The 288,358-nt window shown below is 43.2% G+C and overlaps 1 protein-coding gene across 1 annotated transcript; it reads right to left on the bottom strand.

Annotated features, from left to right (window-relative positions):
* Positions 1–80,049: 80,049 nt before the first annotated feature.
* On the bottom strand, positions 80,050–237,292 carry stim2b (stromal interaction molecule 2b). Its single transcript, XM_078546000.1, has 13 exons — positions 237,225–237,292; positions 235,845–236,033; positions 196,023–196,153; positions 149,513–149,627; positions 131,030–131,141; positions 129,055–129,170; positions 119,876–120,053; positions 118,180–118,357; positions 107,965–108,132; positions 107,506–107,606; positions 99,204–99,442; positions 84,003–84,204; positions 80,050–81,190 (listed from the first exon to the last, which is right to left on the bottom strand). The coding sequence occupies exons 2-13, from the start codon at positions 236,011–236,013 to the stop codon at positions 80,722–80,724; spliced, it is 2,178 nt and encodes a 725-aa protein (XP_078402126.1). The 5' UTR covers positions 236,014–236,033; positions 237,225–237,292; the 3' UTR covers positions 80,050–80,721.
* Between the last annotated feature and the right edge of the window lie 51,066 nt (positions 237,293–288,358).

The raw sequence follows: 288,358 nt of genomic DNA, 5'->3' as shown, positions 1-288,358 counted from the left end.
TAAATCTTTTATAATGGACTCTAGAATTTTCCCCACAACCGACATCAGGATGACTGGTCTATAATTCCCTGTTTTCTCTCTACCTCCCTTTTTAAATAGTGGGGTTACATTAGCTACCCTCCAATCTGTAGGAACTGTTCCAGAGTCTATAGAATCTCGGAAGATTCATCCAATGCATCCACTATTTCTAGGGTCACTTCCTTAAGTACTCTGGGATGTAGATAATCAGGCCCTGGGGATTTATCGGCCTTCAATCCCATCAATTTCCCCAACACCATTTCCCTACTAATACTGATTTCTTTCCATTCCTCCCTCTCACTAAACCCTGTGTTCCCCAACATTTCTGGTATGTTATTTGTATCCTCCTTTGTGAAGGCAGAACCAAAGTATGTACTTAGTTGGTCAGCCATTTCTTTGTTCCCCATTATAAATCCCCCTGTTTCTGACTGTAAGGGACCTACATTTGTCTTCACCAATCTTTTTTCTCTTTACATACCTATAGAAACTTTTACAGTCAGTTTTTATTTTCCCTGCAAGCTTACTCTCATACTCTATTTTCCCCTTCTTAATCAATCCCTTGGTCCTCCTTTGCTGAATTCTAAACTGCTCCCAATCCTCAGGTCTGTTGTTTTTTCTGGTCAATTTGTATGCCTCTTCCTTGCATCTAATACTATCTCTAATTTCCCTTGTAAGCCATGATTTGGCCACCTTTCCAGTTTTACTTTTGCGCCAGACAGGAATAAACAATTGTTGCAGTTCACCCATGCGCTCTTTGAATATTTGCCATTGCCTATCCACCGTCATCCCTTTCAGTAACATTTCCCAATCCATCACAGCCAACTCGCGCCTCATACCATCGTAGTTTCCTTTATTAAGATTCATGACCTAAGTCTCAGAATCAACTACGTCACTCTCCATCTTGATGAAGAATTCTATCTTATTGTGGTCGCTCATCCCCAACTAGATTGCCAATTATTCCTTTCTCATTCCATAATACCCAGTCGAGGATGGCCTGTTCTTTCATTGGTTCCTCAATATATTGGTCCAGAAAAACATGCCGTATACACTCCAGGAATTCCTCCTCTACGGTATTGTTACTAACTTGATTTGCTCAATCTATATGCAAATTAAAGTCACCCATAATTACAGATGTTCCATTATTACGTGCCTCTCTAATTTCCTGTTTAATGCCATTCCCAACATCACCATTACTGTTTGGGGGTCTATGTACAGCCCCCACTAATGTTTTTTGCCCCTTAGTGTTTCTCAGCTCTACCCATACAGATTCCAGATCGTTGGAGCTAATATCTTTCCTCAACATTGCGTTAATTTCCTCTTTAACCAGCAATGCAACTCCACCACCTTTTCATTTTTGTCTGAATACTGAATACCCCTGGATGTTCAGTTCCCATCCCTGGTCACCCTGCAGCCACGCCTCCGTAATCCCTACTATATCATACCTGTTTACATCTATTTGCACGGTTAATTCATCCACTTTATTGCGAATGCTCCTCGCGCTAAGGCACAAAGCCTTAAGGCTTGTCTTTTTAACATTACTTGTCCCATTCCCACTATTTTTCACTGAGGCCCTGTTTGATCCTTGTCCTTGATTTCTCTGCCCATCACTTATCTTATTCCGCCTTCTGTCTTTTGTTCTTGTCTTTGATCCCCCTTCCTCTGACTCCTTGCATAGGTTCCCATCCCCCTGCCATTTTCATTTAAACCCTCCCCAACCACTCTAGCAAATATTCCCCCTAGGACATCAGTCTCGGTCCTGCCCAGGTGTAACCCGTCCAGTTTGTATTGGTCCCACCTCCCCCAGAACCGGTCCCAATGCCCCAGGAATCTGAAACCCTCCCCTTCACACCATCTCTTCAGCCACGTATTCATCCAATATATCCTGCTATTTCTACTCTGACTAGCATGTGGCACTGGCAGTAATCCTGACATCACTACCTTTGAGGTCCTACTTTTCAACTTACTTCCTAACTCCCTTTATTCTGCTTTTAGGACTTCATCCCTTTTTTTACCTATGTCGTTTGTACCAATGTTTACCACGACCACTGGCCATTCACCCTCCCCCTTCAGAATGTCCTCTAGCCGCTCTGAGACATCCTTGACCCCAGCACCAGGGAGGCAACATACCATCCTGAAGTCTCATTTGCGCCAACAGAAACGCCTATCTATTCCCCTTACAGTTGAATCCCCTATAACTATTGCATTCCTACACTTTTTACTCCTCCCCTGTGCAGCAGAGCCGACCACGGTGCAACGAATTTGGCTGTTGTTGCTTTCTCCTGAGAGGCCATTCCCCCCAACAGTGTCCAAAGCGGTATATCTGTTTTGCAGGGGAATAGCCGCAGGAGATTCCTGCACTGCCTGCCTAGTCCTCTTGCTTTGCCTGGTGGTCACCCATTCCCTTCCTGCCTGTGGACTCTTAGCCTGTGGTGTGACCACCTCTCTACACATGCTATCCACGATACTCTCCACCTCGCAGATGCTCCACAGTGTCCCCAGCCGCTGCTCCAGCTCCAAAACCCGGGCTTCCAGGAGCTGCAGCTGGAGACAATTCCCGCACACATGCTGGCCCCGGGCACTGGAAATGTGCCCAGCTTCCCACATAGAGCAGGAGGAGTACACCATGGCTTTGAGCTCTCCTGCCATGACTTACCTCTTTAAATTAAATTAAACCTTTTGAAAGGTACTTAATATCAATTACTCTTGGGCCCTTCTTCCCTGCTCCTCGTTATTACAGAATATAACCCCTACAAACGATGAACCACGAAATAAGACCTTAAAAACTATAAGCAATAAAAGTAGTAAATGCTTACCAGGCCATACTCACGGTACTCAAAGGATCACCTCGTTCCCTCCTCACCAAACTCCCTCAGTCACCCCTGCTCTCCCAGCTTCTCTTCAACTCCCAACTTCTCTCATGTTCCTCTTCAACTCCTGACTCCTCTCGTGCTCCTTTTCAACTCCCGACTCCTCTAGGTGCTGCCGACTGCCTGTCCCAGAGTCCTCCTCTCGCACTCTCCTCCACTCTGGTCAATGGTAGCCCCCAGAATGTTGATTGCAGGGAATTCAGTGATGGTAATGCCATCAAACATCAAGAGATGATGGTTGGATTCTCTCTTGTTGGAGATGGTCATTGTCTAGCGCTTGTGTGGTGCGAATGTAACTTGCTATCCTTGTCCGTCCTCTGTTCAGATAGCTGTCCAGGCTATCCCCCTTCCTTGTCCAGATGCAGTGGTAGCCTCGAGCTTAATGAACACCTTGCTTAAATAGGCGTCTGCTTCCCACCCTGCCATGTACACACTTTCTGATTGGCTCCTTTCTCTGGTAGCCACGGTCCATGATTGACTTCTTTCTCTAAAAGCAACAGTCCATGATTGGCTCTTTTTCACATCCAGCAACCCTCCCTCGAGCAGGAAGGTCCTGACAGCAAGTTTGGCCAATCTCCTCCTAGATCTACTTGCTTCAGTACTTCTCCCTCTGTCCCCGGTTCCACCAGCCACCATTGTGTAAGGGTGATTACAAACTTCTGAATTTCCACTTGTTCAATGATATTCTAAATGAATAGCAATCATCAGTTGCATTACATTAAGGCATAACATTTTTACATTACCTTGAGTTTTAAGCAAAGAACTTTACACAATGTTTGTAATCAAAAAGGTCACAAACTGGGGGAAAAATTGTTGCCTGGCCTTTAAGAAGTCGCCTTCCTAATATTAGCATGAAACCATGAGCACAGCATAAAGATTCCCTGTTAACTCATTTGCAGAGGTTAGCCTGTGTTAGCCTTATAACTACTGTTAAATAGTAATAATAATGTTAAATAGTAATTGTAAGCTTAGCCTTACCCTGTATCCATATCTCACTCTTTTTAGCTTCTAGGTTACTCGTTATTTTTGGAATGCCTTCTACTGTGAAGACAGACACAAAATATTTATTCATTGCCTCTATCATTTCCTTATTCCCCAAGATAATTTCTTCTGCCTCTGCTTCTAAGAGACCAATATTTACTTTAGCTACTCTCTACCTTTTTATATACATGTAAAAGTTTTTGCCATTTTTTTATATTCCTGGCTAGTTCACTCTCATGTTCTATTTTTTCCCAGTTTATCAACTTTTTGGTGGCCCCTTTATTGTTTTCTAAAACACTCCCAGTTCTCAAACTTGCCACTGTTCTTTGCATCATTATAAGCCTCTTCTTTTAATCTAATACTATCCTTAACTCTTGAGTCAGCCATGGATGGGTCTTTTTTGCTGAGTTTTTGTTTTGCAATGGAATGTATTTTTGTTGAACATTTTGAATTGTTTCTTTAAATGTTTCCCACTGTTCATTCACCTCAATACCTTTTAGTCTATTTACCCGATCAACCTGAGCAAGTTCTCCCCTCATACATATGTAACTGGCTTTGTTTAAGTTTGAGTCTTTGCGATTGGAATATATCACTTTCAAACTTAACACAGAATGCAATTGTATTATGATCACTATTTCTCAACTACTATGGCATTACTAGTTAACCCTGCCTCATTACACAATACTTGTGTGAAATAGCTTTTACCCTCGTTGGTTCCACAACATATTTGAAGTGGAGACTGAGGGCTTATACAGGTAGGATTAATACTAAATGTTTTACTAAACTTAAAATAAGTGATGTAGTTATGAGGGTTCCATTCCTAGGCTTGATGGGATACTTGACCAAAGGTGGATCTGAGGATGCTGGCTTAGCAGCTAGCAATAACAGCCTGTATAAACATACATAAACATAAACATTGCTATACAGAGGAAGGAGATAAGGGGAACCAAAGGCCAAATAAATGATTGAGTCACCATGGAAACTAGCAGACCCAAGGCTGAAGGTTGAGATAACGGAAACATTTGCTGGGCCTGAATGATCCAGTTCACTGATAGAATAGTATGGTTAAGGATTAATGACTGTCCCTAAACATTGTAGTGAAAGCAGGAAGATAAGAACTAAATAAGAATGTCCTGTAAACTCTGTATCATTGGGAGGTTCCTTGGGTGACTGAGATTATCTCTCTCGCATATGCTTGAATAAAATCTTTGCTTGCTTGAATCCCTGAGCCTCAAAAGTGGTCATTTTTATCACATTATTATTACCACATTGCACCAGGAAACTGTTATGAAAACATTCTACAAAATCATCTTCTAGACCACCCTTGCTAATTTGATTGTCCCAGTTTTTATGAAGATTGAAGTCCCCCACAATTATTACATTGCCTTTGTTACAAGCTCCAATAATTTCTTATTTAATGTTCTGTCCAATGGTATAACTACTGTTAGGGGGGCTAAAAAACACTCCCAGCAGTGTTTCTGACTCATGCTATTCTGAATCACCACCCATACTGATTCTATTTCATGATATTCTGAGTCTAGATCCTTTCTCACTAATGTCCTTATATCATCCTTTATCATCAGAGTTGCCCCTTCTCCTTTGTCATTCTGTCTGTGTTACCTAAGTATTTTGTACGCTAAAATATTTATTTCCCAACCTTGGTCACCTTGTAACCACGTCACTGTAATGGTGATTAGATCTAAACCATTTATCCCTTTTTGTACCATTAGTTTATCTAATTGCAGATGCCTTATGCATTCTGAAAAAGAGCCTTTAGTTTGATTTATTTACCAGTATTCACTGCATGGGCCTTCCTTGCTGATGCACAATTGCTATTAAACCCTTTGTTCCTTTCTGTCCCACTTTGTTTGCCTTTACCCACATCGCTACACTCCGTTGCCTTGACTTTTCTTTTTGGATTTCCAAATCTCCCTTCACCCAAACACCTCCCTGTTAGTTTAAACTCCTGACTACAGTCCGTGTTATACAATTGGCCAGGGAGCTGGTTCCAGCCCAGTTTAAACAGAGCCCATCCCAATAGAATAGCTCCCCTCTTCCCTGAGTGCTGATGCCAGTGCCCCATCAATCAAAACCCCACCTTCCCACACCACTCTTTGAGCCATGTGTTTAATTATCTAATCTGTTTGACCCTGTGCCTTTTGGCTCATGGCTCAGGTAACAATCCAGGGACAATTACCTTTGATGTTCTGTATTTTAATTTGAACTTTGACTCCTCAAATTCTCTCAGTGGAACAATATTCCTGGTTCTAAAATTTTTAAAAATTCAATCCCAATGAAAGCTACTACCTTGGCACTAATGTCCTGGAGTGTATCTTGAACCCAGCTCCTTCCAACTACCCACTGATCCACTCAGGCTTCACTTGGGCTGATATAAGGTTCAGCATTAGAAGTGGGGGGACACAAATCACATTACCTAACCTCCGCCATTTTCGTTAGGACCCAAGCGTTTAGTGAACCGAATAAATGTACAACTCCTCTGTTAAGTTGTGAACAAATTCACCAAGCCAGGAAGAGATCCTGAGTAAAGTACAGCAACATTTCCGTAGTGTTTTTCTGCAACTTTAAACCACTATATGTTGCCTATAAGCAAGTTGAATGTCTGACAGGGGTGGGGGGTGGGTTGGGGGAGTGGAAGGAGGATTCCCTTAAAGCCGCATCCAGCACATCTGAGCAGCAAAAAGAAAGAGCCCTGTGCCTTCAAGCTCAGCCTCTTGATTATATGGAAAACCACTTATAAAACCTGCAATCATGCATGGGAACAGCCCTGTCTCATCTGTGGTACATAGAGGCACAAGTGAAGCAGCAACAACAGCCTGAAATGCCTCATTTGCCACATACACAGCTCCAAGGCAAAGAGGCACCACAATGTCAAGTACCTGCAAATTGGAGGCATACAATGCTGAGGAGCTACCCACCTGAGAGGCTATACAGAACAGGGTAGCATCCTTGATATGACCAAAAGGCAATGTCAGAGGAGGATGCATCCAACCCAGGAGGTGGTGACTGGGTCTTGAAACCTTTGTAAGAAGACCTCCAGCCAAGGGGGAACCAGAGGTATGCATTCTCGGTTGTCTTGAAGATGACTGTTGTCACTCCGTCGTCAGTTCATGGTGACTTGTGAATCACACTTGCACACTTGTTGCGCGGTGACCGAGTTGGTACTTTAGATAGAATAGTTCTGCAGACACTTCTTAGGTGGAAGACATTCTGTTTATTTACAAGGTACTCAGCAGCTACACATGTGTGTTTCTATACCAAACTCTATCTACATATTTCTGCTGCTCACTACTGACTTCCAACTGACTACTAACTAACTACAGTTAGCTTGGGTTACTCCTCTATTGGTTACACAGGGTCATGTGATCTTCCATTATAGCATCCTTCTTAAAGGTATACTAAACATTACATAAAACTAATATTTGTTAACACATCTCTCCTCCTTTACTCAGAAACATATTTTTACATTTACAATTACAATCTTTCCAAAATAGCAAATTATTTACATAAGTAATTTACAAATTCAGTCTTTCTAGGGGTTTCCTTAGGTGTGTAGAATGTATCATTTCCTGGAGTTGTCTGAACATCAGGTTCTTCAGCGGCTACCTGCAGATCTGTTTCCTCAGCTCTTGTAGGTACAACAGGCACTTCAAACACATCTGTACTAGGTTGAGTTCTCTCAACAGGAAGCGTTGACTTGGTCATGAATACTGGTGATATAATTTCCTGATGATTTGTTTCTCTCTTCCTCAAATGACCTACATGTTTCCGTATGACTCAGCCTTCCACCTTCACGATAGATAGAGGTCCAGTCACTGCACTTATTTCACCTAGTAACCACTGTGCTCCTTCTCCAAAGTTCTTTACATATACCGTCTCTCCCATGATAAATTTCTACTCACTATGCTAGTCATGTCAGTTTTCTGGCTTACCTGACTCCTTTCCAACCTCCCACATTCATAGGTTCAGCATTATTAAACTCAATCTCGTCCTCAGACGGCGTTTCATTAATAATTCCGCAAGTGTGACACCTGTTGTTGTATGAGGGATGGACCTATAATGAAAAAGAAAGCATGCTAGCTTGGTTCCCAGGGAATCTCCAGTTAACCTTTTCATGCCAGACTTGAACATTTGAACTGCTCTTTCAGCCAGTCTGTTTGAGGAAGGGTGGTATGGCGAAGTTTTCACATAAGTGATATCATTGAGATACTACAAACCGTTGAAACTCAGCACTCGTAAACGCTCTACTGTTATCAGCTATGACTACTTCTGGTAATCCGTTGATGGTAAAACTTTGACAAAGCTTTTCAATTGTAGTAGAAAGTGTTAGTGATTTCACCTCATATATATCCATCCATTTTGAGTGCGCATCTAAAATAAGCAGAAACATTGTTCCCATGAAAGGTCCCACATTGTCAATGTGTAATCATACCCATGGCTTTCCTGGCCACTCCCACGGGTGTAACAGAGCTGTTGAGAATAACTTTTGCAATTGCTGTCACTGCACACAATTTTTCATTTAAAAAGTTTTTCACATCACACCCCTCCCTTTGACCTTCTTCCCCAGCCACTCCTGACATGGGCTGCTGCCAGTCAATGTCTCCCAGCCTGCACAGCTTCCTAATTTTGGGTGAAGCATCACCCTTACAAGCTATCCTACTATTTCCAAGTACCATCCATCCCTCTTCATCCACAATCCCCCAGCAGTAAACACACCCAGCTGCGTGATTGTATGTCGCCCACGGCCATGTGCACCTGGGAGGTGGGACTTCCCGTCACCCACACCTTCCATTGCTGGCATTCTTGTGGTGGCCATTGCCATCTCCTCTGCAGGTTTGAGGGCCCAACTCGCCTTCATCACTGTCTCCTTCAGGCTGTGGGCCCTCTTCTCCTGAAAGTCAAGGATGGAAAGGGTGAAGTTTTGGTTCATCTTCAGCGCATGTCAGGGCTATATCAGGGCTAATCTGTGGGTGTTGTGCTGCTTGGTGGCCTTTTATAGGCAGAGGACAAGAGGAACCCTCGGTTCACAATCCGTACCCAGAAACCACCTCCTGCTGAAAGTGACAAAAATGGCGGGTGAAATCGGACAGCATTGTTTTCTAGTTGTGAAATGAATAACAAAGACATGCACAATTAGACAAAGAGCAGTGAACACATGCTTCATACTGTCAATCTCATGGAAAACAGAGATTCCATCACACGGTCCGAATGCTTGCTAAGATTCAAATTACCTGCACCAAGAAAGTTGGCGACTACTCGTTATTTGCGACCCGAAGATGACAATTCAGCCCCTGGAATCAATGGAAAGGGAGAATATTTTGAGATGAAAGTTGAAGAGAACGGTTTGGTCTATTGAGCTGGAGGAAGTTAAAAATCATCCAAGCATAAACACTGGATTCTACATCGGTCCCCACAGAGACTTGTGGCAAAGAAAGCAACAAGCAGATTGGCTTGAAACTTTTGGAAAACTAACCAGAACCAGGGTCTGAGGCATCCACAGCCAAGGGATGGCAAATGAACGTTCTACCTCTGAGAATAGCTGGAGCTGAGGAGAATTAAAGTAGTCTCCAGGGGTATGTGGCATACTTATGGTTGTTCCACATAGAAGTAAGTTACCTTAAGATATTGTAATGTATAAGAGAATTCTTGGGGGAATTAAGAAGTAAACCTGAGGACCTGGCATATTTGGGTATAAGCTATAGTGTTAACTTAATCATATTTGCTTTGTTTAATTTATGGTTTATACAATAAAGTTTGTGTTTTATTTTAAAAGGGGGAAATCATGTGGTGTAGTTTTATTGGTTAAAACAAGGCTTTCGTGTTTAGCTTTTTGTTCAAATGTTAACAATGTTAACAGATCATAACAACAGGCACAGGAAACTTCCAACATTCAAACACAAATAATGAAAATAAAATCCAGTTGCTATTCCCTGAAAACAGAAATGATATTTATTCCTTTCTCACAGCAGTGTTAACTATTACTGCGGGCTTTTTAACTTATTTATTTTCCTCCAAGCCTTTTCCCTGCTTCACAATTTTAAAAGCATTTTCTCAGCACAGAAGCTGAAAGCATTTACTATCAGCCTAAGTAATGATTTCTGCTCCTAAGTTTTTCTTTGCTTTTTGAACTGTCCTCTCAACAACTTGTTCTGGTTTCCTAACTTTATGTTATTTCTTAAACATGCATTCTCCTCCCTCTGATGTTTCACCTGGTTTCTAAGTTCTTGACTTTCAATCATGGCAGTGCTAGCATTCAGCTTAAAGACATGCTGCAATAACAATCAAAAGTCATATGCCCTTAGCACAGTTCCAAACCTCGAACACGCCGATCCACTCGCTCTATCTCCTAATCTTTCTGGTTAATAATCTCATCATCTCCCTGAGCACAGAAGTGCAAACTGCAAGTGATGTCATCCTCTAACTTTTTAACTGCTTCTGGCTTATCCTATCTTGGATGAGGAGAAATAGGCCTTTAAGGGATAGCAGCATGACATTCACCAATTTCAGTTTCATTTTTGCTTTAAGCACACACAGCTCTGCAGCTCTGATGATTTCAAGTTTTCTGTCTATTTCTAGACTTAGAATGGTCTAGGAACCATTCATGTGTGCCTAGAATTAATAAATTAAACCACAATGTGCTTGCACAATCCCATAGGGGCAATTGGTGCCTTTTTTTCGTCATGAAAAAAACAACATGGTATGCAGCACTGGTCCCTATTAAACAACATGGTGTTTAGTCTGGTACAATGGTTGTAAGTTAAACCATGTTTTACTGTTATGGGGATCATGTGACTGTATAGACAAATACAGCCCTAAGTGCAGGGAATCTTAGGGCCAGAGCTTTTTAGCTTGGTCTTGGAACAAGCATGTAGCCTCATCTGGAGTCTGAAAATAAAGTTAATGTTTCTAACAAGAAACCCGTCCTGCACTCCAAGTTTATTACAATTGGTGATGAGGAGAAATAGTGCCGATGCAGCACCTCACCTTGTGACTGTGAGTAATCCGATATTTTAAGAGAAGGAATAAAAGTATACTCACCAGCAATGCCTCGATTTGGCAGAATTGACGCATACGACTCATCTGCCGAGGGCTGGAGTCAGCATATTGAGCAATTAGGTTTCTACTTTGTAACTAATGAAATAACAGCGGAGGAGAAACAGAAGGCAATTCTCCTAAGTATCTGCGGGAGCAAAACGTACAACCTAATCCGTAGCTTGGCAGCTCCAAACTCGCCAAATTTCAGATCCTTCACCAAGCTAGTCGACCTCATATGTTCAACCTAAGCCCTCAGTAATCATGCAAAGATTCAAGTTTAACTCTCGAGTAAGGGTGGTGTGTCAATTGCAACTTACATCGCAAAGTTAAAACAGTTAACGGAGCACTGTGAATTCAGTGATTCTTTAAATGACATTTTACGAGATTGTTTAGTTTGCAGCATAAATGACACTGCCATTCAGTACTGTTTGCTTGCAGAAATTGAGATAGACCTGAAGGGCACCATGGAGATGGTGCTAGCAATGGAGCGTGCTGAGAGGGATTCGCAGGATTTGCAGATTGTGCAACATGATTTTGCAGCTAGAGCTGGAACCTGCCACCAGGCTTGCCGCAAAGATCAGGGAGGCTACGGTGAAGTGGGATGTTAGGGGGAAGATAGTAAATGAGAATTCATTATAAGGGATTAAATTACTTAAATTAGAATCTACAGGCAGGCCAGGGAAAACCAGTAAATCAACAGTTAAACAGTTAAACCAGATGAGCTTTGTACACCTGCAGGGCTTGCAATGACCAGCAAGGTCCTGGGAGCTAGACTGGACATGAAGGAATTAAAAATAAGATAGATTGGGTGTCCTGGGAGTCAGACTGGAGGCTTAGGTAGAAAGCAACTAAGATTAAGTGTGCTCTTCAACAGATAGGGGAAGGACAGATGGTCCCAGCTTAGATAGGAGGGAAGGTCTCTGCCTGGGTGAAAAGTGGGAAGTACCTGATGCCAGAGATGTAGTATAGTATAAATACGCTGAGCACTTGTAATTTAGTAGAGTGCTATCTCAAGCTGCCTTGAGATGGTTCTCTCCTTGAAATTGCTTGAATAAACGATCGTGACCTGTACTTGAGCCTCCTGTGTCCATTTGTCAAAGTTACCAAAGACACAGCCCCTACCACTAGAAAAATGAAAAGGAAATGCTGGAGCAACTCATCAGTAATCCAGAATTTAAAGTGTTACCATTGTGGGGGAAATCATGCACCCAAAGTCTGTAGATTTAAAGAACCAGAATTCCATTACTATCACAAAAAAAGAGCATGTTGTTAAACAGTGCAGAACTAGATCAAGGCAGACGTTCAGAGAGCAGGTCAAGTTAAATGAAGTGCACAATATAGAAGAGCCAGAAGTTACTGAGGCTGACATCCATTCCCTACACAACCTGAAGGCCAGGAAAACTGAACCAATCACTGTTACACTTCAACACTCTGCACATGGAGGTGGACACAAGAGTATCAACCACAGTGGTAGGAGAACCATCTTTAAATATCTAAGAGAAAGTACCCAGCCATTGAGTTTGGAGAAAACCACTGCTTAGTTAAAAACTGTATTGCTTCTCCTGTATATGTTAACAATAAACAAGGCTGCGAAATTAGACATGTACTCAATCCCAAAGATTGAGGATCTGTATGCTAAACTCGCAGGAGGAAGATCCTATACTACACTGGGCATGAGCCATGCAAATCAACAGCTCGAGTTGAACAACACATCAAGAGGTTATGTCACCATAAACATGCACAAGGGTCTGTACCAATTTTCAGGCTTACCCTTCAATGTGTCATCTGCCTGTGCAATTTTCCAAAGAATCATGGAAAGCTTACTACAAGGGTTTCCCCGAATTATAGTTTACCTGGATGACGGCCAGATCACAGGATCCACAGAAGCAGAACATGTAGCAAACCTGGAAGAGATTTTTAGAAGCTGGTGTTAGTTTAAAAGAAGAAATATGCACTTTCCAAGCAAAGGAAGTTATGTACCTGGGTCATTGAGTGGATGCCCAAGGGTTGCCTCCATTAGAGAAGAAAGCCAGGGCAATCAAGGCAGTGCCCTATCCTACTAACGTCACAGAGGAAAACATGTGGATCATCAAAGGAGCAGAGAGACATTCCAACAACGAGCTATTCCGCCTGTAATTAATGTCGAACCTTTAATCCCTGAGGTGACAGATCAACCTAGAGTAGACATACTTGATGTCTCTATTGAATTGCCTAACTGCCACTTTCTAAGGTTGTACCTGATGCTGCAGTTCCTGATCATTTCAATCCAGTGGGAGAATTTCAAGTGGTAGAGCAACACCGCTCTAACCAAATTTGAAAACCACCTCAGAGGCTTAATCTTTAATCACCTGACCTGTGTATGTATGAATATGTTGTGGATTAAAATATTCTTTGTAAATAGGAAGTGTAGAAAAAAATTAAAGGGGGAGGAAATTATGTGATTGAACTTTTCTACTGCTTATTAGGGGTCACGTGATTGTTCCGGCAAATAAGCCAGGATGTGGAGCTTTCTAGTTATGGACCTGGTTCAAGCAAGTAGCTCCTAAAAGAGTTCTGTAATAAAGTTACAAAAACAGAAAATGCTGGAAAAACTCAGCAGGTCTAGCAGCATCTGTGAAGCAAGGAACAGAGTTTATATTTCGATTCCATATGACCCTTCTTCAGAGCTGAAGAGAAGTGGGAATGTGATGAAATTTATATTGTTTAAGGAGGTTGGGGCAGGGTGAACTCCCACCCCCATTTAACAATATAAATTTCATCATATTTCCACTTCTCTTCAGCTCTGAAGAGGGGTCATATGGACTTGAAATGTAAACTCTGTTCCTCTCTCCACAGATGCTGCTAGACCTGCTGAGCTTTTCCAGCATTTTCTGTTTTTGCTTCAGATTTCCAGCATCGCAGTATTTTGCTTTTATCTGTAATAAAGTTATCTGTTTCAAGTAAGAAATCTGTCCGGTACCTCAAGTTCATTACCAATATGTTCTGCAATCTCGCCAGGAAGGATTTGTCTTTTTGCCAGCTCTTTATTTGAGCACTATCTCTGCACTGTGTCTTCAAAGTTTTTTTGTACAGTCATCACACTGCGATTTCAACACTCTGACATTGGGACTCTGTTGTGATCTGACCAGAATGTCAAGGGTCATCTCATTCCATGTAGCATGACCTAACGCTGTTCACCATGTCACACCTGCACTTAATCTTGTTGCCACACTTTTTCACCACCGCTGAAAACCATGTTGTGTTTTTATAATTATATGAAGGTACCAATGGGCGGAATCGTCCCAGATTTGCATTAAGTGCAGTAGCAGGTGGACAAAAGAATGGTTTACCCGCCGGCTGCAATGTAGACTTTTCACGCTGTGTCATCCCAATCCCATCATGCATTCCCGAGAAACACGCTGTTTTGCTAGTGGGCTGCCTCTGATTTGCCTGCCATGCCATCATCTCGCCACTTCCTCATGCTGTGCGCCATATATAAAGTACAGCCACTTGCACACCTCTCAGTGCTTCCAGCCCAAGGCTGCTGCATAGAAGACAAGACCTCGAAAGGCAAAAATGCTGCAGCCCCTAAATCAGTGATACATCCCTGGACTCACTTCCGGACACAGTTGGAGCCCATCACGATGTCCTCTACCCCCACTCTGGCCGCAGGCAGCCCATCAGTGTCACCACTCTGGCTTGGGAGGTGGTGGCAGTGGTGGTCAGCACCAACTCTGCGCAGAAGAGATTCGCCATGCAATGCAGAAAGAGAATAAATTATCTCATCCATGTCACCAGGGTAATGCAACCATCTCATCACTCTAAACTAACACACTCTCACGCCCATCACACATTCACTGGCATCTCACTCACTGCCCCCTCAAGAGATATCACCATTCACTCTCTCACACAAACCCTCACATCTCCACCTGGCCTCATCTCCTCTGGAGACTGCCTCCTCAGCCCTCACCATCTTGAGGCCGCTTGCACAGATCAGCATGTGTCCCCACACATAACCTTGGGATACCCCGTTTCCCCAGTAATACCCTCGCCCTGCATCCTCTTCCCTTGCCTGAGGCTACTTCTCCTCGTTCCCTATGCAAGCCCTAGCCCTGCAGCCATTAAAAACCCACCCCCGCCTTACTGCTTGTCTCGTAATTAGAGACCTGCCATGAGCCCCCCCTAAAAGTGATGTGGTGCTGTCTGCAAAGCCCGGCGCTGATGACTTTGAGTTCTGCCCGAAGAAAGGTAGGCAAACAAACCTTGAAGTCCCAAGCGAAGTGCAGCTCACCAGATGCACGTTGCTTATCTTCAGTTGTGAAACACGTCGGTGTGCATTCACGCCGACATGCTCGGATGATCCAGCACGGCAGGATGATTCCGGCAAGCTAGGCTCATAATGTTATGCAGATGTATTACAATGAAGTTCCCAACATGCAACGGCAAGAAACGCAGCCCGCCATTGACGGGCAGAGCGGACAATTGCAAACTGGTTTCACGAAGCCGATTTTTGGCCTTCCCACCATATTGTCCGACTCCAGCGGGCACAGAAAATTCCGCCAATCACTCAATTGCGTAAACACGTTGTGGGTTCATTTATTTAAACTAGGCACATGAGAACTTAGATACAAAGGTAGAAAGCTTGAAGACATCAGCAGCAGGGCTGTGTGCACTATGTTCTGCTCACAGGCCAGAGTGAAACTGAGGCTGGATCACATGACACACTTCCCTTCTAGTGATAGCATGCTGCTAACCCTTAAAGGCATATTACAACAGTAAATATGCTCACCCTATGACAGCGGAGGAGTCCGTCCAGGCCATGAATCTGCGAACCGCCTCTTGTCTACACGCATGTTTTCCTCCATTGAGAGATTGGTGATTCTCATGGAGAACCAGAACCAAGAGTGTATTCAGGGGATGCTGGGTATACAGGCAGACCTGCAAACCCTCTCATTGTCAATGATCTCAGGATGGCATTGCCAATGCAAGAGGTAGAGAAGGCACCTGAAGTCTCTACTAGGTCCTAGCTCAGGTAAGCATGGAGGTCCAATTGGGCCTCATGTTGTTAGCTGAGCATCAGTTGTCTGCATCTGGGGGCTCCTCTCAGAGCATCCCTGATAGTAACAGTGGTCTTTTCCACCCCTCTGCCAGTGACATCAGTGCCTCAGGATGACATGGCAACAGGGAAGGTAGGTTCCTGATGCCGGGTCAGGAATCCCTCACAATGCCTCAGGCGATCAGAGGACATCTGCCAAGTTCATCCAGGCCAAAGAGACGTCAAGGTCATCTGCGTGCCTCCAGCACAGCTGGCAGCAATGTGTGGGTGCCTCAGCACAGCACCTGTAAATGAATGAAGAAATCACCGTAGACACATGTGCAAGGCTGAGTGTTGTGCTGTTCACATACGCTTCATTAAATTCTTGACAATTTCTATGGCTGTTGCTTGTTTATGGATCCACTGGGGACTATCTTACATTAATAGGGCCCACAGTGGCCGTAGCACCTCCCGATGAAAATCAGAGGCCCTTCTAAGATATGTTTGCAGAGGTGAGCCTTTTGGATATCTTAAGTTTGAGCCTCATAGGCCTGGCAGAAGTCAGACGGCCTCTCCACATTATTGTTTGGGAGAGGCCTGCAAAAGCCTTAGTTGAACCACCTCATGATAAGGACCTCTCTTGTTTCCCGAGCACTCACACTCTGCTGACCACCATATGGGTCACCAAGGGCCTGATCAATGTCCTGTTCCTGCTCTGAATCATTGCTGGACTCATTACTTGCGGAAGCATGGCAGTCCTCCGTGCCCTCATCCACAAGCTCTTCTCCTCTTTGCATTGCCAAGTTGTGTAGTGCACAGGGCAGGACAATGATCAAGGGTAAACAATTTGGTGCCGACTGCAAGCAGAGCAGCTGTGGCAATGAAATCTCATCTTGAACAGACCCAAGATTCTCTCTATGGCTGCCTTGGTGGAGGCATGGCTCACACTGTACCCCGCTTCCACCTGAGACTGTGGATGCTTAATGAGCATCATAAGCCACCTCCTTAACAAACAGCCCTTATCTCCTATTAACCAGCTATCTAACTGAGCAGGGGACAGAACAGCCATGGCACCTGGGAGTGCCTGAAGATGTAGATATCAAACCAGGAAGGCAGATAGCTGAGTTTTCACCTGACCACTTGTCACAATGAGCAAGGACAGCAAGGACAGTGGAGAGTCCATGTCAAAGAGCACAGCCATCTCCAACTTCTGTTCAGCAGGACATAGATGCTGCATATTGGGGTTATTGATGAAAAGGAGAATAATTGTGTACCACCAGACAACGTGTGATGCACTGACAGGCATTCAAAGTGGACTCACCACGATTGCAGAGAGATTGGAGGAATCCTGAAGCATGATGTTGTAGATCACTAGGATGATGTTTCCTTCCATAGAGTGACCAGTGCCATGAACCATCAAATGCTTCATTCAAATGAGTCCATGAATACCCGGAACACCACTATGCAAATTCTGGATGCCAACATGTCTGACACCTTAAATGGGTTGACTGATACCTTAGCCATTGTCTTACAGGGTGTCACTGATCTGCCCCAAAGCATTTTCCAACACAGTGGTAGCAATTGTGGCTGGGCCATGAAAGGGATGATTGTGGAAGGGGACATGGAAGGGGGACTCCATTCAAAGCACTTCCACTTCTCACCCACAGCCCATCTGTCGGTCAGTGACCAACACGCTGACCTGTGACCCGATAGCCAAATCTGGCCCTGCATGGGTGCAGGTGGAGGGGTCTTTGGCAGGGACCTCAAGCTCTGAAACCCAGAGCATGTCAGTCAAGAGCATCTCAGAAGTAGAGAAAGGATCTGAGAAACCTGGTACTATCTCATCTGAAGCCATAGGCATTGCATCACGTAGAAGCAGCAGCAAAGGAAGGGTAAGGCTTTGTAGCTGCACAAGGGTAAGCACATTGGTCTCTGAGAAAATGCTGTTTTGATAAGTTTCTGTTCTTTATTGACATAATGTCAATGTTATTTTTCATTACTTTCTTGTCTCGTCTATTCTTAGGTGCTGGGTGATAAGTGAGCTTTCACATTATTTGATGACGAATGTGATGACATGAATTGAAGGGGACAAATGGGGGATTGTTGAAGGGATGATCATTGGGTTGATGAGCTGCTTTGTGTCAGTGACATTGGTTTGGGTGGGAGGAGCAGGAAGAGCTGGCACTTCCTTGTGACAAAGGTTCATTGATGCAGCTGTGAATCTTGCATTTGGCCATCCCTGGCATTCTGGACAGCAATGTGAACAGCTGCAGGTATATTTCCCTCATCACATTCCTCCTTCTCTCCTTCTTCTACTGCCAAATAGTCCAAGGAAGAACTAAGTTCGTAGCCTTGTTCCTCCTGCGGGTCCAAACCTCACTGCTGCACAATGTTGTACAGGGCACAGCACACCACAGTCATTCTGAAGACTTTGATTGGTGTGCACTGTAGGGAGCTTCCAGACCTTTCCTGTTAACTGAAGGATCTTTAATAAGCCAAAAGCTTGTTCAATCACACATTTGTGGTGATAAGGCATTCATTATAGAAGTGCTGGGCTTCAGTGTCAGATTTCTGGCAGGTGTAATGCAATGCATATCCATTGTCACCGAACAGCCATCCCTTCAGTCTGCCTCCAAGCCTGAAGAGATTGGGGAGCTTGTACTGCCACAGGATGAAAGCTCATGTCAGCTGCCTGGGAATCATGTACAAACCTTCATAAGCACCAGTTCCACGTTGATGAGTTGGAAGCCCTTGCTTAGAGGTGCCCAGGTTGCCATGAGTATGAGATCAATGGTGTCATGCTCTATGTGGGAAGCTAGACGCTAAAGGCTTGCATTAGGGTGATTCATCGTTTTGTTTTCAATACTGACATGATTTGTCTGATAAATTCATTTTTTTTTTGTTCTGGATTTGGTGTCAGTATTTGTCTTTTCTACTGAGGTGAGGACAAGACCTGTTTGTTTGGAATGAAGGAAGGATGGTTGGCAGAAGAATGGTAAAGATTATGGGACTGGTGGTAAATAGAGAATGAGAAGGCTGAATTGCTTCTTGATGAGTTTGGCCCTGAGAGCTCAGGCAGATAGAGGCTCAGGTGGATTCTGGCTTTTCTCCTCCTTTTCCTCCTCTTCTTCCTCCTACTCTGGCACTTTCTGCTACTCAGGTGGTGGTATTGGTTGGTCCTCCATGTTTCACTGGAGTCATGTTGATTTCCAGCTTTTCAGGAGCAGAGCGGCTATATGAAGAGAGGAGCAGAGTTTAACTGTGTGAGGGAGTGGAGCAGCTGTATAAAGAGCGGAGCGGAGTTTACCTGTGGGGGCGCTGGTTCTCACCCAGATACTCAGCGGCACTGGAATTCGAAAGGATCACAGGACAAGGGAGAGAGCTGATTGGTAGGTAGTGGGTAAGTTGTTTTCCTTTCACTTTAAAGCGACATTACAGAAGTTAAGAGTCTCAGCATTTGATTTTTTTTTAAGAAAAACTAAATAGTTTTCTACTTGGCTTAAATTTAAGGAAATAGTCTTTTAATTAAAAACAAACAAAAAGTATGGCAAGGGAGTTCAGTCCCTTGTGTTGTACAGCCTGCAGCATGTGAGAATTCTTAGACACTCCTTGCAGTCTGGATGACCACATGTGCAGGAAGTGCCACCGGCTTGACCAGCTTGACCAACAGATTTCGGAGCTTGACCATCAGCTGGAGACACAGTGGTGCATCCACGAGGCTGTGGGTTACATGGATAGAACATTTTTAGATGTAGTCACTCCGCAGCTTAAGGAAGTGCAGTCAGAGAGGGAATGGGTGACCACCAGTCTGAAGAAGGGAGGCAGGCAGGTAGCCAGGAAAGCCCCAGAGTGCAACTCAGTCAAGAACCATTTTTCTGTGTTGGAAAACAGTGTGGGTGAAGGTTCCTCTGGAGAATGCAGCCAGAGCCAAATTCACGGCCCTGCGGGTGGCTCAGCTGCACAAAGCGGGAGGAGTAAGAGTGCAAGAGCAATATGGTAGGAGACTCAATAGTGAGGGGTGCAGACAGGTGGTTCTGCAGCTGTTGACATGACTTCAGGATGGTGTGTTGCCTCCCTGGTGCCAGGGTCAAGGATGTCACAGAATGGCTGCAGAGCATTCTGAAGGGGGAGGGTCACAGTCACAGGTCATGGTTCACGTTGGTACCAACGACATAGGTAGGATGAGGCATAAGGTCCTGCAACAAGAATTTAGGGAGCTAGGTAGCAGATTAAAAAGCAGGACTTCAAGGAATAGGAGGATAGAGAGGATAAATGGGCGGCTGAAGAGATGGAGCAGGAGGGAAGGCGTTAGTTTCCTGGATCACTGGGTCTGTTTCTGGTGAAGGTGGGGCCTGTACAAGGCGGACGGGTTGCACCTGAACTGGGACAAGACCAACATCCTTGCGGGAAAATTTGCTAGTGCTGTTGGGAAGGGTTTAAACTAATTTAGCAGGGGGATGGGATATAGAGTAGAGGTACAGTAGGGGGTGATGCACAGCCAAATATAGAAGAGAAGCTAAGTCAGTCTGGAAGGCATAGCAAACATAGACCTGTTAAGGCACAAGTGAATAATGCAAGGTTGGATTGCATCTATTTTAATGCAAGGAGTCCTACAAGTAAGGCAGATGAATGGGGATATGATATTATTGCTATCACAGAGGCATGGTTGAGGGAAGGGTGGGACTGGCAGCTCAATATTCCAGGGTGTAGAATCTTCAGGCATGACAGGCGGAGGTGTAAAAGAGGAGGTGGCATTGCACTATTGATCAAGGAGTCAATTACTGCAGTAAGAAGGGATAGTATCTTAGAAGGTTCCTCAAATGAGGCCATATGCGTAGAACTTAAAAACAAAAAGGGGGCAATCACTTTAGGACTGTACTATAGGCCTCCAAACAGTCAGGGGGAGATAGAAGAGCAGATATGTAGGAAAATTTCAGAGAAGTGTAAAAATAATAGGGTAATAATAATAGGGGATTTCAGCTTCCCCAATATTAACTGAGATAGTCTTAGTGTGAAAGGCTTAGAGAGGGTGGAATCATTAAAGTGCATCCAGGAGAGCTTTTTGAGCCAGCACATAGAAAGTCCTACAAGAGAAGGGGTGGTATTGAATCTAATCTTAAGGGATGAAGCAGGGCAAGTAGTTGAAGTGTCAGTGGGAGAACATTTTGGGGATAGTGACCATAACTCTATAAGATTTAAGGCAGTTATGGAAAAGGGCAAAAATGGACTGGAAATAAATTTCCTGAATTGGGGCAAGGCTGAATTCAATATGATAATACAGGATCTGGCCAAAGTGGACTCGGAGCAGCTACTTGTAGGAAAACCTACTTCAGACCAGTGGAAGCCATTCAAAAAGGAAATAGTGAGAGTTCAGGGCCAACATGTTCCTGTTAAGGTGAAGGCTAGGACCAACAAGTCCAGGGAACCATGGATGTCAAGGGATATAGAGGATTGGATAAGGAAAAAAGAAGAGGCTTATGGCAAATACAGAGGGCTGAAAACAGCGGAAGCCCTAAAGGAGTATAGAAAGTGTAAGGGGGGTGGGTGCTTAAAAAATTAACTAGGAGGGCTAAGAGGGGGAATGAAAAAACACTCGCCAGCAAGATAAAGGAAAATCCCAAGGCATTTTATAAATATATTAAGGGCAAGAGGATAACCAGGGAATGAGTAGGACCCATTAGGGACTAAAGTGGCAATCTGTGCATGGAGCCAGAGGACGTAGGTGAGGTTTTAAATTATTATTTTTCATCTGTGTTCACCATGGAGAAGGATGATGTAGGTATTGAAATCAGGGAGGGGGGCTGTGATATACTTGAACAAATTAGCATTGAAAGGGAGGAGGTATTAGCAGTTATAGTGGGGTTAAAAGTGGATAAACCCCCAGGCCCAGATGAGATGTATCCCAGGCTGCTGTGAGGCAAGAGAAGAAGTTGCAGAGGCTCTGACACTAATTTTCAAATCCTCTCTGGCCACAGGAGAGGTGCCAGAGGACTGGAGGACAGCGAGTGTGGTACCATTATTCAAGAAGAGTAGTAGGGATAATTACATGCTGGCGAGTTTAACATCTGTGGTAGGGAAACTATTGGAAAAGATTCTGAGGGACAGGATTAATCTCCACTTGGAGAGGCAGGGATTAATCAGGGATAGTCAGCATGGCTTTGTCAGGGGGAGATCATGTCTAACAAATTTAATTGAATTTTTCGAGGAGGTGACTAGTTGTGTAGATGAGGGTAGCACAGTTGATGTAGTCTACATGGACTTCAGTAATGCTTTTGACAAGGTCCCATATGGGAGAATGGTCAAGAAGGTAAGAGCCCATGGGATCCAGGGCAATTTGGCAAATTGGATGCAAAATTGGCTTAGTGGGAGGAAGCAGAGGGTGATGGTCGAAAGTTTGCAATTAGAAGCCTGTGACAAGTGGTGTGCCATAGGGATTGGTGCTGGGACCCTTGCTGTTGTAGTGTAAATTAATGATTTAGACATGTATATAGGAGGTATGACCGGTAAGTTAGAGTGCAGGAGGGCATACCAGGAGCAGCACTAGGCTGAAATGAGATGTCAACCTGGTGAAGTTATAACAACTTGTGTGCCAAACAACATAAGCAGCAAGTTATAAGCAGAGCTTAGCGATCCCACAACCAACGGATCAAATCTAAGCTCTGTAGTCCTGCCACATCCAGTTGTGAATGATGGTGGATAATTAAACAACTCACTGGAGGAGGAAACTCCACAAATACCCTCATTCTCAATGATGGAGGAGCCCAACACATTAGTGCAAAAGGCTGAAGCATTTGGTACACACTTCAGACAAAAGTGCCGATTGGATAATCCATCTCGGCCTACTCCGGAGGCCATAGATGCCAGTCTTCACCCAATTAGATTCACTCCATGTGATATCAAGAAACGGCTCAAGGCACTGGATACTGAAAAGGCTATGGGACCTGACAATATTCCGGCAATAGTACTGAAGACTTGTGCTCCAGAACTTGCCACGCCCCTAGCCAAGCTGTTCCAGTACAGCTACAACACTGGCACCTATCCGGCTATCTGAAAAATTGCCCAGGTATGTCCTGTACACAAAAAGCAGGACAAATTCAACCCGGCCAATTAACGTCCCATCAGTCTACTCTCCATCATCAGTTAAGTGATGGTAGGGGTAGCGGAATAATTTTTCGGCACAGACTAGAAGGGCCGAATGGCCTGTTTTCTGTGCTGTAATGTTCTATGGTTCTATGGGTCATCAACAGTGCTATTAAGCGGCACTTGCTTAGCAATAATCTGCTCACTGACACCCAGTTTGGGTTCCACCAGGGCCACTCAGCTCCTGACTTCATTACAGCCTTCGTTCAAACATGGACAAAAGAGCTGAACCTCAGAGGTGAGGTGGGAGTGACTGCCCTTGATACCACGGCTGCTTTTGACAGAGTATAGCATCAAGGAGCCCTAGCAAAACTGGAGTCAATGGGAATGAGGAGGAAAACTCTCCACTGGTTGGAGTCATACCTAACACAAAGGAAGCTGTTTGTGGTTGTTGGAGATCAGTCATATCACAGTTCCAGGACATCACGGCAGGAGTTCCTTGGGGTAGTGTCCTCGGCCCAACCGCCTTCAGCTGCTTCATCAATGACCTTCCTTCCATCATAAGGTCAGAAGTGGGGATGTTCGCTGATGATTGCACAATGCTCAGCACCATTCACAACTCCTCAGATACTGAAGCAGTCCATGTCCAAATACAGCAAGACCTGGACAAAACCCAGGCTTGGGCTGACAAGTGGCAAGTAACATTCGCGCCACACAAGTGTCAGGCATTGACCATCTCCAACAAGAGAGAATCCAACCATCGTCCCTTGATGTTCAATGGCATTACCATCACCAAATACCCCACTATCAACATCCTGGGGGTTACCATTGACCAGAAACTGAACTGTACTAGCCATATACATACTGTGGCTACAAGAGCAGGTCAGAGGCTAGGACTCATGCAACAAGTAACCCAACTCCTGACTCCCCAAAGCCTGTTTACAGGCACAAGTCAGGAGTCTAATGGAATCTCCCCACTTGCCTGGATGAGTGTAGCTCCCACAACACTCAAGAAGCTTGACATTGTCCAGGACAAAGCAGCCTGCTTGATTGGCACCACATCCACAAACGTTCACACCCTCCACCACCGATGCATAGTAGCAGCAGTGTGTACCATCTACAAGATGCACAGCAGGAATTCACCAAGGCTTCTTCGACAGCACCTTACAAACCCACAACCACTACCACCTAGAAGGACAAGGGCAGCAGAAAGACTAGAACACCACCACCTGGAAGTTCCCCTCCAAGTCACTCACTTTCCTGACTTGGAAATATATTGCCGATCCTTCACTGTCGCTGGGTCAAAATCCTGGAACTCCCTTTCTAACAGCAGTACCTATACCTCATGGACTGCAGCCATTTAAGAAAGCAGCTCACCACCACCTTCTCAAGGGTAACTAGAGATGGGCAATAAATGCTGGCCCAGCCAGCGAAGCCCACATCCCATGAATGAATTTTTTTTAAAGTTTGCAGATGACGTGAAAATTGGTGATGTAGTAAATAGTGAGGAGGAAAGCCTTAGGTTACAGGATGATACATAGTACATAGATGGTAAGATGGTAAGATGGACAGAGCAGTGGCAAATGGAATTTAATCCAGAGAAGTGTGAGGTGATATATTTTGGGAGAACTAACATGGCAAGGGAAATACAGAGGATCAGGGGGACCTTGGTGTACATGTCCATAGACCCCAGAAGGCAGCAGCACAGGTAGATAAGGTGGTTAAGAAGGCATATGGGATACTTGCCTTTATTAGCCCAGGCATAGAATATAAGAGCATGGAAGTCATGTTGGAGTTGTATAAAACGCTAGTTAGGTCACAGCTGGAGTACTGTGTGCAGTTCTGGCCGCCACACTATAGGAAGGATGTGATTGCACTGGAGAGGGTGCAGAGGAGATTCACCAGGATGTTGCCTGGGATGGAGTATTCCAGCTATGAAGAGAGATTGGATAGGCCAGGGTTGTTTTCCTTAGAGCAGAGAAAGCTGAGGGGGTCCTGATAGATGTATACAAAATTTTGAGAGGCTTAAATACGGCAGATAGGAAGAAACTTTTCCCCTTAGCGGAGGTGTCAATAACCAGGGGTCATAGATTTAAGGAAAGGGGCAGGAGGTTTAGAGGGGATTTGAGGAACTTTTTTTCACCCAGAGGGTGGTTGGAATCTGGAACACACTGCCTGAGAGGATGGTAGAGGCAGAAACCCTCATAACATTTAAGAAGTATTTAGATGAGCACTTGAAATGCCATGGCATACAGGGCTACGGGCCACGTGTGGGAAAATGGGATTAGAATAGATAGGTGCTTGATGGCCGGCATGGACACAATGGGCCAAAGGGCCTGTTTCTGTGTTGTATAACTCTATGACTCTATGGCAAAGTTGTGGAACATGCTGTAGATGATAACAAATGTAAATACCTGCTCAGGGGTGTATGTTTGGAGTGGGTCCAGTTTGTTGAAGTGTTACTGGTTGTTCACACAATGATCACAGAATCACAGAATCACAAATTTTAACGCACAGAAGGGGACCAATCGGCCCATCGTGTCTGCACCGGCTCTCCAAATGAGCATTATGGCTTAGTGCCATTGCCCTGTCTTTTCCCTGTGCCCCTGCACATTGTTTCTATTCAAATAATCATCTAATACCCTCTTGAATGCCTTGATTGATCCTGCCTCCACCAATCGAGGCAGTGCATTCCAGACCCAAACCACTCATTGCGTGAAAAAGCTTTTTCTCACGTCACATTTACTTCTTTTGCAAATCACTTCAAATCTGTGCCTCTCATCCTTGATCCGTTTACAAGCGGGAACAGCTTCTCCCTATCTACTCTGTCCAAACCCCTCATGATTTTGAACATCAAATCTCCTCTTAGCTTTCTTCTCTTCAACGAGAACAGTCCCAACCTCTCCAATCTATCATCATAACTGAAATTTCTCATCCCTGGAATCATTCTTGTAAACCTCTTCTGCACTCTCTCCCATGTATTCACATCCTTCCTATAATGTGGCACCCAGAACTGTACACAATATTCCAACTGAGGTCTAATGAGTGTCTTATGTAAATTCAGCATAACTTCCCTTCTCCTGTACTCTATGCCCCTATTAATAAAGCCCAGGATACTATATGCTTGATTAACTGCTCTCTCCACCTGTCCTGCCACCTTCAATAATCTATGCACTTATACACCCAAGCCTTTCTGCTCCTGCACCCCTTTCAAAATTTCACCCCTAATTTTATATTGTCTGTCCATGTTCTTCCTACCAAAATGCATCACCTCACACTTCTCCACATTGAACTTCATCTGCCACCTATCTGCCCACTCCATCAACTGTCCATGTCCAAGAAAAGTTCCACACCATCCTCCTCTCAGTTCACAACGCTCCCAAGTTTTGTATCATCCGCAAACTTTGAAATTGTCCCCTGCATACCAAGATTGGGATCATTAATATATATCAGGAAAAGCAAGGGTCCTAATACCGAATCCTGTGGAACTCCACTACAAACCTTCCTCCAGCCCAAAAAATATCCATAGACCATTATTCTCTGCTTCCTTTTTTTCAGCAAATTTTGTATCCACATTGCTACCATCCCTTTTATTCCATGAGCAATAACTTTTCTCACAAGTCTGTTGTGTGGCATTGTATCAAATACCTTTTGAAAGTCCATGTACACCACATCAACAGCATTACCCTCATCGACCTTTTCTGTTACCTTTTCAAAGAATTCCTGTAAATTAGTCAAACACGATTTTCCCTTTAGAAATCCATGCTGGCTCTTCCTTATCAACCCATATTTTTCCATGTGACTACCAATTCTATTCCAAATAATTGTTTCCAAAATCTTGTCCACAGCTGAAATTAAACTGACTGGTCTGTAATTGCTGGGCTTATCCTTACAACCTATTTTGAACAAGAGCGTAATGTTAGCAATTCTCCTGTCCTCTGGCACCACCCCTGAGTCTAGGGAAGACTGAAAGATTATGGCCAGTGCCCCTGCAATTTCTGCTCTCACTTCCTTCAATATCCTTGGATGTATCTCATCTGGTCCCAGTACCTTGTCAACTTTAAGTACCAACAGTCTATTCAACAATTCCACCATATCAATTTTGAACCCTTCTAGTGACAGAGTTTCCTCGTCTGTCACCATGGCCTGTGTAGCATCTGCCTTGGTAAAGATGGATGCAAAGTAATCGTTTAATGCCTCAGCCATGGTGCCTTCATCCATGGGTAAACTCCCTTTTAGGTCCCTAATCAGCCTTACTCCTCCTTTTACCACCCTTTCACTACTTATATGCCTATAGAAGACTTTAGGATTCCCCTTTATTTTGGCTGCCAGTTTTTCTCATAACCCCTCTTTGCTTTTCTAGTATTCTTTTTCACCTCCTCTCTGAACCTTCTATATTTCTCTTGGTTCTCAATTGTATTTTCATTGCACACCTGTCATAAATGCACTTTTTCTTCTTTATCTTAATTTCTATCTCCTTTTTCATCCAGTGAGATCTGGATTTGTTTGCCTTACCTTTCCTTTTCCATGTTATATACTTTGACTGTTCCCGAATCAATTCATTTTTGAAGGTAGCCCATTGTTCAGCTACAATTTTTCCCGCCAATCTTTCGTTCCAGTCTATCTGGCCCAGCTATGTTCTTGCCCCATCGAAGTCGGCTCTCGTCCAGTTAATTATTCTTACTCTGGATTGCCTATTGTCCTTTTCTATCATCATCCTAAAATGTACAATGTTCACTGTCTCCTAAATGTATCCACACTGACACTTGACCAACTTGACCCACCTCAGTTGGACACATACTCCTGTAGAAAATTCTCCTGAAAATCGCCTCTTTCCGCCCTTTACACTACCATATTCCCAGCCTACATTCGGTTAATTGAAGTCACCCATTATAATTACTCTATAATGCTTGCATCTTTCTTAGTTTCCCTGCAGATTTGTTCTATGTCCTTCTCACTATTTGGCGATCTATAGGCTACACCCAGCAACATAATTGCACCTTTTGATGATGTTCCTTGTGGCAGAATGGCTCATTGTAGGCATGCTCTACGGCTGTGAGGACATTCCCTACAGGAATCATAAACCATGTCAGGAGGGGCAAACCCTTATTACTCATTAGCCAGCCTGTAACTTGGTGAATTGATTGGAATGAAGGTTGCACCAAGGACTAGTGCTGTATGAAAGAGTCATAACTTGTGCCAGAATAGTGGGCATGGACCCGCATGATGTGCCTGTGGTGATAAACCAGCTGTACGTTAAGGAAGTTCAACCATGTACATTGTATAAAGCTACCTGGCTGCCGATAAGGGATACACAATAGTCAATGATCCCTTGCATACTGGGAAGGCCTGCCATGTGTTTGAAACCTAACAAAAGATAAGAGTCAGACACTATCATTCCCTTAAGAGGTTCTAAGACAATTTTCAGGCAATGAACTGCACTTGAAGTGTTGGCTGACAACAAATTTCTGCACAACAACGTTCCACAAAATGAGATAAATCATCAGCTAATCTGATTTCATGATGTTAGTTGAATGAAGGCACATTGGCCATGAAATTGGGAGAACGGCCCTGTTTCTTTTTAGTAATATTGTGGATCTTCTACCATCTGACTAGACAATTAGACAAGGTTCCAGTTTCATATTCTCAATGGATAGCACTTCTGATAACGCAATTGTGGATAAGTGTGGATTATTTGTTCAAGTCCTGAATTGCCAAGATTTTTTAACCTGAATTCAAATTTCCCTGGCAGAGTTCTCTGAATTATCAGTTCAGGCCTCTGGATTACTAATCCAGTGACATATGCAATATACTACGGTGCACATCACATCGTATGGGTGGTAAGTACCTCCTAAGTATAATATGAGAAGGTAGGGCCGAAAAGTTAATGCTAAAAATTCAACAATGACATTATTGTACAAGTGGCTGAATTTAATCTTCAGAAGGAGTGTAAATTATGTTTCATCAGAAGATACTGGGCCCGGAGAAGGGTCAAAGAGCTAACATTCTGAGTAATGGAAATGTCCAAACCTCAATGCTGTGCTGTCTGTCCCAGCTACTGTGCACGACCTTAATTCATGGCTTGCACACTCCCAGAGCTTATTGCTTGTTGCTGATTCTGTTTGTGTCTCAGCATGCATTGCCTCAGCAGAATTTAGTCACGGTGACATCAATATCTGCCTCTTCACCAAAAAAAATGTTATTACTGCTTCGCAGATAAATCTTTTGTATTTTGGCAAGAAAAGAAAATAAATCCTGTTAGAAGCAGAAATATTTTTTGGTGTGACAAAATACATCTAAGAGTCATAAATATTAAGAAATGGTCACTTGATGCCATGATTTAAATGCACATATATTCTTTTGTAAATCAAAAGAAATGATATGGATTTGTGACACTTGAAACACCCTGCTGCACATGTATAATCTATCTCCTTTTCTGATGCTTATTTCACTGATTTCATGAAGAATACGTTTTATATTTTAGGTGTCACAGATTGTCACACTGTTTTTTATTTCTTTATCAGCAAAGATGCAATGAAGGAAATTCTGGCTCTATAATTACATAGCTCTACTTAACACTGATGCAAAGAAAACATTGCACAGAGCCATACATGGTGTAAAATCGCGTAATAAAAATAAGTAGGATATAGTAGAAGAGATATTCCGGGCACAAAAATCGTTCAAACATTTATTTAGTATTTTTTAATGTTTTCACCTCTACTGATGCTAACTGGTCCGGGTGCAAGTCCTTGGTTATGAGCTGTCCCCCTAGTATCACCCTCCAGTAGCTATTTTTTATACTTAGGACTAAATAATGAGTGCCAGGAATCTACTTACCCATAAGGGACAATAAAACTGAAACCAATCCTCTCCTCAGGAACTTTCTTTTATATGCAATAGCCAGCAGTAATCAGGAACAGGAACACTCTGGTATTTTCCCGTAGCTACCCATGGAGTGTTAAATGCAACTGTAACACTTCTTCCACTTCTTGGTTGAGAGCAGCTAGCTTAGCACATACCAGATATAGAACCTGCTGTTCTAGATGTCTCAGCTCTACAATTGGAAGGGCATTCATCAAGTGAGCCAGCGGGAAATTGCTCTAATGCTATTGGTTACACTTCAATCTAGAAACAATATTCATGCCTGCATTAACCTAAATTTTGAAACAATTAGATGTTGGCATGTAAGTCGACTTTTGAAGTCTCGAAAAATACCTTCAAAAACATGGGTCGACTTATATGCTGAGCATAAAAGTGAAGTGCCATCATGGGTTCAAGTGGTTTGCCATTCTGAAATGCCATCGGCATCTGATGCAAAGCATGAGCATGTCTTAAACTCCCGCGCATCTTCACAACACAGCCCATATCGCCTGCTCGATCCGTTGCGCCCAATTATAAAATGCCGCTAAGTAAAATATGCATTTGAAATAATGAAAAATTGAGGCTGACTACTAATGCAAGTATAACATGCCTTGGTTGTAAAGTGCGGGTGGTGGCGGGGGGGGGGGGGGGGTTCAATTTATATGCTAGGTATATGCAAAAATATGTTTTTTGGGGCCAGAAAAATTGGTTGGTCTTATAGGCTGGCTCAACTCATGTGCCGCAATCCACGATAGTTAAGTTCAAAGATAATATATCTACATTAGGTCAATAGCACAGCTCAACATTGACATTGTCTGGATTTCAGAAATACTAGGATGCAAGAACAATAAATCCACAGGGATAAAGGATATTTATCATAGGTACAAAGAGACACAAGGGAAGAGATTTGTGAGAAATTGGTAGTCATTTTGAGGAAAACAATAAATGCTGAAGAGATGCTAGCAGACAAAAAATAGACAAACAGGCTGCATTTTCAAATCAGATGATGAAATAGATCCAGCCAACTTCAGAACCACCAGCCTCATCCATAAAATAATGGATTCAATTATCAGGCATAAACTTGGGAACTGTTTCATGGCAAATACCTAGAAAACAGCAGGCAAGATTAGGTTAAAAGGGGAACATGCTCCTCCTTGATTTGGGGGGAAAAAGCTATTCCAAAAAAAGAAACCATGGAAAGCTTTAGAATGTGATGTAAACGGGTTTTGACAGGGCTTTGCTTGAAAGATTGCAACTTAAGCAAAATTGTAAAATCTGTAAATAGATAAGAAATGATCTGAAGTTTAAGAAACAATGGGTGCTTGGTCATGCAATGATGCTGAGTAGGGAGAAAAGTGGGTGGAGTGCTCCAGAAATCAGTGCTGGAGCACTTATTGAGAATCATTTTGAATTTATGTAATAATTACAAAACGGAGAATAATCAATCAACTTAAATCTCAACTCTTAAATCTCTCCTGATTTTTATTTCTACTTAATCCAGTGAAAATAAATGCTTCTATTAACCTCAGCTACTCAGATAACATCAAACTAGGAGCAGTGTTTGAAGCTGAGGAGGCAGTTTGGAAACAACAAAATTAGACAATTTTGGGAGAAGAGTTTTCAATGGGAGCTCCAGCATCATTGCACACGTACGGGGAGGGGCTTGAGACATTGGCCTGGATTTTTGTTCCTAAGGCGGGTGTGCAGAGTCGGGAAATTTTTTAGCTCGTCGCACTAGCCTCAGAAAAAGGTCCCCCGAATAACGGAATCTTCATTCTGGTGTGGTGGGTGGTGGGGGGAGGGGTGGAGTGGGTGCAGGCTAGAATCGGGCCCACTACCCCTGGAAACAGTTCAGAGGCAGCCAGAGGGGCTGTTGGGTGTGAAGGCAGGCCTGCTAAAAGGCCCGCTGGGACTTCATTGCAGGTGTGTGGTTGACTATTGGGCCCTCTAGCCCTACCGCTCACATCCCCTCATGCCCCCATCCACTCTCCATGTCCCAACTGTGCCAGCTCATGCCACCCTATTCCTCACCCACCCCCAATGGCCCCTTACACCCTCCATTCCACCCTATGCCCCCATTCATTCCCATGACCCCTTATAACCCCTACGCCAACTTAGTGCCAACACATGACCCCCCCCCCACTCATCCCAATGGCCTTCTATTAGCCAACTTATTGCCAATTCATGCCAATCTATTCCTCCACACCCACCATGCTTTCCCCTTCTATCCTTCAAGCTAATTCAGCCAGTATCCACCATGGGCAGACCTCAGGAGATGAAATAAAATAAAGTTCTAATTATCTATTACAGACCTCACTATGTAAAAATACACTCTCATTGATAAAAGCCCATTCAATGCATTTAAAACCCTTCAAATACTTAATCCCTTATATAAAAAAACATTTGTATTCATAGCCCCACATCAAAGACAACTAATGCCTAAATAACCTCTTGGAGCTGTCAATCAAACTGTGAACTTACAGCTCCTCCTCTGTGATAATGATAGGTTGTGGTAGCAATCATGCAGTAATAATACTATAGTGATAACCCGTTATGTTGGCAACAGCTATTGAAACTACAAACACCGAATTTTTCAACTTAAAGACACAACAAGCTTTTTTCAAAAGTTAAAGGGCAGAAGGTTTAAATAAGCTGACAGTTTGACAGTTCCATTGATCTTATCTGCCTTTTATGAACATTTACGTCTACTCTTAAAAATCATAAGTCACTGCAGGGTAATGACCTCGCTCCTGTGAAAGTGAGGTCTGTTTGAAATCAGCAATGTGTTCGAACTTCCCTGCTGGGTTTGGCTTTCCCTCATGTGTGAATCACATCCCAACCCCTTTCCCCACCTGGCAAAAATAGAATCTGGGAAATGGGAAAGTAGAAATGGGAAAAGGGGGAAGGGCTTCAGGATCTTAGTCACTGCACCATTTTGGCTAAGGTGCTGAGTCTCCACGACTTCATAAAAATCTAAGCCATAATGTGTGTATCATCCACATCCCTTTTTCCCCTACTGGAAAAAATTGGGTCTGTCAGAAACGGGCCAGGACTTCTGGATCTGGAGTCCCATCGTTAATTTGGATAAGGCGTGGAGCCTCCTCGAAAATCCAGCATCGTTGCTCCAGGAAAATAAGGGTGTTATGAACATACATTCGAACATTCAATAAGATCATGGCTGATCTGATTTTAACCTCAACTCCACATTCCTGCCTACCTATAATAACATTTCAGCCCCTTGCTCATCAAGAATCTATCTACCTCTGCCTTAAAGATATTCAAAGACTTTTCTCCTGCCGTCTTTTGAGGAAGAGAGTTCCAAAGACATGCGCCATAACTCCAGGGGTGAGCTGACAGTGACTGCCCTTGACATCAGGCAGCATTCGACCGAATGTGGTATCAAGGAGCCCTAGCAAAACTGGAGCCAATGGGAATCAGGGGGGGATCTCTCCGCTGGTTGGAGTCATACCTAGCACAAAGGGAGATGGTTGTGGTCATTGGACGTCAATCATCTCAGTTCCAGGACATCACTGCAGGAGTTCCTCAGGGTAGTATCCTAGGCTGCAACCATCTTCAGCTGCTTCGTCAATGACCTTCCTTCCATCATAAGGTCAGAAGTGGGGATGTTTGCTGATCATTGCACAATGTTTAGCACTATTCGCAACTCCTCAGATACTGAAGCAGTCCCTGCCCAAATGTAGCAAGACCTGGACAATATCCAGGCTTGGGCTGACAAGTAGCAAGTAACATTTGTGCCAATCAAGTGCCAGGAAATGACCAGCTCCAAAGAGAGGATCTAACCAATGGTCCTTGACATTTAATGGCATTACCATCACTGAATCCCCCACAATCAACATCCTGGGGGGTTACCATTGATCAGAAACTGAACAAGACTAGCCACGTAAAGACTGTGGCTACAAAAGCAGATGAGAGGCTAGGATTCCTGCAGTGAGTAACTCACCTCCTGACTCCCAAAAGTCTGTCCACCATCTACAAGGCATAAGTCAGAAGTGTGATGGAATACTCTCCACTTGCCTGGATGAGTACACCTCCAGCAACACTCAAGAAGTTTGCCACCATCGAGGACAAAGCAGCCTGTTAGATTGGCACCACATCCACAAACATTGACTCCCTCCACCACCGATGAACAGTGACAGAAGTGTGACCAACTATAAGATGCACTGCAGAAACTCACCAAGGCTCCTTAGGCAGCACCTTCCAAACCCACAACCAGTGCTACCTAGAAGGACAAGGGCAGCAGATAGATGGGAACACCACCACCTGGAAATTCTCCTCCAAGTGACTCAGCATCCTGACTTGGAAATATATCGCCGTTCCTTCACTGCTGCTGGGTCAAAATCCTGGGGCTCCCTTCCTAACAGCAATGTGGGTCTACCTACAGCAGTTCAAGAAGGCAGCTCACCACCACCTTCCCAAGGGCAATTAGTGATGGGCAATAAATGCTGGCCTAGCCAGTGATGCCTACACCCTGTAAATGAATAAAAGAAACATTGCACGCGTGCAGGTGAGAAATGCAGAGTGCCGCAACTATAGGCTAATATAATACTGTAGGGTTTGCTTAATGTTTAATGAATTCAATTATTCTGATGCCCTTACTATAATAATACACTTCCTACCTAATAAATAATTACTCTGTTATTGATAGTGATGAGTGTTTAACTTAGCGGATTGCAATGTGATATTAAGTTTAAGTGTAGAAGTTGCAGGGTTGGTATAAGTGGCACCCATTGACTGTGTATTGCTTGCAGACAAACAGTGAACCCAGTATTTGTTTTGGCAGTTTTAATATCTCTCAAAATGTTTATGCAAATGATGATATCTTGAAGGGAATTGTTTGCTAACACTATTTGAGTTCCCTGGATTCAAGTCTAAAGTTCCTTTGGCTACTTACTGTATATAATAATTAATTCATTAGCCTGTACTGTTTGACTCACAGGAACCCGAATTTGGCTATCCCAGCTGAGGGGTTGTGTTTGTTGAATTTCATTTGTGAATTGTCCCTTCACACGGAGGGAGTTCTATGAGCTCCAAATAAGAAAATCTGATCAGCTAGCATTTAAAGGGAATATTTCACCTTTAAAGTTCTGTCATGAAATTTTTTTCTCCTTCTGATCCTAACACCAACCAAGCTACGAGCAACCAAAGTAGCCAAATACCATATTGCATTGAATCTACACCACATTCGGCCAACCAGTCCATGCCCGCGTTTTTGCTCCACTCAATTTGAGATTGAGCAAGAGGCATTATTCATACATGAGAAAAAGCAAGTGGAGAGGAAGAACATTCTGGCCAGGCAACAAGCCCACAGCTAGAGATTGGTATTCCACTGAATCCGGTGTGAGTTGATACAGGAGCAAATACTTTACCCCTCGTATCTTTCAAAATATAAAGGAGCTAATGGTCTGGTCAAGTGGGCAGAAAAGTGGCAAATGGAATTCAACCCAGAGAAGTGTGAGGCAATGCATTTGGGGAGGTAAAACAAGGCAAAGGATTACACAACAAATGGGAGGATACGGAGCAGCATAGAGGAAGTGAGGGACATTGGAGTGAAAGTCCACAGATACCTGAAGGTGTTAGGACAGGTTAATAAGGTGGTTAAGAAGGCATATGGAACCCTTTCTTTTATTAGCCAAGGCACAGAATATAAAAGCAGGGAGTTTTCGCAGGAAAACATTAATTTGGCCACAACTTGAGCACTGTGTGAAACTCTGGTCACCTCATTACAGGAAGGATGTAATTGCATTAAAGAGCGTGCAGAGGAGCTTTACAAGGATGTTGCCAGGACTGGAAAATTACAGCTGTGAGGAAAGATTGGATAAGCTAGGGTTGTTCTCCTTGGAACAGAGGAGACTGAGGGAAGATTTGATTAAGATGCACAAAATTGTGAAGGTCTTGGGTAGAGTGGATGAGAGGGGCCTATTTACTTTAGCAGAGAGGTCAGTGACTAGGGGGCATAGATTTAAAGTAATTGGTAAAAAGATTAGAGGAGGGATGAGGAAAAATCTTTTCACCCAGAGAATTGTGAGGGTCTGGAACTCACTGCCTGAAAGAGGCAGAAACCCTCAACTCATTTGAAAGATGCATGGATGTGCATCTCAGGTGCCATAACCTGCAGGGCTATGGACCAAATGCTGGAAAGTGGGGTTAGGTTGGGTGGCTCATTTTTCAGCTGGCGCAGGTGCGATGGGCCGAGTGGCCTCTTTCTGTGTCGTAAACTTTCTATGATTCTATGATACTGTGGGTGGTAATCGTTATCGAACATCATTGGGCAGGCAGAGCCTACCACCTGCTAATCTGTGCCACTTAATGTCATGGTGACCCTGACCGTGGCAGGACATGCAGCAGCAGATGGCATAGCTTGGTCAGTGAGCTTGTAGTGAAACAGATATGATGAATAAAGTTCTCCTCTGACATGCCCAGGTAGGAGTAATCTTCTGTGTAAACACTAGTCATGGGGTAGTGGCAGGAGTGCATGTAGCACCTGAAGTGTATTGATGGTTTCAGATAACGACCCTTCATTAAAGTGGTCTTCCTCATCTACACCACGGCCAGAAATTTCCCCCCATTAGGGGGGTTGTGCGGGGGAGGGCGGGGGCAGGTGCGAAGCTGATCGGCGCCCACAATCGGGGACGCGCCGCCATTTTACGTGGGCGGGCCAATTAAGGCCTGCCCAGCATGATGCTCGCCCGGAGGTGCTGAGCACTCCCTGTGCGGGCTGGGGTGGGGGTGGGGGGGGATTCCCTGAGAGTTCCCTGCACTCTTTCACCCGTGGATGAGGTTTCATGAAAAACGCGAAGACAACCTGGGCTCTTCGCCTGCCCTCCAACCTTAAGGTTGGACAGGCAGCTCATTCAATTGAATTAATTAGGTTTTAAAAGGCCTTAATAGGCCTTTGACAGTTCGGCAGGCGCACAGCCGAGTCTCTGCCCCCCGAGTCCCCGGGGGGACAGCCCCCAAGTCGGCTGTGCGCCCGCCGAACTAAAAATCTAAATGGCGCACAGTGACGTCGGGACGCCCGCCTGATGTCACCGTGCGTCTTTTTACACGTCGGCGAGTGGGCCCCGCCCCCGCTCGCTGACGAGAAAATTCTTCCCCATGTAAAAGGATGGGTGTTTACACAACAAATCCCATTGCTCCAGTCTTGTTAGGTGCTACTTGTATTGTTGCAAGACTATGGCAGTAAATGTAACAGCAGTATAGCAACATGTCTCATTGTGCAAAAAGGCAGCACCAAGGAACAAAAGAAAGCTATGCAAACTTTTCAATGCAGAAATATAAAAACAGGCTCTCTCAATTAATCAGAGCCTTAAATTCAGCCTGCAAAACCACAATCACCTTTTCAGAATGTTTTATGAGTGAAGCTATTGGTGTACGTAAAGCAGCACCTGAAATCATGACTCAGGATTTGTATTAAATCATTTCCGTACGTTAATAAAGATTTAATAAAATCAGTCCTATGTTCTCTGAACTGATCTCCTGAAGGGTGTCACCATGATAGTGCAGCAGGAAGTGGTGTAGATTGTCCAGCATATGCTCCATTATGTTCAAAATAAACCGAGGTGAAGCCAAAAGTAGGTAACGAACAGGACAAGCGATTTACCTGCGTTTACACAAAGAAGCAATCAATTCTGAATTGCATTCTGAGATCCACACTCAGTGCCATGCGCCGCCATATGAACACGCTCGACCTCTCCCTCCAGCAGCAGCGCCGCACCCTTTTTCAAAGCTGCCCGTGCCCCCAATTTCATTTTATTCTTCGCCTCATCCGACGCCTCAACAAGAAACTTTTTCTCTTTCTCTCAAGTGCTAAGGAACGCAAGCTCCAACAACTCATCGACACCAACACCCATCTGGGACCCTCCAACCCTGCTTGTCCCTCCGTCCCCACCCCATCTTCCAATCCCAGCCCCAGCCGCATATTCACTATACCCCCTGACCTTCCCCTCTCCGATGCTGAACAAAGGACTTAGTTTCATACCTTACGCCCTCATCTCAATGAATTTCGGGCTCGGCATGATGCTGAACTCTTCTTCCGCCGTCTTCGTCTCCGTGCTCACTTCTTTGGGCAGGAGTCCTCTCCCCGTTCAATGGATCCTTTTACTCACCTCCAATATTCTCCCTCCACCTGGACCCCTCCCTCTGGATTCTTACCTTCTCTTGATCTTTTCATTGAGAACTGTCAGCGTGACGTTAGCCGTCTCAATTTCTCTGCTCCTCTCACCTATTCTAATCTGTCTCTCTCTGAACTTACTGCACTCCGTTCTCTCAGGTCCAACCCCAACATTGTCATCAAACCCGCTGACAAGGGTGGTGCTGTCGTTGTCGGGCGCACTGACCTCTACCTCGCGGAGGCTGAGCGTCAACTCGCAGACACTTCCTCCTACCTCTCCCTGGACCATGACCCCACCATGGAACATCAAGCCATTGTTTCCAGGACTGTCACTGACCTCATCTCCTCTGGAGATCTTCCTTCCACAGCTTCCAACCTGATAGTCGCCCAACCTCGGACAGCCCGCATCTACCTCCTACCCAAAATCCACAAACAGGACTGTCCTGGCAGACCGATCATGTCAGCCTGTTCCTGCCCCACGGAACTCATTTCTCGTTATCTTGACTCCCTTCTCTCTCCCCTTGTCCAGTCCCTTCCCACCTACATCTGTGATTCCTCTGACGTCACATCAACAATTTCCAGTTCCTGGCCCCAACCGCTTCCTCTTCACCATGGATGTCCAATCCCTCTACACCTCCATCCCCCACCAGGATCATCTGAGGGCCCTTAGCTTCTTCCTTGAACAGAGGCCCCAACAATCCCCATCCACCACTACTCTCCTCCGTCTGGCTGAACTTGTTCTCACACTGAACAATTTCTCCTTTAACTCCTCTCACTTCCTCCAAATAAAAGGTGTGGCTATGGGTACCCACATGGGCCCCAGCTATGCCTGTCTCTTTATGGGGTATGTGGAACATTCCTTGTTCCAGTCCTACTCCGGCCCCCTCCCACAACTCTTTCTCCGGTACAACAATGATTACTTCGGTGCTGCTTCATGCTCTCGTCGGGACCTGGAAAAATTTATTAATTTTGCTTCCAATCTCCATCCCTCCATCATTTTCACATGGTCCATCTCTGATACTTCCCTTCCCTTCCTTGACCTCTCTGTCTCAATTTCTGGTGATAGACTGTCCACCAATATCCATTACAAGCCTACCGACTCCCACAGTTACCTCGACTACAGCTTCTCACACCCCGCTTCCTGTAAGGACTCCATCCTATTCTCTCAGTTCCTTCGCCTCCGTCGGATCTGTTCTGATGACGCTACCTTCAAAAACAGTTCCTCTGACATGTCCTCCTTCTGCCTTAACCGAGGTTTTCCAGCCACGGTCGTTGACAGGGCCCTCAACCGTGTCCGGCCCATCTCCAGCGCATCCGCCCTCACGCCTTCCCCTCCCTCCCAGAAACATGATAGGGTCCCCCTTGTCCTCACTTATCACCCCACCAGCCTCCACATTCAAATGATCATCCTCCGCCATTTCCGCCAACTCCAGCATGATGCCACCACCAAACACATCTTCCCTTCACCCCACCGGCGGCATTCCGTAGGGATCGTTCCCTCCGGGTCCACTCCTCCATCACCCCATACTCCTCAACCCCCACCTATGGCACCTCCTCATTCCCACGCAGAAGATGCAACACCTGCCCCTTCACTTCCTCTCTCCTCACCGTCCAAGGGCCCAAACACTCCTTTCAAGTGTAGCAGCATTTCACTTGCATTTCCCCTAACTTAGTCTACTGCATTCGTTGCTCCCAATGCAGTCTCCTCTACATTGGAGAGACCAAACGCAAACTGGGTGACCGCTTTGCAGAACACCTGCGGTCTGTCTGCAAGAAAGACCCAAACCTCCCTGTCGCTTGCCATTTTAACACTCCACCCTGCTCTCTTGCCCACATGTCTGTCCTTGGCTTGCTGCATTGTTCCAGTGAAGCCCAACGCAAACTGGAGGAACAGCACCTCATCTTCCGACTAGGCACTTTACAGCCTTCCGGGCTGAATATTGAATTCAACAACTTTAGATCTTAAACTCCCTCCCCCCATCCCCACCCCGTTTCTTCCCCCTCCCTTTTGTTTGTTTTTTTTTCAATAATTTATATAGATTCTTCTTTTCCCACCTATTTCCATTATTTTTGAATCTACAACTAATACCTTGTCAGTCTTTCCACCCCACCCCCACTAGAGCTGTACCTTGAGTGTCCTGCCATCCATTCTTAATTAGCACTTTTCTTAGATAATATCACCACCTTCAACACCTCTTTGATCCTTTTGTCTGTGACATCTTTTGATTATCTGCTCCTATCACTGCTTGCTTGTCCCCACAACCACCCCACCCTCAACTTCTCTCCCCCCGCCCCCCCACCTTAAACCAGCTTATATTTCACCCCTCTCCTAACTATACTTCAGTTCTGTTGAAAGGTCATGTTGGACTCAAAACGTCGACTCTTTTCTTCTCCACCGATGCTGCCAGACCTGCTGAGTTTTTCCAGGTAATTCTGTTTTTGTTTTCAATTCTGAATTAGTTGTTTCATCCAGTATGGAGACACCACGCTATCACGCCATCTGGAAGATGTATGCAATCTTAGCCATGACAAATGTGCACAAGAAACTCAGCAATCTCCATCAAGCATTGGATATCTTCTTCAATACAATCCCCTACATTCCAGTAATTTCTGACATTCATGGATTGTTTATGGATCAAGAATCAACTGGTATTAATGAGTGGTCCAGTCCACATATTTTTTTGTACCTGGATCTATTATGTATACGCTCTCTGAGTATCACTCTGTGAATTCTATGTGGTTCTTTGGAATAACTGTTGACAAATTAACAACTTACATCTAGGACAAGGTCAGGGAAATGGAGTAATTCTAAGAGCATAGAATAAGAACATAAGAAATAGGAGCAGAAGTAGATCATAAAGCCCTTCAAACCTGATCCACCGTTCAATACGATCATGGCTGATCTTCAGCCTCAACTCCAATTTCACACCCACTCCCCATATTCCTTGATTTTCCTGAGAGACCAAAAATTTCTCTATTTCAGCCTTAAATATGCTCAATAATGGAGCTTCCACTACCCTCTGGGGCAGAGAATTCCCAAGATTTTCAACCTTTTCAGGAAAGAAATTTCACCTTCTCTAACTCTAGCCCTGATCCTAAATGATAGGCCCCTTATCCTGAGGCTGTGCCCCCATGTTTTAGAATCCCAACCCAGGGAAAACAATCTCTCAGCATCAACCTTTTCAAACCCCTTCAGAACCTACTCATTTACCTGTCTATATCTCTTTGCAGCCTCTTTGTGTCCTCCAAACAGTTTTCATTCCCACCTAACTTTGTATCACCAGCAAACTTAGACACATTACTCTCATTCTCTTCATCTAACTCACTAATATAGGTTGTAAGTAGCTGAAGGCCCACACTGATCTTGTGGCATTCCATTAGTTACAGCTTACCAACTTGGAGATACATAATTTATCCTACTCTCTTCTCCCTGCCTGTTAACCAATCCTCTATCCATGCTAACATATTAACTCCACTTCCATGCACCCTTACTTTGCATTAGACTTTTGTGTGGCACCTTATCAAATCCCTTCTGGAAATCCAAGTACACTACATCTATTATTTTCCCATTATCTAACCTACAAGATTCACCCTCAAGAAAAGTGTAATAAATTTGTCAAGCATGATTTCCCTTTCGTAAAACCATGTTGACTTTGATCATACTATGATTTTCTAAATGTAGTGTTAATATTTCTTTAATAATAGATTACAGGATTTTCCCAATGACTGATGTCAGGCTAACTGGCCTGCAGTTCCCTGTTTTCGCTCTCCCTCCTTTCCTGAATTGCAATGTTACATTTTCTAACTTTTAATCCACCGGGATCATTTTAGAATCTAGGGAATTTTGGAAACTCATAACCAGTGCATCATGGCCAAGCTGTTTCAGTACAGCAACAACACTGGCATCTGCCCAGCCATGTGGAAAATTGCCCAGGTATGAACTGTACATAAAAAACATGACAAATCCAAACTGGCCAGTTACCGCACTATCAGTCTACTCTCGAACATCAGTAAAGTAATGGAAGAGACCATCAACAGTGCTATCAAGCAGCACTTGCTTAGCACTAACCTGCTCACTGATGCTCAGTTTGGGTTCTGCCAGGGCCACTCAGCTCCTGACCTCATTACAGCCTTGGTTCAACCATGTATAAAAGAGTTAAGCTCCAGAGGTGTCTGGACTGCCCTTGACATCAAGGTTGCAGTTGACCGAGTGTGGAATTAAGGAGCCCTGGCCAAACTGGAGTCAATGGGGATCAGGGGGGCAACTCTCCGCTGGTTGGAGTCATATCTAGCACAAAGGAAGATGGTTGTGGTTGTTCGAGGTCAATCATCTCAATTCCAGGACATCACTGCAGGAGTTCTTCAGGGTAGTGTCCTCTACCCAATCATCTTCAGCTGCTTCATCAATGACTTTCCTTTCATCATAAGGTCAGAAGTGGAAATGTTCGCTGATGATTGCACAATGTTCAGCACCATTCGCTATCCATGTTCAAATGCAGTAAGTACTGGACAATATCCAGGGTTGGGCTGACAAGTGGCAAGTAACTTTCATCCCACACAAGTGCCAGACAATGACCATCTCCAACAGGAGAAAATCTGCCCATTGCCCCTTGATATTCAATGGCATTACCATCATTGAATCCTGGGGGTTACCATTGACCATAAACTGAACTGGACTAGCCACATAAATACTGTGGCTACAAGAGCAGGTCTGAGGCTAGGAATGCAGTGAGTAATTCAACTCCTGACTCCCCAAAGCCTGTCCACCATCTACAAGGCACAAGTCAGGAGTGTGATGGAATACTCCCCACTTGCCTGGATGAGTACAGTTCCAACAACACTCAAGAAGCTCAACATCATCCAGGACAAAGCAGTCTGCTTGATTGGCACCCCATCCACAAACATTCACTCCCTCCACCACCAACACATAGTTGCCGCAATGTGTACCATCTACAAGATGCACTACAGCAACTCACCAAGACTCCTTAGACAGCACCTTCCAAACCCGCGACTGCTACCATCTAAAAGGGCAAGGGCAGCAGACACATTGGAACACCAACACCTGGAAGTTTCTCTCCGAGCCACTCACCATCCTGACTTGGAAATATATCACCGTTCCTTCAAGGTGGCTGTGTCAAAATCCTGGAACTCAATTCCTAACATCAGTTGTGGGTGCACCTATGCCACAGAGACTGCAGATATATGTTTTAGAAGCTGAGGATAGACAATCAGGCCCGGGGATCTGTCAGCTTTTAGTTTGTTTCCCAGACACTTTTTTTCTCTGCTGATATTAATTACATTGAGTTCCTCATTCTAATTAGCCCTTTGGCCATCCTCTATTTCCATAACGTAATTAGTGTCTTCTGTGAGGACAGAGACAAAACATTTGTTTAACATCTCTGCTGTTTCCTCATTTCCCATGATAATCTCTCCTGCTTCTGCCTCTAAGAGACCAATGGTTATTTTACCTACTCTCCTCCTTTTATAATCTTGCAATCTGTTTTTATATTCCTGATTGATCTGCTCTTGAAAAGCATAAGCAACAGGATTGCTACATTTTTGAGTGGATGCCGGTGTGTTAACGTCAAACATCATGGCGGGTAGCGGGGGACAATATGGTAAGAATGCCAACAATCAGTTTCACGCTGGCGTGAAAGCACAGCAGGATCGTCCGATGGTGTCCACCATGATGGAGGCCTGCGTGAACCCGCTTTGCATCCCGCTAATGGGATGCAAAGTAAGGTCTGACCGGAATCGTCCCTCCATGTCAGATTTACCATTATGCCAGCAAGAAACCACACCAGCTCAGAACATGCTTGGACAAGTGTGACTTGCAGAAGTTGGAACTTACCGTTAGGGCCTTGCTCACATCGCAAACATCCGAGGAGAAGATAATGCTGGAGCCCTACAACTACCGGACCCTGGATGAACATGTGCATTGCATGCTGGGTGGATTCTCACAGACAAGGCTCTGCCACGAAGCAGCTCACAGAAGGTGAGAGGCCTCCATTGATGTCTCGGGTCTGCATCGGGACATCAGGGTCTTGGCCATGGGCTGCTACAGGTGATCATCGAGGGGTTGGAGAGGAAGGTCTAGGTTTGACAGGGAGAGGGCGGTGTCCCGGGTCGGGTGGTGGGGCGGTGTGGGAGATGATGGTGTTGAGAAGTTAGGTAACTTTCCTGCTTATCGGCCAATATACATGAAACTGCACAAGGCTGCAAGTTATTCTTCTTGTCTGGACAGGATGTTAAAATGCAAAGGACCTTTTTGGGAAATTCCATTAAAGGAGACATTAAAATGCAACAAATCTCTCCTGTGGATTTAATGGCTGCCATTATCCAAATACCAACAGAAAGTAGAGCACAATGACCCTACAGACTTTTCAGCTGCAGAGTGGAATTCCATAGAGTTGGAGTGAGGTCAACCCATTCTATCACAAGGCGATGCAAATGGCTGAATCTGAAACCCTATTACAAGTCAAAGCTTAAGTTGTCAGGGACCATTTGTGTGGACAATGGAAAAACTGATGCTATGGTCACCTGACAGAAACCAGGTTATGATAAAGAACATTTAGTAACACATATTTCGAGAGTCAGTCAGTCTGTCTGGGAGACAAGGAAACTCAGGGGGAAGAGATCCAGCCCAGCAAAGAAAGGGCCCTGCCTAGAATCCACCAACATGCAGAGAAGTGGGGCTAGCCTTTTACTTACCAATTTGAAGAACCAAGCTGGACCTTCACTACAGGGAGTCGACTGCACCTCGACTGGAGCAAAGACAGAAACTCGTTGCTGCAAGTAGTGAGCCACAGTGAATTTGTCGCCAGAAACTTCCAACCTCCATTTCTTCAGTGAAACAAAAAGGGTGTCATCGGGCCTGCAACATTTCAGGCTTTCATCTCAAAAGATTCAAGTATAACAGTGAATTTTTGGACTTCTTAAAACCTAAGTGCATGTTACCACTTTTGTAATCACCTTTTCTTGTGTGTATGCATGCCCATGTGTGTGGGTGCTGTTGCGAATACATTCAGATGTTGAGAATAGATTCTTTTTTTAAACTTATGAGAAAACCTGTCTTTTGTCCATTCTTGAGGATTAAAACATCCTCTCCCTTTAAAACACGTCTATCTGCAGTCAATCAAGAGGTAGTAAAAGGGGGAACCATCTTACCATCTCTCCCCTATCCATAACACAATCCATACACACACACACACACACACACACACACAATTGGAGTCAGTGTGCTTATAGTCAGAAGCATAACAATGTGAAAATTCATATGGGACCATTACATCAGCTTTCGCCATTTATTCAAAACCATTCAGGAAAATAGGAAAAATATCTTATGTTTAACAGGTGATTTTTATAAGAGGAGCCACTGATGCAGAAACCACCTTGATTTTGAATGGGGTTTCTTATGTGAGTTGGCTGTACTTATATAAAAATAAGAAATCCTGGAAAAAGAATGGAGAAAAATATTTTTGCCATGGTCTATCAGTTTAACAGATGGTTTACCATGTTACTTGCAACACCATTTGCAAAGAGTAAAATCTTAATCCATATGGTTCATTGCTAGTCCCAGGAGCATCTCTGTTTTACCTCCTGGTCTGAAGCACAGTGAGAGATAATAAAAGTGACAGTTGGAGCAATGAAAATGGCAGATTGTGTTGCCATTCAGCAGCTTAAAAGATCCCAGCTGTTCCCACTATCAAAAACCAGGGAGCTTAGAACAGGAAGCAGATTGTCACATCAGCCAACAATAAACTTGCCATTGCCATACAAACAGCCTGGGAACGCCTCTTCTTGCATTTTGAAAGTTTTTCTACCTTTCCCTGAGAAAACCCCTAACCTGAAAAAATGGAAAATTGGAATAGAGACAGAACATTGCGCATGCTGAAGGATTGCTAAGTGTTTGACTGAAGTTGTTTGCCTGCTCACCATGTGTCCTACTCACTTTGCTTTTTCTTTTAAATGTTATGTGTTGCTGTGAATTGTAAATAGCTGATTTGCTTTAAACCTTTCCTTAAGTATCACCTTTGTTTCAAGTTAGAAATGGATGCCCATTGAGAACCTGGTCAATAAACACAAAAATAAACAATAAGAAAGAAAACAATAAGCATGAGATGCTGTGGCAAACAAAATAAAACTTGTTGCAAATTGCCAGGGTGAAAACAGAATTAAAGTTTAATCTGTCAGTACAATTAAGTGAAAAGTACAGCACCAATTTGAGGATTTGAATTTTTTTTCATTCATGGGATGTGGGCTTTGCTGGCTGGGCCAACATTTATTGCTCATCTCTAGTTGCCCTTGAGAAGGTGGTGGTGAGCTGCTGCTTTGAACTGCTGCAGTCCATGTGGTGTGGGCACACCTACAGTGCTGTTAGAAAGGGAGTTCCAGGATTTTGACCCAGCGACAGTGAAGGAACAGCGATATATTTCCAAGTCAGTGTGGTGAGTGACTTGGAGGGGAACTTCCAGGTGGTGGTGTTCCCATCTATCTGCTGCCCTTGTCCTTTTAGGTGGTAGTGGTCGTGGGTTTTGAAGGTGCTGTCTAAGGACCCTTGGTGAATTCCTGCAGTGCATCTTGTAGATGGTACACACTGCTGCTACTGTGCGTCAGTGGTGGAGGGAGTGAATGTTTGTGGATGTGGTGCCAATCAAGCGGACTGCTTTGTCCTGGACAGGCAATAGCATAGTTTAATTTGGAACATAAACTCAGGTCTAAATATTGTTGGCTATTTTATCAATAAAGGTGACTAAGCCTTTTATGTATATATGTATATTTTATTAGAACCAGTTAATAGAAGGGTGGTGCAGATATTTTTTAATTGTGCCATTATGTACAATGCAATTTTGTATGAGGACAGTAAAAAAAAAATCAGCCAATCTTAACATGCTTATATCAATGGTCCTTTAACACTGTTCAAAGGGCTAATGAGACACTTAACTGATGTAATTGATGGAACTTCAGCTGTTAAGTGTGCTTTACATTTATGAAATAGCTGAGTGACAAGGTCTTGTAAAGGCCATTTGACGCACAGGTCTCCTACTTAATATCCAAAGACAACAGACATATGGTCCAGGATTTTACAGGGCAGTGATGGCCCCATCCGCCAGCCAGAAAGTAGGGGGAAATCCCTTCTTGGCCTGTCATGGAAGGCCCTTTACATGCCTTTTGCATGCAGCTGACAGTTAATTACCTGCAGCCAGGACTCCTGTCTCTTTAAGGGACAAGGTCCCATCCCCTGATAACTGTCAGTATTGGTGATGGTGAATAAGCTGCTGAAGCATTATCAGCATGATCTCTGGTAAGATTAGCAAAATTTATCAGAAAGTATTTTGGAGTTCCTGCACACCAATTGGTTCTCCATGCTCTACCACCACCAATTAATCCTTCATTAAGGATTTCCAGGTAATAATCTCTATTAAAATCCATATTAAAAGCTTGAACATGCTATTCAAAGATCAATAACTGAATGATGTAGGTTCGGACAACCTTTTCCAATCTGGATTGTTAAATCTTTGCTCTTTCACTGTTATTTCAGTCTCAGGGAGAGAACAGCCTGTGATGCACTAACCATCATGATGTTCTGCATATTCATAGGCACATTTGGCATTAACCATTTAATACAGAACTTTGTGTAAAGGGTTCTGTCAGCCCCACTGTAAGGCTAACTCACCTGCCAGGATGATATAGGCTGGTACCCTCTCTTTCTGTTGCTGTACCATCTTTTTGCTGTAAGTCCATTCTATAGCTTTTCCCTGAATCCAACACTTGCATCAAAGAGAGTGCTTCAGGGAGTGCAGCATGAATGAAAGTGCTGCCTTTCAGATGATATATTAAACCAGGATACCCATCTGCCTGTTCAGGTGGATATAAAAGATCTCACATCATCATTTGAAGAAGAACAGAGGAGTTCTCTAGGGGAGTTCTCCTGGTTTTTTGGCCAACATTTTTACTCTGAACCAACCTCACTAAAATTTAGTTCAGTCATTAATGTCATTACTGTTTCTGGGATCTTGCTGTGCACAAATTGGCTGTAGTGTTTGACAGATAAGATTAATAACCACACCTCAGAAGGAATTCATTGGCTGTGAAGTACCTTGGGATGCCCAGTTAATGTGAAAGATGACATATAACTACCATTTCCTACATTTGTTTTTCCATGGTATGACTACAGTCTCTAAATCATGAAGAGCAGCTGCTTAAACACATGCTTACTGTTCTATTTTGTTTGTCTATTAATATCTTGGTTATAGATTTATTCTGCCCAGTGTCTCTCAATATCCATTTCCCCAAGATCCATTCAGTCTGAACACACAATCATCCAGCTATTTGAGATTTTCCTTTAAAGTAGCACGATCTATTGAGCTGTGAGTAGATAGCTAAAGGTTTTACAAAGAACTTTTTTTTTTAATGGACTTCCATGTATTTTGAAGTTATAGCTTGCTGAGCACTAAAGGATAGGACTTAAAGGCTATCACTATGGCTGCATATGCCTCAAGAGCTGAACTTAGTTACTGTGGTGAAGATAAGACAAGCTTCCCACCGGGCCTTTGCCTATCAGGAGTAACATTGATCAAAATGTGGAAAATCAGGCCATCAGGTCTGCTTCTTACCCTGAACCATCGAGATATAACAACATCCTTCAGTCTATAATCATATTTAGTATCTTTTGGAAATCTTCAAATAACAAACCTATGAATCTGATGGAGTTCTGTGGTGCTGTGGGAAGGATTTTTTTTTCTGTTAAATGTTGGTCTGACCTCTGAATTACAAGTCAGATGAAACCTGTTTGACAGACAGAGGCTTTGTTTTTGCAACATGAAGGATGACAGGGCAGAGAATGCTTTTCACTTTTTGCACCCAGTGTCAACACCAGGCATTACTCGGTTAGCAATGATTCAGACCCAGCACAATACAACATTTTGCCCTCTGTTGTCCTGTAAATTGTATATTGTGAAACTGTGGCGTTGAATTATTTCCATTTCCCACACTTTCAGTCAAAGTGGCTTCTCAGCTCAAAACTAGATCTGGATTCAAACTGCTTCACTCAGAATTACTGTTTTAAGAACATCAGAGGGAGCTTTTCATCCCACTCATACTGCTGCGTAATAATTGAATCATGAATTAGGGGGTAATTTTGACTCAACATAAAACAGGTGATAATGAGTCAGCAGCACATTTTACAGCTTTCCCAACTTTTATTTTTTTTATTGAGCTCAACTACATCAATTTTTTTTTATTCTTTCTTGGGGTGCGGGCGTCACTGGCAAGTTCTGCATTTGTTGTCCATCCCTATTTGCCCTTGAACTGAGTGGCTTGCTCAGCCGTCTCAGAGGGCATTTAAGAGTCAAATACCTTGCTGTGGGTCTAGAATCACATGTAGGCCAGACTGGGTAAGGATGGCAGATTTCCTTCCCTAAAGGACATTAGTGAACCAGATGGTATTTTACAACAATCAATGATAGTTTTATGGTCAGAATCACTGAGATTAGCATTTAATTCGAGATTTTGTTTATTGAATTTATATTCCACTAGCTGCCATGGTGGGATTAATCTCATTAGGTGGAAGAAAGGTACTTCAGTGCAATATAACATCCTGCCTGCATCATTGGTTGGTGCTGGGGAGGTGATCACGTCTTTGGGACTTTGGAACTTAATCAGCAGGAAATTTCATTTGGTACCAGTCTGTGACAAATCCACACCTGAATTTGAAAATTAATGTGAATACGCATCCCACAGTGGTGAATAAATACAATTAAGTATTGATGCTAAAACTCCTTTTAGATCAAAATCCCAAACTGTTTATTATATTTACTTGCACTTTTATCTTGCCATTTATCAGGAGCACAACATGGAGGTGTTTTAAATAGTAAGCAGGTGAACAGTCTTACTAATCTTTCACTAACATTGCCAGATTTTTGATTCTATTTAATGTTCTTTGCAGTTGTTGTCATACTACAGATCACAGTTTAGAGTAATGTGGGATTAACTGTTGTCTTCTTGTTGATCTTTGGTGAGCAAAAATTATTCTGTGCTGTCTGATGTTCAAATGCAGGTTGAATCTTAGTGTTGACAGTAAGTGAGCTGAGCGAGTGAGTGAGCAGCATTATCAGCGTGTTCTCTGGTGAGATTAGCAAAATTTAAAATGAAAGTTAACAAGTTCCCAGGTGATCAACATTTTAAATATGGCACTACACCAATTGACCCATACCGCAGTTGTCCTGAAGGAAAAATGATGCGAGACAATTTTCCAGAAAAATACAATTCAGTTGACTTCACACCCAAGATACACTAGACAGTTTGAGTCAGCTTGAGGTCAAAAGCATTGTAATTTGGGCTGGCTCTGTTTGTTTTAAATTTATTGTTCCCCTTCCACACCTTAGCAAAAGTACAAGCACACTGTTGCCCTACTTAGCGTGACTCCCAACTACTCAAGTAAAAAATTAGTATTCAAATCATATATAATATCCAGTGAAGTGTCTTTTGTTATAGCCTGTGCACTGATTGGTAAGCTTGTCAGGTCTGCTGGGAGAAAGTCAGATTTTTGAGAGCTAGAGGTCACAGCTATATGTTTGTACTATTATGGCATCTCAAGCCTTCTCACGCATAAGGAAGCAAGAAGATACAGAATTCAGAGAAACCCCAGAGAGAGAAAAAGAATGGTGTTAGTGGATTATTGGAAAAACACCTTCAATTGAACTTGAGACATTTTATTGTTTCTGCTAGCATGCACTCTCTACTTACTAAACAGCTACTGATAGAGCAGAACAAATTACCACTAGTTTATTCAGCTGTATCCTTCACCACAAAGAGGTATGGCTGTAGATTGATTTTGCATTCTTCAGTAAGCTTCTTGGCAAATCCTATGTATCATGCCTCTAATTTTGTTCTGCATATAATTAGAGGGTATAATTTAGCAGCAGGCCTGTAAAAGCATTTATTCCTAGCCTGCAGGAGTAGAATGGGAGATATATATCTGAGCAGAAGCACTGAATTCTAGCATAGTATCACAAAGAAGGATGAGGCTGTTCAGCAGAACAAAAAGCAGTGAGACCATTTGATTGGTGATTTCCGCAAATAAATCAGCAAAAAAATGCTGCTCTTATCATATTTAGTGGTGCATAGCAGAAATATTACTGTAGACTTCAGAGTTACATAATGATAAATGGCTTCGGTGCAGCAGCAGTAGTTAGCATGAAGAGTGACACAATCCCTCGGGTTATTACATTCCCTGAAATATATATCATTGATTACAATGTAGAAAACCAAATAGGTTCAATTGAAATAAGTGTGTGCTGTAATACATTTTTTACGTGTATTTCACTGTGTGTTTTGTTCTCTATTGAGTTTGATAGCCCTACAAATTGGACAGCTTCCTGACCAGTCAGCAGGATGCTGTTTAAACATGCAGCACTGCTTTGCGTGCCTGCAGGCAATGCGGGGTTTAAAGTAAGGCTACGACCTTAACGTTTCTGAAGCAAATTGTTCCATTCAGTTTTTATTAAAAATCTATAACCAATTCATTATCCACTACGCCGAACAAAAGTAGAAACGAATTAGCTTAATGCTCTAATTCAGAAATTAAAAAAATAACACAAAGTGTTGGAAATACATAGCAGGTCCTGCAACGTTTGAAAAAGAGATCATACCATAATCTGTTCCTATCTCTCTCTGATGTTGACAGCAATGTTTTGCATTTTCAGCATTTCAAAGCTTTTCTTCTCAGAAGTTTCATTTTATTTGTTTATGTGTGAGGAATACTGCTACAGCCCATTGTGATCCCACAACACTATGATATTTTTCAACATATTTTGGTGCAGTAATTCATGGGGGGAAAGATTATATGGATATAATTTTTAGCACAACTACTTTTAGAGAATGCTGACCATAGATAGCTTAGACGTTGGTATTGTTTCAGGATGCAACTACCTCAACTACCTGCTCCTGCGGATGTTTTGGGGGTTTCGGTTTTTGGAATAAACTCCAGATCGTTCTATAAATCAAATTGATTTAATCATGTCTTACACGATCCTTTGGGAGAGAGAAACAAATATGTAGGAATTTCGCCAGCGTGCATCTTAATAACATAACACAGGTGTTCAACCATCAGCTGCAGCACTTCACATGGACTCGTGCGTTACAGCACTGTCCCCCCAACAGCTGCTTCCTGCTTCGCATTTCTCAACTGAAGCCGAGATAAAGATGTCACTTCACCTGCACGCTAACAGTAGTACGGTAACTGTGAGAGATTTCATGACTGTCGCTTCAGAATTGCAAATGCTTTTACGACTGACAAAATGCACCACACCATTTAGGGCAATGATGTAGATCTCTGTGTTATGGCACAGATGTGTACACTAAAATGTGTCTGATCTTTTTTTCAACTACTGTGCAATTCTGCCATCTAGAGGTAAGATGTGTTTTTTTTTAGTAGCAGCTACAGTTCCATTGGTAAGAAAAATCATTTTCGACAATATCCTTTATACTTTATCCAGTAAAAATGCCTCAAAGCACTCAAACCATGAATTCCTTTGAAATGCAGTGATTGTTGCTAAAGGCCGATATGACAACAATTCTGCACTAGCATGTACCACAAATAACAATGAAATGATTAGTCAGTTAATTTTGTATTTTTGTTTGGTTTAGTGTTTGGCTGAGGGAGGAATGTTGGCCACAATGTCAGGAGAACTTCCTATTCATCTTTGAGTGGTGCCTCAGGATCTTTCATGTCCATCTGAACGGGCAGCTGGGACCCTGATTTAGAATCACAGGGCAGAATTTTACAGGACCCCACCAGCAATTTTGTAGGTTTGGGGAAGGGGGTGGTGGTGGTAAGGGGGATGGGATGCTGTAAAATTCCACAGGTAGCCTTTCCAATGTCCTCCCGCTCACTCTCCACCTGTCCCCAATTTTTAGGGAGTGGGTGAGGCATTGGGCGCCTGCCTGTCCTCGCCCCAATTGAGGTCTTCAAGTGGCCACTTAAGGATCACTTGCGGCTCAGAATCAATTTTAAGGCCTGTGAGAGGAGGTCAGTGATGGGTTGCAGGGGTAAGTCTGGCAGGTTACCTTGCCTGGGTCTTGGGGTGGAAGAAAGGAAGCCCTCCATTAAAGGGGGCAGCAGGCATCAGCTGGGATGCATTCCTCACTGATTTTTTGGCTGGCAGGGTAGGAAACCCCACCACCCATTAAATTATGATAATAGAATCACAAAACATAGAAGGCAGTCATTTGGCTTATCATGTCTGTCCCAGCCCTTTGAAAGAGCTATTCTATCCCCCTTCTTCTTTCCCATAGCCCTGCAAATGTTTCATTTTCAAGTATATATCTAATTCTCTTTTGCAAATTACTGTTGAATATGCCTTTCAATTAAAGTAGCACATTACAGATCACAAGTCACTGCACTAAATTAAAAATTTCCCTCATCTCCCTCTCCAGTTCTTTTGCCAATTATTTAAAATTTCTGTCCTCTGAGTACTGACCCTTCTGCCAACGAAAACAATTTCTCCTTATTTACCATACCAAAAACCTTCATAATTTTGAACACCTTTATTAAATGTCCCCTTTACATTCTGTACTCCAAAGAGACCAATCCCATTTGCTCTAGTCTCTCCACATAACTGAAGTCTTTCAGCCTGGTGTCATTCTAATTCATTTAATATTTAATGGGAAAGTCATAATAGTTTAAATATAATACTGTACATGAATAGATATATATAGTTTGCATTAATACAAAGAGGGATGGATTTATACCTCTTTTATGATACAGCAATGATGATAACAGTGCTTCACTAGCTGCAGTAAATATGACAGTGCTACAGCTTTCTAACACTTTAGAAAGTATTTTTGTTTTGTCTCCCTACTCCATACATATCAGCCTGGATCATTGGTAGCATCCTTGCCCCTGAGTCAGAAAGTTCTGGGTTAAGGTTCCACTCCCATTTGAGCATAAAACTTAGTTGGCACTCCAGTACAGAACAGAAGGGACGTTACACCATCAGTGATGCATCTTTTGGATCAGGCATTAAATCGAGGCTCCATCTGCCCTCTTAAGTGGACGTAAAAGTTTCCAGGCACTATTTCAAAGAGGAGCAGGGAAGTAACCCCTGAGTTCTAGCCAACACATCCATTAATCAACATCTAAAAACAGATTACATTGCAGTTGTTGGGAGCTTGCTATCTGCAAATTGGTTGTCATATTTCCTACAGTCTCCTGGGGGGGGGTGTGACTCAGTTGGCTGGATGGCCTGTGTGGATCAGTTGGCTGGATGGCCGGTGTGGATCAGTTGGCTGGATGGCCGGTGTGGATCAGTTGGCTGGATGGCCAGTGTGGATCAGTTGGCTGGATGGCCGGTGTGGATCAGTTGGCTGGATGGCCGGTGTGGATCAGTTGGCTGGATGGCCGGTATGGATCAGTTGGCTGGATGGCCGGTGTGGATCAGTTGGCTGGATGGCCGGTATGGATCAGTTGGCTGGATGGCCGGTGTGGATCAGATTGGTGCCATCAGCACAAAGCTCAATCCCTATTCCAATTGGGTTGGATTCAGGAACTGCCTCCTTGCCCTAACCATGGTGGAGGTCGTAATGCTGGGGGTTGGACCTGCCTCCTTTCAGAGAACTGAAGAGACAGAAGACTTCCTATAGTACAACAATGATTACACTACAAAAGTGCATAACTGATGCATTGGGTCCTGAGATGATGAAAGATGCTATATAAATGCAAATCTTTCCTTCTTAAAGTTTTCCTCCATGTTTATGCAATTCTTCTCAAGTGGATAGATAGGATTGTCTATCACAATTATCCACCTATGAAAATACAGGTTGAAATATCAAGCCATGTTCTAAGCAGCTCATTAAGGAGTCTTTTATTGAACATTTTTCCCTTTCCAAGGATTGTCAAATTCACCTTTTTTAGGGAAGTCCAATTAAAAATCACTTAAAACCAGGGTTGATCCTTAGGTTCCATAGTTAAAAGGCATATGTTCTATTGTAACCATTGGTCTACACTGAGCTTTCATTCTCCATTTGACTTCTTCATATTTCATTCTTCCCATTTAGTATGACATGCTGCTGTAATTAGAAGTTAGAATACACTTTTATGGGTTTTTTTTACGTTAAATTTCAAAGACTTCGTTTGCCTTAATAGATGGAACACATACTTCTGCATTAGCTGGTAGTTGTTACGCTGCAACATACTTTAATATTTTATAATAAATTGAACTAAAATCATACATCTCAGGACAATTACAAACTCCACACATTTTGAGAATGGAGGACCAGTTTACTGCAGTGGCTGGAAATGCTGAATCCACGTAGAATATCTAGCGTAAAGCCCCATTGTTATTTTGCACTATGTTGCTTAACCCTACAATGCTGAACATCTTATTGTCCCATTTTAATAGTCTTTTCAACCTCGTTTCAGTATATTCTGCTCCAGCTCTCTCCAGATAAGTGCATATGCCAGTTGACTGGAAGTGATTGATCAAAACAGTTCAACATATATACCAGCCTTGTTATATTGCTTCACCTGATTTTGCCCTTAAATAACTTCAGATCTGTTGCACTTAACCTGCTTTTCATAATCTCACATTGACTTAATTGTCTCTACACTCGCTGAATGCTTTTACATTGCTCCCTTCGTGGTAGATTCCAGATATTAAGTTAATTGGATAAGTATTTTTTAATTTCTTAGATCACATTGGCTATTTGCCAATTCTAAGTTGTGTTGCAAGTTTTACTAAAGTCCTTTCACTGCAACTCATTTTACATCATGTTGTAAAATTTAATCAAATAGATGAATACTTCTTTGTGAATAATCAAAGTGTTTTAGTTTCTAACTGTCCATTTAATTTAAGAAAAATAGATATTTTCTTATTAGCTAAGGTATTAAAGAACAAACAGAACCTGCAGGTTTTGCAATGATAATGGTGGGGTAGAACATGTAAAGGAGTAATATCAGTGTTAGCTCCATAATTAAGTACATCTTCTAATTTAAGTATTTAGCTGAGAGTACGACGAGCAGATTTTATTACAAATACTATTTTAAAATGAAATACTTTTCAATCTCATTAGTTTGTCTTATAATTAATGGAACTAGTTGTGCTTATAGCATTCAATTTGAACAAGTTTTATTAAAACTCTCAGATTTTGACCTATTAATCATCTATTTATAATTTCTGTTTCTTCTATTTTAAATCCAAGCTGTGTGAATTGTAAACTCGTCCTGCTTCCATAGTCAACTATATTGATCTCATTCACACACTACTTTCAGTACCTGACTTTTCATCCTCACAGAAGTGTAAAAACTTGATAAATGTTGGTTCCTACATTTTTAATTCTTGGCTTCATGTCTTATCTGTGAGTCATGACTACTTATTCTATCCTTGTATTTGTGACTGAATGTTCTCTACCCTAATACTGAGGATCTGCTTCGCTCACTTCACAGTAGAAAGGAGAAATGGCCCTGAGGGAAAGAGTGTCAAGGACACAACAAGCGTTTGTGAAACACCTGACTCTATTTATAACAGCCCCAGAGGCCACTCCAACCCCCTGCCACAAAATGGCAAACACAGCAAATGAGAATGTCAAAATAACCCAACCATATTTAAAGTAGTTAAAGTAATTGCTGAATAGCAAATGGGCTTTTTTTGTAGTTAGTTTACCTTTAGCTGGGGCAAGGAATATGATTTAATGACCTTTTAAGGAACTCATATCCTTAATTAACAATAGCGATTTTTTCAAACAAGGAAAGCAACTTTATGTTAAATGTGCAACACCTGATATGAAGTGAAAAATTCTGTCTGATGTTGAAAAATGTTGTTAATAGGTGGGCAGTGGGTGCATTTAGATTAAAACACTTACAAAGAAACATAGAAAATATGCAGCACAGAAGGGGGCCATTTGGTCCATCACGTCTGTGCTGGCCATAAAAGACATCCAGCCTAATCCCATTTTCCCGTTCTTGATCCTTGGCTCTGTAGGTTACGATATTTGAAGTACATATCTGAGCATTTGTTAAATGCAGAATTTAATTTTTACAGCACAGAATGAGGTCATTCCGCCCATCATGCAGTGAGGACTTTTGTCTCTATTACCTTTTCAGGCAATGAGTTCCAGATGCCCACCACCCTCTAGGTGAAAACATTTCTCATCAACTCCCCTGTAATCCTTCTGCTATTTACTTTAAATCTATACCCCCTGTTTATTGTCCTCCCTTCCAATGGAAAAATGTCATCCCTATCCACTCTATCTGGGATCATCGTAATGTTGTACACCTCAATTCTCTCAGACTCCTCTGTTCCAAAAAAAAACCACGCCAGCCTATTGAATCTTTCCTCATAGTTAAAATTCTCCCTTTCTGATAACATCGTCATAAATCTCCTCTGTATCCTCTCTAATGCAATCGCATCCTTCTTGTAATGCTGTGACCAGAACTGGACACAGTACTCTAGCTGAGGTCTAGCTAGTGTTTTATATAGTTCTAGCATAGCCTTCCTGCTCTTATATTCTCTTTCTAAGACAATAATGGAAAGAATCCCACATGCCTTCTCAGCCACTTGCCCTGCCACCATCAGGGATCTGTGGATGTAACTCCAAGGTCCTTCTACTGCTCTACACCTCTCAGCTTCATAACCATTTATGGTGTATTCCTTTGTCTTGATTGGCCTCCCCAAAGGCAGTATCTCACTTCTCTGGACTGAATTCCATTTGCCACTTTTCTGCCCACTAGACTAGTTCATTGATGCCTTCCTGCAGTCTACAGCATTCTTTTTCAGCACCAACCACTTGACCAATTTTTTTAATCATCTGCAAACTTCTTAATCATGTTCCTACATTTAATTCTAAATCATTGATATGTAATAGTGAGGGATCTGGTAACACGTCCTGTGAAATACCACGGGAAAGAACCTTCCAATCTCTAAAACACCCATCCATCATTATCCTCTGCTTCCTGCCATTAAGTCAATTTTGGATTCAACTTGCCACTTGCCCTTGGCTCCTTTCGGGATTATTTTTCTGACCAGTCTGCCATGTGGGAACTTGTCAAGATCTTTACTAAAATCCATGTAGAGTACATCAAATGTAGTACCCTCACTTTCCTTGTTACCTCCTCAAAAAATGCAATCAAGTTATTCAAACATGATCAAATCCATGCTGCCTGTCCTTGATTAATCCATGCCTTTCTAAATGACAATTTATACTGTCTCTAAGAATTTTCCAATAATTTTCCAACCACCAAGGTTAGGCTGTAATTACTTGATTTATCCCCTCTTCCCATTTTAAACAACAGAACGGCTTTAACAGTCCTCCAGCACCCTGCCTGCAGCCAGAGAGGATTAGAAAATGATGGTCAGAGCCTCCATTATTTCCTTCTTTGTTTCTCTTAGTGGCCTGGGATACATTTCATCTAGGCCTGATGATTTATCCACTTGCAAAGGTGCTAAACACCTTAATATTTCTTCCCTCACTATACTTATCCAAACCAATATTTCACACTCCTCCTCCTTAACTATATTATCTGCATTGCCCTCTTTTGTGAAGACAAATGTAAATCATCTTTTAACAGTTTCACAGAAGTTCCTGCAAGAGGAACATATTATCCCAATTCATCAACCAAGATTTGGAAGTCCTACAGCAGAGGGCAACTCTTTCCAGGAGGGACCAATAAAGGCTACAACCAAAATGGCATTGATGGAGATGATGGAGCATATTAATACTGTTTCACCGGTGAGCTGAACCCAAAAGCAGGTAAGGAAGAGAAAAAAACAAAATACCATGGTTGCTGGAAATCTGAAACAAAAACAGAAAATGCTGGAAAAACTCAACAGGTCTAACAGCATCTGTGGAGAGAGAAACAGGGTTGACGTTTCGAGCCCAAATGACTCTTCTTCAGAGCTCTGAAGAAGGATCATACTGAAGAAGGCTCTGGAGAAGTCATACGGACTTGAAATGTCAACTCTGTTTCTCTCTCCACAGATGCTGTTAGACTTGCTAAGGAAGAAATATTTTGGCCTACACAAGATTGTCAATGTAATTGACCATACATGACATATCTTAATGGATTGCCTTCCTAACCTTTTATGCTTCTCACTACAAACTTTGTAGAGTATTACATGCAGATGTTTGCCAACTGCATAGCTCTGTAAATGTACGAGTATGCTATTTATTTTAATTCTATGCTGCCATATTGTAATATCACAGTGCTGCACATATTGGCCATTAAGTGGATCAGTTACAGGTACCAGGTGTGAGACCACAGCTGTCTGTTCACACATTCACATAAAGTGTAAGTTGTTGTACTGGGCACTTTGATACTAGTCATTAACATATAGGAAGGAGGAGTGTGGTCACCAAAGCTACAACCCTGATGAAGGGAGGGCCACCTAGATGATTGAAGCAATAAAGAGATGGGCAAAGGTGAATTCAGAAATCTCCCCAAAACTCATGGCTAATCTCCTTTGCTTTTCATTGTCCATATCTTTACTTATGCTTTTATTTATTCACTTCCATTCGGGCCTTTATTGTAGCATTTTCAGTGGAGCGCGCTGATGTCTTTTATCATACAGGTCTGCTTCGAAAGTTGCATTACTACAAGCACTGTGAATTATACACTTTTGTTTCTTTAGGTACCCAAGAGAAGGGAGTGCTAGAACCAACTATATAGCCTCAACTGAATCCTTCAGAACAACCACTCTCATAGTAGCAATCACATCACAGATCTATCCTCTCAGAGAGAGGGATAGTCCATCTGCAAGCTGCAGGAATGACCATTGAGCACACGTGAGAAGAAAGTTGATGTAGTATTTCAAGATTTGCTAGCTGTCCTTCATCAGCTGTGTCCACAGCCTACACCGTGCTGTTTTATAGAAGTTCACTGGTCTGTCCAAGGTACTGAGCCATTGTTGGTATATGCTGAAGACGTATTTCTCTATGATCTTAATGTATGGGCCAATTTGTACCACTACTGACACTAGCCCAATACCTACCAGCAATGGCCCTTGTTGCAGGGCACATCTGCCTTGATCCTTCAGATACGGCTATTATTGTAGTTTGCCACAGTGTGAAATATTAGGATAACGTATGTTCACATGTGGTATTCCCTTCCTTTGGATGCAAATTACAACTATGTGTACAATTATGGCATGGTAGCCTTTTATATTCATGAATGCTATTGTGTTTGCCTCAGTATTAAGGGACTAAATTTATGGTTGCTAAGACAAAGGAACCAAATGTATTGTTGCTAAATTTGCTGACGACACAAAGGTAGATAGGAGAGTAAGTTGTGAAGAGGACAAAAGAAGTCTGCAAAAGCACATGGCTAGGTTAAGTGAGTCAGCAGAAATTTGGTAGATGGGGTTTAATGTGGGAAAATGTGAACTTATCCACTTCGGCAGGAAGAATAGAAAAGCAGCCTATTATTTAAATGGAGAGAGATTGCAGAACTTTGATGTACAGAGGGATCTGGATGTCCTGGTATATAAATAAGGAAAAGTTACTATGCCTTCCCAATCACTTGCTGTACCTGCAAATGGAATGTTGTCATTTATTGCAAGGGAAATGGAATATAAAAGTAGGGATGTTGTACATAGTGTTGGTGAGACCACATCTAGAGTACAGTGTACAGTTTTGGTCTCCTTATTTATGAAAGGATATAAATGCTTTAGAAGCAGTCCAGAGAAGGTTCACTCGACTGATACCAGGATGGGGGTGGTCAGGAGTTTGGGGGTTATCTTTGAAAAAATGTTGGACAGGCTGGACCTGTATCCATTGGAGTTTAACAGATTGAGTGGTGATCTTATTGAAACATATAAGATCCTGAGGAGACTTGAGAAGGTGGATGCTAAAAGGATGTTTCTCCTTGTGGGAGGGGCTAGAACCAGGGGACATGGTTTAACAATAAGAGGTCTCCCATTTAAGATGGAAGAATTTTCTTCTCTCGGAAGGTTTTGAATCTTTGGAACTCTCCAAGGAGGCAGGGTCAATTAATATTTTTAAAGCAGAGGTAGATAGACACTTGATAATAAGGGAGTCAAAGGTTATGTGGGGGTGGGGGTGGTGTTAGACAGAATGTGGAGTTGAGGCCACAATCAGATCAGCCATGACGGAGCAGGATCGAGGGGCCAAATAGTCTACTCCTGTCCCTAATTTGTATGTTTGTATTCGTCAAGTGACACTCTTATCAATAGGATACTGGTGATGGAACAGAGATTTCTTGATTATATCAACTTCTGAGACAGAAGTAGTAAATGGGAAAAATTACACACACAACTGCTGCTTTGTTGATATGTTTTCACTAAGAGCATTATTAAAAATTACTTCAGAGGGGACTAGATAACTAAATGGTTAACCAACTAATAAAATGTAGTAACTACTGATAGCTTTTAATGAATGTTTAACCATAAAACCATAAAAGGCTGTGTACTTGCTTGTTTATTTAAAAACAGTAGCTTTTCAAATGGAGAAGTGTGTAAATAAAACTTACTTTACTGTTTTAGGCAATGTGACTTGATCAGTTCTGACAATAGGTTATTGGGCCAATTAATACCTGTAGAAATTATAGTTTTGGGAAATGTAGGACTGTAGCTTTAAGAATAATCCTGTGTTGTAAGATCACATGATCTGTGTAAACCAACATGTTAGCAGCACAGGGAACCTCTTCAAAAGAGTTCTTCTTTAGTTATGGAGTTTGATGCGCACGTGTAGTTGCTGCTGCTGTCTTGTCAATAAAGTTAATGTTTCCACTAAGAAAAGTTGTCTGAAGATCAACTCTGTAACAAACTAGCGATGAGAATAAATCAAATTCACTGCTGTACCTCACCCAGTGATTGTTAGTATATAAGTTCGTTAAAAATAAAAGAAGATATACTCACCCAAAATGCCACAGTTTGGCAGAATCGATCCCTTTGAGCCAGCCAGATGATTTGTCTCAACATATAGAACTTCTTGCATTCTTCTTTCAAGCAAACAAGACCACGGGGGTGGAGAAGAGGGGAGTAATTTTCCTGAGTAATTTTGTGAAAAAGACCTACAGTTTAATTCGAAGCTTGACGGGCCCCAGTGCCCCAGATTTGAAGACTTTCAGTGAATTAGTAGACCTCGTTAAGGGACATTTTCAACCCAAGCCCTCAGTCACAATGCAAAGATAGGGGTTCAATTCATGGAATAGAGCCCCGGGGAAGGGAGGGGAGGGGAGGGGAGGGCGGGGGGGCAGTGGTGGGTATAATTAGTATAATTACTATCTACATGGCAGAATTAAATGGAATATTGTGATTTCGGTGAAACCCTGAATGACATGCTCAGAGATCGCTTAGTATGTGATGTGCAGAAGATACTATTCAGCGAAGTTTGCTGGCTGAAGTGAATCTTGATTTTAAGAAAGTGTAAGAAATAGCGCTAGCAATGGAAAGCTCTGTAAGGAATTCACAAACAATTCAAGGTGCACAAAACGGTGCCGTTCTCCTAGTTGGGCGGGAACAATCAGCCGAAAGTGGTGCGAAAAGCCAGGACTCCGCCGCAAAGCGGGAAACAGGCCCTGCTAGCTGCACAGTTACAGGAAACAGCTTAGCAACTAAATGGAAAAATAGCTTTCATCGACGTGGAAGTATTCAGTCTTCTAGCGATTGGCAATTTTAAAAAGTAGAATGTTATTTTTGCCACAGAAGTGGACACATAATGAGGCAGTGCAAAGCGAGATTTAAATAGGCCTCTAAACAGCAAACAAAGTCCAATGAAGTCTATAGTGTAGAAGAACCTGAAACAACCAATTCTGACATTTATTCTTTATTCAACATGAAAGTTGGGAAGACAGAGCCAATATTTGTTACAGTGCAAGTGAATGATAAACTATTAAAAATGGAAGTAGACACGGATGCTTCTACCACTGTAATAGGAGAGCACACATTCAGATATTTAAATAAAGGTGATCAACAATTAAATTTGGAATAAACATCTGCCAAGTTGAAAATGTACACGGGCGAAGAAATCCAAGTAAAAGGTAACAAAGAGCAACTGTTCATTATAGACACCAATTGGCACAGCTACCAGTGATGGTGATGGAAGGTGAAGAGCCATGCCTTCTAGGGTGTGATTGGTTGAAGGAGATTAAATTAAACTGGTACAAAATCTTCCAGTTGCGAGCAGGTGGACTACCAGAGCTGCTAAAAAAAATGACACCGTCTTCAAGGATGAAGTGGGAAAAACCCAAGTCCTACAGGCCAAGATTAACGTGGATCCAGAAACAACCCCTCGCTTCTTGAACGCAAGACCAGTGTCATACGCCCTGAGAGAGAAGGTTGACGCTGAGCTGAACCGGCTAGAGAGACTGGGTGTCATAAAAGTAGTTCAGTTCTCAGAATAGGCAGCACTCATAGTCCCTGTCCTTAAACCAGACCAGGTCGTCCGGATCTGTGGGGAATGTAAACTAACAGTCAACAGAGCGGCTAATCTGCACAGGTACCCTATTCCCAAGATTGAAGACCTATGTGCCAAACCAGCAGAAGGGACAATGTATACAAAGCTTGACATGAGTCACGCACATCAGCAACTGGAGCAGAATGATGCCTCCTGGGAATTTGTAACCATAAATACCCAGAAAGGATCATACCAATATAAATGCCTGCCCTTCTGTGTTTCCTCAGCCTGTGCCATTTATCAAAGGACAATGGAGAGCATACTATAGGGACTACCTCAGGTTGTGGTCTACATGGGCGATGTACTGATAACTGAATCCACAGAAAAGGAACACTTGGCTAACATATAGGAATTCCTGAAACGATTTTTAGAAGCAGGAGTGTACCTGAAGGTGGAAAAATGCACTTTTCAAGCAAATGAAGTCATTGATTCGGGCCACTGGGTGGATGCTCAAGGGTTATACCCGGTTGAAGAGAAGGTTAAAGCAATAAGAGAGGCACCTGCACCCAAGAACACCTCTGAACTTAAATCATATTTTGGGATGATAAATTATTATGGACAATTTCTACCAAATTTATCCACAGTTCTAGCTCCTCTACATTCACTGCTAAGAAAAAACCGTGTTGGTTTTGGGAGGCACCCCAAAAAGAAGCCTTCATGAAAGTAAAACCTCTCTTATGCTCTCAAATTTGTTAGTGCATTATGACCAGGTGAAGGAATTGCTGCTAACCTGTGATGCGTCTCCCTATGGAGTGAGTGCAGTACTATCTCATAAAATGGACAACGACACAGAGGGGCCGATAGGCCATGTAACCAGGACACTTCCCACAGCTGAAAAAGGATATTCTCAGATTGAAAAGATTATTTTTGGTGAAAAAAATTCCACCAATACACGAATGGGCAATATTTCACGATAGTATTAGAGCACAAGCCATTTTCAGGTCTGTTTAGCAAGGAAAAGGCTATACCTCCCATTGCCCCTGCAAGAATACAAAGATGTGCCCTAATTTTGGCAGCATATGAATACACTTTTGTACACAGACCAGAGATTCATATAGCAAATGCTGATGCACTAAGTCGCCTTTCTTTGCAAGAGAAAAATGAACATGCCCCAACCCCACAGGAGCTCGTATTACTGATGAATTTTCTAGATTCCTCATCAATCTGTGTCAGGCAGATAAGAAACTGGATGAATTGTGATCCTATCAGATGATTGGGCCTGAGATCTCTGCGAACTGTGTGGATGGACACCCCATGCCAGCGGCTCTGAAGCTCACAGCTGCCCTCAACTTCTATGCCTCCGGCTCCTTCCAGGAGTTGCTGGGTGATCTTTGCGGTGTCTCCCAATCAGCTATCCATACTTGTGTCAAGCAGGTTACAGACGCTCTGTTCAGGCATGCATTGAACTTCACCGACTACCATTTGAACCAGGCCAGCCAGACACAGCGAGCCAGAGGCTTCGCGGCCATTCCTGGCTTCCCCCGTATCCAGGGTGCAATAGGCTGCACACATGTGGCCATCAAGGCACCAGCAGGTGAGCCCGTTGCCTTCGTCAACAGGAAGGGCTCCCACTCCATGAACGTGCAGATAGTGTGTGATCACAGGATGCTGATTCTACAAGTCTGTGCAAGGTACCCAGGCAGCTCCCATGACGCCTACATCCTCAGACACTCCCAGGTGCCGGGGCTCTTCAGTGCTCCGGCTCGGCTGGATGGATGGCTGCTGGGTGGCAAGGGCTATCCCCTCAGAAGGTGGATCATGACGCCTCTCCACCATCCAAGAACAGAAGCTGAGCAGCGCCACAATAGGAGCCACAGCACCACAAGGGTTGTGGTGGAGAGAACCACCGGTCTTCTCAATATGTGCTTCCGATGCCTGGACCGCTCAGGGGCGCACTCCAGAACCCCCTAGATTGTGTGTCGGTGATAGTGGTTGCATGCTGTGCTCTCCACAAACTTTCACTGGAAAGGGGGGATGCAGTGGACGATGAAGACGTAGACACAGTGGCTGCAGCTGCACACGATGAGTACAGCAGTGAGTCCGAGGGTGAGCATGCACAAGGAAATTCTGAGGGGGTAGACGCTGACCCGGGCATACTCCAGGGAGGCAGGGACACCCAGGATGCTTTAATCCAACAAACCTTCAGCTAACATCACATATGGACCTCCAGGACAAGCCTGGGCTGCAGGCTCCATACTTGATACCTAAATGCAAAATCTGCCAGGTTAGGAACAGTAACTAAGGGCCTTGTTAATAAAGCTGAATGTCCCACAAAGCACTCATAACATTTTTGGAAACCATCCACCTGCAGAAGAAAAGAGGCACCCTCAGCCATGGTGACATGTCTGAATTTAATATCACAAGGAAAGGAACTATAGGAAACAAAATGGCAATGGTGTTCAAAATCAAAGCAAATGATAAAGACCTCATCTCGGGCCAACATAAAAGCACCAGTGAAAAACCTGTGGTGTGCCTAAGGCGCCTTATGTTTATGTTTTTGGGTGCTACGTCTTGGTGCTGTACCCTCGCTGGGAGTGGCATCTGAGACAGCCTGTTCACTCTGCTGTCCTGTTGGCCTCAATGACCTTGGTGGTCATTCTCTGGCTTGTAGAGCCTGTGCTGGGCCTGCTTGGGAGGGATCTGCCAGTTCCACAGCTGGCATCACCCCAGTCGTCGCAGCCTCACTGGATGCAACGGTCACTGGCAGAGGGGCGGAGGAGCTGCTGCCCTCATCCAGAGCACCCTGAGAGGAGCCCTCAGAGATGACAGGCAGCTGCTGTGCCAACGTGAGGTTGCTTTGGACCTCCCTGCTCACTGTAGATGGATGGGCACTGAGCTGGGAAACTTGGTGCCCAGACCATCTCCCACACTGGCACTGACCAGCTGAGGTCAATGCCGATGTGAGGGCTTGCAGGTCGGAGCGCATCCCCAGGAAGCCCTGATTGTTCTCCTGGAAGAGCCTCTCCATGAGAGCTGCCACTCTCTGCATGGAGGACACATGGCGCTCGGACATGAGGCTCATTGCTTCGGCGCTCGCCCATGTAGACTCCTCCACCACAGAGACCAAGGAAAGCATAGCCTCATATATCTCCCCCAGATGCTCCTGCACACCCGGCCGCATTTCCTGCCCCTGCTGCGTTGCAGATGACTCCAGAGGCACATCATCAGGCACTGACTGAGCATGTGCCTGGTCCCCTGCAGCCCTCTGACTGCTGGCGCCATGGGCACTCTCTATCTCTGCCAGCTCCTCCAGTGACTGTGAAGTGCCCTCACCGCTGTGTCCCAGGACACTAGCTGATGCTCTAATTCCCACCGAGGCACCAGTGTCTGCGCTGGTGCCTGCCTGGCAGAGATGGTGTGATACTGGTGAGGCTTCAGGCCCCTCCGGTGTAAGAGGGGGCCTCTGCTGCTCCTCCTCCCGGCCCTGCTCTGCTGATGCTGAAAGGAAGTACAAGGACATTGGATCAGTTAACGCGGAGACAACGACAAAGTACATCCCTGTCCCCTGGATCATTATGCGCTCGACTTACATGAGCAATGTTCAAGCCATGTTGCAAACTTCAATCACTGAACATTCAGCACTGCCATGACTGTTGGGAGAACAATGCTGACCTCACTGCTGGGCAAACATACCTGCCCATGGCACCCCAGCCTCACTGACACTGGTGGACCTGGGCGCATGGCACCTCTCCAAATCCAGGGCCTCCTGCTCAAACTGGCTGAGAATGGCTAACTGCGCCTGGTCGCCACCAGTCCTCACCCGCTCTGCCGCGTTATGAGCATTCTTCTCCTTAAAAGGAGAGAAGAGCATTGATTTGTGTAAATTGTACCTGGACTCTCTTCGCACACGGCCCACCCCAACCAGAGTGGAACATATCAGGGCTCCAGTGTCTCCTCACCCCACTGTTGCCGAACACTCACACAAAGATGTGTCCCCCCGCCCCGCCACCCTCTTGGCTAAATGCTGCCTACATCACATTAGGCACCACAGGGTATATCCTTCCATAGCAAGGAGGCACAAGCATGTGGAGTGCAGAGGGCGGCAGATGGTTCATTGCCACGCCACCTTGAAGCTCCCCTCCCAGCACGTCATCACCATGACTTGGACATGTCATGCAGTTCAAGCACAGCTCCTAAGTGCAGCTCCTCCAGGTTGCCGCCAAAACAGTCATGTGGGTCTCAGTGTACCACATGCTGAGGGGGCAGAACCCATCTCTTCAACCCCTCTCAGGCTGATCTCAGTATGGGCAATATCTGCTGGCCCACCCAGCGAAGGACACATGCTGTCAATGATTCAATGCAGTCACTACACTCAGACTTGGGGGGTGGGGGAAGCATAGAGGAAAGCCTACCTGCTGGGTTAAGTGACCGATGCCAATATTGTCCTCACCCTTCCTGAGCATAACAGGTCGTTGAAGCGCTTGCGACACAGGATCCAGGTGCGCCGCACCACATTGTGGGAGCTCACCACCTCCACCACCTCCTCCCAGACACATTTGGTCACGTGGGGAGGCCTCCTCCTCCCATCCTGGGGTACCAAGACCTCCTGCCATGCTGCCATCTCCTCAAGGAGGGCAGCAAGGCAATCATCAGAAAAATGAGGGGCACAGTGCCCCCCTATCCTATGCTCCTGCCTGGCCTGCTCACCAGCAGCGCTCTGGGGAGCCCTTCCACTGGCCATGATTCACAGCCTTTGAAAGGCTGCAGCAACTTTTTAAAACAGGCTGCCAGGTCGCCATTGGATCCGGTGGTCATTGCAGTCCCACTGCCTTCTGCCCACCCACTCCCGCTGTCCTCGGGAGCCACAATTCACACTGGGTGGGCCTTAATTGGCTCACCTGCATAAAATGGTGATGCGGACACGATCGCGGGCGGCGATGAAGCCCACGCCTGCATGCGCCCGCTCCCGCACTGCCCAATTCTGCCCAATTCTGCCCAATGTGTTAACAGCTTGGGGAACCTCTACAAAAGAGTTCTTTAGTTATGGAGTTTGATGCACACGTGTAGCTGCTGTTGCTGTCTTGTAAATTAAATTACATTTTTCCAATAAGAAAAGTGGTCTGAAGACCAACTCTCCATGTGAGACATCTGTCACCGGGGACTTCAATCATGGGGAACGCCTGCTGGTGGCCACTGAAGTGCCTAAAGGACACTTGATTCTGTCAGGCCTCTCCCATGGAACTGACCTCGGGGTTCTCCGACCAATGGATGAGGTCCCCATCCACCCAACAAAATCCCAGCCATTAACTCAGTTTCTCTTTCCACAGACACTGCCTGACCTGTTGAGTAATTCCAGAATTGTGTTTTTATTTCAGATTTCCATCATCTGTAGTATGTTGTTTTTATAGTATTACTTAATGGTTTGCATAAACAAATAGGTATTCAAAAAAATTAATTCTCGCACAATTTAGTGGACCTCATGTTGGTAATTAGAAATATGCTTAGAATAAACATATACTTAGTAGACAGATTGAAAAACTAGCTAGTGCTACAAGTTTTGTTTTACGGGAAGCTGCTGGAGGTTTCAGTTCCTAGAAACAATGGCCTGAATTTTTCAGTCGGCGGGCGGGCTCTGCAGAAGCGGGCGGGGCCAGTCACGGAGCCAACCGCTGCCTGCGATCGGCTCCACGCCGCCATTTTACATGGGCAGGCCAATTAAGGCCCGCCCAGCGTAAGACACGAGCCGTAGCGCTCAGCGCTACCTGTGCGGCCAGGGGGGAGGAGAGAGAGTTGGGGCCAGCGCTCTTTAGCGCACGCGTGCAAAAGAGCGCTTCAATCTCCCTGAGGTACGGAGCTGCCTCAGGGAGATTGCATCACCATTGAAATAGTTAAATAAATGGAAAAAATAATTAATTAAACAAATCCCCTCGTGTAACAAAACTTTTTTATTTAATTCATAAAAGCTTTAGGAAACCTCACCCGCTTGTGGATGAGGTTTCCTAAAAAGTGTAAAGGCCGCTTGGCCTTTCCGCCTGCCCACCAACCTTAAGTTGGACGGGCAGTGTTAAAAATGACACTAATTAATTTGTTAATGGCCTTAATAGGCCTATCAATTTTCGGCGGTCACGCAGCTGACTCTGGCGCGTGCCTGCCAAACGAAACATTGTGAGACAGTGCGATGACGTCAGGATGCACACCCAACGTCATCGCGCATCATTTTACGCACCATCATGTCAGGCCCGCCCTCGCACATCAACTGAAAAATTCAGGCCGATCATTAGAATGATTATTCTTGGACGATGATAGATGTACATAGCCCAGAAAAAGGCAATGGTCAGACAAGGCCTCTGAGTAGTGGGAGAGAAACTGGGCATGTTACCATATTAACAATCCTATTACAAAACCGTGCTGGGCTTTTCATTTAACCTCGCTTAATTAAAATACTTTCTGAAATGCAAAAGCTTATTTGCATGCGGATGTAGAGTAGAAGTTACTTTAATGAAGGTTCAATAGTTTGATAACAAATTAGACCGCTTAGACTGGATAGCCATTGTGAACAGCTCATTAACATGCCTTACAAACAACTTTGGGCATAATGACTTGGGTATTGGAATTCAAAGTAAAATTTCAAAATTTGGCGATCCCACCCAACTTGGAGGTAAACAGTGAGGATGATAATCAACTGCAACAGGACACAGATAGGTTAGCAGAATGGGCAGACAATTGGCGGATGGAATTTAATATGGAGAAGTGATGATGGATTTTGACAGAAGGAATGAGGCAGGCAATATATACATAATTGCACATTTCTTAAGAGTGTGCAGGGACAGAGAGACCTGGGGCTTCACATGCATAGATCTTTGAAGTTGGTAGGACATACTGAGAAGAGTAATTAGCAAAGCGTATGGGATCGTGAGCTTCATAATAAATAAAGGTATGGATACAAAAGTAGAGAAGTTACACTGAACCTTTATAAATTCTGGTTAGGCCACAACTAGAGTATTGCATCCAGTTCTGGTCACCATACTTTAGAAAGGATGTGAGGGTCCTTGAGAGGGTACAGAGGAGATTTACCAGAATGGTTCCAGGGATTTGGGTTCTTGGTGACAAGGTTAGATTGGAGAAGTTGGAGTCGTTCTCCTTAGAGCAAGGAGATGGAAGTGTACAAAATAATGGAAGGTTGAGGTAAAGGTTGTCAGAGAAAAGTTGATCCCATTAGTTGATCGTAGAAGGACTAGCAGGCGCAGACGTAAGATTTTGGGCAAGAGATGCAGCAGGTCTGTGAGGAAGATCTTTTTACTCTGAGTAGTAATGACTTGGAACTCTCCGTCTACAAGGGTGGTGGAAGCAGAAGCAATAAATAATTTCCAAAGGAAATTGGACAGACACTTGAGAGAATAGGGTGGGTAAAGTGACTAACTGGATTGGTTTACAAAGGACTGACGTGGACCCACTGGGTCGATGGTCTCATTCTGGTCCAGAATATCACTATGGCACTAAATAACTGATAATAGGGCGGATACAATTATTGAAACATTTGCAAGTTAGCTTTGAAGGCTGAAATGGAATGTTTCTATGGAGGATAAAGCTGATCATATAAACAACATGAGGTAAGATAAGGAAAAGATGATGCAACAGGCCTAGTTGGTCAAGGACAGAAGATAGCTGCGAAGACTTAAAAAACTGATGGCAGGTGGATAACTTTTAAGGGTGGGCTTTTACCCATGGGTTTAAACAAAGAATTAAATATTTTATTGGACATCTTGTAGTAAAGCATATCTTCTAGAGCATTAAGGCCTCGTCAAAAATTTATACAGATCCATCCCTGAAAAAAGGTATAAAGTAAGAGACTATGGGAGGCCTCAGTGCAGTAGGGCTGAGGAGAAGCTCTGAAGGGTAGATCCACGCTCACACTCTTGGGTAATTTGAGAAGTCGTGAAGACATGAGGCACTGAGAAGAAAAGAAAAAGAAGAAGAAAGAAAGAGCTGTTCACGAATGTCAGCTACTCATCATGGCCGCACGTTTTGACTATATAACAAGTGTCATGTCCAGTCTTAAACTCTGATTAAAATCAATGTACCCACCATATTGTATGCAGTTCATCCTGATTGATTAGATTATTAATAACAAATTTTGTTTAAATTATCTACAAAGTGGAAGGATTAAAATTATAGCACTGAGTAGATTTTTATATCTAGCTCCTGAATTACAACCTGCCCCAGGTAAATTGCAGGTCTTCCTTCTCTGGCACTGATGTGAAATCCACAGCGCATTGCTGCCCTCAAATTCAGAAATAATTGGGCAACTTTGTTCAGGGAGGCCGTGGTAGGCAATATGGAAATATCACTTTAGTTTTGTCAAAGTAATGCAAGGTACAAGGTTACATGACCAGGAATTGCTCAATTCCATTACAGTTTACAAATTATGGAAAATAGAAAATTCCTTTCCCAAGAACTATTCTTTAATGAGCAGATACACTGAAAACATAAGATCAGATGTCTTCTTTTTCATATTATAACCAGTGAAAGGTTTTTAAAAAAGGGTAAGAAATAGATTTAAAAGGCAAATGATTTTTTAAAATGCTGACTAATGTACTTTGTCAAGGATTTAGTGGCCCAACCGCTCAATATTCCATCCTCTCATAATATTAGATATGCATGGCTGAAAACATACTCAATTAATTCAGTTGGTGCAGCGAGCAGGCATTAAATGCACATTTGCAAAAGAACAACCAATAGCCAAAAAGTACATTCAGAGTAAGGGCAATGTGCTTTCTCTATCCACTGTTACTGCTCAGCAGGGTCTATCTGCTGCATAACTGAAAGCTGCTTGTTATGAAGGCATTTTCTCCTAACGATATCTGTGTTTACTGAAAATTGATTTTGTAAACCAGTTTCCGTTGGTGCATGGCCCAGTGTTACAGTGGAGTGATTGGGTGTACTTTACCCATGGCCGTTTGGTACACTGCAAGTTCTTGATCTCAGCCAATGCTTGGGAGGATTTATAGCCAAAAGCAAAGTTGCAATGCTGGTTATACATGCCCCCACCTGGCATGTTTCCGTCAGGGGGGGCACGTAAAATAGGTTGAGTGGTTAGCCCACCGCCTTCTCGCCCACCTATATAATACGCTGGGTGGGGAGGCGCCGAACATAAGAAATAGGAACAGGAGTAGACTATTCAGCCCCTTGAGCCTGCTCCACCATTCAATAGGATCATGGCTGATCTTCTTGTGTTTCGATTTCCACATTCCCATCTAATCGCGATAACCTTTGATTCCCTTGCCTAACAAGAATCTATCTACTTCTGCCTTAAAAATATTCAATGTCTCGGCCTCCACCACCAAAGGCAGAGAATTCCAAACCCGCACAACCCCCTGAGAGAAAAAAATTCTCCTCATCTCTGTCCTAAAAGGGTGGCCCTAATTTTAAAATAGTGCCCCTAGTTCTGGACTCACCCAAAAGAGGAAACATCCTTTCCACATCCACCTTTTAAGGCCGTACAGGATCTTGTATACTTCAATCAAATCACCCCTCACTCTTCTAAACTCCAGTGGAAACAAGCCCAGTCTGTCAAACCTTTCCTCATAAGACAACCCACTCAGTCCAGGTATCAATCTAGTAAACCTCCTTTGAAATGCCTCCAATACATTTACGTCCTTCCTCAAATAAGGAGACCAAAACTGCACACGGTATTCGAGGTGCGGTCTCACCAATGCCCTGTATAACTGAAGCATAACATCCTTAATTTTATGTTCAATCCCTCTCGTAATAAAGGATAGCATTCCATTAGCCTTCTTAATTACTTGCTGTGCCTGCATACTAACTTTTTGTGACTCATGTACTAGAACACCTAGATCCCGCTGCACCACAGAATTATGCAGCCGTCCTCCATTTAATTAATACTCTGCTTTTTTGTTCTTCCTGCCAAAGTGAACAACTTCACATTTTCCCACATTAAACTCCATTTTGCCCACTCACTCAACCTATCTATATCCATCTCACCCAAAAGAGGAAACATACTTTGGAAAGAGTAGGGCCCATAAAGGACCAAGGGGGCAATCTATGGGTGGAGCCAGAGAACAACGCTAAAGTGTTGAATGAATACTTCACGTCCGTCTTCACCCAAGAGAATGAGGATGAAGGTACCGAATTCGGGGAGAGAGACTGCGAGGCTCTTAAGCAAATTAATATAGGGAGTGACAAGGTATTGGAGGTGTTGGCAGGCTTAAAGTTGGCAAATCTCCAGGTCCGGATGATTTGTGTCCCAGACTGCTGAGGGAGGCAAGGGAGGAGATCGCAGGGGCTCTGATCCAAATTTTTAATTCCTCTCTGGTCACGGGGGAGGTGCCAGAGGACTGGAGAACAGCTAATGTGGTTCTGCTATTTAAGAAGGGTTGTAGAGATAAGCCAGGGAACTACAGGCCAGTGAGTCTCACGTCAGTGGTAGGGAAACTATTGGAGAAAATTCTGAAGGAGGGAATCTATCTCCACTTGGAGAGGCAAGGTTTGATCAGGGATAGTCAGCATGGCTTTGTCAGATGGAGGTCATGCCTAACAAATTTGATTGAATTTTTTGAGGAGGTGACCAGGTGATGAGGTAGTGCAGTTGATGTAGTTTATATGGATTTCAGCAAAGCCTTTGACAAGGTCCCAAATGGGAGACTTATAATGAAGGCAAATGCACATGGGATACAGGGTAATTTGATAAGGTGGATTGAAAATTTGCTTAGTTGTAGGAGACAGAGGGTGATGACAGAAGAATGCTTTAGTGACTGGAAGCCAGTGTCCAGTGGCATACCACAGGGATCTGCGCTCGGTCCTCTATTATTTGTCATTTATATAAATGACATAGATGACTATGTGGGGGGTAGGATTAGTAAGTTTGTGAATGACACAAAGATTGGCCGGGTGGTTAACAGTGAGGTTGAGTGTCTTGGGCTATAGGAAGATATAGACGGGATGATCAAATGGGCAGATAAGTGGCAGATGGAATTTAAGCCTGAAAAGTGTGAGGTGATGCACTTTGGAAGGAGTAATTTGACAAGGAAGTATTCAATAAACGGCATGGCACAAGGAAGTTCTGAGGAACAAAAGGACTTTGGCGTGTGTGTCCATAGATCTCTGAAAGCGGAGGGGCATGTTAGTGGGGTGGTGAAAAAGGCATATGGGACTCTTGCCTTTATCAATCGAGGCATAGATTACAAAAGTAGAAAGGTCATGTTGGAGTTGTATAGAACCTTGGTGAGGCCACAGCTGGAGTACTGTGTGCAGTTCTGGTTGCCACATTATAGGAACGATGTGATTGCACTGGAGGGGGTGCAGAGGAGATTCACCAGGATGTTGCCTGGGATGAAACATTTAAGTTATGGAGAGAGGTTGGATAGACTTGGGTTGTTTTCGTTGGAGCAGAGAAGACTGAGGGGCGACCTGATCAAGGCGTACAAGATTATGAGGGGCATGGACAGGGTGGATAGGGAGCAGCTGTTCCCCTTAGTTGAAGGGTCAGCCACAAGGGGACATAAGTTCAAGGTGAGGGGCAGGAGGTTTAGGGGGGATGTGAGGAAAAACTTTTTTACCCAGAGGGTGGTGACGGTCTGGAATGCACTGCCTGGGAGGGTGGTGGAGGCGGGTTGCCTCACATCCTTTAAAAAGTACCTGGATGAGCACTTGGCATGTCATAACATTCAAGGCTTTGGGCCAAGTGCTGGTAAAAGGTTTTTAGTTGGTAGGTCAGATGTTTCTCACATGTAGGTGCAGACTCAATGGGCTGAAGGGCCTCTTCTGCACTTTGATTCTGTGATTCTGTGATCTGTAACCTCATGTCCTCTTCATAACATACTTTCTTACCTATCTTTGTGTCATCTGCAAATTTATCTACCGTGTCTTCATTCCCCTCATCCAAGTCATCTAAGATTTTCCTTTCACAAAGCTATGCTGACTCTTCCCAATTACCTTGAGTTCTTCTCAGTGCCCAGCTATAACCTCCTTAACGGTCGATTCTAATAACTTCCCCACGACAGATGTCAAGCTAACTGGCCTACAGTTTCCTGTTTTCTGCCTCCCTCCTTTCTTGAATAGAGAGGTTATATTTGCTACTTTCCAATTTGATGGAACCCTTCCAGAACCTAGTGAATTCTGGAAAATTAACACCAGCGCATCGACTACCTCATTTGACACCTCTTTTAAGAACTTGAATGTAGTCCATTGGGAGCCGGAGACTTGCCAGCCTGCAGCCCCATCAATTTGCTCAGTACCATTTCCCTAGTGATTTCAATTTTACCAAGTTCCTCTCTCCCTTTCACCTCCTGATTTACAGCTATTACTGGAATGTTTTTTGTATCCTCTATAGTGAACACAGAAGCAACATATTTGTTAATTTCCTCCACCATTTCCTTATTATCTACTATTAACTCCCCACTGTCACTCTCCAGAGAGCCAACATTCACTTTACTCTTTTACTTTTTAAACACCTGTAGAAACTCTTGCTATCCGTTTTTACGTTTCTAGCTAGCTTCCTCTCATACTCTAATTTCTTTGTCCTAGTTAACCTTTTAGTCAGTCTCTGCCATGCTTTATATTCGGCCCAATCATCTTTGCGAAGTTGTATGTTTTTCCCTTAAGTTTGTTGCTTTCCTTAACAACTTTAGTTAACCACGGATGGTAGGTCCTCCCCATAGAATTTTTCTTTATAGTAGGAACGTACTTATTCTGAATACTTTGAAATATCCCCTTAAATGTCTGCCACTGCTTCTCTATTGATCTATCCTCTAGCCTACTTTCCCAGTTCACTTCAGCTAGCTCAGCTTTCATCCCCACATGGTTGCCCTTATTTAAGATATTAGTCTTAGACTCGCTCTTCTCCCTTTAAAACTGGATATATAATATTGTGGTCGCTGCTACCTAGGAATACCTTTACTCTGAGGTCATTAATTAATCCAGTCACGTTACACAATACCAAGTTCAATGTAACCTTCTCTCTGATGGATTCCAGAACATGCTGCTCTAAGAAACTATCTCGAAAGCATTCTAAGAACTCTTCATCCAGGCCACTGATGCCAATCTGATTTTTCCAGTTTGTGTGTAGATTAAAATCACCCATGATTATTGCCGTTCATTTATCACAAGCACACAATATTTTCTCTTGGATACTTTGTCCCATACTATGGCTACTGTTAGGGGGCCTGTAGACCACTCCCACTAATGACATTTTTTCCCTACTATTCCTCATCCGCACCCAAACCGATTCTACATCCTGATCTCCTGAACCAAGGTCATCTCTAATCAATGCTCTCTTTGATTGACAGTGCTACCCCTCCACTTTTATCTAGCTTCCTATTCTTCTTAAGTGTCATGTACCCCTCAATATTAAGAACCCAATCATTGTCGTCCTGCAGCCACGTTTCCGTAATGGCTATCAGATCATATTTATTTACTTCAATGTGGGCCATCAATTCATTTACTTTGTTATGAATGCTATGCGCATTCAGACAGAGAGCCTTCAGTTTTGTCTTTTTGTTACCTAACAGCTAGGCTTGACAACTGATGTATTCTTAGGTTTTTTCCCTGTCCCTTCCTGTCATTCTCTGACCCTCATTTCTCATATTATTTTGCGCTCCTGTCTTGACTCTACACCTTGAATTGCTACCTCTACCCAAGCTTGATCCCTCACCCCTCTTGTTTAGTTTAAAGCCCTCTCTGCTTCCCTTGTTATGCGATTTGTGAGGACACTCAGGTGAGCACAGTTCAGGTGTAGACTATGCCAATGGTACAGCCCCCACTTTCCCCAGTACTGATGCCAGTGCCCCACAAACCGGAACCCACTTCTCCCACACCAGGCTTTGAGCCACACATTCGTCCACGAGTCATCTGACAATAGTCTCTTTTTAAAGAAATTTTATATATATTATGATGGCACTTCCTTTTATTCCCTTTTTAATAATCAGTCCAAACCAGGGGCTTTATTGTAAGTTTGGTTAGCTTATCAATTATTCCCCAGTTATATCTTATATGTCTTTATATTTTTTGATTTCTTCTTTTAATGTCACATCCACTATGTTAGTCACCCTGGTAAATTCAAGGGGGAAGTAATTATTTAATATTTATGCCATTTCAGTTATTACCTGTGAGGTATTGTGTGTATTTCTGTGACCCTGTCCCTAACCTGCTTTTGTCTGTGCCGTGTGTCTGTGGAGTTTATAAAGAAGTAAAATAATTTATGATAACTTCCAGTGAGGACAGATGCATGATTAAATGCAGAAATAGAGAAGTTGGATGTCCAAAATGTGCCGCTCCGCTGTTAGCTTCACGAAGATGGCAACTTGCTCTCTGGCTCCCCATTGAAATGCAAATATGTAGCCTGAAGTTGCAATACGTAGCTTGATGTTGCAATACTTATGCAGTAGCTATGAAGCAAATTTGCGACAGAAAGTTGTTACTCTGCATTGACACCAGGAATATCTGTCAGAGATCCTTTTTAATAATTGCTAATTGCTGCCAATGAAACCAAGTGACACAGAAAATTAACTATCAGAGTCTCATTCCTTTGGGTTTTAATTGTTCGATATTTTAACAATTTTTTTAAAAAACTTTTCCTTCATCCATTTTATCAATCTTTCTTTCTCTTTGTATCTGATTTGACATTGAATTCATACAAACTAATTTGCACATTCTTCTCCATGCTTTTGCCATTCATTTCACAATCCTTCAATCTGCCTGGTTAATGAGGTACATAAGACCTAGGAGGAGTAGGCCATTTGGCCCTTTGAGCCTGCTCCGCCATTTGATAACATGATGGCTGATCTGACTGTGGTCTCAATTCCATTTTCCTGTCTATCCCCCCCCATTACCTTTGACTCCCTTGTCTATCAAAAATTTAATTCACCCTTGAATAACTTCAATGATCCAGCCCCCACTGCTTTCTGGGAAGAGAATTCCACAGATTAATGACCTTCAAACAAAAAAATTTCTTCTCATCTCCATCTTAAAAGGGAGGCCTCTTATTCTTAAAATGTGTCCCCTAGTTCTAGTCTCGCACACATGGGAAAACATCTTCCCGATATCCACCCTATCAAGTCCCCTCAGAATCTTATGCATTTCAATAAGGTCACCTCATCTTTCATTTCTACTAAACTCATGAATTTTGGCCCAACCTGTTCATCTTTTCACACAGTTGTTTACCGTATTCATTCAGGTCCCAGATGCCCGGTTTCCCTCGCTGTGACATTATCAGCTCACACTTTCAGGAACTTGTGGTGCAAAATCCTTGTGATTAAATGAAGCAAGTCTAATTAACATCAGATGCCGAAAGATTCATTCCTACAGCGAATTATGGTTCACTAGTAAATATGTTATTTATATTTGTGGAAAATAAATAATGTCACTTTCATTTAAATACAATATTTTTATCATACAAAGATTTTACAGGTTTGCACATGTTCATTGTTATTAAGCTCTTTTACAATCATACATGGGGAAGACTTTCAACTGCCGGCCACCTTTTCCTTGCCTGAGAAATGGGCAAATTGCAGGATGACATCCAGTGGGAACCTTGTGTGTCCATTTGCCTCATGAATCAACTTCCAGGCAGGACTTCAAATGAGTCCCTAGCACTCCCAATTCAAAAATAGATATAGTCGACATACACAGAAAAATTAATGTATCTTTTGTAACCATCAACTTCCATTTATATCATTGGGGTGAACAGCATTAGCTTTGCACAACTAAAAGCAGATGTGAACAGGAGTATAAAATTCAGTAGTGGTTCTAATTTCTGCTATTTTACTTTGAAAACTTTGAACAGTTATAAAAGAATTGGGATGAATTTATTAGTGACATTACTAACAATTTTCTCACACACAGTGATCCTAACAGCTTTTCATTTGGTGACAGGATAAAATTCAAGTGTATTTGAATTAATCGTTTACATAATTATCGAAAACTGTTTTGTCAGCTTTGGTGCAATAGAGTGCGAGAATGTCAGAGGAAACATTCGATGATCTGCTGGCAGAAAATGGAGTCAGCTACTGGAGTAGATAAAAGAAATTGTAGGATATAGTTCTATAATATCACAGATATGCCACAAATAATATTCAAGTTATTTTACAGCACCTCAGAACCAAAAGATTAATGACTTTTTGTTTATAATTAGTGGTGCTTTTCAGAGGATTTCACTTTCACTATTCCCAAGATAATACAGCAGCAGATAGACAATGCGTTAAAGTTCAGAGCCACACAGTGAGGGATAAACATCGGTTCAATTCATTTTCTAATAAGCTGTGCTGGATGGAGAGGGAAAAATCAGAGGAAAGAATCACACCTAAGAGATCCTAAATACCTACTTATTCCCAGGTACAGCAGTCATTGCAAGCAGAATGGTAGCAAGCTCCCAGATCACCCTCAGAAGCAGAAGTATCAAGGACAGGCAGATCAAAAATATTATTATAAATTATTAAAGGAATTACAGAAATCAAAATGGGGGTAAGGATACCCTTATAGCCACTTGCCCCTCAGCTTCACAACACAAATCTACAATGGTAGAAGGGAGGAGGGAGGGACAGTATAATGAAAGCAAACTCTCATACACAGTCAACTCATAACAGACTTTGGTGCTAGTACACTGGAATTTTGCCCAAATGATATAAAACTTCAGTGAAAGAAGTATAATCCAATGAAATAATTAAGCAGACCATATTCACTGCGATCATATCATAATGCTTCATTTTATTCTTTTAATACATTCAAGAAGTTCCAAATACCCCAACTACCCTCGAGTCTATTAAGTTCAGGTGAAGTCGTTTTCACTTCTAATCTGCAATAAGAAATCCTGAATTACGAGTTCAGTATTTTGCCAGGTCCCGCTGCTGCTACAACCAGGTGAAGTTATGAAGAAACTATTAGTGCTTGCTTGCAGGCTGGTATTAATCCTTAACAGCCTCCACTGCCAATCTTCAGAGTTCAAAGACAAGGCATGAATGAAAAGCTCAGAGGCTGTCAGGTATTTTTAATCTGTGCAGCAGGTTCGTAAAATTTTTATAGGAAATTAGTCTCAAGAATAATGTTGCTTTCTCTCTCATAGAAATTCCACTGTTTTTTAAGAGATTGGAAATCTGAATCCTTAAAAATCCTACCAAAGCTCTACATGTATAACAGTAAAAACATAGAATCTGCTTAATTTCTCTATAAATCTTTATACATTGTCTATATAATCAGAGGTACCTTCCCCCATCAGGAAAGTAATAGTGCAACATTTATTTCTACAATTGTAACTCGGGCAGAAACATAGCCCTCTGTGTAACATCTAAATGCAGCTTTCGTAAACAGATGTTACGGTGAATTAGGCTTCACTATTGTCACACTTTGGCTTTTTATCATTTTGACATTTTCTTGAAGATTTTTTTCAACTTGGAAGTTTTTTTAACTCTGTCTGTGCTACAAGCCAGGTCTTGGGACACCACTGCTTGTCTCTTAGTTTGGCTTTTCGGAGCTCTCATTGTACTATTTTCACTTTGCGTGGAAAGTTCTAAGACACGCCTTTCCTGAGCAGCTGGTAGCTGTCCCATGCTGTAGGATTTCTCAAGACCATTCCGAATTGGCTTAATGGCCATCAGAGAGCTCACAATCATACTTCTGGTGTCCACTGGGCCCAGAGAATCAGGTATCGCAGCTGACTGCTCGTATGTCACAGATGAATCAGCAACAGATAGGTCATCTAGGGAGTTCTTGGACATATTACATGAAGGACCTCTAAGAGCCTCACTGGTTGATAAGAGAAACAGCTTCTTTCCATTCAAAGACCCAAAAGAGGAGTCACACTCCGAAGCTGTCTCCTGCGTGTCCCTGCAATACAAAACAACGAAACAGCAAGTTAATATATTTCCTTATTTGCAAAACTCAAATATTAGATAGGAAATTTTAGGACTGATTTCAGGTCAATGCCAGGGAAACTACAACAACTTGTATTTATCCAGTGCCTTTGACGTAGTGAAACATCCCAAGGAAATTACTTGAGCGTACAAGAGTATAGAAACTGCACAGTGACCCATTATGTCAATGCTCCAGATCGTTGGTTTCCCTCTGGGATTTGATGCTACCCCAAGACATGGGTCTAATCCTATATAAATGAAGTGGGAGGGGAAATACTAGCCTTCCTGCCTCACTTTCCAGTGGTTTCCATCACCATTTCCACTGGTGCCAAATAACTCCGTGATGGGTCTGGGAGTGCTGCAGATTGGAGAGACTCTGCATCCTTCCTACAGTTCTTTGGGCCGAGGAGCCTTCTGACATACGAATATGCAAATTAGAAGGAGTAGGCCACTTGGCCCTTTAAGCCTGCTCCGCCATTCAGTAAGATCATGGCTGATCTGATTTTATCCTCAACTCCACATTCCTGCCTACCCCCAATAACATTTCACCCCCTTGCTTATCAAGAATCTATCTACCTCTACCTTAAAAATATTCAAGCACTCTGCTGCCACCACCTTTTGAGGAAGAGTTCCAAAGACTCTCAACCCTCAGAAAAAAATTCTCCTCATCTCTGTCTTAAATGGGTGACCCCTTATTTTTAAACAGTGGCCCCTACTACTAGATTCTCCCACAAGAGGAAACATCCTCTCCACATCGACCCTGTCAAGATATGTTTCCATCAAGTCGCCTCTTACTCTTCTAACACCAGTGGATACAAGCCTGGACTGTCGAGCCTTTCCTCAGACAACCTGCCAATTCCAGGTATTAGTCTAGTAAACCTTCTCTGAACTGCTTCCAATGCACTTCCTTCCTTCCTTAAATAAGGAGACCAATCCTGTACACAGTACTCCAGATATGGTCTCACCAATGCCCTGTATAATTGAAGTAAAACCTCCCTACTCTTGTATTCAATTCCCCTCGCAATAAATAATAACATTCGACCAGCTTTCCTAATTGCTTGCTGTACCTGCATACTAGCCTTCTTCAACAACGCTCAGATGGCCTTGAAGCTGTTGACCAGACCTGTACCTGTGCTTCTGTTTCTGACCCCTTTCCTGGCATGAAAACAGGCCAACACTCAGGGTGCAACAAGGCCATGTTAATGACAGGGCTCATTAAACTCAGGTACTAAGATTTGGCTGGATGACAATGTACTTTAGGTACACTGCCTGCCCAGTATCCATGCAAGAGGGAAGTCAGAAAAAAGAGCCTTACTGGACTGTTCAACAGCACAAAGCAGATGAGAGGTTTGTAAGTTAATTGGTTTTCACGCGCTACTTTAGCGAGGTTTATATCAACGACCCATTGCTATTGGGGAAATTTAGAATCTCACTGGGAGAAAAGCGGTGCATTTTTCCATAAACATACCACAAAATACATTGTCTTTCTTGCCAACCTTTCTAGCTATCCACATAATAATTGCATGTTGTTACAGATGCAAAAATAATACATTTTAAAAGGATAAAGATCTAAATAACAAAGCAGAAAATGTACAAACTACATATGGCCTCTAACTGATGTTGAAAATTTGCACGGAGCTATGTTCCTCTGTATTTGCCCATCTACATTAAATCCCATAAGGAGTACTTGAACAGTGGTCTAAGGGGCACGTCAGATTAACAGGTATAGGTCACAAACATGCTGAAGTCCCTGGATGACCCATCAGAAGCATTGTCAGTTAGCCCTTCAAGAACATCCCTTTAGATACTTTCACAGGATGCATTATTACTTGGCCATGCATTCACCAATGCTGTTCAGCCAGCACAAGCTAGGTAATTGTATAAAACTGGCTCAGGTCGGCTCACTCTTGTGTTTTCCTCCCTTTTGGAGAACTTGGCAAATGAGGAAATCAGAGAGATAGGAGTGTGGTGCTTTTACACCAATTTATTAAGGACGCCATTTCTAATCATTCATTCTTTTAAAATAATGCAAATAGTCTCAAGACTGGTTATTTTTAAAAATTGGAAAGTGACATGTTGATCACCACAGAGAACAGGAGAACTCCAGGAATGTTAAAAGGCCAGCTGATGGCTACCTGCAGTTACAGACATTTCTTAATTGAAATGTTTATGTAAAAGATTCCAGATTATCTCCAAATGTTTGTTCAATGTAAATACTTCATTCAAGGTGGCGATTTATTCATCAGAAGAGTTAGTCTCATTGAGAGTTTTCTGGTACTGCTATATTAGGATTAATAATTCATATCCACTGCAGGTTAGTTACGGTCCTGTGGTAACTAGACTGATACCTGAAGCTAAATTTGGTTGACGGGGATATTTCCAGTCTCTTCCTTCATAAATCTGTTGATGTGGATTTAAATCCTGGGGCTTTGTGACGTGTAAATTTTCCAGCATGACCTGCAATCAGCACTATCAGTTTCAGATTTTGAAATCCATACTGAAATGAATTGGAAAAATTGTTGAAATTCCAAATTTTACCCCACATCTGATGGATTGTCCCTTGAAAAATTTGCAGAATCCAAGTTTATCTTTAATCCATTTCACATTGTATTGTCAGTAAGCTTGTATAGCTCATGTTTTTGGGGATTAAAACTAACAGTGGTTAAGTAATTTACTCCCATTCAATTTCCAGGATGTTCTCGTGAGAATGCTGAGCAAACTGCGGCAGGGTAAAATACAATTTGATTTGCTTCAATTCATTCCATAACACACAACAATCTAGTTACCAATTCTTGTCAGCTGTGAAGAATATGGCATCTTCCTCCTCTTCACCACGATGAAAGGTTGAACAGCTGTTCATTACAAAGATGTCAGGAGTGGAAGATTGCAAGGAAGGTGAAAGTCCAGAAGGGATCAAATTGGGCCTCCGATTGCGACCCTGGCTGTTGCTTTTTGGTAAATTGTAATTGAGTTTACCGTGAGCTACTGCTGAAAAAAAAACACATACAAACAAACATTTAGAGACAGGGATTTACACTTCAGTGATCTAAAATACAGTTTAGAAGTTAAATTATGAGGGAAGATTGCACAAACCTGTCTCATATTCCCTTGATTATAGATGATTGAATGGTGACCTGATCAAGATGTTGTCAAATGCTAAGAAAGTTTGATACAGTACACATTGATGGTGGTCAAATTCAAGAACCAGCGCTTGGCCATTTAGAAGGGAAATTAGGAAGCAGCTTTTCACATAAAAGGGTAGTGGTAATCTTGAATTCACTTCCCAAAAAGGCTATAGATGCCTTCAAGGCTGCAATTGATAGATGTTTGTTAGGCAAGTGTATCAAGGGATATGGAGCTAAGGAAGGTAAATGGAGTTGAGTTACAGATCAGCCACGATCTAACTGAGAAATAGAGAAGGTTCGAGGGGCTGCTGAATGGTCTAACTTACGTTCCATTTTTTAGCTTAGCATATGAAATTTGGCTGTGGCAATGAAACTGTGATTGCTAAATGAATCACTTACTTACAAGCATACAATCAAAAAAAGCTATTATATTAATTGATGAGAAAAAACAATGTACCACTAATATTATTGTTGTAACTCTTTAGACAAACAAGTGATGTATCAGTATTTGTAATTTATATTGTTTTAGGTAAAACAATTAAGTTTAATTGTTTAGCCTAAATGATCCAGATTTTTTAAAATTAAAATCCCAACGGAAAATAGCTACACCACTTGTGGTATGACATTCAGCAGTCCTCAGGCACAATGCAAAAATTAAGTGGCAATTATTTCTCATACAAGCTTCAAGTGTCTGTCCTAATTCACTTTGCCAATTCAGTGTCAAATAAAGGGGTAGCTTGTGTTGCAGTCCCATATCATCAAATCATAGATTCAAATTGTACAGCAGGAGGCCATTCAGTCCAGCATGCCTGTGGTAACTCTTTAAAAGATCTATCTAATAGTCTCACTCCCCTGCTCTTTCTGCATAGTCCTGAATTTGTTTCTATTTTCAAGTATATATACAATTCTCTTTTGAAAGTTACTATTGAAGCTGCTTCAGACTTACCACCTTTTCAGACTGTGTATTCCAGATCTAATAAGTGGCTGATAAAGAAATTTTCCTCCACATCCCTTTGGTTCTTTTGGCAAGAATCTTAAATCTCTCGCCTCTGATTACCAATGCTACTGCCAGTGGAAACAGTTTCTCTTCATTTCTCTAAGAAAACCCCTAATAATATTGAACACTTCTATTAAATCTCCACTTAACCTTCTTTGATCTAAGGAGAACAATCCCAACCCTGTCAATCTCCCCACATAACTCAAGTCCCTCAATCCTGATACCATTCCACCATAAGCCCAGAACGGGACATAATACTCCAGCGATTTATAAAGGTTCAGCATAACTTCCTTGCTTTTTATATAACTGCTACTAAGACTTCTCAAATAGATTTCACATGTTTTTGAATCCAAGTCCTAGAGTCTAATTTGAAACTTATTTCTTTAAGTTTATTTAGCAGTTTTTTTCTGGAGTTTGGTGACAGAGGGTGTTCAGTGAGAAGGGAGGAGATGCTCCCTTCTTTTTCTATCTTTTCTCAGAAAGAAGAGCAGCGGCCTTGGTAAGTAGGAACTGGTGAGTAAATTAGAAAAGTGTAATATTTTTAAACAAGTTGCTATACTTGGATTTAACTGAGAAGCGCCAGGAATAAGGGAAATTTAGGGCCAATATAATAAAGTAATATAAATAATCCAAAGTAGAATAAAGTTAATTTAAGGGAAGTAGAGTTAAAGCATAGCAGGGAAGCTCAGTCGAGTGGAATGCGTGTCCTGTAATACGTGCAAAGTCATGGAAGCTACTGATGTCCCAGCTGACCACGTGTTCAGGAAATGCTGTCAGCTGCAGAAACTTGAACTCTGGGTTTCAGAGCTCGAACAGTGGCTGGTGTCACTGTGGCGCATCCACGAGGCTGAGAGCTACATGGATAGCAGTTCAGAGAGGTGGTCACACCATAGTTTAAGGACCTGGAGACAGAGAGGGAATGGGTGACCACCATGTAGTCCAAGAGAAGGAGGCAGGTAGTGGAGTTGTCCCCTTGGATCCTGCTCAAAAATTGGTTATCCATTTTGGAAGCCGGTGAGGGTGCTGGTTCCTCAGAGGAGTGCAGTCAGAGCCAAGTTTATGGCTCCACGAGCGGCTTGGCTGTACAGGAGGGGAGGAAGAAGAAAGGAAGAGCAATAGTGATAGGGGATTCATTGGTTAGGGGAACAGACAGGCGTTTCTGCGTCCGTAGATGTGACTCCAGGATGGTATGTTGCTTCCCTGGTGCCAGGGTATCACAGAGCAGCTGCAGGACATTCTTCTGGGGGAGGGTGATCAGCCAGAGGTCGTGGTCCACATTAGTACCAATGACTTAGGTAGGAAGGGGTATGTAGTCCTGCAATCAGAACTTAGGGAGCTAGGTAGAAAATTAGCAAGCAGGGCCTGCATGGATTACATTGAGCCCATGAAAATTTATGCATCTAAAAATGTAACCATATTCCAGGCATGGCATAAGTATTTATTGTTGTGCTTTTGAGGGGATCTACATTCCCTCCTGCATGTTTCATAATGGCAGCTCCTAACAACAAAATTATTTTCCACATCAAGTGAAACACTTAGAAAATCTGGTACTAAAAGCACCAGTTCTAAAGTGATCGTTCTTAGAGGCATGTTTTGATGTGTTTATCAGATTAGAAGTATTTTTCACATCTAGACTTGGACAGTTTCTAATTTGGATATAATTTGTCATCTCTTTGTTGTAAACTCTTCCATTGTTTAATATATGAACCATTTGATACCTGTCAGTATTTTATTGCCATGTGTCTCATTTGCTTTATTAATCTGACTATTGTTAACCCCAATTTCTCTGTTTCCACTTCTGGTTTTACTGGTAGCTGTTTGCTATAACTTGTAATACTGATTTGCAGTTCTTGCTTCAACCCTTAGCGGTGACACCAAGAGAGGCTGATGCACAGTAGTTACTCTGGAAGTAGCGCTACAAAGTTTGAACGTCATAGCAACTCAGATATAGTTGTTTTATTTGTAAATTGCAGACTGCACACATCTCCTGTATTTACTGAGCTGTGCAAACTTTGCCAATATTTACAAATTTCCTGTTCTGTCACATAAAACTGCGTGAAGCCCACAACTTTCAGGCAGCTATGCAGATGCACCACCAGATTAGTTGAACCTATCTGATCATAGGTCAGAAATTCTAAGCTGTGCGACAGAACACAGTCATACTTTCCTTTTTGGGTACCTTGGGTAAATCACTTGTTTTCATAAATTAGTCTTTATGTCGTCAGTGTTAGATGACACAATAATGCTTGTACTTCTTTGTTCTGGTTTGAGACCTGTCACAATATAAATTAACTTTAAATATTCCAGGTGTGCAAGGCACTGGTATACCAAGTGTTAAACAAAAGCTTATTTTAGAATGTTGAGGGAGAAGGAGATAATGTGTTTGGTGGCATCACAGCGGAGGTGGTGGAAATGGTGGAGGATGATCTGTAGAAGATAGGCGCTAGTGAGGTGGAAGATGAGGTAAAGGGGGACCCTATCTTGTTCTGGGTGGGTGGGGAAGTGATGAGAACAGAAGAGCGTGAAATGGAATAGGTATGGCCGCGGGTTTTGTCAACCACAGTGGAGGGGAACCCTCGGTTGAGGAAAAGGGAAGACATAATGGAAGCACTGGTATGGGGAGTAAAACATATCAGAAGCACTAGTATTCTGAAGGAACCGATGCCTCCACAACACCCTGCTCCACTCCTCAATCATCCCCATCAGTCCCTCCCCTTACTCTGGCCCAGGAGGTGAACTGCCTGCCCTCTTACCTCCTGTCCCATGATCCAGGGCTCCAAACACTCCTGCCAGATGAAACACTCTTTAGTTGTACTAATTTTTCTATTTAGTATACTACATTTATTGCTCATGATGTGGTCTCCTCTATACTGGGGTGACCAAATGCAGGTTGGATTACCATTTTGGGGAACACCTCCATTCACTCCATGTGTGAGCCTGAACTTCCGGTCGCCTGTCACTTTAATTCTCTTTCCCACTCTCTTTTTTACTTCCCTTTCCTCCACTTCCTACACTGTTCTACTGTTCCTGTACAAGCCGGATGGGTTGCACCTGAACAGGGCTGGGACTGAGTTCCTTGTGGGGTGTTTTGCTAGTGCTGTTAGGAGGGCTTTAAACTAATTCGGCAAGGGTAGGTAATCAAGAGAAAACATTAGGTAGGAATACCAGGGTGCACAAAATACTGGGAGAGACAGATAGCATCAGTGTAGAGAATAGTAAGTTAATAGGTAAAGTCAGGGCAAGGGAGAAAGTATCAAAATCTAAATCAGGGTGACTATGCATGTATGCGAATACACGGAGTATGGTAAATAAGATTGGGGAGTTACGGGCGCAGATTGCCATGTGGAAATATGACGTTGTGGCGATATCAGAAAGCTGGCTCAAGAAAGGGCAGAACTGGCTGTTAAATATTTCCAGGTACAAGGTGTTCGGAAGAGTTAGAAAAGGAAGGAAAGGAGGAGGGTGGAGGTATTGGTTAAGGAGAGCATTGCAGCTCTGGAGAAAGAGGATGTCCCAGAGGGTTCGAGGACGGAATCAATTTGGCTAGAGCTAGGAACAAAAAGGGTGCAATTACATTGCTCGGTGTAGTCTATAGCCTGCCAAATAGTGAGAAGGGCATAGAAGAACAAATCTGCAGGGAAATTCCAGAGAGATACAAGCATTGTAGAATAGTTATAATGGGGGACTTTAATTATCCAAATGTAGACTGGGACAGTGGTAGTGTAAAGGGTGGAGAGGGACAAAAGTTCTAGATTGTGTTCAGGAGAATTTTCTACAGTAGTATGTGTTCAGTCCAACAAGAAAAGATGCACTGTTGGACCTGGTTCGTGGAAATGAGGTGGCCAAGTAGATCAAGTGCCAGTGGGGGAACATTTAGGAGGCAGTGATCATTGTATTGTACATTTTAGGATGATGATAGAAAAGGACGTTAGGCAATCCAGAGTAAGAATAATTAACTAGACAAGAGCAGACTTCGATGGTGAAAGAGCAGAACTGGGCCAGATAGACTGGAATGAAAATTTGGCAGGAAAGACTGTAGCTGAACAATGGGGTACCTTCAGAAAATAATTGGTTCAGGCACAGTCAAGGTATATTCCATCAAAAGGGAAAGGTAGGGCAAACAAATCCAGAGCTGCCTGGATAAAAAAGGGGATTGAAATTAAGATAAAAGGAGAAAAAGTGCACTTATGACAGGTGTCAGGTAGAAAATACAGTTGAGCACCAAGAGGAATACAGAAGGTTCAGAGCGGAGGTAAAAAAAAGCATATTAGAGAAGCGAAGAGGGATTAAAAGGAAAAACTGTCAGCCAACATAAAGGGGAACCCCAAAGTCTTCAATAGACATATCAATAGTAAAAGAGTGACAAGAGGAGTAGGGCTGTTTAGGGACATAAAAGGGAATTTACACATGGACGAAGGGGCCATGGCTGAGGTATTAAATGAATATTTTGCATCCTTTTTTAGCAAGGAGGTAGATGCTACCCAGGCCATGGTGACAGATGAGGAAACTCTGTCACTAGAAGGGTTCAAAATTGACAAGGTGGAAATGTTGAATAGACTGTTGGTACTTAAAGTTGACAAGGCACCAGGACTGAATGAGATGCATCCAAGGTCACTGAAGGAAGTGAGAGTAGAAATTGAAGGGGCAATGACCACAATCTTTAAGTCTTCCCTAGGCTCGGGGGTGATGCCAGAGGACTGGAAAATTGCAAACATTACACCCTTGTTTAAAAAGGTTGTAAGGATAAGCCCAGCAGTTACAGACCAGTCAGTTTAACTTCAGTGTGGGCAAGATTCTAGAAACTTATTTGGGATAGAATTAGTAGTCACTTGGAAAAATATAGGTTGATAAGGAAGAGCCAGCATGGATTCCTAAAGGGGGAATCGTGTTTAACTAGCTTGATGGAGTTTTTTGAAGAGGTAACAGAAAAGGTCGATGAGGGTAATGTTGCTGATGTGGTGTACATGGACTTTCAAAAGGCATTTGACACAGTGCCACACAACAGACTTGTGGGAAAAGTTATTGCTCATGGAATAAAAGGGGCAATGGCAACATGGATACAAAATTGGTTGAAAAACAAGAAGCAGAGAGTAATGGTCAATGGCTATTTTTCGGGACGGAGGAAGGTTTGTAGTGGAGTTCTCCAGGAGTTGGTATCGGGACCCTTGCTTTTCCTGATAAATATTAATGATCTAGATCTTGGTGTGCAGGGGACAATTTCAAAGTTTGCGGATAACATGAAGCTTGGGAGTGTTGTGAACTGCGAGGAGGATGGTGTAGAACTTCAAGAGGGCATAGACAAGTCGGTGGAATGGGCAGATAGGTAGCAGATGAAGTTCAATGTGGAAAAGTGAGAGGTGGGGTGATGCATTTTGGTAGGAAGAACGTGGACAGACAATATAAAATAAGGGGGGAAATTTTGAAGGGGATGCAGGAGCAGAAAGGCTTGGGTGTATATGTGCATAGATCATTGAAGGTGGCAGAACAGGTGGAGAGAGGGGTTAATAAAGCATATAGTATCCTGGGCTTTAATAGGGGCATAGAGTACAAGGACAAGGAGGTTATGCTGAATTTATTTAAGACACTCTTTAGACCTCCGACTAGGCACTTTACAGCCTTCCGGACTGAATACTGAGTTCAACAATTTTAGATCATGAACTCTCTCCTCCATCCCCACCCCCTTTCTTCCAATAATTTATATAGATTTTTCTTTTCCTACCTATTTCCATTATTTTTAAATGTATTTCCATCCATTGTTTTATCTCTACCTTTTAGCCTATTTCAATCACTTCCCCCCACCCCACCCCCACTAGGGCTATCTGTACCTTGCTCATCCTGCTTTCTACTCTTAGTGTCACCTATTAGCACATTCCTTAGATATCACCACCTTCAACACCTCTTTATCCTTTTGTCTATGGCATCTTTTGGTTATCTCCACCTATCACTCGCCCTCTATCCAGATCTACTTGTCCCATCACCCCCCTTAAACCAGGTTATATTTCACCTCTTTTCAATTTTTCCTTCGTTCTGTTGAAGAGTCATACGGACTCGAAATGTTAACTGTGTTCCTCTCCGCAGATGCTGTCAGACCTGCTGAGTTTTTCCAGGTATTTTTATTTTTGTTTTGGATTTCCAGCATCCGCAGTTTTTTGCTTTTATCTCAGCTGGAATATTGTGTACAGTTCTGGGCGCCACATTATAGGAAGGATGTGAACACATGGGAGCGAGCACAGAAGAATGGTTCCAAAGATGAGAAACTTCAGTTATGAGGATAGATTGAAGAGGTTGGGGCTGTTCTCCTTAGAGAGAAGGCGGCTAAGAGGAGATTTGATAGGGATGTTCAAAATCACAAGGGGACTGGACAGAGTAGATAGGGAGAAGCTGTTCCCGTTCATAAAAGGATCAAGAAGAGGGCACAAATTTAAAGTGATTTGCAAAAGAAGCAAATGTGACGTGAAAAAAAATTCTCACACGAGTGATTCGGGTTTGGAATGCATTGCCTGGAAGTGTGGCGGAGGTAGGTTCAATCGAGGCACTCAAGAGAGCACTAGATGATTATTTGAATAGAAACAATGTCCAAGGATACGGGGAAAAGGCAGGGCAATGGCACTAGGTCATAATGCTCATTTGGAGAGCTGGTGCAGACACGATGGGCCAAATGGCCTCCTTTTGTGCAGTTAAAATTCTGTGATTAGATAACAGGATAATATAGAGTAGCATGGACACCTAGTCTTGAACAAAGGTACCTATTCCACAAATTAACTTCAGTTGCTGCTAAGTGTAGAAAACTTTAGAGAAATTTGAATTCGACACCAGCAGAAGCACTATTTTGTAAAGTGGCATCATTGGGACAGATGCGACGGAGGCGAAGGAACTGAGAGAATGGGATGGAGTCCTTAGAGGAAACAGGGTGTGAGAAGCTGTAGTCGAGGTAGCTGTGGGAGTCGGTGGGCTTGTAATGAATATTGGTGGACAGTCTATTACCAGAAATGGAGGCAGAGAGATCAAGATAGGGAAGGGAAGTGTCAGTGATGGACCATGTGAAAGTGATGGAAGGGTAGAAATTGGAACCAAAATTAATAAATTTTTCCAGATCCAGACGAGAGCATGAAGCGGCACCGAAACAGGCATCGATGTACCGGAGAAAGAGTTATGGGAGGGGGCCTGAGCAGGACTGGAACAACGAATGTTTCACATACCCCATAAAGAGACAGGCATAACCGGAGCCCATGCGGGTACCCATAGCCTTTTACTTGGAGGAATTTCAATTATTATTTTCTAAATTTATTTCCATTTATTGTTTTATCCTCACCTTTTAGCCTGTTTTGATCTTTTCTCCCACACTGTCCCCTCCCCCCAACACACCCCCACTAGGGCCATCTGTCACTTGCTCATCCTGCTTTCTATTCTGAATGTCACCATTAGCACCTCCTTTAGGCAGTAGCACCACCATCAACACCCCTTTGAACTTGTGTTTATGACATCTTTTGCAATCTCTCCTTTGCCTCCACCTATAACTGGCCTTCTATTCAGCTTCACCTGTCCCACCCCCCTTAAACAGTATATATTTCACCACATTCTTACTTCTTTTTAGTTCTGAAGAAGAGTCATACGGACTCAAAACGTTAACTCGGTCTTTCTCTCCACAGGTGCTGTTAGACCTGCTGAGTTTTTCCAGCATTTTCTGTTTTTATTTAATATTACTACTCTGTCAGTTTGGTCCACATTCCAAGAAAATTTTAAAATGATAAATGTAGTCAATTGAGAGCTGAGCCTATGCTTGTCAATGTTAAGGATGAACTCATACAGTACATGAAATAAGCTGCCTTTATCAAGTCCACTAGTGTATAGGGTTTGAACTGTATTGAAACAGCAGCAAGAGGTCAACTTTATCTCCAACCTCAAACAGAGCCATGAAAGTCCACTGGACAACAACTTACAACAACTTATATTTATATAGTGCCTATAAGGTAATGAAACATTCCAAGGTACTTCACAGGAGCATTATAAAACAATATACGAGTCCAAGCCTCATTAGGAGGTATTAAGTCAGATGACCAAAAGCTTGGTCACAGAGGTAGGTTTTAAGGAAGGAAGAGAGGTGGAGAGGTGTAGGGAAGAATTCCAGAGCTTAGGGCTTCGCAACTGAAGGCATAGCCACCAATAGTATAGCGAACAAAATCGAGGATGCTCAGGAGGCCCAGAAATAGATGATCGCAAATAAGGGCTGTGAAGCTGGTGAGGCCGAGGCTGCAGGCAAATTTGAAAGCAAGGGTGGACATTTTAAAATCAAGATGTTACTTAGCTGGAAGCCAATCTAGATCAGTGAGCACAGGATTATGTGTGAGCAGGACAAGTTAGGACACAGGCAGAGTTTTGGATGATCTCAAGTTTAGATGGGGAAACGTGGGAGACCAGCCTGGAGTGAGTTAGAACAGTCAACTTTGGAGGTAAGAAAGGCATGGTTGAGGGTTTCAGCAGATGATGAGGGAGGGGCAAAGTTGAGCAACGTTACAAAGATGGAAATAGGCAGCCTTAGTGGCGGCATGAGTAGTGATGGAGAGCAAGTGGTTTCACAGAGCAATGGTATTGCCAATGGTGACAGGCGAGTCTCAGCTTCCTTCTACTAGTTTTGTCCAGCCTCCCTTTCTATTTGTTTCCCACAAGCATCTTTCAGATATCATCATCAAGCCAAGAAGCTGAATGTCTATATTGATAAGCAGCGTCACATAGCTTAACATCTGTCATAGGGAAAACATTAGAAGCTAGTATTAAAGATGTCATAGCAGGGCAGTTAGAAAAGTTCAAGGCAATCAGATTGAGTTAACGTGGCTTTGTGAAAGGGAAATCATGTTTAACCAATTTTTTTGGAGTTCTTTGAAGGAGTCACATGTGCTGCGGTTAAAGGGGAACTGGTGGATGTACTGTACTTAGATTTCCAGAAGGCATTTGATAAGATGCCACATCAAAGGTTATTACGGAAAATAAAAGCTCACGATGTAGGGGGTAACATTTTGGCATGGATAGAAGATTGCTTCCTGTTAGCTAGCCAGAGTGTAGCCATAGGTGGGTCTTTTTCTGGTTGGTGAGATGTAACAAGTGGTGTGCCACAGGGATCAGTGCTGGGGCCTCAACTTTTTACAATTTACATAAATGACTTGGATGAAGGGACCGAAGGTATGGCTGCTATATTTGCTAATGACACAAAGAGAAGTAGGAAAGTAAGTTGTGAAAAGGATGTAAGGAGGCTACAAAGTACTATTGCAAGAAATAGATAGGTTAAGTGAGTGGGCAAAGACCTGGCAAATGAAGTATAATGTAGGCAAGTGTGAAATTGTTCAGTTTGACAGGAAGAATGAAAACGAAGCATATTATCTAAATGGTGAAAGACTGCAGAGCTCTGAGATTCAGAAGGATCTAGTTATCCTACTGCATGAATCACAAAAGGCTAGTATGCAGGTATAGCAAGCAATTAGGAAAGCTAAGAGAATATTATCGTTTATTGGGAGGGGAATTGAATAGAAAAGTAGGGAGATTATGCTTCAATAGTACAGGGCACTGCTGAGACCACATCTGGAATATTATGTACAGTATTGGTCTCCTTATTTAAGGAAAGAAGTAAATGCATTGGATGCAGTTCAGAGAGGGTTTACTAGGCTAACACCAGGAATGGGTGGGTGTCTTACGAGGAAAAGTTGGACAGATTAGGCTTGTATCCACTGGAGCTTAAAAGAGTAAGAGGTGACTTGATCAAAACTCTTAAGATCCTGAGGGGTCTTGACAGAGTGGAGAGGATGTTTCCTCTTGTGGGAAAATCTAGAACTAGGCTCACAGTTATGAGGATAGATTGGAGAGATTGGGACTGGTCTCCTTGGAGGGAAGGTTAAGAGGAGATTTGATAGAGATGTTCAAAATAATGAGGGTGTTGGGCAGAGTAGATAGGGAGAAGCTGTTCCTGCTCGTAAAAGATCAAAAATGAGAGGGCACAGATTTAAAGTGATTTGCAAAAGAAGCAAACGTGCCATTTTCGCACAATGAGTGGTTCAGGTATGCGATATACTGCCTGGAAGTGTGGCGGAGGCAGGTTCAATCGAGGCATTCAAGAGGGCATTAGATGATTATTTGAATAGAAACAATGTGCAGCGGTATGGGGAAAAGGCAAAGCAATGGCACTAGGTCACAATGCTCATTTGGAGAGCTGGTGCAGACACGACAGGCCGACTGGCCTCCTTCTGTATCGTTAAAATTCTGTGATTCCGTGATTCAGTTTAAAAATAAAGGGGTCACATCACACTTCGCACATCAGTGCAAAAGATAAGGCTGAAGCATTTGCTACAATCTTCAGCCAGAAGTGCCGAGTGGATGATTATTCTCGGCCTCCTCCGGAGGTCCCCAGCATCACAGATGCCAGACTTCAGCCAATTCGATGCACTCCACGTGATATCAAGAAACAGCTGAAAGCACTGGATACTGCAAAGACTATGGGCCCTGACAACATTCCAGCAATAGTACTGAAGACGTGTGCTCCAGAACTTGCCACGCCCTTAGCAAAGTTGTTCCAGTACAGCTACAACACTGACATCTACCCGGCTATCTGGAAAATTGCCCAGGTATGTCCTATACGCAAAAGGCAGGGCAAAATTCAATCCGGCCAATTACCGCCCTATCAGTTTACTCTCCATCAACAGTAAAGTAATGGAAGGGGTCATTAACAGTGCTATCAAGTGGCTCTTGCTTAGCAATAACCTGCTCACTGATGCCCAGTTTGGGTTCCGCCGGGGCCACTCAGCTCCTGACTTCCTTACAGCCTTGGTTCAAACATGGGCAAAAGAGTTGAACTCCCGAGATGAGGTGAGAGTGACTGCCCTTGACATCAAGGCAGCATTTGACCGAGTGTGGCATCAAGGAGCCCTAGCAAAACTGGAGTCAATGGGAATCAGGGGGAAAACTCTCCACAGGTGGAGTCACACTTAGCACAAAGGAAGATGGTTGTGGTTGTTGGAGGTCAGTCATCTCAACTCCAGGACAACATCGCAGGAGTTCCTCAGGGTAGTGTCCTCGGCCCAACCATCTTCATTTGCTTTATCTATGACCTTCCTTCCGTCATAAGGTCAGAAATGAAGATACTCGATGATTACACCATTCACGACTCCTCAGGTACTGAAGCAGCCCATGTCCAAATGCAGCAAGACCTGGACAATATTCAGGCTTGGGCTGACAAGTGGCAAGTAACATTCGCGCCACACAAGTGTAAGGCAATGACCTTCTCCAACAAGAGAGAATCCAACCATCGTTCCTTGATTTTCAATGGCATTACCATCACTGAATCCCCCAATATCAACATCCTGGGGATTACCATTGACCAGAAACTGAACTGGTCTAGCCATATAAATACTGTGGCTAAGAGCAGGTCAGAAACTAGGAATTGTGCGACGGGTAACCCACCTCATGCCTCCCCAAAGCCTGTCCATTATCTACAAGGCACAAGTCAGGAGTGTGATGGAATGCTCCCTAATTGCCTGGATGAGTGCAGCTCCAATAACATTCAAGTAGCTTGACACCGTCCAGGACAGAGCAGCCCGCTTGATTGGCACCACATCCATAATCATTCATTCCCTCCATCGCTGACGCACAGTAGCAGCAGTGTACACCATCTACATGATGCACTGCAGGAATTCACCAAGGCTGCTTCGACAGCACCTTCCAAACCCACGGCCACTACCACCTAGAAGGACAAGGGCAGCAGACAGATGGAAACACTACCACCTGGAAGTTCCCCTCAAAGTCACTCACTTTCCAGGCTTGGAAATATATCACCATTCCTTCACTGTCGCTGGGTCAAAATCCTTTCCTAACAGCACTGTGGGTGACCTACACCACATAGTCTACAGCAGTTCAAGGCAGCAGCTCACCACCACCTTCTCAAGGGCAACTAGGGATGGGCAATAAATGCCCAATAAAGGTCCCAGCCAGTGAAGCCCACATACCATGAATGAATGAAAAAAAAGGAGAATTTTTTTCTCTCAGAAGGTTGAGTGTCTTTGGAACTCTTCCTCAAAAGGCAGTGGAAGCAAGGTCTTTGAATATTTTTAAGGCAGAGCTAAATAGATTCTCCATTAACCAGGGGGTAAAAGGTTATTGGGGGTAGGCAGGAAATTACGATCAGATCAACCATGGTCTTATTAAATGGCAGAGCAGGCTTGAAGGGCCAAATGGCCTCCTCCTGTTCCTTGTTCATATGTAATACTATTAGGAGCTGCCAAGTGGAATATATGGAAAATGGTTCCACAAGGCACTAACATTCATAATATTGACTGGAAAAGAACATTATTATCAAGTGATCAGGTAGGACAACATTTAAGGCACTAGGCTTTTCCATGCAGATTTGAGACCCAATATTACAAAATACTAACATTTGCTGACCAAACCCCTGATCCAGATTTTGTAGTAGGAATAACAATCAGTGCTCACCATTATTGTGGAGTAGATGAGACAGCGACTTCCAGCATCCGGACATGTGCAGTTTAACATGAAAATCTGGAATTTGCTGTCAGAGTTCCCCTGGTCACCAAAAAACTTCACTACACTTGGTGCCTTGCCATAAGACTTGGCATTAGAACACACACATGAAGTTGGCAGTACTTTTTGACTAGATACCCACTAAACACACAAGAAAAGGTTACGGCTTATCCATTAAAGTGTAAGTGAATTTTTAACTTTAGTAAGTCTTGATTGCTACCAAACAACCTCTCTGACACTGAAAATTTACTTTTGCAAGTGTAGAATCTTATTCCTTTAGATTTTAATTATTGTTGCAGATTTTAAAAATTCCCTTTTCCTTTCTGTATCTTAACTCTTTCTTAATCCCAACTTTCTTCCCCTCTCTAAATTTTACTTTCTGTATGTAATTAACATTGAATTAAATATTCTAACTTACACTTGCTGGTTTAAACTCCGCATGCTTCAGAAAGGGTTCTTCAATCTGATTGGTTGAAGAACCACACTGCTGTTTGCCTTTGTCTCAGATTCAATACAGAGGTTGCCATTCTGAAAAGCCTCTCTCTGATTACCATAAATTGTCAAACGAAAGCTCACTAAAAGTCTGTGGGCAGCTGTACATGTAACGAACAGCAAGCACCATTCGTGTGCCGACTGCAAAATCTGGCCATTATATTTCATTCAGAACAGCTGGGCAACCAACCCATGAGGTAAAGTATCAGCCACTAGTGTGTTTATACAGATTAAGAAATTTGAGATAGCACAAGGGAGAGAAAGTGCATAAATGAGGGAAATATCAGAAAGGGATAAAGAATAGAAAGAAGAGGGAGTTTGATTTTTAGCTTCTTCAAAATCTAGCTGAATACACAATAAGAATCCAAATATAGCTATGGGTTAAATGGCAAATTAAACGTAGGATACTACACTTGGAGTCATATGTTATGCTAGTTAGTTACAAAAATGAAAGAATATGAGTAATGAACTGTTACGAGTTCTATATTCTATATCCATGGTTGATTCCTATTTAAGATTTAAAAACATTTGCAAATTGAGTCGTTAAATGATAATTCGCTGTATTCACTAGACAATGAAATAATCATTTGCAAATATAGAATAAAAAACTTCTGTCCAAGCATTGTACTTCAAATGGCAATGTTGTTCTGCAGGACCACCAATTGTGAAATGTAAAATGTCAGGTGTTCAAATGGCTAAGAATTGTCTGGGAGTAACAGAATGGAAAATAACAGCTTCTGTCTGACTCTATCTTGTTCCTCAGCTGAACATGAAGCTCTAATGTTCAGAACTGAAATGTCAAGGTCTTAGTTGCTTGTTTTCACTCTTGTCAGAAGATGGGATTTGTAACTTACAGTGAAATTGTGGAATGATTGGTGGCGTGTCTTCATCCAGGTCATCTACTCCACCAGCTATTGGATATGGTGGGACAGATACACGTGGCATAACCACCCAACTGTGCTCAGAATACAGAATGGAGGTTAGGTTAGGCATTCCTGCATTATGCACAATTGGAAAGCCACAAATTTTCTCAATCTGTTGCCAGCGATGTAGCCGTTCACGCAAGGCTGCTGTCACCTCAGATAATGCTTGTCTGAAATACAGATGCAAAGGAAACAAAAATTGTAAATTGTCTGATTAAAAACTTATCATTTCCACTTAAAACATTGTTTTTAAAATGCAAGGCTCCCAGTGGCTTACTGGATACATGCACTATACACACACGCGAGAAAAGTCCCAGGCTCTTTGTTTAATTGCTGACCTCAGTTGAGTTGGAGTAGAAATACTATAATTATCGTCAGCACTTTGGATATAAAAATAACATCAGTCAGGTTTTCTACTCCTGGTCATTATCCAGTGATCTTGCTGGAAAGCACACAGGTGTGAAAACTGGGCTCACATGTCCTCCATGCATTAATAGCCTTCCACCATGTCACAGTCGAGGTTCACACTTGAAGATTTGCCAATTTAGGCAAGAGCTGCTGGGGCATTTGGGGGTGAGGGCGAGGATCAAACTTGGGAGGAGAGGGGAAGAGGAAGAGCTGCTAATATTTTTTCCTTGAAGTAACAAGAACATAGCCATAAATGCTAACAATAGTTTTTAAAAACAGGATAAAATCAATGCTCTCCTAATTATTTTCTCAACACAAAAGAAGTCCTATCAGCCAATGAAACGGGTACAGTCACAAGCACAATTAACAAGTGCAGATCTTCTATTTTCAAATGAATTGGCTGTAAAATAAAGCAATTTGCTAGCTTCCAAGTAACTCTGTCATTGGATATTTCATCTTCTTACTAAAATGGATCCCTTTTGATCATCTGTAGCTTTTCTTTATTAATGTTCAATTTTATTCCTTCTTTTGTAAGGATTCATCATTCTGATCAAAGCTCAATTAAATCAAAAGTTAATTTAAGAGAGTTCAAACAAAAAGTAATACCTTGCTCACTAAGCACCGAATTAACCGAGAACATATTTCTGTAGCGCGAGTGATGATCAACCAGCTCCAATTGATAATGTCGAAAGATATTCACCTTGACCAGGTTTGTTGTTTTAAAGGTACAAAACAATATTGTGGTGTCAACTTAACTTGATTTAACTGGAAAGGCATGAATATTTACAACCACCTATGAGCTGCTGCAAAGGCATCAGTGTAAATTACAAAAACTGCACCAAAAAGACTACGGTCGTCTAGGACTACCATCATGAATTCACTTCAATTTGTTTATAATGACAGAAGATCAAAAATGTTGAAATAATTCTTTTCCCTCTCAAATTGTCTTTCCGGGGAAGAAGTTCCACAAGCTCACATTAATACAGGTCTCTGTATCAAGCCAATTATGACTAAAATTTAAACAATCAAAACACTGCAGGTCTGCTGCACAAAAAGGCATATATGGCACAAGTCCTGCAAATTGACTGTCATATTCCCAAAAAAGACATTTGCAAGCTGCAATTTCTGAGATCAAAAGAGAATTTAAAAAATAAGCAACTGAGGTTCGCAATCATTTGTTGTAAAAACCTATCATGAAGTCCAATACACTAGAGGCCGCTATGTGATGCAAAGAATTCTAAATCTGAAATGGTGATGTCAGAGTGTGGAACCTAAGGAATGACTATTCAGTGATTAATTTATAGCTACATCTACGCCACACAAGAGGTTGTTACACAAAATTAGGGCTCATAAGATTAGGGTAATATATTAGTATGGTTAGAGGATTGGTTAATGGGCAGAAAACAGTGGAGGAATAAATGGGTCATTTTCGGGTTGGCAAGCTATACTAGCAGGGTACCACAAGGATCAGTAGTTGAGCCTCAGCTATTTACAATCTATATCAATGACTTGAATAAGGGGACTCAGTAATGTATCCAAGTTTACTGACAATACAAGATAAGCTTGAGGAGGGTGCAAAGAGGTTGCAAAGAGATATAGAAAGGTTAAGTGAGTAGGCAAGGGTATGCCAGATGGAATATGATACAGGGAAGTGTGAAGTTATCAACTTTGTATGGAAAAATAAAAAGCAGGTTTTTTAAAAATGATGAAAAAAATGGTAAGCAACTGGGAAGTGTTGGTATTCGGAGGGACCTGAGTGTCCTTGTACATAAATCACAGAAAGTTAATGCACAGATGCAGCAAGCGATTTGGAAGGCAAATGCCATGTTAGCCATTAATACAGTGGAATTGGAACATCATAGCAAAGAAGTCTTATTACAATTATACAGCACATGAGTGACGCCACAGAGTAGTGGCGTATAGGTTCATTCTTGTCCAGAGGGAGTGCAAAAGTTCACGAGACTGATCCTTGGGACGACGGGATTGTCCTATGAGGAGAAATCAAGTAGATTAAGTTTATATTCCCTATAATTTAGAAGAGTGAGAGATGATCTCATTGAACCATATAGAATTCTTAAGGAGTCTGACAGATTAGATGCTGCAAGGACGTTTCTCCTGACTGAGGGAGACTAGAACTAGGCACACAGTCCCAGAATAAGGGATTTGAGATAAGGAGAAATTTATTCAGTTGTCTTTGGAACTCTCTACCCCAGAAAGTTGTGGATGCCCACTTGTTGAGTATAATCAAGACAGAGATCGACAGATTTTGGATACTAAGGGAATCAAGGCATATGGAGATAATGTAGGAAGATGGTGGTGAGGTGGAAGATCAGCCATGATCCTATTCAATGCTGGAACAGGCTCATAGGGCCAAATGTCCTATTCCTGCTCTTATTTCTTACGTTGTTTTACAGTCAGTTTGTGAGTGATTGTAATTGTATTCTTGCAGGCCTGAAAATCTGCATATCATTTATGTCTAATTTTACTATTAATGAAGTGTCAACTTGTGAATTTCCAAAAGAAATTGGCTGCGAAAAAAATCAAATTGTGAGAGCCAAGTGTTTTGCACTATGACTTCCGGGGACAGTTCTGAAAATCACCAGGCCTTATTTCTAGCTTCACTATCCACTCCTTTATTGTACTACTTCTGAATAACTTGAAGTTCCCATTCTGTACATTTACTGATAGAAGATACTTCTGCTCCTCTTAAAAGAAATGCAGTTAGGGACACACAGCTGTAGTCTTCTGCAAGCATTGAAAGACTGTATATGTAAAACCTAATGCACAATTGAGCAGCCAATTGTAAAGCATCTGCAATAATGCTGTTGAACTGCACGCAGCCAATATAAATAATGGGGCAATCCAGGTGTGCTGTGTCCTTTGGGAGAAAGTAAAGGAAGAGTGCCAAATTCTGTTTAATGAAAGCCACTACAGGTGACCACTGACAGTATGAGGGTACAGCCAGGTGTTCTCAATTGTATGGAGGTTCAAGTGACCAATGAGCAAATTACAAAAATCAGGTAAACAGTTCTCCAGGTGATAAGACTGGTGCCATGCACAAAATGAATCAAGAGAGAAATTAGGAAAAAGGTGTCTGATCTGTGGAAAATGTGAAAACAAGTCACGAATATTATCAAAGCAGCCATATATGGAATGACCAATGTGGAAGGATGTCATTTGACCACACCTGTTAGTGTTGGTGTTCATGTTCCGCATGAACTGTAGTCCTAATCCCATGTGCCTGCCCTGTTCCATATATTTATACTCCCTTTTCCACAAAACAGGTAGTTAACACTCTTAAAAGTTGATAAAAGGAGGAATTTTAGTTTGGGGTGACAAACAGTCTGGACACAAGCTTAATAAGATTTTAACTCTCAGGCTCATTTGAATGCCCCAAAGCCTATGTTCACTTGAAGCCGTCAGGAACAACGTCAAGGCCACTGGGCAGAAGTGGAAACCCAGAGGATCAGGCCACTGCCATCTACCCACAGAAGTGATCCCCAGCATTATAAGCAAGGAAGGAAGGGGGGGTTGAAAATGGCTGCACTGAATAGTGGGGCTGGGGAATTCAAGTTAGAGGGCTACAGGCCAAGTGCTGGAAAATGGGATTAAAATAGATAGGTGCTTATGCGCCAGCATGGACATGATGGGCCAAAGGGTCTGTTTCTGTGCTGTATAATCCTATGCTTCCGAGGAGGTCCAAGGTATCTTGCTACCTGCGACTGATGGCAGCTGCTATTCCTCACCAACGATATCAGGAAACCCTCCTGCCTGACCAAGGAAACCTGGAGGGAGAATGCAGCAGAGGTTAGCAGCAGAGGGGTCCAAAGGTGTATCTGGGTGTAATATAGGGAAAGGGTCAATGACTTACTCCACACAGGCAGACTGAGTAGAATGGTGGCATTAGATCATTGTGGCTCTCATGAGAGCAGCAAGCAATGCATCACAGCAAGGATAGGGGAAACCATCAGATGGTAGAATGCAGTGTAAGACTCAGGAGCAGATGTATCATGAAGCATGGATGTATGTGGACTAAAATTTGCAGACTCATACTTCCTGGGAGGTATTGTTATCTGTCAGAGGGATACACGTTGATAAGGGGGTCAGGGCACCCATCAAGCTGAGACTCATTTTGCCTCTGTCTGCAGGAGAAAATGGCACATAATGCCAAAGAATTGGAAAAGACAGGTGGCGGAGTAGCCAACATAAGGACGCTCAGACATGCAGTGGTGGTGGCAGTGGAATTGTCTGGATGGCAGGGTGGCAGGGCAATCATGGGCGCCAAAGCAGGAATGCAGAGAAAAAAAAAGTGAGGCCTCGAGCCTGGTGTCGACCACTGGGCAGAAAGACACACAGCAGAGAGTAATGGGAAGAGGGAGTGTGAATAACATGAACCTAATTCTGTTCTCCAAAGCAGGTTCTTGCATTCCAGAGGTATGGACAGGCCTCTGACAAGTATCAAGTGGGTGCACTATGACATCTTTCACTGCACTGTCCAACAGCGCAGATACATTCACTGTAATGATATGTAATCACAGTTAGAATTGGAATTACAATATGGTGAGCACATCACAGGCACACCAGAGCAGCTGATGGGGGTTGTAACAGGCATAGGTCCTGACAGTTGGAGGACTGTTGGAGGCCAGGCACATGCTAAGCCCCTGGCTGATGACAGCCAAACAAAACCTACTGGAAATACAGCGTCTGGCAGGGAGCATTTGGCAGAGCTGTCAGAGGCAATGTAGACGGAGTCAATCCAGGTCATGAATTCTGCCATATCTCAGGTGGATGAGTGCTTGGCTTCTTCCTTGGAGAGGTAGATGACAACCTTGGGCAGCCAGGTTCAGACCAATCAGTGGCTGCCGGATATGCGCTCACACCTGCTTGCCGTTGCTCTGGCCATGGGCTGCGTACAGGGTGGCTAGGCAAGGCAATACAAGACAGCTGGACCTCCCTTAGTCTTGCTCAGTTTATTCACGTGAGGTGGACGGTCATGTTGTTGGGACCTGATCAGCAGTGTAACTGCTTGCATAATAAGTCGCAAGCCTGTATGGGTGAAGAGCAAGTATTAACACTTACATAATTTGGGTGGCAAGGAAGGAGTGGCTTGTCGAGAGTACATTGGTTAGTTGGTATCATGTGGAGACCTTACCATAGGTGTAAGGCCTAGAGCTGATAGTTTCTCAAAGGCATCATTGCCTGCTGGAACCTGTTGAGAATGAGGGACTCACGGGCCTCCCTCCTGTGTCTCTCCATGGCCCTGCCATCTGATGCTGCAATATCCAGGCCTTCCTGCTTCGATCTATCCACCTAGTCAGATGAAGTGTGTTGCTCCTCTGCGTCCATGGTTGTCAGGGCCTCCTCCTTCTGCTGCAAAAGTTTATGCAATGCACAGCTGGCAATTATAATGCTCGAGATCCTTTGAGGTGCATGTTGGAGAGCTCTGCCAGAGTGGTCTAGGCAGCGAAAGCTCATTTTTTAAACAATCTGATGCTCTGCTCTAAAGTAATCCTTGTGGAACCATAAGATTCATTAAAAATGCTCCTTGGCTGGAGTTTGAGCATTTATGATCGGTGTCATCAGTCCAGTCTTGAAGGGATAGCCCGTAACCTGGAATCTATCTGTACAGGGGCCTCGAATAGCTGTGGCACTTGGGAGTGCCAAAGAATGGATGCATCATGAACTGAGCACACACCTGGAGTATACATCTGTGTGGCAGACCAACTGCACATTAATGGAGTGGAACCCTTTTCGCTTAAATGAAGATTGCAGGTTAATCCCAGGGAGCACTAATAGCCACACTAGTGCAGTTGATAGTCTCTGCACTTGTGGGAAGCCTGAAATGCCCCCAAAGCTCACAGATCTTTCGGCCTGGCTCTCTGGATCTGTATTGAAGCGCAAGAACTCTTCTGCCCTTTTAAACAGGGTATTCGTCACCTCTGATAGTGACATGCAGCTGCCTGTGAAATATAGACGTGCCCCGTGGAGCTCTGGAAGGAGGAGCCAGTGTAGAAGTTTAATGCTGCAGTGACTTTTAAAGCCATTGGCATTGGGTTCCCTCCCAGACCACGGGGCCATACATCATCTGAAAGCAGAGCACGCAGGTAAATGACTCTATCTAGACATCCTCAGACACCGTTAGCATGCATCTCCGATTTTTGTAAGTAGTTAAGGTGGGAACGATAGACTCTGGGACATGCCATTGCTAGCGTTGGATTGATCCCTGGTTGCCTCCCTTCTGACCGTCCTCAGCATCAGATCCTGCCCCTTGTTGGCCTTCTCATCGCTCTTCAACTAGATCCAGTTCCATCCTCCTTCTGCGAGCCTCCTCCACTGGAGGCTCAAGATACCTTCGGCGTAACAGACTAATTTTGTCGCCAGAGGTTCAACAGAGGTCAGGACCCTGGCAAGGGAGTGTCCTCCAATGACAACCTAGTCTTCAACAAAAATCTTGCATCTGTGGACAAATGATGCTCACTGTTGTCTTGTTCGGGCTCACCCTGCTCTTGGCCGAGCTCACCTTCTCTTACTTCGCCCCCCTCAACCTCCCCGTGATGCTTCTCAGCCTTGTTCAACCTCTTCCAACAAACCCTCCCAGTGATGACAGACAGTTCCAATTGGCTCACTTTTCACCTTGAAGACTGCCTCGCCTGCTCACCATCAGCTTTAACTGATCATGAAAGTGAAGCCCTGTGTCCCTCCAACTTAATCACAAATGCAGCATTTAATCACCACGAGTTGCAGTTTCACGAGTATTCATTGCATGTAAAACCATTAAAATTACCGTGCCATCTGCATTTCTGCCCTGCTTCCTCCCCGCCGCCAGGATAACTCGGCGCTTCCAACCTGTCGTTAGAGATTTGATGCTGCTGTTCCCACACTCAACACCCTCGCCCACCTCTCTTTCCGATCCCTCTGCCAGCATTAAATTCCATCCAGTCTGTTTATATCCAATCTTTCCCATCGCTTCATAGCCAGAATAAATGGTTTTATAGCAAGAGCTATAGAACAAAAGTGAAGATTGGATAGTAAATCCATCAAACCTCCTCTGTTCTAACAAAGACAGACTGAATTTTTCTGCCTTGTATTTCCTCAGGCCAAGTAGCATCCTAAAGAATCCACATTCAACCAAATCTGCATTGCACTCATCTGATTGACTCAACACCCTTCTTCTTCTCTACCTGCCATTTTACTATATAGATTTGTCATCTTATCTTGACTTATATTCTATATCTCTTGCCATAAAACCCATTATTCTTCCTTTTATGTTAAATAACCTTAATTACTTGACACTTTTAAAAAAAAATGTTTGAAGCATCTTAAATACACCCTCCAATCCCTCTGCTCTTCCATATCACTCTGCTTTCCCCCATTAAATTATTCTCTCGTTTAACCAAAACTGGCAACTTAGAATTGTTGCTGCTACTTAGCAACAGATCTCTTTCCAAAAGATAGTAAAATTCATCTATGGTCTTGGTGATGTGAAGCCTCACCATACAATACTCTTCAGTGAGGCCAAAGGAGCTTCACCACCCGGCTCTCACACCCTGCTTGGTGAAGCACAAACCTTGTTTGCCCTCCTGCTGTGGTTTATGACCTTCTTACCCTTTCTTCTTCGTCAACATGACCAAGCAGGTTTACTCGCAGAAATTTTACAAGTATTTTGTGACTATTCCAGAAAATTACGATATCATGGCACACACTTAACAGATGTACAAGCTCCAATACATAGAAGACTTCAGCACCATCAATGGCATTGACACCATCTAGCTTGTGTGCATTGGAAACATGAAAATAAAACAATGAGCACAAATGACAATCTTACTTTGCTCCAAGAATTTTGTGATCAACCTCATCCAGAGAGGAACTGTGTGCCACATGGAATGTCCCAAATACAGTATTACGCTTCTTCTTAATCTTCTCTGCCTAAAGACAGCAGTAAAATATTAGTCTCTGATAGGCCATATAAAAGGATTTTCAATTGTTGCTGTACAAACAAATCACATAATAGTGAGTAGGTCCATCACAATTCATTAATTGCTCACTCGTGAGTTGTCAGGTTTATCTTAGTTGTTAAATAAAACACATGTTCCATGATGCTCATTAATTGCCTACTTTCCTCCTTTACATTATAATAGTGATAAATTGTCACTGAACGGGAGAATTCCGAAGCAGAGTTATATTGGACTCAAAACAAACTCTTTCTCTCTCCACAGATGCTGCCAGACATGCTGAGTTTTTCTGTTTTATTTCAGTAAAATACTATGCTGAGTATAACACTTACCTCGTCTTTAACAGCATTGAGTTGTAATTCAGCACTATGTTTCTTAATGTTGTAGTACTGAACCTCTACCTCATGCGTAAGCTGCAACCATTTCTGCAGAGTTTCTGGCAGTGCCCAGCCACTGCGGACTTCCAACTCCTTCTCTGCGTTCTTCAGGGCCATTCGGACCTACCAATCACATATTAAAACTGGTTACATTTGTGAATACTATACATGGTACTTGATTTTATTAAAATAAGTAACACTAGATATTCCAATGCCTTATTCCAAATCACTCATGCCAGCCATTCATTAAATTTGATAGCCATGACAGGAGATGTTAAGATTTTGTTTATTCATTTTCTTGCTTCTGGCCTACCAAGTTAAAAAGAAATTATGCAGTATGTTTAAGACATATGAAAAAAGGCTTTTTTCTCCTGCAGGATGATGCCAAGGATAAGAAAACATAGTTGTGAGGAGAAATTGGAGATATTGAGATAGGGAAGGTAAGAGGGCATTTACCAGAAGTTTTTAAATAGAGTGAATAGAAAAGGAGTATTATCTTTGACTGGGCAGTCAGGGATGATGTTAAAATAATGTTTCGCCTCTTCCCCCACACGTTTGCAGTTTCCCCGTTTAAAATTATGTTCACGGGTGTTGGTTGTGGGCTGAGCTGAATCCCATAGTTATCCTGAAATTAATCATGTTGAAGTCACTATCTAGAGTGCAATGCCTTCCATGTTCTACATGCTATCAGGATGTTATCAGGTCATTCATGACAAGACGTAGGGGTGAGAACTCCCTCTGTTGACTCTCCTAATGCGCTGAACAATAGAGCATCACATTTATCAGTTCCGGCTCTAAGCAACTTGGGCATTCTAACTTATATTTGCTTTAATGAAATCTCCCGTTCATTCTTAGTATTCACATATTCCATTCATGTCCTCTTAATTATTCCACTCTCTCAATAGTCACAGAATACTAAATAGGTGTCCAGTTTTATTTCAAAAATATGTCGTTCATTATATTTGATCAAATAAATTTATACACGAGGATAAATTCAACAATATATTTACATATATGGCTGTTCTTCCATTGTCACTAGGTCAGAATCCTGTCCAAGAGTATTCTGGGAGTACCTTCATCACATGAACAGCAGTGGTTCAAAAAGAAGCCCAGCATAAAGCTTCTCAAAGGTAATTAGGAATGGCACTAAATTTTGGCCTTGCAAGCAAAGCACACAGACTGAAAAAAAAGTCTTTTTTTTAAATCCTGTATTCCTAATAGAGATTCAGACCAAAGGGAGTGCAGCTGAGGTTAGTGCTATGATACTATAGCTCAAAACAGCCTGATGGGAGGGCAAAATCAGTGAATTTAACCTATATTGTGAACTTTGTTGAATGTCGTGTGCATGTTCAGTACAACCTTCTTCTCTGCTTGCAAGTATAAACATAGCTTATATTCTTTACTGATAGGGCAAATAATGCTCACCCTGCATCTTTTCAATGAGTTAGACACTTTTGGCTGGAATTTCCCTTTCCGACGTAGGGCCAAATCGTGTTGGGCGGGATTTTAAAATGGCAGGCAGGACCCAATTCCTGCCCCCATTCCCAACGCCAGCAATTCTCGGTGGCATGGGGAAAAAGTCTGGTTGTGAGCCTGCACCCAGCTATCCCGATGTAGCTGGTTTCATAGCGCAAGTCCGCATTTCAGACTTTACATAGTTTTCAAGGAGTAGAGCTGGTTTGGAAAGGTGACCTGTTTCACACCAAATTAGAGGTGTCATGAACCATGGGTGAACCATGGTTTGAAGGTAGGAACTGTATGAAAGGCAAGTTCAAAAGGTGTTGCCAACTTCACATTTATTTATTCTTTCATGGGATGTGGGACTCGCTACCAAAGCGAACATTGGTTCGCCATCCCTAGTTGTCTTTGAACTGAGTGGCTTGCTAAGCCATTTCAGAGGGCAATGACATAGTTGTGGGTCCGGAGTCACATATAGGCCAGACCGGGGAAGCATGGCAGATTTCCTTCCTTAAAAGACATTAGTGAACAAGATGGGATTTTACAACCATTGATGATAGTTTCATGGCACCATCACTGAGACTAGCTTTAAAATTCTAGGGGCGGAATCATCCCAAATTTGCACTAAGTGCGGTAGTGGGCAAGAAAAAGGACATTTTATTTGACGGCCGCAATGGTGGCTTTTTATGCCGTATCATCTGCTTCCCGCCTCATTAATTATGCAGCCACAGGAAACACACCATCTCGCTGGCGGGCAGCCTCTGAATTACCTGCCATGCCATTACCGCACCGTTTCCTCATTCCGGGTGCCAGATCTAAACTGCAGACATGCACACAGTTCTCAAGAGCAGAAAATTCTGGCCCAGATTTATTAACTGAATTTAAATTCCACCAGCTGCCATGTTGGGGTTTGAACCTATGCCACCATTAGCATTAGCCTCAGCCTCTGGATTATTGATTTACTATATTACCTAACCACCATCCGCCTACCCCCCCCCCCCATCTTTAATTTCATACTGAAATGCTATTCCATAAGTTATATGTTTTTCATAGAGTTAGTGATTAGAGGGCTTTGTTTTGAAAAGGTGAACATTAAATAATGTGTTTGCCAGGTTGTCACTTCTGACATCAGGCAATCTGTCAAGAAAATGGACAGCACTGTGAAAGTAGAGAAGTTTTCAGATGCATTAGAGTACATTGTCTACTGGATAAAATGATATTCTCCGTTGCACAACAGTGAAATTCAGCTTTGATTGTGTGAAATGTCCCCTTTGCTTTCATGTTTTCCAGTTCAGCTCAGCCATCTGTTTGGCTTTTTCAAAACTTTGACAGATGGCCGAGCTTTTGACTGTCATCAAAGGCTTTAAATATTCAGCTCAAAAGTTTTGGTGATAAAATTGTTCGATGGAATCTCATTATAAATGCTCGCCTGACTTAGCAACCCAGCACTGGACTCTGCTCAGCAAGGGTTGTTGAGACACTTGTCAAGGGGAAGGTGAGCTTGGTTGTTTTGGAAAATTTATGAGCCGATAAGAGTATTACGTTTTTTATTGTGGATGTTCACGTATTGTTTTACTTTGACAGATTTCTTCTCAAAGATCTCCCCACGTTATGATGAGCTCTGTTCATAATGAATACTGGGTGAGTAAGATGGGAAGCAGGGGTAGTTGGGATGCGAGGGGAGTAGTTGGATGAGAGTTATGCAGCCTCGCAATCATCTCCAGAACTAGGGTGAACAGAGGCAGGCCTTTTAACCTGACCACCTCAGTATCAGCCTACCTTCGTCTCCTGCAACAGGTTCAACTCTAGCCCGTCCCTGACTCTCCATAATGAAAATAGCATGGGCGGGCATAGTCAGGAGGTGGGATCAGTGCACCAGGAAATCTCCCAACTCCCACTTCCAAGATGAAAATTTGGCCCTTTAACATATGCACTCCTATGCTTTGGACACTAGCAGAGTGTTATAATTATGCCATATGCAATCCCAAAAAAAAGAGCACAACGTCAAGTAGGATACAACATGATGGAAAATGACAGGATAAGCTAATAACTGATGCAGTTATGAGCAATATCATTCACACAATGGTATTAATTTTGGAAAAAAGAGTAAACAAACAGAAATTCAGAGACATGTACTCATAATTCACATTCTCCACCCTCAGTTAAGGCGGTTAGTTCAATGATTAAAAATCAAGAAAGCTAAATACCTTTCACCTCATCTCAGTCTTAAATGGGAAACATCTTATTTTGAAACTATATCCCCTAGCCCTAGATTCCCACATGAGGGGAAACATCCACTTAGCATCTGCCCTATCAAGATCCCTTCAGAATCTTATATGTTTCAATAATATCATCTCTCATTCTTCTAAACTCCAATGAGTATAGGCTCAACCTATTCAACCTTTTCTCATAGGACAACCTCTTCCTCCCAGGAACCAGCCTAGTGAACCTTCTCTGTACCACTTCCAATGCAAGTATATCCCTCCTCAAGTAAGGAGGTGTGGTCTCACCAATGCCCTGCACAGTTGTAGCAAGATTTCCCTACTTATATATTCCATCCCCCTTGCAATAAAGGCCAACACTTCATTTGTCTTCCTAATTACTTGCTGTGCCTGTGTGCCAACTTTTTGTGGTTCACGTATGAGGACATCCAGATCCCTCTGTACCGCAATATTCTGCAGTCTCTCTCCATTTAAATAATATTTCGCTTTTCTATTCTTCCTGCCCAAGTGGACAACCTCACATTTTCCCACATTATACACTTTCTGCCCATCACCTAACCTATCTTTATCCCTTTGCAGGGACATTTAATCCTGAGATAAGCTCCTGACCACATACTCATGCCATCACTAAGATCTATTTCCCCCTCCAAAACATCACTTGACTCCACTCCTGTCGCAGCTCAACTGCTTCTGAAGTCCTCATCCATGCCTATTCCAATGCACTCCCGGCTGGTGTCCCACATTCCACCATCTATAAACTTGAGGTCATCCAAAACTCTGCTACCCATATCTTAACTCACAGCAAATTTCATTCCCCTATCACTCCTGTATTCAATGAGTGACATTGGCTTCCGGTCAAGGAACATCTTGATTTTAAAATCCTCATCCATATTTTCAAATCCCTCCCTATCTCTGTAATCTCCTCCAACGCCACAACCCTCTGAGATATCTGCAGTTCTCTAATTCTGGTCTCTTGTGCATTCCCAATTATAATTGGTTCTGCACTGGTGGCTACATCTTCAGTTGCCCAGGCCCCACGCTCTGAAACTCCCTTCCTACACCTCTCCACCTCTACCTTGCATTCCTCCTTTAAGACACTCCTTAAAACCTACCCTCGTTGACCCAAGCTTTTGGTCATCTAATCTAAAATCTCCTTATGTAGCTTGGTGCCATGCTTTGTTTTACAATGTACCTGTGAAGTGCATTTTGTTAAAGGTACTATGTGAATGTAAGTAGTTGTTGTTGGTTTTAAAGAAGATTTTGAAGACAAAAAAGGGTGAAAAAACAAAGGGGTTTATGGAGGAAGTTCAAGAGAATGGTCTAGGCATCTGAAAGTCAGCTGCCAATAGTGAAGGAAGTGGGGGTGCACAGAGTCACTGGAGCCAGAAGAACCTAGAATTCCATGAGGGAGAAGCTTGTACAGCTGCAAAAAATTGACAGAGATAGGAAAGGGCAAGACCTTGGAAGTGCTTAAACACAAGAATGCCAACTTTATCAACCCAGACGAGTAAAAGAAACAGCATTAATGGGCTTAAGTTTCAGTTGAATAATCCTGACCAGCAGAATTTGTTGACTTACTGTTTTAAAATCATAGAGGCAATATGCACATTAACCTGTGTCTGTATTTTGAGGATACCTTTAAAAGTCACTTGAATGACAAAAACAAACTGAATTATTACAAATGTTCTGTATAATTTGCAAACCATTTCCTAGTCATATGCTGTATTCAAATTACTACATATTTTAATCACTTGGCAAGCTGCACCATATACATTTTGACCTTTGGAAAACATTTCTTGTTTCTTCATCAAAAATTTAACAGATCTACAAAGATTGCAACTTTTTCCCCCCATGTTACTGCAATAGCTGAATTTCTGGTTATGTGATGTATGCCAAACAGCATACATGACGGTTTTAAAAAATGCCACTTATTTAGGTCACCTTGTCACAGCTCTACAGTAATTTTTATCTGGATGCGCATTTTAATATCTCATGCCTGCTCTCACTACCATAAACTTCAAGGGGGCATAGACTTAAAATTAGAGTTACCTAGGTCATTCAGGCACAAAATTGGAAAACACCTCTTCACACAAAAATTAGCAGGAAGTTGAAACACTCTGTGACTGCTGTGTCTATTGGAGCTTTCAAAACTGCAATAGAAACATTTTTGTTAGGTCGAGGTATCAAGAGATAGGGAGCAAAGGTGGATAAATGGAGTTGAGATAGCTTAGCCATTGGTGGAACAGACACAAGGGGCTGAATAGTCAACTCCTGCTCCTGAAGTTCCACAAACAGTTTCAGTTATAAATACAGAAGAAGAGTTATTAGTGGAAAAAATTGCCAGCAAGTGCAGGCATATATCAAAATCCATATGAACATACAAATTAGGGGCAGGATTTTAAAGAGCAATAGACATTAAGGGTCGTTTCCTGGAGTGACAGAAAGTGATGGCCCTGTGGTGCATCATATACATAAATGATTTGGGTTCAAGAACTGAAGCTATAGGCCAGGATTTTTCCGATGGCGGGTGGGCGGGCTGGGTGGGAGCAGGCGCAGAGCTGATTGCCGCCTGCGACGCACACGGAAGCACACTTCAATCTCCCCGAGGCACGGAGCTGTCTCGGAGATTGAATGGATATTAAAAGTGAATAAGTGATTAAAAAATTTACTTAAACATATCCCAAGTCATGTGACTGTGTCACATGAGTTGGGACATGTTTTTAAATTTATGAAGATTTATTTATTTAATAGAAGGTTCAGGAAACCTCATCCCATCCGTGGATGAGGTTTCCTGAAAAATGCAAAGGCCACTTGGGCTTTTCACCTGCCCGCCAACCTTAAGTTTGGATGGGCAGCATTCTTAACTGCTTTAATCAATTTAATAGCCTTAATAGGCCCTTTACATTTTGGCGGGCACGCAGCCAACTCCAGCGTGCGCCTGCCTTACGAAATATCGCAATGGTGCGCAATGACGTCGGGACGCACGCCCAACGTCATCGCACGTCATTTTATGCATCGGCGTGTCAGGTCCAACCTCGCACGCCGACATCAACTTATTCCTTGGAAGGCAAGAAATCAAGTAGAGTGGAGAAGCAGAGATCTTGGAATATAGATTTGTAAATCACTAGAAGTAATGTAAAACATACACAGAATCTTGTTGTGACCATATTCTTGAAATGTTATTAAGTTCCTCAGCACTGAGAATGTGCATACACAATTTATATGGATGTTACCAGAATTGAAAGAACTATCAAGAAAAATAGAGCAGACTGGGAGATGACCTGACAAAGTTCTTGTAAATTCTGAAGGCGTTCCAAAGGGTGGACATGGGGAAACTATTTTCATTTCTGGGTAAATCCAGAAGAAAGAGGCTTAAATATAATACAGCCCCTAAAAAAATCAAATAAAGAATTTATCAGGAATTTCTTTATATAGACAGAGGGGAAAATGTGAAACTTGCAGCCATGTTTTTTATTATTCATTGATGGGATGTGGGCATCGCTGGCTAGGCCAGCATTTATTGCTCATCCCTAATTGCCTTTGAGAAGGTAGTGGTGAGCTGCCTTCTTGAACCACTGCAGTCCATGTGCCGTTAAGGAGGGAGTTCCAGGATTTTGACCCAGCGACAGTGAAGGGACAGCGATGTATTTACAAGTCAGGATGATTAATGGCTTGGAGGTGGAACTTCCAGGAACTCCCATCTATCTGCTGTCCTTGTCTTTCTAGATGGTAGCGGTCGTGGGCTTGCAAGGTGCTTTCTAAGGCGAGTGCCTGCAATGCATCTTATAGATGGTACACACTGCTGTCACTGTACGTCAGTGGTAGAGGGAGTGAATGTTTGCAGATGGGGCACCAATCAAGCATGCTGCTTTTTCCTGGATGGTGTCAAGCTTCTTGAGTGTTGTTGGAACTGCGCTCATCCAGGCAAGTGGCGGGTATTGCATCACACTCCTGACTTGTGCCTTGTAGATGGTGGGTAGGCTTTGGAGAGTCAGGTGGTGAGTTACTCGCTGCAGGATTCCTAGCCTCTGACCTGGTCTTGTATTTATATGGCTAGTCCAGCTCAGTTTCGGGTCAATGGGTAACCCCCACGATGTTGATAGTGGGGGATTCAGCGATGGTGATGCCATTGAATGTCAATGGGTGATGCTTAGATTCTTTCTTGTTGGAGATAGCCATTGCCTGGCACTTATGTGGCGTGAATGTTATTTGCCACTTGTCAGCCCAAACCTGGATATTGTCCAGGTCTTGCTGCATTTGGACACGGACTGCTTCAGTATCTGAGGAGTCGTGAATGATGCTGAATGTTTTCCAATCATCAACAAACATCCCCACTTCTGACCTTATGATGGAAGGAAGGAAGGCCATTGATAAAGCAGCTTAAGATGGTTAGGCCTAGGACATTACCCTAGGCAAGTCCTGCAGTGATGTCCTTGAACTGAGATGATTGACCTCCAACAACCACAACTATCTTCCTTTGTGCTAGGCGTGACTCCAACCAGTGGAGAGTTTTCCCCCGATTCCTTTTGACTCCAGTTTTGCTAGGGCTCCTTGATGCTGCACTCAGTCAAATACTGCCTTAATGTCAAGGGCAGTCACTCTCACCTCACTATTGAGGCATTTAACAGGAGACCAGATGCACACATGAGAGAGAAGAGTATAAAAACACAAAGTGGGAATTAAAGCGGGAAGAGGCCTGTGTGGAATATAAATACTGGCTTAGACCAGTTTGGCAAATGACTCAATTCTGTGCTGTAAATTTTATGTAGAAGAAAATTTTACCATCCCAAAAAAGTTAAGTAATTTGGATGATATTCCTGGATGAATTCCAAAGGTGTCACCTGCATTGCCAGAAAGCTCCCCATCAATTTCATCTATCTTTAACCACTATATTATGAATTAGGTTTCTGGTAGCTGGAAATGGAGTTATCCAATTGGCTTATCACTCTGCAGTAATTTATAATTAGGTTTTCACTTTATGTATAACCGATGCTTCACAGTTGTCTGACAGAGACTGAAAAACACATGGAGCTCAATAGAAATAACATATTAGAAAGGCATTCAAAACTTTGCCCTGTGTTCCAAGCCATGTGCAGAATTATAGAGAAGTTCAGAGTGGAGTACTATTATTTTTGTACTCACAGGTGGCTATTTTAGCTTATTTGTGCTTTTTTGTAGGCCTGATTGTGACTTGTTTCTCCAATAAAGTGGCCCCAGGCAGCTTAAACTATCCACAGTGCTGCTTTCAAAATACTATTTCAATGAACTACTTGATGTAATGTGTCCCACATGGGACTATTACTGGAAAGCTGGATAATAATTAAGTCAGCACATAAACAGACAGAAAACAAGATGTTGCCAGTCATGTAGCAAAGAAATCCTACACACAGGGTCATCTTCACCTTCACCGCCTGAGCAGTATTCTGGTGGAGCAGATTGGCCACCTGTTGTAAAATCCACTAGTTTTCAAGATATTATGGGTACAGGTAGAGTAGATTGGGAGAACCTATGTTTGTTAGATCAGAATTCTAAGACTTGGGGACATGGTCGAAAAATTAGAGGCAGAACATTCAAGAGTGAAATTGGGAAATATTTCTTCATGCAAAGGGTGGTCGAAGTTTGGAACTTTCTTCCAAAAATGGCAATTGATCAATTGTTAATTTTAAAACAGAGATCGATTTTTCTTTATCCATAAGTATTAAGGAATATGGGACAATGGTGGATATATGGGGTTAGGCTGTAGGTCAGCCATTATCTCACTGAATGGTGGCACAGGCTCAAGGAGCTGAATGGCCTACTTCTGTTCCTAAGTATGGAAAATTATGCTTATGGGTAAATGACTAAATATATTCCCTCTTATAGAGTGGAAAAGTTTGATGTGATTGAAAAAAATTCTATTTGCTTCCAGTCAAATTTTAACCCCTCACTCACCTGATTAGTATTTCTGACTGAAGCAATGGATATGCAAAGTGAAAAATGAAGAACCATGGCATCTTATAAGAAACTGTGCTTTGCATTCTTTGGAAACCTCTGTAAACTGTCAAATTTGCTTTCTGCTTCAGTTTTAAAATAGTCGAGTTTGCTTTTAAGTAGTGAGCAAAATAATAAACATGAAGGAAGAAAATGAAAGACTTGTATTTTCACAATCTCAAGATGCCCCAGAACAATTTTACTCCCTCAGTGCTGAATAAAAACAAGTGCCCACCTTGATTTTGTGCTCAAGTCTCCAGGGTAAGGCTTGAACCTACAACTGCCTGACTCAGAGACAAGTGTGCTACCACTGAACCAAGGTTGATGTCAATTTCTAACACAATATCAACATAATTTGTTGTTTTACCTGAAACTTTCTAGTAACATAATGGGCCCATGCTGCAGTGAATTTACACTATGCATGTGGAATACCTCCACTAAACATGGCTGGGTTTCATTTCCCTCAGCTGATACCATGTTTAATTTACATAAACTCATAATAAAATTAAAATGTTTGCACCTGTACAAGCTCCTCTTCTGCATATTTCAGCCGGCTGAGTTCAGTCTCTGAACCCTCGCGCAGTTCCCTCAGGCGCTGTGCCTCCCGCTTGGCATCATTTATCTCTGTTTTCATTTTTTGTTCTAAATTTTGCTTCTCCACTTCAACTGTTCTATTTTCTTCTTGTGCTTTTTGAAGCCTTCATTAGGGTGAGGAAAGTAACAAAAAATAAAATGCTGTCTTTTCACAATAGGCATTAGCAGCTGCCACTTATAAACAGTGTACCCTTTGAGCTGTCCTATTCTTCATATAGCATGCAAGTGACAAGAGGAGATCGTGAACTGAGCAGACTTAAGCCGGGTCGGTTCACAGAATAAATGTTAACTTAATTCCTAATGGCTAATGCAACGTTGCCATAAATACAACAGTGACAAGGGGATATTATCTGCAAGTTGCCTGAAGATTGCCTTAATTTGGAGGTGATGCCCTTTAAGCCTAAAATGCAGCGAGGAAAACCTAACTGGACATAGGGGCTTTTAACTGGAAATCAAACACAAACAAGCATCATTTAAAACATTTTAATAGAATTCATGCCTTCTTAGTTCTGGAGTTAGCTGTTGTATATGAGGGTTCAATGTTTTCTTAGCTCAGCTACTGCATGAAGTTCGACACCCTGGATAAACTGGATTTAGCATATCGCTCAAAAATGGAGCCACCTGTTAAGATAAACATAGGGGAGGATTTTCTCCCCGTCGAGGGGGGTGCTGAGCGGAAGCGGGCTGGCACGCAGCTGATCACTGCCCACAATCACTGCGCGCCACCATTTTGTATGGGCAGGCCAATTAAGGCCCGCCCAGGGTGACGCGCACCTGGGAGCGCTCAGCGCTCCCTGTACAGGTGGGAGGGGGAGGCTGAGTCTGGGCCTGCACGTCAAAGAGTGCAGAAATCTCCCTGAGGCATGGAGCTGCCTCAGGGAGTTTAATTTCATTGTGAGAAAGTGAATAAAAGATTTTTTTTTAATTATTCGGACATGTCCCCTCATGTGACAGTATCACATGAACTGGGACACGTCTATGAATTTTATTAAAAATTTTTATTAAGCTTTAAAAACCTTCATGAAACCTCACCCCTCCTGTGGACGAAGTTCCATGAAAAACGCAAAGGCCTCCTGGGCTCTTCGTCTGCCTCCCAACCTTAAGGTTGGACGGGCAGCCCTGTTAATTGTTTTAATTGCTATTTAAACAGACCTTTGACAGTTCAGCAGGCGTGCAGCCCACTCCGGTGCGCACCCGCCGAACTGAAGATCTGAATGACACGTGGTGATGTCGGGACATACGCTCGACATCACCATGAGTCATTTTACGCATCGGTGAGTGGAACCCGCTCCCACATGCCGACCAGAAGATTCAGGCCATAGTGAACCTGAATTCAAAAAAGCTCCGGACATAACCTAGCACACCTTTAAACTGACACAGCAGAAAGGATGTGGAAATGTGAACACTTAGTTATTAACAAGTATATTATGAGCCTCTGTCATAGATCAAATCAGAGAAATAAAGAAATGTACCACATCTCAAGACTTAAAAGGTTTAAATTGTGATGGGGAAAATCACTGCTTTCTCTGGAAGGATACGCTCCACTCATTTGTTCTTATCTTTGGGAAGTAAATTTTGAACATCTGGCCTGGACTTTATTACCACCTTTGCTCTGATCTCACCTCGCTTGAAATTCCATCAGGCTTTCCTCAGCTTTGTGCAGACTGTCTAGTTCTTTCATCATCTTTGCAACATGTTCTTTTGAATTTCTGTTTTGTGTGTATGCAAACCAACAGCCACCAATACCAACAACCATGGAAACAGCGAGAATAAAATCCTTCAGCCAATTGTGGCGAGGACCTGCAAAGCAGAAACCACCATTAAGGCAAAGTTCAATAAGCCTTTAAACACCTTAGAGTATTAATTCTTAATAGAACATTTGTAATCATTTCATCATTTGGCTGCTTCTCTTTCTGCATCTGTTTTGAAAGTCACGTTAAATTTTCATACAGTGCATTCATTTTAAATATGCAATTTTCTTTAAATCTGATATACTTACCAGGAACATACAGATGTACACCAATGTAAATATATAAATATTACAAGGGGATCCAATGTACAGTAGAAGTTTATTGCAATATCAACCCAACAGTTTAACTACATAGTTTGCTGCAAGGAAAGGAAAGTTTAAAGTATACTATTTATAATGCTGGCCTTGAGTGGATAAATTTTAAAACCTTAACTTACATATAAACATTCAGATTAAAAAAAACTGTGGTTGCTGTGAGAAGCACTAGTGCATTTGAGCTGAGAGAGCAGTTAATAAAGCATATAATGTCTTAGGCTTTATTAATAGGGACATTGAGTACAAGAGTAAAGAGGCCATGTTGAACTTGTATAAGACACAAGTGAGACCTCATCTGGAGCACTGCGTCCAGTTCTGGGTGCCATACTTGGGGAAGGATGTGAAGGCATTGGAGAGAGTACAGAGGAGATTCAGAGGAATTATTCCTAGGATAAAGAACTGTTGCTATGAGGATAGATTGGAGAGGTTCGGACTGTTTGCCTTGGAGAAAAGGCTGATTGGAGTCTTGATAGAGGTATTCAAGATCATGAGGGGTATGGACAGCGTAAATAGTGAGAAACTGTTCCCACTCAAGATAACATCAAGAACTAGAGGGCACAGATTCAAAATAATTGGCAAAAGGAGTATATGTGATGTGAGGAAAAATGTTTTCACCCAGAGGATGGTTGGGGTCTGGAACAAACTTCCTGAAAGGGTGGTGGAGGCAGGTTCGATCGAGGTATTAAAAAGGGAATTGGATTTTTACCTGAAAAGAGAGAATGTGCAAGGTTACGGGGATAAGGCAGGGGAGTGGGACTAGGTGGAATGCTCTTTCAGAGAGCCAGTGCAGACCCGATGGGCTGAATGGCCTCCTTCTGCACTGTTGTGATACTGTGTTAAACTTCTTGGTGACAGCTTTCTTCTGATTCAGTTTTACAAACATCTAAATTTAAATTCTCAAACTGCTATGGCGAGACTTGTTTATGGATTATTAATCTTGGTTTCTGGATTACTCACCCAGTATCATAGCCACTACATTACTGTGCAATTGACATTAGAAATTCAGATTTGGGCACGCTGTGCAAAATCTTCTGACCAATAATGTGCATGATCTTCCTGCAGCAGCGAGATTGGCAATGTACACCATGATTTTGGCTATGCTGATCTCACCGTTGCCAAGTTCCTCCATATTTTCATAGAAACACAGAAAATAGGAAGAGTAGGTCATGAGGCCTTTCAAGCCTGCTCTGCCATTTAATATGATCATCTCCTCATCTCAGTCCCAAACGGCCTACGCCATATCCTGCGATTGTGACCCCTATACCCCTCCCCCACCCCGAGCCAGAGGAAGTATCATCCCTGCATTCAGTCTGTCCAGCCGTGTTAGAATTTTATATGTTTTAATGAGATCTCCTCTCATTCTTCTAAACTCCAGTGTACACAGGCCTATTGACGCAATCTCTCCTCATACATCAATCCTGCCATCACAGAAATCAGTCTGGTGAACCTTCGCTGCACTCCCTCTGTGGCAAGTATATCCTTTCTTAGGTAAGGGGACCAAAATTGCACACAATACTCCAGGCATGGTCTCACTAAGGCCCTGTAAAGTTTCAGTAAGGCGTCTTTACTCCTGTACTCAAGTCCTCGCACAATGAAGGCCAACATACCATTTGCCTTCTTAACTGCTTGCTGCACTTGCATGCTTGCTTTCAGTGATTGATGTGTAAGGACACCCAGGTCCCTTTGTGCATCAACATTTAAATAATCTATCGCCACTTAAATAATACTCTGCCATTCTGTTTTTCCTACCAAAGTGGGTAACTTCACATTTATTCACTTTATACTGCATCTGCCAGGTATTTGCCCACTCACTCAACTTGTCTAAATTGCCTTGAAGCCTCTTAACATCCTCCTCACCACTCTCATTCCCACCTAGTTTTGTGTCGTCAGCAAACTTGAAAATATTACACTTGGTTCCCTCATCCAAATCATTGATATATATTGTGAATAGCTGTGGCTCAAACAGTGATCCCTGCGGTGCCCCACTAGTCACTGCCTGCCACTCCGAGAAAGACCCATTTATCCCTACTGTTTCCTGTCTGCTAACCAATTCTCAATCCATGCCAATATATTACCCCTAATCTCACGTGCTTTAATTTTGTGCATGAATTTATGTGGGGCTTTTATCAAAAGCTTTCTGAAAATCCAAATACACCACATCCACTGGTTCTTCTTTATCTATTCTGCTAGTTGTGTCCTCAAAAAACTCCAGTAGGTTTATCAAACATGATTTCCCTTTCATAAATTCATGTTGACTTTGTCTAATCCCGTTAATACATTCTAAGTGTCCTGTTATCACATCCTTTATAATAGACTCTAGCATTTTCCCTACTACCGATGTAGGGCTAACTGGTCTGTAATTCCCTGTTTTCTCCCTCCCTCCTTTTTTAAATAGTGGGGTTACATTTGCCATCCTCCAACCTGCCAGGACTGTTCCAGAATCTGCATAATTTTGGAAAATAACAACCAACTCATCCATTATTTCCACGGCCACCTTCTTTAGTACCCTGGGATGTAGATTGTCAGGCCCTGGGAATTTATCGGCTTTCAGTCCCATTAATTTATACAGCAATATTTTTTTAGTAATAGTGATTTCCTTCAATTCCTCCTTCTCACTAGGCCCTTGGTTCCCTGGCATTTCTGGGAAATTATTTGTGTCTTCCTCCATGAAGACAGAACTAAAGTAGTTGTTTAATTGCCCTGCTGTTTCCTTGTTTTCTATTATAAATTCTCCTGTTTCGGACCGTAAAGGACCTACATTTGTCTTCACTAATCTTTTTCGTTTTACATATTTATAGAAGCTTTTACAGTCTGCTTTTATGTTCCTTGCAAGTTTACTCCCATACTTTACTTTTCCCCTCTTAAACAATCTTTTAGTCCTCCTTTGCTAAGTTCTAAATGCTCCCAATCCCGAGGCTTGCTACTTCTCTAGCAACTTTATGTGACTCATCTTTGGATATAATCCTATCCTTAATTTCTTTTGTTAGCCATGGTTGGGCCGCTTTTCCTGTTGTGTTTTTGTGCCAGAGAGGAATATATAACTGTTGCAATGCGCACTTTTGACCCTTAAATATTAGCCATTGCCTACACACCATCATTCCTTTTAATGGAGTTCCCCAATTTACCTTAGCCAGCTCACACCTCATACCTTCATAGTCTCCTTTGTTTAGATTTAGGACCCTAGTTTCGGATCGGACTACTTCACTTTCCATCTTATCATGTTATGATCACTGTTCTCAAATGACCTGCACAATAAAGTGATTAATTAAACCCTTCTAATTGCACAATGTCAAATCTAGGATAACCTGTTCCCTAGTTGGTTCCTCGACATATTGGTCTAAAAAACTTCATATACCCTCCAGGAATTTATCTGCCACAGTATTATTGCTAATTGGGTTTGCCCAGTCCATATGTAGATTCATGTCACCCATGGTTACTGTAGCACCCTTATTACATGCATCTCTAATTTCCTATTTAATGCTGTCCCCAACCTTACCACTATGGTTTGAGGGCTATGGGCAACTCCCACTAATGTTTTCTGCCCCTTGTTGCTTCTTAGCTCCACCCTGGCTGATTCTACATCTAGATTTTCTAAGCCAATATCCTCTCTCACCAACGCACTAATTTCATCCTTAACTAACAACACCACCCCACGTCTTCCTTTTTGCCTGTCCTTCCTAAATATCGAATACCCTTGGATATTCAGTTCCCAGCCTTGGTCATCCTGCAGCCATGTCTCCGTAATCGCAGTCATAATGTACCCATTTACATCTATTTGCGCTGTTAATTCATCTAACTTATTGGCAGTGCTCCATACATTCAGATACAGTGCCTTTGGACTTGTCATTTTAATACATCTTTTTACACATCTTTCTTTGTACTATGGCCCTATTTGCTGCTAGTCCTTGTTTCCTCTGCCTTCACTTCTGCTTTCTATTTTTCTGTCTTTTATTCCTATCTTTGTTTCTCTCTCGTGTTTCCCCGCTCAGGTCCAAACCTCCTGCCACTCTAGTTTAAACCCTTACCCACAGTACTAGCCAATACCTCTGCGAAGATATTGGCCCCAGTCCTGCTGGGGTGCAACCCGTCCCGCTTGTGCAGGTCTCATTTTCCCCAGAATCGGTCCCAATGCCTCAGAAATCTAAATCCTTCCCCCTACAGCATCTCTCCAGCCATGCATTCATCTGGTCTAATCTCCTATTCCTGATCTCACTAGTATGTGGCACTGGGAGTGATCCTGAGATTACTACCTTTGAGGTTCTGCTTTTTAATTTATTTCCTAGCTCCCTATATTCTGCTTTCAGGACCTCATTCCTCTTTTTACCTATGTCGTTGGTACCAATATGGACCTCGACCTCTGGCTGTTCACCCTCCCCCTTCAGAATGTCCTGCAGCCGCTCAATGACTTCTTTGACCCTGGCACCAGGGAGGCAACATACCATCCTGGTGTCAAGTCTGTGGCCACAAAAATATCTATCAGTTCCCCTAACAATAGAATCTCTATCACTATTGCTCCCCACATCCCCCCACCCCCTCAACCCCGCCAGTGCAGCTGAGCCAATGAGCTGCTCAGAGTGCCACAGACTTCGCTCTTGCTGCATTCCCCTGAGAAACCATCTCTCCCAGCAGTATCCAAAATAGAAAATCTGTTAGAGAGGGAGATGGGTCCAGGGAACTCCTGCACTACCTGCCTAGTGCTTTTACTCTGTTTGGCGGTCACCCATTGCCTTTCTGCCTGTGCACTCCTGCGTGGCCTCACTATACGTGCTATCCACGAAGATCTCATCCTTGCAGATGCTCCGCAGTGACCCCAGCTGCAGCTCCAGCTCTGAAACACGGATTTCAAGTAGCTGCAGCTGGAGACAATTCCTGCTCATGTGTCGCCCTGGACACTGGAAGTGTCCCTGACTTCCCACATCGCATAAGAGGAGCATTCACTTGGCCGAGCTGCCCTGCCATGACTTACTCTTAAATTACTCCCTTTACTTTTATTTCCTCTAGTCTAGAGGATATTAAGGACAGAAGAAGTACTCACTAGGTCCTACTTCCCAAGGACGCTGCTCTTTTTCTAAGCAAAGGTAGAAAATGAAAGGATCACCTCCTTCCCTCTTCACTGAACTGCTTCATTCACCAAACTCCAATGTAAGCACTCTAATGCAGCCCAAAGCAGCACTCCAAGGCAGACAAAAGCAGCAGTGTAGGTGGCCTGCTTTTATGCTCTCAGAATCTAGCTTCTGAAAACCTGTTGAAGCCAGTTATCTAATTAACCAGCTGTAGCTGCAAGCAGAGCCTGTATAACCCCTGTTCTAAAGCTGGACTAAAACTCATCTTCTCCCAACCCAAAGAGCAACATTTAGTTGATTGCTAAATGAAAGAAAGACTAGACTTTAGATAGAAATTAACCCTTAAAAGTCACTCACTCACCAAACTCCAACTTTAGCCCTCCAGGGCAGCCCCCCCAGGGCAGCCCCCCCAGGGCAGCCCTCCTCTTCCATTTCTAATAAGAATGCACCAGAGCAGCGTGGTGGTGATCAAAGTGGCACCACCATTTTCCCTGTGATTTGACAAATAAACAGGGTGGCAACCTAAAGTTGCAAAACAAGTTATTATGCAAAGCTGATGCATGGCACAATTAAAAAACACTACTCCCATCAAGTCAATCTCTTCTCAGTGAAATGGCTTGTTTCCCTTCAGACTATGTTGTTAAAGGATCAGAAATTTGAGATCCTATGGAAGTGCTGAGTCTGTTTCTAGCATCAAACCTTATTTAACCTTGTTTATGCACATCATAGTTTTATTTTAAAACTATAAATCATAATGCTGCAGGCCATCAGGGGCATTACTTTTATGTCCAAGTGGCAGCAGCACGAAAGCTGGTGATAATCCAGCAAGATCACGATGCTCATTGTTTTCAATAGGGACTGGAGCTACGAGAATGAGTTTCCAACTGTTTGGGTTAAAATCATTGCATTGTGCACTAGAATCTCTGATATGCTTTCTCGCTGTATGTGACTCTGCACCAGGAATAAAGAATCTGAACTATGAGGCAAAACAGGAGGAAGGCTTAAAGGAGTTTTTCCAAAAATGGAACTTCCTGCCTAGTTCACAGGAATGATTACTGGCTTTAGAGAATTGGTTAGAGCTATCTAGGCAACTGCTTTTGGATGGAATCTTCTAGCTTCCAGTCACCCAAATTTAGCAGCATGCCAGGGACAAATGCCCTTGGGTTTGGTGGTAGTACCAGAGGGTCTGTTATGGCAGCTGTTTTCCCCAACGTCAACCATATGTTGAGACATGCATTCTGTAGCCAAGGACAAGTTATGAAAAAGGTTCCTCAGAAAGTTCCAGCAAGAGTTCATTGTTCAATGTCCTTCAAGAAAAATGAGTGAAGAAAACGTAGTGGTTTGGATCCTGTGAAATGGAGGAAATCTGTGTATGTGGAGGATGGAAGAGCAAACAACCCCACTAGGGTCATAATCACTTCTCCTGCTGAAAATAACGGCAAAACAAAGTACATCCACAGAAAGTATATTTGGAAATGAGCATAATGGTAATAACAATAATACTTTTTGCTCCAGGATTTCCTTTAGTCCTGTTCAGTATCTGAGCCAACATTTCGACACACCTTAGCTACAGATCACTGTGATTGTTAGTAAGTGATTCAATGTACTCGACAATGAATATAACTGAAAAAAATTGTGGTGGCAGAATTATCGCCATTGTAATTTATGGCTGAAGATTTACGTCAGCATGATTGGGACAGAAGGATCTATTTTATCCCTACAGTCCGCAGAAGCCAGGATTTAGACAGGGCAAGATTAATCCATCACACTATATTGCCAGGAATGTAATGAAGTGCAATCCTGTTCAGTTTTATTGTTTTAAACAAATCCATCTCGATTTCTCAGCAATTTTTGAAGAATCTCAAGACATTTTTGAGAAAAGAATGAAAGGGAGGGGCTCCAGCTCGTGGTGGTAACACTGAAGCCTTGGTGGATTTTTCTGATTTTACACAAACCTTGCTCTTATCTCATGTTTCTCTAGAAGTGAAATCTACATTTATATTGAAGCTGAGCAGTTTCAATTTCCTTCTATTATGTCCTCTTAAATTTACATCTGTCAGTGTCATTGCTAATTACAGAATACTTGGAACAAAGATCAGAACAAGGGTAAGATATTAAATTCTCTTCGATGTTAATGTCATAGTTGCACACAGCATTTCATTTGAATCGCAGGACATCCAACAATATTAACATTAGAGAAATATTTGGAATTTAGCTCAGTGAAAAATGCATCATCCCATCTATATAAAAATACATCTTTTAATCCCAAACCTGCAAGTTTTCTGGCTTTTACTCTCAACAATGCCTGTCTAGTTGGTTTCTGTTCTTACGCAAGGACAGGCACAACAATCAATAACTCTGCATTATCACAGCACATTAGGGTTTGAGGCTGCAAGTACTAAAAGTAGCTTAGCTCCAAAACGCCTAGTGAGGTACCAAGTTATTCTTATATGCATCTAAAAACCATTGAACAATAGGAGTATGATTAATAAAAATGTAATTGAACAGAAATATTGTCAATTCCAATGCTAACAATGCAACGTGGAAGGCTCATTCTTTTTGGCATGGTTTCCCTTTTTTTAAAACAAAAAACTGGCACTTTTGTTCAGATAACTACCTTTTTTGCCAGTAGCAGATGACGCTGCTACAGTTTTCTGAATAGTTGTGAAATATTCTAAAATTTCAGAACTGTAATGAAGTCACAGTTCCTGTTATTTATTGTTCAGCTTCATTGTAGCTCAAATATTCATAATTCAGCACATTTTAAAACATACTTTTACTAATGTAGTCACTTCTTCTAAAATCTGAGTGCCTTAATTACTTAAAAAATTATGACTACTCTTAATAACTTGGACTTCAGTTTCAAGGCCTGGTACTGTAATCACGTGTGATGCTGCTGATGACTAGTTAAAACTATTTGCCTGATATTTCTGCGGGGCTCTCCAACTTTCTGCCACAACCTTGCTGGAAACAATGAAGAAATTACACTAAAGCCCGTTTCACTGATTTTCCACCAAAACTACAGAAAGTGATCAGCAGAAATTCAACCCCATTATATCAAGAGGTCCAAGCACCAGAAAAGTATTAGATGTGTAGCAACAGTGCCACCTAATGGGGAAGCAAATTATTCTGACTGAGATATACAGTGCTCATTTTCAGCCTCTGTCAGGGTGCATGTTACCCTGACTTTTCAAAAAAAAATTCAAGCTGTTAATTTAACATATGACTACTAAAAGTGGGGTAAAATTTAGCAATAGCCAGAATCTATCACAAAGACTTCAATTCCATGTGTACTCAAAAATAAAGCCTTTGGCCACTGCGATGGTTCAGCAAATTAACTCATGAGTAGCCAAGTCACTAGGAGTTCTCAGGTATAATGCCCTGGGCAGGCTGATGCCAGCCAATGGTAGCAGCAAGTAGATTACAAATGAGCTCAGCTCAATTGAGTTATGAAGGAGAGAGAAAAACAAAGTCTCTTCTTCTGGTCACAATGTGCCAGCTCATAGACTTCAACTTGCTGCTTTAGATGGCAGGGCTTCTCATTAGTTGTGGGGTGAGTAGCTAGAGATGTACAGTGGGGTGCAGTGTGGCGGGGGGGGGAGAAATCCCCATTACGAACTCAAAAAGCTGCAGAATATTTTAAAGGAATCAAGCAATCTTAATGGGCACTCACGTAATGGAGCTCCAAATAGCACAGCATCCAGTGCCTTCAGTTGAAGCTTCTGTCTGTGAGTCCGGTCAGTGATTTTCAAATTTGAGATCATAAAAGGAACCTCATTCACAGCTAGCCTGTAAGACAAAAGCAGTTAATCTGTACAATGTAGAACTACTTGCTTTTCCACTACATGTTTTGTATTTTTTTTTCTCTCTGTCCTTAAAGAGTTAAGTTTTTCTGAGCTGAGGTTCCATTGACATGATCAGCCCTCCAAACATTCACCAAGGTGATCACTCTTGACGTGAGCTTTGATGGTGAGCTTCAGCAAGCTGAATTGTCTTGAGTGCATGACTGACAGACTTGATCTAGTCCTTTCACAAACATGCAAAAAAAATGCACTTTCCAGTAAGAATCATTAGGCAAGAAATTGGGCTTGTTCGTACCCGTTTTTAGAGTGGTATGAGGGCACTTAAAGCTTCAAATTTGTGACTGTGGTACATGCACACATATCTGTAGCAAACCGCACTGAACACCATGTTGGTTAGGACATTAGTACACATGCAGTGTGATTCTCCACCAGAAGCATGCAGGCTTTTGTCCATATTCATGTCATCAGACTGCCTAGAGATGGTTGGTTAATTCTGGATTCTGGAGGTTTCTTGTGTAGCAGTAATAGTTATGGATTGTTCAGTAAAAATCTATTAGATTTTAGAAGCAATTCACGTTTCAGGTCAAGTTAAAACTTAGGGAAGTGATAGCTATTAACGAAAGAAAGAATTTGTGCTTATGTAAGGTGACTTTCAAAACTTCAGGATGTCTCAAAATACATCAGAGACAACGATTTATTTTTGAAATGCAGTCACTGTGCTTTATAAATCAGAAAAAGCAGCAGCCAGTTCGCACACAATGTTTCACAAAACAGTAATGAGATGGAAGGTAAAGGTTCTGTTTTGGTGATCTCAATTGAGGCATAAAACGTTGGCCAGAACACTGGTAGAACATGTCTGCTCTTCCTCAAAAATAAAAGCAATGGGATATTTTATGTCACAGAGAGTAGACAATTGGGATTAGCACTATTGCTTGTGTGGAGATTAAGAACAAACACAGGTTGGGTGGGCCTATTCCAGTCTGTGGGCAAAATTTTATGTCCCGTGGGCGGGCGAGCGCCCGACTCGACAGGTGTAAAATCGCGCGAGATGCTGCAGGGTGAGCGTCTCGACGTCATCACGCACTCGTGCAATATTTCGCATGGCGGGCACCCGCCGACAATTAAGCTCATTAAGCGCAATTGCCTGTGATTTTTCATGGCCTGTCCAACTTTACGGTTGGCGAACGGGCGAATCGGCCAGTTGGCCTTTACATTTCTCATCAAACCTCATCCAAGGGTGGGCTGAAATCTCCGTTAGGAGATAAAATAAAAATAAATATCTGTGGACAGCATTTTTATGACGTATGCTTTCAGGTGCTTGATCGTGATGCATGGACCTTTTTTTGCAGCTACTTACAGCTTCATTTCATTATTTGCAGGTCTGCAGCTTCCTGAGACAGCTGTCTGTCTTCAGGGAGCTCTCTTGCAGCGCTTACCTGCGCCTGCGGCGAGGTTGTCACCTGCCCCCACCCCAGCAGTGCTGACCTTTTCAGCGTCTGTTTCACGCTCGCTGGCCAATTAACAGCCAGCTAGCGTGAAATTGCAGTTGGGAGCCGATCGCAGTCGGCGTCTGTTTCATGGCCGCTCACAAGCCCGCCAATCGTGTGCGTCTGATGACCTGAAAGATTCAGGCCTGTAATTTAACACGGTTCAATGAAGACAGTAATCATTTGGTTTTTCTTTCAAATAAAACCATTGAGTTAAATCTTACATTTCACAAATGAAGAATTAACTTGAGCCTGAGACGACTTCATGTCATCTTTGTCAGTCTCTTGTTTGAAGGACATTTTCATCATACACATGAAACAGAAAATCTAACATTGATCTTTTTCCAACAAAACTAACCTGGGTAGGCCGACTCCCCGAATGTTGTTTTCCTGGAAAATCTTGGCATACTGCGGCAATTCCACAAAGTGAATTAGCCAGTCCATTGTTTCATCTACTGTCCAATTGTATACTGCAAGAGAAAAAAAGATGTGTTTAATGATAAGTCAAATATAAATACAGAGGGTTACAATAGGATATACAGCAGAGAAACAGGCCATTCGGTCCACTCAAGCCTCTTCCTATTTTTTCTCATCTGCCATCACAACCATCTATTATTACCTTCTCCCTTAAATGCATGATGAGTTTCCCCTTAAATGTCTCCATACCATTCGCTTCAACCACTCCCTATGGTAGTGAGTTCCATATTCTCATCACTCTTTGGGTAAAGAAGTTTCTGCTGAATTGTCTATTGGATTTCTTGGTGACTATCTGATATTGATGGCCGATAGTTATGCTCTGTCCCACAAGAGGAAACATTGTTTCTGCATCCACTCTTTCAAAACATTTCATGATTTTAAAAACTTCTATTAGGTCACCCTTCCACCTTCTTTTTTCAAGAGAGAAGAGATGCAGTCTTTCAATCCTTTTTTGAAATGTACACCCACGCATTTCTGATATTATCCTTTTAAACCTTCTCTGCACCCTCTCCAGTACCTCTGTGTCCTTTTTATAATATGCAACTAGAACTGCACATAGTCCTCTAAATTAGCATAAACTCCCTAATTTTTTCTATCCTTCTTGAAATAAAGCTTAGTGTTTGGTCTGGTTTGCTTTTATTTATGGTCTTGCTAACCTGTAGCGCAACTTTAGTGGTTGTTATATTTGTACCTTCCAAGTAATAAATCATTTCTCTATTCTTCCAACCAAAATGCACAACCTCACATTTATCTGTGTTGTACTTCACCTGCTACTGTTTGCCCATTCTGCAAAGTTTATTAACGTCCTCCTGTAATCTGCTGCAATCCTCCTCAGTATTGACTATCCCCCTCCCCTCCCAAATTTGGTGTCAATTTCGAATAAACAAAATCGAGGAGCAAGATCAATATATTAGCCCAGATCTTTCATTCCCAAGGGGGGTATCCCAGAAGATGTGATAGGGACCCCCAAGAAGTCCCTATACACGGACTACACGGGAATTGCCTAGGAAGTTTTAACTTCCAATGGGCAATTACCCTGCTCCTGGGATCCTCGGAAATTCCAATTTAAAGTCTGCAACTTCAGATGGTTCCGACTCTCTTAGCAGGATAGTTATGCAGGAAAAGTCAGAAAGATTAAAGCCAGTTCTAAATCCTGGGTAACTATGGTGCTGACACCAGCCCCCGACCACCACCGCCCCCGCCCCTACCACCGGGACCCCTGACTAGGATGGCGTGTGGCTTGGAGGGGAACTTACAGGTGATGGTGCTCCCAATGCACTTGCTTCCCTTTTTCTTCTCGGTGGTTAAGGTCATGGATTTGGAAGGTGCTGTCAAAGGAGTCTTGCTGAGTTGCTGCAGTGCATTTTGTAGATAGTACACACTGCTGCCACTGTGATGGAGGGAGTGAATGTTTAAAGTAGTGGATGGGGTGTCAGTCAGCTGATTGCCCTGGATGTTGTCACGCTTGAGTGTTGTTTGAGCTGCATTCATTCAGATAAATAGTGTGTCTTCTATCGCACTCTTAACTTGTGCCTTGTGGATAGTGGACAGGTCTTGGGGAGTCAGGAGGCGAATAACTCACTGCAGAATTCCCAGGCTCTGACCCACTCTTGCACCCACAGTATTTATATGGCTGGTCCAGTTAAGCTTTTGATCAATGGCAACTCCCAGGATGTTTAAGTTGGGGGGAATACAGCAATGATAATGCTGTTGAATGTCAAGGGGAGATGATCAGATTTCCTTTGTTGGGGATGTTCACTGCCTGGCACTTGCAATGTTTGTGTAAAACTTGTCACTCATCAGCCCACGCCTGAATGGTCTTACTGCATGTGGACCTGAAGTGAACATTGTGCAATCATCAGTGAACATCCCCATTTTGACCTTATGATGGAGGGAAGGTCATTGAAGAAGCGTAAGAAAGTTGAGCTTAGGAAACTACCCTGAGGAGCTCCTGCAGTGATGTGCTGGGATTGAGATGATTGACCTCCAACAACCATCTTTCTTTGTGTCTCCGGCCAATAGAGAGCTTTCCCCACCAATTCCCATTGATTTCACTTTTAATGGAATATCATCGGGGCAAGGGTCCCAATATTATTGTTGCCTTGCAGATGGGGTGGGTGGTGGGAGTTAGATGCCACTGCTCAATGGAGGGAATGTTTCAAAATTTTGGAAGGGTTTTCTCTTGCCCAGTTGGTAAATACTGAGCCTTTAAAAATGGAGCTTCCTATAGAGGTGTTCAATTCCATTTGAATTGAATGGTGTGATCTGTTCAGTATTTTACATGTTATCTTAATGTACACACACCTTCTACTCCTCTAACCAATTAAGCCCCACTTTTCTGATGTCAAGACACAGATAGTTGCTTGAAACTGTAGTGCAGAACATCTCCAGCAGAGGGAGGACAATTCCTTGAAAAGCCAGATCTATATGTGCAGCTTATGGGCTAAATATTTTCAAATTACATTTAATGTAGAAAAGAAAGACACTGCTCAGCTTAACATATATTAAGCGAATTTGCCCTCTCTTATGGAGCTAATAGCAATTTATCATTTAAATTCATAAACAACAGGTGCGATAACCCAGCCTTATGTATTATCCTGGCTCCCATTATTTCAATTATTAACTCTTCTGAAGAATTAAATGTTTGAGCTAAGTTAGCCTTTAATGATAAAATCTTAACTTCCACAAATTACTGATGATTAATTGAGAATTAGAGAGAGCAGGAGACATGTTAAATTAACTTTAAAAAAAGGGTTGACTTCTTTGTGTGTCCGGGATTCTGTTAAAGTCTTTAGCATGGTGATTATATAACACATTCAATAAGCCACTTGTTCCAATCTCTGAAAAAATTTAAAATGTATTTCAACCCAGTAAAATAGGGCGCTGTTACTCAATTAAATCCTCTTTGCTGACACCAAATCCTGGAATTAGAATTCCAGTCATGTCATGCTCCCTCCTCTAATCACATGGTACAAAGCTGTACAGCATTTGTTATGGCAGTGCTAACACAAGACACAAACTCTAGTCGTAAAACACAGACCAGTTAATCTAGTGCCACATTGGCCAAGCAATAATCTTCAACGTGATAAATCTGTTTATTAAATGAATCCATGTCCAGTCAAACCTCCATTATGCAATACATTCCTCGTAACTATTGCACTTTACCATCACTGAATCCCCCACTATCAACATACTGGGGGTTACCAATGACCAGAAACTGAACTGGACTAGCCACTTAAATACTGTGGCTACAAGAGCTGGTCAGAGGCTAGGAATCCTGTGGCATGTAACTCACCTCCTGACTCCCCAAAGCCTGTCCACCATCTACAAGGCATAAGTCGGGAGTGTGGTGGAATATTCTCCACTTGCCTGGATGAGTGCAGCTCCAACAATACTCAAGGAGCTCGACACCATCCAGGACAAAACAGCCCGATTGATTGGCACCCCATCCACAAACATCCATTCCCTACACCCCTGCCACACAGTGGCAGCAGTGTGTACCATCTACTGGATGCACTATAGAAACTCACCGAGGCTTCTTAGACAGCACCTTCCAAACCCACAACCACTACCATCTAGAAGGACAAGGGCAGCAGCCAAATGGGAACACCACCATCTGGAAGTTCCCTCTAAGCTACTTACCATCCTGACTTGGGAACATATTGCCATTCCTTCACTGTGGCTGGGTCAAAATCCTGGAACTCCCTCCCGTACAACACTGGGTGTTCCTACACCACATGGACAGCAGAGGTTCGTGAAGGCAGCTCACCACCACCTTCTCAAGGGCAATAAATGCCAGCAAGGCCCAGATCCCATGAATGAATTTTAATTTTTTTTAAGAACAGCTCATCATTCTAATCCGCACAGCTTCTTCCTCACTGCTATCTGCTGCTTTCTGTTACATCTGCCTTCTTGAAAACAAGCTTCTGACATTCCCAAAACATGCTCTGAACATTGCTGTCTAAATTGGAAATGTACCAATAGTAACTTCCTTCAGTTCAAACCTTGTTCTTAATTCTTTGATACCAATGAATATTGGGGTTCCCTGAATGAAAAAGCACAGAACTTTTTGGATTTGGTCTTTTTCCAGAATCCTCTGCCAGTGGAAACTCCTGCCCATTCTTCCACATTTGGAAACATTTGTATTACATCACTCAATAATCTGCTTTATTTGAATGAAAAATTCCAAGTCTTTTTATTTGCATTTCCTCATACCAGGCACTGTCTGCATGAACCCAAGTTACAATATCTCTAAAGTCTCAAAACATTTTCTATAGTGTACAACAGGGATTCTCAACCCAGCGTCTGAGAGAAATCCACCGCACACACCGTTTAAAATAGACTTAATGCCAATACAATATCCAGGGCAGAAAGTTTTAACTTCCTGCTCTGAGTCACAAATCAATGCCACCACAGCTGCTCATAGCACAACACAGGATGTGAAGAACTGAATCTGTCGCTTGATCCCAGACGCTCAGGTCTATGGGCTGCCATGTGACCAAGGATATAATGTCCACCATCAGCAGGCTCACTTCCCTTGACTTGTTAGTAAAGACAAGAGATGCGAAAGCTGTTAAGATTGTCAACATCATTGGTCTCATCAACACTCTCAGCTCCAGTGACATTTCTTCAACATCAGTGACAGCCTAGTAACTTCCGTATTACTCTACTAATCATCGCGGCTTTTTAAAATAAAATCTTTCATGGGATGTGGATGTCGCTGGCTAGGTCAGCATTTATTGCCCAGCCCTAGTTGCCCTTGAGAAGACAATGGTGAGCTGCCTTCTTGAACAGTTGCAATCCATCTGCTGTATGTACACCCACAGTGCTGTTAGGGAGGGGGGCCCAGGATTTTGACCCAATTGTGAAGGAACAGTAATAAAGTTCCCAGGCAGGATGGTGTGCACCTTGGAGGGGAACTTGCTGGTGGTGCTGCTCCCATGCATTTGCTGCCCTTGACCTTCTAGTTGGTAGAGGTCGCAGGTTTGAAAGGTGCTGCCGAAGGAGTTGCTGCAGTACATCTTGTAGATGGTATACACTGCTTCCACTGTGCGGCTGTGGTGGAGGGAGTGAAGGTTCAAGGTAGTGCCAATCGAGTGGACTGCTTTGTCCTGGATGATGTCAAGCTTCGAGTGCTTTTGGAGTTGCGCTCATTCAGGCAAGTGGAGAGTAGTCTATCACACCCCTGACTTGTGCCTTGTGGATGGTGGACAGACCTTGGGGAGTTGGGAGGCGAGTTATTCTCTACAGAGTTCCCAGCCTCTGGTCTGCTCTTGTAGCCACAATATTTATACGGCTGGTCCAGTTAAATTTCTGGTCAATGGTAACCCCCAGGATGTTGATAGTGGGGGATTCAGCAATGGCAATGCCATTGAATGTCATGGGGAGATGGTTAGATTCTCTCTTGTGGGAGATTGTCATTGCCTGGCACTTGTAATATTCATGTCAAATTTGTCTCTCAATAGCCCAAGCCTGAATGTTATCCAGGTCTTGCTGCATGTGGGCATGGAGTGCTTCATAATCCGAGGAATACGAATAAAATTGAACACTGTTCAATCATCAGCGAACATCCTCAGTTTGATCTTATGATGGAGGAGAGGTCATTGAAACGCCTTAAGCAGTTTGAGCCAAGGACACGACCCTGAGGAACTCCTGGAATTGAGGTGATTGACCTCCAACACAACCACAACCATCTTCCTTTGTGCTAGATATGACTCCAACCAGTGAAGAGTTTTCCCCCGATTCCCATTGACTTAAACTTTACTAGAGCTTCTATGATACCACACACGGTCAAATGTTGCCATGATGTCAAGGGCAGTCACTCTCACCTCATCTCTGGAACTCAGCTCTTTTGTCTATGTTTGGGCCCAGGCAGTAATGAGGTCAGGAGCTTAGTGGCCCTGTCGGAACCCAAACTGAGCATCTGTGAGCAGATTTTTGTGGTGGAAGTGCCACCTGATAACTCTGTCAATGATGCCATGCATCAAGTGGCTGACGAACAAGAGTAAACTGTTGGGGTGGTAATTGGCCTGATTGGATTTGTCCTGTTTTTTGTGTACAGGACATACCTGGATAATTTTCCACATTTCCAGGTAGATGCCAATGTTGTAGCTGTACTGGAACAGCTTGGCTAGGGGCATGGCTAGTTCTGGAGCACTAGTCTTCAGTACTATTGCCGGGAAGTTGTCAGGGCCCATTGTCTTTGCTGAATCCAGTGCCTTCTGGCATTTCTTGTCGAGTGAATCGAATTGGCTGAAAACTGGCATTTGTGATGCTAAGGGCCTCAGGAGGAGGTTGAGATAGATATTCCACTCAGCAATTCTGGCTGAAGATGGTTACAAATGTTTCAGCCTTTTCTTTAGTACTGATGTGCTGGGCTCCCCTATCATTGATTATGGGGATATTTATGGAGCCTCCTCCTCGAGTTAGTTGTTTCATTATCCACAACCATTCACAACTCACCTCAATTTACTCGCCTCAGTGGCAGTTTGCTAACCTCAACATAACCGATCCAGTTGCAACAAGTTCCACATTATGAAAGTAAAACAAAAATAATATATTTAATCATATATCTGTGTCTAAACAGAAAATCTACTTGTATCACAGGGTCTGTGGAATCTTTAACATGAGGTGGGGGTCTCAGAAGCAAAAAAGATTGAGAACTCCTGTTCTAAAGATCTGCCCTCATTTCTACCTCCAATATCCTAGGACAACATTAAAACCATTACTTCCTTCCATACTGGCCGATCTCCCTGGCAGGACTGTCATTTTCACTTCCTTAAGCTCAAGGGGCACAGGCTTGAAAGGATATGGTGGACAACTGGTTTAGCCATTCCCCATCAGATCTGGCTGAACCACAGAGCACTATTGGGTCCTATTCTCGATCATCCTGGAATGGAAAGATAACACGCAGCTTCTTTTCTGTACTGCATACCGTCTTCTTAAAACTCTCTCCTGTCTCCTCCACCCTCACCCCAACAATAAGTGCGAAGAGCTCATGGACTTTTGTCACTAAGATCAAGGCCATTGATCAGCTGCCTGCTCCAACCATCCCTTCCACTAGGATACCAGGCCAAATTCCCTCTAAGGCTCCCTGATGTTCTAACCATGTCTTTGCATCCTCATGACCTCCCTGAGCTCAACTCGTCCATAAAGCCCACCTCCTTGACCCTATTCCAACTAAACACTGATCATCCAACTGCCAACTGGAAAACTTCTTCAACTTTGCTTCCAATTTCCACCCTTCTCTCACCTTCGCCTGGTTTATCTCTGGCTCTTCCCTCCCTTACCTTGACTTCTCCATCTCCATTTCTGGGGATAGGCTATCAAATAACATTCATTATAAGTCCACTGACTCTCATATTGACTATAATTTCTCAGAACTCCATTCCATTTTCCCAGTTTCTCTGTCTCTGTAGCACCTGTTCTGATCATGCAACCTTCCATATCAGTGTTTCCCCCCCAGCCACCAACCAAATCAGGGTTCACAGGGCCCTCGACTATGTCCGGCCCATTTCCTGCACTTAAGTGGTCACCCCTTTCCCTCCATCCCAGAACCACAATAGAGTTCCTCTTGTCCTCACTTCCCATTTCACCTGCCTCTATATTCGATAAATCATCCTTCACCATTTCTGCTACCTCCAGCGTGATGCCACTACCAAACATCCCTTCCCTCTCCTTTCAGCATTCCAAAGAGACTTTTCCCACCATGACTTTTGGGCCACTTTTCAATCACCCTCAACACCCCTGCCTTTTCCATAGCACCTTTCCATCCAAATACAGGAGGTGCAGCACCTGTTCTTTACCTCCTCCATTCTCACCATCCAAGGCCCAAACACTCCTTCCAGGTGAAACTGTGATTTATGTGCCCTTCTTTCAACTTTGTATACAGTACTCACTGCTCACAATATGATCCGCTGTATAATGCGGAGACCACGTGCAGATTGGGTGACTGCTTTGCAGAACACCTCTGTTCAGTTTGCAAGCATGATGCTGAGCTTCCGGTGGCCTGCCATTCTCCACCTTGCTCTCACTCTGACATCTCTGTCTGCATTTACTACAGTTTTCCAATGAAATTCAACTCAAGCTCGAGAAACAAGTGCCTCATCTTTTGATTAGGCACATTATAGCCTTCCAGACTGAACAGTAAATTCAACAATTTCAGACCATAATTTCTGTTGCCATTTTGTTCTTTTCTCTTTGCACGATTTGGTCTTAACCCTGTTTTTCTCCTATTTTTATTTTCAGATGGCAGCTGTTTACCATTCCGCCATTCACACCTCCTTTGGACATATCCTTTGTGTGCCCCATTACTACCCACTTTGGCTTTGCACCACCAACCCTTTGGTCATTTTATCTCTCCCGAATTCCACCTTAGCACAAACCTTCCCTTTGTTCTTTATCTACCCTCCCCCATTTCACCGGCTTAAAATCTACTGCATTTCTAACTTTTCCCCATTCTGATGAAAGATTATCAACATGAAACATTATCTTTGTTTCTCTCGCTACAGATGTTGCTTGACCAGAGTATTTCCAGAATTTTGTGTTTTCATTTCACCCAACCTTCCCTTTTGGTCCCCATGAGTTGATATTGTTCATGGTTCTCACTCCTCAGGTACTGTCCCTCTTTCTTTCAAACCTGGTATCATTATCACTGTATTTTCTAATTTATTTTTATAGTATGCAGGCGATTCTATTTAAATATGCGGGGGTGTAGATGGTCACTTAAAGAGACTTAAAGGCTTGTGCATGGCAACTTTCGGGTTGCTTTGTGGCCACATAGCTTAAAGGGAACATTGGCCAGTACCCTTTTCAAAAAAAAAAGCACAACCCTTAATCCCAGCATCTTTGCAAACTATATCGCATCTCCAACTTCCCTTTCATCTCCAAAGTCCTTGAACATGTTGCCAATTCCAAATCCATTCCCACTTTTCATGCCTAAATCCATCCAATTAGGTTTCCACCCCTGTCACAGTGCTGAAACGGCTCTTAAAGTCACAAATGAAATTCTATGTGCTGTGACAAAGGTAAACTTTCCTTCCTTGCCTTTCTCAAACTGTCTGCAGCATTTGACACAGTTGGCCACATCACCCTCTTCCAATGCCTCTCCACTGTCATCCAACTGAGTGGGGCTGCTCGCACCCGGTTCCATTTTTATCCATCTAAATGTAGCCAGAGAATCACTTGCAATGGCTTCTCTTCCTGCTCCTGTACCATTACTTCTGCTGTCCCCAAGGATCTATCCTTGACCCCTTATTCCCCATCCACATGCTGCCCCTCATCAACACCATCCAATAAAAGCAATAGTTTGCACATGTACACTGGCTATACCCAGCTCTATTTCATCAGCACCTCTCTCGGCCCTTCCACTGTCTCTAAATTGCCAGAGGGCTTGTCCGACATCCAGTACTGGGTGAGCAGAAATATTCTTTAACTAAATTTTGGGAACGTACCCCTACCAACAACTCTGCTCCCTAGCCATCAACTCCATTCCTCTCCCTGGCAATAATCTGAGCCAGAACCAAACTTTTTGCAACCTTGCTGTCATATTGAGTGCAAGATAAGCTCCCAACCAAACGTTTGCACATCACTAAGATCACCTATTTTCACCTCCACAACATTGTCCAACTTCATCCCTGCCTCAGCTCATCTACTGGTGAAACCCTAACTCATGTTTTTTCTACCTCTAGACTTGATTATCCAATGCACTCCTAGCTGCGCTTCGCAAACTTGAGATCATCCAAAACTCTGCTGCCCATGTCCTAATTCTCATTGAATCCCCTTCCCTATCACCCCTTTGCTCACTGACCTGTATTAGCTTCCAGTTAACTAACAGCTTAATTCTAAAATTTTCGTAATTATCTTCATATCCTTCCACGGCCTCACCCCTCCCTATCTCTGTAAACTCCATCCCTACAATCTTCTGAGATATCCACACTCCTCTAATTTTGGCCTCTTGAACAACCCTAATTTTATTTGCTTGAGCACTGGCAGCTGAGCCTTCAGCTGCCATGACCTTAAACTCTGGAACTGTCCCCACACACCTTCCAACCCCTCTTTCCTGCTTTAAGAGGACCCCTAAAACATACCCCTTTGACCAAGCTTTTGGCTATCTGCCCTAATATCACCTTATGTAGCTCAGTGTCTAATTTTACTTTATAACACTCCTGTGAAGCACTTCAGGATATTTTATTACATTAAGTGCACTAAACAAATAGAAGTTTATTGAATTGTGTACTTCGATTCCTAAATCTCTTCAATCTTCTACAATTCCTAGCTTCTCACCATTCCCACCATTTAGGAAATGCTCCAATTTATGTTTCTTGAGTCCAAACCTTATATTATTCCACACCGAACTGCATTTACCATACATTTGCCAGTAAGGGCTTAAAGGGCCCCCTACCTCATTTTCCTATTGGGGCTTCAGGCAGGTACCCATCTGGAGGTGTGTCCTAAGGTGGGTCTTAAGACTTGCACCCAGGGTTCAAAACATATGGGGGCAGCTGGCAAATTTGCCATCAAAACCTCACAAATAGTGCGCAAAAAAATCAAAGATGGGGGTGAAAAATGCAAAAAAAGTCACACCTATTAACTTACACCATGGCTGAAGAATTGCAGACGCAGGCATCTCAGTGAGAGCGGGAATATAATGCAGAGTTTGATTGCAGAAGCAGCGAGCAAGGGACAGACAGAATCTGTGAGCTGCTGCTCCTCCGATCACAGATTCCACCTTTCCCACTTTTGCCGCCCCAGCTCCTCCAGTCACAGATTTCTTCCCTCCCATATTGTTACTCCTCCAGAAACAGAATCTGAAATTGGTGAAGCTGCAAGCGCAGGACGGAGGAAACTGGTAATTGGAGGTCGGGAAGCATCTACAAAAGCATTTGAAGTCCTCCAGGACCAGGAGGCCAAGGGCAGAGGAGAATCGGAAAAAGAAAAAAAGGAAGCTGCTAGAAACTCAGTAATGAGGCTAGAAATTGGCCCAGGAGAGTCACCTGTACAGCGAACACCTTTAGCCAGTGGAGAGAAGGTCTATCCCATTTTAATTTTCCTGTAATCCTGTGGTGGTGGATGGGGAAGCAATCTTAGTTTATTACAGTAAATTGGGAATCGTATTTAGGTGATGAACAGAGACCTTTCTGATGGCAAGCAACGTTAGCTCATGGGTGGTGACAAGCTCAGCATTGCTGGTAATCTGAAACCATTTTGCACGGTTGTTAAGTTTGAAGAATTAATGGTCCCCAAGATCAACCCAGATTCTTATAACCCCTTTCCAATGTGCCTAAAAACTTGACTCATGATTTCCAGACAATTTGATGTATTTTCTAAGCTCTGCAAGGTGCCCACTGCGAGCTGAGTCAAGGGATGGCAACCCTTTAGTTAAGATTGTCAATATATTTGATCTACTCGCATGCTGACATTGTCAATCGTTGTTTCTTCCCTATCATCGTCTCACTTTCTGAAATCATGATTTTCACCCATTTCTCCCCCAACCACTCCATGAAAAAGGCGCACCCGAAAACCAAAAAGTAGCCCTTGACAAAATTAAGCTAGGCAATTTTTTCCCTCAAAAAGAGCCCTCGAAAAATATTATTATTTTGACTCCTGCTTGCACCAAGCCTCAGCCAGAACCATTGACTGGAGCAGGGCCTCAGGATCAAATTTTTTGGAGTCTTGCAATTGGTAAAGTAGCAGATGCAGGAAGGGGGAGTTTACAGTTGGAGGCTTCCAGGCTGCATTTCTTGGACAGCTGCCAGAAGGCCCTGCAGCCTGAACTTGACATAGGCCTGGAGCAGCCAATAACTTTCCTTCACTATTTCCAGATGCTAAGCCTGCCAGAGAACCATCTGGCTTATGTAAATGATTTGAACCCAGGTCATATCAGGCAGAGTTCACATCAAGGCAGAGGAGCAGGGAAGGAGAGTAAAATCCAACCATAAGTTAATTCATTGTGTCACTCAGTCCAACTCAAGGGTTCCTTCTGAATACACTTACAGCTTATTCAATTGAAACTGATGGAAGGAAGATTGCACCCTCCTTTTGTTGCCAACCTGCTCTTTGACTCTCCAAAAGGGCTGGTGTTAACGCGAGACAACTCCCCCACCATCACCATGGCCCTCTTCTCATGGCAAAAGTATCAGTCATCCAAATGCAAAGTAAATCATGAGTTCGAAATCAAGGAACAGGATTATTCAAAACCTTATTTGCTGAAGAAAGCTGACCAGTGAGAAAAGTTTGTTGTTTATTGAAAAAGGAGGTTAATAATAGAATAAATCATCATTTCAGAGCATGTCCTTAATTAATCAGATTGCAGGGGCATCCTTAACTAATGTTTTATCATAGTGAAATGATATGGTTTCAAATAATGAATGTGGGTTTAGATTCAAACAATTTGAACTCTTTTTCTGGTAGCAAACATTTAATCCCAGCCACCAGTCATTCAAACCAATTAGTCAGGTCATAAATTTGCAAAGAAATTTTGTACTTAAATCAGATTTATGCTTAGATCTGCAGCTCCATGTAACAGGAATGAATGGGATTTGTACCTCAGATCCTAAGAGCTAAATTTTGCTGGCCACATGCAGACAGGCTTGGAGGTAGAAAGCCATGTCAGGACAACTCACCAAGCATTCTCACTTCCGAGAGACTTTCTCCAGGTACGGGCTGCGACCAAGGTTGGCTACCTGCCCCAGGGTGTCGAGCAGTCTATTAGGGCAATTGGCATTCCATTTAGGGGCCATTTTGTGACAGCACCAGTAGTTTCCTGTCATCAGAGCAGCCCTGGCCATGTGCCAAGACTGCCAGCTCAATCAAGACAGCCTCCCGGTAGCAGGTCATGTGACCGCTGGAGCCAGAGACTCCATACCCCACTGGCAGGGCCGCTGGGATCAAAGGCCAGAACCTCGTCCACGATTACACATGCAGAAGGGTTCCCCTCCACCATGATGGCCCTAACAGGTTCGGGCTTCTTTATTTGTTGACTGCTCTGCAGGCAACCCAGGGCCCATCCATGTTAAGGCCCCCTCATGCTCACCTGTTTGGCTCAGCAGCATCCACCTCTCCTGGTGGGGCTTCCGGCCTGAGATTACTGTGGGCCATCTGACTGAACCTCCCAGTTCCCTAGTCTGCCTGCCAGCACGCCATACCTAATTGGACAGAGCTCCTGGAAGTGGCCCCTTCATTGGCCACCTTCAGGGAGATTGTGGCAGAAGTGCTGTGGTTGTCCTGGCAGGAGGGCACATCAGAACCTTGAACCAGTCGGGAAAACCCATCCCTGTGACTGGAGTTAATATGGGTTTATCCAGACCATAATATTAGTGACTGATTTGACTAAAGATCAACATCAACTTTTCCCATCCACAGGATCATGCACCAAATATAACTCTTCACACATGTAACTAGACACATCAGAGCCTGATGCTGAATGAGATACTTAATTACTGCACTATTCACAGAGCTTGCAAACTTCAGTAAATGCACCTGCCCTCAGTCATCATCCCTTATTAAGTGCAATTATTTTACAGATCGTTGTCAGTAATACTGACGAAATCCTCCACCAAGAAGCAACATGTACTCTAGCATAAAAACCTGCCAACAAAAAAATTCAGCATTTTGCTCTGAGAAGATTACGTCCCCAGAAAAGGCCTGAGCAATGTGGAAGTATAAAATTTCATATTCATTACTTGCAAAAGTGTACAGTAAAAGCAGCACCAGGCCAACTGGAAGATACTGACATTCCTTAGAGATACCCAAAGATTCCAATGCCAAACATTTTGCCCTTTGTATAATTTTATTCTCTTCATATTCAATCTCAGTTCCAAAACCACCTTTTTCTAGCACTGCAGATGAACAATCACATCCAAAAGGCACACAAGCAAGCACCTGCTGAAAGCGTGTTTTTTTACCAGTTCTTGTCTGTTCCTGATTTAGTCAATACTGTATATCTTTTCTCCAGAGATATATGGCGTGCGATGAGAAATATTTCTTTTTCTTTTTTCTCCCTGGTCGACATAACAGAATTGGAAGCTGTTGCCAGACATTTAACTTCACTCAACTCTTTTAGATAGATGGATAGGTGTCAGGAGTTTAGTTACCAGAAAAGTCAACTCTCTGCAGATTTTAAAGTGTCTTTAACTCCTTCCATAACAAAATGGATTTTGCCCATTTCCATGGTTGATATTAAGCAGAAGCAAGAATGTATTAAACTACAGGATATTTCTTTATTTACATCTGTTTAAAGTAGAAAATTATTCAATTATCTTGTTAGCAGAAAGTACCATTTAACTTCAGTCACTAAGTTTCATTATAGTGTGTTCTATGGTTAACTCATTCCTTTCCTGAGCTGTTTAAAGAGTTGAATGCTGTTTATTCTATCACATTTAAAATCTCCACCATATACACTTATTGATTTCAATGGAAAAGAAACTCCAGTGTGATGTAAAACCAGCTGTCGATTTCAGCCCATCTAGCTCTACTGATGTTAACCAATATCACCCCCATAGTGTACTTGGTCTGAATACAAAACAATAGGCCAGAAGGTGATGAGTTTGATTTTCAGCCATCATTGAACTTGTAATAACACAACTGAAATGTATCTATACATTTAATAACAGCAAAGATATATATATATATATATTTATTTAAAAGATACAAAAAAGCCAAGAATTAGACTTAGTGCATAACTTTTGATCATTATTCTTCCACCACGCTGTACTTCAGTTCAGTGATCAATTAGTTTAACTTATTCATCCATAGGATCCGCTGCACATTTTCCCAATCCCTTCCTAAAGATGTTGACTCATACTGGAGGAAGGTTCCACACACTGGCCACACCTTCTGGCATCTCATCATTCTTCATGTGCGAATCCGATATTGGTAACTTGGTATGGGTGTCAGACAGCCAAGCCCAAACATGTTTTAGTCTGTTGTTTATAAATGCCATGCATATTTCCCTGCAAGGGTCACTAAGCAATGGTCAGTAGCAAAAAAAAGAATCTGGTTGAACCTAGTTTTGATATTCCTGTTACTGTATTAACTGAGATAAACTAAAACAGTGCAAAACAACTACTTAACTCGAACCTTCCTGGTTCGAGTGGCTTTGTACAATGTCAGGCAGTGTATCCAACTAGTGACCACCACCCCTATATAAAAAAAAAACTTAGGCAGTACCTCATTCAGCATCAGATTCTGATGTGTCTAGTTACATGACTACATATTTGGTGCATGGCCCTGTAGATGGGAAAAGCTGATGTTGATCTTTAGTCACATCACTCACTAAGATGATGGTCTGGATAAACCCTTATTAATTCCAGGGCTGTATTTTCTCTAATGGGCCACAATCCTGACATCAGAACCACACAAAATTAAGTCAAATCTAATAATTCATTATGTTTTACAGCAAGTCCCCATTTAATGTTGCCCCAGTTTTGCTTTAACGTCGGTAAGCTAATGGGGCCTGTAATCACGTCGAGCATCGAGAGATTTTTTTTAACATTGTTTCTCATGTAAAATGATTGCGAGAGGGTGAGTCGGGGACCAGGAAGTTCAGTGTTACGGTGGTTCAGGCATGGGGAAAGGCCGCAGAGAGAGTGTTAGGAGGGGGAAAGGCCACTAGTCGGAAGGTCAGGGAGGGGAAGGACCAGCAGCAACCAGGAGGATCACGGGGCAGGAGGTTTGGAAAGCAGGATTGGTGAGCAGGAGACTAACAGTAGTCTTCTTTGCACCTGAAGACTACACTTGGTCACAATTTCTTTCCCAGGAGTTTAATTATCACAGAATTAACATCTTTAGCTGTGAGTAGAAAGTTACTTTCTTAAAATAAAATGCATTTAAAAATATTTTTAAAGTTATTTCATTTACCAATGTAGGAATTTAGCAATATAAAGTATTTCATCTTACAGGGTATAATGTTTCAATGTTTTTTTCTGATAAGGAAGGTCCTACAGAACCCAACTCCAGTTTTAACATTGATTCCTATGGGAATCTATGTTTCACTTAAAGTCATGATTTTCAGGTACGCAACCATAACTTTAGAGGGGGAACTTACTGTATATAAATGTTTAATATGTTGAAGTTCTTACACCTGTCAGCTTTTGCCAATTGCAAATTCCTTTCTTCACATTCATAAAGGAAGCTCCCAACATGAAGATGTCAATCCATAATTACATTCTGTCCCAGGTGCAGATGTTGCATCCATTACTGCCAGGAGTGTAAAGTTACAAATGACAAGTTTATGTGGGCAGTTTGCACTAGAAATGTGGACATAGGGAATTATAATGGAAATATATAATAAGGACAGGACTTGTGATTTTAAAATAGGGACTGAATTGCACCTTTCCTGTTCTAGTCCAATTATTTCACACCATTTTTCACCTGAAGACTACACTTGGTCATGATTTCTTCCCCAGGAGTTTAATTACCTCAGAATTACCATCTTCAGCTGCTTCATCAATGACCTTCTCTCCATCGTAAGGTCAGAAGTAGGGATGTTCGCTGATGATCGCACAATGACTGCACCATTTGCAACTCCTCAGATACTGAAGCAGTCCATGTCCAAATGCAGCAAGATCTGGGCAATATCCAGGCTTGGGCTGACAAATGGCAAGTAACATTCACACCAGACAAGTGGCAGGCAATGACCATCTCCAGCAAAAGAGAATCTAACCATCACTCCTTGACATTCAATGGCATTACCATCGTTGAATCCCCTACTATCAACATCATGGGGGTTACCATTGATCAGAAACTGAACTGGACTAGCCATATAAATACTGTGGCTAAAAGAGCAGGTCAGAGGCTAGGAATCATGCGATGAATAACTCACCTCCTGACTCCCCAAAGCCTGTCCACCATCTACAAGGCACAAGTCAGGAGTGTGATGGAATATTCTCCGCTTACCTGGATGAGTGCAGCTCCAACAACACTGCAGAAGCTTGACACCATCCAGGATAAAGCAGCCCACTTGATTGGCACCACATCCACAAACATTCACTCCCTCCACCACTGACACAATGTAAACCATATACAAGGTGCACTGCAGAAACTCACCAAGCCACTTTAGGCAGCACCTTCCAAATCCATGACCACTACCATCTAGAAGGACAAGGGTAGCAGACACATGGGAACATCACCTGGAAGTTCCCCTCCAAGCCATTCACCATCCTGACCTGGAAATACATCGCCGTTCCTTCACTGTCGTTGGGTCAAAATCCTGGAACTCCCTCCCTGGCAGCACTATGGGTGTACCTACACCACCTGGACTGCAGCAGTTCAAGAAGGCAGCTTAGCACCACCATCTTCTCAAGGGCAATTAGGGATAAGTAATAAATGCTGGTTTATCCAGCAAAGCCCACATCCCATGAATGAATAAAAAAAAGAATAGTTTATTCTAAATATATAGAAAACCACTAGTCCTACTCTGAACCAAGTATTTGCCTACGTAAATATATTGTTTCTTTTCTTTTTTTTTATAAAAAGGGCCACCAAAACAATGCAGTATTTTTCTTGATATTTTAATTCTAAAAGCTATCCATGCAATTTGTTCTGTCAATCAAGTAGATTTTGTTCATTTAGCAGAGCAGAGGTGACAGTGGTAACTTGGTTATTCCAAACTTGTATTACAAAGCTTTCGTTATAATTTTATTTTGTCAGTTTGATTTCCAGGTAGGAGCTTTATTACCGTAGGCAATGCAACCCAAAACCAGTTAGCATAAATACCTGACTGGAGTTGTTGTGCAAGTCCACACAAACATCTATTGTATTGGTGTAACCTCCAAAGGCAGGCTGAACAGATAGCTGGAAACATTTTTTCATTTTTATTCAGGAATCAATGTGGTGAATGGCAATTAGTACTCATGACATGTTTAACTGAAAACCATCTGAAGTCACTTTTACCTCAAGTTAAAGCCCACTGTAGAGCTGTTTAGATATCTACAGTCACATGATCAGCTGGCACTGAAGTGAAGGGCTGAATACTGGAACCAGTTAAGTGCTTAGAGTATTACAAAGACAGCAGACAGGTGTTACACAGCCAGCTCTCTAACTGGTTAAGATTAAGTTTAATATGCTTAAGCAAGTGTGTGAAGAGAGATCCATTTGCTGATATCAGAAGACTGGTTAAATTTTAATGTTAAGTCACATCAAGATGGGAAATAAAAAGATAAATTGTTTAATAAAATCCTATCCTTAATTTTTTTTAAAAAACTATGCTTTAACCATTATTATATTGCTTCAGGGCGGTTTGGATGATCATGCCCAAGTCACACAGTACACCTTCACATTGATACCTACCGCTCAGCAGCAGTTCCTATTAATCTGAAACATGCCACTAGTTAATCAGTCCCACTTAGCCACTGTAGGGCCCTACCTTTTGAGTTTTTCCAGTGGTTCCACAGATCTCTCACTGTGATGTGTTTGTCTTCTTTATGGAATGTATTGCCTTTACTGGTGGGATCTTTGTCTTTCATATCTTCTTTAATGAACTGCAACAAAACAAAATGAGAATAAGAGACTTTAATGCAAATAATGTGGAGCTATAGTAGGTAAATTGTTTTGGAAATTTTACTTGAACATAAACCAATAAAGTGAAGTATTTAAACCTCAAGCCATGGCTAAGACCAAGATTAGTAGCTGGCTAAATGGAAGGATAGACCTGGGTGTAAAGGCAGTATCGGCCAAAACGAGGGCAGTGCCCAATGGATCTAAGCTGCTAGTATATATTTTTATTTCTTAATATGCATGTATGATTGAATTTTTAGTCTTAAGTGACATGCAGTTAAATTTGCAGGTGGTGTGGTGGGGCAGTACCGGGCTGTTATGGCACAGCAGATGGCAAATGCTGAACTGTTCAAATCCCAGAGGGAAACTTGAAGCAACTGCCACAACTATTTTACAATTTGTATTTATTTCGAGATGCATGCCTTGAATTCAGTAGTAATAAGACCACAGAGTCTAATAGGCTTCTTACAAAACTAAATTAAACCTTTATTAAATAGAAAAAATGATTTTAAGCACATACACAGGTTTACAAATTACTATGATAACTCCTAGCTCCCCGAGTTAATCTAACACCTAGTTACACCTCCATTAAGGCAATGGTACAACACATAGATTTTAAAAGACCCAGGTAAAGTAACACGATACCCTGAACAGCCGAATTCAAAGTGAGTTTTCTTCACTTCAGTTCGTGTAGACAGCAACTTGAGGCTTAGGGGCTGGATGCTTTTCACACTTGTTAGATTTTAGAATTCCTTCTTTCTTTACAAATAACCTCATCTCTTTTATACAGGTTTCTCCCTTTTTAATGTAAATCCCATTGTCCCAATATGTCTTTTCAACTCTACTTTTCTAATAATAAAAATCTTTCATAGTACCTATTTTCTCAGTAAGCTTTGGGAAAAATAAACACTGTTTGGCTTAGCCTCTGTTGGCTAGGTGTAACACCTTACCACCTCTTTGAAATTCACTACTGAGGTCTATCTAAAAATGAAAATTTTCCTTCTTCACCTCACATTCTACAACTTCAACCATGTTTACCTATTTCAAATACAACACATACATAAGGGGTCCTAGCAGCACTGAGACAAGACAGGTGCCGCATTTAAAGTTTTTAAAATGACTATAAGATTTAAACAAATCTAGTTCACTTTAGCATTTATTCTCACTTTGTACTGCTAAAATCTATCCCCTTCATGTCATCCACACTATGAAAAGCAATGTTTTAATTGATCCTTCATTTATGTTGTTATGACACACAAACAAACCTATGGATACACCTTAGGCATTGGTATATTTGGGATTTTGTTGCTCACCTGGATGTCCTAAAAACGGAGGGTGAAAATACATCAGATATTATTGTATACAATTCATTTTTAAAATTGGAGGATAACGACAAACCAACCAACAAAACAAATAGAAACCCACTACGAGGCTCACAGGCCAAGACAGTGGAGCATCTTAAAACAGATCAATGAGAAATAGAAAGGCCGACGCATATAAAAGCAGTGGAATAATTCAAAATAGAACAATGAGGAAATGATAGGTCCACACGCACACACACACACATTTTACTGAACTTAAATATATGAATACTGTAAAATAACCTATTCAGCAGCTTATATGGAGTTATCCAGCCACTTCAGCTTTCTGAAGAGTGGCACCAGAAACTCTATTCCAAATGTATCACATCAAGTGGCAGGATGAATGCTTCAAATTCATACATTATATAAAATACCATATGAAAACTTACTTTTGCAGAAGGTAGGATAGCTGATGATCTATATGGAAAGATAATCTTGGGTCACTGCAGCATATTTTTCTAAAAGCAACAGTGGCTTTTTCAGAACAGGTTTTTCAGGTTTTACACTGCAATAAACGTTTTCTCTGAACAATTCATATTCTGATATTCTGCCTTCAAAATAGAATAAGGTTTAACCATGGTATTCCTTCTAATATAGGAAAGTATATGAAAAACATATGTTGATGATGCTCCAAACAGTTGAGCTGGGTATGTACATTGCCTAGAGTAGAATTAAATCATACAATGCAGGAGAAGATCCCAGATTAAATTCAGTTTGTGCAAATTTGGAAGATTTCAGTCAGGCCAGCAGTGCAGGTACTGCAATTGTGTCCCAGTTTAGGGAGAGAATAAAACAAAAGAAATCAAAGATTCTATTTCTGATTGCTAGCCAGTGTTGTCTGGATGGAAAGTATGCAAGTGTGGACACAGCACGAAAGAAAGTTGTGAAATGTCCATGGCGGAATGATCTGCTGACAATTATTACTAGTTCATCACACCAGATTACTTATCAGTGGCACTGGAGGCCACCAACCTTTGTGAAACAATCTCACAGCAAAAGTCACTGCCCTCACGAGAGGAAGGGAGTATATAGGATTGGTGGTTGGAGTGATGCTGGTGAAAGCTGAAGTGAAAAGCATCCAAGGCTGCATTCACACTGCAACTGTGGAATTGATACAGAATGGTTTTGCTTTGTAGCAGTGCTAAAATTGTGATACGTATGCAGCCTAAATATCTGTCATAATTGAAAAATAATTAATGCAGTGAGCTTTTTTTCCAGTTTGTGGTTTTAAAATTAGTACTAAGATAACAGATAAATTATGTATTGTTCTTGGCACCCACAATACCCTAGTACTGAAACAAGCTAAGAGAATTGAGTCCTAATAGAAACTTGTGGCTAACCTTTCATTCAATATTCAATTTCAGCACGGCCACAAGTCTCTAGTGCTTTGCATTTTTCTTTAAAGTTAATGGAGCTTTGAATAAATTTGTGACCCGAGTGTGAGGTATAAGACCATAAGGCATAGGAGCAGAAATTAGGCCATTCGGCCCATCAAGTCTGCTCCGCCATTCAATCATGGCTGATAAGTTTCTCAACCCCATTCTCCCGCCTTCGCCCCGTAACCTTTGATCCCCTTACCAATCAAGAACCTATCTATCTTGGTCTTAAATACACTCAATGACCTGGCCTCCACAGCCTTCTGTGGCAATGAATTCCATAGATTCACCACTCTCTGGCTAAAGAAGTTTCTCCTCATTTCTGTTCTAAAAGGTCTTCCCTTTACTCTGAGGCTGTGCCCTCGGGTCCTAGTCTCTCCTACTAATGGAAACATCTTCCCCATGTCCACTCTTTCAGGCCTTTCAGTATTCTGTAAGTTTCAATCAAATCCCCCCTCATCCTTCTAACCTCCATCGAGTATAGACCCAGAGTCCTCAAACATTCCTCATATGTTAAGCCTTTCATTCCTGGGATCGTTCTCGTGAACCTCCTCTGGACCCTCTCCAGGGCCAGAACATCCTTCCTGAGGTATGGGGCCCAAAATTGCTCACAATATTCTAAATGTGGTCTGACCAGAGCCTTTTAAAGCCTCAGCAGCACATCCCTGCTTTTATATTCTAGTCCTCTCGAAATAAATGCCAACATTGCATTTGCCTTCCTACCGACTCAACCTGCAAGTTAACCTTAAGAGAATCCTGGATTAGGACTCCCAAGTCCCTTTGCACTCCAGATTTCTGAATTCCCTCCCCATTTAGAAAATAGTCTATGCCTCTATTCTTCCTACCAAAGTGCATGACCTCACACTTCCCCACATTGTATTCCATCTGCCACTTCTTTGCCCATTCTCCTAACCTGTCCAAATCCTTCTGCAGCCTCCCCGCCTCCTCAATACTACCTGTCCCTCCACCTATCTTTGTATCATCTGCAAACTTAGCCAGAATGCCCTCAGTTCCTTCATCTAGATCATTAATGTATAAAGTGAAAAGTTGTGGTCCCAACACTGACCCCTGCGGAACTCCACTAGTCACCGGCCGCCATCCTGAGAAGGACCCCCTTATCCACACTCTCTGTCTCCTGCCAGACAGCCAATCTTTTATCCATGCTAGTACCTTGCCTCTAACACCATGGGCTCTTATCTTACTGAGCAGCCTCCTGTGCGGCACCTTGTCAAAGGCCTTCTGGAAATCTAAGTAGATAACATCCATTGGCTTTCCTTTGTCTAACCTACTCGTTACCTCCTCAAAGAGTTCTAACAGATTTGTCAGGCATGACCTCCCCTTGATGAAACCATGTTGACTTTGCCCTATTTTACCATGCACTTCCAAGTGTTCTGAAATCTCATCCTTAATAATGGACTCTGAAATCTTACCAACGACCGAGGTCAGGCTAATCGGCCTGTAATTTCCCGTCTTTTGCCTCACTCCCTTCTTAAACAGGGGGGTTACATTAGCGATTTCCAGTCCTCTGGGACCCTCCCTGACTCCAGTGATTCCTGAAAGATCACCACTAATGCCTCCACTATCTCTTCAGCTATCTCCTTCAGAACTCTGGGGTGTAATCCATCTGGTCCAGGTGATTTATCCACCTTCAGACCTTTCAGTTTTCCTAGCACCTTCTCCTTGGTAATGGCCACCATACTCACCTCTGCCCCCCGACTCTCTTGAACTTTGGGGATGTTACTCGTGTCTTCCACCATGAAGACTGACGCAAAGTACCTATCCAGTTCCTCCGCCATTTCTTTGTTCCCCATTACTACTTCTCCAGCATCATTTTCCAGCGGCCCAATGTCCACTTTTGTCTCTTTCTTACCCTTTATATATCTAAAAAAACTCTTGCAATCTTCTTTTATATTACTGGCTAGTTTACCCTCATATTTAATCTTCTCCCTCCTTATTTATTTTTTAGTTGTCCTCTGTTGGTCTTTGTAGGCTTCCCAATCCCCTGGTTTCCCACTGCTCTTCACCGCATTGTATGCTTTCTCTTTAGCTTTTATGTTGTCCCTGACTTCCCTTGTCAGCCATGGTTGCCTCGTCCTCCCTTTAGTATGCTTCTTCTTCCTAGGGATGAATTTTTGCTGTGTCTCCCAAATTACTCCCAGAAACTCCTTCCATTGCTGTTCCACTGTCTTTCCTGCTAGGCTCATCTCCCAGTCAATTCTGGCCAGCTTCTCCCTCATGCCTCTGTAGTTGCCTTTATTCAACTGTAATGCCGTTACATCTGATTCCAGCTTTTTCCTCTCAAATTGCAGGGTGAATTCTATTATATTATGGTCACTTCCTCCTAAGGGTTCCTTCATCTTAAGCTCCCTTATCAAATCTGCCTCATTACGCATCACTAAATCTAGAATTGCCTGTTCCCTAGTGGGCTCCAACACAAGCTGCTCCAAAAAGCCATCTCGTAGACATTCCACAAATTCCTTTCTTGGGATCCACTACCAACCTGATTTTCCCAGTCTACCTGCATATTGAAATCCCCCATGATCACTGTAACCTTGCCTTTCTTACATGCCGTTTCCATCTCCTGGTGTATCTTGTGCCCCACATCCTGACTACTGTTCGGAGGCCTGTACATAACTCCCATTATGGTTCTTTTAACCTTTGCAGTTCCTCAACTCTACCCACACAGATTCTACATCATCTGACCCTACGTCATTTCTTGCTATTGATTTAATTTCATTTCTTACTAACAAAGCAACCCCACCCCCTCTGCCAACCTGCCTATCTTTTCGATAGGATGTATATCCTTGGATATTTAGCTCCCAGTCCTGATCCCCTTGCAGCCATGTCTCCGTGATGCCCACCACATCATACCTGCTTACGTCTGGATTAACTGCACTACCAGGCTTTTCTTGTTTAACAAAGAATTTGAGGAAATTATACCATCATGAATGCACCTGGCTATGCAAATCAGCATACTGTACAAGGAAGTATTCATTTGTCTTTTTTTAGTTGGTATCAGAGACTTTGATCTCCCTAGAATTACAGCCTAAAGAAACACAATCACCACTGCATCATCCCCAGCTATCAGAACATCAGTTTCCAAGAGCTCCTCACGCAATGCCATGCTTCAGCCAGAGCTACCAGCCTTGCCATTTTTTGCCTGTAAAGATTAGAAGGCTTTCAACTCTCACATACTCTGACATCCTACTGGGCAGCCACCTCCTCTGACTGGCTGAGGTGCTGACACTGCATGGGGCCTGTGTAACACTGGGAAAACTATATCAGTGGAAGTTTGCAGTTCGTTGCTTAACTATCCACCTCAGTTGGCTTTTGCTGGTGCCTGGAGGCGGGGGGTTGCCAACATTAGACTCAACCTGGCCCTGAGAAAACAACTAGAGGTGGGAACACATCAGCAAACTGGCCCAAAACTCTGTGGCATCCTTCCGTCTGGTACAGCAATGGTTTGTGCCGTCTTGGTGAACTCTGTGTTAAGCATTACCTGCTATGGCTCAAGAGCCCCACTCTGACATGGCAGTCTCCGCCATATTTGCTGTAGAGGAAGTGGGCTGAGAAGCTGCACGATTCGCTGGGCTGTTTTTCCTCTGGGCCCTCTTCTCGGCCCGCTGAGGTTTTTGTTTCTGCTCACCTCTTCCAATGCCCATCCAGTCAGCCTCCAGAGGTCACAGACGTCAGCGACTGTCTCCCAGATATCTGTGTCAATATCCACCATCTTTATCTCTCTCTTGCAGGTGTCCTTGTAGTGGATGCCCAGCAGGTTGTGGCTTAGTGGCCAGTTCACTGTACAGAAGGTCTTTGCATTTACAGCTATCATCCGTCCGATGAACACAGCTGAGCCAGAGCAGACGTCGTTAGTTTGGCAATGAGTGTATGTTGATGGAATCAGCATGCTAAGGCGGAAAACTGTTCAGTCTTTTTACCTGCCTAGCATATATTGTTCAGGTCTCACCATTGTAGAGGAGAGCGCTGAGGACAAGTTTGGTAGGCTCACAATTTGATGTTCAGTCAGGTTTCTGTATTTCCAAACTCTCTTACTCAGCTTGGACATAACATGAATAGTTTTTGCAGTGTGTATGTTGATTTCAGCATCATGTGACAGATTGCTGGCGATTAAGAAGCCTAGATATGTAAAGCTATCAACAACATTGTCAATGCTGATAGATGGTGGTATGACAACACCATGGCATTTATCTTCCTGATGTTGATGTTGATGATGATGTCAAACCAAACTCTTTACAGGCATGAGTGTGCCTATCCATTTGTTACTAAAGGTGTTCCTCAGTATGGAACATTAGTGTGACATTGTCAGCAGAGAACTCTCTGATGATGACTTGGCATACTTTGTCTTGGATCTCGGTGAGCAAGGATGAACAGCTTTCCATCAGTTCTAGTATGTAAGTAGACAGTCTCTGTAAATGACCAGAAGACATGATGGTAGCAAAGAGAATATGCCAAAGAATGTCAGAGCCAGAACACAATCCTCTTTTGACCCCATTGCAAATCTCAAAGGGTTTCAATTATGCCCTGTGATTGCTGACCATCATGCTTACCCATCATGCTGCCACAGAAAGAGGAGATTACATTGAGCAGCTTCGGCAGGCATCCATATTTCTCCAACAGCTTAAATACACTACCTCTGCTCACATGGTCCAGGACGAACCCTCGTGTGTTGCAGGAAGGTGGATAGGGGATATATTCTTAGGTTAAAGGATAGGCCATTTAGGACTGAAATGAGGAGGAATTTCTTCACTCAAAGGGTGGTAAATCTTTGGAATTGTCCACCACAGAGGTTTGTGAAGACTCAATCACTGAGTATGTTCAAGACAGAGATCGATAGATTTCTAGATGCTAAAGACATTAAAGTACATGGGATAGTCCAGGAAAATAGCTTTGAGGTAGATCATCAGCCATGATCTAGTTAAATAGCAGAGCAGGCTCAAGACACCAAATGCTCCTGCTCCTATCCCATATGCCTTGGTGAGATTGATGAAGCAATATATAATGGTCTTTGTTCATGACATGTCTCTTGCAGCTGCCACGCTGACAAGTTCATGTCAACTGTCAATCTTCCAGTTCTGAAGCCACATTGGGATTTTGAATAGACGTATTCAGCCAAGATCTGCAGTCTGACAAGGACAACATGTGCTACAGGAGCACTGGTTTCCCATGCTTTATGACTTCAGGCAGTACTGCATCAGCACCTGGAATTTTGCCCATGACAAGCAAGTCAATAGCTTTGCTAAGCCCCTCCACTGTGGGTTCGATATCCAGCTCTTCTGTGACAGGCAGACTCTCTAGGGTGTCTCGAGCTTCCTCAGTAACAGTGTTCTCCCTAGAGTGCAGCTCAAGGTAGACAAAAATTTAAGACGATCCTGGGCTGCCCAAACATCAGGTCCCCTTCTCAACCTCCCCAGTTGAGCTCAAAGGAACGCCAAGCACTACGTTTGGCACTTGCTTGGTTGCAGGGGTTGCCAGAAAAATGACATGTTTAGACATCAGTCCACCTTTGGGCTCCACTCCAAATTTTTTTGGCAGGGTTTGCTCCCTTAGCCTTCGACTCTCCTGAGGCATCCTCAAGGCGGTGGTGCTACTTGCCCAGGCTTTGGTTCATGAGTGCAAGGGCGTGTCCACATGCCAGCAGGCCTGCATGTCTGGGGGCCAAAGCTCCTCAGAGCTCCTCAAGGGCCCCAGCTTTTGTGCGTCAACACAAGGAGGCACAGCTGAGGACTTGCAGATGCAGAGGTTGTGGAAAGACAGGGAGAGATTTACACATTTGGCTCTCTTTTAGCATTGCTGCTAGCCAGCAGTGTGGGCTAAAAATGAGAAACAAAACTAGCACACAAAAGCGGAAAGCATCACCCATACACTAGGCGCATCACATCAACTTGTTGGACACGCTGGCCCAAAACATTTTTCTTTAATTTTGCTCACCTCCCCAGCCCATCTCCAAATCAACTTTCAAGGGCCTGGCAGAATTCCCCCTTTCTTCATTACTTCATGTTAATTTTGCTTACAAAGACTGCTCGGACATCACAAAATGGTTTAATTACCAACCACAGTTTACTATTTCGAGCAGTGATAGAGGAAGAGGACTCAAATGTTTGGATCAAAATAAACAAAGAGGCATTTACATAAATCCTATTCCTAAGGACAAAAAAAACACAAATACAAAACAGAAAACGTGGAGATTGTTTGTGTCACATGCATTCCAGTATAAAAGTTGTGCAAGTATACTTGCAAGGGAGAGATTAGTCATAACAATATGTGAATGGGGGTGAAAGTATAATGTCACACAAGCTATCATAAATCAACTTGCAAAAAGTTAGCAAAAAGCTTTGAAGTCAAAATAAGCATTTAAACCTATGGCATATCATCCTTCACTGGATTATACTAGCAGTGTCAAAATTCACTTAATAATTTTAGTTTTACACAAGCTATAAAAATATTTCAAGAAAGGTTGATTATATTCTGTTGTGTGATAAATCAAGATTCTTAGGCTCACATGGGTATCCACATTCATGGGATGTGGGCTTCGCTGGCTGGGCCAGCATTTATTGCCCATCCCTAGTTGGCCTTGAGAAGGTGGTGGTGAGCTGCCTTCTTGAACCACTGCAGTCCCTGTGGTGTAGATACAGCCTCAGTGCTGTCAGGAAGAGAGTTCCAGGATTTTGACCCAGCGACAGTGAAGGAATGGCAATATATTTCCAAGTCAGGGTGGTGAGTGACTTGGAGGAGAACTTCCAGGTGGTGGTGTTCCCAACTATCTGCTGCCCTTGTATCCAGGAATATTTACTGCTCAGTCCTGCCCTTCTTTGAGCTAGATCTCTGTTATAGCAATAATATCATAATTCCATTTGCCAACCTGTGCCTGCAGTTCACAAATCTTATTAATCACACTCTGTGTATTCATATACATGCACGCCAGCCCTGACTAAGGCTTTTTCACTTTCTCGCTTATTCTGACCCCATCTAATGACTTACTGCTGCCTACTCTAATTCTATCAAACTCTCCAAGTATTCTATCTACCTTGATGCAACTCTCTGATATATTCTCATTATCAGTTGATATTTCACTACTTCCCACTGCCAGTTTTTCTCCTCTGCATTCTGAATTTCCCCACAGGTCATGGCCAAAATAGTCTGCTAATTTTCAAACTATTCAAAATTGTACAGGAAATGCTATTAAAAATAAAATCCTATTCGTGAAAAACCAAGGTTATTCCTATTTTCCTTTATATAATTAATGAGCTTGAATTGTATACTCTACAGGTAGTATTTTACTTCATACCAAATAATCTTATTTTCTGGAGGGCCCAAAATTATTAATTCCAAATTTTGCAAACTCCAATCCTTCACATAATTCACTAAGCTTCAGAACAAAGCTGGGCTAGTCACCAAAAGTCAGATTGGAAATATACAAATCCTTAAGGCAAAATTGCTTAATTTAAAAGAGTTACCATTATATTTTTCTACAGCTCCCTTGCAGTGTTAAAAAGTGGGCTTACTGAACTTGAGCCTTTTTTTGACTTGAAACCCACAACAGCATGTAATTCACAGATTACGTGAACATGTCAGCTATGTTATAATCCAGTTAGGGACCAGTAACCTTTTGTTTAAAGTAGACAAAGTTTGAAATAACAGTTACCCGCTAGGAGAATAAAGCCACAAGATTCCATGGTTTTAAAACAAAAAAAAACTTTACTGTACCAAGTCAGAAAAGCAAAACAATTTACAATTTCTATTTTATAGTCTTACATTCACAACTAAACATGATAAATATGAATTAACAGGCACACTGTGGTGACCACAGCACACTGCATATGACATGGCAGATGTGACCAACACAAATTCCAAAGATTTTTCAGCAACCCACCCAGACATCAGTGGCCACTGGCAAAACTTTGTCTACCTCTTGAGGGATTCCAACTCTTCACTTCTGAAGATTTCCTCGAAAGCTAATCCAGCTCGACTGCCTCCATGATTGCTCACCTCCCAATCGTTCAACCTGTCCTCCTAAGACGGTGTTCCACAGAATTTACGAAGCTGTACTCCCACTTCTAATTACTGGCACAGTTCCAGCTCTTTCGTAAACTGCTAGCTTCAATAAGCTGGCACTGCCCCTGGGCTTCTCTGGAGGCCAGCCTCCTGACAGCACCAAGCTATAAATGGCTCCCAGCACTTCTGAGCCCTAACTGCCTGGGGCCTGCTAAAAGCTCCCAGGGCTTCCCTGTGAGTTGTGAACTACACAAGGTATAAACTGCAACCAACCCTCTCTCCCAGCAAACATGCAAATAAACTGAAACCAGAAAACCTTCTTGAGCTCCACACACCTTCATGACAATGTAGCCTTCAGGGTTCAACCAATGCTTTTAAACTAATTTAACTCCCAAAACAAAACATCTCGCTGGACTGTACCACCACATTTCCAACTCTCCAGCTAAGTAAGCCTACCTGCTGGATCTTTCTGGCTGTTTACCCCTTAAGCCAACGTGGCCCCAACCTTTCAAGTGTATTAATCTTCAAGCTGCTTTAGTTGCATTTCTCGTTTTCTACAGTTAAACTTTGATCTTCCCAGGACTAAAAATTATTTCTAAAATATTACTATGAACCATGAACTAGATATTTGTCACAGCTATTTAGGCTTCAAAGCTGATAGGAGTGAATTCTCTGAATAAAGGTAAAGAGTATTAAGAAAACAACGGTGCGTGACTAAAGATCTCAATTTCTTTTGAAGTTTAAACACCTTCCAAAGCTAATGTTATCCAGTGTGACACTTGCAAAGGAAGCCAGTATATTATTAATTTGAATATGCAAGTTCTTTCTACTCTACTCACCAACAGTTTCTCAGTACACAATGGCATTTTTATTTTCTATTTCTCCTCCACCAAAGAGGCTAATCATAGAATCACAGAATGGTTACAGCAAAGATAGCCCGTCATGTCTGTACTGGCTCTCTGAAGGAGAATTCACTGTCACTCCCCCTGCCTTCTCCCTGTAGCCCTTCATAATCCTCCTTTTCAGATAACAGTCCAATTCCCTCTTGAATGTTTCAATTGAACCTGCCTCCACCACACTCTTAGGCAGAACATTCCAGAACCCAACCACTCGCTGTGTGAAAAAGATTTTCCTCATGTCGCCACTGGTCTTTTACCAATTACCTGTTCCCATTGGTTCTCGACCCTTTCACCAATGGGAACAGTTTCTTCCATCTACTTTGTCCAGATCGCTCACGATTTTCAATGCTACTATCCAATCTCCTTTCGACATCTCCTCCAGGGAAAACAGTCCCAACCTCACCCGTCTATCTACGCAACTGAAGTTCCTCATCCCTGGAGCTATTCCCATGAATCTTTTCTACACCCTCTCTATTGCCTTCACATCCTTCCTGAAGTGCAGCATCCAAAACTTGACAATACTCAACTGAGGCTGAACCAGTGTTTTATGCAAGCTCAACATAACTTCCTTGCTTTTGTACTCTATACCCTTATTAACTAAGCTTAGGGTGCTGTATGTTTTGCTAACCATGCTCTCAACCTGTCTAGCCACCTTCAATGATGTATGTACACCCTCTGCTCCTGCACTCACTTTAGAATTACCCTTTACCTTATACTGCCTCTCTGCCTGCTTCCTACCAAACAAATCACTTCACATTTCTCTGCATTAAATTTCATCTGCCATTTGTCTGCACGTTCCACCAACCTGTGTGTTGTTTTGAAATACTACTCTATCCTCCACAGTTCTGCACTTTATATCAAATATAAATTTTGAAATTGTGCCCTGTACACCAAGGTCTAGGTCACTAATATACATCAGGAAGAAGAGGGTCCTAACACCAACCCGAGGAACTCCACTATAAGCCGTCTTCCCATCCAAAAAGCATCCGCTAACCACTATTCTGTTTCACATCACTCAGCCAATTTCATATCCATAATGACGAAAAAAAGACGCTCAACAAATAACGCTGAATTTACAATCTTGAGACATGAACGAGAGTGCTGAGCCACAAATGCCATCAACAGAAGAAAACTGAAAGAACATGCAAAAGAAAGGAACTTGCACTTGTAAAACACCTTCCACAACCTCAAACATCTCAAACTGCTTTACAGACAATTAAGTACTTCTGAAGTGTAGTCACTTTCATAATGTAGGAAATACTGCTGCCCAATTACGCAAAGGGCGACCTAACAATAGCAATTTTAAAAATGACCAGGCATTAATGATGCTGGCCAGGGCACCTGATCTCATCTGCTCTTCTTTAAATAGTGCCATGGGATCTTTAATATCCACCTGAAAGGGTAGATGGGGCCTAGGTTTATCATCCCACTGGAAAAATGGCACCTCAAATATTAAAACACTCTCTCCACCAGAATGTCAGCCAAGATTACATGCTCAACTCTCTGAAAAGGCAGGCATTACTGAGGTGGACAGAAGTGTGTCACAGGCGTTCCAAAATTGTGCCATAAATTAAATCTGACAACAGGAAGGTTTTTTTTATTCATTCACAGGAGGTGGGCTTCGCTGGCTGGGCCAGCAGTTATTGCCCATCGTTAGGTGCTCTTGAGAAGGTGGTGGTGAGCTGCTTTCTTGAACCACTGCAGTCCATGTGGTGTAGGTACACCTACAGTGCTGGTAAAAGGGAGTACCAGGATTTTGACCCAGCAACAGTGAAGGAACGGCGATATATTTCCAAATGCGTATGGTGGGTTACATGGAGGGGAACTTCCAAGTGGTGGTGTTCCCATCTATCTGCTGCCCTTGTCCTTGTAGGTGGTAGTGGAAGGGGATGTTTGTGGATGTGGTGCCAATCAAGCGGGCTGCTTTGTCCTGGACGGTGTCCAGTTTTTTCAGTGTTGTGGAAGCTGCACTCATCCAGGCAAGTGGGGAGTATTCCATCACACTCCTGACCTGTGCCTTGTAAATGGTGGACAGGCTTTTGGGAGTCAGGAGGAGAGTTACTTGTCGCATGATTCCTAGCCTCTGACCTGCTCTTGTAGCCACAGTATTTATATGGCCAATCCAGTTCAGTTTCTGGTGAATGGTAACACCCAGGATGTTGATAGTGGGGGATTCAGCGATGACAATGCCATTGAACATCAAGTGGTGATAGTTGGATTCTCTCTTGTTGGAGATGGTCATTGCCTGATATTTGTGTGGCGCAAATGTTACTCGCCACTTGTCAGCCCAAGCCTGGATATTGTCCGGGTCTTGCTGCATTTGGACATGGACTGCTTCAGTATCTGAGTCGTCGCGAAAGATGCTGAACATTGTGCAATCATCAACAAACATCCCCATTTCTGACCTTATGATGGAAGGAAGGTCATTGATGAAGCAGCTGAAGATGGTTGGGCCTAGGACACTATCCTGAGGAACTCCTGCAGTGATGTCCTGGAGCTGAGATGACTGACCTCCAACAACCACAAACATCTTCCTTTGTGCTAGGTATGCCCCCAACCAGTGGAGAGTTTTCCCCCTGATTCCCATTGGCTCCAGTTTTGCTGGGGCTCCTTTATGCCTCACTCGGTCAAATGCTGCGTTGATGTCAAATGCAGTCACTCTAAACTCACCTCGGGAATTCAGCTCTTTTGTCCATGTTTGAAGCAAGGTTGTAAGCAGGTCAGGAGCTGAGTGGCCCTGGCTGAGAACCCAAACTGGGCTTCGGTGAGCAGGTTATTGCTAAGCAAGTGCCGCTTGATAGCACTGTTGATGATCCCTTCCATTACTTTACTGATGATGGAGAGTAGACTGATGGGGCAGTAATTGGCCAGGTTGGATTTGTCCTGCTTTTTGTGTGCAGGATGTACCTGGGCAATTTTCCACATAGCCGGGTAGGTGCCAGTGTTGTAGCTGTACTGGAACAGCTTGGCTAGGGGCACGGCAAGTTCTGGAGCACAAGTCTTCGGCACTATTGCCGGCATATTGTCTGGGTCCATAGCCTTTGAACTATCCAGTGCCTTCAGCCGTTTCTTGATATCACATGGAGTGAATTGAATTGGCTGAAGACTGGCATTTATGATGCTGGGGAGCTCCGGAGGAGGCCAAAATGGATTATCCACTCAGCACTTCTGGCTGAAGTTCGTTGTGAATTCTTCAGCCTAATCTTTTGCACTGATGTGCTGGGCTCATCCATCATTGGGGATGGGGATATTTGTGGAGCTTCCTCCTCCAGTGAGTTGTTTAATTGCTCACCACCATTCACAGCTGGATGTGGCAGGACTGTAGAGCTTAGATCTGATTCATTGGTTTTGGGATCGCTTAGCTGTGTCTATCACTTGCTGCTTATGCTGATTGGCACACAAGTAGTTCTGTGTTTATAGCTTCACCAGGTTGACACCTCATTTTTAGGTATGCCTGGTGCTGCTCCTGGCATGCCCTCCTGCGCTCTTCATTGAACCAGGGTTGATCACCTGGCTTGATGGTAATGGTAGAGTGGGCAATATGCCGAGCCAAGAGGTTACAGATTGCGTTCAAGTACAATTCTGCTGCTACTGATGGCCCACAGCGCCTCATGGATGCCCAGCCTTCAGTTGCTAGATATGTTCGAAATCTATCCCATTTAGCACGGTGATAGTTCCAAACAACATGATGGAGGGTATCCTCAATGTGAAGGCGGGACTTTGTCTCCACAATGACTGTGTGGTGGTCACTCCCACCGATACTGTCATGAACAGAAGCATCTGCGGCAGGCAGGTTGGTGAGGATGAGGTCAAGAATGTTTTTCCCTCTTCTTGGTTCCTTCACCATCTGCAGATGTACTTTGAAGTATTAATTAATTATCGTTCGTATTGTAAACGAAGATCAAGTGTAGCCTTTAGGTGACAGAGGGATTAGTGCGGGAATAACTGGACAGTGTGCAGGTCTAATTCCATCGTTAAAGTCAAAGTATTATATAAAAATAAAGACTGTAACGAAACTTATGTCAGCCTGGGAAGTAGAGACACAGAAGAGTTGGTTACTGCAGGGAAACTCTAATGCTGCACAGAGCGGGAGCTGGGAAGCTGAGGTACTGGGGCATCACCACTGGCAACAGGTTGTAATTACAGTATGGCAATTTATTCTTTTAATATATATTCATAATAAACAAGCTTTGTCATTAGAGATATTTTTCATTGTAAGGCTTTTTAGAAGTATCTCTCTCCAGAAAGTAGCGAACGAGCATTTTAAAAGGGAGATTTGTTGCAATATTGGATGTCAGAGCCGACGTTGATGACCCACAATTCCTTTTTTGAACAGGCAGAGATGTGCAAAGTTTAGTGGATAGCCTGAATACCTGAATATTGCTAAAGTAAATGCCTTTGTACAAATTCCTTCGGAAGCAGAAACATTGAATCTGTTAATTGAAAATTTAATAACAATAAATTTGTTATTTCATAGGGACAGGATGCATATTCAATACAGACATCTGTAATAATAACAATAAGCATTTATAAACACCAAATATAAGTTTATTTCCAGTGTACTGACAAAACTATAAATGATTACCAAGAACTGAAAATCTAGTGCAACGTCGTGTTACACAACTGGCTGATAGTAATGGATCATGCCTTTAGATGCAGTTCATTCCCCTTAGCCTACTTGTGTGCTATTCTGTAAACATTATGAGCCAGCACTTGCTGACCTGCTGCAGTTGGATGCTGGCATGCAACATGTAAAGAACAGGTATTCAATCTGCTGATATGTTTTTGCAGCAATGACCATGAGCCATCTCACTGAACTGGGTACTCATCCTTTCTTTAAAGCCGTATAAACAACAGTCAATTGTAAATCAGTTAGCTTCAACCAAAAGAAAGCATGCAATACAACTCAAGTGTGCAGAAAACACATGCCGTACATACGTTCAAACATTCTCATCAACTTGTTGTTTACTTCTCAGTTACAAAGCACTAACCAAATAAAATACAATAAATCTTTTTCATTGAGCAGGTATTTGTAGATTTATCCGTTAAAGGAGCAAAATAAAATATTAGCCCAGGTCTTCCGGTCTCTGAACTGTCAGAGATCAGATGTATGACCAAGTTACACGTCGAGACCCCGCGAAAGTTTCAACACACTGACCTCTGGAAATTGCCCGGGAAGTTTCAATTTATGATGGGCAATTCCCCTGCTCCCTGGAACCTTCCGCAAATGTCTCCAACTACTTACCTTGGTGATTACCCAGGAATAGTTGGGCAGAAAAAGCCTTGTCTAACTTCAGGGTAACTCCAGAACTGACCACACCCCCAAACTGAACACCACCCTCCCAGACTACCTCCCCTAACCTAACTTCCCCTACCCACTCACCCACCCTACCACCTCTCCCACTTGCCACCCTACCCACTTACTGACTGACCTCACCCACCCTACCTATTCACTCATTCATCCACTCACTTTTAAACTTAACAGCACTAGTGCCGTGAAAGGGGGCAAGTCTCATCTCCCTCCCGATGCTACTGTGCTGCGATGGAGTTCTTTGAGCTACACTGCGCTTATTTCTGGAGAGGCCAGGCTCAAAAGACCTGGCAAGAAACGTGGAGCAGTGCTAAGGCATGGTAAAGTTTGAGTGGATCGGCAATCCGATAATGGCTGTTCTGCGGAAGATGCAGGCCATTAATATTAAAATGTTCACCAAGTATGTTTTATGAATTGAGGCAGTCATGTCTCTCAGAAAGTATTAGGAACTCAGCTTAGCAGATGCAATAAGCATTTTTCTTCCCCAAGTTCAAATGAGAAAGAATCTGGTCAAGTGTATTCATGTCATATACAGCTGGGCTCCACTCCCACTCAGGTAATTGCTTGTACTTACTTTGGATTAGAATTTCCTCGGCACTTCACATCCAGTTGTCAGTAACACTACCACAGAAAAATGCAAAAAAGTCAATAGTAAACTAGTAAGCCCCAGCACTGGTTCCCACAATAGGTGATAGCACCAACATAAACTATAATTTGGGTCAGTAGGAAAATCCCAGTCATGCTGTCTTAATTATTTCTGAGCTGCTTCACATTTAATTACCGAGGGATAGCCTTGCAATAATGGCATAGCTGAAAAATCCATGGAGAAGGCTGTCATTTCTCCAGGCACTCAATTCATTTTATACCTCCATACAAATTGCAATAATTCTGTCACAAGACCAGCAATGCCAGTCAGGCATTGTAATCAGTTACAGGTCCATCTGAAATAACAGCACAGAGGGGTACAGAGCTACTCAACTTCCAATCAGCTGCTACTTATTATGAATTCTGATTTCATAATTAAGGAACTCAAATGGCAGAGCATGGGTTCCAGGAGTGTCTTTTAATGCACTCATAGGTCTGAGTCATAATGCCACTTTGCTTTGGTGTGCAACCAAAATTAGTCTGCATTGTCACACGAAAGAAGTTCAACCCGAAACCTAGCAGCCAGTCAGCAACTATCATTTACCTCCTCCACTAAGGGATCACTGAGAAGTTATTACAGTTAAGAAACTAAATATTGTACTTAATACACCAGCACATAATATTTCCCATGCAAAGCATTAAGTAGGTTAATAAATCGACTATATTTAGGCTTAAACTTTGTTCAGAAAGTGCCCTTAAGATTTTGTAGAAGATGATTGGTGCTAATTAAGGAAATGCAAAGGACAATGGGTAGGGGGGGGGGGGATTCAATCCAGCCCACTGCAGTGAGAACTATGTGAGAGAGGCCCCGCATCAGTCTGCCCGTGGCAGCAAAACCTCAAGTTGGAGGCAATTCAGTGGGGTCTCGGATTAATTAGCAGCTGCACACGTTCCTGCACCTCCCAAAAGCCACCCATCAAATCCTGTATGGTTTGCCAGTGGCCTACTGGAGGGGTGCATTGCCAGCAGCTGCTGATGTGCATTGCCAGCAGTGGTGCTGATGGCAATGAAGAGCTGTCAGCCTCCAACTGGCCAGCAGCCCTCAGTGGGCAGGACTTCCCTCAACGAGGAGCCCAACCGTAGCCACTTCTGTGCCTGAAGGAGGTTTAATGCCATCATTTCTCCCGCCTGGAACTGACAAGTGCTCCCCACCAGTTCTCCGATTGATGGGCAAGACCCCCATCAGGCCGATTAAATCATGCCCTATGTTACCCCAGATGTTTGGTGCCACTTTCTTGGAAGAAGAGTTCCTTAAAAGGAACACACAGATGCTGAGGATTGGATTTCACAGTACCAACCGGGACCAAATGGAGGTCAGGCTGGAAAAAAAAGGTGGCGAGGTCCCGGATCCACATGTCCCATTCCAATGCCGGCTAGTTTCACTGGCATGGAAAAGGTGGAGGGTTGTGACCTCAAGCCGCCTGTTGTTTCAAGTTGCCAGCACCATCTTAAAAATGGCCAGTCCAGATCCCCAATGATTTTCTTGAAGGCGGTCACTGTCGAGAAGCCCTACTGATTTACATCTGATGAGTGAGGTTGTGAACTGTGATCTGGAGGTGGAGGAAGTGTTTTCTAACGAACTGTAAAGCAGGAAATGTTGCAATCTAAGGTGTATCTGTATCACCCATAGTCTGAGCTGGGAGCACTTTAGATGAGCGAGTGTTGTTTTCCCCAATTGCTTATCCGGCTAATGTTTTTAAACATTTTGACACTTCTAAGGGATCTTAACAAATTATTTATAGGGCCTAAAGTGAACACTTGGGTGACGGCATGAGGGAGGTAAAACGGAGGGTGAATGGGTCTGGTGTTTGGGGGCGGGGGGGGGGGGATAAAACTGATCTACATTGCTTTATTTATTGTTTCTAGCTGCCGATATTCTCATCCATGAAGCAGGGCCTTGAAACAAAGCCGTATCAGCATTGAGCTCCCTCTGTCTTTGAGCCCGTTTCTGCCTCTGATCTGCCTCCAGAGATGGCAGGCCCATCTCCAGCCCATTCCCACCTCCCCTGCATGAAAATACAGCAGGTAGGCTCCTCCAAGACGGAAACAGGATCACAAGGTCAGAAAACTTCCCGACTCACAATACCCACCTCAACCACAAAGATCCAGGCCTCGGTCCTCCTACACAGCATTCTATTGCTCAGTGTCCATGTCCTATTCTGGCTTTGTTCTTGGCTTGGTCTCCTCCTAATCTGTGGATAAGCCCCCCATATTGCTAAACTATGCAGCAATTATTTTTGAGACTTATGGGGGTGCGGAGGCTGGACCAAAAGATGCCATTAACATGTCAAAGCACTGCTTTGAGATGAAATTGATGTGCTCCTTTTGGCAACACTGACCTAGTATCTGCAGTCTACTTCTATCTCCAACAACTGCCAGGGTGCTGTCAGTCAGGGTTGAATGGGGTCACCCAGTCTTTAACTTCAAATACTCTAAATTACAGTCTTAAAGTTAGAAAGAGGGCAGTGATCAGCATCAGAAAATGTTGTTGGCAAAAAAACCATTCGCCATACATGTCCTTTCTCTGCATGTAGCCAATGGAGTCCAGATGGCCACATGGGTGCCCGAGTAGTCACATATCTTGTAAGAAATTAACAATACCATGAAATTGGGCAGCCTTCTCACGGCACTATTAAAGCTCACTGAAAATCTGATCAAAACCATTGGCCCCATCAAGCAATCCATCAGTCATCTGCTTAGTCCAACAGTTCAATCTGTCATTGGATGGCAAATTGGCCCATATTACTCATGTCTATTCTGCTAACCTGGAAAGAACTGGAAACAAGGTTGAGAACTATCACTGGCAGTGCTAATCCTATGGTGGGTGTTGGTATCCTTGAAATAAATGGCACAGCTCTGAAAAAGTCCCCTTGTTGAACCAGATGATTGGCTGTGTACGGTGTGCTGTCAGTCAGCCTCTGTTATCTGCTACCCCTGGCATCCCATCTTTATTCTTCTATGTCCTTTTTCATTAAATGCAGCAATAGGCAAGCATTGAAAACAATCTCCATAGTTTGCACATGGCAGCTTCAGAACAAGTACTCAATCAGCTCCACATTTAAGCATGGTTGCTTTGCTATTTAAACAACAAGCAAATGGTTTTAGATTTAAACGCATCAGGTTCTTTGTCTTATGGTGGTATCTTTGTGCAGTACCAACACAAAGAATAATTCAGCAGCCATTAATGAAATTGTGCACAAAACCACTGGGACTCGGGAAAATCAGAGCTGTTTGGTATATCAAAGCAAAATACTGCCAATGCTGGAAACCCAAAATAAGAAAAGGACACGGTGTCAATACTCAGCAGCTATGGAGTGAGGAGCCAAGTTAACATTTCAAGTTAATGATCTTTCATCAGAACTAGAATATGTTAGTCATGCAACAGATTTCAAGCAAGTACAAAGGCAGGGAGAAATGGAGGGAAAAGAAGAAAAGATAGGTCTATGATAGGGTGGAAAGCAGGAGAGATCAAATGTCAAAAGGAAATGGTAATAGGACAAGTTAAAAAAAAAGTGAAAGATGGGTCCAGAGGAGGTGTAACTGGCAACCAGTCACTGCTGTCAGAAAAAAAGGGAGAGGTTATGATCTGAAATTGTAGAATCCATTGCTGAGTCCAGAAGGCTGTAAAAATACCTAATTGAAAGATGAGGTATTGTTCCATGAGTTTATGTTGAACGTCAGTGGACAGTGTAGGAAGTGGAGAAGGGAAGTCAAAAAGGGAGTGGGACAGAGAATTAAAGTGACAGGCGACCAGAAGTTCAGGCTCACACATGTTCCCCGAAGTGGTAATCCAACCTGCATTTTGGTCACCCCAATATAGAGGAGACCACATCATGAGCAATGAATGTAATATGCTAAATAGGAAAATAAGTACAACTAAAGAGTGTTTTATCTGGAAGGAGTGTTTGGAGCCCTGGATCAAGGGACAGGGGGTAAGAGGGCAGGTGGTGCACCTCCTGGGCCAGAGTAAGGGGAGGGACTGATGGGGATGATTGAGGAGTGGAGCAGGGTGTTGTGGAGGCATCGGTTCCTTCAGAATACTAGTGCTTCTGATATGTTTTACTCCCCATACCAGTGCTTCCATTATGTCTTCCCTTTTCCTCAACCGAGGGTTCCCCTCCACTGTGGTTGACAAAACCCTCAATCATGTCTATTCCATTTCACGCTCTTCTGTTCTCATCACTTCCCCACCTACCCAGAACAAGATAGGGTCCCCCTTTACCTCATATTCCACCTCACTAGCGCCTATCTTCTACAGATCATCCTCCACCATTTCCACCACCTCTGCTGTGATGCCACCAAACACATTATCTCCTTCTCCCTCAACATTCTAAAATAAGCTTTTGCTTTACACTTGGTATACCAGTGCCTTGCACACCTGGAATATTTAAAGTTAATTTATATTGTGACAGGTCTCAAACCAGAACAAAGTAGTACAAGCATTATTTTGTCATCTAACACTGACGACATAAAGATTAATTTATGAAAACAAGTGATTTACCCAAGGTACCCAAAAAGGAAAGTATGACTGTGTTCTGTCGCACAGCTTAGAATTTCATAATTCCATGATCAGTTAGGTTCAACTCATCTGGTGATGCATCTGCATAGCTGCCTGAAAGCTGTGGGCTTCACACAGTTTTATGTGACAGAACAGGAAATTTGTAAATATTGGCAAAGTTTGCACAGCTCAGTAAATACAGGAGATGTGTGCAGTCTGCAGTTTACAAATAAAACAACTATATCTGAGTTGCTATGGCGTTCAAGCACTTATAAACTTGTAAACTTTGTAGTGCTACTTCCAGAGTAGCCACTCTGCATCAGCCTCTCCTGGTGTCACCGCTAAGGGTTGAAGCAAGAACTGCAAATCAGTATTACAAGTTATAGCAAACGGCTACCAGTAAAACCAGAAGTGGAAATAGAGGAATGTAAATTGAGGTTAACAATCAGATTAATAAAGCAAATGAGACACTTATGGCAACAAAATACTGACAGGAATCAAATGGTTCATATATCAAACAATGGAATAGTTTACAACAAAGAGATAACAAATTGCATCCAAATTAGAAACTGTCCAAGTCTAGATGTGAAAAATACTTCTAATCTGATAAACACATCAAAACATGCCTATGAAGAACTATCACTTTAGAACTGGTGCTTTTTGTACCAGATTTTCTAAGTGTTTTACTTGATATGGAAAATAATATTGTTGTTAGGAACTGCCATTATGAAACATACAGGAGGGTATGTAGATCCCCTCAAAGGCACAAGAATAAATATTAATGCCATGCATGAAACATGGTTATATTTTTAGATACATAAACTTTCATGGGCACAATGTAATCCATGCAGTGGCAAGATAAAAGCTAAACAAGAAGAGCAAGGGAAGGACCAAATAAACATTTTCTATAAAAATCAGTTGTAATTTCAGTGACTTCTTTCCAGATGAGGTTGTTCAATTCTCTGAGATGACAGAAAAGTCAGCAATTAACATAGAATGTAAACCATTAACATAAAATGTGAATCTGTCTTTAGCACAACATTCAACACACAGAAAAATGGCATGTTTATATTAGTGTCAGTGGCATTTTTCTTTTCCCATTTTGCACACCAGGCATCCTGTGGCCTGACTGTCAATCAGAGTCAAAGAATGGGCAGTTTTACCCTGAAGGTGAGATCCAAGCCCAATAGAATCTTGATTAAGGCTGTTCAAATTAATTTCCTAAACATTATTCAGTTTTAATTCTGCACACGTTGTGGATAAGTCACCTGCCAACAAAAGAATTGCTTGTTTTTAATTTTTCACTTAATTTTCAAGGCATTTTCATACTGTATACTCTAACTGCTGAGAAAGAAAAAACTAAATCAATAAATCTAGAAATTATGTTAAGAATTTAGAATGGAGTCGCAACATTCTTTAAAAAAAAATCGCCACTTGTACTCGCTTGCATTTTAGTTGGAAGTAATTCCCAGCAGACTCTCAGGATTCCTTGTAATAGACAGTATACTATTCACATACTGTGATACCACACCACTACCACCATAAGCTCGAAGTAAAACCATTGTCATGTTGCTTTTAAGATGTTAAGCAAATTGTGGAGGTGAGTGCTTTAAACAGGGTGCGTTTGACTAGGTACCAGTTTGGGGTTGAAACTGGCTACAGAGATTCATTTTGCACCATTCCCTATTTTATTTCTGATTTTTCCACCTTCTGTCAGGTAACTCAGTTGGCTAGAATGGTTGGAGTGAGATGCAGAATGACTCCAATATAGCAATCCCCGTACTGACTGTGGTAGCTCATGGAGGACTGCCTCCTTGCCTTGTCCTAAGCTTGCTGAGTGGTGCCCCTCAAACTATATAACCAGTTCTTTTACTCTGAGAGTGATGCCTATGGTCCTTTGTGTGTGGGTAAGTACCTTATTACCTTACCACCTTCAGCTGGTCTTGCATATTTGTCTTACGATTTCCTGCCTGAGTCATTGCTGCTCATTTATTTATTTGCCTCTGTAGCCATTCACATTCTTTTATTTACTTATTTCCAGTTGGATTTTGTTCCCACTCTTTTATTTGCTATGAGTTGTTCTTTTTTATTTCCTGATGCAGTTTCACACAAACCTCTCGTTATCCATTCATTTTTTGCAGCTTGTCATTTTCCCTGATCTAGCCCACTCACGTTTATTTTTTTCCTTTCATCGCCCCTGCCCTTTTTTCATTCTTTTACAACTGCAGTTCTTCTTCTTTACAATTTTTAAGAAAAAGATTTCCCGAGTCCTGACCACCAAGATGCATGCAAGATCTAATTCACAAATTTGTATGAACAACGTAGCTATATTATATTGTAATACGTTCCAAGTTACGTGAGCTACAACTCCTGCTGTTTGACAACACCAGTGTCCAACTCACCACCAGCAATGCTACAAGGGATCCACTAGTTTGACACTAAACTGTTCGGTTGAAGGAATGCCCCATGGAGTTCCATTATTTTAGTTCATGAATAATTTTCATGATTTCAGTTACTTTCTGTTCTACAGAGTATATTTAATTATAATTCTAAAAATTCCTTGTACTTAAAAGTTTCATGGCCTAATTATATAAGTCAAGGTTGAGAAAAATCCATTCAACACAATAAGTTCATCCTTCTACTAACATATGCTGTACCCACCCCTAACTCCATCCCCATTATAGCATCCTACTGCATTTTAAATTTTCCTATAGTTTAGCTTCCAAATTCATGCTGGACTGCTGGAAGCATAGCTGGATGGGGCTTAGCCTAAGATTCCACTCCTGCAGGAACTCTAAGCCAAATGCCAGTGACAGGGCCATTGCATAAAGGAATAGGTGCCCAAATCTGGGCATTTATCCCAGAGGGCCATGAATTTTGGAATGATATCTTGTCATTGCACTTTGTAGTTGCTGTTGGAAGCAGTTTGATCAATGCAGTATGATGCCAGTACAGAAAGAAAGCACACTTGCATCACATGGATGCTCTTTACATCAGGGTAATGAAGCAGGGTTTCTAATCTCAACAGATGGGAGGCCTGGTGTAGAGAGAAGGGGCAGGCATTAGGCACAACTCGATCAAAATTTCACTGCAAAGAAAAGGGTCTGGGCTTCTTACAACCTAGCACTTGCATGTTTATTCGTACATTCCTGGCATCTATAAATCAAGCAATCCTAGAGCTCTGTGCACACACATTTACTATTACAAGATTCTCATGCTGGCATAATGATCAGCGTGCATCGTTCTGACTAACTCTAGTATTAAGAGTTCACATCAAATTCAGTCCATGGAAAAAGGTTGTCCTAAATGAAACGCAAGTGGAAGAAATGCAATTCTTCCTTCCTTCCGCGTTTCCCATGTTACATGGGGTCGTCACAAAGCTGGTTGATCACTTTCGTATCAACCATCATTTTCTTGGATTTGGCAAGTGGTTTTACAGGTGGATTCCCTTCATGGCTCCAACCCTCCCCATTTATCTAGGCTGGGGACTGGCACCGATACAGGCTGGGATGCCTGCATAAATGGCTGGCTTCTTTTGTAGTTAGCCATCTTGGAGTGGTACTTGAACCCAGGGCTCAAAGGCAGGGGAGCTACTGAGCCACTGCAGTTCCTGGAAGAAATACAATCTATTGTTCCACATCTACAAATCTCACAATACTTCGCTATGAAAAAGCAAAATAGAAAGTAAACAAGTAAACAGTACTATCCTTGTCCAATAATGCAATGCAATACAAATGTGTGATCTGCCTTGAAAGACAAACACAAGATAAAATTGTCAATCAACTTTAAAATCCCAGGTTAACCATTTCCCTGCCATACACCAGCTCGATTGAAATGTAGTCTGATGGCTTTTAACCAAATGTTCTGCAGCTGCTTTACCAAATCATTAGAAGTCTTCTAATAACCTTTAACTCCTGCTTAGAAGCAAAGCTCCAGGAGCTGATCTATCTCAGCTGAGGTCTACAAGGCTGGAGGTCAATGCCTGGTCAAGAAGTACATTGAACTCTTTCAGTCTATGTGAGAGGAATGAACCATTCCGCAAGAATATGCCACTCTCGCCACTGTCCACCCGTACAGGCGGAAAGGAATTCGCCAATCTTCCAACAATTTAAGGAATCTCACTCCTCTCCACTGCAAGCAAAATCTTCGCCAGAATTCTTCTGAACACTTGGTGCAACATCTCAACTAGGATCTGCTACCAGAGAGTCAGTACGGTTTCAGAAAACATTGTGGAACCACTACTATGGTGTCTGCAGTCAGGTATCGCAAAGAAATGTCAAGAACAGGACATGGACCTCTACAACATGCTTGTGTTGACCTGACAAATGCCTTTGACGCAGGTGAGCCATGAGGGCCTTTGGAAGGTAATGGAGAAATTCGGCTGCTCTGAGAAATTAATCTCAATGATTTGAAAGTCCCATGACTGCAGGCTCACGTGGGTCCTGGGTGATGTCGCGTCTTCTGACCCATCCCCAGTCATTAATGGAGTTAAACAGGGCTGTGTACTAGCTCCAAACCTCTTCAGCGTGTTTTTTTTCCCTGCCATGCTCTCTGATGCATTCCATAATGGTGATCCTGGCATCAAAATCAGATATCACACGAATGGGAAGCTGCTCAATCTCAAGACAGTACCAGACAAAGGCCAAGGTCTCCAAGGACATATTTCATGATTTCCTGTTTGCAATGACTGTGCATTAGCTGCCAGTTCAAAGTTGGACATGCAACGTAGCATGGACTTGTTCTTTAATAAATGTGACAACTTCAGCCTTTCGATCAGCACGAAGAAAACTGAAGAAATTGAACCAGCCTGTTCCAGGAAAGCTCCATCTCAAGCCCAAGATTTCAGTCCATGACCAGAACCTGTCAGCAGTGGATAATTTCACTTATCTTGGCAGCACACTCATCCCCTACCACCATCACATAGTTGCAGCAGTGTGTACCATCCATAAGATGCACTGCCGCAACTCATCAAGGCTCCTTAGACAGCACCTTCCACACCCGCAACCTCTACCACCCAGAAGGGCAAGGGCAGCAGATGTACGGTAACACCACAACTTGCAAGTTCCCCTCAAAGCCACACAGCATCCTGACTCGGAATTATATCGTCATTCCTTCACTGTCGCTGGGTCAAAATCCTGGAACTCCTTTCCTAACAGCACCGTGGGTGTACCTACACCATATGGACTCCAGCAGTTCAAGAAAGCAGCTCACCATCACCTGCTCGAGGAGAATTAGGGATGGCAATAACTGTTGGTCCAGCCAGGGATGCCCACAACCCATGAACAAATAAATAAAAAAAAACACTCTCTCGAGCTGTCTACATTGACAATGAAAGACATCAAGAATTGCCAAAGCAAGTCTAGCTTTCAACAGGCTTCGAACATCAGTCTGGGAATGAAGAAGAATAAGTCTGCCTACCAAACTGAAAGTCTATAGAGTAATCATCCTGCCCACTCTGCTCTACGCTTGGATGTGTATAGTGTCATGCCAAGACACTCAGCACTTCCACTTGAGCTGCCTTTGGAAGCTTCTTAAGATCAGATGGCAGGTCAAATAACCAAACACTGGAGGTGCTCACCCGAGCTGGCATTCCAAGCATATGAAGTCTGTCACAACTGAGTTGAGCTGGTCATGTAGCCAGAATGCCTGACACTCACTTACCAAAGTGAACCGCTTCTATGGAGAGCTTGAGTGTGGGGTGTGCTCTCATGGCAGTCAAAGGAATTGCTACAAGGATACTAAGAATGCTTCAATTTGGAGTTTTGATATCGACCCCATGTCCTGGGAGAAGCTCACCCAGAATTGCTGCACCTGGTGTAACCAAATAAAAAATGGTACAGCCTCCTTTGAAAGCAAGTGCGTATCAGAGGCAGAGACAAAATACAAGGAGGGGAAATCCTGAACCAGAGACTTGTCCAAAACTCAATCGTCTATGGTATCCTGTCCTATCTGGAGAACCTCCTGGTAGCAAACCACCTACGTACTCACTAAAGCCTACCAAACACCTCAGATGGCGAACATGGTCATCTTCGCATCAAAGGACAAACGGCAACAAAACAGAAGTCTTTTAATAGTAAGAAACACCAGCGGTAGCTTAAATACAGTGGACAATATACGTAGTAATCTGAGGTTACTTTTTTCTCCCGTTATTTATGCTCACTTATCACAAACACAGACACAGAAATCATTCAAAATGTCCTTCTTTCACACTTATCTTCTCAAATGCATACTGAATAATTGTTTGGGAAGTACTGTGCTCTGGTTCAAATATATGTCCTACAGCCCTAAAAAGTCAAAGAAAGCTTTCAAAAAGGACTTATTACTTTATAAAACGTCTCCAAATATTATTCCTGGCACTGTGACAAATCCATAGCAGTATGAAAAATAGGCATTGATTAAAGTGAACATTTTTTTCCCCCTAGCATCCCTGCAATGTGAAAAGACTTGTTTATTCCACTGGACATCAAAGCTAGTTGAAGGTAATCACAGTATATCTATGGCAGAACTTCACAAAGAACATACATGTTCCAAATACATTTGAATGTTAAACTATATTTAACACATTACTCTGTGTACTATTTTCATGCTTCCTTTATTATGAAAATTTCATATTAGGAGGGTCAAAAAGGTTATGCAAAGGTGCCATTTCAATAAATATTTACAACTCAGCAATAGTGTTTCTGGCATACAATGTTGTTGTACATGTACCTTACTGAGTTGATGCATAAAGCTTTAAAAGCATAAGGCTGTATTGTCATGAACGTTTCTATAGAAAGGACTTTGCTCTTAGAATTGTATAGATTGTGACAACAGGTGCTTTTTAAAGGTCATATGCAGCCTAAGAATCTCATGACAGCAGGAGCAGTCAGATGCAATGGGCTAGATTTTACACTCCTCCCCCCACCCTCGGCGGGTTTCAAGGTGGGGCGGGGGGGCATGTATAATCCAATGGGTGGCCTTCCCGCCACCTTGGGCCTATTGAAGCCCTTAAGTGGCCAACTAATGGCCGCTTAAGGGACTCATCCCACTGGTAATTTATCCACACCTGTGGGGGGGACTTTAGCTGCACAGGCTGGTGTTGGGAAGGGGGGAGGGGGGGCTCCTTCCCAGACCCCTAGGCCCATCGGAGGCATTCTTTACCAAAGGTCATCCCCCACTTTAAGCCTCCCATCTGGCCTCTTGAATCAGCACCCACCCACCCAGCCCCCTCTCTCCGTGATATCCAACCCTGGGCTTACCTGGGCTCCTTGACGTGGTAGGACTGTCTTTAGTGGCCATTGTTCCTGGCTGACTACAGAGTTGCCAGTCATCCGATTGATAGCTAAGGCAGGACTTCTTCCCAGGATGGGGCAGAAGTCTTGCCTGAAAGCAATTAGCGCCACTCCCAGCATTAAATTTCTACAAGGGAGCTGTTGAGATCGTGGGGGGCTTTTAGCCAGGCAGCACCCTGTAAAATCCAGCCCAACGTTACAGAAGTTGAAATGCTTTCTTACAAAGACGCCTGATTTTTCATTAAAAAAAATTATTTCTACAATTTCCTTATTGCTTACCCTCGCCTTTTTTTTAGGGAGGGCAGTAATTGTTGACATTAAGCTGAGGGAGTTCCACTGAAACTAGCATTTGTTTGTTTTATTTATTCAAATGCAGAAAAATATCTCAAGACTTTCCACAGAAGCATAATCAGGCAAAAAAGTCAACAGCAAGCCAAAGGATTGGCTTTTTGGAAAGTGCATAACACCAGTCAAAGAGCTCAGTTTTGAAGAGAATCTTACAAGGAAGGTCAGGCGGAGTGCCACAGAAGGCACAGTTGCCAATAGGTGAAGAAACTGAGGAATGCACAAGAGGCTAGCATTAGAGGAATACTGAATTCGTGGAGAGCTGTAGGGCTGGAGATATTACAAAGACAAGAAAGGGAAAGGCAATGAAAACTAGAATGCAAATTTTTAATTTGAAGCATTGGGGAACCAAAGCCAAAGTATGTCAGTGAGTAGAGAGGGGTGATGGGTGAACAGGGTTTTGTGAAAGTCAGAATACAGTTTTGGATGAGCTCAAGTTTATGGAGGTTGGAAGACGGCTGGCCAGGCACAACAGCATTAGAATAGTAGATAAAAACAAAAAGCTAAAAGTGGTGGTTGGAGGGAGATTCTTCGTCTGAACAATCACAAACTGGAAATCTCAGTTGGCACAGGAACAGGGCCTTAATAGGGCCTTGCTTGTATTTAATTACATGTCTATCCGCTGCTTGCTGACGGAAAGCCGATCTGACTCAGAGTCAGCCTCTCTCAAAATGGCTTGGAGTCAGGATCATGGCATGGCAGAGAGCTGGTATGAAGGCAGGCCTACCTATCTCCCATCCTGACTCCGACCCTGACTCCGACCCTTTTAAAAATTCTGCCCCATATCTCTGAATAATGTTGCTGAGGGGCAGTATTGTAGATGTAGTCGATGAGGGTCCAAGGACAGGTCCTCGGCAGATTCCAGAAATTGTAAAGGGTGCTTTTTTTTTTAAAACAGTGTCAACACAATTACACCTCAATCAAATACAAAACAGGTTAGGCCAGAATAAAGGTCCATGTACACCATTCCAACCAAGTCAACTCTACCCTCTAAAGAGCTTTTTCAAAGCAACAGTGTGATTTCATTTTCTCACAAGAAACATTCCTCTTGTCTTTAAGTGGCACTGCTAATTTAGATCTGGTACCACACGAACTCAACTGGGTTGAAATCAAAGAGAGAAACCTTTTATTCCAAAACAGAGCGCTGGATTCAATCTCAGGTCTTGCAGGATAACATTCCTATCCATGCACCATCAGTTCTATCCTAGACCCCTGTAGAGGACCCAAGTGTTGCCCATAATGGAAGGTCCCACTCAGATTTTTCCTTCTGGCTTCTCCATTCATTGCTGCTGCTAACAGTACTTCTGAGAACAGCCACCATTCTGACCAGGGGAAACAAAGATGTGAATGGCTTTGCATGCAAATCCAAAGATAAACTTTCATATTTTTTAGAACAACTTTTTTTTGGTGCATGTCATAGATCATCAGCAACTCAAACAAGCTGGTTCAAAAGTACCCCATAGAAGTTTTGCTGGCATCCTGTGACATTACACAAACCAGAACAGATGGAGCACTTCAAAAATAAAGGATTTTGCCTTCCATTAAGACAATAAACAGCTATAGTAAAGTCCGTGCAGTTCGTGACTTCTTTCACAATTTTGTTTAACTGCACGAAAGTCCTTGTACACACAATCAGCCATTATGACCCCAAATCTTCGCCGATCCACGCTTAAGAAAACTGAAAACAAGGGTGGTGTGCGCGCGCGCGTGCGTGTGAGAGATACACTGAAGGAGACATCGACAGGGGGAAAGAGATGCAGATTAGCTGTGTATGCAGACACAACTATATAGAGATTTTTTATATAAGTGAGTGAAGGTTAGTTAAATGGTGTATGTTTCTCCCAGTTGTTGCAGTCTGCCTCTTGAGAGGGCAGACGGGCAGGAGGGGGAGGGGGAAAGGAAGCAAGAGAGAGAGGCCTAGTCTTTTAAACCACGCGTACTCATCTCTCTCACTCTAATGGTGGAGTGGAAGGAATCAGCTCGGGGCTCTGACCGTGCTTTTAACGGTTGATTTTCTGTCATGACAAAACAATAAAAAAGGAAGGGGAGGGGAAACTGGATGAGAGGGAGAACCGTGTGTAACAGCGAAGGATTCGCTGGTGCCTTCAGTACAGGAGAATCTCTCAGTGAGAGAAAAACTCCAATTAACAGCAACATTTTGAGATGGCTGGAACCTTTCTAATTCACTCCCAATATAAAATATGTCTACTGTTCGCAATTTCACCCTTTACAAGAATTCGCAGGAATGTAACCCCTGTGAATGGCAGGACTTTGCTGTATTGCAGCAGCCTCAGGAAGGCTTTGTAGGTGGATACAGAATTCTTCACGTCTCTGACACCTCAATTTTTCTGCAGTCCAGAAACAATGATTAAAATCTCTATTTATTCTAAGAGCAATGTGACTATCAATAGTTTCTATGCATTAGATGCTTGCTTGTTCCGCTTCTTCTATAATTTATGATTCAGTAAATAAGTACACAAGGCTACTGCACTCATTCAAAGGGGCAACTTCATAAGCAAAGAACTATCCCTATTCAAAAGCAGAACATGATGCAGTTATTTTGGTCCTCAAGATGCAGTTTTGATATTGTGGAGAAAATGGGGGTAATTTTGCCTTCCGAAGTAGATCAACTTGGAATAGTTTAGCCCCACCTTAACACACCCTAAATCTCACATGCAAACAGCATTCAATTCTCCAGGCCAAGTTCATTTGCATAACTATTCACAACTCCAGGTGCAAACTCAGGCAGGTCTAAGGGTGAGAGATAGGGGAGGGAAATTAAAACAATATCCAAGTGAAATGTTAAAAGGTGGGGTAATTAAACAGGAGTGTCGCAAGGAGAGTGGGACGAAAAAATCAAAAAGCTTTTAAAGGCATTACAATCCAATAATAATCTACATCAAAGTTGTAGAGATAGGGATAATCAAGTAGCAGGCCAAAATGAAAGGAAAGGACAAGACGAAGGGAAAGGGAGCTCTCGGTGCAGACATAGGTCTGTAGACAAATGATGGAGAAGCTTGCCACATGATCCCATACAATTGGCTGCTGAGGTGAGGTGGTACTGCAAGTTGCTTGCAAGGAGGACTGCCCTCTGTATTGCCCCCCACCCAACTATTCCCACAGGTCAACAATGCAGAAGGTCAACAAAGAGGACCAGCCAAATTTCAGCTGACCACTACAATCCCTGCTTATGCCAACCCTCTGACATATGGTAACTGCAGGTCTCCTTACAGCATATTGCATAATTTGAAATATGCGTCTCTGTTAACCTGGATCCTGAGAGGACATGCCCCCATTTCAATTGCCAGAACTTGCAGAAATAGATGATGACATCCTAACAGGTGCTGCCAAACATACACTGCTGGCTCTTGATAGTCATAGCAGGCCCTCATTCATACAGTATCATTTAAAGTATGGACCGCAATTCGAGCACTCTTTATGGACCTTCCAGCATAATTGGTATTTAGGTATTTGCATTTCATGCAACAGTATCTGGGGTCTGCTGGCATAGTTTCCTCTGAACAAGAGGCACCTTCAGCTGAACACTTCTCAAAGAAAGGTAATGTTATCTCCCTTTGCAGAACTTGTGTATGTGGATGCCAGCAGGAAGACACAAGAGCATTTGACATACAGCTCAGTTTGCCTGGGACCAATACGCAGCTCTTCCTCTAAACACATGAGCTTGGTGAATAAATACTGGCTCACGCACTAGCAACAATAAGATTGGGTGGTCAGGTGGCAGTGGTGCTTTCCACAAACAGATCTTAGGGGAAAGTGTACCAGAGCTCCGAGCAGCTTAAGAAACCTACAAGTAATTCCCATTCACATTAAAACAAACCGTTTAGTTGTATCACAAGGCCCAAGAGTAGGATTCTGCAAACATGATCTTGCTAAAGCTACCTTGTGCTAGTAATTGGTTAAAGGAAAAGTATATTTTTGCTGGAATATATATTAACTTCTATGGCTTGGATCGATATAATTGAAAAAGTTCTAACATGGCAGGTTTTGCTCCATGTCAATAAAACAATTGAAAATATTTTTCTCTCTGCACTGGGAAAGTTTATTTTCAGTTCAAGTTGCATAACTACTGTCTATTAATGGTTTGTTCAATTAATCACTGATTATATAAATAAGCACATCCTCATTCAACAAGATGCAAATAAAACTCTTAAAGCACAGGTTTCCACTTTATTAATGTCGCCAAAATAACAGAGTGGTTGTGTCATCAGACAAGACATTAAGTGGAAGATCTTGGTTTTGGACTATTTTTAATAGCTCTTCTGCAACTCTAAGAATCATGATGTCCTGACTATCTAGATCTTCATTACAAGCTTTGAAAATTAAAAATACACAAATAAAAAGGTCAATCTTAATACTTTATGGGTTACTTGTCACAACTGCATGTCTTTTTGCTAACTCACCTGGCCATATCAAACCAAAACAGAAGGGACAATCAAACTGGGCTGCCCAAACTCAAAAAATCTCCAGTAATTCTTAGGCATCTCATACTTCTAGGATCAGGCTCAGAGAAATCCCTTATAGCATCACATTCCTAAACTGGTCAGAGCAACTGCACTGAAAATAGCAGCAGCAGTTGTCAAGCTGAATTACGGAGCTTCTGGTGACTCATGTGGCAGATTCAACCAAACCGGTGATAAGGGCACTGTATAACAGTACCTAATTAAGCCAAACTCTCTTTTCGTTGATTAATATTCTTAAATATTTGCTGCTTAACGACAGGGGAGCACAATCACTCAAGATCTTCAGTGGCTCAGAAAGGTCTGTCACCACTTTCTCATAGCAACTAGGGATGAGCAATATACCACAGATCACAGCATATATGTCAACGCAGTATACAAGTTGACCCAACATTTGCAGCACCAAAGATCATGTTTAGGCATACACTCAGCATAAGTCGACTCCCCCTTTTCTGCTAAGAGATCCTATCATCGCATAAGGAATTGGCCTCAATTTTCACCTCAGTAATGCATGTTTCACACAACTTATATACCAGTGCATGGGTCAAGCAGGCAATATGCACAATGTTGCCAAGAAGATGCGCAGGAGTTTAAAACAAGCCCAGGCCGCATGTGGCAAGCAACTAACTGAAGTGGGTCCACCGGCAAAAAGAATGAAGTACGATGCTGGTTTCAAGCAAAAGTCGGAACATTGCTAACTTGTCAAATAACTGCTGCGGGGAGGGAATTCCCGTTAGTGAAAAACTGGTGTGAGAATGGAAGGAGGTGGAATTCACCCTGTCCAATATCAATTGCAACTGATCTTGCCACTGGCTTGATCTTGTGAAGCGTGTATTAGAATGGGTCCTTGAAAATCATCAAAATGGTTACATTGTCACTGGAAATGCAATGCACATATACGCACTTAATTGGAACAAATAAAACCTCCGAGTTCAACAAGTATTTCAGAGCAACAGCTAGTTGGTTAGCTGCTTTATGGAACAAAAATGCCCTGTGTTGCAGCAGAAGACCAAGGTCGCTCAGAAACTAACAAAAGACCTCAATGCCAAAATTATTAGTTTTAGTGATTCATCATCAAACGGCAGCAAAAACACAAGTATCCATTAACTCATCAGCAACATGGATTAAACATCCATGAAGTTCAATATGCCCAGCAGCCGAACTAGGAAGTGGAAATGTTCCAAACAGCTATAGTGATCCCAGATTTTGGAAGGATTTTTTTTGAGGCTTCGAAGCTCAATTTATATGCCGCTATCTATGATATGTTGCTTTTCCAAAGTCACACAAATCCCAAGAACATTTTTTTTTAAATTACTGGTGTTTGCAGTTATACTCCTGGTTGTACCAATACTCCGAAAATAAATGCTGCACAGTTTAACGCAGCAAAATGTATCTGCTGTTCCTAGTCAGTATAGCGCAAATTCAGCCAGGTACACTCTGTGAGCAGGCCGGTACTAAATGGGAGCTCAAGTTAGACATAATGTAATAAAACTGAGGCACCAATCTGCTGATTCATGCTCCTATCCAGTAAGTTTTTACTCAGAAGTGCAGCTTCAATTAATTTTTCTCTCTCAGCCTTTGCGGTTTTGTTTGGTATCATAAAATACCACCCCAAAGTAATATCACAAGGACAGAGTTTAATTTCATAAGCTGTTTCTAGTCACCTGAGAAAACGGAAATGCTTCCCAGTGTAAAAAATTTATAGCTCTTTACAATGCCTGTGGATTTTGCAAGGTTTGTTTACCCTTGATATCCATTATCATTGCAAACAACTGCAAAAGTTATATATAAAAATATAACTTTTCAATATACAGCAACATTAACACTCTTGGACAGTAGCTTTGGAAAAGTAGAGAATACAAAGCACCTTAGAAAAACAGGAGCTGAACAGACCCGGAGCACCAAGCTGCAGAATAGCAAAGCAGCTGCAGCAAACCAACTACAGCAAACAATCAAACTAGCAACCAACCAATCACCAACCACAGCAGCATCTAAACTAACATCGAAACAGTGAACAGCAGCAAGCTACAGCTATTGCAGCAGCCAGGGAACTCTCAATTTGGTGTTATAATCACAGAATTCCAATGGTGCAGCATTATGATTGCCAAATTTCCACACTATTTACTGTAATTATGCTAGAATGATAGATATTAGGAGTAAGATTTGCATAACTTATTTTTATAACATAATAGGCAACTTCATAAGGCACAAGCCCATGGAACAGATGGAAACGTATTAAAATAGACCAGGTAATAGTTGATAGACATCAACAAGCAGTAGTGGATGGGCAAGTGCCAGACTGGCAGTCAGTTTCCAGTGGAGTTTAACAACATTCAGTGTTGTGGCTGCCATTGTTTTGAGTTCTTATACATGATTCAGAGGAAGGAATTATATCCAAAGTTTCAGAAAATATAAAACAAGGACCAGTGGCTATAATTGCACGCAACTTCAAAAGGATCATGACAAGCTCAATCAATGGGCAAAGAAATTGAAGATGGGATTTAATACAGAGAAATGCAAGGTTATGACATTTGACACAGGAAAGGTTGATGTGAATTTTGGGTAAAATGGCACTGTACTTGAGATTTCAGTGCAGGAGAGAGGCACTGAGGTGGCGGTCACAAAAACTCAGTTTAACGGTCCCAGGTTGGACAAAGGGCAAACAGGATGTTGGAATGCATAGCATGGGTTATAAAATATAAATCCCAAGAATTAATTTAAGGACTGTATCTGGACCTGGCGAGACCATATGTAGAGCACTTTGTGCAGCTTTGGTCTTCCCATTTCAAAAAGGATATTCAGTTATAGGAAGGGGAGAATTATTGATAATGGTTACACAGTTGATTCTAGAACTTAAGAAAATGATGAGGAAATATTGATTACATTAGTACTTTCTCTTGAAAAGCGAAGCTTGAGGGGGAATACGATAAAACTGTTGAAAGTTGTAACTGGTTTGGACAAATTGGACAATTGGCTGAAGTAGACTTTTCTGTGATATACAGTATTTAAGCACAAGGGGTTGTGTGCAGCTAAGGGGTACAGCTAGCAACAAAGAGAGGAATAAACAGAAATTATCACTTGTGCCAATTTGCAAATACAGTAGATAAAAATGTGCAACATCTGATTTTGGCTTCCATATTTGGTGTTCTAATCGACTGCAACACTTGTGCAGGTGCCAAATCTATTACTCATGAGTACCTGCTGCAACAATCTTCAAGGCTGTAACTCAGATTCCCCATTTCTTCTTCATCACCCTCTTCTGCAAAAGCTACATTGTGGGCGAAGGCTCCTTTTTGTATAAGAGAGCAACAATACCAGACAATCATTGCTTTGGACAACTTTGCTGAATATAGAGAAGCACCCTATCTGAACAGTTCAAATGGCAGAGTCTTTGCTCACCACTGGTGTAGAGTCAGAGTTTTACAGCACGGAAAGGGGGCCTTCAGCCCATCATGTTTGTGCCAGTCATTAAGTCCCTATCTGCTCCAATTCCATTTTCCAGCACTTGGCCCATAGCCTTGTATGCTATGGCGTTTCAAGTGCTCATCTGAATGCTTCTTAAATGTTGTGAGGGCTCCTGCCTCTACCACCCTTTCAGGCAGTGAGTTCCAGGTTCCCACCACCCTCTGGGTGAAAAAAAATTTCAAATCCCCTCTAAACCTTCTGTCCCTTACCTTAAATCTATGTCCCCTGGTTATTGGCCCCTCTACTAAGGGGAAAAGTTTCTTCCTATCTACCCTATCTATGCCCCTCAATTTTGTACACCTCAATCAGGTCCCCCCTCAGCCTTCTCTGCCCTAAGGAAAACAACCCCAGCCTATCTAGTCTCTCTTCATAGCTGAAACACTCCAGCCCAGGCAACATCCTGGTGAATCTCCTCTGCACCCTCTCCAGTGCAACAACATCCTTCCTATAGTGTGGCACATTAATGGTACCACATTAGCTGTCCTCCACTCCTTTGGCATCTCTCCCATGGCCAGAAAGGATTTGAAAATGAATGTCAGGGCCCTGAAATCTCCTCCCTTGCCTCCCACAGCAGCCTGGGATTCATCTCATCTGGGCCTGGGAACTATCCACTTTTAAGCCCACGAAAGCCACTAATACCTCCACCCTCTCCCACTAATTCTGGCTGATCATGTCCCTCATTGTGTTTATGTTCTGCTGCTGCTTTAAGGATTCTCAGTGACTGAGACCCATGATTGAAGATTTCCCTGTTCTATAAATCACCCAATGTAAGTGAGCCTCCAAAATAAGGTGGGCACTACTAACTGTCTGATAATAAAAGACATTCGGGTGCTTCTTGGAAAACAGAAACGGATTTGCATTAGCACATTTCTACAATCAGATACTAATGTATGGATGAACCTTTGGATCATGTAGACAGTGGGGTTGATGTGACGAGTTACAAAGGCAGCAGGGATGTCATCTATGATCCCTTGGTTCATGGCAACACTGCCACTTGTTGAAAATTTGTGCCTCTTTTCCACAGGATGTGTGATGAACAAGTTTCTCTGATAAAAAGAACAGCAGCATCTATGTCAGTACATCTATGGATTGCACATTGGTTGATCTGGCAGTGGGTTAAAAACATCAAGTGGAATAAAAGCGCAATGCTGTTGTGGTGGCAGCAGCACCAACAACATTCCAAGACACTTCACACAGGGCTAAGGGGTGTTTTGTTTCTTTCCTTGTTCCATTACCACCTCCCTTTGCCTTGCAACATCATCCCTTTTGTCATTTAATCCTTGCTGCCTTTCACCCAATCTCAGATCTTCCCTTTTGTTCTTTGAGCCTCTGCGCTTGCTTAAAACCAGTTACATCTCTAACTTTATCCTGCTCCTACAAAAGGTCATTGAACTGTCATGCTAGGTGCTGCCAACGTGCTGTGTATTTCCAGCATTTTTCGTTTTTATTTGTGTAAGGAAATAAAATGGCCACTAATCCAAAGGAGGAAATAGAAGGAAGCTTGATCAAAGTGGTGGGTTTTAAGAAGGGGTAATAATGAAGAGGGAAATGGATAGGCAGAGAGGTTTAGGGGTGCAATTTTGGTCTGAAAACTCAAAGCGTTAATGGTGAGGTGAAGGAAGGATGCTGGAATCAGAGAAATGGAGGGTTTGAGAGGCTGCAGCACCAAATAAATTAGAGGGGGTGGGCATGGGGTGAAAGTCAGGAAGGGATTTAAGCACAAGGATGAGATTTGCATAAGAGACTGGGAGGGTAGAAGGAACCATTAGGATGGGTGAGTGAAACTTGATTATGGGCAGCAGAGCTTTGAATGAGCTGAAGTTTATGGAAAGTGGGCGATGGGATATCAGTCAGGAGAGCACTCAACAGTTGGGCCTCGAGGTGGTAAGGGCAGAATTTCAGCAGAAGAGCTGAGAAAAAACAGGGTGATTCTACAGAGATAGAAATGGCAATTGTTATGATGAGGAAATTGCTTTGGGTGTCCAGGTTGCCAATTATCTCATTAAGTTTAAGACTGGACTGGTGGTGGAGTCCAGGGGTAAGGGCCAAAGACGACCGTTTTGATCTTCCCAATGTTTAACTGCTGGAAAGTGTGCAGCATCCAACGCTGCAGTAGCGGAAAGACAAGGAGAGGTGGCAAAAAGATAGAGCCAGGCACTGTCAGTACACATGTGCAGACCAAGTGTCTGTGGATGATATCACCAAAAAACAGCATGTCAACAAACAGAAGTTTGGCATGTCCCCTTGGGGGTCTTCTGAGATGCAAGTGTGGGATAGAAAGAGGACCCATTATTAGAGGTACATATCTGATTGTGACCTGTGGACAAATGGAACCAAACAGATAGGGCATTGGAGGAAGGAGGGGCGGTCAAGCACGATAAAGCTGCAGAGAGGTTAAGGAGGGCAACAAAGAGGAATGTGGTCATAGAGAGTGTTATTTGTGATTTTGGTTATTGGCACTTTGTGCTGTAGTAAGGGTAGAAATCCGATTGGAAGGATTCAGAGTTACAGGAGAGATGGATACTAATCTGGGAAGCCACAACATATCCAAAAACTTGAGAGGAAAGGGAAGCTGGAAATAAGCCTATAGAAGAAGGACCAAAAATTTTGTTTATTATTGAGGAAGAGCTAATGATGAGAGGAGAAACTTAAAAACTTAACGTCAGCCAGCATGAAGGCCAGGAAGGGAAGCTGATTAGCCAGCAGTTTGTAGAACCGAGTTAAGGAAGTAGAGGGTGGGCAATGGAAAAGTAACCTGGCCAGTTACTCTCCATCTTTATAATAAAGAAAGCCATGAGCTCCTCAGCTGTTTTACAGTGGAGGGGGTAGTAGAGGGGGTTTCAGAGGCGGTTTTGATAATGCAGTAAAGCTACTGAAGTTTGTTTCCGTTCTCCAAGATGATCCTAGCATAATGGGCAGTTTTTGCAAAGGAGAGGCAAGGCCCAGTGGATCTTGGAATCTAACGAAACTTGGCACTGGATAGCTAAGCCAGCTTTGCACCAGAAACGTTCAAGTCTACACTACTTGGACAAGAAGGAACAAGAATCAGAGCCATGCCAAAGAAAATTACCAGACAGAGTGAAGACTTATCTAGAGATAATGGCATGAAACATGGAAATGAGGTTGTGGTTGAGCCAAGCAACAGCTAAAGAGATAGCATCACAAATGCAGGGCTAAAGGCTAGGCAGTTGGGAGTTTGTAAGTACCTTTTTTAGCAATTGAAGAGTCTTTCTACACTCCCACCCCCACAAACCCCCAAAGATGCACAAGAAAACAGGGTGTAATGGAGACAGAAATGAGATCAAAGGTGGCATGGTTGGGAGTAGAAAAGCCTTGTGAGATAATGGGATTGGGGGTGGCCATGAATACGAGGGGGACAGTTTATATACGGAGGGGCAGATTTAGAAAGGACAGAAGTGAGGTGGATTCAGAAGGGAGGGGGCAAGAAGAGCTGGGAGGGAGATTAAAATGACCAAAAATGAGGAACAGCTCAGTGTATGTGGTTGAAGGGGAAATGGAGGGAGGGTATCTCTGAGAAACTCGGATGGAGCGAAGGGAGAGTGGCCAGAGTTCTTTTTAAAAGGAGGGTTCAGGACACTGGAATATGGTGAGGAGTTCAAAGAAGGTGAAGGTGCAAGACGAGTAGGAGGAGATACCAAGGTGTGATTGCTGAAAAGGTTGCTGTTGTTACCAGGGAAGTTTGTATTGGGCAGATGGAGGGAAGTTCAGCCAGGCAAACAGTTGTCTTCATCTGTGAGCCAGTTTCAATGCAAATTACCCACAATAAGGTTGTGGATGGAAAGGGCCTTGTTCTGGAGGGAAATGTGTTTCAAGTACTAATCCCTGCAGTACCCAGTTCGTTACTGCCAGCCAGCCTGAAAATCTCTCATTTCCTCCTACATTCTGATGATGAGTTAGGGTAGAGGCTGGGGGCAAAGTACCCAAGAAGGGAGAAATGAGAGAAGGCAAGGATAGATGACGTGGAGGACACAAAATGATGGCCCAAGAGAGACTCACAGCAAAAATAAAAGGGAGATGGAAGGGATCAAGTGCAGGACAGCAATCAAAATGTTCACTGGAATGGACACAAAAGAAATCTGAATTTCATGTTCCATAGGCAACACAACTTTTACAGCTATAGGAAGAAGTGTATCTGTCTTCCCTAAGTTAGCTGCAGTTTAGCCTAGAACAGATGGCGCAGCTCATTAACAATCTCTCTTGTGAAGCAGATGAAGCAAAGCCAGGTCACCTCTGACATGCCCAGGTTTGAGCATTGCTGTCTATAGCTAGGTTAATGACAGCTGTGACTATAACGCTGCAGGCTTTCACTGCATTAATCAGAGCAGAAATGCCCCAGAAGGCACATTTATCAACAACAACTTATATTAAAGGTCCTATATAAATACAATTAAAAAGTCCCAAGGTGCTTCACAATTTTAACTTGTAATTCCTCCATTGTAAAGCCTTCCATGCTATGAACCGAGTGTGTTTTGGTTAAAGTGCTATCTTGATTTTCAACAGATGTTATTGACACTTACTTTATTATCTTTATACATCAAACTTGCATGTGCCTCTGTCATTTACATGGTAACCAACCACTCAATGCATAAAGTACACAACCAATGTGCACACAGCCCACAAAACATCTTTAAATGGTGTTTACTGCTGAAGAAACCAGCACCATAATACTTGAAGTGTTTAAGACCTTTGAAATTACTCATGTCAAATTGTGGCATTTCCCATGGAATTTAAGCCAACGTCACACAACACTATGAAAGTCAGAAAGACTAAGCAGAAGAAGCCCTACCAATAGAAAGCTTTGTTACACAGGAAATGTGGTGGATGTTTAAGTTTAAGATTAAACAAACACAAAGATATATTGGAGGGGGTAAAATCAAATTTGCCACATTCAAATATTTGAAGTTCCAATTTGGAGGTAATTGAGAGCACAGTGAGTACCTGTTTTTAACCAACTCTACCCTTCTAGATCTCTAACCAGTTTTACATTTCACTAACCAACTTATTCAGTAGCTGCTTAACAGGGTGCAATTTTAAGAATACTACCATACTTGCATTCTCAAATATATTTAAAAGTTTCCAGCAAGATAATAAAACATCATCTTGCAAATGTAAAGGACTAGGAAAGTTCAAAATGTTACTTCATAGTCTTGTAGCAGAACAATAGTAAAATACTAAAGATACACATTAGAGTGATGAAACAATCTGATGCCACAACAGGATAGAGTTCACCAGTGCACAGAATCATTGTGCATTGGATTCATGTCCACACAAGTGCCCAGTATTATTTTAGCTTTAGAGGGAGGTATCAAAGCAGGATGAGAAATACTGACAACTGAAGTCACCCTGCACCATTCTTGTGCATCTTCAAGCCACCAGTCACACAGCACAGACTGAATGAAGTTGACCACACAGACCAAGGAGGGCTCAGGTTTGATTTGCAATTCATGCTGAGTCATTTATAATTTCAGCATGGACAGCAAATGGGGTCTTACAACGGAGTTCAGAGCCCTAAAACTATAGAAAAGAAGAAAAACAGTCATGCATCCTGGTCTGGATTGCTGTTCATTGTCATACACTGACACTGCGGAAGATCAATCAGGTGAGAACAACACGGAAATCAGCTGCAAAGCCATCTGTGGTTAAAAGCCTTTTAACACTCATTTTCTATGGGTATTCGGGTAGCAAAGGGCTGCTCGCATATGTGAAGCCAAACCCCCTCAAGGGTCTCAGCCTTCGGAAGAGGACGGAAGAAAATTTGAAAAAAAAAGTTTGTGTTGATTTTTTTCCGCTAAGGGGATAAACTTCTGTTGATTGCAAATTTAATGAAAATGTGAACACAGATATAAATTGGAATTCAAAGATGTTTTAATTTAGTAAATTATCATATTGAAAAAGGCCTCAAGATTTAAGGATCAGTTAACATTAGTGTATAGAGCCAAAGGAAATGGCTGCCTATGGAGAATGCAACTGATCCAAGTTTCTCTCTGTTGGTAGTCTTGACAATATTACTGTGTACCTACATACTGATATCCCTTTCAACCTCCGCCCATTGCTGCAATCAGTAAGCACAGATGCATTAGTGGCCTATTTTATCAGAACTTAACCCATTCCCACAAGAAAAGTTTCAAAACAGTTCAGTAGTTTGGAAAGAGGGCATCACATATGTGTCTTTTTGGCAGCTCCTAAGGGTTTCAAATGAACAAATGTTGAAATGACATTGATGGGGTCAAATGTATCATTCATGGCTGTTGATATTTGTATTCAATAGAACATTAAGCTCCACTAAGAAAAATTAAACTTAAAACATTTTTTAAGCCAAAAGTTCTGTCTCGAGACAGGTCAAATACAGTGCAACTAATGATGACAGCAAGAGGGTAAGAACGGCAGATAAATGCACTCCCAGCTGACACAAGAAAGAATAGGACAAAAAGTTCTTCTGTGTAAAAAGTATAACCATCGCATCTCCCTTTCTCTTTTGGTCAGTAATTTACCTGTAGCATGTGACATATAAGCCAAATGGAAATGTTCCTCAGCATCAGATTTTTTAGTCACACTGGTCTGGAGGATTTGCAGTTTTAATGGGACAGGAGCATTATTATTCCATAAATCCTACTTTGTGTCCCTCATTCTGTGCATCTCATTCTCTGTCTCTTTCTTTGTTTCACACATTTCATGATCATATCTGTATCTCTGGGGGTTGTCTCAGACTCAGACTTTCCTCACATTCTCCTTCCTCTGGGATTTGTCTCAGACTCCTTTCTCACACTCTCCTTTTCTGTTAATCTTTCTTTGTCTCTATTTTTTCTCTTTGTATGCGCCTCTCACGTAGTTTCTGTCTTTCTCGCCATGTGCAACACCATCTCTTTCTTGATACGTTCAATACCATGTGTGGCAATTGCATATTTTCTGTTGCTTTCTCTCTGCATGGCTCATGCACACTTTGCCTCCCACCTGATACTTTCTCCTTTTTCTCCTGGACATTGGGGAGATTTTCATTCCCTTCATATGGTAGAAACAAGGCGATAGTCAAGTTGAAATAGCTGAGTCTAGTTTCTTTATGACAATCAGGGTCCTGTGACATTCTGTTCTTCCCTTACCTCACTTCCACTCTTACCTTTATCCGTTGGCTTCATCCTCCTTCCCATCTGCCCTGCCCCCACTGATCCTTCTCTCTATTGCATTCTGTCCCCAACTTCCTCATCTGGTCCCATTACCCATACCCCAACTCTGCTTGACTTGAATACCATACTTGGTCTTAACACCCTTTGTGTGTAACACAACAGGAGATTTGGTAGGGTGCAGTTTAACATGTATTTATTGCAGTGCAATGTCTGACTTATAATTCCACACATGAAAATTACTCTTCAGTAATTCTGGGCTAGAGCCAGAATCTGGAGTGGAACTGGACGGGTCCAGGCTGAAAAGCCATAAGAAGCATGGAGCTGGTAACTGGGGGCAAGTGAAGTAGAGGCTATGGACAACAGGAAATAAGATCTCTATTAAACTAAATAAATAGGAGTTCATGACTTTTAAAGTTCTCCTTCTAGTAAAGATTGACTTAAAACATAGTTTAGTCAATGCATTCACACACCCAGTTAAAAACAACCTCCATTATGGTTACTATGAAAAATGTCCCAAAATACACCCAATTAAGATGTTAGAAAGCTAAATAGTGTCTGCCAGTCAATTTTCCTGCAATATAGTTTGACTTTATTTACATCTGAAATCTCCTGGTATTTAATAAACAAACATCAGGTGAGTGAATATTAGAGAGATATATATATATATATATATATATATATATATATATGCACATTTATTTATTTATTTCAGCAGGAAATAGGTTTTGCCAAGCTTGTACTTTTTTAATCAGGTATAAATATAACAATGTCACAGGCTGCAAAGTGAATTATACTCAAGAGTCTGAGAAATACTAGCAGGAAAGGCCAGTTAAACACTACTGGTAGAACTTTATCACCAGGCCCAGGAAATGCACCCTGGAGAAAAGTCACTGTGGTTTCTAAGATAATATCAGTAGGTTCATGGCTAAATTTAGTGACTTCTTTGTGTGTTTATCACGCTACAATGTATTTTTTTGCCTAAATACAAAAGTGGCTTCAGAACCAACACAATCACTGAAAAAAGTTTGACCAAAATTGCCTCAGTAATTTGCTTTGCTCGGTTTGTGATACTTCCTGATATGTGACAAATAAAATTTAAAAAATAATCAGCCACTGGACACCTGAGGGAACATCAATGTCAAACTCAAGCTCTTTACTGAACACCTACATATGGATTCATTGGACAATGAACAGCAACAGGACATCTTGTGGATTTCTCTCCTCCCTTTCCTGGGGACACTGAGGTCAATTGTAGAGTTTTACTATGTCCATGGCTGAAATTAGCTAACTCAGCACAGTGCCTCGAACCTTTCTAAATATGTATGACTCTGCACCACACTAGGCATTGCAATTATCCTCAAAGTAATCAAGAAATAAGTTTTTTGAGGACTAAATGTTCACAAATTAACCAAAATGTTGCAAGGTGAAATCAGGCCTGACGGACTAACAGCCTAAGTTCAATTCTGCATGCTCATTCAAAAGGAAGTTAAAAATTTACAAGTGGGACGTGAAATATAAGTTGCAAAACTCAGCAATGATGGTTTTAGACAATTTCCTGTTAAAATTTTGGTTTACCTCATGACTCTCCTCAACATCAACATCCCCATCATTGTCATCATCCATCTGTTTGTGTATCATTCGAATAGCCTCTAGACAGTGTCGATCATCTTCATTCAGGCATGCTGGGTTTAATGTAGTGCAATTATCTAAAAGTAAAAGGTTAGAGGTAAGAACATGATCTTAAAATAAGGGGTACAGATTTAAACAGTATGTATATATTAATGTATGTATATACTAACATCGTTTGGTAGTACAGAACTTGAGTATTGCTGAAAAAAAGAGACATGCTGAAGCTTTTCATCTTGCACTCATCAGGACACTGAGAATACCAATACAAGGGTTTATGTGTATGTGAAGAGATTGCTGATTGGTTGGTAAGTGGACTCTGATTGGTAGAGGCGCTGCCATAGGTGATGCCCCAGTGATGGTGACTGACAGTTAACTGCCAATCATTGTTTGAAATTTAATCCAGGCAACTTGACTCTGATTGGTCAAGGCATTGCCCTGAGCAACAAGTCAGCGAATGGGTGTCACTTAATTTGTTTACTGGAAATAGGCAGTGTGTGTACTTGTTCTTTCTGTCTGCAAAGTACAGGGCCCTGTGTATTAACATATGTAACTTCCAGTACACACTACGAGCCTGACTGACAATCTTAAATTAGTTGTCAGCATAATTCTTACCACACTGAGGATTATTTAGCAAATGTCCAATCGCAGTGTCCAACATTAGATGTGATTCTGTGTTTTGAGTTTTGCAAGCACATGCTGGTTGGATGCGCTCTGTACCTTGCCCATTGCAAACAGCGGCTGGGACATGCTCTTTGATATGATCCGCCAGTCTTTAGGATGTACGGCCTACATACCTAGCATACACTGGCATTGAAATTCATATACCACATTACTCATTTGTGTGACAGGCAGAACATATTTTTGGCTTGACAGCAGCATCCTGTTAGTGGCGACTACCAGTCGTGTTGCTGCTGCATAGTAGCAGTGTGAAACAGCATTTCACAGCTGTGTAGTAATATGGTATATGATTGCATGTATATATGAATGCAGTATATGTACATAATAAACAGTATGTAAATATTAATCCATTTCCCACAGTGCTGTGCACAAGGAATCAAGGCTAAATGTACTCTTCAGTTGGGAGTTGGGGGAAGTGGGTGAGAGGGAGAAAGTCAGGACTTATACATATAATTCAGTTCATATTTTAAAGTAATTCGTTTTCTTATTAAATTTCCATGATAAATATTTATGTCCACATTTATAATTAACTGCCTATACAAACTTGTCACGTTGCAATTACACCGTTCTCTTACAGCACATGGAAGGAAGTTCAACTGATGCTTGACATGGTGACATAGGCAGCCACCATAATAATAAACACAGATCTTCAGAATGGAAAAAGCCGCCACGTACACATTCATCAACCACAGTGTGGCTGATTCTTAACTCCACCCTGAAACAAACAGGCAAGCTACTCAGTTGTACCACAACACTGCACCAAAGGACAAGAATAAAACCTGATAAACTACTCAGCATGGCCAAAGGCATCAGGTACGGGTATGATAAAAGCTAGATACTGCAAAGTCCTCCTCACCAAATTCTGGGAACTTGTAACAAAAATTGGGAGTGCTGCTTTGGGCTGCAGTAGAGTGCTTAAGTTGGAGTTTGGGACTAAGAGAGTTCAGTGAGATGGGGACAAGGTGATCCTTTGGAGTACCGTGAGTACGGTTGGATTAGTATTTACTATGTTTATCGCTTATAGCTTTTAAGGTCTTATTTTGTGGTTCATCGTTTGTAAGGGCTATATTCTGTAACAACGAGGAGCAGGGAAGAAGGGCCCTAGAGTAATTGATATTATTTGATATGAAGTATCTTCCAAAACGTTTAATTTAATTTAAAGGGGTAAGTCATGGCAGGAGAGCTCAAAGCCATAGTGTGCTCCTCCTGCTCTATGTGGGAAGCCGGGAACATTTCCAGTGCCTGGGGCCAGCATGTGTGCAGGAACTGCCTCCAGCTGCAGCTCCTGCAAGCCCGTGTTTCAGAGCTGGAGCGGCGGCCAGGGACACTGGAGCATCCACAAGGCGGAGAGTATCGTGGATAGCACGTTTAGAGTGGATAGCACGTCACACAGCAGGGTAATAGTCCACAGGCAGGAAGGGAATGGGTGACCATCACGCAGAGCAAGAGGACTAGGCAGGAAGTGCAGGGATCTCCTGTGGCTATTCCCCTGCAAAACAGATATACCGCTTTGGATACTGTTGGGGAGAATGGTCTCTCAGGGGAAAGCAGCAACAGCCAAATTCGTTGCACCATGGTTGGCTCTGCTGCACAAGGGAGGAGTAAAAAGTGTGGGAATACAATAGTTATAGGGGATTCAATTGTAAGGGGAATAGATAGGTGTTTCTGTGACCGCAAACGAGACTCCAGGATGGTATGTTGCCTCCCTGGTGCAAGGGTCAAGGATGTCTCAGAGTGGCTACAGGACATTCTGAAGGGGGAGGGTGAACTGCCAGCGGTCATGGTACACATTGGTACAAACGAATTAGGTAAAAAAAAGGGATGAGGTCCTAAAAGCAGAATATACGGAGTTAGGAAGTACGTTGAAAAGTAGGACCTCAAAGGTAGTGATCTCAGGATTACTGCCAGTGCCACGTGCTAGTTAGGATATAAATAGCAGGATATATTGGATGAATACGTGGCTGAAGAGATGGTGTGCGGGGGAGGGTTTCAGATTCCTGGGACATTGGGACCAGTACAAACTGAACGGGTTACACCTGGGCATGACCGGGACTAATGTCCTGGGGAGAATATTTGCTAGAGTGGCTGGGGAGGGTTTAAACTAAAATGGCAGGGGAATGGGAACCATAGAACCACATAGAAAAGGCTACAGCACAGGAGGCCATTCGGCCCATCTTGTCCATGCCAGCCCAAGGACACCCAGGTGCCCTTTCTAATCCCACCTTCCTGCAGCCGGCCCATAGCCCTGCAGCTTACAGCACTTAAGGTGCAGATCCAGGTACTTTTTAAAAGAGTTTAAAGTTTCTGCCTCCACCACCAACTTGGGCAGCGAATTCCACTACCCTCTGCGTAAAAAAGTTCTTCCTCATGTCCCCCCTACACCTTCTGCCACTTATCTTGAATCTATGTCCCCTGGTTCTAGAATTCTCATCAAGGGAAACAATTTTATCCTGTCCACTCTATCTATTCCCCTCATAATTTTGTACACCTCAATCAAGTCACCTCTCAGCCTTCTTCATTCTAAGGAGAATAACCCCAACCTATCCAATCTCTCCTCATAGCTACACTTTTCTAACCCTGGCAACATTCTTGTAAATCTCCTCTGCACTCTCTCCAGAGCTATTACGTCCTTCCTGTAATGTGGCAACCAGAACTGCACACAATACTCCAGTTGTGGCCTCACCAGTGTTTTATACAATTCCAACATTATATCCTTACTTTTATATGCTATACCTCTGCCAATGAAGGAGAGCATTCCACGTGCCTTCTTTACAACCTTGTCTACTTGAACTGCTGCCTTCAGGGACCTGTGTACTTGTATGCCAAGATCTCTCACTTCATCTACCCCTCTTAGTATATTCCCATTTATTTTATAATCCCTATAACTGTTTCACCTCCCTAAATGTATGACCTCACACTTCTCTATGTTAAAATCCATCTGCCACTTTACCGCCCACTCCACCAACCCATCTATATCGTTTTGGAGATTATGGCTATCCACTACTCGGCCAATCTTTTTGTCATCTGCAAATTTCCCAATCGTGCCTCCCACGTTCACGTCCAAATCGTTAATATATAACACAAACAGCAAGGGTCCCAACACCGAGCCCTGTGGAACACCACTTGAGACAACTTTCCATTCAAAAGGGCATCCATCGACCATTACCCTTTGTTTCCTGTTACAAAGCCAACCTTTTATCCAGTTTGCCACATTACCCTGAATCCCATGGGCTTTTACATTCCTGACCAATCTGCCATGTGGGACCTTGTCAAATGCCTTGCTAAAATCCATGTACACAACATCCACTGCACTACCTTCATCAACCCTTCTTGTCACTTCCTCAAAGAATTCAATCAAATTTGTGAGGCAAGACCTTCCTCGAACAAATCCATGCTGACCATCCATGACTAGTCCATGCCTTTCCACATGACAGTTAATCCTATCTCAAGATTGATTCTACTAATTTGCTCACCACCGATGTAAGACTAACTGGCCTATAATTGTTTGGCATTTCCTTTGGTCCCTTTTTAAACAATGGAAGTCAGAGGAGGGGGAATCAAGGACAAGAGCAAAAGACAGAAAGGGGAATAAGAGAAGTGATAGGCAGAGAAATCAAGGGCAAGAATCAAACAGGGCCTCAGTGAAAAATAGTGGGAACAGGACAAGTAATGTTCAAAAGACAAGCCTAAAGGCTTTGTGCCTTAACGTGAGGAGCATTCGCAATAAAGTGGAAGAATTAACTGCGCAAATAGATGTAAACAGTTATGATATAGTCGGGATTACGGAGACATGGCTGCAGGGTGACCAGGGATGGGAACTGAACATCCATGGGTATTCAGTACTTAGGAAGAACAGACACAAAGGAAAAGGCTGTGGAGTTGCATTGCTCGTTAAAGAGGAAATTCACACAATAGTGAGGAAAGATATTAGCTCCAACGATGTGGAATCTGTATGGGTGGAGCTGAGAAACACTAAGGGGCAAAAAACATTAGTTGGGGTTGTATATAGACCCCCAAATTGTAGTGGTGATATTGGGAATGGCATTAAACAAGAAATTAGAGACACATGCAGTAAAGGGACATCTATAATTATGGATGACTTTAATCTGCATATAGATTGGGCAAATCAAATTAGTAAGAATACCGCAGAGGGGGAATTCCTAGAGTGTATACACCATTCTCTCAGGTCCAACCCCAACATTGTCATCAAACCCGCTGACAAGGGTGTTGCTGTTGTTGTCTGGCGCACTGGCCTCTACCTCGCGGAGGCTGAACATCAACTCGCAGACACTTCCTCCTACTTCTCCCTGGACCATGACCCCACCACTGAACATCAAGCCATTGTTTCCAGGACTGTCACTGACTTCATCTCCTCTGGAGATCTTCCTTCCACAGCTTCCAACCTGACAGTCGCCAAACCTCGGACGGCCCGCTTCTACCTCCTACCCAAAATCCACAAACAGGACTGTCCCGGCAGACCGATCGTGTCAGCCTGTTCCTGCCCCACGGAACTCATTTCTCGTTATCTTGACTCCCTTCTCTCTCCCCTTGTCCAGTCTCTTCCCACCTACATCTGTGATTCCTCTGACACCTTACGTCATATCAACAATTTCCAGTTCCCTGGCCCCAACCGCCTCCTCTTCACCATGGACGTCCAATCCCTCTACACCTCCATCCTCCACTGGGATGGCCTGAGGGCTCTCCGCTTCTTCCTCGAACAGAGGCCTGAACAATCCCCATCCACCACTACTCTCCTCCGTCTGGCTGAACTTGTTCTCACACTGAACAATTTCTCCTTAAACTCTTCTCACTTCCTCCAAATAAAAGGTGTGACTATGGGTACCCGCACGGGCCCCAGCTATGCCTGTCTCTTTATGGGGTATGTGGAACATTCATTGTTCCAGTCCTACTCCGGCCCCCTCCTACAACTCTTTCTCCGGTATACCAATGATTACTTCGGTGCTGCTTCATGCTCTCGTCTGGACCTGGAAAAATTTATTAATTTTGCTTCCAATCTCCACCCCTCCATCATTTTCACATGGTCCATCTCTGACACTTCCCTTCCCTTCCTTGACCTCTTTGTCTCAATTTCTGGTGATAGACTGTCCACCAATATCCATTACAAGCCTACCGACTCTCACAGCTACCTCGACTACAGCTCCTCACACCCCGCTTCCTGTAAGGACTCCATCCCATTCTCTCAGTTCCTTCGCCTCCGTCACATCTGTTCTGATGATGCCATTTTCAAAAACAGTTCCTCTGACATGTCCTCCTTCTTCCTTAACCGAGGTTTTCCACCCACGGTAGTTGACAGGGCCCTCAACCGTGTCCGGCCCATCTCCCGCGCATCCGCCCTCACGCCTTCTCCTCCCTCCCAGAACCATGATAGGGTCCCCCTTGTCCTCACTTATCACCCCACCAGCCTCCGCATTCAAAGGATCATCCTCCGCCATTTCCGCCAACTTCAACATGATGCCACCACCAAACACATCTTCCCTTCACCACCCCCACCCCCGGCGGCATTCGGTATGTCCTTTTGCACCGACAAGATAGTCCCACCAGAGGCGGTGGCACAGTGGTATAAACTGGGAAGTGGCCCTGGAAGACCTCAACATTGACTCAGAGCCCCATCTAGTCTCATTGCATCAGGCCAGACATGGGGAAGGAAAGTAGATTTCCACTTACTACCCTTCCTCAACTGATGGAACATGCTGAATACAACTTGTCAAGCACAGAAGGTACTCTATGTGAGGGAATCCAATGTCAATCACCAAGAACGGGATGTTTAAGTCCCAATGGGGGCAAGTCCAGAGGTGGATGAGCATCAAATTCCACACTGCCAGCCGATCCTGCCGGTTCTCCTGTACCATGCCAGCCATGAGCCACTTTTAAAAGCTTATTAAGACCTATTGTCTGAGGCCAACTCGAAATTTCCAGTCAGCCTCCAGGTACCTGGCAGTGTCAGGAAACAGTAGAGCTGCCAGGAGGTGGCCTCTCAGCAACAGCCCAGGGCAGGGGGCTAGTGCTCCAGACAGGCTTTGGAGGTCCTCCCGCTTGCCTGGCTACAGTTGCAGTACTGTCTGGCCTATTGGAGTAGGGTAGGGAGGTGAATGTTCATTGTCAAGATGAGCAATTTAGAGAAAAGAATATTTTTTCTTCTCAGGTGTGTCTGTATCAAACAGACAGATTATCGATAGCATGGTATAGTTCTCGCTACAATTCCTTAACAATGTAATCAAAACACAGCAATCCCTCATTTAGTACTCCTAATGCGTTACTAAAAAAAGTGTGTTGCTAAACCAAAACATGTTAAATGAAAACCACTTTCCCATAAGAAAACATGTAATACAGCTGTGCTACGTTGCTGTAATGTAATTTTTACATTAAAATCCTATTGATTGCCTTGAACCTAAACCCTCTAACTTACTAATTCTTTCTACTTAGCTCCGGCTCACCGCTTTCCACCCCAACCCTCCCACTCATTTCCCTCCCATGACTCTCTCGCCGCCCCTCTCCCGAGTCCATGTTCACAGCAAGGGCCTGGAAGAGGAATAGCAAGCCAGGCAGCGAATGGGAAGCAGCCAGCGTTCAGGAGAGGGGAGCAACAAGCAGAAGGGAAGCGATATGGGGGAGGGTCAGAAGTGGGAAGTGATAGTTTGTCTTGTTAAAAAAAGACTGAACATGGGTAGTAACTGTGCTAAAGGAAAAATGGAGGCAGCGCTAAACAGGGACCTTCCCTAGTTTACTAACCACACTAAAATGAAAAAGCACCATCAAAACACACTTTAAGTGGGGAATACCTATAAAGCAGCATGAAGTTTTCATTTACCACACCAGCAACTGTTGTAGATTTTTTGAGAAACATATTACCATTATTAAAATCTTTTTGATATATTGAACCAGAGCTATCTGGTACAGGCTACAAAAATTAATTTCACTTACATCCTTCCAACTATAAAATTGGTAGATCCAAACACAGGTCTCAGAGGTAATGGGTCAGCATTCTAACAGATTATCGTCCAATTCTTAGTCATCATAAAAATATGTATTTTAAGCACTGGATAGCATAATATTGGACATGAAGAGGTTGCAGACAGATATAGATAGGCTGAGTAAGTGGGCAAAGATCTGGCAAATGGAGTTTAATGTGGGAAAATGTGAAGTTCACTTTGGCAGGAAGAACAAAAAAAGCAGGGTATTACTTAAATGGAGAACGGCTGCATAATTCTGAGGTGCAGAGGGATCTTGGGTGTTTTAGTACATGAGTCACAAAAAGTTAGCATGCAGGTACAGCAAGTAATTAAGGCAGCTAATGGAATGCTATCCTTTATCAGGAGAGGAATCGAACATAAAAGTACGGATGTTATTCTTCAGTTACACAGGGCATTGGTGAGGCCACATCTCGAATACTGTGCACGCAGTTTTGGTCTCCTTATTTAAGGAAGGATATAAATGCATTGGAGGCGGTTCAGAGGAGGTTTTCTAAATCGATACCTAGAATGAGTGGGCTGTTTTATGAGGAAAGGTTGGACAGACTGCGCTTGTTTCACTGGAGTTTGTAAGAGTGAGGGATGATTTGATTGAAGTATACAAGATCCTAAAAACAAAAAACTGCAGATGCTGGAAATCCAAAACAAAAACAGAAATACCTGGAAAAACTCAGCAGGTCTGGCAGCATCGGCGGAGAAGAGCAAAGTTGACGTTTTGTGTCCTCATAACAGTTATGAACAGCCTTGACAAGGTGGACGTAGAAAGGATGTTTCCTCTTGTGAGTGAGTCAAGAACTAAGGGGCACTGTTTTAAAATTAGGGGTTGCCCTTTTAGGACAGAGATAAGGAGAATTTTTTTTCTGAGGGTTGTGCGACCTTGGAACTCTCTGCCTCAGAAGGCAGCGGAGGCTGAGTCATTGAATATTTTTAAGACAGAGGTAGATAGATTCCCTTGCCTAACAAGAATCGAAGGTTACCGGGGGTAGATGGGAATGTGGAATTTGAAACACAAGCAGATCAGCGATGATCTTATTGAATGGCAGAGTAGGCTCGAGAGGCCAAATGGTCTACTCCTGTTCCTATGTTATTAGCTGTGTATTTGATATTTAAATGCATAATTTTAAGATCCACTTCTACTTCTGCTATGAAACTTTGATGTTGACGGGGATTAACACTACACGTGCCAGATGGAAGTAGTAGTAGGAAAGTGGGGTTGAGGCAACTGATCAGCCATTGGCAGCTAATCAGTCATGGTCATATTAAATGGTGGAGCATGCTTAAGAAGCATACTCCTATTTCTTATGTTCTTAAATCAAATTATTCATGTATCTAAAATAAACCTTCACAATCCAGTTAAACTAAGAGAGGTGGCAATAACTTAAAATTTTGAAGGTACTGCTTAAAATTACATTTAATAAATCAGAACCTTAGAACCATGCTCTGTGTAAAACAAGTGTGGCATATCCATGCAGCAAACTATTGTCTATTTGTTTCATATTCTACTGCAGCACTCTACTGAGAATAATACCAGCAAGTTTCATCAGTCTTTAAGCAACTCTGCTTCTTCAGTTACTAACACTTACTGTGCCTTTCACATCACACGAACCATTGCTATTGCTTCCGGTTAATTAAATCCCCAAAGTGCACAACACTTCACTGATCAATGCCCAAAGGAAACACATTAACACACTAGAACTGTTTATCCTTGACAGTCAAAGTTGTGTTTTTGTACTGATAAATTTGAATTATTCAATGATTTGAATTAACCAACATAAACAGCAAAATGGGAATCTAATGCTCAAGAGGATTTGAATAATTGGATAAGAGGACTAGACTGCATGTGAAACTTCAAATATTTCATTCCACAGGCAATTCCAGGCGTACATTACAAAATCAATAATTAGGGCTCGTTAAGCAGCATGATACAACCTCAGTCAGATATGACAATCAAATTTGTCAGCAACTAACAATTCTACTACAATACCGGCAATTTCAGTAGATCTAAATTTCTTTCTATCCTTCCGTCTCTTAACTTATTCTGGAAAGTTCCATGGCTTTGATACTTCACACAAGTGACAGCATAGAAGTAGAATTCAGCAGAACAAGTGCTTCTCAAGCACTCCGACCTTCATCAAGCTCTGCACTGCCACAATCTGGGAATTTTGTCTATATTAGTCGTAGCGCAGTGTGTAAGTCAAAGGAGGCATTTGCTGCATTCTTCATAATTACTAAATATTTGCTTATTGAAAATAATTAAAATGTTGTTATTGTTGAGTATTTCTTTTTGCAAGTTAGTTATTGTTTGCACTTCCTTTTGCATTCCAGAGTGAATCACCCTCCAATCTCCACTCCTTTCTAGCATGAGCTGAGCTTTTACTCCATGCTGCAGCACAACAGCATTACAGTGATGGAGAACCTACCATGTGATAATAACGTGGGACCATCTATGTAGAGCCAAGGAGAAGGAAAGGAAATTTCATAAGAAGAATTTTTACAGCAATAGAAGTGATACAGAAAGAGTTAGGGGAGCTAGTAGTTGAGAGGGGAAAAAAAGCAAGTGGAAGTTAGAGACAAGAGGCAGAGCGGCTAAGACAACAAGCTTTTCTTTGTGAATAAAAAGCAAATTACTGCACATGTTAGAAATGTAAAACAAAAACAGAAAATGCTGAATACAATGAACAGCATCTGTAAAGAGAACAACATGACACTTCAGGATATGGATTCATCAACAGAACTCTAAGATATTACAGGTAAACTACATTTTAAAAATGAACAAGGAGAGAGGAAGGCAAAATCACAACCAATGGAAAGTAAACAGAAAATCTTTCAAAAGTGCTTAGAAGAGAGATGATTTGGTCAGAGAACCAATATCAGAAAAGGAGGCATAATGAGAGAAATCAAAGAAATATAAGAGCTATATTAGACACAGAGTGTGTGAATAGTTAAGGGAGGGTTTGGGCAGGTATTCTATCTGGGAGTACGAGAGATGCTGGAACAGTCTCCTTTATAGGTAAGCAGTCTTGTGCACAAAAGAGGAAGCTGAACTTCTCGAATGCAGTTTTAATAATAGTTTTTCAGTGAGAATCCCAATTTAGGGCACAATTACAGATTGCTCATGCTCTACACAAGTACTTTGTAGGAAAGAGAACAAAACTAGCAAAATCCGTTTTGCAATGATTTTTAACCCTGTGGAAGTCACAGTTGAAATAAAATCCAGGGCTATGAAATTTTTGAGTTGGTTTGAGTCGGTCATCCTCTGGCTGTTATTATCTTGCTGGATGTAAATATGAAACTCCCATTTATGGGAAAGTAAACTGTTTCTGTCACACCCCAGTGAATGCACGTAGGCAGGAGCAGCAGCTACTAGACGTTTCCTGGACAAGGTCTCAACAGCTGATATTTAAATGTACAAAACACCACAACACCCAGTCCTTTTCATTTTGTCTTCTGCAAAACTCTGAAACATAATTAAAAGCATGGCCCGGATTTCACCATCAGCAGCAAAATGACGGTGCATACCTCTGACCCCTAAAAAAGCTTCCCCCAAACACCTAGTGATCTCAGCAAGCAAGGCAAACAGCTAATCAATGGTAAAGTTGTCACAGATAATAAATTAAGAAGTAAAATGCACCAATCATCCTTCACTTTTATTTTATTGAGAGCAAAATAAATCCCATGTATGTCTCAATCATTCAGGTAAAAGCTGAAATATAATAAATGAACTTTTAAAAAACATTGTGTGGATTTTTAAAACTTTTTTTAAAATGTCATATTGGAGAAATGTGATATTCCACAAATCTAAAATTAGTTTCTCAGGGCCAGAGATTTTCAGTAGTAAATACCAGCTTAGTACACCTTCAAAAACCCAGTTACCTGTACATCTCATTCAACAAGGTGTAATGTTTTCAAGGTCCAGTATTTCGAACTGATTGCTGTCTGCAGGAACTTCAACAGTGCAACCTATAGGGGAATCAAAATCACTGACAGCAACTTCTAGATTTTTATAACTGGGCCTACATAGACTCCAGAAGTCACACTTAAGTTTCAGAGGCGTTACGATGGCAAACGCTGCAAGTTTTGTCAAAATTACTGCCGCAAAATCTGGGCTATATATACACATATGCACACGCACAACTTTATCTAGTTCAGAAACTGTGCTATACAAAGAGCTGTTGAGTTCAGATGTTTTCTGAAAGGGCAGTACAAGTGTGAATTTTAATTATGTTCAAAATAAATTGGTTGGAGGTGCTTGGGAAAAATGTCACTAATCTTTTGAGTACTAAAAGCCTTCTCAACATTACAAAAATGTCTGTCTGTACACATTTTCTTGTGCAGAACTTTCTAAATGAAATTCTGAAATTCCAATTACGTATTAAAAAGTAGATTAAGTATTCCTGCAACAAACTAACCCATATAACATAATCCAGTTAATGAGGTTCCTTTTTTCAGTAAATCCCTTCTCCTAGTCTATTATAATCATAGGATGATTAGTACAGAGGAGACCATTCAGCCCATCATGTCTGTCCCACCTCTTTGGCAGAAATATCGTCTTAGTCATGCTCCCCTGCTCTTTCTCCATACACATTCAAGTATTTATCCAATGACATTTTGAAAATTACTACTGAATCTGTTTCCACCACCCTTTCAGACAATGCATTCCGGATTGCAACATTTCACTGTGTAAAAAAATATTTCCTCCGTCGCCTCTGGTTCTTTTGCCAATCATCTTAAATGTGCATCCGCTGGGTACCAAGCCCATTGCCACCGGAAACAGAGTAAATAAGGAGAAACTATCAAAACTGTTCATGATTTTAAACACCTATATCAAATCGTACATAACCTTCGCTGCTCTAAAACCACAACTTCTCCAGTACCTCCACATAACTGAACTCCATTATCTCGGGTACCATCCCAAGAAATTTCTTCTGCACCTTCTTTTAAGTCTTGATGTCCTTCTGGTGCCCAGAATCAAATACAATACTCCCCATTAAGGCCCAAACAACGTTTTATGTAGGTTTAACATAACTTATGTACCCTCTGTCCCTATTAATAAAGCCAAGGACCCCGTATATTTAAAAAAAAAGACTTCTCAACTTGCCCTGCCACATTCAAAGATTTGTGCACACCCCCAATGTCTCTCTGCTCCTGTACTCCCTTAAAAATTATATAAGTGAGTTTATATTGCATCCATTAATCTTCCTAACAAAATGTTAGGAATCTTCCGCTTCTCTGCAATAATTTTCAACAGCTACATGTCTGCACATTTTACCAGTTGTCTAGATAGATCGGTAAAATGTACAGACCTGATGTCTGCAACTACCTTCCTCGTTGCTTACTACATTTAAGAGTTTCGTGTCACCTGCAAACTATAAATACCCAAGTCCAAGCCATTAATGTATATGAGTAAGAGCACTGGTCCAGCTATGGTGTATACCATTGTGCATTGCCCTTAAGTTTGAAAACAACCGTTTATCACTACTCTCCGTTTTCTATCCCTTAACCAATTTTGTATCCAAACTGCCAATGTCCCTTTAATCCCATGGGCTTTCACCTTGTTAGCACCATATGCACATCAGCCACACCATTCCAATCAACCATTTCTGTTACTTCATCAAAGACCTTCAAGTTAGTCAAGCACGGTATGCTTTTAATAAATCCGCGGAAACTTTCAGTTATTGGCCCATATATTTTTAAATGCCAATTAATTTTTTTTCCTGAATTATTGGATCTAAAATTTTCACTATGCCAACATTAAGCTGACTGGCCTGTAGCTGCCTGGCTTATCCCTCTCCCCTTTTTTAAACATGGGTGTTTTTTTATACATTCATGAGACACGGGCGTCACTGGCAAGACCAGCATTTATTGCCCATCCCTAATTGCCCTTGAGAAGGTGATGATGAGCTGCCTTCTTGAACCACTGCAGTCCATGTCGTGTAGGTAAACCCACAGTGCTGTTAGGGAGGGAGTTCCAGGATTTTGACCCAACGACAGTGAAGGAACCGTTATATATTTCCAGATCAGGATGGTGAGTAGCATGGAGGGGAACTTCCAGGTGGTGGTGTTCCCATGTGTCTGTTGCATTTGTTCTTCTAGATGGTAGTGGGCGTGGGTTTGGAAGGTGTTGTCTAAGGAGGCATGGTGAGTTCCTGCTGCATCTTGTAGATGGTACACAGAGCTGCCATTGCATCAGTGGTAGAGGAAGTGAATGTTTGTGGATGGGGTACCAATCAAGTGGGCTGCTTTGTCTTGGATGGTGTCCAGCTTCTTGAGAGTTGTGGGAGCTGCACTCATCCAGGCAAGGAGAGAGTAATGTTTGCAATCTTGCTGTCCTTGGGCAATACTCCCACATCTAAGGAGAATTGAAATATTGTGGCCAAAGTGTCCGTAATTTCAACTCTTAATTTCCATAGTAAGCTAGGATTCATCCCATCCGGACCAGGTGGCTTTTCTACTTTGAGGACTGTCAAACTTTTAAATTCCTCTTCTTGACCATTTTTTTTCCAATTCAATATTGTTATTACCTCCTCCTTTATTCCTACTTTGGCAGCATCTTCTTCGCTAATTAAGACAGATGCAAAGTACTCAGTTAATACTTCAGCTGTGCCCTCTACCTCCAATGCTAAAGACCTGTTCTCCAAAATTAGCCGTAACTCTAGCCCAGCTGATCCAGTACAAACATAACACTGACATCTAACCAGCAATGTGGAAGATTGCCCAGCTATGTGCTATCCACAAAAAACAGGAACTTTCAATCCGACGAATTACCACCCCATTATTCTACTCTCGGTCATTAGCAAGTGAATTTGTTGTAAACAGTGCTATCAAGCAGCACTTGCACAGCAACAACCTGCTCACCCACATTCAGTTTGGGTTCCGCCACGATCACTTGGCTCCAAACATGGATAAAAGAGCTAAATTCTAAGTGTGAACCAAGAGTGACGGCAGCATTTGACCCCTAGTGTAGCACCAAGGCACCCTAGTAAAATTGGAGGCAATAGCAAACAGGGAAAACTCTCCATGGTTGGAATCACACCCAGCACAAAGGAAGATGGTTGTGATTGATGGAAGCCACAGACCAATTTCCTAAGCCCAATTTTCTTTCATTGTTTCATTGATGACCTTCCCTCCACCATGAAGGTCAGAGGTGGAGATGCTTGCTAATGATTGTGTTGTGTTCAGCTCCTTTCTCAATTCCTCAGATAATGAGGCAGCCCATATTCACATACAGCAAGGCCTGGACAACATTCAGTCTTGGGCTGATGAATGATAAGTGTTTTGTGTCACATAACTGTCAGGTAACAAGCATCTCCAACACAAGAGAGTCTAACCATCGCCTTTTGCCATTCAATGACATTGCCATTGCCAAATCCCACACTATCAATGTCTGCTGCTGACCACCAGTGGTCACCACTGTCTAGAAATTGAATTTGACCAACCACATAAATACTCTACTTACGAGAGTAAGTTAAAGGCATTCTTTGGTGCATGGCTCACCTCCTAAACCCCCAAAGCCTCTCCACAACACAAATAGGCCCAAGCCAGGAGTTTAATGGAACATTCTCACTTGGCTGGATGGGTGCAGCTGCAAAAGCAATCAAGATGCTTGACACCATCCAAGACACAGCAGCCCCCCTTGATCAGCACCCAATCCATCTGCTAAAACATCTACAACTCCACTATTACGATACATTGGCAGCAGTGTGTCCTACACAGTATAGATAGACTTATGATTTTAGGTAGAATTAAGATCCTGAAAATAGATAGAACAGCTAGGCTAGATAATATCCACACAAGGGTCCTCTGGGAGGCATGCTGTGCAAGCCTCTTTTTAATATCTCACTGCACCTTGAGATGGTGCCCGGAGACAGAAAGGAAACTAATACTGCCCCCTCTTTAGAAACGAAAACAAGACTGTCTCAGCTAACTATAGGTCCGTTAGTTTGACATCAGTAATAGGGAAGATGTTTGAGGAATTCAGTAGGGATATACAGGGGCATACTAGAGACATCCAACAAAAAAGGGCAAAAAAAGGTAATATTTTACAAGTTTGATATTTTTTGAAGAAGTCAATAACATGGCTGATGAGGGAAGTCCAGTAGACATTGTCACTTAGACTTCCAAATGGTTTCTGACAAGGTATCACACAAGAGGCTTTTCTCCAACATTGAATCCTCTGGTCTTAGTGGTAATATATTGGACTGGACTAAGAACTGGCTGGAATGACGTAGGCAGAAAATAGTTATAGATGGATTTATGTCTGTCTGGAGGCCAGTCACCAGTGTGCCCTGCAGGGATTGATGTTGCTCTTTGCTATTTTTCTTCATGATCCAGATGTAACTGATCACAATTTGTAAATTTGCAGGGGTTATCAGAATCTGTACGTGTGTCCAGACTGCAGGTAATGCTCAACCTCCTCAGGCAGATCTTGCTGTGGGGGTTTTGACTGGCAAATGAGGTTTAATTTGAAAGAGTGCAGTGATATGTACATGGGCAGATAGAATGCTCAACATACATACACTCTATAGGGCAAAGCATTAAAAGGTGAAGAAAGAGTGATGTGAGTATTCATGAGCAATGCCATGAATCATTAGGTACAGCAAACAGGGTGTTGGGGTGCATTTATAGGACAATTGACAATGAGGTAAAGCATATTATTTTGTCCTTGTACAAGACCTTGGTCAGGCCCCAGTTACAATACAAGAGGAATTTCTCTTCCTCTGTTCGATCATAGCAGGGTTGCAAAACTTTTAATATACTCAATCAGAGCAGTCGCTCCTGCAAATCTGATTTTTTATGTATTTGCTCTCCATATGTTGAAGGTTAAATATCAACTGATTTTTACTTTTAATCAGTAAATAGACTCGCAGATTCAAGCAATAATATTTAAAAATCAAAAGGTGTATCAGGATGGCAACAACAGAGAATCACACTGATAATTGTTTTAACACTCAGAAATGCCTTGATCTAAATCAATTACGGGCACAATAATGAATACAAAATCTATCTTTAAATTGTTAATTTATTAATGGATAGTGAATAGTATATATTCACACATACATACATAAATACACACGCTTAAAGGAAACACAAGTGGTAAAATTGTTCTAAACTTTAGTTGCTAATACATCACTTATATTCTTATCCATCATTGGAAAGTTTTACAACATAAGAAATAGCAACAGGAGTAGACCATTCGGCCCCTCGAGCCTGCTCCATCAATCAATAAGATCATGGCTGATCTTCTTGTGTTTCGATTTTCACATTCCCATCTAACCCTGACAACCTTTGATTCCCTTGCCTAACAGGAATCTATCTATCTCTGCCATAAAAAATACCTTCTGAGGCAGAGAATTCCAAACCCGCACAACCCTCAGAAAAAAATTTCTCCTAATCTCTATCCTAAAAAGGCGACCCCTAATTTTAAAACAGTGCCCCCTAGTTCTGGACTCACCCACAAGAGGAAACATCCTTTCCACGTCCACCTTGTCAAGGCCGTTCAGGATCTTGTATACTTCAATCAAATCATCCCTCACTCTTCTAAACTCTAGTGGAAACAAGCCCAGTCTGTTCAACCTTTCCTTATAAGACAACCCACTCATTCCAGGTATCAATCTAGTAAACCTCCTTTGAAATGCCTCCATGAATTTACATCCTTCCTCAAATAAGGAGGCCAAAACTGCACACAGTATTCAAGGTGCAGTCTCACCAATGCCCTGTATAACTGAAGCATAACATCCTTACTTTTTTGTTCAATCCCTCTCGTAACAAAGGATAGCATTCCATTAGCCTTCTTAATTACTTGCTGTACCTGCATACTAACTTTGTGACTCATGTACCAGACACCTAGATCCCTCTGCACCACAGAATTATGCAGCCGTTCTCCATTTATGTAATACTCCACATTTTTGTTCTTCCTGCCAAAGTGAACAACTTATCATTTTCCCACATTAAACTCCATTTGCCAGATCTTCACCCACTCACTCAACCTATATCCATCCACAACCTCATGTCCTCTTCACAACATACTTTCCTATCTATCTTTGTGTCATCTGCAAATTTAGCTACCATACCTTCACTCCCCTCATCTAAGTAATTGATGTAAATCGTAAGAAGTTGAGGCCCCAGCAGACCCTTGTGGGACTCCACTCATCACATCCTGCCAATTTGAAAAAGACCCATTTATGCATACTCTCTATTTTCTGCCAGCCAGCCAATCCTCTATCCATGCTAATAAGTCTCAAGTCCAAAGATAATCGCGGTTTATATTATCCATATTGCAAAACTTGAAATCTTTGTATGAATTATTCCCATTCAATTAGATCAGAGTTCACCAGGTTACACAAAGGAGGTGGTCAGGCATTCACACATGGCACAATCAGCAGGATAGCCTAGCAACTGTAGGGTGGTTTCGGTCATGGCTCAGTTGATAGCACTCGTCTCTGATTCACAAGGTTGTGGGTTACTCCAAGACTTGATCACAAAAATCAAGGCTGACACTCCAGTGCAGTACTAAAAAAGCACTGAGGAAGTACTGCACAGACAAAAGTGCTGTCTTTGAGTTGAGATGTTAAGCCAAAACCAAACCTGCCCTCTCAAGCAAGCATACAAGATCCCATGGTACTACTCTGAGGAACAGCAGGAGAGTTACCCTGGTGTCCTAACTAATATTTATCCTTCAGTCAACATCACAAAAATAGATTATCTGGTCATTATCACATTGCTGTTTGAGGGAGCTTGTTGCGTGCAAATTGACTGCCATAATTCCTACAACAGTGATGATGCTTCAAAAGTACTTCCTTGGCAGTAAAGCACATCCAGACTTCCTTTGCTAGTCTCCCTTTTCTTTTACAACATAAATGAACTTGACAAAAACAAATTGAAGATACAACACTATATTCCAAACTGTGAAGCTTTGGATTTTAATTACATTTTACTGTTCAGAACTTAAAACTCTTAACTTTTTAAGTATACTTTAAATTCTGCATTATCAAAAGCAAGTCAATTAACAATTAAACACTGTTTAAAATCTGTGCTTCATAAAAAAGTGCTAAATGGATGCCTCTCATGGAATAAAATAAAATTTTTGTGGTAATATGTACCCAAAAGATGTTAGCTAAAAGGACTTAATGTAGGCTAGCCAAACAATCTCCCTGATTATACTTAAATGTGATAATCTGAGATACAAACTCAATTTTATAATGGCAGAAGTCATGCTCATGGTAGTGCTACCCAATCAAAAATGCATTTCCCTTAAAATGATCCAATTAGAATTGAGGTATCTAAAGTTAATGGAAGATTTTGCTTGCACTACCGATTTTAATATTTAATCAATAAGTAGCAAAGAATGTAATGTCACCCAGATGCAAATATAATCCTTGATATAAATTTCAAAGATGCCAAATAAGTTCTTACATTTTATTTATCTGGTGCATCATTAATATTTCTTTACAGAACTACTTTTCAACCGTAAGATAAAAGCAAAAAACTGCGGATGCTGGAAATCCAAAACAAAAATAAAAATACCTGGAAAAACTCAGCAGGTCTGACAGCATCTGCGGAGAGGAACACAGTTAACGTTTCGAGTCCGTATGACTCTTCAACAGAACTAAGGAAAAATAGAAGAGGTGAAATCCAGCTTATATTTCACCTCTTTTCTATTTTTCTTTAGTTCTGTTGAAGAGTCATACGGACTCGAAACGTTAACTGTGTTCCTCTCCGCAGATGCTGTCAGACCTGCTGAGTTTTTCCAGGTATTTTTATTTTTGTTTTTGTTTTTACTTTTCAACCATTCTGTTCCACAGCTTCAACAGAAGACTTCAAGGCTACAAGTCTATATTATCACTTCTGCTCCATCTGGCAGATGATGCTACATGTTGATAGTTCTTTGGATGAGGAATAATTCTGAAATCTGTCCTAAGTTTGTCTCCTACCAGTTTTGAAAGTTATGAAAGTACACAAAAAAAACTGAATACCTCAGTTAATTTTTGACTTTTCGGTAGCAGTCCTATCTTTAATATTTTTGATCACTTCAATAATATTCAAATTTATTAGCAGATACATTTTTAATAAAGGCTGATGTTAACAATTCCAATTAGGTTTAAAAACAATATACCGCATTTATTCCAGATTTCTCAAAGATAATGCAATGTAAAAACAAAGATCCGCAGAGTCATGCCCAATTATACCATTAATCTAATTGAATGTCCAAGGTCATTATAATATAGATGGAGCCTGTGTGTGTGAGCTGTGAGTTAACATTTAACAAAACCCCTTCAGAAGTGAAATCGCATCCAGCATGGATAAGGAAACTCAATTAGAGAGGGCTCACATTTATGAGCAGCAAGGATGGAGTCAACAACAACCCCCTTGAGACTAAGGCGGCAGAACTTCCAGCTGGCAGTGATCCACAGTGGATCATCAAAGACTTGGTACTTTACCAAAGCTTCAAAGCTCTACTGCCTCAAGCAGATTTAATTCTACTGACAGTACAATTGGGCAGCACAGCAAATCAAGAATAAGGGAAGTGATTGGACAGGATTTTTCTGCTATAAAGTGTGTTTCTGTCTGCAGTAATGCTCAAGCAAAAAACTGAACATACCAGAAAATTTCTCACCAACATCCATCTCTTAAACATTACCGGGGATAAATTTTGTTTTAGACCAATTACAACGCTTAGAAGTATCTCAAAAGGCATTAACCTTCTTTTACATATAAACTTGCCTCAGAATTCGAGAGAAAAAATCTCAAGTTAGAAATTATTTTTGGCAATATCAGCAATCAAATGTATTTACCAATGTCATAAATGGTAATTTCTAAATTCATGTCTGAACTACGCATTTCTCATCATGCCAACTGTAACAAATGGTCAAAGGTAGAATTTGAACCTACCACATTCTGAAGCGCTGGCTCTGAATCAAACTGATACTATACATTGGCAGAGCATAGATCCAAATGTAGCTGAAAGGAACAGAGAGGTTAAACAGCCTGACTACTTATATTATCTACATTTGGGTCCCTGTTCAGATTGTGCATAGTGTCAATGTGACTCAGCATGTGCCTCAGAGTCAGAAGGCTGTGGGTGATGTTTTTACAGCTTGGTCCTTTCAAACAAGGTAAACCTGAACATATTCTTACTCAAATATTGACCTAATGTTCTTAATATATATTTTCTATTAACAGCAAGACTAAACTACACTCAAGTTTTACAAAGTAACCATCACTTAAAAGCACTATCAATGTAATAATGAATCTGAATGGCCAATGAATAAAACAAAGAGTACATGCTTGAGAAGCCCAAAGACCACAGCTAGAGTACTGCATGCAGTTCTGGTCTGCCCATTACAGGAATGAGATTTACGAGGATGTTGCCAGGAATGGAAAATTTCTGCAATGAAGGAACAGTGGTTAGACTGGGGTAATTTTCTTTGTAACAGGAGAGGTCAAGAGGAGATTTAATTGACGTGTACCCAATTAAGGAGCATAAATAGAGTGGATAGGAATGACCTATTTCTCTTAACAAGAAGATAGATAACCAGGGGGCATGGATTTAAAGTAACTGGCAGAAGGATTGGAGGGGAGTTGACACAAAATGTTTTCACCCAGAGGATGGGAGTCTGCAACTCACTGCCTGAAAGAGAGTGGCAGAGACAGGAACACTCACTGCATGTTAAAAAAACATTTGGATATGCACTTGAAGTGCAGTAACGTACAGGGCTAAGAACCAAAAGCTGGGAAGTGGGATTAGGCTGGATAGCTTTTCTTCAGTTTTCTGCGAAACAACAAAAGGTAAGGGGAGTGACCAGAGAAGGAAGCAGACGTAAATTCTCACAGTGCTGTTCATTGCACTCTCACATTTTCCTCTGGGAGATTTGTTTGGTTTCATTTGCAAAGAAAATAAATACTTTACTCTGGGGAACATTTAGCATGAAGAACTAATGATTTGTTCAAGTGTTAGAGATCTGCACTTGGCTGCAGGTACAGGTGACATGGAATCTTAAATGAGCTTCACATTTAATAAATCTGTCAATAGAAAATGGTTCCTCTAACCTCACTGCTCCAACTTCCTCTACATTAGCTGGACGCATTATCAGGTGACCTGACAGTGGGAAATTGGAAGAGGTGCAACTTACCAAGCTTATCTGCAAATAGCAAAGCGGCAGCAATTCTATTATCCTAATCTATCTTGACTTCACATAATTTTTCTTAAATTACTAGATGCATTAACAGTGACAAATTTAGAATTATACAGTTTATATGTACAGCAAGTGATCTTTTTCACTCTCAAAAAACACCAGCTCCATTGAGCAGCACTTAAATTGAAATGATGGAACTCTCAAACCTTATGTCTCTATATATTACATCTACAAGGACCACAATCAATTCAAAATTTGGGGTTTTCTTATTATTTAAACAATTGGACCATCGTGTGACTTTTTAAAAAAAATCAGCAAATTCAATTATTAAAGATATCAGTCCTGTGAAGTCACATCTCACTTAGTATAATTTCTACCATTTCCTTTAACACAAACTGCAGAGTACAAAAGAAAATAATCAGTGGGTGGATGTGCATAATTTTATCTATGGTGTGCAAGGAAAATAAACTGCCATCGATTCCTATAAAGTAATAAACAATTCAGTGGAAATTTACGTTTGATTTAACAACAATAACCAGGAATTCAAAAATATGCTACAGGTAGTAAAAAATTCTTATTGCATTATTTCTTAACTGAAACAATCTTTTGTGAACAATAAACAATTTAATATGAATATTTTTATCATATGCCAAAACTGCAACTTCAAATATATCAGGTTCAATTAGAAGAGAATTGTGTGAAATGGAGCTAAAACATACCACAATGTAATCTGAGCAAATAGTTATTTATTAAATGGTAATTTATAACAGAGGCTATTCAACTAATTGGGAACAAGGTGGTACAGTGTGTTACTAGTGCCCTTTCTTCTCCAGCACCTGATTTTAGATTACATCTAGACAGAAGGGTTCAGCCTCCTCTCTCGCCAGCTACATGAAATGATTTTAGGCAACCTCAAACTAGTTCCTAGTCGACACAAATCCAGGGTACAAACAAATCTAGCATAAAGCAGCAATCTCAATGAGAGGTGACAGGATACAGGAAGTGGAGAAATTCAAGCCGGTGCAGGTTTTGGTTGTTCTTTTGAAGTCAAGCATAGGTGTATTGGGTGCAATAGAGAGTGCTTTACTATACATTGTGCCAAGGGAGTAACTGATGCCGAGACCATGAGAGTAAAGTTCAACTTTGGTGGAGTTGGAAAGGAGTGGTGGTGGATTGGCCAGGTGTTAAGACACTTCCCAATTTTTCTTTCCAAAGGAAATCCACAATTGATCAACTAAAGCCCAAGTTGAATTATACTCTCCAGAATAAATTGTGCTCTTCTCTCCAGCATTAACATCACACATCTTAATGGTGAAACACATTTTAAAAGTCCAAACATTATTCCTATTAACTGAGTTGTAAAGTAAAACAGTGATTGGTAGCGCACTGATTTTCAATCCACAATTCCAAAAGGTGTTAATCATACAAGTTCACATCTCCACTACTGCCCCACATGCTGAATTCTCGAGTTTGACCTTGCGATCAAAAGGAGACACAAAGCTGTGATCAAGTACAAAAAAACAAGAGTCACCTCAGGCACATATCTTCTCCCAACTGCAAAATCTCCTCAGGATCTGGGTGCAGGGAAGGGAAGAGAAGAGAAAAAAGCCCGAGAATATTAACTGATCTAAACAAGTTGTTCGTTTGGTGTTTGAAAATTTAACATTTCACACGTTAACTGGATTGGAAATGACAATACACAAAACAGCTGAGCCAAAAAAAAGCTCAAGACTTAGATCATCAAAAACCATAGCAATGGCTACTCAGAACTACGGGTGTGCTGATGAGCTTCAATTCTTTATGGTTAATTATCAAGAAAACAGGCAACCAATTCACTCCTGAATATCAATCCTGAACAAGCAGCCACACTTGTATTAACAGCCCCAGATATCCACTGTTTAAGCACAACACACTATAATTTTGCAAGTCCAAACAAAGTCTCCAAATGCTGCAATTTTACAGAATGCAAGCACAAAAGATGCAAAACACTCAATTTATAAGTAGGAAAAAAAGACTTTTAAAATTGCTCATTCATACAGGCATTTCACGCAATTCGCTATGCTAGCAACTAATTTATTCACAGGCATCCAATGCTAGAATCATGAGACATAATTCATGCAACATGACACAGCGCACTTACAGGCATACCTTGCCCACACATTACAAGAAAGCACTAAAACTGTGTGTCATTTGGAAGCAATTACCGGCAAATAGTTATTGCCTCGAAATGTCTTATCGCAGACTAGTAAAACTCCATGTGCACTGCTAACTGTGCTATAGGAATTACATAGTTGCTGGTCCTTTTAGATCTTTTTTTCTGGTAAATCAGGTTTTATTATTAAATCATAGATTTCTGTTGTTTGTTTGCTTATAACTACCCAATATATTGAAAACTTGCTTGAAGTATATTGTCCCACTGTATCGCAAAGATCACAAGATTAAAGTAGGAGCAGGAGTAGGCCATTAAGCCTGCTCCGTCATTCAACAAGATCATGGCTGATCTGATTGTGGCCTTAACTCCACTTTCCTGCCGTTCTCTCACTAACCTTGACTCTTCCATTGATTAAAAAATTTGTCCAACTCAGCTATATATTTAATGACCCAGCCTCCACTGCTCTTTGTGAAAGAAAATTCCAAAAGACTCACGATCCTCAGAGAAGAAATTCCTCCTCAATTCAGTCTTAAATAGGATATTATTTTAAACAGTTCCCCCTAGTTCTAAATTTCCCACGAGGGGAAACATCCTCTCAGCATCTACTTCATCCATAAGCCCCCTCAGAATCGTATGTTTCAATAAAATCACCTCTCATGCTTCTAAACTCCGAAGAGTTTAGGCCCAAACTGCTCAATCTTTCTTCATAAGGCAACCCTTACATCTCAGGAAACTATACATAGGTGTGGTCTCTTCAATTGTTATCAAAGCTTCCCTACTTTTATACTCCATCCCCCTTGCCATAAAACATCCCATTTGCCTTCCTAATTACTTGCTGTATGTGCATGCTTACTTTTTGTGATTCATGTACCAGAACACTCAGATCCCTCTGTATCACCAAGTTCTGCAATCTCTCTCCATTTAAATTGCATATTGCTTTTCTATTCTTCCTGCCAAAGTGGACAAATTCACATTTTCCTACATTATACTCCATTTGCCAATTTTTTGCCCATGCTTCACATCCTCCTCACAATTTGCTCTCCTACCTATCTTTATATCATCAGCAAATTTGGCTTCAACGCAGTCAGTCCCTTCATCCAAGTCATTAATGTAGATTGTAAATAGTTAAGGCCCCAGCACTGATCCCTGTGGCATTCCACTAGTTGCAATTTGCCAACCTGAAAAGGACCCATTTATCCTGACTGTGTCTCCTGTTATCCAATCCTCTATCCATGCTAATACATCACCCTCAATACCATGAGCTTTTCTCTCGTATAGTAATCTTTTAGGCGGCATCTCATCAAATGCCTTTTGGAAATCCAAATACACTACATCTACTGGTTCCCCTTTATCCACCCTGCTTGTTAACTCCTAAGATAACTTTAATAAATTTGTCAAACACGATTTCCCCTTCAAAAAATCACGATGACTCAGCCTGTTTGTGTTATGATTTTCTAAATGTCCTGCTACTCCATCCTTAATAATGGATTCTAGCACTCTACCAATGACAGACTAACCGGCCGATAGTTTCCTGCTTAGTCTCCCTCCTTTCTTGAATAGCACTGTTACATTTGTAGACTTCCAGTCCGCTGGAAGGTTTCTAGAATTAGGGAATTTTGGCAGATTACAACCAATGCATCCACTATCTCTGCAGCCACTTCTTTTAAGATCCTAGGATGCAGGCCATCAAATCCAGAGGCCTTGTCAGCCTTCAGTTCCATTAGTTTTCCTAGGCCAGAATTTTTCATCACACGGACGGGCGCGCGCCCAACCAGTCCGGCTGCGAGATGACATCGGGTGATCACCCCGACGTATCTCACTTGCGCAATATCTCACTCAGTGGGTGCACACGGCAGTCGGAAGCGCACCTGCTGACAATTAAGCAGGCAATTAAGCCCATTAAGGAGGCAATTGAAAGCAATTTTTTTGTGGCCCGTTCACATTTACGGTTGGCGGATGGTCAAATCAGCCTTTATATTTTTGCTCAAACCTCGACCTAGGCCGGGATTAAATTTCCATGCGGAAATAAAATAAAAAAGATGTATCTGGTGATTGGATTTTTATGAGGCATGTTTTTGTTGTTTCGTTCATTCTGTGGAGGTCTGCAGCTCGCTGAGGCAGCTGTCTGCCTTCAGGGAGCTCAGTGAAAGTGCTCGTCAGCGCCCGCAGTGACGTCGGTGCTCTCCCTCTTCCCGCTCCCACTGGCAGTGCCGAGCCTCTCTCAGCACCCGTTTCACGTTGACTGGCCATTAATTGGCCAGCCAGCATGAAATCGTGGCCGGAGTCCGATCAAAATTGGGGGCCTGTTTCCCATCTGCTCCCGGGCACACATATCATACATGCCCAACCAGCAAAAAATTCAGGCCCTAGTACTTTTTCCCTAGTGATCATGATTGTTTTAAGTTCCTCCCTCTCTTTTGCCCCCTGATTTTCTATTATTCTTGGGAAGGTTTTTGTGTATTCCACTGAAGACAGATACAAGGTATCTTTTCAAAATGTCTGTCCTTTCCTTGTTTCCCATTATTAATTTCCCTGTCCTGCCCGCTAAGGGACCAACGCCCGCTTTAGCTACTCTTTTCTTTTTTATATACTTGAAGATTTTACTGTGTGTTTTTACATTTCTTGGTTTTCTCTCATATTACAAATTATCACTTGTTTTTCATCATCCTTTGCTGGTTTCTAAAATTTTCCCAATCCTCTGGGATAGCACATCTTTGCAGAATTGTACATCTTTTCTTTCAATTTGATACCATCCTTAATTTCCTTAGTTAGCCATTCTTCTCATAGAGTCTTTCTTTCTCAATAGAATATATATTTAAGAGTTATGAAATATCTCCTTAAATGTCTGCCATTGCTTTTCTACCATTTTACCTTTTAACCTATTTCCCCAGTCCACTTTAGCCAACTCTGTCTCCATGCCTTTGTAATTGCCTTTTTTTTAAGTTTAAGCCACGAGTTTCAGGTCCACATTTCTCATCCTCAAACTGAATGTGAAATTCTATCAAGTTATGATCACTCTTACCTAGAGGGCCCTTTGCTATGAGGTCACTATTTAATCCTGCTTCATTACACATTACCAGGTCTAAAATAACCTGTTCCACAAAACTGCCCCGATATATTCTATGAATTCATCCCCCAGGTTACTTTTGCCAATTTGATCCAATCAAATGAAGATTATTGCAGTAACTTTCTTACAAAGCCCCATTATTTCTCGAATTGTACTGTCCTACAGCATAGTTATTGCTAGGGGGTCTATAAACTACTCCCACCAGACACTTTCTTACTTTGTTGTTTCTCATTTCCACCCAAACCGATTCCACATCTTGATCTTCCACATCAAGATAATTTCTCAGTACAGTACTGGCCTTATCCTTTATTAACAGTGCTACCCCACCTCCTTTTCTTTTTCTCTTATCCTTCCAAAACATTAAATACTTTGGAATATTCAGGTCCCAGCTGTGGTCACTTTGCAAGCATGTCTCTCTGATGGTTCTCATATCATACTCATTTATTTCCATTTCCGCTGTCAGTTCATCCAATGTTACGAATGTTGCATGCAGTTGATAAAGAAGAGCCTTTAATTCTGTCTTTTTAACCACTTTCCTCTACCCTGACCTTATTTTCTGGTGCAGTCCTATCTTTGTACAATCTGTCCCTTCCTTTCACACTCTGGTTGGCTTCACCTAAATTGCTAACCCGCACTATTGCCTTGTCCTTTCTCTTTAACTTTCCATGTCTCCCCTCACATGAATGAAAAACAAGAGCAATTTTGCACACGATCAACAAAAATCAGTAGGTTCTTTTTCACATTGAAGTAATAGAGATAAATTTATCAAATAAGACAAGTAATAACCTGCATTGCAACCATTAAAAAACCCGTAATTGATGTAGTAAAAGTATTTTATCCCTCCGGGACACCCTGGTCCACTCCTCCATCACCCCCTACGCCTCAACCCCCTCCCACGGCACCTTCCCATGCAACCGCAGAAGGTGCAACACCTGCCCCTTTACTTCCCCTCTCCTCACCGTCCAAGGGCCCAAACACTCTTTTCAAGTGAAGCAGCATTTCACTTGCACTTCCCTCAATTTAGTCTACTGCATTCGTTGCTCCCAATGCGGTTTCCTCTACATTGCAGAGACCAAACGCAGACTGGGTGACCGCTTTGCAGAACACCTTCGGTCTGTCCGCAAGCATTACCCAGACCTCCCTGTCGCTTGCCATTTCAACACTCCACCCTGCTCTCATGCCCACATGTCCATCCTTGGCCTGCTGCATTGTTCCAGTGAAGCTCAACGCAAACTGGAGGAACAGCACCTCATCTTCCGACTAGGCACTTTACAGCCTGCCGGAGTTAATATTGAGTTCAACAACTTCAGATCATGAACTCTCTCCTCCATCCCCACCCCCTTTCCAATCCTCCCCTTTATTTCCCAATAATTTATATAGATTTTTCTTTTCCCACCTATTTCCATTATTTTTAAATGTATTTCCATCCATTGTTTTATCTCTACCTTTTAGCCTTTTTCGATTCCTTCACCCCACCCCACCCCCACTAGGGCTATCTGTACCTTGCTTGTCCTGCTTTCTACCCTTAATTAGCACATTCCTTAGATAATATCACCACCTTCAACACCTCTTTGTCCTTTTGTCTGTGACATCTTTTGGTTATCTCCACCTCTCACTGGCCCTCTATCCAGCTCTACTTGTCCCACCCCCCCACCCCCCTTAAACCAGCTTATATTTTACCTTTACTTAGTTCTGTTGAAGGGTCATTCGGACTCAAAACGTTAACTGTGTTCCTCTCCGCAGATGCTGCCAGACCTGCTGAGTTTTTCCAGGTATTTTTGTTTTTGTTTTTATTTACATCCTGTCCAGCCATCGAATATTGACAATCTGTGTTCTACTCAACTTTATGTCCAGTAAGGGATCGAATGGGACTCTTCATTATAAAGCAGAGCACAACATCCTGAGAGCAAATAAGGACTGCTCAGCAAAGTCACTACAACAATGCCTTTCACATACTTAGTGCATATATAGTTATAAAGAGCCCCAAGCCATTTCACAAATGACACAGTGCTGTAGTGGAGAAGGACTGGGGGAGATGATAGAAGGCCTGTTCATTAAGAACAGGGACAGCCACCAGTTGCTGCACATGTTTTTGGTTGTCTCTCTCTCTCTAGGGAACCAGGCAAGCTGATATTCAATCAATAGGGTAAAAACAAAAATCTGCATTTCAACAGAATCCTTTTCTGAAGCCAATTAACTAGTTTTTAACTGTAGTCGCTCCTGTAATCTAGGAAACACAGTAACTTCCCACGAACAGCAATTCTTACTGAAGTTCTGATTATCAGCTGTAGCTTCGGCATTCACGCAATCTCTTCATGGTTTTGTCTGAAGTTATGGTGGGAGATGAGGCAACTGCCACAATGGGGCTGAAGAAGGGGAAAGAAGAGAGAAAAAAAAAGACAAAAGGTGTGTTTGTGGACTTCATTTCAAAGTCTGGAACCAAGAAGGCTGAACCCTGTGCAATTGAAAATAGAATCGTACAGAACTTGAGGCTTTCTGAACATCGTGCCTGTGCCAGCTTTTTTAAGAAAGAGCTATCCGATTAGTTTCACACCCCCGCTCTTTCCCATACCGGAATTGGATAAATACTTCTCTGAAAATTTTGCTGAAGCTGTTTCCACCACGCTTTCAGGCAGTGCATTCCAGATCAAAATTCACCACAAGGTAATTTCTCATCTCTCCTCTAGTTCTTTGGCCAATTATCTTAAATCTCTGTCCTCTGGTTATTGGCGTTTTTACAAGTGGAATAGTTCTCCTCATTTCTTTATCAAAACCTTTCATAACTTTGAACACCTCTGTTAAATCTCCTCTTAACCTTCTCTGTTCCAAGGAGGACAATTCCAGCTCCCTTAATCTTTCCACAGAAATGAAGTCCCTTATCCCTAGTATCAAGGATGGAGTGGAAGGAGAGGGCAAATGCAAGGAAGGTCAAATAAGAAGGGCAGAGAGTGTATGCAGCAATGCAAGACTTACACAAGCTTATTCAATACAAGGTTATTAGAGTAGAAATAGATGAGATTACAAATGAAGGAGGTCGTCAGGAGAAACTAACAGATGAGGAGGAGGATTTTGAAATTAATGCATTAGTAATGAGAACTAGAGGATGGTAATGGAATAACCATGTCTGGAGGTGACCGAGACATGGTTAAGCTTTACAGCAGCAATGGGAATGAACAAGTAGCAGAGGTAAGCAATGTTGAGGAGGTACAAAGAGGGGTTTTTGGGTTAAGAAGGGAGGAAATGTCTAAAGTTTCTGCTCCTGGTTCAAACTCAGTGAACTCTGGGCTTGCTTCTAATAACCCACGATTGAATATGTCTCCAGCTTCCTTTTCACCAGCCTCTTCAGCACCACCGCCTTCCCCCGACCCACCAAAGGAAATTCTGAATGATCTAAAACTCCACCATTCATACCTGGTCTTCCCCAAGGCCGGCTCACCTATGGTTCTTGTTCCCACTGACTTCTGTTGGTTCCCTATCTCTATGTGCAATAAAATCAAAAATCTTTGTCCTTGCTTCACCCTATCTCTGCAACCTCCAACAGCCCTACAAAACAATCAATACCCTTCAGTCATCTGCCTCTGGCCTCCAAAACATTGTTCTACCTTTTGTCTGTTCAACTTCAGCCTTCTCAGTCCCACTCTTCATTAAGAATCCTTGCTTTTTCTCCAACTTTCTAAAAACTTAACTTTCTGACCAAGTCTTTTTTCCTAACTCTTTTACTATTCATTGATATGTCTATTCTCAGTGAAGGACACTTGACACTAACTACGATAAAGTCACTATTGTAGATGGATATTGTTGTGCATAATGGAAAGGAGAAAGAGAGCGCACACTGGGACAAAAAAAACTCTTGTATTTTTATAGCATTGATCACATCCTCAAGGCTGCACAAATAGTTTCAAAGTCAGTGAATTACTTTAGAAATATCACTACTTGTCATCTCAAAAGGGCAAGAGTTCTACCAACAGAGCCAAACTGACAACAAGCGTCCTGATATTCACAAAATACTGAAACTCCACTGGCCTTCAGGAGGAAAGAAAATTGGTGAGAACAAAAGAAAAAACAACCACAGACCGTATGTATTATTACACTCAGCAACAACACAGGTGGAATATTTGTAACCAGGAAGTCGATGGTCAGGTGGTCACAGATTCATATTCTATCCTTTTGCGATGTCCAAAGTTAGACTATTCTTCAGAACAGTTGTCAACTATCAGTTTGCTCAGAAATGCTGGGCTCAAAAAAAGTTTTATTGAATTGGTTTACAATGCCACCTGAAACTTAGTTGACACACCTCATACTAATTACTGTTCTGTCAACTATCTTGTTATCTAGTTCTGTCAGATATCCTGGAAAAACCATGAAGAAAATTAGCAAAGTTTACCTCACCCATGTGCATACAGCTGAGGTATACAAGGTCCTCCTGTTAAACATATCATAGTAGACAGAAACATATGAGGTAAATAAGAGAGGAACCTAAGTAACATAAACCGCACTGTCACATGCACACTGACATGTTTAATTCTACTTTACTGCAGATTTGATGTTGGCGTTGTGCCATGATTCCTGGAGCACCAGTTTCAAAAACGTGCGGTCTACTGCTGCAAGTATGAACCAATAGTAGCAGAATCAGGTGTTTTAGATAATTTGCATTTAAGTCCAAAACCATGACAAAGAAAACAAAAATATAAAGAAGATTTTGATGCAAAAATACTTGTAACTTGAGGAAAAACACAAACTAAGCCAGCCTCTTATAGAATCATTCTACTTTTACTGACTTAAAGCCTATTCTTCTGAAATCAGTAAAATTCTCAATAGTGTGAAGTCTATGTCTGAACGTAGATAGATCTGGCACTTCACTCCAGTTTTGCAACTGAAACTTAACTCTTGTTCCTTCGCCGAAAGGCTAGGCGCTGTACTAATAGGCACAGGGTAACAACAGCATGAACTGCTTCATCTACAGTGTCTGGAGTAATTAATCTTAAGAACACTTTTTTCCTTCTCCCTTTGTTGATACAGTACATCCTATAATTAGGTCTGGTGGAGTAATTTGAATATTCACTCTTGCATTTGCAGTTCAGTACAGTTCATTTTGTTAGTATCAACTGTGTCATTTAATAAGCTCCACACCAAAAATTCCATTGAACATAAGGTTGCACAACTGTCGCTATATGCATGACAGTAACCAAGTTTAAATTTACTCTACAGAAATATTGAAGATACACTCATGCCACTCTGGAGATTTTAGTGCGTGTCCTCCTCCTGGAACGGTCAGCAATAACCTCTGTTTCAAGTCACCATAACATCTGTACTTTTCCCACTCCAGCAATAAGGCATAAAAATCGAGACTGACACTCCAGTGCAGTACTGAGTGGTTGCTACACTGTCGGAGGAGCCATCTCTCAAATGAGATGTTAAACCAAAGCCTCCTCGGCCCTCTCAAATAGATGTAAAAGATCCCATGCACTTTCAAAGAAGAGCAGGGGACTTATCCCTGGTGTCCTAGCAATATTTATCCCTAAACCAACATCACAAACACTGATTATCTAGACATTACCTCACTACTGTTTGTGGGAGCTTACTGCATGCAAATTGGCTGCTGCATTTCTTGCATTACAATGCCAATTACACTTCAAAAATACTACATTGGGTGTAAAGAGCTTTAAGGCTTCATGAAAGGAGTAATATAAATGCAAGTCTTTCTTTCTTCCACCATAATGGCTATCCCACTTAACCCTTTAATCTCAATTCACATCACCAGCATTTACAGTCTTAATACCTGCAGTGTACCATCCATGGATCGCCACCTTGATGGGGTGGAGGGGCTTGCACCCTCCAAAGATGCCTTGAGCGATGTCATCGGGAGTTCTTTGCTCTTCACATGGCTACCCATGGCAGCAAGGTCGGGGGAGGTGCCAGACAAAGTGCAGTCCAAAAATTCCTCAACAGCAGAACCGACGAAGGAAGACTGTGCATCTCACTAGCTGCAAAGGCAGAAGGTGGCTGCAGTGGCAAGGTGGTCCCAGTTGTTGAGGTTCAACATTACTACCAAAATCTGGGCACCAACCCATCAAGGTCGTGTGGACAATGACAGCACCCCAAGGTCCCCACGGTAAACAAAGACACATGCAGACTTCTACCAGGATCTATTTGGCAAGTCTTGTGGCGATGGAGAATTGGCGATGGCGAAAGGGCTGCGAACCTGGGAGGCCCTAGTCAAGAATCTGCACGCAGGCGACAGATGCATGAAGGTCGTTGGACACCTGTTTTGGGACAGAGGTGTCTTTGGGCAGCAGCATCTGTGACTGAGCAGTCCTCTTCATGATACTCTCTGCTCACCCCAAATGGGGAGGGGGCTAGAAAAGGTGCCCTAAAAACAGGCTGTCCCACTTTCTACCAGCTGGGGATCCACACCCTGCAGATCATCATCTTCGTAGCCAAAGAAAGAAAACTGTAAATTTTGCAATGTTGAATGTTAGAACATTCATGGATAATCTCAAGAGTGACGGTCCAGAAAGAACTTATTTGCCCCATTTAATTTTCCAGAATTAAATCAAGCAATGTTTCTTTGCTTTGTTGGATTGGAAACAAACTGATTCAGGAAACATGCTGGAACACATTCTAAAAAGCATAGCCCACTTTTCCATAAATATTGCTTTTACTCCAGTCTACCTTTGAGTGTTATTGTTCTGTTGTTCTTAACCTTCTCACTGAACTATCTGCAGATCTCCCCTCTCTGCGCTGTGTGGAGGCCTACAATGCACACCAAGAATTGTGCCATTTCCCTTCCCATTTCTTAACTCCATCCATATAGATGCTGACTTAACACAACTGCCTAGTATATCCTTACGATATAGTATAGTGGTAGAATACTTTACAAGGTCACCAACACTCTTTTTCAGTCTCTCACTCACCTGAAAAGGTTAAAACCAGGAATTTCAAGTTCTCAGTTCTGTGCAAGCAGCTATAACGCATCCCTCTCTAGTTATTAGAGTTTCTAAACTTTACAATTTTGTTTGAATACTTTGTTCATTCATAAACCCCAGTCAGTTATAACTCCTGTTTACTGGAAAATTGACCCTTTTTCTGTCCTGGTTTTCTCGCTGATATTCCTTGGCTTTTCTATAACAGCCGTGGTTCTGTGGTAGCACTCTCAACTTGGATTCAGTGGGTTGTAGGTTCAAGTTCAAATCCAGTGGCATTGAGCACATAATCTAGGCTGACATCTTAGTGCAGTACTGAAAGTGTGCTGCTCAGTCCGTCGTCTTTTGGAAAAGATCACTTGCCACTGTTTGAAGAAGAGCAAGAGTGTTTTCCCTGGCCAATATTCATCTCTCAACCAACATTACAAAGTAGATTTTTGTTCAAAATATGCATTCTTGGGATGCTAGCAATGTCAGCATTTATTGCTCATCCCTGATTGCCCTTGAGAATGTGGTGGGGAGCCACCTTCTTGAACTGCTGCAGTCCATTTGGTGTAGGTACACCCATAGTGCTGTTAAGAAGGGAGTTTCAAGATTTTGACTCCACCACAATGAAGGAGCAGCAATATAGTTCCAAGTCAAGATGCTGGGGAACTCGCAGTGATGGTGCCCTCATGTGCTGCTACCCTTTTCTGGTAGAAGTCACGGGTTTGGAAGGTGCTGTTGAAGGACTTTGGTGAGTTTCTGCAGTGTATTTTGCATATGGTACACAATTCTACTACATTGTCTAATTAATGGGGCCTGTCTGTGAAATAATTGCTTGTTTCCCTACATTTTAACAGTGACTACAATTCCAGTTCAAAAGTACTTCAAGGATTTTACAGGGCTTCAGGACATCTTACAGTCCTGAAAGACACTACGTGAATCCAATTCTTCCTCTGTCTCTCACCACCTTAAAGCCTCTTATTTGCTTTACTCCTCTGATAATGTCTTCTCTCTATTTATTTCAGCTAAGCCACCTTCTTGGTCTTAAAGCTTTAAGATCCTCCACTTATTTTTCTAGTCCCAAATCTTTACTTTCCCCACCATCGTATTCATTTAAAACCTTCTCCATTGCTCTATTTACCCTCTCCAAAAGCTTAGTGGTGGCATTTTGACTCATGCAAAGACTTCTTCAATATAGCCTTCCTTTATTACAGAAATCACTCCATTGCCCTAAGAAAGCAAACCTTTCTCTCCTGCAACAATTCTGCAGCTTCACATTAAGTTCCATTATGTTCATCTCCTTAATCTGTTCAGTGCATGACATAGGGTGCAGTTTGGAAAATTACCACCACTTGTGGGCTTGTTTTTTAATCTAGTGCCCAACTCCTTAAACTTCATCTGTAAGACTTCAAATTCAATGTCATTGGTTTCAAGATGGCCATGACTTCTGACTGATCTCACTCCCTTTCCATTAAGATGTTTCACCCTTTCCAAAGCATGGGCTGCTAGATAATACTTCATATGGTCATAATACTGTTTGCCATTTAAATGGTGTCAAAACAAAACTGACATTTACTACTGCAAAACTAATTGTGGCACAAAATAAAAGTTTTATATATTTTATCTCATCCACAATCGAATGAAAATCAGACAGCACAGGTTTTACAACAGGCAGGCAATCCACTCTGCTGCACTCTGATTGTCGGAACAAAATGTTACCCCGGTTTAATTTGATCCTCTCCTCCCCATTTTTTTGGTAATCTATGGATTTGGAATCTCTCACCCTTAAGACTATTAATATACTGGATAACTTCCTATTACATTTTTTAAAAATCAGTCTAAATTAAACATAGAAAAACAATCACAAAAAATTATTTCAGATGATAAACATTTGGCAGTAATCACAAAGAGTATGAGAAGTCCTCTTTTGCAAGTTATACGGGTGATCGCCCACTTGCAGGTTTCATGGTAAGGTGCAATTCCACAATGCTAGTTAAAACCTTGGAAAGTCTTGATATCATAGAAACAGGAGTCGGCCATTCAGTCCTTTGAGCTTGTGCCACCAATCAATGAGATGAAGGCCGATTTGTACCTCAAGCCATTTACCAATCAGCTTTGTCCTATATTCCTTGAAAAGCACCCAAAGGAAATAGTTTATTTATTGAATCCTTTTATCATAATTTTAAACACTTCAACCTTTTAAACTCAAGGGAATACAAATCAAGTTCTTGCAACCTGTCCTTGCAATTTAATTCTATAAGTCATCTGGATTGTACTCTTTCCAATTTCTATATCTGAGGTTTGATGCCCAAAGCTGAGTGCAATTCTCCATATAGGCTCTGGCTGTGCAAACGAAGTATCATTTTTTCGTCACCGGCTCAAAGAAGAAGCAATGGAACTTGCAAAAAGACAACAGATAGGAAGACAGCAAGATATTGGAACAAGGAATACAGCGAGATATTGGAACAAAGTGTTTAAGGATACTATCCCAAAATATCCCCATAAAGCTGGCATATTCACTTCTGCAGAGCCACCTACAAAGCAGGCACTAGAACCATTCCAAGGGGATACCATGCTGTGTGTCTACCTTATATTTCACCTCTTTTCCATTTTTACTTAGTTCTGTTGAAGAGTCATACCGACTCGAAACATTAACTGTGTTCCTCTCTGCAGATGCTGCCAGACCTGCTGAGTTTTTCCGGGTATTTTTGTTTTGGATTTCCAGCATCCGCAGTTTTTTGCTTTTATCTTAGTGTTTAATTGACTGCCACTTCTCTTCAAGGAATGCCTACCTTGAAGAAGCATTGCTCTTCTCTCCGACAGGATTTCCGTATCTCTCTTTTGCCTTGTTCACCTTCATTGCTTTCCATTTCTCTCCTGGTGTTTGATCCAGCTCTACCCCCCACCCCCCTCCCCACCAACCCCCCTCCCCACCAACCCCCGCCCCCCCCCCACCCCCCTCCCCCCCCACCCCCCTCCCCCCCCACCCCCCTCCCCCCTCTGCCCCCTCTGCCCCCCCTCCCCCCTCTGCCCCCCCCTCCCCCCCCCACCCCCCCAACCAGCTTATATTTCACCTCTTTTCTATTTTTACTTAGTTCTGTTGAAGAGTCATATGGACTCGAAACGTTAACTGTGTTCCTCTCTGCAGATGCTGCCATACCTGCTGAGTTTTTCCAGGTATTTTTGTTTTTGTTGTGTATCTACCTTGCCTGGAAGAGGAGTCTGCCCCCCTACTCCAACAATATGAGTTGTCTAGTGACCCAGGCATGGCAGACCATCAGAATGAAGCCCTGGATTGTGCTTGCCAAACCAGATGGGAAGAGACACAGAACTTGGGCTTCACCTGCTCAAGTCAGAAGTGTTGGAGAATCGTACACCACTTCGGAGCAGCCCAGCAACCATTAATGTAATTTACAGATGAGCAGCTTGCAATCCGGTCGCGGGCCATCTCCTTAAAATGGGAAAGGCACCATTGGATAAAAGGGTGACAAAGCAAATCTGGAGCAAGTGGAGATCCTTCCATAGGCAGCACAATTCCAAATCTGAACCCTTCGCCACCCTGGAGTTGGACAAAGTACTACAAATCATCAAGCTGCGCATGGCTGCTGGTTATGATACCATTACCCTTGAGGTCCACCAACATCTTGGCCCAGGAGCCTGTTCCTGGTTGATACAATTCTTTACAAGGGTCACACGTGAGGGAAGACTGCCTGCCAAAATTCTGGCGCACATCTAACGTTGGCCTCCCGAAATCAGGCAAAGACCCACAATTACCAACAAACTATTGGCTAATATCCCTCTTATCAATATGCTTCAAGGTGGTAGTGCACATAATCCTACAGCAGATCAAGCTAGAAGTGGAGAACATACTGAGCGCAGATCAAGCAGGCTTTTGACAAGGAAGAAGCACATGTGATCAGGTCCTCGTATTAACCACTTTCACTGAAAATGGCTTTCCAAGTAATCTCACAACAGGGGCAATTTTCTTTGACTTCATTGCCACCTACGATGTAGTCTGGCACACTGGCCTATTCGTCAAAACATTGAGAGTTCTCCCTTCCTGGGTTACCGATGCCACTGAACTGCTACTCTAGGACAGAAGGTTCAAGGTACACATGGGTGACAAGAATAAGGCCTGGAGAAAACAGATGAACAGGCTACCCCATGTGGTTTGTCTTAGCCTGGTCCCTGTTCAACTTGTACATCAATGACATGCCCCTAATCCTGTCTTGGAAGTTTATCTATACAGATGACATCTTCTATTGCATACAGGTTCAGACTTTCCCGGAGCTGGAAGGTGCATTAAAATAATGATATTACAAAGCTGGCTGGCTACTGCAAGACATGGTGCCAATAGCCAAGCACCAGTAAAACAGTCTCTCTGTTCCACCTTCATGATGCCAGTGCTAAGAGGGAACTGAACATCACCCCAGATGGCCAGAGACTGAAGTATGATCCCCACCCTGTTTATCTAGGCGTCACCCTTGACAGAACCCTCACATACAGAGAGCACCTACCTGCTCAAGACTGGAAAAAATAATCAAAAACCACAATAACCTCCTCAGTAAACTGGCTGGTACCGCATGGGGATCATAGGCCAAGATACTAAGGACCTCTGCTCCTGGTACATCATGTTCTCAACTGCAGAATACTGCACATCAATATGGTACCAATCTGCACACACCAGATTTAGAGGTGCAACTGTACGCATCAATGCTCATCACAGGTACTCTTCAACCATTCACCTCCCCTGGTTCCCAGCCCTGAGGGACACTGTCCCCCAATTACCCCTCCATATCAGGAGGGTAACTGTAACAGGCAGGCTGCTGGAGAAGGCCTACTCCAACCCAGGCCTGCCTTTATTCAAGGACCTCCTTAATACACCAGCAGTACTCCTTCCCTCACACCATCCCACATGGTTAAACCCAACACACTGAGGAGTTAACAACTGATGACCTATGGCAGGAGAAAACATCCACCAGAAACCACTCTCTCATCATAGATCCCACTCCTTGTCCACCCGGCTTTGATCTCCCGCAGCGACAGCGAGCCTTTTTAAACCATTTCAGAACTGGCCAAGGCCTCCGTGCAGCCACCCAACATCAGTGGGATCACCAATACCATCCAGGCTGCAGCTGTGGTGCAGTCCAAACAATGACTCACATTGTCAAGGAGCGTCCATCGACTGGGCTATTGAAGGTGGGCTTAAAGAACTCCATCTGGCCACTGACAAGGCTATTGCTTGGCTCTGTGACTATGCACACGCTAAATAAATGAACATATTTTTTGTAACTGTGAATGATGTGCATATATAAGTCATAGACATGAACACCCAAATCCCTTTGCTCCTCCACACCATGAAGGAAATGTTCTGATTGATCTTTCACAAATCCAAAGTTGCAGAGATCACACTTCCTCACATTGAACTCAACCTGTCAAAGTTTTGCCCATCCATTTAGTCCCATCAACTGCACATTGTCTTCATTCAATTACAACAGATCAACAACAAAGAATTGCAGAATTCAATCCCCAATGTTATAGTTAAAAAAAATCCCAGATCCCTTGGAGTAAAAGCAGAATTCAATTTATTCAGTCCAGAACAATCGTCATCAAAACCTATTTGAGAAAATAATTGTCAAAGGTGTGGTCGCTACTCACTTAGAAATTGAGAATACAGCCAGGGCCCTACCCGCACGAGCTGTATTAATTTGTATCATCGCTTAACTCCATGCTTAATTAGGTCGGTTAATATAAACTAACTGAGTATTTGCCTACTGGGGAGATTTGACGCTGTTCATAAAGCTGCGTTGCAAAATACTGAGTACGATAGTTTGGAGTTTACCTGCAAGGGCGTCCGGGTCTCCCGTTGCTGCCTGTGAGAATTCCTCGGTGTTGGAGGCGGCTGGAGATCCGACTGCAAGGCTGAGACAGGCGGCGGGAATGTAGAAACGAATCCAGATCAGAGACAGCAACACACACCGGCTCCAACCCATCCTCATCACTAGCAGCATTGCCAAGAGCCCTAAAGGAACTAGTGCGCAAACAAAATATCATGAATATTAAAGACTTAAAACTCCTAGGGAGAAGTAATCGTTCTGTATTTTATACATCCACGGAGTTAGGAACATGAGAATGTGAAAAGTGCAGCAATTATCCACTGCTACAAGTAACCAGTGGATGGAACGTGTCTCTTGTTGAATCACAATTACTCGAATGTTGTCCGGATCGTTCCAAGTTCCAGAACAGAACGACCGAGGAGTCGCGAGGATCCTCAGCCGAGCCACCGCTTCCGCACTAGCATCAGCAACATGAGAAAAATATTGCTGCTGCTGCTACTACTGCATTCAACATAAGCAATTCAAATCTTTTCCCCCTCCTCCACCGTGTTACAGTCGATTGGTTTGTTGTAGACCCGGGGAAAGCCTTCAACACAAACTGATCGATTGCAAAAATCTTCACTTTATAACAAACATTTAAATGCATACGGTCCTCACCTTAAACAATGCGAAGAGCGGTTTTGCGATTTGTTCTAGCTAATATTTATTCTCTGTGCGGATCCTCAGTCGGGAACTTCAAACAGATCTTCATCTGCGGAAAGTTAATGGTCGATGGGGATTGAAGCCGCATCGATTCAGGGAGCGATGCCGGTAGTTTTGTGGCGCGGGAGGGGAGTTGGGGGGGGGGCGGTGAAGGGGGTAGGGAGGGGGAAACTCTCTCCCTGCCCGGCCGGGATCTGAAGTCGCAACGACTCCGAGTCAGTCAGAAAGCTGCAGGAAGCCGCTCACACCCTCTGACTGAACTGCAAATCCTCCCCCCACCACATACACACACAGCATCTCTTCACACAGCGTCTCAACGCCTTCGTTCTCAGCAGAAACTTTATCTGACAAGTAGGTTTCTCCCCCAATCTCCTATCCCCGACATCATTACTTTTCCCATCCGATTTCTGAGTTGAAGTGTTGGCGGGTGGGGGGGTGGTGTGGGTGTTGGAGGAAGTCAGTATGCAAATAATGACATCAGCAGGGCCCCGAGTGCAGCTGCGTGGCGCTGCGGCTCTGTTTACACTGAATAGTAATTATTTTTTAAAAAGTGAGAGTTTTTCCCCCCCACCCCCGGCCTAAACACGGAGGCTGCTCAGTCAGTAGATGCGTAGGTGTTTCCTTTCCCCAACCACACAATCCCCTCAGCTTTCAGCTAAAGAGCTTTGTCGAAGTTTGTTTACTTTTTTTTGGCTTCTCTCCTCCGCTCGCGCAACTGCGTTCTGCTTGCAGGAAGTGCGTGCGCGCACACACGCGCGCTCCCGGAGACTTGCGCACGCTCGGCAACGAACCCGCCGCAAGGGCAGCGGATTTTCGCCCCTCCTCTTGCCATTGGTTGCTTTGTCACAACATGGCAGCACCCCATTGGTGCAGCAGGTGATCAGAATAAGACGGTCAGTTAAAGAGCCACAAACAGTTTCTTCTTCTGCCGCTAAGGGTATTGTCTTTGTGGATCTTAGTGCAGCATCTTTCTGGTGACTCATAGCTCCAAGAAAGATTGCTCCCTTGGCTGCATGAAACAAGGAAAAGCAGGGTCTTGTGGCGATTCTTTGCTGTGTTAGTGTGCATACATGCATCCTGTTTGCAGTTTAGTGATTGGCAATCATACCTCAGATCAACCTGAACAATATAGTGTCAGTCAGTACTGCAGCATTTGTTATGTGCTCCAGCACATTCTCACCAAATCTGGCAATACAACTTTATGTTTTGGAGAAGGTGCTTTGCCTTCAGAACAACTTTCTTTTCATCAGATGTCCTAATGCTGTACTTTGCCTTTAGATCCATGTATAGCTTTCAACGTCCACAAAGGTACTTTTTAAAGGAGCACAGCCATCATTCAAGCACTTGGGGCCATTTTTAATCCCTTTTCAACATCCTTCTACCTAGGAAAGATGATGGACACATAGCAAACAATTCAGATGGGGCGTCTTCATATGACACACTTTTGCTGATGGCTGAAGAGACCAATCCGTTAGAAATAGGTTCTGCCACAAGTGCCACACATGAAGATACCAGGTATCATTGTGAATTATTGTTTATTGATACTGTAGTTGGAGAAAGAGAGGACTTTTTTTGAGAGATAGCATTGATTCATTTACAGCTTCATGTAATTTGCATTGCCACATTATTTTTACAAGTAAAAGGGGTCTTCCAAATACATTTTGCATAAAGCAAGCAATCCTTTATCTGGAAAAGAGTCACTGATCCTAAACCAGTAATTTTCCCACATATGTGCTGCCACTCAAATATAACCAATAAATGACCGATCGGCTTTGAAATTTAAGTCATTACCCTCAAGTTACATTTCAGTTCCTTGGATCACTCCATTTTTAAAACATAAGAATTTAAGAAATAGAAGCAGCAGTAGGCCATTTGGTCCCTCGAGCCTACTCTGCCAGTCAACAAGATCATAGCTGACCTGATTGTGGCCTTAACTCCACTTTCCAGCAGGATCATTATATTTTTCATATATTATAGTGATACAAAAAGTCTTGAAAAAGGCTTCCATTGCTGATGAGAAAAATACTGAAACAACCTGTGTCTGCAGGCAACAATCCCTGGACAATTTTCAAACTTGGGCTGATAAGTGGCAAGGAACAGTCATGCCACACAAGTGCCAGGCAATAACCATTTCCAACAGGAGATAACCTAATATCTCCTCTTGATGTTCAATGGCATTACCATCGCTGAATCCTCCACCTTCAATATCTTGGGGGCACTATTGACCAGAAACTTAACTAGGCCAGCCACATAAATATTGTGGCTACAAGGGCAGGTCAGAGCTTGGATATTCTACAGCAAATGACTTACCTCTTGACTCCCAAAGCCTTCCCACCATCGACAAGGCACAAGTCAGCTGCATGATTGAATACTCTCCACTTGCCTGGATGATTGCAGCTCCAACAATACTCAAGAAGCTCAATACAATCCAGGACAAAGCATCCTGCTTGACTGGCATCCAATGCATCACCGTAAACATTAATTCCCTCCACCACTGGTACTAGTGTATGCCATCTACAAGATACACTGTGACAACTTGGCAAGGCTTCTGCGACAGCACCTTCCAAACCATAGAGCTCTACTGCCTAGAAGAACAAGGGCTGCAAGCTGGGAAACACCACCAACTGCAAGTTCTCCTTCAAGTCATGCACCATCCTGACTTGGAAATATGAAGCGCTGCTTCATTGTCATTAGATGAAACTCCAGGAAATCCCTACACACTGCATCCACATCCACACTGCATAACTTTGTCCCATGAACTGCAGCAGCTGAAGAAGGCAACTCACCTCCACTTTCTCAAAGGCACTTTGGGATGAGCAATAAGTGCTAATCTTGCCAGCAATGCCCACATTCCATGAATGAATTAAAATACACTCCCTCTGGGTTCCTGCCCACCCTGACCTCGCAGCAATTTTATGCTGGGGCGGGCAAGGCCCCTAGCAAGTTCTGCCCTTGCCCCAATTGAGGCCCTTAAGTGGCCAATTATTGGCCACTTAAGGGCTGTTTCCTGCCCAGCCTCAATTTTACGGCTGGTGGGAAGGTTTCCCTGGTGTGGGGGAAGCTGCATTCTTCTGAGGTGCAGAGGGATCTAGGTGTTTTAGTACATGAGTCACAAAAAGTTATTATGCAGGTACAGCAAGTAATTAAGAAGGTTAATGGAATGCTATTCTTTATTACGAGAGGGATTGAACATAAAAGTGAGGATGTTATGCTTCAGTTGTACAGGGCATTGGGGAGACCACACCTGGAATACTGTGTGCAGTTTTGGTCTCCTTATTTAAGGAAAGATGTAAATGCATTGGAGGCGGTTCACTAGATTAATAACTGGAATGAGTGGGTTTTCTTATGAGGAAAGGTCGGACAGACTGGGCTTGTTTCCACTGGAGTTTAGAAGAGTAAGGGGTGACATGATTGAAGTATACAAGATCCTGACGGCCTTGACAAGGTGGACATCGAAAGGATGTTTCCTCTTGTGGATGAGTCCAGAACTAGGGACACTATTTTAAAATTAGGGGTTGCCCTTTTAGGACAGAGATGAGGAGAATTTTTTTTCTCTCTGATGGTTGTGCAACTTTGGAATTCCTTGCCTCAGAAGGTGGTAGAGGCAGGGTCATTTAATATTTTTAAGGCGGAGGTAGATAGATTCTTGTTAGGCAAGGGAATCAAAGGTTATCGGGATTAGATGGGAATGTGGAAATCAAAACACAAAAGGATCAGCCATGATCTTGTTGAATGGCGGAGCAAGCTCGAGGTGCCGAATGGTCTACTCCTGTTCCTGTTTCTTTTGTTCTTAAGCCCAAAAATGATTGGGCTTAGGCCTCAGGCTGGAAGTGGGGGGAGCACCTCCATCAGAAACCCCCTTTCTAACCTCGGGTACCCCCCAACTTAAGGTCAGTGGCTGCTGGGCCTCCCTACAACTGCCCCTCCGCCCCAACCGGCCCATACCCCTACACCCCAATCGCCCACTTTCCAACCAGCAAGGCCTTCCCTACCCTTCCCAACCTGGGACCCTGAAAACTTATCTTTCCGTCCATACTGGGAATTTGACTCTGTCATCTTCATGCACTTACTCCTCTATCCACTGCAACTCCTGTTGCTGCAGTGACAGGAGAGCTGCCGGCCAATCAGCCCAACAAGCTGGCAGCTCTCTAAAGCGGGATTTCCTCCCAAGGGGCTGAAGTCCCACCTGCAGCCAACTGACTCCCATTCAAGTGTGAAATGGCTGCAGGACAGGCAGAGTCGGCGGGGATGTGAAGGGAAACCCTGCCATTCAAAATATCCTGGCCCATGTTACTGTGTATCTCCATCAAATAAAATTAACTATTATTTGCCTAAAACACCAGTATTCTCAACATTTGCAAGTGCCAGAGTAGTGTTTTGTGCATTGTAAAACCATGAAATTGCTTTGCTTGAGGAGATACTTTACCCTGTGTTATAAATAGAACAGAGAGATTAATACTGGCACTAGACAATCTCTTTCAATTTATACTTAATTCAAGTATACTTAATTCACTGCTCACGATGTGGTCTCCTCCAGAATGGGGAGACCAATTGCAGAATGGGTGACCACTTTGCAGAACACCTTGATCAGTCTGCAAGTATGACCCTGTGCTTCATTTTAATTCTCCACCTTGCTTGCACTCTGACCTTTCTGCTCTCAGCCTTCTGCAGCATTTCAGTGAAGCTCAACGAAAGATTAGTAACAACACCTCATTTTTCAACTGGGCGCTTTACAGCCTTCCAGACGCAACATTGAGGTACAAGTGTTTTAGGTCACAACCTTTGCTGCCATTTTGTTTACTTTTTCTTTGCTGGTTTTGTCTTTTTTTCCTTCTGTTATTTCTCTTTTTTCCTTTTTGTTCTGCTTTTGCACAACAGCTGTTCATGATTCTACCATTCACACAGCCTCCAGACTTATCTTTTGTTTCTTTATTTGTCCCATTACCACCCCCTTTGGATTTGCACCATGAAATCTTTTTTTCATTTAATCTCCTGCCTTCCACCCAACCAGAGACCTTCCATTTTGTTCTTTTTCCCACCCTCCCTGCTTTATCTCGCTTAAAACCTGGTACATCTCTTAAATCTTCCCAGTTCCGATGATAGGTCACCAACCTGAAACACTGGCCAGAATTCTTACCTTGATGGGCGGGCGGGCGGGCGGGCCCCACCGGCTCGGCGGCGGGCGGGCAGCCGAACTCCGCCGCCAAAACGGGGCCCGCCGCCATTTTGAGTGGGCAGGCCAATTAAGGCCCGCCTAGCGGCCTACCCAACAGGAAGCGCTATGTGCTTCCTGTGTGGGGGGTGGAGGGATTCCCCATTTGTCAAAGTGCGCTCTTTCACACATGCACGCGAAAAGCGCACTGCTCCCTGAGACTAAGTTGTGTCTCAGGGAGATCACTGACAGTGTAAAAAACATTAAAAATATAAAAATTATTAACATTCCCCCTCATGTGACAATGTCACACAAGATGGGACATGTTAATAAAAAGGACATAAACTTTATTAAACTTTTTAAAAACGGACATGAAACCTCATTCCACCAGTGGATAAGGTTTCATGTATTATCAGGAGCTCGCTGGGGCTCCTGGCCTGCCTGCCAACCTTAAGGTCAGACGGGCAGGGTCTTTAATGATCTTAATTATCCTGTCAATGGCCTTAATTGGCCATTGACAGGTTGACGGGCGGACAGCTGATTTCACTGTCCGCCCGCCTTCCTCAATATTTAAATGGACCGGGATGATGTCGGGGGTTCCTCCCAACGTCATCCCGCATCATTTTCCCGTCGGCGAGCGGGCCCTGCCCCCAAATCGCCGACGGGAAAATTCTGGCCACTAATTCTGTTTCTCTAGGTTACTTCAACCACATTTCTCCTTCTTGCGACCTCTACCACCCTGAACATTAGAACTCCCCAAATGCCACATCGCAAGAGCAAATAGCAAAAAAAACTAAAACAACTTCCCTACTATGGATTGATTGCATGTGACTTTGTAATATAATGGCGTGTAAATGATGGACCTAGAATGGATACATAAACGTAGATGTATTTAATTAGTGATGCCAAGTGTTGATGCAATAGAAACCATGACAATAATGCACCTAAGACAGGTGCATACCACAGAAGATCAGATGGTCTATCAGCAATAACCCAGACATCTTACTGGGACAAGACTAAGGCAATCTCAGCCTAGTCAACCCTGCAAAGTCCTCCTCAGTAAGGGCCCAATTTCATTAGCTGGTGTAGTAAAAGTGAGTTGTTGTGTTAGTAATATCCTGAGTCCAAGCAGCTTCTTATCAGCTTAAACTCAATGGATAGGAAAATCAGATGGCATGTATAAGGAACGTCCATTATTCCCATCTGTTTTGCATTCCCACCAAAGTTCAATTTCACTGATGTTGTTCCTTCTTTTTCAATAAAAAGCCTACTGAAATTTTGAGATACTTTTGAATAAGCTCTGTTGAGAAACCCCTGACAGCTGACTGTCCAATACTTAGCAGCGTAGGAATTCAATCTCTGTTGAACTCTGCTTGGCTGCAGATAATGATTAGTCATTCGTTGAGAAATGGTTTTGGTCTTTATAATAATTAGATTGGAACTGAAAAAGGATAACAGCTGTTGTCTCGGGACATAAAAATCCCACAGTATACAAACCATTGCTGACAATCACTTTGTCCACTGGGCCAGAAGACAGGTAACTAAAGCATATGTGCAGGTGAAGTGCCACTGCGGGTAATTATGAAGGATATTCTGCAATTACAGCAGATATTTTACAGAAGCAAAAGCAAAAAATTCTAGAAGAAACAGAATAGGCAGTACTTGTGGAGGAAAAAAAATGATTAATGTTTCGCCAATAACCTTCATTAGTTTTGGACAAAAGATTATACTTGAAATATTACTTTTTTCCCCTTTTCTTCAGATTTTGCCTGCCTGCTGTGTTTCCAGCGTTTTGTGTTTTTGTTTCAAATTCCAGCATCTGCAGTATTTTACTTTTAGAGATTTTAAAGGCTTTTATTGAAACAAAAACTCAATTATTTATGCCCAGTGCTTTCACAACAATTTGTCCTGTATGGGGGAATAGCACGGACTAGTAAGTTTCTACTTAAATTGACCAAATATCTAAATGAAGGATAGATGTTTACCCTCCGAAAAAATTTGAAGATCTTCTCAATCTTGTCCTCCAGCTAAGTTACAGTTTTCTTTCGTTATATTGGATCTTAAAGTCAAATCAACCTTTGGGTGTCACAACACTTTTTTAGTCAATAATTCTTATCTAAAATCTGGTAATAGCCACTTCGTAGTACAGAACTTGATCATTTTTTTTCTTTATCTTTCAAGGAATGTGGGTGTCACTGGCAAGGCCAGCATTTGTTGCCCATCCCTAATTGCCCTTGAACTGAGTGGCTTGTGACGCCATTTCATAGGGCAGTGAAGAGTCAATCACATTGGGATGGGTCTGGAGTGCCTTGTAAACCAGACAAGGTGAGGATGGCTAATTTACTTCCCTAAAGAACATTCGTGAACCAGATGAGTTTTTATAACAATCGATGATAGATTCACGGTCACAATTGCTGAGAATAGGGGTGGAGTTTTCCATTCCAAGACTAAGTCCTGTGGTGGGAGCGGGAATGGGGAGGGTTTCCCATCATGGAGGCTGGTGGGAATTCGCACTGTAATGCGCAATGCTGACCTAATTAATTATGCAGTCGGAGGTTTCCCGAAGCTTTGCACAGCAGGGCAGGCTGGATGGTTCATGATCTGCCATCATATCTGGGTGCAGATTTAAAAGATGCCCGGACATCAACATCCCCACTGTTGAAGGAGAAGATCCACCCAATGGAAGGTCCTGAAGTTAGAAGATCCACATCGTAGATGGTCCACTCACCCACTGCTGCACTTGGTGCTCCAAGGTCAGGGTCCAGTTGCTGGAATCCTCCATCTTCCCTTCCGATCTCTGCGAGCTGCCCCAGGCCTTCTTGCAAGTCTGACATGTGCACGCCACATTGGTCCGGATATGTTACGGGGGAGACAACTCTGGTCCTTCATCTGCACTCCATTAATAGGATGCAAAATGGCTTCATGCCAGTCTGTCAGGAATGGCGACCCACCTGACGGGCGGGAGCACAAGTTCCTGCCATTATTTTATGCTGGCGGGAAACCGATTTTTCAGCTCCTGCCCCATTGTCCCCCTCCCGCACACCATTAAATCTGTTGTGGGAGGGTGGGGAACTGGAAAATTCGGCCTTAGCTTTATATTCCAGTTTTATTAACTGAATTCAAATTTCAGTTTGAACCCATGACCCCACAGCATTCACCTAGGCTTCTGGATTATTAGTCCAACAACATTATCACTATGCCAACATCTCCCCTGAGGGAAGAGACATGCTTTTGAAGCTTTTCACCTTGCATTCGTCAGGACAGACACAAGATTACCAAAATTCAAAGGGAACAACAATTTCTTCTGCATGAGAAAAGGGTGCTGATTGGTTGACAAGTTGACTGATTGGTCAAGGTTTTGCTATGGAGAATACACCAGGGAATTATTGTCCCCCATGCTTTGGTTTAATTCAAAAAAGGCACAACGCCTGGACGTGTTCCTTTTGCCTGAAGAGGACTGTTCCTTGTGTATGAATATATGTAGATTCTAGCAAATGTAAGTGAGTCACGTTGTGAACCCTACTAATCATCTTAAATTGGTTGTTAGTGTAATTCTTAGCACACTCAGGATTGTTCAGCAAGTGCTGCTTAATCGCAGAATCACATCTAATGTTAGACATTGTGTCCTGAGTTTTACAAGCATGGGCTGGTTGAGTATGGTCAGTACTATACCTGTTGCAAACAGCCAAAGGGACATGCTGTTTGATATGATCTACCAGTCTCTAGGACGTACAGCCTGGCATCACACCAGCACTGAAATACATGTACCATATTACCCATTCAGGCAGAAGATCATTTTGGCTTGACAGAAGCATCCTGTTAGCGGAAAATACCACTTGTGTTGCTACTGCATAGTATACTGCATACATAGTAGCAGTATGAAATGGCTAACTTTACCTGTTGCTCAAATTTCTGAGATACTTTACCCTAATTTGAGGTGAACTGGGCAGCCTTAGGCCCATTTGTGAGTATGCGCAATATACAGTGGACAATGATGTGATTGGGGTAGCCATTAGACCACAGATTTGATGCACCCTATTTTGGTGTCATTTCTTGCAGGATGAGTAAATGGCTCGCACCATATTTACAAGACTACCAATAAGACCAAATCTTTAGCAGGTGGAGCTGTTAGAATCCCAACAAATATAAGTTGTCTGAGGTTGTAGCCCCTATTTCATTATTTGAGGGGGCTGCTCTTCAAGTTTTGTTTGCACTTCAGCCCTCGGTCCTGATCTTTGGCCACCCAGTGCAGGCAGGAGGTAGATGCGGCAGAGGACCTCCTCATTAGCCTGCTCCTGGGCCTGGCCAAGGTGGCCATTAACAGGTCGAGGCAGCGGGCAGTTGAGGGGGTTGTTCAACTCGACTGCCTGCCTCTCATTTGTGGTTACAACCATGCCCAACTGACCTTGGAAAGGGAGCACACAGTATCCACTGGTACACTTGAGGCCTTCCATGACTGGTATGCGCTGCAGGGCTGGTGTGCAATAGCAGACCTAGGAATGTTATTTTAATTTAATTTTTGATAAGTTTCCTTTAAAGTTTTTTTTTGTTGTTACAGTGTCCCTTTAAGGGACTGTTAATTAGTTAATTTGTTTAATTAGTTACTTGTTTTGCTCAAGAGAGATTGAGGAGACACTTATTGACACTGGTGGCAGTTTATAGAGTTAGGAGCTATACATTTGTAATGTCTCATTTTGTGAATAATTTTAAATCAGAGTAAAGATTGACTTCTGATCTCCTACTTCACCAACTAGTTGTAAGAAGGTTAATAGCTATGACTCTATTAGAAAGCCTGGCTATATTTAAAGTTGATAAGTCATCAAGATTAGATGTGATGCATCAGCGGATGCTAAGCTAAGTAAGGAGGAAATTGCTGAGGTACTGGCCATTATTTCTCTATGCTCCTTAGCTAGGGGATGGTAGCATATTGACAATGTTACTAGACCACTAATCTAGAGACCTTGCCTAATATTCCAAAGACATGAGTTCAAATTCCACCGGGGCAGCCAGAAGGTAAAGTATGAAACTAGACACAAATCCTTTTCTTGATAATCAGTTTCTTTACAGAATGCAGTATTACATATGTCTGCCTCCTACCTGCCAACACACAGTGTCCCACAAGTTTTTCTTTTATACTCTTTTGGGTATATGAATACAGCAAATTAACAAATTTATAGCCCCTTAAAGGAGTAATGTAACTAAAAGCAAATACTTCAACAGAAACTTACCAAAATTAAAATAATATTTTGGGGGCTGATGATGCACTCCAGCCCCTGTAGTGCCCACCGGTCACGAAAGGCCTCAAGCATACCAGCAGACACCATGTGCTCCCTCTCCAAAGACACCCAGGTGCAGACATAACAATAGAAGAGAGGCAGACAGTCAAGTCCTAACCACCCACTGCCTGGATCTGTTTATGGCCACCTTGATTAGGCCCAGGAGGAGGTCTTCTGTCTTGTCCACACCAGATTGCCAAAGATCAGAAGCGTAGGGCTGAAGTGCAAAACTCTTTAGACCTGACATGATTTAAATACACAACCTTGTGATCTAAAGTCAGACACACTCCCGTTGCACCAGAAGCTCCGTTTGTCTTTCTTTCATACTCTCAAATAATCAAATAAACCCATTAACTAAAGGTCCACCCCCTCTTAAAGGGGAACTGTAACTAAAACAAAAATATCAAAGGAAACATAAATTAAGTTAAAATGTCATTTATGGTGCAGATAATGCACTCCAGTCCCTGTGGCACCCACTAGTTTCGGGAAGCCTCAGGTGTATTGGCGGGCACCACGTTCTCCCTCTCCAAGGACACCTGAGTGTGGAAGTAACCAGGGAATGGGGCAGGCAGTCAGGTCAAACAACCCCCTCAACCGCCTGCTGCCTGGACCTGTTAATGGGCACCATGGCCAGATACAAGAGCAGGCTAATGAGGAGGTCCACTGCCCTGCCTGCCCCAGGTAGCTAAAGATCAGGAGCGTGGGGCTGAAGTGCAAAACTCTTTGAGACCGACATAATTTGAACATACAACTTTGTGATTCAGAGTCAGACACAATATCATTGTACCACAAGCTCCATTACTCCTTCTTTTATACTCTTTTTGAGGCCCATAAACAAATAACCCAATGATCAACCCCTTTTAAAGGAACACTGTAACTTCACTGTAACAAACAAACAATTTTAACAGAAACTTATCCCATTAAATTAAAGTGTTTCTTTATACTCTTGAGTATACTAATAAAATAAATTAATTTACAAATTAATAAACAAGTTACCAGCTCTTCAAAGGGGCATTGTAACACAAAGACAAAACTTTAAATGAAATTTATCAAATTAAGTTAAAATAATGTTCCTGGGCTGATGATGCCCTCCAGCCCCTGTGGTGCCCATTGGTCACGTAAGGCCTCAAGCATACCATTGGACACCATGTGGAAGAGGGCAGGTAATCCATATTAATACACAGGGCCCTGTTCTTTGCAGACAGGAAGAACATGTACACACATTGAGCCTGTTTCAGCTAAAAAAAATAAGTGACAGCCACTCGCTGGTTCATTCCTCAGGGCAATGCCTTGACCAATCAGAGTCAAGTTGCCTGGTTTAAATTTCAAACAATGCTTATCAGTTAACTGTCAGTCACCATTAACTGGTGCATTCCCCATGGCAACACCTCTACCAATCAGAGTCCACTTGCCAACCAATCATACAGTATAAATTTGTTGCTTCCCCTGACATTGGTATTCTTCCTGATGAGTGCAAAATGAAAAGCTTTGACAAAATGTCTTTTTCAGCAATAATCCTTTTTCACTTTCAGTTTTGTCAAGTGAACATTAACCCACAAGCAACAATTTTCTATGTAACATTCAATGGACAAAATGTTTTCAGTACACCCTTTGTATAGAATTTCCTGTATAACGTTTGACAAATAGAATCCCATATTCACTGGTTCCATAATAGCCAGTATTTCTGCAGCTAAAGTGCTTTTAACAACTGTTTTTATTTTCTCAGGCTAAAGGGCAACATTTCCCATTTACACCCACTAAAACTATTATGAAACTCACTGTACTAGAACACCCATCAGGAAGATTGGCATGAGAAGCATCATTAAAATAACTAATTTCATGTTCTTTTGCTCACCAAGGATGGAAATTTAAGTATGCATTCCTGCATATTGAATTTTTAATTTACCCTTAAAACATTCTTTGCTTTAGGGTGCTTCAACATAGTTTTTAGTTCCAATGCATCAAAATTAGCATCCCGTCTTGTCCCAGTGCAAAATGACCAATCAGCTTGAGGAGCCAAATAGTTTACTCCTGCTCTTATTTCTTATATTCATATGTTTTTTTTCTAATGAAGAGGGCTGATGAGGGTAATGCAGTTGATGTGTACATGGACTTCCAAAAGGCATTTGATAAAGTGCCCCTTAATAGACTTCCCAGCAAAGTTGAAGCCCATGGGGAAAAAGAGACAATGACAGCGTGGATGCAAAGTTGGCTGAGTGAAAGGAAACAGAGAGTAGTGATAAATAGTTGTTTTTCGAACTGGTGGACAGTATACAGAGGGGTTCTTCGGGAGTTGGTACTAGGACCACTAGTTTTCTTGATATATATTGTTGGATTCTTCCATCGCTTCGATGGATAAGTGTTCAGCAAAGAGACCAATTGTTCACCATCTGAGTTGGTGTCGTCTCATATATGATGTCGAACTAAATGTTGATTTGCAAATCCGATTGAAAAATTTACATATGAGTCCACTGTTGGAGGGGTTGGTGAAGGCACTGTCTTTGCAGCATGCTCGGTTTTCCTATAGGCACCTCACTCTGTTCTCCTCAAGTGTTGAGATTACTTGATGACAGAGACCTCTCCAGTTAGATACGTCCAGGGTTGGTTTTCCCATGTAGTGGAGTCCAATCTATAGGTTCAGATTGGTTTTCAGAATGTCTTTATATCAAAGTTTGGGATGTCCAATGGTGCAAATGCCTGTGCTCAGCTGGCAGTGGAAAACCGCCTTTAGTATGCGCGAATCTTCCATATGAATCATGTGGCTGACCCAACAAAGCTGAGCTCTGATGAATATGCTCCTGATACCAGTTATGCACCACCTTGAAAGAACTTCAGTGTTAGGGAGTTTGTCCTGCCACTTGATGTTGAGGATAGATCTTAAGCAGTGAAGGCAAAATGCATCTAGTTGCTTTATGTGACAGCAGCAGGTTGTCCATCCCTCATAGCCATAGATAAGTGATGTGAGAATCATTGCCTTGTAGACTTTGATCTTTGTTTTGAGACAAGCTCCATGTTCTCGCCAAAGACTGTGGTTCAGCCCAGTTGAATGCTAAGTTTGCTTTTGCCAGGTGATGGATGATTTTATCGATTTTATGTTGTTGGAGAGGATATTCCCAACTTCTGAAATGAGTTGAGGGCTGTTTTGTTGATCATGACTATGGGATCTTGAAGTTTGTGGCCGGGGCAAGTTGTTACAAAATATGTCTTTTTCACACTTATTGCAAGGCCAAAGTGTTCTGAGACTTCGGCAAAGTGGACAACAAGAAACTGGATGTCCTCTGGAGTATGTGCTATGAGAGCACAGTCATCAGCAAAAAGAGTTTGCTTAGTAGCAGTTCTGTGATCTTTGTATGAGTCTTGACCTTTTGGAGATTGTCGAGGTTACCATCTGTTCTGAACACAATGTGCACTCCTGTGTCTAGAACTTTGAGTACATGGCCAGGAAGTTTTTTTTTTAATTCATTCATGGGATGTGGGCCTGACATGCCAGCATTTCTTGCCCATCCCTAATTGCCCTTGAGAAGGTGGTAGTGAGCTGCTTTCTTGAACCACCGCAATCCATTTGGTGTAGGTACACCCACAGTGCTGTTAGGAAGGGAATTCCAGGATTTTGACCCAGTGACAGTGAAAGAATGGCGATATATTTCCTAGTCAGGATGGTGAGTGGCTTGGAGGGGAAAATCCAGCTCATGGGGTTCCCATATATCTGCTTCCCTGTCCTTCTAGATGCTAGTGGTCATGAGTTTGGAAGGAGGTGTCTAAGGAGCCTTGGTGAGTTACTGCAGTGCGTCTTGTAAATGGTACACACTGTTGCCACTGTGTGTCAGTGGTGGAGGGAGTGAATGTTTGTGAATGGGGTGCCAGTCAAGTGGGCTGATTTATCCTGGATGGTGTCAAGCTTCTTAAGTGTTGTTGGAGCTGCACTCATCCAGGCAAGTGGGGACTATTCCATCACATCCCTGACTTGTGCCTTGTAGATGGTGGACAAACTTTGGGGAGTCAGGAGGTGAGTTATTCGCCACAAGATTCCCAGCCTCTGACCTGTTCTTGTAGCCACAGTATTTATATGGCTAGTCCAGTTCAGTTTCAGTCAATGGTAACTCCCAGGATGTTGATAAAGGAGAATTCAGCAACGGTAATGCCATTGAATGTGAAGGGGCGATGGTTAGATTCTCTCTTGTTGGAGATGGTCATTGCCTGGCACTTTTGTGGCATGAGTGCTCTTTGCCACTTATCAGTCCAAGTCTGAACATTGTCCAGGTCTTGCTGCAGTATCTGAGGAGTCAAAAATCGTTCTCAACATCGTGCAATCATCACGAACATCCTCACTTCTGACCTTATGATGGAAGGAAGGACATTGATCAAACAGCTGAAGATGGTTGGCCCAAGAACACTATCCTGAGGAACTCATGCAGCGGTGTCCCAGGACTGAGATAGTTGGCCTCCAACAACCACAACCATCTTCTTTGTGCTAGGTATGACTCCAACCAGCGGAGAGTTTTCCCTATGATTCCCAAAGACTTCAGTTTTGCTGGGCTCCTTGGTGTCACACTCAGTCAAATGCTGCCCTGATGTCAAGGGCAGTCACTCTCACCTCACCTCTGGGGTTCAGCTCCTTTATCCATGCTTGGACCAAGGCTGTGATGATGTCAGGAGCTGAGTGGCTCTGGTGGAACGCAAACTGAGTGTCAGTGAGCAGATTATTGCTGCATAAGTGCCGCATGTGCACACATGGCAGATGAAATTCAATGCACAGAAGTGTCAAGTGGTATATTATGGTCGGAAATCAAGGAGAAGCGATATAAGATAAAGGACATATTTTTTAAGGGGGTGCAGGAACACAGAAACCTGGGGGTGTATGTGCACAAATCATTGAAGGTGGCAGGGTAGGTTGAGAAAGTGCTTAAAAGGCATAGGAGATCCTGGCCTTACAAATAAAGGTATTTAACATAAAAGCAAGAATGTTATAATAAAACATTATAAAACTTATGGCTTGGCCTCAAGTGGAGTATTGTGTCCAATTATGGGCACTGCACTCGGAAGACAGGAATATTTTAGAGAGGGTGCAGAAAAGCTTTACGAGAATGGTTCCTGGGATAAGGGAGTAAGGTTACATGGACAGATTAGAGAAGCTGAGGTTATTCTCCTTAGAGAAGAGAGGTTTGAGAAGAGATTTGATAGAAATATTCAAATTCATGAGGGATCTGAACAGAGTCTTTGAGAGAGAAGCTGTTCCAATTGGTGGAAGGATTAAGAACCAGAAGATGCCAATTTTAGGTGATTGGCAACATGAGGAAAAATGTTTTTATGAAATGTGGGTTAGGATCTGGAATGCACTGCCTGAGAGTGTGGTGGAGGCAGATTAAATTATCACTTTCAAAAGGAAATTGGATAAGCATCTGAAGAGAAAAAATTGCAAGACCAAAGGGAAAGAGTGAGTGAGTGGGACTCACTGAGTTGCTCATGCAGAGAGCCAGAACAGACATTAGAGGTCAAATGGCCTCCTTCTGGACTGTAACCATTCTATCATTACAATTACATTTTTAGCTACTGATAGGAAAACTGTTTCGTGGAGGTCTTGTATATGAGTATTCAAATTTGTTTCAGATCAGAGGGTTCAACTTACTGCAAATGGTAAACTAAGATGTTGACTGGAAATTAAAGCTTTCTTGCTTGGTTCACACATTAATTTATTGTCAGAATTCTACCCAAATGGATTAAATGGCTACTGTACATTTGATTGAATTATTTTCCCTATAAATACTTGAGGATAATATTTTAAATGGGCCCTATTATGGAGTGCCACTTAACACTATATTTAGTGCATTTAACGTATTTTGAATGCAAGGGGTCTGGAAAAGGGAGCATGGTGTGACTGAAAGGCAAGCATTTATTTTCGGCAGAGAACAATGTCTCTGAATTCCATTGAGGCCTAGGGTGTACTCTGACCACAAGATGGTCAGGAGTCAAGTGACAGGAAAGGAAATTGCTTAGAAGAGCTGACAAGATGTTTTGCAGGTGCAAGTTCCATCCACCCTAATCTAGGCCCGTGTTGTCATTAGCAGATAGGACAAGCAGAGAGGCTTTCGCTGACAGATTTCCCACAGCTCTCCCCTCCTGCGAACCCAGCTACCTGGGAAACAAACTGTTTCCAGGCCTTTGGAGGGGTGCAAGTGAGGCCCAGCAAAGTCTCCAGGTCAGGATCAAGACATGGTAAGATCCCAAAATTGTATCTTTTTTTCCTATCAGTCCTCTGATCTGGGTAGCAGCAATTTTTGATTTGCCTCACCCAGTCTTTTCCCCATCTGGCTGTCTGGTGTCATTTCATCCCCACTTCCCCCATCCAGCTGTCACCCAATTTGTGCTCACCAGAGATATTTTAAATAGATTGTCCTGGCCTACACCCAAATATTCCAGTAGGGTGAGCAGCAGAGTGAGATTTCTGCTTTGCTGCAACTAGACTGGTGGAGTGAGTCCAAGAATCTTTGGCTCCAATCACTTTTAAAAAGTAATATATTTCCATACATTATAAAAACAGTTCTATAATTTGGATATTCTAAACTATGCCTTACTGAGGCAGTCGTGATTACCTGAACACAGGAAAAGCAAAAGTTGTTTTGAAATGATTCATGAATCTCTCTGTCTTAATATATCTGATATTTTGAAGTCAGAAGGATTTACTCTGAGGTGCAATGTAGCACTGTGTAAGCATTTCTGAAATGGTTCTGTCTGTATATATAAACCTTCTGCACAGTTTAAAACAGCTTCTCTTCATTCATACAATGGGATCCTGATTGGAGAGCTGATCCCACATTGCATTTAATTTAATTTAATGACCACATAAATTCAGTACCTAAAACACAAAATATCAGCTAATCAGTAAACAAGCTGCAATCACATTAAAGATTGATTCCTGTCATTCACATTTACAATATTGCTCATGTCAAGACATGAAGCAGGAAACTTCCAACATCTATCATAGAACTTAAAAAGAAAGCTCTCCCCCTATGCTAATTATTATTTCTGCTATTTCGCCATCTCATGTTTTCCATTTAAGCAGTTTTCAATTAATTGTTTTTTTTTGTGTGTATGGTTTCCCCTCTCCCCCTTTGTTCTATTATTTTTTAAATCTGGTTCATTTGTAATTTCTTCCAGCTCTAATGAAGGGTCCACACCTGAAATGATAGTTTATGGGCAAAATCTTCTGCATTTAGTCCCTGCCGGCATGGCGGGACCAGTTGCAGGTTGAGAACCCGAATGGTGAAGGAGCGGGCTTTGCCAATGCTCTTTCCCAGTCTCCTTCCCAAACACTCACAGTTCATGTGGCAATCTTGTCCTTCACACCCCTCCTCAATTCATCTTGGTATTCCTCGCCACTCCAACAGTACAAGCTGTTTATTTTTCTAGCTTACATTCAAGCCAGCACTCTTCTGTATCCGACACACTTCAGTGTTCCCCATCCCCCACCTCTGAAATCAATTTGGCAGTCTTCTCTTCTTCCAGGCAAATTAAGAGGTCTTTGTGTTCCTCTTCCCATTCATGCTAGCATTCTCCTTCAATGCCCTTTCCTGTCCCCTTAATTTGGTATTAGTTTGCCCCTTCCCATCCTTCATTGTCATTATTTTCCCCTTTCTCCACATCACTACCATCTATTACTCTTTTTCCTTCATTAATGTCCATTTTCCAATATTTTTCCCCTTCACTGTCAATCATTTATTTTCTCTTCATTGCCATCTTCCCTCTTATGGCATCACCTCTCCTAAGCGAATCCTGAAACTAATGGAAGGGATCCCAATTATGCCGTACTGTTAAAGGAAACTTCTGTTCTACAAGAATCCCTACCTCCATTATGCACCGCTGGGTTCCCTTCTGGAAGTAGCAAGACTCTTGATGGAGTGGCCCTAGGGAGAGAGGGACCACACTAATTTTTGTCAACAAACACTGACACACAGAGCCAAAAACACTTACATGAACACAAATGTTTGACAATGTTGGCAGGGGTAGTGATATTTCACCCTTTGGGTCTGTTATTATGGGCTACCACATAAAATGATTCCATGTGACTGATATCATGATAGTGCTTGATTAGTAACATTATATGTTCTTATCTATTAAATGCTGTAATGCATTTAGTAATTGTGTACCATTCTGCTTGGAAGATTTTAATTAATTACAACAGCCAAATAATTAGATAAAGGGTAAGTGGGCTAAGGGAAACAAAGAAACCAAACACAGACAGTTTTTTATTGTGTGTAAGAGGTCACGTGGACAGATTTGCAGTTTGCCAGTGCACACCTACATTTTTGGTGCTGAATTACGATTATTTATTTCTGTACATGAACTTAAAGGCTTTTGCCTTTGGACTTAATGTATATGAAGATTTTGCAATTTGAAAATGCAAATTTTCAGATTACAAAATGCTTAGCACACATCAGTTTCTCTCCATCAACTTTGGGTGAGATTTTTCCCTCCACGGATTAAGTATGGTGGCTGGTGGGAAAAGTGGCTTTTTCCCTGCCAACCGCAATGGTGCCTTTCGTGCCCGATTGTCCACCTATGTCGCTTGTGCTGGTGGTGTGTGAGATCCCTGTGGACTGTCATCCTGCGAATGTGTGAGGGGCTTGTGAGAGCGTGAGCTGAGAGGGATGAGAAGGTTGATTTACCCTGGCTGTGCAGATGAGATCATTCATCCATTTGCAGCACTGTATCATTAAATATTCATCAGCTGGAAACACGGCATTTAGTCGGCAGCCAGCATGCGATTCGTCCACCCTGCCGTGACCTCAGCGGATCCTCGTGCCGAGCGCCATTTTTAAACAGAACCTGCACACAGATCTTTTAATGTCTGCAGCCCAGGACCGCTGCAGGTGAGACTTGGCCTCCAGAAGCAGGGAGAGTGCAGCTCCCAAGTTTAGTGATGACTTGTGGGATCACCTTCTGGACACTGTCGAGACCAGGTGTGTGACCTTCTCCACCCTGGGGATGGCTGGTGGAGGTCCAACCAGGTCACCAACCCAGCTTGGGTGGAGGTGTCTGTGGTGGTGTGCACCACCACAGCCCACAGGAGAACAGCGATACTGTGCTGCCAATGGATGAATGATCTCATCTGCACAGCCAGGGTAAATCAACTTTCTCATCCCTCTCAGCTCACGCTCTCACAAGCCCCTCACATATTCGCAGGATGACAGTCCACAGGGATCTCACACACCACCAGCACAAGCAACATCACCACTCACTGCCCCACTCACACCCTGACATTTCCATCTGGGCTCACATCCTGTGCAGTTTGCGTCCTCATCCCGTACACGGCTCTACTCAGCACCCACACAAGGCAGGCGTCCTTGTAATCTGCCTTGGTATGCTTCCTGCTCACGCTCTCTTCATCTGTCTTCATGTAGGCCAAGCTTGCCCACAATAAGAGGGAGAAGTCCCAGGCCAGTGGTGGGATGCCAGCGATCAGGACCCTCACCCAGTATGAGGAGCGTGTAGTAGATTTGGCCAGAGAGGACCGGGACCATGCATTCAACGATGATGAGGTTGGCGCTGCACATCCAAGTGAGGACCGTGCACCAGCTGATCCTTCAGACAGCGAATCTGTTACATGCACTAATTATCTCTACTGTCTTTCATAGGCACCACAGCCAAGCTTCCCAGGGACACCAGGAGCCAGCTGCTCATATCCAGCCCCGAAGACAACTCAGATGAGAATTTTGAGGACCCACTTGTGGAAGACCCATCACAACGCTCACCCACACCCTCCGCCAGCGCAGAGACACACACCACGGTGGGACCTAGATCTAGAATAGGCTCGATGTCACAATCTGGTGAGCACAGCACAGAATCTGGTCCACAGCAGACGAAGGCTGGGGCATCCAAGGTCACCGATACTTGGGAGGACTTCTGGAGGCCAAGATTCAGTTGAATCCCAGTCATATGACAAGCCTTTGGACTGGGTCTCAATGCAGATGTTGGAGCAGCAGCAACAGACACAGGAATATCAGGCAGGGTTGTCAGCTGCATTCCATAGCTTGCAACGTATGATGGAGGAGTCTGTCCGCGTTCAGTCTGAGGTAATCGCACTGGCATGCCAGCACACCAAGGTCAACACTGGTAGGATATTGGCTGCCATGGAAACCTTGGTCCAGGACATAACGACTGTGCTGCTGCAGGGGTTGCACTCCATCACTGTAGGCATTGGTGGCATCCACCAGTGGCTGCGCAAGAGGGGGAGAGGGCACCTACATCTCACTCCAGGTGCCCCTTCTCATCAAGGAGTCAGCCAGGGGCCCTGGTGCACCCATAGCGATGAGGACCAACAGCTGGTCACCCCGGGGCCATCCACCCAGGAGTGTCCATCTGATCCAAATTCCCTCTGCCTGTGACCCCATCACCTCCAGCTCTACAGGCTGAGGAGGGTGCACCTGCCCCACAGCAGGAGACCCAAAGCAGGCTGGAGTCCTCTAAGTCTTGGCCCTCCAGAGGACGCCCGCCAAGATCATCAGAGACAACAGGGCATAACGGTCAGCAGGCTGCCTCCACCTCCACCTCTGAATGTCGGGAATGCACCAAGATGGAGCAGTAGGGTTAGGAAGATCAAGAAATATTAGGAGCACAATAGTGGCAGGGGTGTTTATCACATGTATATACTTTCCATCAATGTAAATAGAATTGCATCCATTCCACATCTCCTCTTGTTTATGCCTCCTCTTTATGGTGAGTTGTGTTGTGCTCGATCAGATGCCACACCATGTTCCCTCCCCAGAATTATCATAGATTTCACATCATGTGCCCCTGGTCGTTGTTGTGTGCAACCATTTCATCACAGAGTGTGTCCCTTCTCAGTTCATTACCAACATCAGTGATGCCTCACTCTCAATGTAAAGTGTGCTTGTGCAAGGCATCTCGTCAACATGTAATGCAGGTTCAAGTGATGTTCATCCTTGGCTGTGTAAGATGGAGGCTCATGTAGTCCCTTGACTCCCCTGTATTATAGAAAGGTGAAGGTATAGTGTAGAAGGAGAGATGTAGATGCACATAGAGAAAGGTAATCTTTCCTTGAACTCCATGCTCTCTGTCATCCGTGAGGGTTTGCAATCTATAAGTCTTTATGCAGAGGTCTGTGTGCTCCTGCCAGCCTTGCATGTTGTCGACTCTATGATTGGAATTTTCCAGCCCACAGCAGGGCCAACAAGCCATTGAAATCTCCATTTACATTGGTGGGACTGGAAGATCCTGCCAGCATGAGGGGCTGGAAAATTCCGGCCTACGAGTGTACATCCACTAAGCTGATCACCAAGTGTGCGCGTTTTCCCACCTCAATGTGCCGGTGCTCAGTCCATTGCAGGCATAATTTTGTCCTGGCGCTCAAAGCTACAACTTTAACCATTTTGCACCTTGGAATTGTCTGCATAGCGCCTGAAGGCTATTGTCAGAAATAAGGGACGCAGTGTGGCCTATTCATTCTGCTTAGCCTCCCCTCCCCATAACACTTGCCGAGCTCAGCAGTACTACATCCATATGGCAATATGTTGCGGTCAATGGAACTGTTAAGCCTGGTCTCGATGCTCATATGTCAGTTTGATGGGAAGACAATGCTCAGGGCAGAAATGGGCTATGAGCTAGGATGTAATGCAGCTGATGTGTGATCTTTATTATCAATGAAGTGGAACCTTGAGGGCTCCGTGGTGTGTCTGCATTTTCGGGGTTGCAAGGACCCAGGCTGACCATTGTGGGAAACGGATGGTGTTGAAAAGAAGGCTTTTTCATGTTTGTCAGGCAAATGTGTGAAGATGGTCATCGTGAGATAATGTATATCCATTGAAGGTCAAGATAACTGGAGCCCCACGTCCCTAACTGGGAGTGGAGGGTCCCAATATAAAATGGGGATTAAGGTAACACTGAAGACTGAGTGCTTTGAACAAGTGTTAACACCTGTTGAACATCCTCACCTGCCTTGGCCCAAGTCTAACCTCAGAGCAACATCATCGAAGTGACACACAAGGCATTTTTCCATTGCAGGAGATGGATCTCCTTGGGGCGCTTTGTCAGAATGAATGTACACTGCCACGAGTCCACTGAGGACTGCAGTGCAACTCCTGCTTCTTATAGGCTGCCTTAGAGACTGGGATGCTGGAGAGAAGCTTGAAGAGGCAGCACCTCATGTCGTATGATGCCAGAACGACCTCCTGCAATTGGTACCTCATCTCAGCAAGGACACAAGCCCCCCTGGCTTTATCATCCTTCAAATGATGAGGACATGGTGAGCAGAATGTGTAAATACTCAATCTAAGAATGAAGATTGAAGAGGATGGTTGAGAAGACTAGCCACGCTGGTGATACTGTGGGCCCATCATGGATGGCACTGGTCCGACAGGATAAGCACTGCTACTCATCATCCTCCTGAAATCTGATGGCTATGAGTGCCTCACATACATGCCTGCCTCATCTGGCCCACGCTATGGCTTCTTCCCCTGCAGCCTCAGCTTCCTCGACCTCATCGTCCTTATCCCTCACTATGTCCTCCTCATTAGAGGAGACATGCAGCTCCTCCATCTCAGTGTCTGGAAAGTCCTCCTCCCTTTGCAGCATCAGGTTGTGCAGAGCGCAGCAAACCACGATGATCTGTGAGATTCTCTGGGGAGTGTACTGGAGTGCTCTGCCAGATCTGCCGAGGCATCGGAATCTTCAAGATGCCAATGTTCTGCTCTACCAATGTTTGTGTGGCAGAATGAGCATCGTTGTACCTCCCCTCAACTGGAGTTTGTGGCCATTGGACGGGTGTCATTAGCCTTGTACTTTGCGGCTACCCTTTGTCACTGAGGAGCCAACCCTGGATCCTGTGTGGTCCGTCGAAGATGTCCAAGATCTATGATGTAATAAAACTATCATTTTTTTCATAATATTTTTCTGGTTTATTGTGAAATAGGTTTATGGGGATAGGTATCGTTGGATCTGTGTGTGATTCAATGACATTTGGAGTCAAGTAGACTGCAAGTTTGAAATCATCAAAAGAAGCTAGGTGCTTGACGCTAGAGAAGCTAGAGGCATGTGTGAAGGCTTTGGCCGGGTTTGTCCGCCCCTCAGCCATCTTCGGCCATGTACAGAAAGGCAGTGTTCTTCCTGAGGTCTGAGCAGGCAGTGCACCTGGCCATTGCCAAGGTGCTCACTGTGGGTGGGACCTTTTTAGCGATGGACCTATTGGAGGCCACCGCTGAGAGGCTTGTATTGTCTAATGTCCCACCTATTATCCCCAGTGGGCTCCTCCTTCCCACCTTCACCTACTGGGGGAGGTCAGGTCTGGGGTTGTGCTGATCCCACTCAGCCTCAGAGAGCTGAGCCTTTGCCACGTTTACTCCTTCCGCCGCCTGGCCCAGGAGGATTGCACAGATGGGCAATTTGACATCACCTTCGAGGGGGCTGCCTACCACTTTTTCTGGTCAGAGGATGGCATACAATGCCATGCCGCCAAGGAGATGTGGTATGTACGGAAGAAATGTCCCACCTCCAAGGCTGCCAGCAACACCCAGGTGGCCGCGAATGGCACCACCGCACCTCCCCCCACCACCACGCCATCTGCTCCCCAGCAAGGGGGAGTGACGCCAGCGGCGCAAGTCACCCCAGCTGCCGGCGAGGTGGGGGAGGAGCGAGAAGAAGTCGCGGCAGAAGGCCAAGCACCCCAAGGCAGCCCCCAGCACCAAAACCAAAATCAAACCCCAACCCAACCTGAGTCCCCTTCTACCACCGGCTCAGGGAGTGCTGAAAATTCAGGGCCCAGCGTCGGCCTCGCGTGGGATCATGGGTCTGTTGGTGCCTCAGCGCCGAGTGTAGGTCCCATTGGCATCTCAGCATGCGAACCCGGGTCTGGCAGCGAAAGTGCTCATGTCCCCGAACCAGTGGTATTATTGCACCCGGTCTGGACACCCAAACCCCAGAGGGCGGGGTGTCAGTGGGAGGAGGGAGAGGAGAGGGGCCTCTGACATGGAGGTAACCCGGCCCCAAACCTCACCTGGGAGAGGCACCAACCGTTGGAGGGGGAGGACCTTGTTGAGTACGAGATCAAGTATGTCACCCCATCCCCCGGTGAAGAGGCGGTGGCGTCTTGCCCTTCCAGCTGTGTGATCCTTCACCCTGCCCTCTGGGCAATGCCACCTGACATCTCCAAGCCACCACAGTCCCCTGAGGTGGGCGTCTCAGAGGGTGGTGAGGGCATTGCCCAGAGCAACCCTGTTACCCTGGGATGCCTACTGACCCACTGGGGCATCTGCAGTGCGAACAGTGACCCTGGGTCATTGGGTGGTGGTGGCGAGGAAGGCCTCCTTGCTCTTTCCCAACCTTCGGCGCCGGGCACCTCAATCCTGGGTCTGGAGCTCTTTCTACTCACTGGGCAACCCGGTGCCTGGGGTGGAGCGGGGTTCTGAGCCGTCGCCACGCCTTGGCCCAAACCACCCCCCCCAGAGGTGACCAGAGAGGACCCCTCTGCCCTTGATCCTGGAGGCAGGATCGAGGCGGAGGCAGAGCTGATTGGCAGCTCTGAATAAACCCCATACTCAATATGGGGGAGGGGGTCAGAATCTGGAGGCGATGACATGGAGGAGGACGGGGTTTTGGTGGTGAGCACCGGGGATGACTTGGAGTCGTTGTCCGGTGAGGTGGTGGATCCCCTAGTGCCCCGCATCAATTTCCCCCTCATTCCTCTAAGGAAGCTTCAGGACTTTTTGGCGAGCAATCACGGTCACCCAGACAGGGTCCAGTCGGCCTTGGACCGGTGGCATTCATTTCCACTGGTGTTCTGGTCTGCCCGTGAGGTCCTCAAGGCCCTCAGGCTGGATCAGAATGCCAAGCGGAGGCTCCACATGTTTCTCGCTGGGCTCCGGAAGGAGAGGAAGGCTTGTTACCGCTCTCCTCCTTGCACTTCCATGGTGTTGGTGATGGGTTACAATACTCTTGACAAAGAAGATAACCATAACTAGCCTCAACATCAACAGTAGCAGGGACGCACAGTGCAGGCTCCAGAACTCTTGGTCCTCAGGGACAGGAAGTATGCAGTGTGCTTCCTGCAGGAAACCCATACTGTTCCAGGAGACAAAGCTATGTGGCTCCTGGAGTGGCGATGGGAGCGTCTACATGAGCCACCCGGCCTCCAATCCTGGCGGGGTGGCTATCTTGTTGGCCCCACATTTTCAGCCGCAGATCTTGGAGTGCAAGAAGCCGGTGCCAGGCCGGTTGCTGCATCTTACAGTGCGCCTAACGGGCACGGTGCTTCACTTTGTGAACGTACACACTCCGCTGGGTGCACAGCAGCAAGTGAGCTTCTTTGAGGAAGTGTTCACTCAACTTGGCTGCATCGATGCGGGCAAGTACATTGTCCTTGGCAGGCATTTCAACTGTAAGCTTGGGGCCAGGAACCATCCCAGTGCCCTCTGGAGTCGGAGCATCCAGACTTGACCGCCTTTACGCTTCTAAGGTGTTTGTGTCCTATGTTCCATCAGCTTCTGTGCAGTAGGTGTCGTGCTCAGACCCCCATCTGGTGTGGGCGGAACTCGTTCCTTTCTGCGTTCAGACGGGGTCCGCGTACTGGCACTTTAACAACCGGCTGCTGGAATTCGAGTGGTTCCTGGACTCATTTCATCGTTTCTGGGCTGGCTGGAGAAGGAAGCGGGGAGGTTTCCCCTCCTTGAGGCTATGGTGGGACGTGGGCAAGGCTCACGTCTGCGTTTTCTGTCCGGAGTACGCGAGGGGGTCGACAAAGAGGCGGAAATCCAGGGTCAAGGAGTTGGAGAAGGAAGTGCTTGACCTGGAGGCACGTCTCTGTCAGCCCGATGCGGACCTGGCCCTGCGGTTGGTGTACGATGAGAAGAAGGGCGCGCTGCGGGACCTGCAACTCCTCAGGTCCCACGGCATGTACGTGAGGTCACGGATCCAGTTCCTCCAGGACCTGGACCGTGGTTCCCCCTTCTACTCTCTGGAGAAAAGGCACGGGGTCCATCAGCAGCTCCTTACCCTGCTGGCTGACAACGGATCCCTTGTCTCAGATCCGGCGGGCATCAGGGCCATTGCCCGAGACAATTAAACTGCCCTGTTCTCTCCGAATCTGTCCAGCAAGGATGCTCGCAGAGTTTTGTGGGAGGACCTGCTGCAGGTTGGCCCGGAGGGTGCCGGAAAGCTTGACTCCCCTATAAGCCTCGGGGAGCTGACTGGCGTCCTTGACAGCCTCTCTAGGGGCAAGTCCCTGGGGCTGGACGGGCTGACCATTGAGTTTTTCCGTGCGTTTTTGGACGTCCTGGGGAACAACAATGCAGTGGTCCTGGGGGAGAGTATCGCTGCCGGGAAGGTGTCCCTCTCATGGTGCAGAGCCATCATTGCCCTGCTGCCTAAGAGGAGGGATCTCCACCATCTGAAGAACTGGCGCCCGGTCTCCTGCCCCAGCTCACATTACAAGATCTTTTCCAGGGCAATGTCTTCTCGCCTTGGCACTGTACTGGACCACATGATCCAACCTGACCAGTCCTACACGGTCCCAGGCCACACCATCTTCAATAATATCCATCTGGTCCAGGACGTCATCCACTTTTCCCAGAGGGCTGGTCTGTCGAGTGCCTTCCTGTCTCTTGAGCAGGAGAAGGCGTTCGACAGGGCGGATCACGAATATTTATTCGGGACTCTGCGAGCATTCGGGTTCGGGACGCATTTTGTTGCCTGGATCCGACTTCTGTACGCTGCCGCAGAGTGTCTAGTGAAGGTTAACGGGTCCCTGACCGGGCCCCTTCGCTTTGGGAGAGGAGTGTGTCAGGACTGCCCCCTGTCTGGCCAATTGTATTCCATCTGGGTGGAGCCTTTCCTGTGCCTCTTGTGGAGGAGGTTTTCGGGATTGGTTCTGCGTGGGACGGGCATCGGGGTGGTCCTCTCAGTTTACCCTGATGACGTGCTCCTCATGTTCACCAAACCAGCTGACCTGCAGAGGATGCACGAGTACCAGGAGGTGCACTCTGCGTCCTTTGCTAGGATCAGCTAGGACAGGTGTTATGGACTCCTGGTCGATCAGTGGCAGATAGATCCCCTACCCGAGGAGCTCAGGCCTCTCACCTGGAGCAGGACCAGCCTCCTCTACCTGGGGGTCCACCTCTGCCCTGCTGAGGAATCCTGGCCGGTGAACTGGCTGGATCTGGAGGCCAAAGTCACCACTAACCTGCGGTGCTGGACAGGACTGCTCCGAGTACTGTCTTACTGGGGTCGAGTTCTGGTCATAAACCAGCTGATTGCCGCCATGTTGTGGTACCGGCTGGTCACTTTGACCCCTTGCCCCAGACTTTGTCACAAAAGTCCAGAGAATGCTCGTCAACTTCTTCTGGGACAAAAGGCTGCACTGGGTCGCTGCTGAGGTTCTGAGTCTCCTGCTTGTGGAGGGCGGTAAGGTGCTGGTGTGCCTACACACCCAGATGGTGACTTTCCGCCTTCAGGCCCTGCAGCGATACCTTTACATTGAGCCCCCCCCGAGATGGTGTGCCCTGGTGATGTTTTTTTTCCACCAGGTGCACGGCCTGAATTATAACGTGCAGCTCCTGAGAGGGACTCATGGCTCCTTGCAGGCGTTGCTCGTCTTTTATAAGGACCTGATCAAAGTCTGGAACATAGTCGCTTCACACCTCAGCCATCAGGACTAGCGGCTATCGACAAAGAGCTGCTGCTCAGGAATCCGCACCTCCGTCCTTTTCAGTGGTTGGCGGAGAGGAGGGCTGTGGCTGCCGGGGTGACCAGGATCAGGGACATGCTGGGTGGCGGAGGAGTGGGCTGGATGCTTCCTTGAATTGGACATCATGTGTCAGTGGACGTCTGGCTCATGGCCAATGCCATCTGTGATCTTCAAACGGTCATGCTCGGTCCTGATGTCATACTGGGTCTCGAGGACGCGCAGGTTGACGGAGGTCTTCTGTCTGAGCATACCCCTGTTTGGATGGAATTCCACATTGGCCCCAAGCCCGAAGCCTCCCTTGGGAGCTGGTGCCCTGCAAACCAAGTCGCATGAAGGGGGTTTTCTATACGGGAGGCTGCTGCACACCCTTCATCTCCTTGCACTCACCCGCCGTCTGGACACGCCCTAGCTTGCCTTGTTGCCACCCGGCAGTGGAGGACCCCAGTGGGGGGCCCTCTACGGGGGTGCCCTCCCACTTTCCATCGATGACCTGGGGTAGAGGGTGTTGCACGCAGCAGTAGGATGTGTCTGTTCACGGATTCCCAAGATGCCTGCGTTTTCTCCGGCCTTGTCGAGTCCGTGGACCACGTATAGGTAAATTGTAGTAGGCTGTACCCCATTTTTAGTTACTTGAAAAACCTTTTACTGTTTTGTTTGCATTCCAGTCCCACGCTCCTGATCTACAGGCACCCAGTGCGGAGGGGAGCCAGGAGAGAGGAGAACCTCCTCATGAACCTGCTCCTGGGCCTGGCCAAGTTAGCCATTAATAGGTCCAGGCTGCGGACGATCGAGGGGGTCGTCCAACCCGACTGTCTGTCCCTCTTCCACAGCTACGTTCATGGCCAGGTGTCCCTGGAAAGGGAATACACGGTGTCCGCTGGTACTGTGGATGGCCTTCCATGCTCAGTGGGTACCATGAGGACTCAGGCATTTTATTGACCCTCCTAATCACACTTTGACCCTGAGGCTACTCTAGAACCAGGTCCTACCGATGTGTTAGTCTCTGCGCTGGTGGAGGGCGTGGGTGAGCATTGCGACGGATCTTCAATTAGGGTGTCATCAGATTCTTCTTCAGAGGTGTATTTGGGGCTTGAGTCAAGGATCTGGCTCATGGACCCCCCCTTGGCTGCTTTCCATATGTGCCTACGAAAGCAAGGAGAGATAATTAGTGCATGGCAGGGGACTGCGGCGCAGGGGAACTCACTCACAGCATCCTTGTCTGTTGGATGTTGCACTGCTGGATCCTCACTTGGTAGAGCACCGCCAACCTTACCATCAGCACAGGAATGGTCCAGATAATCTCTGGCCAGCCAAATGACTATTTCCAAAGTCTGTGAGGACCTTGATATCAGGCATTCCTCCACCAGTTTGCGACCTCTCCTTTTGTTGTGTGCCAGCTTGTCCTGCATGAAGAGAGATAGAGAGAGTGTAAGCAGGACATCTGCTAGGCCAGATGAGAAGGATGCCTGGCATGTTTGCGTGGTGAGTGGTGTCATGGATGGGATAAGGACACGATCCACAGGGCAGGTGAAGGTGTGTGTCAGGGAGTGAATGGTGATAGCCCTTGAACTGACAGTGAGTGAGATCCTTGTGGATGTGTGATGGGTTTGTGAGTGGAGAGTGATGAGAAGAATGACTTACTCTGGTGGAATGGAGGAGATCATTCATCCTCTTTCGGCACTGGGTGGCCATCCTCGATTGAAGGGTGTTGTCGCTGACCACCGCTGCCACTGTTTCCCATGCTGGATTGGTGACCTTGCTTGATGATCTTCACCTAGAGTTGGGGTGTTGGGGTAGAGGACTTCATGGCGGGTCTCCATTATGTCCAGTAGCCGCCCGAGGGAGGCGTCGCTAAATCTGGGGGAAGCACGCTTCCTCCCTTTGGAAGCCATGACTTTGCAGCAGCTTCTGTTCCCTTAAAGTGTGCTAGCTCTGTTCAAGGGCGGCCTATAAATATGATGGCCCAGATTACTGACAGTGGGACGGGCAAATGAGAGGCTCCCTGCCATCTATCTGACGTGTTTCCCTGGAATGCATTATTAATGAGGCAGGACGTGCCTGGAATGGGACCATACAGTGCAAAAAGCCACCATTGCGGCGGGTAAAACATCCTTTCTCCTGCCTGCTTCTGCACTTTGTGCAAATCTGGGACATTTCTGCCCAGAGTGTATTGTGGCCAAATTTGCTGATGATACAAAGATAGGTAATAAAGCAAGTTGTGAGGAGGATGAGAGTAAGCAAAAGTATATACAGATTAAGTGAGTGCACAAAAATTTTGCGGATGGAGTATAATGCAATAGCCACCTTTGCCACCACACCTGTGCTCCCCAACCAATAACACAAGCAAAAAAGCAGTCTTGCAGACAACCAAACCACCCTTTCACAGCCCCCTAGTGTTTTCGTGTCTAGTCAATTCATGTCTTCCCATTCATTGTCACTCAACTGAAAAGGCCAGTTGCCAGCCAGCAACCAAGAATGGGCAAGACAGAAAAGTGTGCAAAGCAATCATATTAATATGGCTCACATATGAAGCAGAAAATTAACATTCCAACAATCACCCATGTGTGCACCCTTGTTTGGCTACACATCTTTACTCTTCCTTATCCTACCCTTCTACCTGGTGCAACTCCTGTAGCTTCAGCAGAGGTAGAGGCAGGTTGCTCAAATCCCTGCTCTGACAACTGAGATGTTCCAGGACAACATTGTCTGTTCCAAGTAGTGAATGACATGGGCTTCTGCTGCCAAGCCTTTATACATCAAAGATGACATCAGAGGTCATATGACTATGGCAAGCTACATTGCATAAAGGCACTTTTCCAAACACCTTCCTTTTCATAAAACAGAATACTCACCAATTGCCTGGATGAGTACAGCTCCCAAAGCACTCAAGAAGCTCGACACCATCCAGATGTCACCCTGGAGCTGAGATGACTGACCTACAACAATCAAAACCATCTTCCTTGTGCTAGGTATGACTCCAACGAGTGGAGAGTTTTCCCTCTGATTCCCATTAACTCCAGTTTTGCTAGGGCTCCTTAATGCCACACTCGGTCAAATGTGGCCTTGATGTCAAGGGCAGACACTCTCACCTCACCTCAGGAGTTCAGCTCTTTTGTCCATGTTTGAACCTAGGCTGTAATGAAGTCAGGAGCTGAGTGGTCCTGGCAGAACCCAAACTGGGTGTCAGTGAGCAAGTTATTGCTAAGCAAGTGCTGCTTGATAATGCTGTTGATGATCCCTTCCATTACTTTACTGTTGATAGAGAATAGACCGATGGGGCGGTAATGGGCAGGGTTGACAAGACTGATTTGCTGTTGTCGTTTCCGGTGCCGAGGTTGATGCAGGGTGGTCCGTCCAGCTGCATTCCTTTTTGAGACTTTGTAGTGATTTGATACAACTGAGTGCCTTGCTAGGCCGTTTCAGAGGGCATTTAAGAGTCAACCACATTGCTGTGGGTCTGAAGCCACATGTAGGCCAGACCAGGTAAGGACGGCAGATTTCCCCCCTAAAGGTCATTAGGTTTCATGATCATCATCAGACTTTTAATTCCAGGGGGAGGATTTTCCCCTCGTCGGGCAGGCACAGCGGGCGTGCACGGGAGCGGCCAGTGATCCGCTGCTCGCGATCCGGCCCCAACCATGATTTCACGCTGGCTGGCCAATTAACGGCCAGCCAGCGTAAATCACATGCTGAAACCTTCAATGCTGCCTGGGTTGGCGGGGGACAGGGCAAGCGCAGAAGTTTGCGCATGTGTGCAGGTGCACTCACAGACTCTGTGAAGGCACGCACAGAGCTGCCTCAGGGAGCTGAAGATTTAGAAGATTAAAAATGAAGATTTAAAAAATAAGGAAAACATGTCCCCTCATGTGACTCTGTCACATGAACAGGGACATGTTGCAAATGAGTTCTGAAAACTTATTTTATTTTTAATTAATCCCGCCTGTGTATGAGGTTGGATGGGAAGGGAAAAGTTCTATTTAATTGGTCGATTAATAGGCTTAACAGCCCTCTTAATTGTCAGTGGGTGCACTGCTGACTTCCACGCACACCCACTGACTGAAATATCGTGTGAGTGCGTGGTGATGTTGGGGTTCTCGCCCAGTGGCACTGCATGCTATTTCATGCTCGTGCATGTCGGGCGCATCCCCACATGCCAAGGTTAAAATTCAGCCCCAGATTTTCATTGAATTCAAATTCCACCATCTGTCATGGTGGGATTCAAACCTATGTCCCCAGAATCTCTGGATTATTAGTCCAGCGACAATACCAATACACCATCACCTCCCTCCCGGCAAAGGCATGTGTTGGATAGAGGGTGATTGTCAGTGATGGATGGACAACGGTGATGTGAGGCAGTGCACAGACAGAGAGAGATGGATTTATCTACAGAGTGATGCGTTTGAGGTATTACATACATCAGTATGTAGTTACATTGATCTCATCTTTCCTGCCCTGTTTAGGTCCTGCTTTGCATCCAGGAATGTGGCACATCCCTGCTGCTATCCTCCGCTGCTATCACCTACCACTCCTCCTTCATGGTATGCCCATTTTGTTTCTTCCTCCTATCACTAGGGAACTGTACATGTCCAGCTTCTCAGTCTCCAGCAGCATATCCAAGGAGGCATCACTGAATTGAGGCACAACATTTAACCTTGACTCCATTCTCCCACTTCCTTCCCTTTGGCTCCCAATTCTAAATTGCTTCAAATTGCATGTATGAAGTATCCAACTGGAGTTGTATAATACAGATTGTCATCATACTCGCAGATGATAATCGGGAAATGATAAGATAATTCAGTGGCTGTGTTAAAAAGCCACTGACAGATGTATTGCATTGACTTCTGGGTTTCCAGTGTGCTATCGGTTTCCCTGGTTCGGCACGTACAAAACTTAAAGTCCAGCACAATGCTTTTGTCAGCTGCTTCTGCAGCATTCTTCTGTGCTGTAATTAATAATCTTTTTGTCAATTCAGTTGCTGAAAAGGTTTTTGTGCCATTGGTTTGGCACTGACATTTGTGACACAAGCTGTAACAAGGGGTATTCATGGAGGAATCTCTGTTTTATGGACGATAAAGAAGAGAAGCAATGGAGGGGTGCCTTGCAGATGAAATTGTTCCCTGGAAGGACCGAATCAACTGGCTGTTACCATGCAGATCACATGTATCAGCTGAATTGCGCTTACATTGCCTTTGGTTCCTTAGAAAAATCAAAGTTTTCTCTACCAGACAATGAAATGATGAGCAAATATTAGTTCAGCACATTCAAGTAAAGCAGTAATGTTGGAGTGATGTCATGGATCAAATTTTCTGTCATTGCTACCTGAGAAACACTGAACATTAATTATCATAGTATTTTACTGGCAGTTGCATTCAGAGTTGCTAAAGACAGTGTGTTTGGTTTAAGATGTAAATACCCCACCCCAATAAGGATGATCAATAAACTGTGCCCCACAGACAGATTTTGCAAGGATACATAGCAGCCCCTCTATTACAGCTGTTTAGGTGGCAACTGGCCCATTTGAGGTGCTGCCGATCTCTGTAACTCATCCAGTCCTATAGCCATCTGAGATATCTGCACTCTTCCAATTCTGGCCTCTTGTGCATCCCCAAACCATTGCCCAACCATTTGCACTGTGCTTTCAGCTGTTTATGCAATAAGGCCCCCCTGAACCTCTTCACCTCACCACTTCTCCTTCCCCCTCAAGACATTTCTTAAAGCCTACGTCTTTGACCAAGCTTTTGATCTCTTTCTGCATCTTTTATTCTTTCATGGGGTGTTGGTGTCGCTGGCAAGCCCAGCATCTATTGCCCGCCCTTAATTGCCCTTGAGAAGGTGGTAGAGGTCATGGGTTTGGAAGGTGCTCCTGAAGGAGCCATTGGTGGGTTGTTGCAGTGCATCTTGTAGATGATACACACTGCTGCCACTGTGCATTGGCGGTGGAAGGAGTGAATGTTTGTGGATGGGCTGCCAATGCAGCAGATTTATTTGTCCTGGATTGTGTTAAGCTTCTTAAGTTGTGTTGGAACTGCACTCATCCAGGTAAGTGGAGAGTATTCCATCATTCTCCTGACTTGTGCTTGCAGATGGAGGACAGACTTTGGGAAGTCAAGGAGGTAAGTTACTCACCGCAGAATTCCCAGCCTCTGACCTGTTCTTGTATTTAAATGGCTAGTCCAGTTCAGTTTCTGGTCAATGGTAATCCCCAGGATGTTGATAGTGGGGGATTCAACAATGATAATGCCATTGAATGCCTATAGGAGATTGTAGATTCTCTCTTATTGGAAATGGTCATTGCCTGGTATTTGTGTGGCGTGAATGTTACTTGCCACTTATCAGCCCAAGCCTGAATATTGTCCAGGTCTTGCTGCATATGGACACAGATTGCTTCAGTATCCGAGGAGTCATGAATGATGCTGAACATTGTGCAATCATCAACAAATATCCTTACTTCTGAACTTATGATGGAAGGAAGGTCATTGATGAAGTAGTTTAAGATCGTTGGACCTAGGACACTAGTGGTATTGTCACTGGGCTAATAATCCAGACACCCAGGGTAATGCTCTGGGGACCCGGGTTTGAATCCCGTCATGGCAGATTGTGGAATTTGAATTCAATAAAAATCTGGAATTAAAAGTCTAATGATGAACATGAAACCATTGTTGATTGTTGTAAAAAAAAAACCCCATCTGGTTCACTAATGTCCTTTAGGGAAGAAAATCTGTCATCCTTACCTGGTCTACACGTGACTCCAGACCCACAGCAATGAGGTTGACTCTTATATGCCCTCTGAAATGGCCCAGCAAGCCACTCAGTTGTAACAACCACTAAAAAGTTACAAAAAAGGGATGAAACCGGACGGACCACCCAGCATCGACCTGGGCACCTGAAACGACAACTTCAATCGCAGCCTTGTCGACCCTGCAATGTACTACCTACTAACATATGGGGGGCTAGTGCCTAAACTGGGAGAGCTGTCTCACAGACTAATCAAGCATCAGCCTGACATGGTCATCCTCGTGCAATCAAATTTTACAGCTAATGTCCCAGACTCCACCATCACCATCTCTGGGTATGTCCTGTCCCACTGGCAGGACAGATCCAGCAGAGGTGATGCCACAGTGGTATACAGTCAGGAGTGAGTTGCTCTGGAAGTCCTCAACATTGATTCCAGATCCCATGAAGTCTCATGGCATCAGGTCAAACATGGGCAAGGAAACCTCCTGCTGATTACCACATATTGCCCTCCGTCAGCTGATGAATCAGTGCTCCTCCATGTTGAACATCACTTGGAGGAAGCACTGAGGGTGGCAAGGGTGCAGAATGTACTCTGGGTGGGGGACTTCAATGTCCATCACCAAGAGTGGCTCAGTAGTACCACTATTGACCGAGCTGGCAGAATCCTAAATGACATAGCTGCTAGACTGGGTCTGCGGCAGGTGGTGAGGGAACAAAGAACAGGGAAAAACATACTTGGCCCCATCCTCACCAACCTGCCTGCTGCAGATGCTTCTGTCCATGACAGTATCGGTAGGAGTGACCACTGCACAGTCATTGTCGCAATGAAGTCCCGCTTTCACATTGAGGATACCCTCCATCGTGTTGCGTGGCACTACCACCGTGCTAAATGGGATAGATTTTGAACAGATCTAGCAAGTCAAGGCTGGGCATCCATGAGGCGCTGTGGGCCATCAGCAGCAGCAGAATTGTACTCGAACACAATCTGTAACCTCATGGCCCGGCATATCCCCCACTCAACCATTACCATCAAGCCAGGGGGTCAACCCTGGTTCAATGAAGAGTGCAGTAGGGTATGCCAGGAGCAGCACCAGGCATACCTAAAAATGAGGTGTCAACCTGGTGAAGCTATAACATACTTGCACGCCAAACAGCCTAAGCAGCAAGTGATAGACAGAGCTAAGCGATCCCACAACCAACAGATCAGATCTAAGCTCTGCAGTCCTGCCACATCCAGTCTTGAATGGTGGTGGACAATTAAACAACTCACTGGAGGAGCAGACTCCACAAATACCCCATCCCCAATGATGGAGGAACCCAGCACAGAACTTTTCTCAGAATATAAAAATCTTTTATGTTGTCACTGTGGCCAGCACTTACCTAAAAATGCACATTCTACTTTACTTAGTTCGTCCATTAGCATTTACACTTAACCCCTTTGATGATTCAAACCTTGCAGTCTAACAGTCTGCAGTTTACTTAAATTATTCACACACACACAAACATATACAAGCAAAAGCCTGCTATAAAGATTCCAACAGTAATATCAGAACAAATATGATAGTTCCTTTACGCTTAGCACAGTGATAGTACCATATAACACAATGGAGGTTATCCTCAGTGTGAAGGCGGAACTTAATCTTGACAAGGATTGTGCGGTGGTCACTCCTACTGATACTGTCATGGACAAATGCATCTGCGACAGTTAGATTAATGAGGATGAGGTCAAGTAGGTGTTTCTTTCTTGTTGGTTCCCTCACCACCTGCCTCAGACCCAGTCTAGCAGGTATGTCCTGTAAGACTCAGTCAGCTTGGTCCATAGTGGTGCTACAGATGGACATTCAAGTTCCCCACCCAGAGTACATTCTATGCCCTTGCAACCCTCATTGCTTCCTCCAAGTGGTGTTCAACATGGAGAGATACTGATTCATCAGCTGAGGCTGGACATGCTGTAGGTGATGATCAGAAGGAGGTTTCCAATGGAGGAATGCCTGAAATCAAGGTCCTCACGGACTTTGAAAGTAGAGCCATCCAGCTGGACGGTGACGATCTGGACCGTTCCTGTGCTGCCGGTGAGTTCAGCGGTGCTCTACTAAGTGGGGTTCCAGCAGTGCAACACCCATCAGACAACCATGCTGTGACTAATGTGCCCTGTTTCACAGGCCACTGCCATGCACTAATTATGTCTCCTTGCTTTCGCAGGCACATCTGGGAAACAGCCGATGGAATCCACAACCCAGGACCTCCAATTAAGTTCCAAAGAAACCCTTGTAGAGGAATCTGGAGGCACCCTCCTTGAAGTCCCGTCACAGCGCTTATCCACACCCTACACCAGTGCAGAGACACACACCTCAGTGGGACCTAGCTTAACAGTAGCTTCGTGATCACAAGCTGGTGAGCATATCGCACTGTCTGATTCACAGCAGGCGGCAGCAGGGACTTCCCAGGTGTACGGCACTCGGAGGACTACTGGAGACCAGAACGTTGCTGAGTCCGATTTGGATGATGAGCCTCTGGACTCAGTCATATCTCAGCTGCTGGAGCTGCAAGTGCAAACTCATGAACATCAGGAAGGGATTTCTGCTGCACTCCTCAGATTGCAAGGCACGATGGTGGAGTCTGTCTACCTTCAGGCTGAGGTGATAGCGCCAGCATGCCAATGCACCAAATACAACACTGATAGGATGGCAGCCGCCATAAAGACCTCAGTCCAGGACATCGCACCTGCACTGCAGCGTGGGCTCAACTCCATCACTGTCTCCATAGTTGGCCTCCCACAGTGTGTACGCGGGAGTGGTGTGGGGCATCTCGATCTCACTCCAGCTACCACTTCTCCTCAAAGTCAGCTAGGGGCCCTTGGGCACTCATAGGGAGGAGGATCAGCAGGTGTAGTCCACAGGGCTATCCATCCAGGTGATTCCAGGAGTGTCTGGCCCATCTTAATCCCCTCTTCCTGTGACCTCAGCAGCTCCAGCTTCACAGGGTGAGGAGGGTACCACTACCACACAGCAGGACTCAGAAAGCAGACCGGGACCCTCCAGAGGACGCCCATTAAGGTCATCACAGATAGGGTGTAGCTGTCAGCAGGCTGCCTCCACCTCCACTGTAGATGTTCGGGGAGCACCAAGACATAGTGACAGGGTTAGGGCTCTTTGTTCTGGCGAGATGTGTTCGTGTCACTCAGATGTGAAACCTTTCAGCACAAGATAAAGGCAGGTGTTCCAGTCCAGGGCCTCTTCCCTGTGCTCTGTGCAGCCTACAGAACACAGTGATGGTCCAGCCCCACACTCACTGGACGCATTACTGATGCCTGCACCTCGACGGTGCTTGTCAATGCTGCCAGAATGTTGTGGGCAGGCATCACAAAGTTCCTGTCATTCTCTCTCTGAGCTCTCAGCACCTTAAGGTGGGGCGGGCTGCCATTTCTTCAGCATCTGTGACCAGTGACGCTGTGCTCCTGAAGGGCTCAGGTGCTGAAGGCAGACAAAGGGTCAGATGCTTTTAAAGTTTCATGGTTGCATCTCTATGATATGACCCTGATCACAGAGCGCAAGCGAGCTGCCCTCGGCCAGACAGCAGTCAGACATTCTCAGAGGCAATGTGAAGATCTATGGAGTGTCCTCACTGCATGTCGTCTTCAGCCTCCTGCAATCAAGTGACTATTAGGGCCTCCACTGCATCTCCATGACAGGAGCATTATCACAGATGTTGCATTGCCATAAGCCAGACTGGAGTCAAATGTTCATATATACAATGTGAGGATCTATGGTATCTTCTCACTGCATGTCGTCATCATCATCCTCCACAAATCTAGCAGCTATGAGGGCCTTCTGAGTGCGTCTGCCTCGTCTGGCCAGTGCAAGAGCCTCATCGCTGTCACCATCACCTTTGAGGGCCTGCTCACCTTCATCCCTGTCGACATCCTCCTCATTGGAGGAGATCTCCAGCTCCTCAAACTCCTCCTCAGCCAGCTCCTCTCCCCATTACAGTGCCAGGTTGTATAGGGTGCAGCAGGTGACGACGATGCGTGACACCCTCTGTGGGCTATGTTGCAGGGCTCCAGCAGACTGGTCCACACACTGGAACCTCATATTCAGCATCCCGGTGATCTGCTCCACCAAGTTGTGAGTTGTAGCATGAGCCTCATTATACCTTTGCTCTGCTGCAGTCTGAGGCCACCATACGAGTGTCATCAGCCACATCCTTTGCGGCGTAGTCTTTGTCCTCGAACAGCCAACCTTGCAGCCTCTGTGGACCCTGGAGGGCATCAGGGATCTATGACTGACTGAAAATGTAAGAGTCATGCACACTTCCTGGAAACTGTGCGCAGACCTGCAGGATGCATTTGTGGTGGTCGCACACCAACTGCACATTCAGCGAATGGAATCCCTTGCGGTTGACACAGTTGACTGCATGTTGCAATGGAGATCTGAGCACCACATGAGTAAAGTCAATCGCACCCTGCACCTGTGGGAAACCCAAGAACTGGGCAAATCCAATCACTCTTGCATCCTGGCTGTCTCGGGCGAAATGCATAAAGTTGTGTGCCCTTGCAAAGATGGCATCCATGATCTCATGGATGCATTTGTGGGTGGAGACTTCTGATATCCCACAGAGGTCACCTGTGGAGCCCTGAAAGGAGTCACTGACATAGAAATTGAGCGCCGCTGTCACTTTCATAGCCATTGGCAGTGAGTGCCCTCCATGTCTCAGTGGTGCCATATCCTGCAGTAGCTGGCAGATGTGACAAACCAGTTCCCTAGACATGTGCAGCTTTTGGCGACACTAGTTCTTGGTCATCTGCAGGAATGAAAGGTGGTGTCTATAGACCCTGGGTCCAGTTAGGTGCTGACCAGCGATGGCTGTCTGTGGCTCTTTAGCGATGTGTGCGGGAGCCCCAGCCGCCCCTTCTTCCAGAGGGTACTATTCCTCCCTCTGCCCAGCCAGTTCACTCTCCCCCATCATCTTCACTCTGTCAGCCATAAGGCTAGGTCACTAGGCTCTATGATCCTGATGTATTCCTCCTGCAGGACGAAAGAGAGAGATGGGTGGGATAGCATGGGTGTATTAAGAACCTGTCTTGGTTAAGTCTGAAGGCCCCTTAATGCATCCCGGAGTGTGCTGGCCACCACGTGGAAGGCCGGAGAATAGTACGCTGCATGGCTGCCCGAAATCACACCCACATCCGCCCCACTCCACCCGGCAGCTTTGCCCATTGGACTGCATGCTGTGCTCTCAGCTCAGGTGAAGGCATTCTCCTAACCCACACTGCAAGGCTGCACTGTTAGCTTGAACCATGGGGGAGACTGGTCCAAAGCGGGATGATGACATTGCAAGGGGCTGTGAGCGCCTCCACCAGTGACTGCTCCATGGCCAGCTTTAGCAAGGTGATTGTACAATGTGCCCAGTCATCCAACTGTTCTGCAGTCCACCAAAACACTCATGACTTTAATGTCTGTTACCAGGGGTGAAAGCCTTTGGAGCACTTAGTGGCACTTTGGTGCTTCTGCATTGCTTGAGTGGGCAGAGAAGCTAGAGGCCCAACTCCAATCATATTAATGTGGCTGCACCTGAACTGTCTCAGCTGCAGAGGAATGGTCACTTTATACAAGGTATCCCTAATATGTGGCCGCTTCCCTTGCCCAACCCCACACCCCAACCTGCACGTGCTTATGTGTTACCTTCAACTGCAGAGCAACCGCCCCCCCCACCCCCAACCCCCCACCCACCCCACCAAGTCACCTAAAATGCAGGGCAGCCTTGCCCCCACCCCTCCCGCCAGCCTCCCAACGAGCCTCAACCTTGAAGTCCAACAGGTGACCCAGGCGAGCGCTCCACAACATTACCATGCACTCACCCCTGAGTTTCCTGCAAAGTGCAGTCTGCCAAGTGTACGCCTTTCATATGCTGTTGTGAAACGGTGTGATGTATTACAATGAGGTTTCTGACGTCCGATGGCAGGAATTGTGGCCTACCATCAGTGGGCAGAGCGGACGATTGCAAACCTAAACCGAATTTTGGCCTTCTCGCCATATTGTCCGCTCAAGCCACCGAACACACCCGACGCCAGCCGGCATGGAAAATCCCGGCCATTACATGCTTCTGCTCCTGTGTGCTGTTCAACTGAATGATAGAACATGCAACAGTTACATGCACAACAACTGCCATGAAAGCTGTGGGAAATGCTAATTTATGTCAATACTTTCCTCACACAATGGGACTCTAGTTACACCGCTGGATTAGGAGTGAAACTGGCAAAAGACTGACTGTAATCCGTCTATTAGCAGAAGACCAAAATTGGGGAATTTTTTAAAAATTCATTCACAGGATGTGGGCTTCGCTGGCTGGGCCAGCATTTATTACCCATCCCTAGTTGCCCTTGAAAAGGTGGTGAGCTACCTTCTTGAAACGCTGCAGTCCATGTGGTGTATATAAATGTGAAATATAAATGTGAAATAGAGAAATAATATTTTAATTGATGGAAATGATATTGATTAGTCACACCCTGAACAAGTCAGAAGTTTATAGTTTACAGTGCTCAATTATTATAATGAAGGAATTGTTCACTTTTGATGAAAATTGCAAAATATTTTGCGTTCTCAAAGAGTTAAGGATAAGAACTGACATGAATTATTTTTCGGTCTATTGCGTTTGTCACAAATCCATTTTGAGAACATCTGTTGAAAGACTTCCCTTACATGCCAGAACTGCCATAAATGATCCAAATAGGATGGGAAACCTAGCGTTGATTTAGATGTTTAACTTGGTTCAATGTAAATTGAACTAATTCCTTCACTTTGAAGTCAGCTCTGCCCTACTTGCAAATCAGTTGAAGTCAAAGCTGGCTCAGTTCCAAACCTCTTACCAATTTAGTTATAGATTTTTTAAAGAACCCAGAACTTTACGAGGCAACTTTACAAGGGAGGTGAAATTTGTATTGGTGGTTCTGGGGGCGGGGGGCACTGTAGAGTGCAAAATGAGTGATAGTGAATCAACAGTGTTTGACTGAAAATGACGAAGAATGTAAAATAAGCTGCCAAATAGTTATTGCCTGTTTTGATTTACTGTCCAAGATGAATTTCACCCCATTCTGTTTTGCATGGGGTGGAAATGTTATGTGCTCAAAAATTCTGGTTTTAGTCAGAAAGTGACTAAAAGCAAAATACCGTGGATGCTGGAAATCTGAAATAAAAACAGAAAATGCTGGAAAAACTCAGCAGTACAAACTTTTTTAGCTCTGAAGGAGAGTCATATGGACTAGAAACATTAATTCTGTTTCGCTGTCCACAGGTGCTGCCAAACCTGCTGAGTCTTTCCAGCATTTTCAGTTTTTATATCATGATTTTGAAGTTTGTAGAATGTTTTGATATTGCCATTCATTTATTTATTTAAAACATTTCCCTTGTTACACACTAAATATAATCATAAAAACAAATAGCAATTGAGCAATGCAAACATTGCTTTTTAGCAGCACCTGCTTGGAAATAATATATTATCAGCTCAGAATTAATGATTAGAAATGTGATTGAAGATTATACAAATACAGATGAAGCTTATTAAATATTTAAAATAAAAATAAAATAAATATTTAACATAAAAAATTCTGCACTGCTGGAGCCATGGACAAGAGGTAATTAGCTGGGTTGAACATGAATATTCTACACTAAGTTAAAAGCAAAAAACTGCAGATGCTGGAAATCCATCCACCACTACTCTCCTCCGTCTGGCTGAACTTGTTCTCACGCTGAACAATTTCTCCTTAAACTCTTCTCACTTCCTCCAAATAAAAGGTGTGGCTATGGGTACCCGCATGGGCCCCAGCTATGCCTGTCTCTTTATGGGGGTATGTTGAACATTCCTTGTTCCACTCCTACTCCGGCCCCCTCCCACAACTCTTTCTCCGGTACATCGATGATTACTTCGGTGCTGCTTCATGCTCTCGTCTGGACCTGGAAAAATTTATTAATTTTGCTTCCAATTTCCACCCCTCCATCATTTTCACATGGTCCATCTCTGATACTTCCCTTCCCTTCCTTGACCTCTCTGTCTCAATTTCTGGTGATAAACTGTCCACCAATATCCATTACAAGCCTATCGACTCCCACAGCTACCTCGACTACAGCTCCTCACACCCCGCTTCCTGTAAGGACTCCATCCCATTCTCTCAATTCCTTCGCCTCCGTCGCATCTGTTCTGATGATGCCACGTTCAAAAACAGTTCCTCTGACATGTCCTCCTTCTTCCTTAACCGAGGTTTTCCATCCACGGTGGTTGACAGGGCCCTCAACCATGTCCAGCCCATCTCCCGCGCATCCGCCCTCACACCTTCTTCTCCCTCCCAGAAACATGATAAGGTCCCCCTTGTCCTCACTTATCACCCCACCAGCCTCCGCATTCAAAGGATCATCCTCCGCCATTTTCTCCAACTCCAGCATGATGCCACCACCAAACACATCTTCCCTTCACCCCCCCGGCGGCATTCCGCAGGGATCGCTCCCTCCGGGACACCCTGATCCACTCCTCCATCACCCCCTACACCTCAACCCCCTCCCACGGCACCTTCCCATGCAACCACAGAAGGTGCAACACCTGCCCCTTTACTTCCCCTCTCCTCACCATCCAAGGGCCCAAACACTCCTTTCAAGTGAAGCAGCATTTCACTTGCACTTCCCTCAACTTAGTCTACTGCATTCATTACTCCCAATGCAATTTCCTCTATATTGGAGAGACCAAACACAGACTGGGTGACCGCTTTGCAGAACACCTTCGGTCTGTCCGCAAGTATTACCCAGATCTCCCTATCGCTTGCCATTTCAACACTCCACCCTGCTCTCATGCCCACATGTCCGTCCTTGGCTTGCTGCATTGTTCCAGTGAAGCTCAACGCAAACTGGAGGAACAGCACCTCATCTTCCGACTAGGCACTTTACAGCCTTCCGGACTGAATATTGAGTTCAACAATTTTAGATCATGAACTCTCTCCTCCATCCCCACCCCCTTTCCGATTTTCCCCCTCCTTTTTGTTTTTTTTCCAATAATTTATATAGATTTTTCTTTTCCCACCTACTTCCATTATTTTTAAGTGTATTTCCATCCATTGTTTTATCTCAACCTTTTAGCCTATTTCGATCCCTTCCCCCCACCCCACCCCCACTAAGGCTATCTGTACCTTGCACGTCCTGCTTTCTACCCTTAATTAGCACATTCCTTTAGATAATATCACCACCTTTAACACCTCTTTGTCCTTTTGTCTGTGACATCTTTTGGTTATCTCCACCTATCACTGGCCCTTTATCCAGCTCTTCTTGTCCCACCCCTCCCTTAAACCAGCTTATATTTCACCTCTCTTCTATTTTTACTTAGTTCTGTTGAAGGGTCATTCGGACTCGAAACATTAACTGTGCTCCTATCCGCAGATGCTGCCAGACCTGCTGAGTTTTTCCAGGTATTTTTGTTTTTGTTATGAATATTCTATAGTTTTGATGTCAAAGAGTAATTTTGTCGCCTTTTGCACATAACACTAAATGTGGTACAGTCCACAACTAGACAGATTGGTTATGAACCATGGAAAAGTTTGCTGGATAGGTTAATTGGAGTTCTAATACCGATCATCCCTGATTTGATTTGCTAACTCTGGTTCGACATACAGTATTTAATCAGACAACATTTGAACAAGTGGCACTTGATCACTGTTGTAGTGTGGCCTTGTCACCCATTGATAATAGAATTGATCTGCAGACAACTTTCTAAGTCGAAACATTAGGTTTATTTACAATACAGCCAGCAGCAACTACATGTGTGCTTTCAGCTCTATCTCTACACTGATAGTGGAGGTAGCCCACACTGCTAATACATTGGTTTATACAGATCATGTGATCTTACATCACAGGACTATTCTCAAAGGTACAGTCCAATATTTAACAAAATCATAATTACTACATTCCTCCCCCTTTAACTTTGCCGTACATATTGTATTTACAAGTATATTTATCGCATGACATAATATTTACACGGGTCATGAAATTTACAAGTTCAGTCTTTAAGTTGGTTTCCTGATTCGTATGGAATGTCGTAGCTCCACAACTTCAGATTCTTTTTCAGGAACTACATTTTCTGGGACTGCATGATCATCAGGTACCTTGGCGGGCACTTGCAGTTCAGTGTTTTCCACTCTGATAGAGACATCAGTCCTTGGTTGAGCATCTTCAACAGGAAACACTGGTTAAGTAATAATTGCAGGTGGAACCATATCTTGTTGTGTTATCTCTCTTTCTCTTAAGTGGTCCACATGCTTATGGGTGATCCAGCCTTCCACTTCCACGTGGTATGATAATAGTCCAGTCGCTCCGACAGTAAATTGTCTCTCACAACTATCCAAGTCACGCGTAGCTTTTGGGTTTCCTTGACTCCTCTCCACCTTCCCCTCCAAATTTTGAAATATTAGGCTCAGTCTTGGCCTGAGGTGCGTCTCATCAACAGTTCTGCAGATGTTCCTCCTGTCATCATGTTGGGGATGGGGTCGTCCTGTAGTGAAAGAGAAAGTGTGTAAGCTTGGTCTCCAATGAATCACCTGTTAACTTCTTCATATTTATCTACAGCATCTAGAATTCTTTCCAGATAAGGCCTTGGAAGTAATTTATATCTTTTTAATTTTATCTTCAGCATCATCATCCTGCAAACCATTGCGAGGGACTGGAATAATATCAAAGTGGGCATAGTTCATAATTTGTTTATTGCCTCCTTTGAGCGTTTATAGGTGCTACCAGCCACCATTTTATTGTCTTTTCGGAAACTTCTTCCTTTTTGTCGTCTTCTTTCTACCACAGAGTTTAGTCTCATCCTTCATTTTGACTTCACTATCGGCCAGAATTCTCAGGTGAAATCTTAACTTGTCTTAGTTCAGTAGCTGAGTCTCCCAAAACTTCATTATCTGCTCGCCTCTTGGAAAGCTCTCTGATTTTTGTTTTCAAAGCCTCTTTGACTTAATTTAGCTGATTCTTCAGCTCTTCTGTTTCTTTTTTGTATTTGTTGGCTGCCTCCTGGAAACTTGAACATTGCTGCGTCTTCTCTGCCAACTGGTTCTTCAGCTTATTCAGAGAGGTGCTGAATTCTTTCTGTTTCTCGTTTACTGTTCCAGGGGTACAAACTTTGACCTGAGGGAATCTCGTAGTGTGTGAAGGTCTTTCAACAGGTTTTCCTTTTCCTCGTGAAGGTTACTCACTTCATTTTGAACTCTGTCATTCAGCAGGGCCTCCTTGAGTTTCTTCTGCTGTTCTTCTATGTTTTTATTTTAGACTGCAATTTTTTCAGGTTGTTGAGTCCTTACACATTCCTTTTTCATCCTGTTGTGGTCCTTGAACTCTCCAGGCTCTTTCTGACATACTTTGCCTGGTTCCTGTTTCAAGACATGAACTCTTCCAGCTTCCTTTTGAAATCTCACTGGCTAATCAAGGTTGATTTCTCTTAACCAGTTTCACCCTAGGTGGATTGGTCCTCTAACTCTCAATACCCTCACTGGTAGCTGTGCCAATTGTTTTCTATAATGGACAGTTGCTTTGCTGATACCTTTTACTTGGATTTCTTCGCCTGTGTACGTTTTCAACTTGGCAGATGTTTGTTCCAAATTTAATTGATATTCCCCATGATTTAAATATCTGCAAGTGTGTTCCCCAATTACAGTAGTGGAAGCTCCCGTGTCTACTTCCATTTTTACTGGTTTACCATTCACTTGCACTGTAACAAATATTGGCTCTGTCTTCCCAACTTTCATGTTAAACAATGAATAAATGTCACAATTTGTTATTTCAGGCTCTTCTACACTGTAGATTTCATTGGGCTTCTTCTGTTGTTTGCAAGCCTGTTTAAATCTCTCTTTGCACTGTCTCATTATATGTCCACTTCTGTGACAAAAGTAACATTCTACTTTTTTAAACTGCCAATCGCCAAAAGACTGATTGTTTCCACATTGATTAAAGTTGTCCTTTGATTTAGCTGCTAAATTATTTCATCTTATTTTTCGGTTAGCAGGGGCTCTTTCCCACTTTGCGGCGATGTCTCACTTTTTTGCGCCACTTTCGGCTGACTGTTCCCACCCAACTTGGAGTTTAGTGCCATTTTACGCCCCTTGTATTGCTTGTGAATCTTTTGCAGCACTTTCCATGGCCAGCGCTATTTGTAATGCCTTCTTAAAATCCAGATTCACTTCAGCCAGCAATCTTCTCTGAATAGTGTCTTCTTTCACACCACACACTGAACAATCGCTGAGCATGTCACTCAAGTCTCATCAAACTCACAATTTTATGTTAGTTGCTTCAAATTTGCCACATAGCTAGCAATTGTCTCACCCAGGGCTCTATTTCACAATTTGAACCGGAACCTCTGCATCGTGACTGAGGGCTTGAGTTGAAAATGTCCCATCACGAGGTCCACTAATTCTATGAAATTATTTGAATCTGGGGCACTGGGTGCCATCAAACTTTGAATCAAACTGTAGGTTTTGCTCCTAAAAGTACTCAAGAGGATTGCTCGCCAATTCTCCTCCCGTGATTTTGTTCGCTTGAAAGAAGAACGCAAGGCATTCTATATACTGAGACCAATCGTCTGTGGCTGGCTCAAAGGGATGGATTCTACCAAATTATGGCATTTTAGGTGAGAATATCTTCTGTTATTTTAAACGGACGTTGATACTCTCAATCGCTGGGAGAGTTACAGTGCTGATTCTGATTTAACTTGATTTATCCTCATCACCAGTTTGTTGTAGTGTGGCCTTGTCAACTCTTTGTAATAGAGTTGACCTGCAGACAACTTTTTAAGTGGAAACATTAGGTTTATTTACAATACAGCCAGCAGCAACTACATATGTGCTTTCAACTCCATCTCTATCTCTACACTGACTGTGGGGGTAGCCCGCACTGCTAACACATTGGTTTACACAGATAATGTGATTTTATATCACAGGACTATTCTTAAAGGTACAGTCCAACATTTAACAAAACCATAATTACTACAATCACATGACATTTGCCCACTGTTTACGAACGTTATTCCATATACCTTATATGTTTCGCTATCTCTGAGCCCTGAATAAAATATTTAACTTTTTGTTTTGTAGTGAGATAATTAACATAATTTCTAAATAAAACAAGTAACACAAAAGAATAGACAGATATAAGAGTGTGTAATGTTCAAATTAAGGAACTCCTGTGATGTTTATACAGTATCAACCTCAATGAGAAACACCGATTCAATAAAAACATGATTGATATAAGTAAATTTTAATTTAAATTGTCAAGAAATGTTTTTTTACAATACACAAGTTAATAAATATATAAATAAAATTCAGTAGGCACTTCGTCCACTTGGCGAAGCCCAATTTCCCAGAGGGTTCCTAAAAAAGGTATTAGGCCTTTCATTAGCATGATCCCACTATTTGTACTGGGCGGCTTAAGATATTTTTAAGGGTTTGAGATCTTGCTCCTTTGAATGCATTGGTAAGAAACACTGGCGCCAATAATCCATCAGAGCTCCAAGGACTTCCTGTCCTAATTCCCTATTGCTTCATGAAGATGTACATTACATTTAGGATGCAGAACTGGCCAGAATTCCACAGGATGAAGTCATCCCTCCAGTTCCTGGTGTCACCAACAGAGCAAGTGAGTGCAAATACCCTAATCTTTGAGGAACCCCAGCAGAACCCATGCGTGGAGACTAGGTCCTGTTCCAGAATTCACCTCGACCACTCTGATTATGCCCCAGATAAACCTGAAACATCACAGCATTTTTCAGTTTCTCTCGAACCTTTCTTTAAAAATTTCAGGATCCTTGGGATGGTTATGGACTGGAACTCTTTCATAATTAAGCAACATATAGTAAGTGGGTAAGAATTCTTGAGTCTCTTGGTACCATTTCTGTAACATCAGAAAGAAGAAACTTTGATGTGAATAGTCGTTTGGTAGTACAGAACTTGAGTATTGCTGAAAAAAGAGATCTCTAAGCATTTCATCTTGAACTCATCAGGACACTTCGTAGGAATATAAGGGGAAAACAACAATTTATATTGTATGTGAAGAGAGTGCTAATTGGTTGGCTAGTGGATTCTGTTTGGTAGAAGCATTGCGATGGAGGATGCACCAATGATAGTGACTGAGTTAAAGATCAACCATTGATTGAAATTTAAACCAGGCATCTTGACCTTGATTGGTCAAGGCATTGCCTGAGGAATGAATCAGCGAATGGCTGTCACTTAATTTGTTTGGCTGAAACAGGGGCAATAAAAGATAGGAGCAGAAGTAGGCCATTCAGCCCATCGAGTCTGCTCCGCCATTCAATGAAATCATGGCTGATCTGATAATCCTCAACTCCACTTTCCTGCCTTTTCCCCATAACCCTTGATTCCCTTACTGATTAAAAATCTGTCTATCTCAGCCCTGAATATACTTAACGACCCAGCCTCTCCAGCCCTCTGCAGTAAAGAATTCCACAGATTGACTACTCTCTGAGAGAAGAAATTCCTCCTTATCTGTCTTAAATGGGGGCCCCTTACTCTGAGATTATGCCCTTTGGTCCTAGACTGTTCCACATGGGAAACAACTTCTCAGCATCTATCCTGTCAAGCCCCCTAAGAAGCTAACTGGCTTATAGTTATCTTTTTTTGGGCTCCCTTCCGTTTTGAATAAGGGCGTTACATTGGCAGTTTTCCAATCCTCAGCGACTTTTCCAGAGTCTAAGGATTCTTGGAAGATTACGACTAGTGCATCCACTATCTCTGTAGCTACTTCCTTTAATATCCTAGGATGCAACCCATCAAGTCCAAAGGACTTATTGGCCTTTAGCCTCATTAGTTTCCCTAATACTTTTTCTCTAGTGTTAGTTATTGTATTTCCTCTACTGCTCCTCCCCACCCCGCTGCCTTTTGCCCCTTGATTATTTAGTATTTTTGGAACGCTATTAGTGTTTTCTATCGTGAAGACTAATGCAAAGTATTTGTTCAACTCCTCTGTCATTTCCTGGTTCACCATTATTAATTCCCCAGCCTCATTCTCTAAGGGGCCTATATTCACTTTGGTCTCTCTCTTCCTTTTTATATATTTGAAGAATATTTGTCTGTTTTTAGATTACTTGCTGGTTTAGCCTCAAAGTTTATTTTCTCCCCCTTTATTATTTTTTTGATCATCTTCTTTTGATTTTTAAAACTTTTCCAATCCTCTGGTTTACCACTAATCTTTGCCAAATTGTGTGCTTTTTCTTTCAATTTGATACTATCCTTAGCTTCCTTAGTTAACTATGGTTGGTTTATCCCCTTCCTAGAACCCTTCTTCCTCACTGGGATATATCTTTGTTGTGAGTCATGAGCTATGTTCTTAAATGTCTGCCATTGTTCATCAACTGTCTTTTCAGCTAAACTCCTTTCCCAGTCCACTCCAGCCAACTCTGTCCTTATTCCTTTGTAATTACCCTTATTTAAGTTTAGCACAGTTGGTTCCAACCCAAGTTTCTCATCCTCAAACTGAATGCTAAATTCCACCATGTTATGGTCACTATTTCCTAGGGGAGCTTTTGCTCTGAGATAATTTATTAAACCTGCCTCTTTACACATTACCAGATCCAAAATAGCCTGATCCCTAGTTGGATCCACAATAAATTGTTCCAGGAAACTGTCCCAAATACGCTCTATGGGCAGAATTTTACCCTTGGCGTGCGGGATCAGCAGGGGCAGTCGGGGGCGATCAGGAAGCCGACCGCTGCCCACAGTCGGCAGTGCTCTGCGATTTTACATGGGCAGGCCAATTAAGGGCCTGGGAATGTGCATGAAGGGGCAGGCGGGCATGATATCTGCCGGGTCCAATGGCGACCCGGTGGCCAATTCAAATGCTGTCTCTGCAGCCCCTGGAAGGCTGCCACTAAAGGATGTGGAACTGTTGCCAATGGAAACCACAGCAGGTGGACACAGAAGGAGGGAGGGCAGGCCAACGGGGCAGTTGGCCCTGCATTTTTGGATGAGTGCCTCGCAGCCCTCCTGGAGGAGGTGGCAGCGAGGAGAGAAACCCTCATCCCCAGGGATGGGACGAGGAGGACCGTCCGCCTCACCAAAAAGGCCTGGGAGGAGGTGGCATCCAGGGTCAGCAGCCACGACGTGGTGAGGTGCACCTGGGTGCAGTGCCAGAAGTGCTTCAATGACCTGTTGCAATCAGCAAGGATGAGTACTGTGTTGGCATGGGTCACTTTGCAGAACAGGTAAGAGCTGCCCATCCCCCACCGTGCACCTCAGAAGTGTTAGAGTGTGAGTGCCAAATGTCAAAGAGGCAGGAGCTGGCCATTGGGGGTGAGGCCTAGCTGCTTGGACTGAGTGTCTTGCGGCTCCAGGGTCATGAATCGGCAGAGCCCTGTGAGGTGTTCCCCCTCTGCCCTTTCAGGAGGAAACATCCCCAAACAATGCTGAGAGGTCACGGACTCTTCCCACACCTCCTCATCCTCTCACGGTACAAGTAGGAGGCCCTGGAGCTGGAGAGGCAACATGCACTTTGGTCAAGTGGCCGCAGTGAGGTTGGGGTGCCAGAGGAAGGTAAGGGTGCCGTGCACTGAGGTGAGAATGTCAATTATTGATACCATTCCAGTGTTGTCTCTATATTGACATGAGCCTGGAACCTGGAATCCCCACTGATAATCGAAAGATGAGAGCATGATGATGCATATCTCTGTCTCATCAGGGTGTCAGGCATGCACAGTGACAGTTTCATGACTTAAATTAATGACATGTCCTTCTTCTCCCTTTTAGGCTCACCAGCAGCCGTTCATTATGAAGAGCCTGAAGGCCCACCTCTGACCCCTGAGGACCACCATGGCCACCACACACCTGCATCACACCAGCTCTGTCAAGCAGGCACCAGTCCAGATACCAGCACCTCGGTGGGCATAACATCACCGTGTAGTCTATCAGTAAAGGCACTTGAGGTGCAGGCAGAGGCA

Source organism: Cetorhinus maximus, chromosome 1 (assembly GCF_964194155.1).
Source record: "Cetorhinus maximus chromosome 1, sCetMax3.hap1.1, whole genome shotgun sequence".
Classification (NCBI taxonomy): domain Eukaryota; kingdom Metazoa; phylum Chordata; class Chondrichthyes; order Lamniformes; family Cetorhinidae; genus Cetorhinus; species Cetorhinus maximus.
The sequence above is the reverse complement of the archived record's forward strand: the minus strand, read 5'-3'. Positions and strand labels throughout refer to the sequence as shown.

What these genes read in the sequence shown, in the direction of transcription:
- stim2b (XM_078546000.1), bottom strand. Translation starts at nt 236,013, where the DNA reads ATGCTGCTAGTGATGAGGATGGGTTGGAGCCGGTGTGTGTTGCTGTCT. An exon ending in ATGTTGAGGAGAGTCATGAG is followed by an intron (nt 149,628 to 196,022) that starts GTAAACCAAAAT and finishes GTTTTGTTGCAG; the next exon opens with TTCATTAAAGAAGATATGAA. An exon ending in CACAAAATTCTTGGAGCAAA is followed by an intron (nt 99,443 to 107,505) that starts GTAAGATTGTCA and finishes TCTGTATTTCAG; the next exon opens with ACAAGCATTATCTGAGGTGA.